Here is a 281,952-nt window from a genome sequence, read left to right on the forward strand (position 1 = left end):
GGTGTGACCGGCAAGTCGAGCACGAAGTTCGACAAACTGTGAGCAATACACTGCAGCCGGAGTACCCTCCTTCGGGAGTGAGCTGAGGTCGAGATAAATACGAACCGGAGCCTGGAGCCAAGGTGGTGTCGGGCTCTCACCCTCTCTGAAGGTGGTAGGGAGGGCAAAATCCAATTGTCGAAGCAGGCGACGGAAGCGGACTCCGGGGGGCAGCAGGGCAGAGACATACGACCCGTACTGACGGTCGAGAGAATCGGCAAAAAAGGACTTGTAAGAGGGGTGTTCGGGCATAGACAACAGCCGGCAGGCATACCGACACAGCAGTATGTCGCGCCGGTAGGTCAATGGTAACTCGGCAGCTTCAGCATAAAGACTCTCGACAGGACTAGTGTAGAAGGCTCCGGTCGCAAGACGTATCCCCCGATGGTGGATGGAGTTGAGCCGGCGTAAGAGGGATGGCCGAGCGGACGAGTAGACGAAGCTCCCATAATCCAGCTTCGATCGGACTATGGACCGATACAAGCGAAGCAGGACAGTGCGATCTGCTCCCCAAGATGAACCGCTAAGAACTCTGAGGACATTAAGGGAACGTGTACAACGGGCCGCCAAATAAGAGACATGTGGAGACCAACACAATTTCCGGTCCAACGTGAGCCCTAGAAACTTAGTTGTGTCCACGAATGGGAGAACAACGGGACCGAGATGTAAGGATGGCGGAAGGAACGCTTTATATCGCCAAAAGTTGATACAAACCGTCTTCTCTTCAGAGAACCGGAAGCCATTTGCCACGCTCCATGAGTAGAGGCTGTCTAGACAACGCTGAAGGCAGTGCTCCAGGAGGCATGTTCTCTGGGCACTGCAGTAGATCGCGAAGTCATCGACAAAGAGAGAGCCTGAGACATTAGGTGGAATGCAATCCATAATTGGATTGATCGCGATGGCAAAAAGGGCTACGCTCAAGACGGAGCCCTGAGGCACTCCGTTCTCCTGGAGGAAGACGTCGGACAATACGGAACCCACACGTACCCTAAACTTTCGATCCGTTAAAAAGGAATCAATAAAAAGGGGCAGACGACCGCGTAGGCCCCACTTGTGCATAGTGCGGAGGATACCTCCTCTCCAACAGGTATCATAAGCCTTCTCCAAGTCGAAGAACACGGCTACCGTTTGGCGCCTTCGCAAAAAGTTGTTCATGATGAATGTCGACAAGGTCACAAGGTGGTCAACAGCGGAGCGGCGGCGACGAAAGCCGCATTGGACATTAGTAAGTAGTCGTCGAGATTCAAGAATCCAAACTAACCGAGCATTAACCATGCGCCCCATCACCTTACAGACACAGCTTGTAAGAGAAATGGGGCGGTAACTAGAAGGAAGGTGTCTTTCCTTCCCGGGTTTGGGTATAGGAACAACAACGGCGTCACGCCAACGCATGGGGACTTGACCTTCGGTCCAGACGCGATTGTAGGTACGAAGAAGGAAGCTTTTGCCCGCCGGAGAAAGGTGTGCCAGCATCTGAACGTGAATGGCATCTGGCCCCGGAGCAGAGGACCGGGACAGTGCAAGCGCACGTTCGAGTTCCCGCATAGTAAAGGGGGCATTGTAAGTTTCCAGATTCAGCGAGTGGAAGGAAGGTCGCCGAGCCTCTTCTGCCTCTTTCCTGGGAAGGAAGGCAGGATGGTAATGGGCGGAGCTTGAAACCTCCGCGAAAAAGCGGCCAAAGGCGTTGGAGACAGCCACAGGATCAACAAGGACCTCATTACCTGAGGTCAGGCCAGGTACTGAGGAGTGGGCCTTAATGCCCGACAGCCGGCGCAGGCTACCCCAAACGACGGAAGAGGGAGTAAAACTGGTAAAGGAGCTCGTGAAGGAGGCCCAACAAGCTTTTTTGCTGTCTTTGATGACTCTACGGCATTGCGCTCGGAGTCGTTTGCATTCAATACAATTCGCCAACGTAGGATGGCGGCGAAAGGTGCGTAAAGCACGTCGTCGTGCACGGATAGCGTCCCTACAAGCCTCGTTCCACCAGGGGACGGAAACGCGACGTGAAGAAGAAGTAGTATGAGGTATGGAACGTTCGGCAGCATTGACGATACCAGCCGTGAGGTATTCGACCTGACTGTCACAACTGGGAAAATCGTGGTCCGGAAAGGTCGCCAGGGAGGAGTAAAGTCCCCAGTCAGCTTTCAGTATGTTCCAGCTCGAAGGACGTGGGGATGGGGTGTGGTGCAGGAGACGAATGACACATGGGAAGTGGTCGCTCGAATAGGTGTCAGAAAGGACATACCACTCGAACCGACGGGCAAGAGTGGTAGAACAGATCGAGAGGTCCAAGTGGGAGTAGGTATGAGTAGAGTCCGAGAGGAAAGTCGGGGCGCCGGTATTGAGGCAGACAAGACTGAGATGGTTGAAGACATCCGCCAAGAGTGAGCCTCTTTGACAGGATGCAGGAGAGCCCCAAAGGGGATGATGGGCATTGAAGTCGCCAAACAATAAGAACGGCGGGGGAAGCTGATCGATCAGGTGCATCATGTCAGCCCGACTAACAGCAGATGACGGTGGAGTGTAGATGGTACAAACTGAAAAAGTAAAAGCAGAAAGAGTAATGCGGATAGCTATTGCTTGGAGTGGGGTGGTCAATGGGATGGGATGGTAATAGACATCGTCCCGAACGAGCAACATGACCCCACCATGAGCTGGGATACCATCCACAGGGGTGAGGTCATACCGCTCCGAGGTATAGTGGGAAAAGGCAATACGGTCAGTCGGGCGCAACTTGGTTTCCTGGAGACCAAGGACGAGCGGACAGTGCAGGCAGAGGAGCAGTTGTAATTCCTCCCGATTAGATCGAATACCTCTTATGTTCCAATGAAACAACGCCATTGCTAGTCAAAAAGTTGGGGGAACGAGACGGGGAAGAGCTGGTCACCTCGATGGCCGCGGAGGGCCAGGTTGCGAGGGAACAACGCTACAACCGACGGGAGGCGGATCCGGTTCCATCGACTCATCGCCAGCTGCGGCCGCTGTCCCTGATTGTGTAGGAGGGGCCGCATCATTTGCCGACAAAAGGCCGGCGGAGCGCCTGGCAGCAGAGCGTCCCGGCGAAACTGAGGAAGGCCGGGAGCAGCGACTCACGGATGAAGCGTCAGACGAAACGCGCCGGGGTGGAGAGGGGGATAGAGACTTCTTCTTGGAGCCCTTCTTGGAAGGCCGAGGAGGCACAGGGATGGTGGGCTGGACCTGAAGAAGGTCCTCACGTGCGGGGTCCGTTTTGGAACGCCGGACCACGGAAGCTGGGGTCCGGAACGTTTCCCCGATGGACGCCTGAGAAGAGGATCGCTTCTCAGGTGGCGTGGGGGGAGGAGGAGGAGGAAGGGTGGCCCCTGGGGCAGAGGGGGTGGGGGCCACGGGGAAGGAGGATTTGGAAGGGAGAGATTTGGGAGGCGGAGGCAGAGCCCCCTGATGGGCAGAGGAGGCGGAGGGGGGACAGGATAGGGGTGAGGATACCGCGGAAGGAGTGGACACAACTGAGGCAAACGAAGTGGTCAGTGACACGGGATGAAGGCGGTCATACTTCTTCCTGGCCTCAGAATAAGAGAGCCGATCCAAAGTTTTGATTTCTTGTATCTTTTTCTCCTTCTGATAGGCGGGGCAGTCTGAGGATCTAGGCGAGTGGACGCCAGGACAATTAATGCACCGAGGTGGTGGGGTGCAAGTATGTTCCTCACGAAGAGGACGTCCACAATCGCCACAAAGGGGCTCAGCCTCACACCGGGACGACATGTGCCCAAAGCGCAAACACCTAAAACAGCGCATAGGAGGCGGGACGTAAGGTCGCACGTCGCACCGGTAGCACATCACCTTTACCTTCTCTGGGAGAACGTCCCCCTCGAAGGCGAGGATAAAGGCCCCGGTGTCGATGCGACGGTCTTTGGGGCCGCGCTGGACTCACCAGACGAAATGCACGCCGCGGCGCTCCAGGTTGGCCCTGAGCTCCTCATCAGATTGTAGCAGGAGGTCACGATGAAAAATAACCCCCTGCGTCCTATTGAGTGCCAGATGTGGGACAATGGATACTGGGATGTCCCCTAGGCGGTCGCACGCCTGGAGTGCCACCGACTGTGTGGCAGAGGTGGTCTTGATAAGAACGGACCCTGATCGCATCTTGCTGAGAGCCTCGATTTCCCCGAAGACGTCCTCAATGTGCTGAACAAAGAACATGGGCTTGGAGGTGGCGAACGTCCCCCCATCGGTTCGAGAACAGACCAAATAGCGGGGGAAGTACTTCACCCCAAGCCGGCGGGCCTGTCCCTCCTCCCATGGAGTGGCCAAGGGGGAAAGGGCAGGAGAACCAGAACTAGAAACGGTACCTTTTCTTTTGGAAGACTCGGCCGCAGAGCGACCTGATACGTGTTGACGTTTCATCTGCGAAACGTCCGCCCCGATACCACCCACTCCGAGCAGGGGCTCTCCCCACGGGCGCCACCCAGCCGCAGCAAGGGCCACCTGGCAGGATGACCATTGCCGGGAGTCCTGATGCCCCAAGGAGACGGGCATCTACTCCTTGGCCAACGTGGGGAGGGTGCAGCTCAGGTATCGGCAGTACGATCCCTGTGTTGTCAGGGGGCTACAACCTAGAGGGTACATGACGACCCCACCACAACAGGCTGGCTACCGTGCTGGATTTCTGGTGCCATGGAAAGTCCATCATGATCGCTGGTGCAGATGGAGATGCACTATGGGCGTAACTTGGACAACCCATCAGGCGTTTAGGCCCAATTCGAGGAATAATGGGTATGGTTACAACGCCGGTGCAATGCTGAGTGCCAAGGTCTTAGTGCACTTAGAACCAGTGGTACACCATGTAAGGTGTCCTTCCCCAAAAGGCTCGTACTTCTGTAGAATTTTGAAAAATGGAGGTCAAACCCCAAGGGGGACCATTACATGGAAGGCCGAAAGGGTTGAAACTCCTTTTAGTCGCCTCTTACGACAGGCAGGAATACCTCGAGCCTATTCTTACCCCGGACCCGCAGGGGGGGGGGGACAATGAGAAGATGATTTGCACAATGAAGCACTGGCTCCACCACCAGCACAAGGATTGGTAACAGAAGGGCATACACACCTTTATCTCATGCTGGAGGAAGGCCATAGAATGGGATGAAAATTATGTGGAACAATGGGGTGTGCAGATATAATATCATTCTTTTGTGTGTGTCATTCTCATTACGTTCAATAAAGAATTCTTGAAGAAAAAAATGTGATGCATTACTTTCTGGGCAACCCTCATAATTATGTGTCATCCTTTTTCAAAGTTGCTCATCAATACTGTATCCTCTTTAATGGAGCAGTCAGTCACTGTCACTGATGGCCTTTTGAGCTGAAATCTGGTGAAATAAATAAATTAGCATTGTAGAACACACCTATCTCTGTGTGCTTTTCATTTATAAATATGAAGTTTCTCTAACAAGAATCTACAGCTACATCTACATCTACAGCTACACTCTGCGAAACACTGTGAAGTGCTTGGCAGAGGGTATGTCTTATTGTAACAGTTATTAGGAATTCCTCCCATTCCATTCACATACAGAGCATGGGAAGAATGACTGTTGGGCTGCAATTAATCTAATCTTGTCCTCATGACCCCTATGCGAGCAGTAAGTTAGGGTTGCAGCATATTCCTAAAATCATCATTTGAAGACAGATTTCTGTGACACACTCCCACACATCAAACAAACCTGTGTCCATTTGTGCTGCCCTTCTCCATGTTTGTTCAATATCCCCTGTTAGGTCTATTTGCTACGGGTCCTCCACATTTGACCAATATTCCATAATAGGTTGCATGAGTGATTTGTGGGCAATCCCCTTTGTAGACTGATTGTATTTTCCCAGTATTCTACTAATAAACAGAAGTCTAACAGCTGTTTTTCCCAAGACTAAGCTTCCGTGATCATTCCATTTCATATCCTACAAAGCATTATACCCAGATACTTGTTGGAGTTGGTCAACTCCAACTGTGACTCATTGATATTAGTCGCAGGATATTGAGTTTTTTCACTTTGTGAAGAGCACAATTTTACATTTCCGAATATTTACAGGAAGTTGCCAATGTTGCACCACTTTGAAACTTTGTCAAGATTTAACTGAATAATTATGCAGCTTCTTTCAGGCAGTACTTCATTATACATGACTGCGTCTGCAAAAAGTCTGAGGTTACTATTAATATTGTCTGCATGGTCATTAATATACAACATGAATAGCAAGGGTCCAAACAGCAAGCAGCAACAGAAGAATCAGTTTTTAATCACCATCAAAACAAGCAAAATTACTGTCTTCATCAGATGGCCTTTTCTCCACTACCATTATTCCCTGTTTAGTCCAAAGAAGGTGTGACACATGTAAAACAGAAAGTAACTAAAAAGCTGCTTTTTATCTTCTGGTGAATAAAATATTATAGTGATGTTATTCTCAACATCTTTCGTCTGCTTAGGGTATAGGATACATTTTACTACCTCTGTTTCTGGTTTGTCTTGTACACTCATTGCAGCAACAGTCTTGTCATTATCATATGCACATCTTACAGGCCATAAAGGCACAAAAAGAAAAGAATTTTTTGAAGCTTCGGACAATATCATCACAGACATACTTACAAAAAGAGCTTCAAACATCAAGGAGATTCAGATTCAAATTAAATTAATTTAAAACAGAGCCTTGAGAGGTGGAGCAGCAGGTATCACACAAGACTAATATTCTGGAGGACCATGGGCCAAATTCTCATGCATTGTTGGTCTTCTTTGGTTTACCTTATAACTTAAGGCGAACTCCAGAATGCTTCTTTAAATATAAGTTTTGTGAGTTTGACACATATTTGACTTATGTATCCTAAGAAATTAATATAAAAATTGAATGGCACTTCAAATAATCAACTGATTAAATTACTTTTAAATAAATATTTAGTACCTCTTATCCATTTTATATTACTTGTTGGCAAACTCAAGATTTGAGTACCAACGTACTGTACTTGGCTCATTTGCAATAGTTGTTAGTTAGCGTTTAACAACCCATCGACAACGAGGTCATTAGAGATTTGTATCAGTGACAAATACTAAGTCAATGGAGATCATCTCATGTTATTCTAATAATATGCACAATTTGTTACGTGATCTTTCCTCAGAACTTTTTAAAAGTTTTACAGTTTTCTCATTGCACCAGTGAACAAAATTCCAAGTACTCTTTATCTGTGCTGTGAAAATTCAGCCAATCCCTCTTTAAACTACTATTTTGCCTCTAAAAGATTAATACCATAACAAATTAAGGAATAGAAATAGTAAAACTATGTTGGCTTTGAGACATTGGTGTTCTTATAGCTGTACATAATTCTTGAAGTATATATGCAGTTTAACAACCCATTTAATATCTGGAGAACATAAGTATGTAGTTCTATCTGCATTAATGTCAATATGTATGCATCTACAGAATTACTATTTCAGTTTGCATGTGTATGAATCTGGAGAGTTAAATTTGCTTTATTGCATGATAACAAATTTGTATTCTGTGTGGAAAATTGTCAAAGTACTGTTCTGTCCAAGGTCCTGGCAATCTTGGTAGTGAGCAACTCTGCACATGATAAGTATACCAGGCACACGTTCTCTTCCTCAAACTTCTTTTTATGTCATTACAGCTACTATAGGTGTCAGCAGAAATTTACAGATTTTCTGGGAAAGGCAGGGGAGGGGGGGAAGGAGGTGGGGGTCAATGGAAGACACTAACACTGTCAATTCTTTTTTAAACCCCTACAAGAGCAGGTGTGAGAGGATTCAACATAAAAAAGGTTGTAGGCTCTATTTCAGCATTGTTCTGCAAATTCTTCATCTGCTTTGAGTTTAGCTCAGCATGAAATTTTACCTGTACCAAAAGAAATAATTTAATTTTCAATGAACTTTTTAACAGCCAAACATGTATTATACATGAATTGCTAGAGCCACAGTACTGTCTTGCTGCAAACTGCCATATAATGCTACAATTGGTTATATGAGAGGTTTAAGGAAATCACTACTGGAAATGTATCAGAACTCTTTTATGAATAAAACTGTTTACCACAGGGGAGAAACAACGAGCAGAGAAGGAGTTGGCAGGTGCTCCCCCCCCCCCCCCCCCCCCCCTGTTCCACATGATTAGAGTTTGTTCAACTTGTACCTCTGAGTAGCTGCTCCTGTAGTTTCTACAAATGTGCCACAAAACTGAAATGAAGATAATGATCTACCCAACATGCAAAATGAAAGGTATTGTGGGAGATTCACTGGGGCTACAAATGACTGGCATGTACAGAACTGAGTCCAAATGTGACCATGAGTATGAGCCACACACTTAGCACTGTCTAAAACAAGTGATAAGTGTTCCTCTGAGACACACAGCCCAACTTCAGCAGCAGAACATCTTAGGAGTGAAGGACACACATGATTTTGAATAAACAATAGTGGTATGTCAGGCTACTGAGTTCTCAGTCTCTGAATCAAAGCATAGAAAATATGACTTAGTTATAAATTAGGCAACTAAGGCAGTGACTTTTTTTTAAGATCCATAAGGGATACTATGACTATGATCACTCATCAAAAATAGTATAACTGATTTCTACAAAGTGTCCATAAGTAGGCTGCAATAGTGTTCACAGTACTCAAAATGTGTAACTTTGTGATGACCTAGTACGGCCAATTACTGCAGCTGTACCATCCATATATATGTAATGACATGGTACTGTAGTACACTGCATTTATTCAGGTCTGAAGATTGTCATAGTTCATTGAAATTATTAGGTTGCTGCACAAGTTTTTAGTGGTTTTCCACAAGTTTAATAAGCACAGCCGATACACGTAACAGTGCCTTTAGTCATCAAGAACATATCCTACTTCACTATTTACAACAGTCTGCCAATGCTGGGTTAATTTTTTATTCTGTGACTGTAGAAATCAAGTGGTTTTGAGGTGAAGAACTTGTTGAGCTATGTTCAGAGGGCATTTTCATCCAAAAAGGAAATTCCTTAAAGGTTGTTTGACAGTGAGTGGAAAAGGTGAAAATCTGAGGCTGCAAGATCTGATTAATAAGGTGGATGTGAAATGACTTTCCAACTCAACTCCTGTATAGTGTTTTTTGCAGTCTAGCAGAAAGCAAGTGGGAATTATTTTGGAGTAGCATCACTTGACGCAGTCTTCCTGGTTGCTGTTCTTGGACTGCACCTACAAGACATCTCAGTTGTTGACAGTAAATGTCAGCAATGATGGGTGCACCTCAGGGAAGCACTTCATAGTACACCAGACCGTCACTGTTCCACCAGATGCAAAACGTTGTCTTTTGTGGATATGTGTAGGTCTTTGTATGGGGAGTAGCTGCTTTGTTTGGGCTCACTCATTCCTTTCTTTTCCTTGTGTTAGCATAAAGACACAATTTCTTGTCACCAATAATGATACAGGATAGGACTGATCAGTGTTGTTCGTGAGCAAACTGGTGACAAGCAAAGAAATGCACATATGGCCATCAGCTGATTTTTGTGATTGTGGCTTAAAGCATGCGGTACCCATATGCCCAATTTTCGAACCTCCCCCACTGAATGCAAATGTCGCACACTTGCGGAATGATCAAGTTCATCGCATTTACCAGTTCTCAAGTACAATGTGTGAATCTTTGTAGATTAATGCCTTCAAACAATCTTCGTCAAATCTCTAAGCTCTTCCTGAACTCTGAATATAACTAACGTCAAAATGATCCTCCTTAAAATGAAAAAACCATTCTCTTGCCATGCTCTGTCCAAAGACAATATCCTCATACATGGTGAAAATGTTTCTGCCTGCCTCTGCTTGGGCTACCCCTCTACCAAATTTAAATAGAAGAATATGTCAGAAATGTTCCAATTTTATCAACTTATCTTCAATTTCTAGTGTCCACAGCTTCATTCACTATCTGCAGATGACAAAATGCAAACTCAAATAGCAACAGCAAACTACAAATAAAAATGCAGCAAATAAATAAACCCATAGCAACCAGAATACAAACATACAAAACTAAAACACTATGAACTTATGCGCCAACATAATAATAATGTGATAGAGAAACACTAGTGGTCTGTGACTTGATTTATAAGAAAATAAAAAATATTTGTGGTTGAGTGTGATGCTAATGAACTGCCTGAGACTTGATGTTTTCTCCCCCATTCCCTATTACTATATCTCACACCATCACAGGGGCCACTTCTGATGCCCCACATTTCAACATTTGTTGGACTGGGACTAAGTATGATCCCTTCTGTTTGTGAGCATTGCACTTATCCAGGCACATCTTACAGACCAACTCAGTGTTCAACTTACCACTTGCCCCTCTTCATGCCTTCCAAGTAGTAGGAACAACTGAATGAAAACAGTTGAATCAGTCAGTGGTGGTTGGTAGGGCTAGGTATTCATTCTTTCAAGTGAAATAAGTCAACACAGTTGTTTGTAGTTTTGCATATTGACTGAATTATTTATTTATTTATCCCAAGTGAATCCAGCCTGTAGTTTTTCAGTTGGATGAGCGATATATATCTGTTCTTTCAACAGAAGCAACCCTTTAGTGTTTTAGTTGAATGAGCTATCCATTCAGTCTTCTGAGTGAAACCAGTCTATTACTTTCATTAGACACACACACACACACACACACACACACACACACACACACACACACTCTCTCCTGCAGGGAAGCTCTAACCTGAGGGTATGTGAAAACATCACACGGAGTGTAGCAAAGTTAAAATAAGCATTATACACATTCATTTAATTACATATTGAATAGCCTTTTCATGGTTTAAAATGATTAATAAATTGCTGTGGATTAAGTTGTTCCAGGTGAAATTAACACATAACTAATTAACCTTATGTATCATCAGGTTGAGCATTAAAGCTCTCTTAGCAATACATGAAGAATAAAGAGGCAATGCTGAATTTTAGTGAGTGTTTCCACTCAGTTTTACTGAAAGGGGAGAAGAGGTGTGATGTTCAGTAATTAAAATCAATTGAATCTGGTCCTTAAACACTTATTCAGTCATTTATTTGCATGTGAAGTAAATAAATTGAGAAGAAAAAGAATAATTAGGTTACTGGCTACATATATATACCACACACACAAGTTCGTATACATTTTACGGCCTCTGAAAAGAAGCAGGTAAATTATTTCATGGGCACATTCACACACTGATACTTCAGTTTCAGAGTTAAGCCTATCTCTAATCACTCTAAATCGTCTGTAACCACACAGTCCATCATTTTCAGGGCATGCATCCAGGATATTACTAATTCTTGTTTCAATATTTTGGCTGACAAACTTTCAGCCACTCTGTAGGTGAGTAGCTTCTAAGGTTTTTAAATCAATTTACACAATGCTATGGAGTAATCACACATGTCAGAGATAATATTAGTTACAAGAGAATCAGTCATAGATACAACTTTACACATTTACGAGTAAGACAAAGGAACTGCAGAGTCAGAAAATCCACAGGGCCTACAAAGTATTTGGTTGATTATTACAGAGGGCAAATGTTGGAATGCCAGGCAGTGAAGACCTAGAACAATATTTCCTCTGAGAGTTCAGACATGAAATGATGGGTTTCCATGGTCTTCAAGCTGGAAACCCTTGTTTTGGTTACGCAGCATTTTTACTAACTGTATTTCCACAGCTTCCTTGATCACTGAATCTCAGTAGGATGAGGCTGTAGCTGGTATCTAAACTTTCTGTTAATCCATGGAATGGTCAGTGGAAATAGAGTGCTCAGCCACTGCAGGTTTATTGGACTACAGAAGGCAGGCGTGTTGCTGCAATGCATCATTCTTCTACAGTGCATTTTGTTTGTCCTATGTACCTTTTACCACTCACAAGGAATTTCATATGCACCCACCTGTTGTAAAAGCAGATCATCCTTCACAGAATCCAGAGGAGCTGCCATCTTGGCTGGTGGAATGAAGATGTCTCCACTTTATGCTCCTTCATTATTATTGCAACTTGTGGCCTGAAGACGGAGTGCTATGCTATATATATACGTCCTTTCTGAAAGTTTTTGTATGGAGTGTAGCCATGCATGGAAATGAAACATGGATGATAAATAGTTTAGATAAGAAGAGAATAGAAGCTTTCGAAATGTGGTGCTACAGAAGAATGCTGAAGATTAGATTGATTAATCACATAACTAATGAGGAGGTACTGAGTAGAATTGGGGAGAAAAGGAATTTGTGGCACAACTTGACTACAAGAAGGGATCGGCTGATAGGACACGTTCTGAGGCATCAATGGATCACCAATTTAGCACTGGAGAGAAGTGTGTAGGCTGAAAATCATAGAGAGCAGATTCAGAAGAATGTAGGTTACAGTAGTTACTCAGAGATGAAGAAGCTTGCACAGGATAGAGTAGCATGGAGAGCTGCATCATATCAGTCTCTGGACTGAAGACCACTACAACAACTTATCCATTCTATTGGAATATTTCTTCCAAGTGTACTAGTTCACTCTGTAGACTGTCACTTTTGGACACTACATGATTCCTGTGTAGTGAAGTTTTAAGTACACTCATAGTTTGTGAAGTATGGTGAGAACTAGACACCTGAAAGTATAAATCAGTATGGATGGAATTACTGCAAATACAGTGTCCAAAAAACCCATCTTCTTAACACTGAACTAATGTATGCAGAAATGGTAGGCATTTATTCATTTCCTGGTATATTGTAATTTTATTATTTCCATGAATGGAGTTTGGATGTCCAAGAAACTTGAACAATTTGTTCTCACAGTGGGACGAAATTATGAATGTGACATGTGTCCATCTGTGCTCTGTTTTGTGAAAAAGGAAAGTAGTTCCACCTATCAATGCTCTGTGTTGCAGCTGACATAACTGTTGATAGATGAAGCAAACTATTTGTAGGTGGAATCATGTGTAGGTCCCAGAATATGAGCACAATACAGCTGGCAATACATCAGAACCAAGAGGTGCCCAGTTTGGTGAGTGCATGCTGGATGGTGCCTCTGACGATATCTCTGTGTACCATATGACAGCTTACTGATGAAGCTGGCTTCATTAGTTTCATACTTGCTCACTTGTTGACATGCAGGTAAGGTGAATGCACACATAAAAACCATGTCTAAAACCTCAGTGGCAGGGCAGTTGGTCAAGCGATGGGCCTTGTCAATATTTTAAGGCTAATCTGTTGCAAGAAGTGTGACATCCACCACCATACGTTCGTCACCAGTTGGCTGCAGCTGGGCCCCACTGCCAGAGGCAAAACTGGGGGCAGCTGCCTGCTGCATCTATAGGTCCCCCAGACAGCTGGCTGCATTGAAGTCTTGTGAGCCTGGAAAACAGAACAACCTAACAATTATACCTACATGTGCATGAGCATGTTGCAGTCTCAGCTGATTTTTATAGTGAGCTGTGACACCATTTTTAATTCTATTTTAAACACTACATTGCCAAGCTGCAGTATGATTGTGCATGGTACCCCAGGATTTCTTTTCATAATTATACATTGTAATGAGTGGATAATTTACTTTAAAAAACTTTATCATGGCTGTAGTCAACACTCAGATTAGATTTTGCATCATGTGAAGTGGTCCTGTACTGGAGAGAAAAATCAATAAAGTTCTGTCCTTATTGTACTAATGAAAGAGCTTCGTAATGTACAACTTGAACATTCATACAAATCTTCCTGTGAGTCCTTTGGCTTCAGGATGAAATGGTGTGCGTCCCAAGGGTGAAGTGACATTCCTTTTCACAAAAAAGTTTGAACAAGTTTGAACCCCTGAGATAAACATAGAGTGTAGTTGTCCGTGACTTTCATTCAATGGAGAAAATCTTCGATAATGTCCAAATTGTTTTCATGGAAGTTATCAATGACATTTGATCACAAATGCAGATTTTGAAAATGCACTGATGATTATGAGCCAACAATTTAGTAAAAATGGGCCAGCAAAATCAACATGTAGACATGACCAGGGTTCTGATACAAATGAGCAAGAAAAATATTCTCAAGGGGGAGCTGACTGCTATTTTTGACATTAGCAGCACTTAGCCAGCATCATTTCTATGTCCTTACCTACAAATTTCCCACAGCAATGCCTCGTGGCAATGCATTTGGTACATACTCTGCCCAGTGGCATTAGCATTTGCAGTACTTTGGATTTAAGCACCTCGGGAAGAAACACTCATGTCTTTCCCGGTTCTGAATGTACTGGAATGACACCTTTGTGAGCTGTGGCAGCATGTCTCCTGTGCCTGTATGATTAATCTCCTGGTGGTCAACAACTTTCTATCAATAGGCCACTTCAACTGAATGTGGTGCAAGCCTTGAAATTAAGTTTTATTTGAGTGGGGAATTTTCCATTGTATATTGACTGATTAAGTCTGTAGAAAAACATACATCTGCTAAAGAATCAAAACTTTTATCCTGCCCTATTGGGACATGTGAAAGTGAATCAGCAATAGCGTGTTGAGCTATGGACCTTGCTATAGCAAGAACAAACACAATTTATAGAACATAGTACTTTATAGAGCAACATACAAGATACAATCAAGTATAGGTTCTGTATAGCACTGAATACATTGACTGAACAACGGTAATACAGGTTACAGAATAAGCTGAGCACTCATTTGCAATCACTTAAATAATACTGTTTCTTTGGTGGCTCACCACAGTGCACCAGGGGGCCAACCAAGGTGGCCTTTATAAGCAGGCCTGTGAACTATATGGATGCATGATTTCTGAAATTGCTTGCATCATGAGTGAAGGTACACCACTCCTTGCTTCTAGGAGTTGGGAAAACCACATACATACAGAAAAACATGAGGCACTGAAAAACACAGAAAAATACGTGATACAGAAAAAATGCATGGTACAGAAAAAAAAACCACTGGTACGATGACAAAACCACTGGTACCATGAAGAAATGCACTGATCTCACAAGGCGCTGAGATTATGAGTCAGAGAAAACACCTATGATGGCGCTGGCATGCATTTCATTGCCTGATGACAGTGGCTGCTATGGCCTGTGATGTGCAGTCATCAGTGAGTAGGGATGGAAGTGGTGAGGGCACAGGTTGGTGCACTGTCCCCTCTCTCATGAGAGGCCACAGGGCAGAACAGGGGAAGACACCTCCATAGCGATGTCCTTCTCAATGTCAGCGGTCGGCGCCGGGGGTGTCAGCGGGGGTGTCGGGGGGATTACAGCTGTTCAGGATCCAGCATGGAGATGACATCAGGTGCAGCGTGGGCTGCACTGAAGACAGCAGTTGAGGAGTGGCAGCAGAGACTGAACCCCAGACAGCAGTCTGACAGGTAGTTACCACCCGCTGCAACATGAAATGGACCATCTGTGACACAGGAACAGGCATAGGTGGCAGCATGGACAGAGGAGGTGGTGGGCACTCGGGAACAGAACCTGCTGTGCATGGTCGCAGCTGGTCGATGTGGTGGGACATCCACCCATCAGCAGCATGGATGACACACAGGTCCCAGCCCCAACAACACATGATGATGGTAACAACCAATTTCAGCCAGAGTTGAAACCACAAGCCCAAACAGGTGCACCTGGCCAGTACTGCTGTGCAGCCGGCAATGCCACTGGATGTAGCATGTGAAGGATGTGGGTGGATGGGTATGTTAGTATGGGTGCACGACAACAAGGTCTTCAGTACCCACGTGAAAACAGTTTGAGATGAGCTTTAAGAAAATACACAAAACAGGAGTATAAAACAGTACAGAAACTAAAACTAACAAAATGTGGAAAACCATGTGTGTACCTACACAAAAGCACAAAATGAAGTATCATGCCAATATTAAAACATCAGCTAAACAGGAAGAATGAGTTAAAACAATGTAACAGATGAACATGGCTGGCTGACTGCAAAAGTAGAAAAAGACTTTAAAACTTTAGTCACACTAGTCTCACCATCACCTAAAATAGGGGGCATGTCTCCACCTATATTTGCTTCTGCTCTTGCATCACAGCATAAAATGCATTCTGTTACAATATGGCATACAGAGATGTGCACACCACAAGAATCACAAAATGGGGGATTCAAGTGCCATAGTAAAAAGCCGTCTGTATAGACCATGCAGGGTACAGTGGCTGATGCACGGTGACCAATTTTCATCCAAAGTGCTGGGTGAGTTCATTCGTTTCTTCAGAACGGGAGGCCGACAGGGTCTGAAACCTTTCGGCTGGTCAGCGATGATAGACTCAAAGCACATAGCCTGCAATTTTTCTCAAACAATTTTACAGAAACTATCGATAAAAACATTCACTTTTGCTTTACTTATAGTTTTATATGTCAGGTTCATGATGGCATGTCCATCATTTTGTTAATGGTTGTAGTTATTATGATATTTACATGGAAGTAAGACACTGCAAAATTCAAAAAAATCTGTAATGAAAACTAAAGGTCATTACAAATTTTGCTTTTGGTACATACAAAATAATATGTTGCAGTGTATGAAATTTAGCTAATATATTGAATTTTTCTTTAGACTTGGCTGGAGGTCTCCATCTGTCACCAATCTTGAGAAAATTGATCTGATGTGGCACACTCATTTGCGATTGCACCACACCAGCGATAAAGCCAGATTGAAATATCCACAACATTCCTCATATTTCATAAACACTTTGTGATACTGAAATGAGATTTTGGCAAAAAAGGAGACTATTTTGTGATGTGGTTATTATGCAAAACTTCATCATCTGCCATGTTATTCCACTAACTACAGACTTTTTCAATGAAAGATTGCAATTTTAAGGGCCATCGATAACTGGTGAAATGAAAAATGCTGTGGATTTTGGAACAACATAAGTGAAGACATTACATGTTTATTTTGTAACAAGAATGTGCTTCTTCATAAGCTACTGACCTTACTTTTCCTCAGTTTCTCATGTAACAAACCACTTTCTCAGAATTATTTTGCAACAGCATCTGCATAACATGTTAGTGAGTTGAGACTGTATAAACTCCTCTATATTTTGGCAAAAGAAGCAAATTTTAACATGTCAACCAGAGAAATGTGGAGGTTTTACTCAAAATTCACCACTCATGGTGCTTCTCTGAAAATTACAAAGAGCTAACAAGCCAGGCAAAATAAATTGCTGCATTTTTGGCAAAATTCTTTTCAGATACTAACCAAAGTGGAGGTGACAGCAGATCTTTTTGAATGGCCACCACGCAAGTGTGGGCACGGAGAGCTACACTTAATATTTACAGGAAATGTGAACATAGGCTTCAGTTTAGAACAGAACTTTCCCTCCAGTTCTCTGCATTTCTCCTACATCCCCTGCCCATAACCTCCATCACTACCACTCTCCCCAAGTGTGCCCTGCCATCTGTAAATCTAGTGGCCACAGCATTCTTCGAGCACTATAAGAGGACTTTGCCCAATCCATTCCGATTATGGTCTGTTACTGCCAGCCATTCCTCATCCCACAACAGCATGAACTAACTATGCAGCGCAGAAATGACAGCCTGCAGGGCAATAGAACACTGTGCCACATCCTGTCCTAGGCAGGCCTCCTTGGCCTGTTCATTTCCCTGTATCCCCACATTCCCTGGCACCCAGCAGAATGACACCTGCTTTCCCTGCCGTTGGGGTAAGTATAAGTTGTCATATATCAGCTGGGCCAACTTCTCAGCTGGGCACAGGTTCTGTAGTGATTGTCGGGCACTAAGAGAATCAGAAAAGACGAGAAACTGTTTGCCCTAAATATGATGCATCTGCTTCAGTCCCTTCGGGATTGCACGGAGCTCCACTGAGAAAATAGTATACTCATCACGAAGATGAATCCTAGTGACATGGTTGGGAAACACTAAAGAGCAGCCAATGGAATTGCCTTTTTTGGAGCCATCAATGTAAACTACTGTGAAACCGTGATGCATATCTAAAATGTTAAAGAACAGAGACTGAAATGTAAAATCTGGTGTGCTATCTTTCTTAAAATTGGTCAAGTCTAAAATAAGTCTGGGTCTCTGGAGGAGCCAAGGTGGAAATCTGCTCCAACCTTGATGTAAAATGTTAAGACTGGCCACACCCATCTCTAAAAGGCAATCCTTTGCACAAATCCCACAGGACATCATCATTCATTGCTGGTTGCAAAACAGCCATTCCATTGGTGGCCGAGCAACAGTATAGTATGCAGGTGTGTATGGTGTGGACAGTGTTTTATACATCTGGTGTGCCATAAGTAGCTGTTGCCTGATGTGAAGTGACGGTTCACCAACCTTTGCACAGAGGCTTGGTATGGGGCTTGTTATGAATGCCCCAGTGGCCAACTGAATCCCTTCATGGAGCACGACATCCAACATCTTTAAATAAGAGGGTCTTGCAAACCATACACTGTGCGCCCATAATCTAGCCGAGAGCACACAAAGGCTCTGTAAAACTCAAGCAGACAAGTCCTGTCTGCTCCATATGTGCTATGGCTAAGATATTTTTAAATACTTAGAGCCGTAAGGGATCATTTTTTTCAAGTCCTTAATATGTGGCAACCTTGTAAGTTTCAGCTAAATATGAGGCCCAGAAACCTCACCATGTCTTTAATATTACAAGCTGTGTGCCTCATCCTCAACTCAGGAAAGTTTGAAATGGAACAAGGATGGTTAAAAAGACATACACAGACTTCTTGGGTGAAAATTTAAAACCACTATTCTGCACCCATTCATCCAAACATTGAAGAGTTAGTTGCAACTGATGCATTGTGATTGCACGGCTTGAAGAAGAGAAAAAAAAAAAAAAAATACAGAGAAGTCATCCACAAACAAAGAACACTGGACGGAACTTCTCACTACTGACATAATGCTATCAATAGCTATGGCACAGAAAGTCATACTTAAAACACTACCCTATGGGAGACCATGACACCATTCTCCTGCTCAAAGCAGTCAGACAGGACATCAACGGCTCAGTGTCAAAAACACCACCAAGATGAGAGAAAGGACCAAAAAAAAATGGGAAGACATCCATGAAAACTCCATTCGTGAAACTACTTGACGGTAAGATGCTTCCAAGTAGTATCATAGGCCTTCTTGATGTCAAAATATATACCTATAAGGTGATTTCATTCAGGAAAGCCTGTTGTATACCCACCTCCAGGAGAGCCAGGTTATCAAAGGTGGAGCAATATGTCCTGAACCCACACTGAAAGTGACTAAGGAGTTGCCTGGATTCTAAAACAGAACTGACTATTTGCTCCAATGTCTTTTCCATGCAGCTAGTGAGGGCAACACTATGATAATTACTTGGGCATGTATGGTCTTTCCCAGGTTTTAAAGGGGGAATTAAATTACCTGGTGCCACAAATCAGGAAAGTGACCTGATGCCCAAATGGCATTAAAAAGTGCAAGGGGGATCTCTTTGTTGTGGCTTGTGAGGTGCCGTAGCATACTGTAACAGATTCTGTTGTGACCCGGGGACGTGTCACAAGCCTCTTGACAATGCAGAATCCAGCTCCCACATTGAAAATGGGCAGTTGTAATTTTCATCACTGGTAGACCAGAGGTCCGAACTGCTCCTCTCAGCAACTGCTCTGTGACACTGGAAACCTGAATCCTGACTATTAGTTGCAGTAACAGTAGCAAAGTAAGCTGCCATAGTCTGGGAAATGTCTCATGGTCTAGTTTGGAGAATGCAATTCCCCATTACTGCATCCCTCCTCTCCTTGAAATTCTCCTGATGGTCTCACACATAACAGAACTCTTTGTGGAATGATTAATGATGATCAGGAACTGTTGCCATGACCTCTTCTGGCTCATGCAAATAGTCCTGCGACATTTTGCCCATACCACCCAAAAGATTGTAAGATTCTCCGCAGTTGGCCAGCACTTGAACCTACATAGAGCCACACACCTAGGCCCGATTTCAGAGTAACATTGGTCACTCCACCAAGACTGCCTCTTCAGTTGTTACACGGACTGTGGATGGATGCTTCAGCAACATGGTGGACCATTTTGGTAATATGATCCACTCCTACCTTGACATTGACATGATGTTAAAACTGTCCTAGCTAACTATAAAGTGCCCAGTTTGTTCTACTGAGCATCTATTGAGGCAGTTTCCTTATGGGTTTCCCTCCATATGGCAATTGAATCCAGATCGGGAAGTGATCATTGCCAGGCAAGTCATCAACCACTTCCTCTTGAGCAGTGTGAGGAAGAGCTGGAGAGCGCAGCGAAAGATCAGTGGCAGAGAACGGCCCAGCTTCCGTATTCATATTTAACAAATAGGCACATGACAATATGAGAAGCCTCTCAATTCCTCTACCCCTGGAGCAGGTAGCTGCAGATCCCCAAAGCACACTGTGTGCATTAAAATCACCACAGAGGATGAAGGGGTGGGGGGTGATGTGTAAGAAGGTTGTTGAGAGCCTCTTCGTTGATTGCGTCAGGGAGGGGCAGGTAAAAGGGAACATATTGTAACATATTGTCAATGGATGATGCACGTGCACTGCTTGTAAATTCATTGTAAGGGAAAGAGGCCAGGAGTGGTAGTCAGTAGTGAGGAAAATACCTACACACCCTCTAGCTCTCTCTCCACTCAGGCTGTCCTTTTTTGTGGAGTACATAGCCACATAGCTCAGGGGTGTATGATTGATGGAAATTAGTCTCCTGAAGATGCAGACACAGTGGTCCACCCTGAGGTAGTAGACAAAGTTCCCCCACATGTGTCCCGAATAGGTGCAAGTTCCACTGAAGTATGGGAGTCATCTGTCAAGGGGGTAATACCTTCATCCTTTCTCTCTACTGGGGTGGGGAAACTGCAGTGTGTGGTGGTTCAATTGTGGGGTGAGATGATTGCCCCACACATATCTCATACTCCATCAACTCTGAGGAAGAGTCAGATGAAGCATCAAGGATAATCATGTTGACATGGTCCAACGGTTTACTACTGGATTTTACCTGTTGTTGGTGCTTGACATGAGTTTTGATCTGTTTTGAGGGCTTTGCTGGAGCTGGAGTAGCAGTGGTAATAGAGTGTTGGGCTTCTGTAAAGACTCAGCCATTAGAGGTGCCTGGAGCTCCCCATGTTGGCCACTGTACCTTTTTCTGCCTTTATAGGGGGACTACAGGCTCTGAATCACTTATTGCCTTGCAAGTGCATTGACACGTCCAGGTGTAAGTCCTGACACTCCCAACCTCCATTTTGGAGCAGGCTTCTGAAGGATTGATGCAAACGATGTAGCAAATGTGGGAGGCTGCATGGACTTGTAGATCTTTTTGGCCTCACCAGGAGGCAAGATGCAAGTTGGCACAACAACTGATAAATGTGCGCCCACATGAAAAATCTGGAAGTGTTGTCACAACTGTGTCTCATAGGAGTTCCATATTCAGACGATTAATCATATACCGGAAAGGGCAATGATTGCACTGACAGGAGAGTAACCTGCCATGAACATGCAAATGCCACATGAGTGAGAGCAGTGGCAAGAGACTGCTGTCATTACATGAAAGGTTGCTATAGCAAGAAAAAACAAGATTTACAGAACATAGTACTTTACAGAGCAACACGCAAGATACAATGAAGCACGGGTTGTTTGTAGCACTGAACACATTGACCAGACAACATTAATACAGGTTACAGAATAGGATGAGCACTTATTTGCAATTGCTTAAATAATACAGTTTCCTTGGCAGCTCCCCGGAGTATGCCAATGGACCGTTTACCCCCAGTAGCTGAATGGTCAGCGCAACAGAATGTCAGTCCTAAGGGCCCGGGCCCGATTCCCGGCTGGGTTAGAGATTTTCTCCGCTCAGGGACTGGGTGTTGTGTTGTCCTAATCATCATCATTTCATCTCCATCGACACGCAACTCGCCGAAGTGGCGTCATATCGAAAGACTTGCACCCGACGAATGGTCTACCCAACGGGAGGCCCTAGTCACACAACATCTACATTTTTGCCGATGGGCCGACCCATGTGGCCTCTTTAAGCAGACCTGTGAACTGTATGGACTCCTGATCTCTGAAATCACATGCATCATGAGTGAAGGTACATCAGACCTGTCAAAAGTTTCAGATCATAATTTGACAAATGTAGCACTGCAGTCATTCAACTGGCCTGGAAGGAACAGTATTATTTGGTCCAAAACTTTTTACAGCAAAAATAATCACAAGAGCTTCCTTCTAAATCTGTCCATAGTTCCTCTGACAATCTGTCAGCATTTTTGATGTTACTGTTGTCGGCAATTCAGAACCATGTGGCTAATGTGACAAAATTGAATTGATTCTGTGTTCTGAGAAACTTCGGCAATTTTCAACATTTTAAGTGGCTCATACATCCTACAACATTTAACATTAAACAAACAAGTGCACTTTGGCAGTGACTCTTCCAATTCCAATTTGTGCCTTTGTGTGACAATTTGTGAACTGGTTTTCTTAGTGGGATAAACCTGTTAGCGACAAACTTCCTGCAGTAATTAATTTGTCCTAAGATGCTACATAATTGCTTGATTTCTTTGGTAGCCAGAAGATTTTTAATTGTGTCATTATATCACAGCACTGGTCTAATGCCATGTTTTCACAGTACATGTCCTAGGTATTGTACTTCATGCTGAAAGAATATGCACTTGTCTTTGTTACATTTTATTGTGGCGTAACAAGACAGCTACGCCACACTGAAGTAGCCGAAAGGCACGCGTAATCTCACTTAGGCTAGAGAAAGGTCTAAAACAGGATACATAATAAATGGTAGCAAGAAAAGTACGTAGCTGTTTTAATACTTAACTTTTAATCCTTCATGTGAATACAGCATTCCTTGATTATACAAGTGAGACTCTATCTTAAAATGGTTAATGGCGCCTTGCTAGGTCGTAGCCATGGACTTAGCTGAAGGCTATTCTAGCTGTCTCTCGGCAAATGAGAGAAAGGCTTCGTCAGTGTAGTCGCTAGCAAAGTCGTCGTACAACTGGGGCGAGTCCTATTCCGTATCTCGAGACCTGCCTTGTGGTGGCGCTCGGTCTGCGATCACACAGTGGTGACACGCGGGTCCGACATGTACTAAATGGACCGCGGCCGATTTAAGCTACCACCTAGCAAGTGTGGTGTCTGGCGGTGACACCACACATTTTAAATTTGCTGCTTGTAAAATTTTGAAGACTGATTCTATATTATGTAACAGTTCGTCCACAATTTACTGAGACAATGGTGTCACCCAGATAGTTCAGAGCATTTGGAGCTTTCCTCCTGGTGTACCAGCAATCCCAAATGGTAACCTTTTGTATCAGTGTATTCCAGAATATTTATAATCATAAATCTCTATATTTCTTCATCCAAAAGGATTTATAAATAAGCCCCCTTGAGATTAAGTTTTACAATGTGTAAACTGCCAGCTAATTCAGACATCCATTTTTCTAGTTCTGGAACTGGATAAGAATCAGTGATGGATGATGCGTTGACTGTCCCTTTGAAATCATTGCAGATACGTAATGTGTCATTCTGTTTCTGCACTATTATGTCTGGTGTGGTCCATGGATTCTATGATACCATTTTATTCTAGATGAACAAGTTCTTTTTTCACTTTCTCCTTTAATGAAAACACAATACTGTATGCTTTGCAAAATTTTGGCACAGCATTCGACTTCAGCTGCTAGTTTATTCTGAAAAAGCCTACCACATTTTTGCAACAGTTCTTGTCACCTTTTGTTCAGAACATCATTATGAATGTGATCCACTCTTTTATGAATTGTGAATCCTAGTGTACCAAACAGATTTAGGCACAGTAGATTCGTTGTTTTCTCTAAATTGACAACTACAAATCTGGTTTGTTTGTTAACTGATTGTATGCAACGTCAATTGACCTTTGAAAATTAATTTGGCTTCAGCAATCCTAATTTCTTGTATGTCTGCAGATAGCAGATTTCTTATAGAAATTGTCAATTTGAAATTTTAAGTGTGTTCTGTTAACTTCAAGTATTACAGACAAATGCTTGTCGTTCACACTACATTTTGTCCACGAAAGTTAATTTGTTCATGTTTGCCATGAACATCACTTGAATTTTTACAATTTTACACTGAAATTACTTTATCATGCTTTGGTGTCTTATTACAGTGCTTGATCTGCTTCATGTGCTTCTGACTTGTGCCTTGACTCTTTACAGTAACTGCACTGTGCTTTTCAAAGAAAACAGTTTTCCCAGTTGTTACACAAGATTTTAATTTGGCATTAGTTAAGTTGTTTAAACAGGTGGTTTTTGCTTGACCACTGACTTCCATGTTCAGCCACACTGATTGTTCGACCAAGGAGGTTGCTGTTGCACTGTAAACAAGTCAACATCTTCACACTGTTTCGTGTCAGATGATACTTGCATCTGTTCATGTGCCCAAATTAATGGCAGACAGTCTAGTGAAGGTGAATTAGTTAAACTAAGCAGGTCTTTCTTTAATTTATTATCTGGCAAATGTGTGATAAGCATATCTCAAATTACAGAATCTGCATAAGACTTTTTACACTTGCATTTTTGCACTGAAATTTACACTCTCTAGTTAAGTCCTGTAACCATGATATCCCTTTCCTTGTAACCTTGATTTGATTTCCTAAAACATTAAAAAATATGCGTGGCTGCAGCAACACATATTTGTGACTCAAAAATTGATTCTAACTTATCCTTAATTTTGGAATAGGAAAGAGCCACTGGATCTATTTCAGGACAAAATTTTTGAATGAATCTACAAACATCTGGCCCTGCATATGCATTTAAAACAGCTTTGTGTTCAGCATCAGCTCACACTTGGTGTGAGACAAAATGTTACTCTACCCTTGATATGTACACTATGTGATCAAAAGTATCCGGACACCTAGCTGAAAATGACTTACAAGTTCATGGTGCCCTCCATTGGTAATGTTGGAATTCAATATCGTGTTGGCCCACCCTTAGCTTTGATGACAGCTTCCACTCTCAGAGGCATACGTTCAGTCAGGTGCTGGAAGGTTTGTCTGGGAATGGCAGCCCATTCTGCACTGAGGAGAGGCATCGATGTCATTCGGTGAGGCCTGGCACGAAGTCAGCGTTCCAAAATATCCCAAAGGTGTTCTATAGCATACAGGCCTCTGTGCAGGCCAGTCCACTGCAGGGATGTTATTGTCATGTCATCACTCCGCCACAGGCCGTGCATTATGAACAGGTGCTTGATTGTGTTGAAGGATGCAATCGCCATCCCCAAATTGCTCTTCAACAGTGGGAAGTGAGAAGGTGCTTAAAACATCAATTAGGCCTGTGCTGTGATAGTGCTATGCAAAACAACAATGGGTGCAAGCCCCCTCCATGAAAACCACCACTTTTGAATTTTACTGTTGGCACTACACACGCTGGCAGTTGACGTTCACCGGACATTAGCCATACTCCCATCCTGCCATTGGATCACCACATTTTGCATCGCAATTCGTCACTGTACACAACGCTTTTCCAAAGTTCAGTCATCCAATGTTTACGCTCCTTACACCAAGCGAGGTGTTGTTTGGCGTTTACCGGCGTGATGTGTAGCTTATGAGCAGCCGCTCAACCATTAAATTCAAGTTTTCTCACCTCCCGCCTAACTGTCATAGTACTTGCAGTGAATCCTGATGCAGTTTGGAATTCCTGTGTGATGGTCTGGATAGATGTCTGCCTATTACATATTACGACCTTCTCCAACTGTCGGTGGTCTCTGTCAGTCAATGGACGAGGTCGGCCTGTATGCTTTTGGGTTGTACGTGTCCCTTCATGTTTCCACTTCACTGTCACATCAGAAACAGTGGATCTAGGGATGTTTAAGAGTGTGGAGATCTCACATACAGATGTATGACACAAGTGACAACGTTCGAAGTCCATGAGTTCCACAGAGCCCCCCATTCTGCTCTCTCACAATGCCTGATGACTACTGAGGTCACTGATATGGAGCACCTGGCAGTAGGTGGCAGCAAAATGCAGCTAATATGAAAAACATATGTTTTTGAGGGTGTCTGGATACTTTTGATCACATAGTGTAGTTGGACCACACTTCTAATTTTCAGTCAACAGCATATAGGGTGGTGGCAGCATTTTAAAGTTTCCTTGGCCATTTCCCTTGTTAGTTTCAAGTTTGACCAGGTTTGTCACCAACATCTCTTGAATAATAGGGCATAGCTGTAGTAAAATTATCACTGGCTCTAGTATGTCAGGTTGAGTTATGTCTGAAAAATGCAACACAGAGTACAAAATTCTTTAAAATATTCCTGAAAAGAAAATGGGGTTAGCATTCTACAAACAATTTACCAAGAAACTGAATATGCTACACAAAAATAATACATTTTCATGATAATTTGTTGAACAGAATTGCATGCACTTGCCAAAGGGGTTGTTGTCTGTGAATATTCTTGAACCCTTTAGATATTCTGCTTTGTCCTCATTGCCACTTTAGAGTGTTGTATTCATCAAAACAAGTCTGATGCCTGACATCCAAGGTAGCAGGAAGCAAACCCCCTATTATAAAACTAGTTGGTGTACAAGCTAGTACACATAATGTAGGCAACACAGTTATAAAAGATGAATAGCATTTATTCAAATACTTTATACAGAATGAATTATTCAAATTTGAGTCATGAATGATATGTAGCTCTGCAGTCAAAGTCCTACATGCTAATCTAACCTAATAAACTGAAAGTAATCTAATGCGTAGGAGTTTAATCTGGACTGCTGTGCCTAACAATTTATGTCTAACTCTGATTTGAATATCACTTAGACATATACGGTTTACTGTCCAATAATCACTCGTTAATAGAGGCTGGCTATAACAGCAGCAACTGATGATCCACATTGTCTGTAATTACAGTCAAGTGTTGCTGGTGATGAACTGCAGCACGAATTGGGCAAACTGATGAACCGCAACTGATGAACAGTGCAAACTGGCAGAATGTGTCTCTGTATCTTCATTTACCTGTGACCAGCAGAATGATGTTCATCTGCACTCCATATTGTGGGAAAGGGAAGTAGTTTTCTGTACAAGTGTCCTCTGTGGCAACTGACATAAGTATAGGTGGATGAAGTGGACTGTTTGTGTGTCTCAAGGCAGCAGCACAAATAGGCTCCACTTTATGAGCAACATCTAAGTGGCAACAGGTTGGGACTATGTGGCATCAGGTGTGGTGCGTGCTTGCTTGGTAACACCCTCTGGTGACATCACTTTGTACAATGTGGCTGTATATGCAACGCTTCATTTTTAGAAATATGCTTTTATTCACCTGTCCTTGAAACAAATACATTATTTGTGTCTAAAAAATTGGCAACCTTAGTCATGATTCATGTATAACTGAAAAAGTATGCAAGTGAAATAATTCAAGCCTAGAGACTGAATGAAAACATTCATATAACTGACATGACCATCAGCAATAACATTCGGAAAAGGACAACAGCTACTCACCGCAACGATTTCACATTGAGCTGTAAACAGGCACAACAAAAAGACTGTCATACATTTAGCTTCTGACTACAGCCTTCTTCAGAAAAGAAAACACACACACAAGCAAGCACACCTCATGCACATGTAACCATCATCTCCAACAGTTTGGTCCGGAAAGAGAGACATATCATTCAGTTGTCTCATCTTAAGTGAAACCAGACAAACCAGGAGAGGAAGTGAAGTACATTTATACAGCTGACAAGGCCGAAGAGCCTAATTTCATTTGACTGAGAAAACAGACTGCATGAGAAAATAACTGACTGGTGAATCAGTTGTTAAAACTGGTTGGTTATCCCATCACCACTTTCAAGCCATATGGAGACAATCCTACAATGGTGTTGGACTAGCATCTTTCTCTTTAACAACGGCCATGGGGGTGTCAGTGACATAACAGCCTGCAAAGCATGGACAACTAGTGACAACTAGGAACTTTCAGTCAGTTCATGACACTTGAACATCTATCACAACTGATGGGCCCCATACATGAAAGGAAAGGGGATCTGGTTATGAATCCAGTCCAGCACACAGTTTTAACTTATCACAAGCAAGTCACATACTCAGCTAAAGAGAAGAAGTATTACCTCAGACACACATTTGATCTGCCCCATGCTCTCCCAGGAATGAGAGAAGTGTTCAAGAATACATTAGTGACAGTTCCCTGCAAGATCCTGACACTTTGTCAGAAAGCTTCAACTGCCACATCATAAAAAAGCTGTGACTCAGCTGATAACCAAAGGAGATTTCATCATCAAAATTGGACAAAAAAGCCGATATTTGCATGCAGATTTGTTTTCATTTACTGAAGGGAAGTTAACAGTGAACCAAATGCATATTCTCTCTGCTTCTGATTAACATTAGGCTAAGTTAGCATTAAACATCCTACTCATATTGGAAAACATGTGAAATTACTTATGTTTCTGACAGACAAAGCCAGAACAAAGTTCTGAGGGGCTCTAGAGTGAATTTCACCTAATTTAGAGACTATTGCAACACAGAATATCAAGAAGAATCTTCTGTTTTCTGTAGGTAGCAATGGTCCACGATTCCATAATGATAGGCTTTCTGTAAAATTATCTTGCAATACCTATGCTAAAACCATTGGAGTATTCACATCACTTTTGTTAATAGCGCTCTGGTTTTTGAGATGCATCGTAGTCTTACCACATAAGGATTCTACAAAAACTTTTGAAGTGGTGTATACAAAACAGTTAGTGACACTTGCATCTGCCACACATTTGCAAAACTTTTGCTTCTGAACTAGATTAAAAATCTGTGGCCACATTAAAGAGTTGTGGGAAATGCCTCTATTTGATCAAAAGTTTTAGGGCAATTACCTTTCAGTAACTTCTTCAGGTTTAGTGGTCTTGTAGTCCTGTCATGCTCAGTTGATAATTATTACTTTGGGACCACGTCATTGCTGCTGATTAAAACACATACATGTTTCATCTTTATTGTTGGCAAGGAATCATCACTGGCAGGTTTTATACAAGCTGATCTACATGTGTTCTTGTTCCTTTGTTACAGATGTTCTTTGCCTGCTTACTGCCATTTGAAATTTCACTTTCATGCTTCACAGCACTAGGAAACAAGTGCTCAGTTCCTAGTGCTGTGAACCATGAAAACAAAATTTCAAAGGGCAGCTTACTGCCATTTGAAATTTCACTTTCATGCATCACAGCACTAACAAACAAGTGCTCAATTCCTAGTGCTGTGAACCATGAAAACAAAATTTCAAATGGCAGTAAGCAGACAAAGAAGAGCTATAACAAAGAAGCAGGACCACAAGTGTATCAGCAACCATGAAATCTGGCAATGAAGATGCCTTGCAAACAACGAAGGTGAAACACGTATGGCACAAAAATTGTGCTTCATTCAGTTGTGACTTTATAGTCTGAATGTAATAACTATCACCTTACCATGATATTATATTTCAGTATCTGTGTGGCTAAACTTAAGCAAATATTGAAAATTATTAGAGCTGACTTTTTTTATAAGTTGATAAAGTGTCATGGAGAAAATAATAAATCTGTGACAGCTTGTTACACTGTGCTGCACCCCACAAACCCCCAAATCCTAGAAGTCTTTTCGAGATTGCAATTTCACACTTTTTTCTCCTTGTGATACAGAAAACAGTGTATCAATATTAGAGAAGGAAAGTTGCCTCTCACCATATAGGGCAGATGCTGAGTCACGATAGACACAGTTGCCACTCACCATATAGCGCAGATGCTGAGTCACGATAGGCACAACAAAAAGATTCACACAATTATAGCTTTCAGCCATTAAGGCCTTTGTCAGCAATAGACACACATTTGTCACAAATGTCTGCTTGTGTCTGTGTATGTGCGGATGGATATGAGTGTGTGTGCGAGTGTCTACCTGTCCTTTTTCCCCCCTAAGGTAAGTCTTTCTGCTCCCGGGATTGGAATGACTCCTTACCCTCTCCCTTAAAACCCACATCCTTTCGTCTTTCCCTCTCCTTCCCTCTTTCCTGATGAGGCAACAGTTTGTTGCGAAAGCTTGTATTTTGTGTGTATGTTTGTGTTTGTTTGTGTGTCTATCGACGTGCCAGCGCTTTCGTTTAGTAAGTCACATCATCTTTGTTTTTAGGTATAAATATTAAGATACCAATAGGTGATAAACAGCAGCTGTTTAACATAACTGACGAGGAAGCAGCCATTTTTTTATAATTCAGTTGACTTATTTTGTCGGTCTGTCACTCAATACTTCCTCATTTAGCCATGAATTATAACAATAATAATGACTATAACAACAAAAACTGACCTGCCCTAAAATTATTTCAGCCTAGACATTAAAATTATATTAAATTAGTTCAATTGCAGATGAGAGTTAACAATCCCATAAATCTGTTCTTCATATTTACAAGTAACAACACACCACAGGAGTTATGCAACCAATAGAAAGCATCATCGATCGTGGTCTATGGTACAGATAAGCATGATGGCCGTCAAAACCACCACATGTGCTTCACTTCTCACTGGAGTGGACCGGACTGGAATGATCACTGAAGAGAGGCGGGAACTGGCTTGAAGTTTGTCAAGAGGCATTTGTCTCCCATCTGGGGCATCCTGAGTTTGTACGATAGCAAGGAAGACTAGAGTGACTTCAATATGTAGTTGCATAGGAAGGAAAGTGGGAGCAGGCTGCTAATAGACATGAGTTTGAACATAACAGTTCTGTATTATTTCATTAGGGTTGAACAATTACATCCAGGGCACAGCTTGCATCATTTTGTGTTGCACTGTGTCTTAGCAAAAGGCGTAGTGAACAGCCCACAGTGTGTGCACCCAGCTGGAAGGTAGGCTGCTCACTCCAGTGAATGCCAACACAACAGGTGCTGATGTGGCAGCTGAAGCACTTGGCACAAGGTCTTCCATTCATGTCTCGGACCATAAAGTATTGGCAGGTTGCTCTGTGGGCAGTCTCGTAGAAGTGACAACGTAGTATTGGCTGCACCTTAAGTACAGCATAGCCCAGCTCTAGCAATTATGACGGCATCAGAAGAACACATCAACCTTGCAGCAGTGCCATCATGCGGTGGGCATCATAACATAGCCCTGGCAGACCGATGATCAGCTTAACTGGGCCGAGAGTTTAAATACAGGTGCCTGGCAGGTGAATAGTCAGAAGGAACTCCTCTATGTCAATTGACCCTCGGGCTAGCACGGAAGCTTATTGAATGGATTGACAGCGTCCTTGGTGGCTGCTGACTCACAGAAGAAAGTTGGAGAGCAGAAGCATCTGCTGGTGCTGTTGCTGGTGTTGCGCTATGTTGGCAGATCATTGACTGTGACTGTTGGCAGTGGCTAACGCTGTGGATATGACATTGGGCTGGTGTTGTGGCCCAAATTGCTACATAACATAATAACTAGGTATTGTGACAATTTGACTATATGACATCTATCTCTATCTTAGAAATATTTTTGACTATATTCTCAGTTCAGTTAATGCTTTCCTACATTACTTTGAGTCAGCAAAGTTCCAGTCTTGTTTATGTGCTTAAATAATTGTTCACTTTCATGGCAATTGCCTATATGTATGTAGGCTTAGGTTTCTGTAGATACTGTCATCTTCAGTAAAATGTTTCTGGATGTGCAACCACATCATCATGTTTATAAAAGCAAAATTTTGGCCACTACTGCAAGTGGCTTACACCAAGGTTATGTATTTACAACAAGCACCTGATAAAGGTCACTTTCAACAGTGGTGAAATGTTGGTTTTACAAACAACATGATAACATTACCACATAGAAAGAAATAATGTGAAACCGAAACAACAACAATAACAAAAATAATGTTGGTATTTGTTGCAGGTTGGCAGCACTGGCAGCAATCCTAGTTGTTTGAACTTCATAACAGCATTTTAGATGACACTGAAGAAATATAAAATCTGTATCAACAACCAATATAAAAAAATGGAGACAAATATTTATTGCTACATAATGTGTATGGGTTGAAAATTGTAATCTGGCATAGTATATAATGTAGTTCAGCAGCACAGGCAAGGGAATTCTCACAGATACACTGAAATTGTCACGATTTAAAAAAAAAACACGGATGGTGTCATTTCGGCTCAAAGGTATTAATGACCTAACACAGACAGTACGAGCTGATGCATTTACAATGGAACAGAAATCACTATTTAAATACAGCAATCAAGGTTTCTTCATGGTTATTAGAGCACAGATCTGAGAAATTATAAATTAACAGTGGAAAAAGCAGTTGCAGGATAGTTGTGGTAGAACTGCTTGAGTTTGTATACTTAGTTTGTTGGTGTGAAACTAAAAATGACGAAATGAACTAATTAACAGCATTTGATAAATAAATTCTTTCATGATTGAAAAAGCTAAATACTTTATGTTTGAGTGCCTAAATTATTCAAAAGTTACATTCTTTCAGATTACTTTGCAAAAGGATCTGACTCATTATATTGAGAGAATAGTCACAGCAAACACAATGGTGGTGTTAGTGCACTGAGTTTCAAGTATGGACACCACATCATATAAACTGTGCACAATCCTATATTGTCGTAGCGTCTTGTTACTTACCATCTATAACAACTGATCTGAGTGTCAAATTTACATTGGACTGGGAAAATATTTAGTTTCATAAATTATGCCAGTGATGTTGAGAAACATCTGAAATCGCTAAAAACATATTTTGATCTCATACACAATGAAGTATCTTGAACAGAATGACCTCCTCAATGCCAGCCAGCGTGGATTTTGAAAACATTAATCATGTGAGACCCAATTCGCATTTTTCTCACGTGACATACTGTAAGCTCTGGATCAAGGCAACCAGGTAGGTGCAGTATTTCTTAATTTCCAAAAACCTTTGATTCTGTACTACACCTACACTTATTGTCAGAAGTACGATTATATGCGGTGTTAAGCGAAATTTGTGAGCTGAGGACACAGCATGTAATCTTGGATAGAGTGTCATCGTCAGATGTAGAAGTAATTTCAGGTGTGCCCCAGGGAAGTGTGTTCGAACTCTTCCTTTTCGTGTTGTATATTAATGACCTTGCAGACAATATTAATAGTGAAATCAGGCTTTTTGCAGATGATGCCGTTATCTGTAATGAAGTACTATCTGAAAGAAGCTGCATAAATATTCAGTCAGATCTTGTTATGATTTCAACGCAGTGCAGAGTCTGGCAACTTGCTTTAAATGTTCAGAAATGTAAAATATTTCAAGGAAAAAACTAAAATCTATCAACAAAGTTTCAAGGACTGGCTTTATATGATTACTCTAGGAATACATTACAACCGCCTACGTATGCACCCTAATAACTGGTACAGTGGGACGTACCCTCTGCCATCCAAGTCACAGTAGTTTGCCGAGTACGGTACAGATGTAGATGAAACGCTATCCAGGAGAACAATATGTTTGCGTTACTCCTAAGTTCACAATTGGCCAAATATAAAAGCTTTCTGGCACTCAATCGCGGTTCATACCTGCAATAACAAATAAGTTACAGCAGCACGAAAATACCACACACCGTACATTGACACACAACCGCAATTTTACATCCGACTCCATTTGTGTGCGAATGAATGAACTTGCCATTGTACATTATATACTACGACACAAATACCTAGCTTTGTAACGTCTGCACGCTTATCACTTGTATCAATTGCATGACATCAGACGATTAAAAAAAAAAAATTGTTTCGTACGCACTACTTTTTCAAAATACCGCGCCCGCTCCACCTCGTACATCAGCAATGATAATACGTAAATTCAGCAGTGATCTTTGGCTTTGTTTTGCTTAAAATGTAACTGTCTCTTGTAAGTAAGATGAAACTCTTGTGTTTAATATTGTTCGATAAAATCAGAAAGATTATAAAACCGAGATAAGCTGTAAAATATGTACAAAGGATGTGAAAGGAGCTGAAGACTTGCGCTCGTATCGTTGGCATTGGTGGGATATCGCTGGCTTGTGTGGATTACTGTTAACCAGAGAGTTTCATCAGTTGCGGTCTAGCGCTGGTTAGGGGAAGTTGTGTGTGACCGAATGTAGTTAAATCTAAACTGTCAAGTATACAACGGACAATTTATTAAAGATGGTGGCAACTATGTGGACAGTCGTATCGTTCTCTTTTTCTCTTCTTATAACACCATTTCTGATGGTTCTATTAGGAATAATATTTCTGGCCTCAATCGGAAAATCTCTTGGAGTTAGAAGACTTTACGTCAATCTGTTGTTGAAGATTTTCGAGGTAAGTCGTCGTCTGTGTTTCTGCTTTTCTTTACTAAACTTGTCTAATCTCTTGTTTCTTTTACTGGTACCATATAATTTAATGGTAGACTTAACCTAAAACTTGCGGTCATTCTGTGCCACAAAGATTTGTAGGCAATATTTTATTCTAATAACATTTATCCTGTCGCAAACATGAAAAAACAAACAGAATTACTTGAAAGACTAGTCCATACGGTATTGAAAGTTCGTTTCAAGTGTACCATGTGGATGTGCAGGTCAATGGACAAAGTTGCTCTCGTGGTCCTTATAAGTCTGTAGTTTAACTGAATTATGAAATTAAGTGGGTTTAGTTATAAGTAAACCAGATGCCATTTCAGTATCTGTATTTGCATATTTCCATGTTATGACGGTAGATGGGTATTCATAGTTTTCAGTTTTACCTTTAGTAACCAGCACGTTGTATTCCTTTTATTAAGTGGCATATTGACGAGTTTCTGTAGTGACAATTAACACCCATCGGTTGTTACCCAACTTTTTGGCGACAAGTCGTGGCCTTAAATTCACCGGAAATACAATGTTTTGCGTTCGTGGAGAAATGAAATTAGGCACTAGACATATGTGACGAAAGTATGTAATTTTTTGGGCATTGTACAGGCCGTATCTTTCCACAGATTGCACTCTGTTATTAGTGGTAAGCGATCTTTGATCTCATTTGCCCTTCTGGAGAATGAGACAAGATTTTCTAAACCTTTACAAGATATAACTGTTCAAAATCGAAAGCACTGACACTGTTGTTGCTAAATGGTTACATTCACAGCACTGCACGCAGTATTAAAAACGGTTTTTAAATTCTAGCCACATCAGTTTCCTTTTCGTAAAAAACAGCTCAAAAGCCTGTGAATGTTTACACATGTCATAAACAGGTAGCATTAGTTACTGACACAGACAGGAAGTCTCCGTCACTCGTGTGCACCAAATACGTATTCGAATGATAAGTACAAAGCTCCACAGGACGAATGCATTGAGCAGATATTGGCGTCCAGAAAATTAACGATTTTGTGAGGGAAGTAAGTCCTGTCTTGAGCACTGACTGCGTTACCGGTGTACTGAGATTAATATGTTTTACGTGTTTGAAACATATAGGATACTGTCGTAAACATTAGACTCTTAACATATTCATTTCGTAAGAAAGCAAAGAATCTGTTGTAGCTAGAGTGTTATTAGTAGTTGTCGCTCCGGTCAGAGATAGTGTTTCTGTAGTCTTCGAAAGTAGTTCTCGTTTAAGAATTGGTGTATTTTATAACTGAACAAAACTCGTAAGGATATAAGAGTTTAACACTGTGCAATCCAACAAGCTTTGCAGACCACGATAACGCTGTCTTGATAGCTGTACTTAACGTTTTGCGCTACCGTTGTTATAGTTGCGGATCTGCAAGGAGCGACTAGAATTGCTGCCTTCGTTGTAGAAAAGTTAAGCTACCTCCTAACTGCTTCGCCAAGAATTGGCCCGATGTTGGACTTTATATATATATATATATATATATATATATATATATATATATATATATTAGCAAAGCCCTCATTAAATATAGTTTACGAGAATGGAGGAAGTAAGTCCAAAAAAAAAGTTTAAATTTTTCCTCTGCCCATCTTACTTTACAAGTCCAAAATTACATCAGGTGAATGCCGAAATGGTTAATTAAAAAAGACAGTCATCTTTGTTCAGTTGGTGGTTGTACCTAGTTTAAGACATCTGTAAATATTATTTGCATTGTTTGATACTAGTTTGCATGAAAACAGTCCATGAGCATGTATTTCATATTACTGTCAGCTGAAACCACAAGGCTAAGTTTCTACATGCCGCTTGATTTACGACGGAAAACATTTTGCGACTGACAGCTAAAATAGAAACTTAGTACAGGGTGTATGCGCCCCGGAAAATCCGGAAAAATCCGAGAATTTTTTCATCCGGGACAAAAACCAGCAAATAGCTCGGAATTTTGTAGGTTTCTGAATGTTTCATTATTTTTGTCTTCAGATAAATTTCTATACAAGAATTTGACTTTAGCCCGCTACTGCAGATTAATACAGCAGCAATTAATCATAAACGAGAGAATAACATCAAAATAAAACTTCAGTCGCAAAGAAAATGCGCTGTTTACAACAACAAAACACGGTGCACATGCAGTCGTCTGCCGACAGCAAAATGTGTCAAAGCCTTTAAGACGAAGACAATGCGATACTTCGTAACAGCAAAATGCTTTAGATGAGCGTGACGTCACGACTGTTTACGTTCCTAAGAGGGTGCGGTAAAATATTGGGAATTGTGGCTTGAGAAGCGTTGTTACTTAGTAAATTTCCTTTTACGCAAGACGAATTTTTTTACGTGTGAGAATGTGCGATGAATTTCTTAAACTATGTAGCGTCTGACTGTTTCGGAATTTAACGCTTTGAGGACCAGTCGCGGAAATATGGAAGCGTCCGATCCCACCCGTCTGCTTTGACCCATGACGTCACAAATATGGCGGAAACAAAATCAAACACACACACTTTCCACAAGAAGCCTAATGACACTAAGGGGACAAGCGCGGGAAATGGGGTGTTTTGGGTGGGGGGCAAACTAAATATAAACAAATTTAGACGCCTTGCGTAGCTACAACGTGTAAGTGAAGACAGCCATGCATGAATACCCACCCACCTCCCCAGGGGTCGTAACCCCTGCAACCCATAGAAGATAAAGATGCTTCAGTAGCTGATTAGTGTTTTTTGTCTTAAAAAAAATCTCACGGGATAGAACGAACAGATCAGAAAGATAAATATAATAAACTAAAACAGAAATTCGAGGAAACAGATAATTAAAATAAGTAATAAGTGTTTTTAAATTTTAAAAAAATCTCACGAGATAGAACGAACAGATCAGAAAAGTAAATAAAATAAGATAAAACAGAACTGGAGACAGCCACACTCAAACCAAACTCCGCGTCGTCATGACGTCACACACAACAAGCTTACGTCACGGGTCAAAGCCGACGCCTGGGATCGGACGCTTCTGTCGACCCCCAGTCACTTAGGAAAATTTCAGGCCCAGAACACTAGCCAATCATGCCATCATGTAAAATTTTACTGGCACATTCGTGTTTGATGTATGTTAAAGGGTAACACGAAAAAAATCAATCTTCGAGGTTAGTTTTCATAATTATTTCAGTTCTTTCATAGATCACAAATTATGCAATAACGATGGCAAAACTGTAATTATCCTTTTAAAAAGTGGTAGGTGAGTTCTTGAGCAATTTGACACCAAATCGGCTTTTTATGGAATAGTTGAAGTGCTCGTCGGAATATATATTCAGCCAGGTAACCCATGAAGTGATTGGTGCACAGCAGTGAAATTTACAATCGTGCCTCTCAGAAGTACTCAGCTTGGGATCCTGCCTAAGCACACGATCGGAAAAAAAACAGCAAAAAATTTTTGACGGCTAATGTTGTGTGTGAAACGTAGCCTTTCGTGGTGAAAAATGTCATCTAGTAGTCGTATTTCGCAAAGCAAGAAGACATTATTGCGCCATATTTTTCCGAATTCAAAGTTCACTGCCAGGCCACTCGGAGCGCTAATTTGACCTGTTTCCGTATGGTAGCATGGGCATCACATTTACTATACTTCGGTGTTCTGTGTACGGAAGCTACCGTGCTATATTTGGTGAATTCGTGCTTATACTGTCATAAACCAGAGTATGCAGCTTACATGTTGCCGCGCATTAAAGGTCGTTGTAAAACGTATTGTTTTTTGCTGGGAGTGCCGGAAAGTTCAACGCTGGTGTATAAATCATTTACCATTCAAAGAATTGATACGTGTTACAGCTCCGAGGGAAAGTATATTGCCACTTACCGCGGAAAAAGTGTACTTCCACACGGGGTAGAGTGTATTTTTAACAGGAAAATTTCGGCATATTTTTTCTTGTCGGTGTATGCACTCTGTGGTATCGTAAGCCAATAATGAAAGAAAAAAAATGTAGCGCTATAGCCGTAAGTAGAGCGTCCATAAGCTGCTTTGTCCCACACAATGGCTCTTGTTTTGTTCAATACACCGCCCAATGCACTCGTCGGAAAACCTCGATGAAAGTGATTTTACAGCTCTTCCCACGCCTCGGACTTTGACCTAATTATCTATATAGCCGTTCTGTAGGGAAAGCTGCTTCTGTTTCCAGATTTAATGTATATTAGGCTGTGGCAACATTGCTAAAATCGGCTGCCGACACGATTATCGCGCCGCGATCACAGATATTGATTGTACAGAGTAGATATACAGTGTTTATTATCGAGGGTGTCATGTTGTAAAGACGGAAGAAAGTAAGTAGAAAGTGGACCGATCTTCTCACCAGTCGAAAAAGATTTGTTGCTGGGAATTGTATTGCGTCAGTATAAAGACAAAAAGCTGATAGTTACGACCAACAAACGCTATGCGTGGAAGTAGGTTACTGTTGCGTTACCGCAGAACAGAGGGACAAATTGCGGCTGGAAATGTTTGAAAATGTGTAATGGCAATACTAAGAAAAGGATGAAGAAAGCATACGCACATAAGACACATTTACTTTCATTTCGTCTCATCTCTATGCAATTACATGCGCTGTGTAAACTGGTGCAAAAACAGTGAACACTTTTCAAGGCTGACTGCATAAAACTTGAAGCGGTAATTTCGTCAGGTTAATTATACAGAAAGTGAACAGTAGCAAACTGCAGTTCTGAAGCGATAACTTTTTCCTATTTCAAACCTCTATGGTGACAGTGCAGATTTTCATCCCAAAGTTTTTTGCGGTGTTCTGATTAAGCTTAGCGCCTGAGATAGCTCGTACGTTTAACGATAATCGCCTGTGAAGATTCCTAAATATCTCTCTACTTTTGTCACCCCGTGGCAGTCCGATGGAGTGTTTTGGGTTTGGCGAGTGCCTGGAGCACATTACCTGCCATCATGTGTAGTATCAACAGTGAGTTTTGTGTTCAGGATGCGGCCCCCTTATTGCGGTAAAGAAGGAAAACGTTGAATGCAGATTGATATGAACACATTTTGCGGAATTGTGTACTGCGTACAGCATAGGATCAGTTCGGAGACGATGGTTCATGTCAGCGTCCTATCATAGGGTAGCGTCAGTTAGGCAGTGTCCGCCTCCGTAGCGTAGCGGTAGCGTTTCCGCATACTACGCAGGGGGCCTGGGTTCGATTCCCGGCAGGGGACGGTGCTGTGTGTCCTCCATCATTTTCATAATCATTGACCCGCAAGTCGCCGAAGTGGCATCCACTAAAAAGGACTTGCAATACGACGGCCGAATTCCCCCTGCATGGGGCCTCCCGGCCAACAATGCCATACGATCATTTCATTTCAGCGAGGCAGTGATTTATGGACCTCGTCTTGTAAACGGACTGGCTTGCCCAGAGTCTCGACCTGATCGCAGTGGAAAGGCTAGCTGTATTATTTATCGGTGACGAGCACTCTTCTAGGACCGACACAAACCTCCGTGTCACACACACACACACACACACACACACACACACACACACACACACACGAGCGCTCAATGTGTTTCCGCCAGTGAGAGACATGTGATGTCATCGTAGTTTTAACATATGCAATGAGTTAGAACAACATACACTTCGTTCCAAACCGCACTGTCAGACACGAGTACCTTCTCTGGTTTCGGCCCTCAATGAAGAATGGGCTTCCGTTCCTTCACTTCAGATAATCTTTCAGACTGTCCCCTGCAGAATTCAAGCCATCATAAAGGTGAACGATGGATACATCCTATATTAATGTCCACTAACAGATGTCCGGATACTTTTGGAGCCCCCCCTGCGGGTGCCGCTTCATGTACTGTCATCAACGCATCAAATCTGTAACATTCTTCTATAGCATTCTCCCCCTCCCTCCCCCCCCCCGTGGGTCCGGGGGTTACAATAGGCCCAAGATGTCCCTGCCTGTCGTAAGAGGCGACTAAAAGGAGTCTCACACTTTTCGGCCCTGTAAGTTCAGATCCCATTTTATGGTTTGACCTGCCACTTTCCAAATTCTACAGAAGTGCGGGCCATATGGGGAAGGACGCCTTACGTGGTGCAGGAGTTATCCATAGCGCCCTTAGATTCGATCTCCTGAACCTCTTGTCATGGCTTTGCATCTTCACTTGCAATTCAACTATTTGGGTGAGGACACTTTCATCTTCTTCCATTGTCTCCTGTCCTCTTTCGTCCCCAGGACAGTATTGGATTTTTCTGCACCCAATATCCAGCACGGTAGCCAGTCCGTCGTGTGTGTGTGTGTGGGGGGGGGGGGAGAGAGTCATGTACCCATTTATTTTATTGTTATTTTACCCATGTACCCTTACAACACAGGGATCGCACTGCTGATGCCTGAGCTGTAAACTCCCCACGTATGCCAAGGAGTAGATGCCCATCTTCCTGGGGCATCAGGACTACCAGCAACGGCCATCATGCCAAGTGGCCTTTGCTGTGGCATCAGGGAGGATGACCCAAAATGAAGCGGACTAAGTCATCCCTTGCTGGTGACCGTATGGCGCCATCAGTCTCTAAGAAGGGCAAGATCGAGTACAATGCTGACAGATATGACCCTAAATCGTTTCCTCCCTCGCTACTCCATGGGAGGAACGTACGGCTACAGAAAGAAGAGCCATATTCACCTCGGTATTTAGTCTGTAGAAGAATGGACGGGGACTCCTTTCTACCTATGAAGCCTCAATTTTTTGTTGAACATCTTGAGGATAAGGGTTGGGAAGTGAGTGCTGCCCAAGATGAGAATCAGTGCAATCGTGATTCAGACAGAATTCCTAGCCCTGTCCCGGGCGTTACTACACTCCTGGAAATTGAAATAAGAACACCGTGAATTCATTGTCCCAGGAAGGGGAAACTTTATTGACACATTCCTGGGGTCAGATACATCACATGATCACACTGACAGAACCACAGGCACATAGACACAGGCAACAGAGCATGCACAATGTCGGCACTAGTACAGTGTATATCCACCTTTCGCAGCAATGCAGGCTGCTAGTCTCCCATGGAGACGATCGTAGAGATGCTGGATGTAGTCCTGTGGAACGGCTTGCCATGCCATTTCCACCTGGTGCCTCAGTTGGACCAGCGTTCGTGCTGGACGTGCAGACCGCGTGAGACGACGCTTCATCCAGTCCCAAACATGCTCAATGGGGGACAGATCCGGAGATCTTGCTGGCCAGGGTAGTTGACTTACACCTTCTAGAGCACGTTGGGTGGCACGGGATACATGCGGACGTGCATTGTCCTGTTGGAACAGCAAGTTCCCTTGCCGGTCTAGGAATGGTAGAACGATGGGTTCGATGACGGTTTGGATCTACCGTGCACTATTCAGTGTCCCCTCGACGATCACCAGTGGTGTACGGCCAGTGTAGGAGATCGCTCCCCACACCATGATGCCGGGTATTGGCCCTGTGTGCCTCGGTCGTATGCAGTCCTGATTGTGGCGCTCACCTGCACGGCGCCAAACACGCATACGACCATCATTGGCACCAAGGCAGAAGCGACTCTCATCGCTGAAGACGACACGTCTCCATTCGTCCCTCCATTCACGCCTGTCGCGACACCACTGGAGGCGGGCTGCACGATGTTGGGGCGTGAGCGGAAGACGGCCTAACGGTGTGCGGGACCGTAGCCCAGCTTCATGGAGACGGTTGCGAATGGTCCTCGCCGATACCCCAGGAGCAACAGTGTCCCTAATTTGCTGGGAAGTGGCGGTGCGGTCCCCTACGGCACTGTGTAGGATCCTACGGTCTTGGCGTGCATCCGTGCGTCGCTGCGGTCCGGTCCCAGGTCGACGGGCACGTGTACCTTCCGCCGACCACTGGCGACAACATCGATGTACTGTGGAGACCTCACGCCCCACGTGTTGAGCAATTCGGCGGTACGTCCACCCGGCCTCCCGCATGCCCACTATACGCCCTCGCTCAAAGTCCGTCAACTGCACATACGGTTCACGTCCACGCTGTCGCGGCATGCTACCATTGTTAAAGACTGCGATGGAGCTCCGTATGCCACGGCAAACTGGCTGACACTGACGGCGGCGGTGCACAAATGCTGCGCAGCTAGCGCCATTCGACGGCCAACACCGCGGTTCCTGGTGTGTCCGCTGTGCCGTGCGTGTGATCATTGCTTGTACAGCCCTCTCGCAGTGTCCGGAGCAAGTATGGTGGGTCTGTCACACCGGTGTCAATGTGTTCTTTTTCCCATTTCCAGGAGTGTAGTTTGTGACCAGCTGGGTGATATTCCTGTTTTCGTCACTCCCCATAAAAACCTCAACATGGTCCAGGGGATTATTTCCCATTGCGACCACCTCTTGCGGTCTGACGACGAGCTCGGCGCCAATCTAGAACAGTGGGGTGTTCATTTCATCCGGCGCGTTTACAGGGGACCCAAAGACAACTGGGTTGCTACTGGTGCCCATCTTGCCCTCTGAGGGTGATTCATTTCCTGAACATGTCAAGGTGATGGTTGACCGCTGTGACATTAAACCATGTGTCCCTCCCCCTATGTGGTGCTTTAAGTGCTGGAAATTACTCCCTGTATGCTTCCTCCCACTTGAATCAGTTGCGGAGAGCAGCACTCCCCCCTGTTCGCCAGACTGCTCAGTACTCCAAAAGAAGCAATCAATCATGGAGTACAATACCCTGGACTGGTTGACTTACCAAGAGGCTAAACGTAAATTTGAACAATCACACCTTGCTCGGTTGACATCCATATATGCTGCAGCTACACTACCATCGCCATCACAAGTACCAGTCGTACCATACTCTATGCCATGAACAGTGGGCCCTCGAGGCCTCCAGAATACATCTGCCCCTTGGTGGTAAGGGAAAAATCTCCTTCTGTTGCTCCCAAAGTACCTACTTCAGGAGCAAGCCCCCTCCTCCCCCACCCAGCCTGATAAGCAACAGTCTCCTCTGGCACCTCTCGTGCAGAAGGTGTTCCTTGGGGCCCTCTCTCCCAGGATCTCCACTAATGCCACAGCAGACACTCTCCAGTGGCTAACGGAGCTAAAAGCTGCAGGACGAAGAGCTTCAGTCTTTCTCCGTGCCTGAAGCTACTTTATAGGAGTCCTCCCAGCAAGCCCCTAAAGAGAAGCGAGATGGCAAGCAAAAAAAGAAGCCTGCTAAGAAAAAGCGCCCTCTGGTGGCCCCAACACCACCACTCCCTACCAATTCTTCACCTGCGGATGAGGTGGAGATCTCAGCATCCCCTGAGGACCTGGATCTCACTAATGCCTCATCCACAATAGGAATTGATACAAATATTCAATCGGTGGCAGCAAGTGACCCTGAGGCATAACCTGTCTCCTTGCATGCTTCATGCCTTCCCAGCCTCACGATAACGTCATCCTCCAGTGAAATTGCTGCGGTTTTTTCCGCCACCTGGCTGAGCTATGACAACTGTTAAGCTTTACACCTGCTTTCTGCATTGCCCCCCAGGAAACGTGCTTCCCAGCAATGCGGATCCCTGCCCTTCGCGGCTATATGGGGTATTACAAGAACCATAGCGACTGTAATAGTGTCAGGTGGAGTTTGTGTCTATGTCCTGAACTCAGTATTAAGTGAACCTGTGCCCCTTCAAACCCCTCTTGAAGCTGTGGCTGTCAGGATAAGGACGACACAGGAAATAGCTTTCTGCAATGTATATCTTCCTCCAGATGGTGCAGCGCCCCTGAATACATTTGCTGCACTGATTCATCAACTCCCTAAACCTTTCCTACTTTTGGGAGATTTTAACGCCCATAACCCCGTGTGGGATGACACTGTGCTTACTGGCTGACGTAGAGATGTCGAAACTTCCTTGTCTCAATTCGACCTCTGCCGCCTAAATACAGGTGTCCCCACACATTTCAGTATGGCTCATATCACTTACTCGGCCACTGATTTATCTCTCTGCAGCCCAGGACTTTTCCCATCTGTCCACTGGGTAGCCCACGATGACTTCTGTGTTAGTGACCACTTTCCCATCTTCGTGTCACTCCCCCAGCACCATTCCCCCTGATGTCTGCCAAGATGGGCTTTAAACAAGGCAGACTGGGAAGCTTTCACCTCTAATGTCACCACTGAATCACCTCTACATGGTACCATTGATGTGGTAGTTGAGCAGGTCACTGGAACGATCGTTTCTGCGGCGGAAAACACGATCCCTTGTTCTTTAGGGTGCCTCTGGCGAAAGTCAGTATCTTGGTGGTCGCCGGAAATCTGAGGCAATTAAGGAGCGTGGGCGAGCTCTATAGCGGTATAAGCGGCACCCTTCCCTAGCGCACTTAATAGCTTTTAAGCGGCTCCGTGCCCGCGTTCGCCAGTATATAAAAAGACGGAAACAGGCGTGTTGGGAGAGGTACGTCTCGACCATTGGGTGCCATACGTCATCTTCCCAAGTCTGGACGAAGATCAGACGTGTTTGTGGGTACCAGACCCTGACAGGTGTTACTGGCATTAACATCAATGGCGTATTATCTACCGGCGCAAACGCAATTGCCGAGCACTTTGCTGAGCATTATGTTCGAGCCTCTGCGTCAGAGAATTATCCTCCAGCATTTCGCACCCTCAAACACCGTATGGAAAGGAAAGCCCTATCGTTCACCGAACGTCACAGTGAGCCCTATAATGCTCCATTTACAGATTGGGAGCTCCTCAGCGTCCTTGCAGATTGCCCCGACACAGCTCCTGGGCCAGATAGGATCCACAGTCATATGATCAAACATCTCTCGTCCGACTTCAAGCGACATCTCCTCATTTCCAACTGATACGGTGCTATGGCGTCTTTCCATCACAATGGCGGAAGAGCGCCATCATTCCAGTGCTCAAACCCGGTAAAAACCCGCTTGATGTGGACAGCTATTGGCCCATCAGCTTCACCAGCGTTCTTTGTAAGCTGTTAGAACGTATGGTAAGTCGGCGGTTGTTGGGTCCTGGAGTCACGTGGCCTACTGGCTCCTTGCCAGTGCGGTTTCCGCCGGATCCCTCTACCATTGATAATCTAGTTTCCCTAGAGTCTGCCATCCGAACAGTCTTTTCCAGACGCCAACACCTGGTTACCGTCATTTTTGATTTACGAAAAGTTTAAGACACCACCTGGCGACATATCCTTGCCACATTACATGAGTGGGGTATCTGGGGCCCGCTCCTGATTTTTATCCAAAATTTCCTATCGCTCCGTACTTTCCGTGTCAAAGTTGGTGCCTCCCATAGTTTCCCCATGTCCAGGAGAATGAGGTCCACAGGGTTCTGTAGTGAGTGTGTCTGTATTTTTAGTGGTCATTAACGGTCTAGCAGCAGCTGTCGGGCCGTCGGTCTCACCTTCTCTATATGCAGACGACTTCTGCATTTCGTACTGCTCCTCCAGTACTGGTGTTACTGAGCGGTGCCTACAGGGAGCCAACCACAAGGCGCAGTCATGGGCTGTATGGCTTCCAGTTTTCAGCCTCGAAGCCGTGTATCATGCACTTCTGTCGGCGTCGTACCGCCCATCCAGAACCAGAACTTTAACGTAATGACGATCCACTCACTGAAGTGGAGACATATCAATTCTTAGGACAGGTTTTCGACGCCCGATTGGCGTGGCTTTCTTATCTTCGTCACTGAAGTGGAAGTGCTGGCAGCACCTCAATGCCCACTGCTGCCTGAGCAACACCAACTGGGGTGCAGATCTCTCTACGCTGCTGCAGCTCTACAGAGCCGTTGTTCAATCCCCCCTTGACTGGGAGTCTGGTTTATGGTTCGGCGGCGCCTACAGCGTAGCGTTTACTCGATCCAGTGCACCACTGTGGCGTTCGACTGGCAACAGGAGCTTTTAGAACGAGTCCAGTGACCAGCGTCCTGGTGGAGGCTGGAGTCCCTACATTGAAGGTTATACGTGCACAACTGCTCGCCAGTTACGTTGCACATATTCATAGTTCTCCAGAGCATCCAAATTACCGTCTCCTTTTCCCATCCATGGTGGTTCATGTCTCGCATCGGAGGCCCAAGTCAGGGCTTAAGATTGCGGTTCGCGTCCAATCTCTTGTCAGAAGTGGAGATCCATTAACGTAAACCTCCATGGTGTACACCTAGGCTGCAGATTCTTCTGGACATTTCGCATGGCCCTAAGGACTCTGTTAACCCCGTGGCTCTCCACAGTCACTTCCTCTCGACTCTCGACATGTACTGGTGCCATGAAGTAGTTTACACCGACGGCTCGATGGCTGATAGTCATGTAGGGTTTGCGCATGTTCATGGAGGACGTATTGAGCATCACTTCTTGCCAGATGGCTGCAGTGTTTTCACTGCAGAGCTGGCGGCCATATCTTGTGTTCTTGAGCACAACTGCTCATGCCTTGGCGAGTCATTTCTCCTACGTATTGGCTCCTTGAACAGCCTCCAAGCTATCGACCAGTACTACTTTATCAGCCTTTGGTAGCGTCCATTCAAGAGACCATCTATGCCCTGGAACGGTCCCCTTCGTTCAGTGGTGTTTGTGTGGACCCCAGGACACGTCGGAATCCCAGGCAATAAACTTGCCGACAGCCTGACCAAAGAGGCGACATGGAAACCGCTTCTGGAGATGGGCATCTCCGAAACTGACCTGCGTTTTGTCTTACGCCACAGGTTTTTCGGCTTTGGGAGACGGAATGGCATAAGAGTACGCACATCAAACTGCATGTCATTAAGGAGACTACGAATGTGTGGAAGTCTTCCATGCGGTCCTCTCGCAGGGAGTCAGTTGTTCTCTTCCGGCTCCGCTTTGGCCACACGTGGCTAACGCATGGTTACCTCCTCCGTCGCGAGGACCCACCTCGATGTCGCTGTGGCTCACAAATGACGGTCGTCCACCTCTTGCTGGACTGCCCACTTCCCGCCGCCCTGCGGCGGACTTTTAACTTTCCCAGCACCCTACCTTCGGTCTTTGGCGACAATGCCTCAACAGCAACTTTAGTTTTACGTTTTATTCGTGAGGATGGGTTTTATCATTTGATCTAAGTTTGAGATCATGTCCTTTGTCCCTGTGTCGTCCACCCTAGCGCTTTTAGGGTGTAGGTTTTAATGTGTTGCAGAGTGGCTGGCTTCTCCTTCTTATTCTCATGGTCAGCCAACCATGTATGTCTTGAATATTTTGCTCTCACCCTTGTGGAATTATTTTAATCGGAACGAGGGACCGATGACCTAGCAGTTTGGTCCCTCCTCCCCCACCCCCCCCCCCCTCTTTTAAACCAACCAACCATCCATCCAACCAAGTTTTGAACAGATTATGTAGTTCATTCCAACAACAGAGAAAATTACATTGGCGTTGACGGCCTAAGTCGGTAATTAGTGTGATAACGCCGAAAGGAAAATCATTTTTCACACAGTTCATTGAACAGTCAGTGATGTCGCCAGCACTGCCGAAATGGCTGCCCTTATAAATGTTTTTACTTTTTTTTATTTTCGAGGCCTCTCTGAGGCAGTCGCAGCTTTGCAAGTAGTGAGGGAGTTATTTCGTGTTTCACGGCTACAAGACGTCTTATTTGGACAAGAAGCGCCTCGCTGTATTTGAAGTACCTTGAGTGATTACGATAACAACTTTGACTTCGTTTACAATTATCTCGTTAATTCTATTTGTAAATTAAGTAACCACTGAAGATTCTTTAAATAAAGCGAAACGGGTCCAAATGACTTTGTACTCGTAAAGACGGAATAACTCCTATATTGTAAAAACTTTTTGTATGATTAAATTTTTACATTACAGTCGCGGGGACGCTTGTACCTTGCACATGCTGTATTTCTGATGGCTACACGCGTTTGGAGCGGTAGGAAAGGAAACTCCTTTGTTAAGGACTGTGGACTTGTCAGGTCCTGGGCGTTGGACTGTGAGCAGAGCGTCATAGTCCGAAGGCCGGGCTGCTGCGGCCCTGCTTTGAGCGGCGGTCAGAAGAGGCGGCTGTGATATTTCCGGAATCCGGACGTAACCGGTGTCGCCGACTGCCCCCCGAGAGTACACGGGTATTGCATTGACCTCGCTCGTCGCGTCGCTGCCTTACCTCTGCCTGTTAGACGATCCTGTTCGTCACCAGGGGGGAGGGGGGGGGGGTTAATATTGCGATAGCTTTACAGTGATTGCACGAGGGTATCTCGAACTGAAGATCTCCACCGTGCCAACCATCATGGATTCCGAAAACTTTGGTTGTGCCAAACCAGCTCCCGATTTTTTCACATGACATCTCGAAACCCGTGGATCAATGAGATCAGTGTATGCAGCATTTCTTGACTTCTGAACAGCTTTTGACTCGTTACCAAGCTAACGCTTATCATCAAAACTACCGTCATATAGGGGATCAAACAAAATTTGCCGCTGGGTCGAGCAGTATTGGGCAGGGGCGACGCAGCATGTTACTGTTTATGGAGAGTCGTCGACGGATATGGGAGCAACTTCAGGCGTGTTCCAGGGAAGTGTTAGGTCCCTTGCTCTTGTTTTTTGATAACCCAGCAGACGCTAAACAATCACTTTTCACATATGCAATTGTCTATAACGAAGTATTACCTCAACAAATGTTCAGAAATGGAAAATTTTGTATTCCATGATTAGGATCTTTCAACTCCTACAGTCACACTGGTATAACTGTTTTTAGGGACATGATGCGTAATGACCATATAGGTTCAGTCGTAGGTAAAGCAGGTGACACACTTTCGTCAGTGTGCTGGAAGCTGGGGAACTGCAGTCAGTCCGCAAAGCAAATTGCTTACAAAACACACGTGCGACCTAGCGTAGAACATTACTCGAGTATATGGAAGCTATACCAAAGAGGATGTTGAACGTGTACAAAAAAGGGCAGCGCGAATGATAGGTTTGTTCCACCTACAGACGAGCGTCTCGGAAATTCTGGAAAACCTGAACCAGCATACGCTTAAAAAAACTTCAGTTATACCGTAAAAGCCTACTTAGAAAGCTCAAGGAACCAGCTTTGCGTAATCTGTGAATATACTGAAACCCTCTCCGCATCGTCCAGATAAGGACCGCAATAACAGGATTAGACTAACTTCTTCGTTCCGTAGGTCCACACATGTGGACCTTATTTATTATTTCTTTTTTCTCCGTAAACAGTTCCGCGAATATGAACGTTCTAGTTCGTAATTTTAAAACCAGGGTGCAGAACCTTGCAAGGAACCATCCGTGCGTTAGTTCACTAATTTCAATTACGTATTCGGTACTGGAATACTAAAATGCCAGTTGATTCTGTACTGTGTAGTACTCCATGATATATGAACTGCTGAGCAATTAGGTTTTCTTAAAGACAGTGCTGAATTTGATTGGGAAGATGGCGAATTCTCGTTCTTGACTGAAGATTGTCTTGCTGTTCTTCATGAGACTGACTGGTAAACAATAAAGACAATAAGATGTCGTGCCAGGAGCTAGGAGAAGAGGACGTCCTTGTATAACAGTTTCCTCTGACAGTGAAGATGTAGATGATGTAGAAAATGTGAATAAAAAGCCAAGAAGAGCTGTGCTGCAACCAGTTTCAGAAATTAGGTTCTACAATGTTGGCAACTGGCCTTACTGAATCATAAAGTCATTTGCATTTGTCATGCTTGTTTGCTGGAAAATGCAGGCCGCGGTGGTCTCGCGGTTGAGGCGCTCAGTCCGGAACCGCGCGACTGCTACGGTCGCAGGTTCGACTCCTGCCTCGGGCATGGATGTGTATGATGTCCTTAGGTTAGTTAGGTTTAAGTAGTTCTAAGTTCTAGGGGACTGATGACCTCAGAAGTGAAGTCCCATAGTGCTCAGAGCCATTTTTTTGCTGGAAAATTTGAAATGAAAAATTCCTGCAATTTTTTATCTTAGTAGTGAAGAGACTAATCACAGTACCCGCACAGAAGGATTTAAGCAATTATTCTTTTCCCACTCTCCATGCACGATTGGTACGGTAAGAAATCACAGTAAGTGGTATAGTTTGCGTAGTAGAGATTTCTGTGTTCTGACAATTTCGTTACGCAGTTTGCTGTGTGCAGCCTTTCCTCCGTTGATATGAGTTATACTCACTAATCTTCAATTCTGCCTACGAAATGTTATTCACATTTTTGCCTTCGTCATACTCACGTTTGAATACACAGTATTGAAGCGAAATGTGAGCGATAAACAGGTCACACAAGAGAATAAAATGTTTTGAAATTTGGTGCACCAGAAGAATGCCGAATATTAGAGGATAGATTGGATAGTTAATGAAGAGGTACTTCGAATCGGACAGAAAATAAATTTATGGTAAAAGTTAAAAAGGAGTAAGTTGATAGTACACATCTTGAGACATAAAGTTTAGCTGTTTTGATAGTGGAGGGAAGTGGCAGGGGGTAAACTTGTACTGTTATGAAGGCCTGACCACAATAACATGTTAAAGTGGATGTTGGTTGCATTATTTAAGCACATATTTGCATAGGATAGACTAGCGTGGACGGATGCATGAAACGAACCTCCGAACCGACGACGACATAGTCTGAGGTACGATGATTCATTGCTTGACATAGGCCTTTCTAGATTGCAGAGATTTTTGTAGCCAGTCATCGAAATATAAAGTTTCGACACGGAAACTTATTTGCTTTGCTAGCAGCGAGTATTCTCTTCGAATTCTGCAGTGGAATCTGTTCAATATTAATATCGAAAACATGCTACATGCAAATTACGAAAACCATATTGTGATGCTATTTGTCTAAAGTCTTCTGTGGCATATTGCAGTCGCAAGCAAAGAGGCTAGTGTGCCGGTACCGGATGACGACATAGTCCACGTCACGCTGCGAGGTCAGGGTAACATATTAGCCGCCTTTGTGTCCCACTCTACATGCGGTCATCGATTTCATTAATATATAGATAACGTACAGTTTTCTTTCGGGTTTAAAAAAAGCACATGCGCGAGCCGCCGCGTGTGTTATCGCATTAGTGCGCATAGGTCTCTGGCGTAGAAGAGCCCCACGTGATTGAAAAAAGATCTTTGTAAAGAAAGGTCACAGTTCAGATATGCAGTACTACAATCTCGCTGACGTCTAATTGTTATAGAATTATGGAACACATTTTTAACTCGCATACTCGTTGGAGACCGAACAGCTCAGTAGGAATCAACAATTATTCCCCAAGCTACGATCGTCTAAAATACGGGTTCCTCTGTCGGTTCACGATATCCAGAAGACTTCGGGAAACTCAAGATTGATGATATATATACACTAGTCGACGATGCGGAACCGTGTCGAAGCGTACCGGTAGTTACGAAACCCATCATCAATCATATATATATAAAATCGGAACAGGAATGCTCCTGGACTGAAGACTCCAGAAAACGAACAACCAGAATTCAGTATGCCGATCTTAAGAGACATCGCTCGAAACAGAGTAGCGTCTGGCAAACATAGAAGAAGTAAAACATCTGTATTACTGACAGTTTAAAGCCCTCAAATGACACACTTCTGTACAAGTTGGTCACATAGTTAGAAAAAGTCTTGGAAGGTCAAGTAGGAAAATTGCAGATGAGAAGCGTTTGGTACAAAGATAATTAACTTGCGATTTGGAAAATGTAATGCACTGCGCTTAAATACACGAAAAAAAGTGTGGACCACACAGTTGTTGTCCTGTCACGGGTATTAAAGCATTTGTGGTATATCTATCCTGGGTGATTTATAGCCCCATTGGGCAAGGGGTCGGGGGCGGGAGGCGGGATGTAAACGCGGGTTCGTTTAGTCACCTGAGAGCATCACAAAAATGCTCCCGACTCCAGCTGGACACTACAGAAAAAGTGTAGAGCATCTCATAGCTTTACTCTGAATTTTCCGGGAACACACGTTTCTATTTGAAACAAATATTTTGCTCCTTCCTGCATAAATGTCTCGAAATGACTAAATTTATAGACACTAGGGATTATGTCAGTTCGTGTTTTTTTTTATTCCCGCGTACCGTGCCCCAATCGAACAGGAAAGAAGAAAATAATCCTTCTGAGTAATAGCAGATTTTTACAAACTTTACGGTTGATTGCGGGTGCAGATGTTACAGTCAAGTATGGTACTTCTGTATCTTCCAGTCAGGAAGCTAATAAAGATGGTAAACAAAACATGATCATCCATGTAATATGGGACCGGCATTAACGTCCGAAACAGGAACAGTGGGAACGATGCATGTACATCCTGAATACTAGTCCTACTGTACACCATACCATGCGAAGATACTGTTCCAGTTATTTTAGTGATGGCGAACAGTGTTAGGTCCACAACAGCATTTTTCCAATGAACTCCACAAAGTCTCATTAATATTGAAAGTCAGCTGTTGTGACCAGGGAGAGTTATTTTCGAGAGCATAGATTCTAAATAGCATTGTGTATTTTCTTCGCGAACGGGGACATTATTTTGTCACCTAAAATATTTTTTGAAGCATTACCACTTATCACCCCAGTGTTACGGTAGTGTCGCTACATGGTCGCCCAGAGTTGGGCCTATCTACGCGTTGTCATTAATCAGGAGTCCAGGTTTTCATCACTATGCATATTTTTTCATTCACCCAAATTAAAAATTATTTGACAGTGTCAACTATAAAATGTAAATTTCAGATTATGCCATTACCATCGGACTGACTTCGTTAGTTTCTGCCGTTTTGCAGATTAAAACAAACCAAAAACCTGAGGTTACTTTCGTGCCAAATGTTTACTTGTTAAATGTAACAATCCTAATTTAAGCACTGCTGTCTTCTAGTTTTTGAGTTACTGTGTTCAATGACCTTTTTCTAAGTCAGTTTGTAGATACCACTAATAGATATGAGACTTGTAACTGATACAGTGATAAAGTGACCTCCGACAGTTTCGGAGGTATTTTTGTCTATCGCATAAACAGTCAAATAGAATTGTCGTGAGAGTTATGTAACGTTTGCTAGTGAGCTGTGCTAAATTTATTTTATAATCGTTGTGACTACACCTTGTAGATTAGATTCAATAATAAAGGTTGCTTCCTCTTACTTTAGACATATTAATTTGGTTTGAAGTGGCTGCTGAATTTAAGCGCTGTCGTGCATCTGAAGCAGTTCCGTATTAGGTGGTTACAACTTGAAGATAATCGAATCCGCTGACGTTACAAAAAATCTCCAGGTTCAGTTTCCCATTCGACTGAACTTGGCGCAAGATTATTTGGGCATGTTTAAATTTCTAAGATGTTAAAGGTGGTGAAACGTTCACTCATTATTACACGCTAAAAATGTAGTTGTCTTACCTGGATGGAAAAAAAAAGCCAGTAATGTCATGATTGGCGTTATTTGGGTTTCTTGTGGTGTGGTGCTCAGGCTACCTCCGCAAATTCATCATCCCCAAGAGAACTGCACTAATGAGCAAATTGAAAGATACTGTTCAGGCGAAACGTTCGTCTTGTAAGGAAGAAACTTATCGCCCATCGTGATAGTGCGACCTTCTCCGCCTCGTCACAACGAATCAGCAGGACACTTCGCGTACGTGCTTACTTTCTTTCCACACTTGGTTTTCACCTTTTTTGTTCATAAACTCGTATTAGTCTTTGAGTGGACGAAGATTGACAGTAAATTGTGTCGAAACTGCGACTGACGCTTATTTCGCACGGTTGGACAAATCATATTTTACTGAAGAATAATCGCTGGACTAACTGCTACAATTTTCTCATAAATCGTGTTCTTCGTTAGAACGAGAACTATTTGTTCCTTCCCCATAAATGAGTTTGATTTGCTCAACTTATGACTTTTCTTCGCGAAATTCTACCTGATACCTCCAATCTTTTTCCCCGTGACATTAAATATTACAACAGATGTGATTTTATAAATGTGCTGGGCATGCGTTGCAGTGCCTCTTTAGTATTTTTATACGAACACTGAATCACGAATATACAAAATTTGAATTAAATTGCTCCAGACGTTCCTGAGTTAAGCTTATGTGACACAGCCTTTTGCCTTCAACCTTATGAATGGTGGCGGATTCTTTCCCCCACGAAAACATTCAGAGGGTTCGTGCTCAACGGCTCACGAAAGTTTCATCGCCATCAGATGGATGGCATCCGAACGTATAAAAGACGAACAAAGAAATATTCCCTTTTATTCACTTTAAGACAAAAAATGACGCACCAAAAAAGAATTATATGAATGGGGCGCAAATCGGTTGGTGTAACAAATGATCACAATTTCAGAAAAAATAGATGAATTATTCGAGAGAAAGATCTTGCAAATTGAGCAAGTCAGTAATGCGTGGGCCCACCTCTGACCCTTATGCAAGCATTTATATGGCTTGGCGTTGATTGATGGTTGTTGGATGTCATCCTGACGGGTATCGGGCCAAATTGTATCCAACTGGCGTGTTAGATCTTCAAAATCCCGAGCTGGTTGAAGGACCCTGCGCGTAATGCTTTAAACGTTCTCAAAAGAGAAGCGATTCGGCGACCTTGCTGGCTAAAGGTAGGGTTTACAAAGCACGAAGACAAGCAGTGGAAACTCTCGCCGGATGCGGGCGGGCGTTATCTTGCTGAAATGTAAGCCCAAGATGCCTTGCCATGGAGGGCGACAAGAAGAGGCGTAGTATACGGCTGTGTTGCAAGGGTGCCGTAGGTGACAACAAAGAGATCATGCTATGAAATGAAATGGCACCACAGGCCATACCTCCTGGTTGTCGAACAGTTTGATGGGCGACAGTCAGGTTGTTATTCCACCGCTGTCCGTGGCATCTTCCAGACACTTCTTCGCTGGCCATCGGGGCTCATTTCGAAGCGGGACGCATCACTGAAGACAATTATGCCACACTCAACGAGACGTTGTCCATTTTCTATTGTGGATATCGCAGAGGGTCGTATATTATAGCTTTTACTAGTCACTCGTGGCTCTACATAAAGTGCTGCAACAGATTTAGTGCTGTTGCTCCTAGCAGCGGTACTTGCCAGTAATCAGAGCGTGATACCAGACCGTAACGTGACGTCACGTTGGCGAGTCGTCCCACTCCCACCTGGTCGCGTGCGCGTCGTAAGACGTCGCCGGCGCCCGGTGGAGGACACTGCTCACTTCCCATACAGCTCGCGCCTCCGCCAACTGCTTGTTGACCTCTACAGCAGAGCTTTTCACTGTCCTTGATCTCATTTCTGAAACACGTGGCCACAGTTCCTGCACGTCGTCTATGAATGACTGCATTGACGTTTGTCTGGGAACAAATGCATATTAGCTTACAAACAAGTGTTAAAGGAAGTATAACCGTAATCCAGTTATTTTCGTTTAAACTACAAATCTGCAAAATACGCTGTACATATTATGTTATTCAATATACTTTTTGGCGTTCTCTTCGCGTATTATGGAACTGGATTTTATTACTCAACTTTTCTCCTGACAGAGATATAAATTTTTCCCTGGGCGCACGAGTTCCTCGAGCTTATCACACATTCTGCAGAACTACAGGGTAGCGCACGATAAATCACCTGATAGAATTTTGATCCTGAAAATGTACTATTGGGGCAATAAATTTCAAATTGTACGCTCAACTTCGTGCAGTTCATGGAAAATACGCCAGATGTCGACGCTAGTTCATCGCTTCCGTTGTGAGCCCGCCATTTCAATTCACCGTTGCACAAAAGACGAAGATTGTGTTACTGTCTGTGGCGACGAACAGCAGTACATTGACACACAGAAGGTTTCGTGCTCATTTCGGCACACAGTGGGCTCTCAGCCCACACACAGTACGCAGATTACATAAAAAATTTGAAGGTATTTGGATCTATTTTGGAGTGTCAGCGGCCACATGCACGTACCGTGGGTTTGCCGCAAAACATTGAAGCAGTTTGAGTGGCTTTGACTCGTAGTCAGAGTAAATCAACAAGAAGAGCCAATGCCGAGTCGGGAATTTCACGCCGGCCGCTGTGACCGAGCGGTTCTAGGGCTTCAGTATGGAACCACGCCACCGCTACGGTCGCAGGTACTAATTCTGTTTCGGGCATGGATGTGTGTGATGTCCTTAGGTTAGTTAGGTTTAAGTAGTTCTAAGTTCTGGGGGACTGATGACCTCAGAACTTAAGTCCCATAGTGCTCACAGCCATTTTTGGGAATTTCACGCCGATCTGTACAAATAATTATTCAATCCGACCTTCGCTTGTATCCATACAAGATGACCGTAGCGCATAAGCTTACTGCGAGGGATAAGGATCGAAGACAGCATTTTGCAAAGTGGGCAATCGAGCAATACCAAGATGCGGTGCTACACAACACATGGTTTTCTGACGAAGCTTATTTTTACGTGAACGGTACTACGAACAAACGGAACATTCGATTCTGGGCACGTGAACTTCCGCAAATAATCCACACGAGACACCTACGGGGAGAAAGTGTGTGTGTGTGTGTGTGTGTGTGTGTGTGTGTGTGTGTGTGTGTGTGTGTGTGTGGGGGGGGGGGGGGTCGCGATGTCAAGCCATGGAATCATCGGTCCGTTCTTCTTCGAGGCTACTGTAACCGGTGAACGCTATTTACACATGCTGCGAAACCAGTTGTTTCCTCAACTTATGGCCTCTTGTCTTCCACTGCAGACACAATGGTACAATGTTTCATGCTGGATGGAGCACGCCCCCCGTACTGCCAACGTTTTACTTGATTTCTGACACGAAAGACTTGACTGTAGGGTATTGTCAAACAGATTTCCAGAACGGTATGCAGGAGGAGATGTGGCCGCCCCACAGCCCCTACATTAACCCATGTGACTTCCTTTGGTGGTTCCTTAAAGAGGTGTACTACCACAAAAAACCCGAAAATGCAATGCAACTTACGACCATCATTGTGGAGTTACGACGCGCCATTCCAAAAGATTTGTCTGAGAGTCGTCAAAAATGCACGTGTGCGACCTGAAGTCGTAAACCAAAACGGCAGTCATATTAAACATGTGATTCATTAGGCTGTATTTCCAAACTGTAGTCTTTACTTCATCAATAAATTACGAATCTTGTCAACAACAAATGTTATTCATGAAACAAATCAGGTGACTTACCTTGCACCACCCTGTATTTATATTACAGAATTGAATTGAGTGCATATAACTTGGAAGAAAAAGTAGTTGTAGTAATAATAACAATAATAATAATAATAAAATTATAAATGAAGAACAAAAAGGCTGTTGCAAAGGAGCACGAGGATGTAAAGAGTAACTGATAATAGATGCAGAGGTGACATATCAAGCTAAAATTAAACAAAGGTCGCTACACTATGCATACATTGGTTACCAAAAAGCTTTTGATAGTGTACCCCATTCATGGTTACTACAAATATTGGAAATATACAAAGTAGATCCTAAATTGATACAGTTCCTAAACATAGTAATGAAAAATTGGAAAACCACACTTAATATCCAAAAAAATTCAAATATCACATCACAGCCAAGGGTGGAATATACCAAGGAGACTCATTAAGTCCTTTCTGGTTCTGCCTTGTTCTGAACTCACTATCCAACATGCTAAATAATACAAATTATGGATACAATATTGCTGGAACATACCCACACAAAATCACACATTTGCTATACATGGATGATCTAAAACTACTGGCATCAACAACTCAACCAATTACTAAAGATAACAGAAGTATTCAGCAATAATATAAATATGGCTTTTGGAACAGATAAATGTAAGAAAAATAGCATAGTCAAGGGAAAACACACTAAACAAGATGATTACATATTGGATAACCACAGCGACTGCATAGAATCGATGGAAAAAACAGATGCCTATAAATATCTAGGATACAGACAAAAATAGGAATAGATAATACAAATATTAAAAAAGAAATAAAAGAAAAATATAGACAAAGACTAAGAAAAATACTGAAAACAGAATTGACAGCAAGAAACAAGACAAAAGCTATAAATACTTACGCTATACCAATATTGAGCTACTCATTTGTAGTGAAATTGAGTAACACAGACCTAGAAGCACTTAATACACTTACACGATCACAATGCCACAAATATAGAATACATCACATACATTCAGCAACAGAAAGATTCACATTAAGCAGGAAGGAAGGAGGAAGGGGATTTATCGACATAAAAAACCTACATTATGGACAGGTAGACAATATAAGAAAATTCTTTATAGAACGAGCAGAAACTAGCAAAATACACAAATCAATCACTCATATAAATACATCGGCTATACCACTGCAATTTCATAACCACTTCTACAACCCTTTAGATCACATAACATCAACAGATACGAAGAAAGTAAATTGAAAAAAGAAAACACTATATGGCAAGCACCCGTATCATCTAACACAGCCACACATCGATCAAGACGCATCCAACACATGGTTAAGAAAAGGCAATATATACAGTGAGACGGAAGGATTCATGATTGCAATACAGGATCAAACAATAAACACCAGATATTACAGCAATCATATTATTAAAGATCCCAATACCACAACAGATAAATGCAGACTTTGCAAACAACAAATAGAAACAGATCACATCACAAGTGGATGTACAATACTAGCAAATACAGAATACCCCAGAAGACATGACAATATAGCAAAAATAATACATCAACAACTTGCCATACAACATAAACTAATAAAACAATACGTTCCCACATACAAGTATGCACCACAAAATGTACTGGAGAATGATGAATACAAATTATACTGGAACAGAACCATAATAACAGATAAAACAACACCACATAACAAACCTGACATCATACTCACCAATAAAAAGAAGAAATTAACACAACTAATCGAAATATCCATACCCAATACAACAAATATACAGAAGAAAACAGGAGAAAAAATTTAAAAATACATCCAACTGGCTGAGGAATTCAAGAACCTGTGGCATCAGGATAAAGTTGACATACCAATTATACTATCAACTTCAGGAGTCATACCACACAATATCCACCAATACATCAACACAATACAGCTACATCCAAACGTATATATACAACTACAGAAATATGTAATTATTGATACAAGTTCAATTACACGAAAGTTCCTAAAGGCAATGTAACATATACCGTACAGTTAAAAGGAAGTCACGCGTGATCAAGGTCCGCGTCACTTTCCATTTTTAACCAGACATAACGTCTGAGAAAGGAAAGAAATGTAGTAATAATAATAATAATAATAATAATAATAATTGAAGAAGAGAAATTTGTTAACATCCAGTATTGATTTAAGTGTCAGGAAGTCATTTCTGAAAGTATTTGTATGGAGTGTAGCCATGTATGGAAGTGAAACATTGACGATAAATAGTTTGGACAAGAAGAGAATAGAAGCTTTCGAAATGTGGTGCTACAGAAGAATGCTGAAGATTAGATGGGTAGATCACATAACTAATCAGGAAGTATTGAGTAGGATTGGGGAGAAGAGAAGTTTGTGGCGCAACCTGACCAGAAGAAGGGATCGGTTGGTAGGACATGTTCTGAGGCATCAAGGGATCACCAATTTAGTATTGGAGGGCAGCGTGGAGGGTAAAAATCGTAGAGGGAGACCAAGAGATGAATACACTAAGCAGATTCAGAGGGATGTAGGTTGCAGTAGGTACTGGAAGATGAAAAAGCTTGCACAGGATATAGTAGCATGGAGAGCTGCATCAAACCAGTCTCAGCACTGAAGACCACAACAACAATACGAAGCCCGTGCAATATGTCATAAACTTCGTCTGTTGGCTGTATCTGTAACATGTGGAACGCCATCGGCTCGCTTATGACGAGAGTTTCTGTTTATGCACCTTCCTAGCTGTCTGTTTTCGAATTGCACTCACAAATACATGGTAGCGAGAGGTCCAAAGGTTGAAACTTGTTTCAAAAGGTGCTTGTTACGTGAATATTATTTCTATTTCATTTTCTGTGATGCTTCTTACTTTTAACTGCACTTTTTAGACCTGTATTCAATTAGGAGGAACATGTAAGTGTTGGATGGTCTCTAGACTTCCATGCATCTAGTCAGGGGCACATTAGTGCGCTAATTGTTTCTTGAAAGCACTGCTTTGTTACCTACCAACCAACTGTCTTGTGATGAGTTCATTGGTCTTCAGGATTAGCAATTGTATATCATTCTCGTATTTGTCACTAGAATGGAATACAAAGTGACGTGTGGAGAATGCAGTAATTAATTCTGTACTAGCTTTCGAGAATTAAGTTGCGACTCGTGATTCTGTACAGGACATAACAAAAGGGTATGGTCAAACTTTCGGAACACATTCACCATAGAAAGAAAAACCAAAATTACATGAGCATACGTCCGGAAACGCTTTAGTTCCTTGTTACTCATTTTCTTCAACTGTTTGAAACTTCTTAATCCTCGGAAAAACAAAGGAACAGAACACACCAGCATCTGAATTAAAATATTTCGTTTATGAAATATTCAGTAGGTCCCTGGGATACATCCAGTTACATTGCATATCTTAGGTTCAGCGGCAATTTGATTCGGTGATGAACGCATAGGAAGAAGTCGACCAATTAAATTGCCTACAGTTGAGGTGTTAGTAGCTCTTGTGTGTCGAGCCCCACTTGAAGATGCAGTGTCTTTGTGCCCCTAATGTGAAGGTTTTCGTGCTCGTCATATGAAGGTTGAGAGATGGCGTACAGAACTCTAGGGATACATTAATGTATGCGGAATTCAGTGCGGCGGCTGGTGACGCACATATCAGTGCTAACGAAGTCATTTTGACCGTTTCAGCTAATTTGTTGTTTCGTATGATATACTTGTACGACTTGGTATTACGTGTTTCCCATTATTTTATTCCAAAGAATTGTTGAAAATAAATTCTGTCATGGAAATAGGTTTCTGGACCCATGTCCATATAAAATGCTTAGTTTTGTCTGAGGAGCGTCCTCAAAGTTTAGCCGTACTTTTTTGTTATAACCTGTATATTCCAATGTATTGCGGTAGAGCAATCCACCATTCGTATGGATAATGCGGATGGAAGACGACTGCCGTAGATAAGAGCACACGTACACCTCAAAAAATTCAGCTGACGTTTGAACCCTAGACCACAGCTCAAGGCTTCGCTGATAGATACCTAGCAGCGAAAATACAATGTCGCAACCAGACGTCTGCCATGTAGGCAGCTCTTTCGCATGATCCCCAACTTACAAACAGGCGTGCTCTGGAAGTTAGAGGGGAAAGTCCAGCAAAACTTTTTTGTACGAGTCATGACGTTGGTGCAGCGGACAGAGGTTACAGTTTCACCGGCAAAGTTCTAGCTAGCGCCCTGTCGCGATAAGTCTCCTCGCCGGTATCATGGCGTCAGTCACATACGCAAACACCACCTTGCCGATAAAAGCGCCTCCTGGAGAGCAAGAGCAAACAGAAGGAAGAAACCGGACGTACTGTGAGCAACTGTAGATGAAAACAACTTTTTCCTCTCGAGAGCCACTGACTGAATACTTACACCAGTTTTCTGAATATAAACATTTTCATACAGTAATTTTTTTTTAGTTTTGGGAGTAAGTAGTTATTGTTTTCCGTAAAAACCCTATTAAAAATGCTTATCCTTCTGAAAAAGGGCGTTTGATACACTGACATTAGTACGTTTTATTAGAAAGATGCACCAGAATAGATGCTTATAATACTTTACTCACAACAGACTGTTTCAGCGTTTATCGCCATTGTCAAGTACCGGCGAATACAATTTTGGTGAGATTGTGTATAGATGTGAATGTCATTTATATTAAAGTGAATATATTTTACTTACGTCTGGAATGAAGTGATGTCCATATTACGTCATTAGTGAACTGTTTCTTTTGACTAGATGGTAAATGACGCGAATATATTGAAAATAATGCGTTAATCATGTTTCGACAGTTCTACTCTTACGACGTGATATGTTTTCGAAGATCATACAACTGAACAGCGATTGTTATTTTATTAACATATAATGTCGTAAGAGTAGAACTGTCAGACTAATGTCAAATCATAATTAACGTATTACGAGGGTCATTCGGAAACAGAAGAACGTTTTGATACGTGACCGCGTTTCCCCACCGCAGACCGATCACTGACCTTGGTATCCGTGAGTTTGGCTGCAGTCACGATCATATACGGTTGCTTACTGCTTAGCTCCACGACTTCAAAACTTATGACAAAATTGGCGATTCCGCCATGAAATGCGCCGCGTTATCCGCTTTTTAAAAGCTCAAAAAGTCACTCATCGAAATTTGTAGGCAGATAACTGAGGTTTACGTTGATGTGGTGAACGAAGCGTCGGTTCTGAATTGGTGTATCGTGTTTCATGGCAGACGGAAAAATGTCCACGAAGAAGATCGCTCGGGCCGTCACTTAGCTGTGACTGATGGACTCAAAGCAAGGATTGAAACAAAAACTCAAAAACGTAGGCGTTTCGTAAATGCAGCGGCCTATAGTCGGGCGCTTCAACGACGTCGCCGCGCCATTAAAAACAAACTGTGCGGAATTCTAACCAATGGGGTCATCCTCCTTCACGATGATGCATGTCTGCATGCTGCGGGAGTGAAACAGGAGTTGCTTGAGCGGTTTCAGTGGGAAATCTTTCAACATTCTCCATACAGTACGTACTTAGCCCCCAACTTATCACTGATTCCCCAAATTCAAAGACTTTTTTTGAATGGGCGACGCTACGGAAGTGACGATGAACTTAAAGTAGCCGTTAATCAGTGATTCAACAACTTCGCAGCCACTGAGTACGCAGAGGGAATAGAAAAGCTGGTAAAACGGTACAAGTGCCTAAATTTGAACGGTGACTTGCGTAGAAAAGTTGCTTGGATATCAAATTGTATGTAAAATACAGTTTCGTTTAATTATATTAAATCAAAATTTCTGTAGAAAAATATGCTCTTTACTTTTCGAATCACTCTTGTATTTTCAGCTTATTTAGTAATTTACCATCTAATTAAAACATTGACAGCTACGGCATTTCTTTAACGACGTAATATGGACGTCACATCATTCTAGACATGAGTAAAATATAGTCCCATTAATATGACATTCACATTTATTCAAGGTCTCACCAAAAGCGTGTTTGAAGGTACCAAATTATTGGTGTGTATGTACTTTCTGGTGCGTAATCTGTAAGCTTGCCGTATTGTAGGTAACGTTTTCGTTTGCCGAACCGAGGCAGTCAGCGCAGTGTTAAGCATACTAGATTCGCGGCGGCAGGACGGCACTCGACTTCCCGTCCGGACATCCTATGTTGAGAACTCCGTGGTTTCACTAAATCGCTTAAGATAAATTTCAGGATGGCTTCTTTGGAAAGGAAACTTCAAATTTCCTTCCCGTCTAGATTACCTCCTGACTGGACACGGAGTGGGAGGAGTTGCTGCTTCTGGCGGGCGCACTTCCCCAATCCCAGTGCATTTTACATGAAAAATGTGTCCAGTGAAATTCACGGTTGTACAAAAATCTGTGAAATCTGCGCCCAGTATTCAAGGAAACTATCGGTTCACTACGTTACAGGCTATCTGCACCCTTAGAGTCCTCGTCTTTCACACTGGACGACAGTAAGATCCCAACTTTCGCAGTGTTCAGATCGTGCGTCTTGCTTATTTTGGGTGCTTATAGGGTCGAGTCATGTGGCCACTATCGAGGTTACGGGGATATCATAAGAAAACTAAAGGAGGCGAGACTGATTTTACTCTGTTCAAAACAGAAATCAGCGAACTGCCGAGGAATACTTAATGTCAAAAATTGTAAGCAGCTTAGTTCAAACGAGCGTCATTGTGGAGCCACGGAAGACGCTGACTTAACAATAGATAAAAAATGTGACTCAGGCTAAGAAGAAAGCACGAGTGGAAGGGACTTCACATGAAAGCGCACTTGGACGAGGAGCTGCGGGCGTCATAGCATGGAATTCCACGTTCCAGTTCAGTGCGGAGAGTGAAATGAAGAATCTGGCATGTCAGATTTTTGTCTCGTGGAGAGAAGCGTGGCCAAGGAGATGAGATGCGAAATAGTTTCAACGTCACGAGCAGAGCTTATCGAGCTGCCATATTGGGTAGCGTTAGCCTTCGTGTTTGGTGGGTTTTATTTATCATAGAGTACGTGGTATAAATGTAAGCTGTTTCCAAGCATTATCAGATTGAGGATCTCTTGAAAACGCGTCTTTTTAGCTACGATTTATTATAATAAAATGACATGAAATTATGTATTAGCAGATAGCGGTTTCATGTATTTGATGTGTTATAACTAGGGTGCTATGAAAGTATACAGGTTCAATGCTAAGGCATAGTGATGATTTATCAAACGCACGTTGTTTTGATACAGTTTGTCATAGTTAATATCAGATATTGTAATGACATTTCTCGATTGTCTTTGGACAATGTATACCATATAAGGAAGTGTGGCAGCCACAATGTAGTAGTAGCGCCGTTGATAGCGTCGTGAGGAGTGAAGAGAAAGGTAGTAGGTTCGCGTCCGCCTACTCGCAAATTTTTTCAGCTTTTGTCTTCTAAAGGATTATGGAGTGCTCTTACTAATTTAATAGAAGTATTATCTGCGGTAGTTAGTGTTATTTATTATAAATGTGTTCCAGCCATTATTGTTGCAAAGTCCAATGTCTGGAATGTTTACCAAGGCCAGAAACAAGGCAACTGTCAGCCTGTTACACTCTGGAAGTTTTGCTGTTATGAAACTTTGTTTAAAATATATATAACTATCACTTCGTTTTATAAACTTTATTTTTGTATCATGGTGGTACATATATTTATCAGTGATACTGAGCAGCTTCGAAACAAATCTCTTCAGTTCAAATGAAATTACTAAACGAATCTGTTTTGAAATCTGTGATGAACTACGTGACTGCAGAGTGACGGCGGACAATTCAGCATCGATAATATGTATATTATACATGCGCAAACTGATATTAGACATTGTACTTTAACTATGTTCAATTTAAAAGCGAGAATGGAATGAAGATTCAATTGCGTGAACTAACAACTTATACATATCACATCCTTGTACAGCATTATTCGCTGCTCAAGCCATCGACGAGTCCAGAATCATCTTCGCTATTTCCTCCGCTTTTCTTCGACAGTCACTAACAGAGCAATTTTCGTCGCGTCCGTTTTCGTAAAGAAATTGTGCGGTTTACCCCCCAGATGCAGCTGGAGAGCGCTGAGGTCGTCCCAAGAGTTCAGTCGTTTCCGAAAGTGCGGCAACCACGACAGACACCTCGTATGACTTGCTTCGCGATGAGAAACGTGGCCTATGTGAGGATGGCTTAAGCAAAAATTTTGGCATTGCAGTTCTTGTTAGAGTACCTTCAGTCGTTTTCATCCTTTGTGACCGGAAAGTAAAACCGTACGTCATAGGAATGGGGGGAAGAGGGATTTTCCATCTGCTTTAGGCCAGCTCACGTCTTACTTCATTGTTGCATGTGAAAGTTTTTTCTCCTCTCATCTGCTTTTTACCTGCCTCAGACGGTGCCGCAAAGATTAAATGGGTAGTCCATACTTTTCTTGTAAATCTTAAACAAAAAAGGGACTAATCACATTAATTTTTAGTAACTTTCAACCCCCTGAAAACTCATTCATTCATTCTAATGACTTCCTAATCGACATAATTTTAAACCCACTGAGTCATTGTTACAAACGGCTCTGAGTGCAGTATGGACAAATTCCTGATAAGAACGGTTGTTAGCTGACTGTCCATACTGGGCTTAGTCATAAAATTTTTGTCTGCAGCATGTTTCCATTACTAATCATATATTGATACAGAGTTAAAACAAAGGAGTATGAACCTGATCTTGTGTCGCGAGCAGAAGACACACTGTACCATCGTCCGTGGGACAGTCCTATTTCATGGTTGGTTTCACCGTGTGATTTATGACCTTGTTATTAAACCGTACAATGTTGAAGCACCCGCACTCATTTAATGTCTTCAGGTGTCAGTAAACGTGATAGATGCATGTTTCTTGACTCGTAACGGAGCTTGTGTAGTAGGAATTTTGATAAGATACACAGCGCCCTTCCGATCGCGTCTTCGTGGCGTTTGAGCATTTCGGTGGTTTCGCGCTGACAGGCTACGCTAAATATAAAAGTCATGTGACATCGATATGCACATGTACAGATGACAGTAGTATCGCGAACGCAAGGTATAAAAGGGCAGTACATTGGCGGAGCTATTTGGTAAGAGCTGATGGTAGGTTCAGAGTATGACGCAGACTCCACGACGCTATGCAGTCAAGTTGTCGACAAGGCTCTGTGGACGCCGGTGTTCGCTCCATAATGATGTGGGATGTGTTTACATGAAATGGACTGAGTCCTCTGGTCCAACTAGACCGATCATTGACTGGAAATGGTTATGTTCGGCTACTTGGAGAGCATTTACAGCCATTCATGTACTTCATTCCCAAGCAACGAAGCAAATTTTATAGATAATGCACCATGTCACCGGGCCACAGTTGCTCACTACGTCTGAAGAACTTTCTGGACAGTAGGGGCGAATGATTTTGCACCGATATCATCCGACATGAATCTCATCGAACATTTTGGGATATAGAGACGTCACTTCGTGCACAACATCCCGCACCGGCAACACGTTCGCAATTATCGACGGGTAAGGAGGCAGTAGGGCGAGCGCAGTTAGACGTACGACGTCTACTGCTAGATCGCAAGGTCGACAGCAGTTCAAAGATGATGACTTCAGACATCTACCGGTCAGATACATGACTGCCGTGTGCCGACGAAGTGCAATGGAAGCAGTTTCCGCCGTCGCGGGCAGTACTAATACATTTTTATTTGTACCGACCAGCTGCCGTGGTAGTTATTGCACACGTAAGTAAAAACATTTCGTGAAAGCCCGTTACACAGACGTTAGTGTACAAATGTGGTTCTTATTTGTTGCAATGCATATAATATCAAATGAAACCTTTTATAACAGAATTAAGATAGCAAACATTGGCAGTAATTGCGATTCACATGAAGATTTGCAACTTGTACTGATCATAACTACGGTGAAAAGCGTTTATCACGAATGTACTGAATAACGCAGAATTTCCTTGTCTTTCTGTAAATTAATTTCATATACATCTCTAAATGTCAAGTTTCACAGTTGTAACTGAAGTAAGCGTAAGATAACAGGCCAGCGCTTCCGACGGCCGGTTATAATAACGAGGCTTTGGGGGTTAAATGTGTAGGGTGGGCGGCAATGTTAAGAACGGGGTGGACCAATGAGAGAAAAGTATCATGTGGCGGGACTTTCAAATTGAAAATATCCAGTTTATCCTAACTTTATATGTACGTTGTTTTTTTACCGAGTGTGGATTGCTAACCTCTTGGTCCGCTTTTGGCCCCGCGCAGGCCGCGGGTTGGTTATCCCTGCTCTACGCTATCAACATGGAAAATACATGTGTATATAGTAAAGGACTGCAGCCGTGCAGACTGAACCTAGGATTTTAGTAGACTTTATGGAGGCTAATTCACATATCTCCCTTTTTTTGCAACAAAAACTTCCTCTTCCGTGTCTGTTCTCGTGTCTATTATTTTTAACTTGAAACCACCCCTTTCCCCGCGTCACGCTTAAGAATTGTCGGCGATAGCCACGTCTCAATGGCGTCGACATTTTTGGAAACATTTTCGTCTGTAGGCTACATAAAGGAAGCGGCTACTCGGGTTATTTCAATGTATGATGCACTCACGCCCATAGGGCTCATCTTCAGGTGCTTAGACAGTCTATATCGATTATTTTCCTCGTATTTAGGTTAATTCTGGTCCTGGTGAGAGTACAATGGTATACTACAAAGCTGGCACTTTGTGAATTAACTTTAAATAACTAATACAAATGGAAAAATGACTTACTGTTTCTAGTGGTAGATACATGATTTTGAAGCACAGTATGAGTAAACACATTCAAATAAATGACGATTGTGACTGAAAGCGGTTGTTCTTTATTTTACGAAAGCAGTAAAGATTCATGCGTCTGTAAAAGATCGGCGCACGAAGCATATAGAAACTACCTCTCCATCATACCTTAACTAAAGATCTTTCGCGATTTGTGGTTGATACGCTGAAAAATTCTTCTAAGTTCGTCAGATTTGTTGAATTACCAGAAAGTAATAGCTGCCCATTTCCACATTGTACAGTTTCCGGTATTTTTAGCATCGACGGAAATACAAAACTGCTAAATTCCGTGTCGTTAGACGACCGTATCAGTCGGACAGCTCCGGTATGCGATCTTATGATGGCTGCAATAACCCGTTTTATATAGGCTGAATTCGCACAAGATCAGCTGTTTTAAATGATGTAAGTTCAGTGCATTACGGATCATTTTAATGTTTCGGATTTAAATTTTTTGTTGAAATGGGTCTTCACTTGTAGTGAAATATTTGCTATTTTTAGTAATGGCATTTCACATTAGCTTACCAGCGATCATACTCGCATAAGTTCCACAGGCTCTCATTTGTATCCCTTCTGATCTTAACGTGTAATGTATCGTCTGTGTTTTGTTATCCGGTAGCACAGAGATTTAGATTTTTAATTACCTGAGCACTCCTTACGCACTCTTTAATTTACTGTGGCTTTGTGCGCAAATGGTACTCAGAACGTGTACGGTTCTCGCTGTAAGGGTCGTGCACGGATGGTCCATGGAGAAAAGGTCAAAGTTCAGATGTTAAAACAACGTGGTCATGTAATCGGCTATTTTGATGGAGCTGCCTAAATCTTTGTACGAAGTCTGAAAGCTTCGATAATGCTTGCTGTACGTGACATGTATTGCAGTTTACGCTTTTTTAGTACGTTATGTGTTTATGGTATTTAGTTGTGAACTTGGGTGCAGTTCTGATTAAAATGCTCCGTTAATGCATATGTTGGTATACATCATATAATTATTGAAAGTTTGTCAAGTATGAAAAAGAATAAATTAGTCACAGCGTGTATCTCTCGTAGTCTTTAGTAAAAGCATCAGCGTGATAACACGTATGCTGCCGAAGTAACAGGTTAGTAGTTCAGGTAAATTGCTCATTTTCAAAACTAAACTAGCACATAATGACTTGACAATTTACAGGAAGAGTTGTTCTGAACACATTTGCCTGAAACTCACGCAACTCACTCTTGAAATATTCGGCGAACCACCTTTTACGGAACTATTAAATTTGTCTTAGATGGTATATTCCACTTTGTTTCTGAAATCGATGTCTAAATGGTAGTTTGTGTTTTTCGTCATTGGTAAGTAATTTGTTAAAATATTGCGCCGAAAAAAGTTTATCTCGCTTAGTTTTGCTTCCATTTTCATCGGTGAAATACCGACTGGGGACATGTTAACCTTTCGGGCTGAACTTAAGGCTGATAAAAATTCCAGACGTTTTTCGGGGTGCTCTGGGCAGTCCGTTCTAGCTGTTCCTTGTCCGAATTCTGAAACTGCTATCTTTATGATCTGGAAAAGGTCTTCCTGTTTCTGTTTGGTTCTGTGTTTATGCGTCTCCTACGTGCCACGTACTACTTTGAATGCGCCTGTGGTGTACAAACGAGCCCGTGGGCTGATGACACCTTTCATCTTGAAATGTGAAAGGACAGAACTCATCGTTTCAGCATTTAATTGCTCAGTCTGATTTTTTTTTTTTTTAAATCCGCGAGTTAAGCCAATTCAGATCCCCAGAATTTGTAACAGCTTTAATCTTCGTTGAAGACTGCATGGCTGAAAGGTACGATCTATATTCCTGAGCGACTATCGTGGAAACATGTCCCAGTTGCTGGTTGGGTATCTAACGCCTTCTAAGGCAACAAAAAATTAATTTGCAATATTTTTGTAATTATTGACTGAATTTAAACAAATTAAAATGTTATAATATACTCATTGAGATGTATAAAGTTACGTTAAAAGTTTAACATAATAACTACTGCAACTTGGAAGTGTCTATACTGAGGCAACGTAATAACTGACGGCGCACAAATACCTAAACTTTATTCTTTCAGTATTTGAGGGTGAGAGCACTTAGCGACTTCCAACAAAATTTACAGAATTTAGAGTCTCAGCGAAAATTTCCTCGCTGGCACCTCCCACAAAAAGATGAACAGAAAAAAGTTTCACTTACTACATTTCACTACTCACGCAGTAAAACTTCAGCATCAGACATGAAGTTTAAATTTTTTACTTGCTTACTGCCGACTATATTCGCTACATATATCTACACATATCTACATATACCACTGAATGAACCTGCAAAATTGTAGCATTGTATGAAACATAAATGAAATGATCGTATGGCATTGTTGGCCGGGAGGCCCCATGTGGGGAAGTAAACATAGTTCAGGAGATATGACGTCATCGATATTTAGATACGTGGAAATCTTGCTTTTGCTCAAAGTTGAGCGCAAATTACCCAGTCCATTCGTCTAGTGTTTCATAATGAGAGCATTTAACGACTTTCATCCAACTTAAACACAATATCGAACCTTTTTCTCGCTTACATGCCTAACATCACATATTTAGCACTAACTCATTTGTAAAGTTATTAGACGTTTGAAGCTGTTTTATACGTGGGAGTTAGATTCCTTAAGAACTGGGAATTTACTGGTACGTTTCCATTCAAGCAAAAACCGCGGCCATGCCAGACCGGGTGCTAGAGGGCTATGGATTAGTTTCACAGTAGACTATTCCACGGCTATTGACTTTTCTCTCGTATACCAGTAGCAGTGTTCGTTATAAAGCTGCATCGTAAATAGTAATGTTCTGTAAAAAGGACTCAGTATTTACTGAGGTAGCTAAATATTTGTTGAAAAATGGCACTGTAATAAAGTAGTATTATGCTACCAATAGTTGGTATTCTGCAGCTTTGTATTATAATTGTGGAGGCAGCAGCTTTGTTTCAAAGTAAGAGCTTTCTGTCTAATTAATTCGATTGAAATGGCCTGACATGGTGCTGAACAGCGTTAGGCAGCCTAGTGGAAGTCTAGCGTAGTATACAAATTTTCTATAATTTTCTCGTCTTTTGTTAAGGTATGCCTTGACTCGTTCTATATCCCTGAATGTTCTCCTTCATGGAATGACAGGAACACGATAGATGAATGAATGAGTTGTAAAAGACTCCATATACTGCGAAGCAATATCGCTGCTTTTTGAACAAGTGGCAAATAACGTCCCGCCCGTAGCGTGGTCTGGGCTTAGAAATATAGAAGACCTACCGCATTCTAAGAGAAAAAGAAGCTAGACGAGATGTTACACAGTGGTCTCAATGAATTTTGTCTCCAGAACCCAGTTTACAGAGTAATTTTTCTCGGAAAGTTCTAAACTTTCTTACCGAACGGCTCCCTACGTGCTCTCCATACGTCAGTCGAGATGGTTCACGTGCTGGTGTCACATGTGTTAATTTGCGTATTTAATGACCAAGCTGTGTTTTTTGTAGCTAATGACCTGTCGACTTAAGTTTTTTAGTCTGCTGTAAATGTGACGCAAGGTGTGCCCAGAGGGCATGTTGCAAGGTCGGTAAGACACGAACAACTTTGCTTGCGTTATTGATAACTGACGTACACAAGGACACACTAGACGATATGATTTCGTAACTTCAGCTCACACTTGAGTTAACCATGTTGATAGTAAAAGGGAGTAATTATTTGAAAGGAGGGGTGACATTTACTCAAAACAGCCAAAGTTAAAATGATAGTATTGCAGTAGCACGAAACAAATAACCCCCTTCCTCGCATCCGATTCCTTAAAGATTCGAACTCTAGTGTATTAAACAGTTTAAAACGTCTGATTACTTCTCAAATGAGTTATTGTTAAATATTTTGTTAAAGCTCGAAAGAAAAGGAAGCCTGGAATTATGTTAAAAGTTTGGAGCTCGCTAAGTGTTCTCATTCTCAAATACTGGATGAATAGTGTCTGGGTGATTTGCGCGGCGATGTGTTGCTGTGTCTCAAGACATATAGCACATTGTTTCTAACTGGAATACTTATTTTACATATTCCTTTAATATGTACCTCTTAGTCAGTAGAGTATGAAACTGTCTTAAATTTTTAAATTCGGTCAGTAACTATATGAAATACTGAAAATCAAATTTTTTTGCCCCTGGAAGCCAATAGAGGCAACTTGCAATTGGAATCGTGCACCATGGAGCAAGTAAGCCATTAACTGATACAGATAATCACAGTACATGACAGAACATTCAACAGTTTTGTGATGAATGTAGTATCACGGTTCGTAACAAATTTGAGCCTGCGAAGAAATACCTGAAAGCGATATGGGTGAGAGGGGGGGGGGGGGGGGGGACTCTTTTCAAGAATTGAAGTTACACACTAAAATTAGGTCTCTGTAAATAGAAGCAGTGGCAGAATATGTTTTGGGATCTTGGTTGTGGGTTTCATTGCCATAACTTACATCAGAAAGTGTAATGAGAAAAAACCAGTGTATTAACTCACTTTTTATTAGCGTGAAATTTATTTGGTAAAAATGTCGCGGTACAAAACTCTGGCCTAAACCATGAATGATACCTACGGACTAAAAAGTATTAAGACATTGTCAGAATAATATTTGGTATGATCAGAACCTAACGTTAAAATCAATTTAGATAATCTTTTACACACACAAAAACTTGTGGAACATCTGATTTGGTCTAAAGGTTGGTAGCAATGTCGATGTGACTTCTCGTGGAAACTACGATTACTCATGCTTCAAAGGATATTATTTTGTGTAATATGTAGTTTCCAATTTCTTCCTGTCTTCCATCACCAAGACTCGGTTGTTGTCCTTCCATCTTAAATCACTCCAGTCAGCTGCCAACATGAGTAACGTAGAAGTAAATATCCTCACTTAATAAAAGCAAGTCTTCTGGTCCAGACTGTATACCAATTAGGTTCCTTTCGGAGTATGCTGATGCATTAGCTCCATACTTTACAATCATATAGAACCGTTCGCTCGGAGAAAGATCCGTACCCAAAGACTCGAAAGTTGCACAGGTCACACCAATATTCAAGAAAGGTAGTAGGAGTAATCCACTAAATTACAGGCCCATATCGTTAACGTCGATATGCTGCAGGATTTTAGAATATATATAGTGTTCGAACATAATGAATTACCTCGCAGAAAACGGTCTATTGACACACAGTCAACATGGGTTTAGAAAACATCGTCCTGTGTAACACAACTAGCCCTTTATTCACATGAAGTGCTGAGTGCTATTGACAAGGGATTTCAGATCGATTCCGTATTTCTCGATTTCCGGAAGGCTCGTAGTGAAATTGCATGCTTAGGGATCTGTGATTTCCTGTCGGAGAGGTCACAGTTCGTTGTAATTGACGGAAAGTCGTCGAGTAAAACAGAAGTGACTTCTGGCGTTCCCCAAGGTAATGTTATAGGCCCTTTGCTATTCCTTACCTATATAAACGATTTTGGAGACAATCCGAGCAGCCGTCTTCGGTTGTTTGCAGATGACGCTGTCGTTTGTCGACTAATAAACTCATCAGAAGAGCAAAACAAACTGCAAAACGATTTAGACGAAATAACAATGGTGCGAAAAGTGGCAGTTGACCTTAAATAACGAAAAGTGTGAGGTCATCCACATGAGTGCTAAAGGGAACGCGTTAAACTACGGTTACACTATAAATCAGTCTAATCTAAAAGCCGTAAATTCAACTAAGTACCAAGGTATTGCAATTACGAACAACTTAAATTGGAAGGCACATAGAAAATGTTGTGGGGAAGGCTAACTAAAGACTGCGTTTTATTGGCAGGACACTTAAAAAATGTAACAGATCTACTCTTGTCCGTCCTCTTTTAGAATACTGTTGCGCGGTGTGGGATCCTTACCAGATAGGACTGACGGAGTACATCGGAAAAGTTCAAAGAAAGGCATCACGTTTTGTATTAGCGCGAAATATGGTAGAGTGTCGCAGAAATGATACAGGATTTGGGATGGACATCATTAAAAGATAGGCGTATTTCGTTGCGACGGAATCTTCTCACGAAATTCCAATCACCAACTTTCTCCTCCGATGCGAAAATATTTTGTAGACACCGACCTACATAGGGCGGAACGATCACCATGATAAAATAAGGGAAATCAGAGCTCTTACGGAAAGATATAGCTGTTCATTCTTTCCGCGCGCTATACGAGATTGGAATAATAAAGAATTGTGAAGGTGGTTCGATAAACCCTCTGCCAGGCAGTTAAATCTGATTTGCAGAGTATCCATGTAGATGTACTCAGATGCTTGAAGCTGTGACTGATAGTCAAACACCATCTGATCTTATTGTCTGTACGCTTTACGATACGTCAGCCAGTCTCAATATAAATTACTCATCTTTGGTTAGTATGTATGCGTTTTGCAAGACACCACACTTGCTAGGTGGTAGCCTTTAAATCGGCCGCGGTCCATTAGTATACGCCGGACCCGAGTGTCGCCACTGTCAGTAATTGCAGACCGAGCGCCACCACACGGCAGGTCGAGAGAGACGTCCTGGCACTCGCCGCAGTTGTACAGCCGACGTTCATAGCAATGGTTCACTGACAAATACGCTCTCATTTGCCGAGACGATAGTTAGCATAGCCTTCAGCTACATTTGCTACGACCTAGCAAGGCGCCGTATTCAATTGATAATTAATATTATGAAGCATGTACCGTAACGAGAGATGTTCTACAATTGTGGATTAAAGTTAAGTATTCTACCAGTTACACATCAATTTTGCTAGTCTTATTTCTCTGACCTGTTCCAGACCTAACGCCAGTCAGCGTGTAATTAAACGCGTGCATTTCGGCCTCCTCTAGAAAAACAGTGTTGGCTCTTCTGCCAACACTACACGTTTTATACCAGATTTCCAAAAATCGCGATATGAGCACCAGGGATACACCTAGTTTATCTGTTAACAGCCTAGCAGACCTAATTGCTGTTTGGTCGTCTTGATTTAGAGTTCCTGAAATTGCCAGGGACAAATGCCAGGATGGTTCCATTAACGAAGACGAAGCCAATTTCCTTGTCGATCGCTTTTTTTTTCTACATTCTTTTATTATCAGATCTTCGTGACGCTGAGTTCAGTGAAATCCGCGTTGGCGGCGGTAGAAGGGTAAACTGAACTGTGCTTGCTACTATCAAGCCGTCGGTAGTGTTGGGTCATTAAACGGAGCCTTACGATAACTACCGAAAAAGTCCCTTTAAAAAAGCTGTCTAATTTGAGAAGCCATAAAATGTCGACTTGGCAGAGTATGTATGATCACCAGACGCAAGAGCAGCGGTCTGGCACGACGCACGAAGTCCGCTTGCCAGAGGTATACGGATGCCGTTGGTGGCAGCCACACAACCCACACCCACATACGCACGCGCACAGCCTCGGCAGTGTCGTGACGACAGCGCAACGGAACGGTGTGACGCGTGGTATGTGGGTCGCGACAACAGCCGCAAGCGTTGAATGTAGCCGTGGCCTACGCTGTATTTTACCTGAGATGTCCTTCAGCTGAAGCGCCCGCACCGCGCATGCGCTACAGACACCTTTGCGCCTCCTCCGTGCAACTATCCAGGGACACGCTCGAACTCAGTAGCGACGGAGGAGCATCTCGAATACGACGATGTTGGAGAACGAACTTATACCCGTGCCCATTGTAAAGGACTCCTCTCGGCGTTTGTGTTATGACTTAGGTCACCGAGAAAACCTAAATTTGGGCGGATCTTAAAATCGCAGTGCCTTACCCAATGCGATACCTCGAATGATGGCGAGTGTAGATTTGTCCAGAGAACTTTACCATAAGATTAACTCCTGTTTCAGTTGAAACGTTTGACATGAACGGATTATGTTATTAAATCTTTTCTGTGTTGTCCGCAGCTCGTGGTCTCCCGGTCACGTTCTCGCTTCTCGAGCACGGGGACCCGGGTTCGATTCCCGGCGGAGTCAGGGATTTTCACGTGCCTCGAGATGACTAGGCGTTTGTGTTGTCCTCATTATTTTATCATCATTCATGAAAGTGGCTTGAGTGGACTGAGCAACGGTTGGGAATTTGTACGGGCGCCGATAACCGCGCAGTTGAGCGCCCCACAAACCAAACCACCATCATTATCACCTTTTCTGTGTTGTTTGAATAGAGAGGAACATTACAAAGAACACTTAAAAATAAATGGAAGATTTCCAGTTTTTGCTAGTTTGGACGTTTGTAATTTGGCTTTGTAAATCGACGTATATTGCACAGAATTAAACACTGCTGTAAGTCATCAATAGTATTTGGTTTATACTATTCAGCCCTGCATGTGTATCTTTAGGTGTAATTTGCTTTACATTATTTGTTAGTCACTTGGATTCATGGAAAAGTGAGTTCAGTTGTGAACGAAATTTTGGAAAACGTGAATAGGAGAAAACGAAAGAGGGGAAAGGGGCAATTAACGATGCTTGAGAATTTAACAAAAAATGAGTATTCCTGAGCTTTATACGAGCAACGAACTGTGTTGAACACTGGACTTCACTGCTACTCTATGCATAGGGTGTGTACCAGGTAACGTTTTTAGGTGTAATCAATTAGTACGTAGTAAGAAGCTATATGGAAATAACGTGCCAATATATTTTCAGTGCAACAAGTATGAAATCTAGTGGCCGAAAGGTTTTACAGAGATGACATATTTGTACTCTGCAATTCACTGTCAAATTGCTTCTTAGTGTGCAATCTTTCAAAATCTTAAGTTTTCGTTGTCTTGCAACGAAAGGCACTTGTCTGGGTTCCAGGCCTAACAACGGTTTAACTTTCCGCAGCCGCTGTGTTATACAGTCGTAAAGAACATTCTCTCTCTCTCTCTCTCTCTCTCTCTCTCTCTCTCTCTCTCTCTCTCTCCAAAGTGTTGCCCAGGCGGTCAGAAATGTGCGTCTGTATTTCTCCTTTTATCCTCGTCACATATCTACTCATTCAGCTCAGCACATTATTTCGAACATAATTGGTTCAAAAATGTTAGACCAGTTCTTTTGTTTGCAGTCACACAAAGTATTCCGGAAAAGGAAAGAAATACGTGAGGCAGTACTTGGCTAAGACTTAGAAGATAGACTGAAGAAAGGAAAGCCAACATTTATGGTATTTGTAGATTTAAAAAAAAGGCATTTGACAGTAGTGACACAAATATAGTCTTTGAAATTCTACAGATAGCAGGAGTGAAGTACGGTGAGCGAAAGAGTATTCGTAACTTGTGCGACAACCAGACTGCACTGATATTCGAATGACTTGAAAGGGGGTGTAGTGGTTGAGAAGAGTGTGAGGCAGGCTTGTTGCCTCTTCCCGTTGATCAATTTGTACATTGAGCGAACAGTGAAGGAAACCAAGGACATTTTTTAAGAGGAAATTACAGTTCATGGACGAGAAATAAAAGCTTTCAGACTTGCCTGTTACATAATAATTCAGGCACATAGCTAAGGACACGAACGAGCAATTCAATGTATTGGAATAATGTGTTGAAAAGATGTTACATGCTGAACATTAACAAAAGTAAAGCAAGGGTAATGGAGTATAGTCGAATTAAAGCGGATGTTGCTGGAAGGAATTTTGTTCGGAAATAAGGTTCTAAACGTAGTATAGACGAGAGACAAGAATAACTGCTGGCCAAAGAGAATGGCAGTAACAAGAAAAACATTTGTGAAAGAGAAATTTAACATCACACACAAATTTAAGTGTTAGGACGTTTTTTCTGCAGATATGTCTGCACTGTAGTCTTCTACGGGAGTGCAATGTGGACAGTAAGCAGTTCAGACAAGAGGATAGAAGCTTTCGAAATGTGGTGGTATAAAAGTACTGAAGATTAGACGGGTAGATAGCGTAACTAATGAGGTACTAAATGGAGTTGGGGGGGGGGGGGGGGGGGGGAAACGAGTATATATGACTACTTGACTAAAAAAAAAAGGATCTGTTAGCAGAAAAAGTCTTGGGGGCACAAAGGAGTCGTTAATTTGGACAAAAGTTGTTTAAGGAGACTAAGGGACGAATTTAGTAAGTGGTTCAAATGGTTGTCGTTTCCAGTTGTTAAGAGAAGAGTACTTCACGCGATAGACTGTCGTGGAGAGCTCATGAGACAAGTCTTCGGACAGAAGACAACATATGAGGTGTGGCTAGAAAAAAACCGGACTAGTACTGGTGAAACAATAAAACGAATGCAATAAGGCTGAAAGTCGCGTGGCCTGTCACGTGACTCGCTCCGCCTACTGCTCGAGTTTCATTTGCCTCCTGCGCTCAGTCTGCCCGTGGCGTCTGTTTTAAGTAGTTGACGTTTTGTCTGTGCGTCGGAAAATGTTGAGTGTACAGAAAGAACAGCGTGTTAACATCAAATTTTGTTTCAAACTAGGAAAATCTGCAAGTGAAACGTTTATAATGTTACAACAAGTGTACGGCGATGATTGTTTATCGCGAACACAAGTGTTTGAGTGGTTTAAACGATTTAAAGATGGCCGCGAAGACACCAGTGATGACACTCGCACTGGCAGACCATTGTCAGCAAAAACTGATGCAAACATTGAAAAAATCGGTAAACTTGTTCGACAAGATCGCCGTTTAACAATCAGAGCAGTGTCTGAGTTAACAGGAGTTGATAAGGAAAGTGTTAGGCAGATTCTTCATGAAAGTTTCAACATGAACAAAGTGTGTTCAAAAATGGTTCCAAAGTGTCTCACAATTGAACAGAAGGAACGCCGAAGAATGATTTGTTCTGACATCCTGGAAAACATTGAAAGTGATCCCACCTTCTTACAAAATGTTATTACTTGCGATGAATCGTGGTTTTTTACTTACGATCCCGAAACTAAACGCCAATCGATGCATTGGAAAACTCCTGGTTCTCCACGACAAAAAAAAACACGAATGTCAAAATCGAAATTCAAGGCAATGATTGTTTTTTTTTGACATCAAAGGGATTGTGCACATTGATTGGGTACCAGAGGGACAAACAGTGAATCAGCATTACTACATTAGCGTCCTGGCTACCCTACGTGAGCGAGTACGGAGAAAACGGAACAATTTGTGGAGAAAAAAGTCATGGATCCTTCACCAAGACAATGCCCCAGCTCACAGTGCGTTGTCAGTGAAGACGTTTTTGGCAAAACACAACATTCCCATCTTAGATCATCCACCCTACTCACCTGATTTGGCCCCCTGTGACTTTTTTCTTTTCCCTAAAGTCAAGTCAGCTTTCAAAGGAACTAGATTTGAGACTGTTGAAGCAGTAAAAGAAAAAGCGACGGAAGTAATGTATGGACTTACCGAAAATGATCTGCAGCATTGCTATGAACAGTGGAAAATTCGTATGGAGCGGTGTAGAGACCGAGGAGGAGAGTACATTGAAGGAGATAACATGAAATTGTAAATAAATGTTTTTTCCAGCATCAGTCCGGTTTTTTTCTAGCCGCACCTCGTATGTGTACCAAATGGTTTATAGGGTGTCACAAACCAGACGGACGAGGACCCTAAACGCTTTTAAAGTACGGTGCTGCAAGATGTAAATCCGAACAAGTGTACAGAAGCGTCACTATATTTGGAAGAATTTATCGCCCAAATAGAAAGTGAGTGGTCGAGCCACATGAGTTGGCACAGGTTCTACAAACAAATTTGTAATGTAGAATTTGGGAAGTTTCGACAGGTAGCATCCTTCAGTTTGCCGCGAATTCTTCGACGAATACAGTTCGGAGAGTACTACTGGAGTAAAAGTTACACCCATTTACTTAACAAGCGTGCGAGCAGTGGGGCCAAATGATTCTGAATCCGCAATTTGTCTCGAAATTTCTGTAGTAATTGACAGAAGAAGGCTTTTTCAACAATACCTGTGTTTCCAGTGATGAAAATCCTTACGCTACATTAGTCTTAAATCACCAGCAACGATTTCGTGTCAGCGTCAGAGCTGGAACTGTCAACGATAAACTAATGTTTTTGCAATTATCTCATTGGATTACTGCTCGCTAACTGGTTTGCGTTCGAAATATGCTGCCTCAGTTGTTGGAGAACACCTCTTGTCCATTAGAGGGTGTGGATTGTAGACTGCAGTGCACCATCCCACTTTGAGATTGTCAGTTAGCGCCTGAAAAGCAAGTACCCTGTTCGCTGGAGTCGAATGGGAGGTCCTGTCCGTTTTCCAGTGCGTATTTCATATCCAGGACTATATAAAGTTGTTGGCATAAGACACTCCGGTTGAAAATGAATTGTAGATATGGTCATAGCTGCGTGTCTCCTTGTACAAAAGTCGATAGTGATATTTAGAGTATACGGCAGAAATTCAAGCGCCATTCATTGTGTACTTTTTACAGTTTCCATGAGCTTAAGTTGCTAGCTGTAAGTAATTGGATAAAGAACAGTTGCATATTGTTTCCGACTGTTAGTTTCTTATTTTGAAGTGCTATGATTAGTAGCCTTTACCATTTATGTAATTTTGATCCTAAAGTTTTGGGATAGCGTGTGGATAAATTACAGACACGAGTCGCGAATAGACTCCACACCCGTGATCGAGGCGGGAGTCATACCCACGATATCGCTTCCGCAGTTTAGTAACGGTATCCCGAGACCATGTAAGCTGGTAGCAGAAATTCTTTCCTTTTGCTGTTGTTTTGCCCCAATTTCCTGAAGGTCTAGCCGTGAGCGTTGCAGGACTTTCACTTCATTGAGAGACTATTGCTGAGCATGACTCATCCAGAGCCTTAAGTGAACTCTTCCGCGGAGCGGCTGTCGGTACACTGATATCAGCTCTTAGGCAAAGATAACGATTGTTCTGCCCCTGGAACTGGAAATGAACTCATGGCTTTAGTCTTGTGGAACCGCTATCTGGACGGTAGAAATCTGGTGTAATCTTAATTTTTGTACCAGAGTAACTCAGATGGTGGCAGATCAGTTAACAAATATCAGTGACACACACAAATCAGTGCCATGAGAAGGCGTAGTTGTAGAAAGCTCGAAAACGCACTCAAATATACGTAAGAATTACCATGTATGACCGTCAAATGTGTTGTCTACGGAAAAGTAACGTCGCACGACGAGTGTACCGAGAGACGCGAAGCCATGGTAAGACTCTGACCTCGCATTAGGGAGAACTACGGCTGAAATCCCTCTCTGGTCACCCAGAGTTAGGTTTTCTCTATTTTGCAAAATGGCTGAGTATAAATGGGGAGATGTTTGCTTTTTAAAGAAAAAACACGGCTAGTTTCATTCCTTATGTCACCAGGTTTGTGCTCTGTATCAAATGACCACGTCGTCGACGGAACATCAATGATTAATCTTTCCCCCTTGTAGCTTATGCGAAAATGTAACACAGATATTCAGGGAAATTAATACATAATTGTTGGAAGAATGGTATCATTTTGATATTGTCTAAAACCGTTAATAAATTTTGTAAACGAGCTTACATCGCATCAGTCATCCGTGCTACATGCTGAGCCCACTAATCTGAATGATTTCACTATTCTTCTCTTTATAAGTGTACAACTCGTGTTTGTATCTTCTCCCACATACTCCTCTGTTACAAACTGGACCTATGATTCTTCGAATAATCTTTCTCTCGTGAGGGACCTGAAAGCGAGGACCCAAAAGGCACTGAATATCTTAGTGTCTTAGCCACAGGTCTTAGGAGAGCCAGGGCGCTTGTGCTCCATTTTTAAAGGACTTTCGTGCGACCGCGCCTTGAGAATGGGTGCATATTGTATGGATCAGAGAGGGCGCCTTATCTGAATATCATTGATGCTATCCACCATGAAGGGATTAGGCTGGCCACAGATGCTTAAAGGACCAGACCCGTACCCAGTCTCTGTGGTGAGGCTGGTGAACCACCACTGATCATCTGACCGCTGCTCCTCACGGTGCTTCAGGCGCCATAAATTCACCTGCGTATGATACTGTTGCCCGTCCGTCTCTAGAATGCCCGTTCTCCCGTCGTCCACGAGCAACAAAACCGTTTGGGATCCGTGTGCAGCGTATGCTGGAGTCACTTTGTGTGGAGAAAGTTCAACCCAATATCGAGGGTTTTAACAGCCTGCTACCTTGGTAATTATAGACTTAATGCAGTAAAGAAGAGGTGATTTATGACATTTTAACTTAGCACTGCAATTCTGTAGCTCTATTTCTGGATGATTATAAACAGGGGCACTCCGTTGGTTGCACCGCTCTTTTCCCTGCTCGTGTAAGCAAGATCCGACTGTCTTAAGATATTACCGTCTTCGACGCGGAATTGTACCGATCTTGTGGGCGCTGGAGATGATACGTGATTATAGTACTAACTCCCTTGTCTGTTCAGATTCCGTGAGTGCCCCTTAACTCCCTACTACGCTTGTTCTCAGCGGATAAAATAGTCCAGAGCATCCACGACTCCGTCCTCCAACTAGAAAAGCTTCGGAAGAAGGCGTCTTTCTGTTGGTTGCTAGGGTACGTGAGTATTAAAGGAGAACGAAAGGGCGGATGTAGCAGCAAAGGAGACGTGTCCCTCTTGCTATCGCCTTCGGTGTTGAGGTTCAGAGTCATGCGTCAATGGGACGAAGAATGACTGTAAGTGACAGACAAAAAGCTGCTCCTAGTAACGTCCACTACGCAGCCGTGGCGTACCTCCTTCCAGCCACGCAGGCGGGATGAGGCCCTCGTTTACTCGTCTTTGCACAGGCCGTAACCCAAAGACCCATGGCTTCTTGCTCCGGCGGGAAAATCCACTGTGTGGTGCTTGTGGCGTACAGTTCGCAGTGTGTTATATTTTACTAGACTCTTTTTATTTTCAAACCAAAGAGTTGCAACTCATTTGCCGCCTATTTTGCTGACAATCTAACGAATGTGATAAGACATTGGAACTTCCGTGAATTGGCCAGTTTGTTCCCTGATATTTTAGTACGACGTTTGTAACGTGTTATCAGTGTGGCTGTCTCATATTTGTTTTTTTAAGTGATAAGGCAGCCGCATAATCCTGTTCATCTATTTTAGCGTCTTACTCTGTTGTAGCGTCTCACTCTAGTTTTAAGTTTTAGAACATCTGAACAATTTTAATGGTATCTTCCGTTATTTGAGCTAGTGCGATGGCGCACGTGATCATTTGTGAGACTGGGTAAAAGTGACTGCGATTTTATCTGATTGCTTCACACATGCAGTTTCTATAACCCATTTTCTGGAAATTATCAATGATTCTATCCTCCCTTCTATTATCGGCCGACCACACCCTCTGCCCTCTTGGATTTCGTTGTAATATCTTTTTGGATACTTCCGCATCACTCGTCCGTGCTACATGGCCAACATATCTCAATCTAAATGATTTAACTATTCTTCTGATAGATGAGTCTTTATAAATACACAAATAATGATTTTGTCTTCTCCTACATATTCCTCTTTTCACTAAGCGGTCCCACGATTCTTCGAGGAATGTTCCTGTTGAATGCCTCCAGCATTTTGACGTCTTTTGCTCTTAGGGTCCAATCGGAGACGTACGTGAGTACTGGTATTCTAAGTGTTTTATGGATGAGTAACTTGGTGGTGCGGGTCAGGACCCTTGATAAGTCTAGTTAGAGCAAAATAGGCTCTGTTGGGTGCTATTAGTTTCCCTCTGTTGTTGAGGCCAGCACGTTCTCCTTGCATGCCTTTCCGGCAGTCATTTATTTTGTTTTCTGTTGGTTGATGTTTAATCCCCAGTTCCTTTTGGTCTGTTCAAGGGTGATGTCTCTTCCATTGTCTTTCGGGTTCTTGCCACTATACCTGTCATGCACTTCTTTTAGCTATTGCGGCCAGTACATCCTGTGCAAGCCTATCGTCTCATAACTGCGGCTACCTACTTGTGCTTGCTGTAGTCAAGTTTTTCGACTCCCTCTACAGGTTTCAATCTCACGCTATAGCTCATTACCAATTTTTTTTTTTTTTTTTTTTTTTTTTTTTTTTTTTTTTTTTTTTGATGCGTCAGAATGTGTCCTTTCAAACTTACAAGCTGTGGCATAACGCTCTTGCCTGCCCACATCCATTCTGTGCTTCATTAATTACTCAATCAACCTGTCGAATTGTCTGCATTCTTCTAACTCCGGACTTCAAAACCAACTGGTTTCTTTTTGTTCGAAGTGTTTATTGTCCACATTTCAGTCGTGTACAAACTTGCCTATCGCACAAATATTTTCAGGAAATACTTCATAACATCTAATTTATATTGGGTGTTAACAAAATTCTTGTTCAGGAATGCTTTTCTTGCTGTTGCTAGTCCACGTTTTATATTCACTTCACCCGTACTGTCATCAGTTATTTTACTGCCCAAAAAGCAAAATCCGTTTACTATTTTAAGAGTTCGTCAGCACACTCCATTACGCTTGTTTCCATTACGCTCTTCATTTGTATTCATCGTATAACTTTTTTTATGCCACTATCCGTTCCGTTCAATTGATCTTCAAAGTGCTTTGCCTTCTCTGAGGAATCACAATGGCATTAGCAAATAGTAAAGTTCTTATTTCTCTTCCTTGAACTAAAATTCCGTTTTCCAAATTCATGCGTGTTTGTACTGCATGCTCGATGTATAGACTGAATAACACTCGCTTCTCAATCACTCCGTTTCATGTCCTTAGACTCTTGTAACCCTGGTCTGGTTTCTGTAAAAGTCATCCTTTCACTCTGCCTTACTTCTGATAATCCCAGAATTCTAGAGATTAGAGAGGTGTAAAATCAAGTACACCATTTGAAGGCAAGATGGCGCGCAAATTGTTTTGAAAGATTCTTTTGCCACTGTTGAAAGCAGGCATACATAATGAGTCACGAACTCGGGCAAATCTATGCGAAACTCCACCGAAGATATTTGTGAGCCGTAGGGGGCTAGGGCCTGTAACATTATTTTCAGTTGTCAGGACAAACGTTTGCACGGAGTAAAATATTGCTGCTAATTAACATTGCCAACGATGTTTACATAACGTTTCATTACTGCGTGTAGTCTCTTCAAGGCGTTGAATTCGTTTGAACACGCACATTCGATTAAACAAACATCTGTCATTAGCAGTCGAAAATAAACATATCCGTCTACTCTCTAGTTCTGAAAGTGGCTCGAGTTTTCTCTCTGGTAGCGGTACAAAAGGGAATGGCGTACTGGCTCCAGGTTATAATGAAATGACGAAACTGTAGGAGAAGGAAATAGGTTATATGAATACGCAGGTTATGCACCCTTTAAGCAGAAATTTTTCTATTCCGATTCGTTAGTTTTTCGTGGATAACATTCGAGCAATAGACTGTGTTACGGGATAGAGATGCCTTGAGTGCGAACAATCTGTTAGTGAGGTGTTTGTGTCTGTATTACTTTTTGCTACAACTGCAACATAAGTTTCGCGTGGTGTTCACAACATACAGAGATGGCAAGCTTGTACTGTCCTTCGTAGCCTCAGTAGAACGCATGACCCCTGTCTGTAACCACTTTCCATTTGACATTGGATAAACACCATTATTACTTACGTTAAGTCGTAAAATCTAGAAAATAGGCATTTGAGCTAAAATAGTGGCACCATCATCTGTCAGTGTCACATTCTCCTTTCAAGGTTCTGTATGTAAAATGCGGCCTAGAAAATAAAAGGTCCGGGCATCAATCCCCGGTTGCTCGGAATTTCCGTGGCAAATAAGACTTTCGCTTCTGGCCATTCTTTCTGGGAATATGTCGGGTAGCCATTAAGATTCCACGTGCAGCTACAGTCCATGTAGTAATTATGTGTGTTAGTTCCTTCTCAAATCGATGGCATTCTGCAGTTAATAGAAAACACGTCTTCTGTAAGGATGCCGTCGTCGACAGAACGTTAAACTCTTCTTTCCTGTGGTAGCCATTCGTCTGGTTTACAGGTTTAACTCCCTCGGCACAGTGAGGTTATTCTTTCTTGAATTACTGAAGTACAATGCTTTACAACTTTAATATTTTAGTTCATAGTGAGGCGCTGTGATGAAAAGTCTTCAAAAAAAGACACTTTGTTGAATTTCATCCAACACGACTGGATGCATATGTGCAGAACATATGTTGTGCTCCTAATGTAAGTCATACTACACTCCCAGAACCACCTTAGTGAAAGGAGACAGTAGGAGAACTATCAAATAGCTTTAGTTTTCTCTCGCAAATTGTTTGAGTGTGGCATTTACCTCGCTCACAATCGGGCAAGAAATGGCAATGAGATATGAGCAATGGAGTGCACAGAAAGCTTTCGTGAAACCCCAGTAACTATAAACTCTTAAACAACCTGTACGACAAAATATAAGATAAGAACGCGTGCTCCAAAATATTGCCTCCTAGTTTCTTACGTGAAAACACTTAAAGCTTTTTAGATAAAACGACCATTGTTAACATTCTAAATCTTATCCTGCCGCTAGAGGGTTCCAAATTGTACTGTGTAACATGGTGGTATGTAACGTAAATATGTCGGCGCGTGTGAAACAGCGTGCTGTAATTGAAGAGTTCGTCCATTCTTGGAGCATCTTCTCCTTAAGCATGATAATGCCAGACTACACACAAAGCGCTGCGACAACTGCAACAATCCGACGCCTTGTGTTTGTCATCGATCATCCTCCATTCAGTCCAGACTTGGCCCCATCAGATTTTCATTAGTTTCCAAAACTTCAAGAACACCTTCGAGGACTTCGCGTTAATAGTAATGAACAAGTGCAAGCAGAGATCACAGGCCAAACATTCCACAGCGATGGTATCAACAAAACTGGCCTCTTGTCAGGAGAAATTGTGAAATGAATATGTGGACACGGAGAATAAAGATGTAGAATGTAAAAACCTTTTGATTTATTTAAAAGTTTTATCGCATCAAAAAATTGGATGGCATTAATTTTCTGCACGCCCTCTTATTAATGAGCTCAGCACCAGTTAAACTCTTAAGCCATTTTACTTACTGTCGTAAGGGAGAAAGACAAGAGACTCTGTATCTGGCGAATAGCGTGGCTGGCTGAGTTGCGGTTTAGTGTGCTGCGCTTCGCAAGAAACGCCTGCGCAAGTTATGCGGGCAAGGCGCCATTTCGCGGAATGCCTCTCGTCACTCTTACCAAACACAGAATGGCAGTCTGAACGCCGCAGAACGTGGCACTAATGTGAAGTTTGATGGGAGTGACGAAGCGCCTTGGTGCCCTGTTCTCAATGCTTGCGCCACCTTACAGATTTGCGAACTGCTCACAAAATTATCAAGTGACTCAAACGTACGTACATCACATGCAGTCAGAGTCGACTGAGTCAGTGTACAATACCCAAGGATGACACGTGTATCCCTTGAGATTTCACGTAATTTATTTCGTGTAAGATAAGATTTTTAGCCAATAATTGTTATGAAGCTCAAAAGAAAATCGTTAGATGTGGCATAAACACTTTCTCGGATTTTGCCGTAATTTGTTTTCAAGCGGAAACATTGTCTAAACGTGGTCTCATCCAAGAATACTCTGCTGCTGCTGGTAGGAGAGAACAGTTCACCATTCCCTGTCGCAAGCTAAAAGGTAAGGCCCTCCTGAACCCGAAGGTTGGTTTGATTGTCGCAGTCCTATTACGATACGTGTGCGTTCCATCGATCTTTGAATTGGCTCACCCACCGTATTATGATGGGAGAAGGTCAAAGAGTTTAACATGGACCCCGAACAGCGATGAAACTTGTCACCAGTACCCCGTAACTTCTTATCCATTCGCATGCAACCACTTAAAAACGATGAGAGTTCTCCCTCCTTTCTCCCCCTCCCCATGCCGCCTCCCTTGTCTGATATTCAAAGCTGATATACGATGTATTCACATAAACTCAACAAAATGTTTGTCGGAGATTTCTGTTTTTGAGTCATCAGTCTTCACACTGGTTTGATGCGACCCGCTGCAAATTTGCCTTGTGCGAACCTTTTCATCTCGGAGTGGCATTTACAACCTACGTACTCATTTATCGATTGTTTTCCAGCCAATGTCGTCCCTACAGTTTTACCCTCTGTAGCACACTCTATTGCGAGAAATTCTTATAGAACAAATGAACAGTTTCGATTTCTCGTACATAACGCTGTAGTGCATAAGCCCTCAAGACTATAAGAATGTCATCGGGATGGCTTGATTGTGATAGTACTTGGTTTATGTATTGCGTCGTAGAAAGGACTGTTTTTCCCTGCAAAAGTAACCAGTTAATACAAATTTCATAAGTGATACGGATCACGCTAGTCTCGTCCATTTTTACAAAGATTCATATACGGAGACGGGTGATTTTTGTTGAGAAGCCTATAATATCTGCTCTAGGTTTTCTGTTTATCAGATCTCTTGCTGTAACAGTTTGCACTCTTGTAATCATGTTTCGCGCCAAGAAACATCAGTTTCAGCGTGTGCTGGAGTCTGCCTTGTACGCTCAAAAGGGCGCCAGATCGGGGAGGTGCCTCCAGTGCCCTATTAATAGAAATGTCTTCGTGCCTGGCGAGTCTGAGACGTGGGACAGTTCCAGCGGTAAGGGATGTAGTTTTCGTTGAAGGCGAAATTTTTCTTCTAATACGAATCTGAACAGGAACGTCTAGGCAGTCCAGTTCACGTAGGAGCGACTCTGTTTTGCAGCACTTGGACCAGAACAGTTTGGAGCAAATTAAGCATTTAATAAAGTGAGAATGACATTAATTTCCTTTAAACAATTTATCACTACAAAACGCTTTGAAGTCACAGACTTCTTAAATATTTATTTCTGTTTAACCTTGCTATTCAGCTGAGGAGGAAAGAATTGTGTGCTTCTATATTCTGAATGCCGGACACTTGAGTGTACTGCCTATGCATCGTTGCGATCTTCTGGAACCTGGCTTTGCAGAGATCAATCCATGGTCCATTAGAAATATGGCGCTATAAAATCGTAAAGTTGTTAAATATTTGTGATGAATTAGGATGACTTTAGAACTTAGAGGGACTAATGAAACATTTCACTATTTGCTAGGAATTAGGATGTCACACACACACACACACACACACACACACACACACACACACACACACACACACACACTACAAAGAGTTCTAACAGCCTCAATGAGTACTGTTCATTTCCAGAATTTTTTCTCGGGTCAATGGAGTGAAACGGGCTGTTACAGATCCGGCCCATTAAAGAGTCGCAGATCTGTTCAGCCGATTATCGGACAATGTGATAGTGGATCAGATGGGGATCCCAATTCGTAATAAAGGAGAGAGGCGTATTCGCCTTACAACCGAGGGCAACCCTATGAAAACCTTGGCCTGAACTGGGGTATTGGAATCTTAGAAATTTATTTCTGGGACATCGTCCTTCGTTGAGGACGTTGTCGCAGCCAAAGATTAAAATGTTGTGTATGTGTAAAGTGTATATACTGTGTATTGTATTGTGTGGATGTGTTACTGAATGGAGTGAAGTTTTAATAAATGTATGCGAGGTTAAACTGCATTTTAAGTTGATTAAATGGACAACTCGACAGCGAGTTTTATGCTTAGATGCAGCCGTCCTTTCCGGGATATAATGTTGATATAATTTTAAATTCCATTTGACGGATGCGAATCTCTCTACCTTAACAGCAGACAAATGTTAGTAAACACACAGCTTTTTGTACCCGGCAAAACGAGTTGTCTACGTGAAAGAGCAATGGTAAAAGTTGCAACTTCTGGATGTGGAGCATGCTCAGAAACTGCCTTAATTTGGATATTCCTTTTCTGGGATGACAATAACACGAACTGCAAAATCATATTTTTGCTGTTACATTTGTATCTTGTCATCTTCCATGGGACTGTCTGGGCCAAAACTAGTCAGTCGACAGAACCATTCCTTGCAGCCAAGATTCGCAGAATTTTTTTTTAAAAAAAAGGGCAAGAGATTTACGACCATATTTAAAAATTACACCTTACTGTGAAATGCCCAGCTACCACCACGAACTGTTTTGCAAAATAAATCAAGGAAGCCTTTGAACTTAACATTTGAAAGTATGTGGTTTATCGCCAACACTTTTCATGTCTGCTGCTAGCCTAATAGAAGAAAGCCACGCAGAATAGTTCATACCGTACAGAGCAGTCATTAAGGAAATTAATGAAATGGTATCGAAGTGAAAAAACCGAGGAAGATAGGGCCATGGTCAAGACAGGGGGCTCGCATTCGTGAGGACGACGGCTCAAACCCCATCCTGCCATCCAAATTTTTGTGTGTTCTGTGATTTCCTTAATCCCAGGATGCTTTCTTTCAGAAGGACATTGCCGTTTTTTCCGCGTTCTTACTCAGACCGGAACTTCTAAAATACCTCGTCGTCGACAGGGCGCCGAAGCCTGACCTCGGTACCTTCAAAGTATATCAAAAGTAGGAAGTAACAAAATCAGATACAAACTATAGATTTCTTAGCAAGTTGCCAAATTATGGTCTGCAGGTGGCTAAAATTTGTCTATATTTCGCACTTCAGATAGATACGTTTACACTTTTATTTCTAAGTTCTGTCACTTTATGGAGCTACATTCATTCATTCAGTTATTCAGTTTTTTCTATTGTTTAATTCTGACGCAAAGCTGTAGTTCGTAGTGCTACATAAAAATTGGGAAGCTTTCCTAGTTTTATAACGCTCATGGTTATACAAAATTATAGAAAGGCCGGCACAACCGAAAGCGTTTACAAAATCAGTGAGTGCCGCCTGTCTGCTGTCTTAAATGCCTCGCATTAAAAAAAGTAGGTTCCGAAAACATTGGCAATGCGAAGCGCCTCCTGCGCTTTTCTCGCGTATCGCGGAAGCCATGGGTCAAGACTAGCAGGTAGCTGCATTTTTGCTTGGCTTCCGGTAAGTATTTGACTCAATATGATACCTAGGCTTATTATCGAAAATACTGTTCATTGGCATGAAGCGAAATTTGTGACTGGATTCGGACCTTATTGGTAGGGAGAGCGCAGCATATTTTAGGCGAGATCCAGAGATGTATAAGTAACTTTTGGCATGCCTCAGGGTAGTGTATTGGGCCCCTTAGTGTTCGTGCTGTAAATTAATGACCTTTATATAGTATTACCAGTAACCTCAGACTTCTCGGTGATGTGCAGTTATTTGCAAGGAAATGCTGTCTAATGGAAGCAACACAAATATTAATATTTAAAGGTGGTCGAGGGATTCATTCAAGTAATGAGAAATATAAAATTGCGCACATCGCAAAACGAGAAAGAATGTAGTATGGTATCGTATGACTACAATATCAGTGAGTCAGAGATGGAGTGAGTCAGCTCATACAGGTACTTGGGTGTAAGATTTTGTAAGGATGTGAAATAGAATGACCAGATTGGCTCATGTCGTAGGTACAGTAGGTGGCAAACTTCGATTCGTGGTAGGATACTAAAAAAAAAAAAAATGCAATCAGTCTGCAAAGGAGTTTATTTAGACTCACGTGACCTACCTTGAAATACTGCTCGATTTTGTGGAACCTATGCAAATACTAATGACAATGGTTTTTGAACGTGTGAGGACAGCACGAATGGTTGAAAGTTCGTTTCACACATGGGGGAGTCACGTAGTTGCTGTCACATGCTTGAAGATGGACACGGACTATCCCGTGAAAGCACATTTATAAAGTTTTAAAAACTGCAGTTAAGCAGGAATGTAGTTCTCTCCTTTTTTGCATGCAGAAGGTACTTCTGTTTTGGAAGAATCAGCCCAATCATCCTTACGGTGCTCTATACGTTAATGGAACGGGAAGGAACCGTAGTAAGTGGTACAAGGGGAGCACACTCTCCCACGCACTTCACAGTGGTCTGCTTGAATACAGATGTATAGATATCTTTTATTGTATTTCCTGTCGATCGTTTCCCGTCTTCTGTACACGACTTGACCTCCTTATCTCCGAAGCACAACGCAGCACTGCGCTCGTATACAGGCTCACAGTTATATTGTCCGTCCTGTGCTTCGGCAATATGTATCGCTATTGATCGAGGCAATCCTTGTTCCCTGCCGGCTGTAGAGAAACGCTGTCGCAGCGCTGTGGCCATGTTGTGCTCGCGCGGCGGTCGGCCGGCCGCGAGAGGCCGTGACTGCGTGATGCGTCAGCCCGGTCCTTGCCGCGTCGCCCTGCCACCTTCACGCCGTCGGATGACCTTCACATTCGCGGCCTCTGATGCGCTACTTAAAGCTGTGCTACTGATGATTGATCAAACTCTCCGCGTACCCGCAACGACGCCGTTGGATGCAGGACGCTCGGAAAAGCACCACATTGGAGCCAATTGGAAAGTTGAAAACAAGTTAGAAGTATATTTAGTAAGCGCTTTGGACCTATTCTTTTCAGCGATTCGTATAGAAGAACCTTCAGCGTAGGGTCTGGAAGTATGTTTAGCATAGGCTCTGTAGAAGTATCGTGTGCCCTGTTCATCCGTGAGATCCATAGCACCGTAGACGGAGGCGCTCTGGCTGATGTAGTTCACCTTGACCTTCGGAACGCTTTAGAGACACTTCCGCACTGTCATTTAGTGAATGAAATATGAACTTAACAGGTATCAGACCAGGCTCGTGACTGGATACAGGTCTTCCTTGCAGACGAAACTCAACAAGTCGTTCGTAACGGAAAAGAATCGATAAATGTACCTTCGAGAGTATCCCAAAGGAATGTTACAAGGCTGCTACTATCAACACGTTATATAAATGATTTAATGGATAGCGTTGGGGACTCGGTGGTGCTGTTCGTGGACAGTAGTGCCGTCTGTGGGAAAGTTGCAACAGCAGGAGATTGTAGCGAAATGCAGGAAGATCTGCTAAGGATAGACGATCGATAAACGAACTGGCAGTTGACTCAGAACGTAAACGTATGTAACGTGTTCCGCATGAGCACTTACATTACACTATTTGTCCCAGTCATTGGCAACAGTAACTTAGAAAATACCTGGGAATAACACAAGTGGAGCGAATTAAACTGGAGTGACGACAAAAACAAAGTGGGAAATGAGATGCCAACTGACATTCATTGAGAGAATGTTAGTGCAAATGTGATTCATCGATAAAAGTAGTGGCTCACAAAACATTCGCTGGCCCGATTCTTGAGCTTTGTTCAGCAGGCTGGGACTCTTTCCAACATGCCAACTCGTACGTAGTTTTGCCTTTGTACTACAATTTTTCAAAAATAGATTCTATTTCGCGGTGTCATGATAGGCGCTTAGATCCAGATTATTGTTTATATCTTCATGGTTTCCGCCATGTTTTATTAATGCATTATTATGTCCTGAATCTATCACTCCCTTTGTACCCCACGCATCACTGTTTCCGAATAACAAACATGCAGAGCAAGGAAGATCATTGCGAACAACAGACCACAAGATCCAAATCTTTTTCCACGCACTTTTATATTAAATTTCGTCGTATACTAGCTTTTACTGCCCCTATAGCCCTTCGACTTAAAAGGGTAGTAATCCTAACTAAGAAACTTCCTGGCCGATTAAAACTGTCTGCCGGACCGAGACTCGAACTCGCGACCTTTGCCTTTCGCGGGCAAGTGCTCTGCCACCAAGTAAAGCTGTGAGGACGGGGCGTGAGTCGTGCTTGGGTAGCTCAGTTGGTAGAGCACTTGCCCGCGAAAGGCAAAGGTCCCGAGTTCGAGTCTCGGTCCGGCACACAGTTTTAATCTGCCAGGAAGTTTCATATCTGCGCACACTCCGCTGCAGAGTGAAAATCTCATTCTGGAAATCCTAACTAAATTGAATACATTAATTTTACGTATGTAAATTGAACTGTTAAATAAATTTAAATTTTATAGTGAATAGTTTGATATTGCTAGGAATGAAATGAAAAAAATGGTAACAGTGGGAATAGAATCAGTCAACGAATTACCATTCCATGCACTAGACTACTCAGACGCGGCGCCATTACAAGTAGTCCTCAAAAATTCCTCGTTCTCTACGCTTGCACAGTACTTTAAACGCACTTTCAAAGAAAAAATCCGGCCTGGTGCTGTGGACAACGAAGCACCATCGGCGCCCGAAGGGATGACGCCACATCAGAGCATGCACAGTCGCAAACACAGCTTTGTCCTCTGAGTTGATCGTAGCGCGGCTGACTATTTCAGCGCTCGACACTACTCTCCATTTATCGCGGAGAGAGCGCTACAAAACATGTTTACGTTCGTTTTATTTTCATACCAGTAAGCATTCGAAAAGAGATGGTCTAATTTTAGTTCGATCTCTGACTCGGTGTGTGTACTGTAGCACATTAGCATGTGGTAACCGGCCGCCACTGCTTACCAAGCATGGTAATACAGATCTAACGAGAAGCGGCGCGTTTCGTAACGCGATCATTACCTCTGCGAGAGAACGTTGCGGAAATGCACTATAAACTCCAGTGGCAGACGCTATAGAAGTGGCGGTGTGCATGGAGGAGAGGATTGCTGTTGAAATTTTGGAGTGTGTATGTTCCAAGAAGTCAGGCAACATATTTTCTACCACATACATCTCGTGGAGCGATCACGACGACAGTCGTTCTCCTGCGCTCCATTCGTGAATGGAACAGGAAAGGGATGAAAAGGTAGTGGTACCTGACGTACCCTCTGCCACACCTGTGTACTACAGATGTAAATGTAACCCGTGTAGGTATTTAGTAAAAGATTTTAGGAATGTTGTTACATGTTAAAGAAAACTGGTTCCTAAATATTGTTATAGTGCATTGTCTTAGACAATATTTAATATTGCTTTCAATTAAATTAAAATGCATGAAAGGAGAAAAGAAAGGTACACTACACTCGCCAACTATTTCACTCCAATCGTCGTTAGTATATGTCGTAACATTTTCTCTGCGGCATCTTGCTTAATATCTACGTGGTAGACAAGTCTAATATCAACATTATCAAAGAATTGAATCTGATAGGCATGGGACGTTGAGGTATTCCTGTTGTCCCTCTGAGAAATGTAAGAAAATGTACGGATATATCAAAAATGGGTCAAATGGCTCTGAGCACTATGAGACTAAATATATGAGGTCATCAGTCCCCTAGAACGTAGAACTACTTAAACTTAAGTAACCAAAGGACATAACACACAACCATGCTCGAGGTAGGATTCGAGCCTGCGACCGTAGGAGACGCGCGGTTCCGGACTGAAGCGCCTAGAACCGCTCAGCCACAGCGGCCGGCTAATAAATTTTATCTAGTAATATTTGCAAAAATGAACAGAGATTTCGTTGTTACGCTGTGTTCGTCAGTGTACTTTGTTTCCGAGGGGAGGAGAATATCTCCATGCGCATTATATGGAAAATGTTTACCACAATTTTCTTCTTCGTCTTCAGGCGAACAACCAATGGATGTGATAAGGATCAGTAATTCTTCCGCGTAGAAGTTTTGTTTTGTAGAAAAAAGATAACTGTTTAGATTCCAATTCTCTTATGTAGATCTTGGGACTTGGAGTTACGGAATATAAACGGCCAAGGATTAGGGTTGTTAGCGTGTGTAATATTTTCATTGCTAATTTGAATAATACTGTACAGTCTATACTTCCCTAGCAGCATTTGCATGAGGTGTGGGTTGCCTCAGAGATAGACGTGGCAAGATACACGTTCTGATTGCCTTTAAGACCCGGCTACCTGCTGCTTGCTATTAGAGTGTGAACAGCTGAGCAAATATTGAACTGTGCGGCGCGTCTGCCGCCGTCTCCACACCTCACTGTTTACGTGGCACACCGACCTTCCGATGTAATAACATACATCTCGGCAAGCTGCATCGGCTTAGGAATTTGCTGCGGCGCCTTGTTTCACGACAGAAGCATAAATTTGTGGAAGAGGTAGGAAGAAATCAACCTAACATTTGGTACGTGTTACTAATGAACACACAACCACTCACTTCAATATTCGGCCATTGTCGAATTTCTTTTGAATAAAACTGAAAATAAATGCACGATATTGGAAGTACATAACGTCATGGTGAATATGTTTCCAGATATGCAAGGTGGTTCAGGAGGGATATCACATAATATATCAGGCAGTTCTACATGTGAAAATAAACCGAGGAAGTTCTACGAACGTGTCCGATTTTCGATCGTTACGGAACTGGAGCAGGTTGAAGATTACACACGTCCATAAAGTATTATGAAGTGTGGATATTAATTACCGAAATGCTGTGTAGGCGCTGTGGTGGACAGAATAATGGTGGGGCAGATGACCGATGTACCCCATAAGAGGTGTTCAAAAAGTCTCCCGACCTCGCATCTCAGTGCATTTGTCAACGCCTTGGAGGATGTGTTTTGTGTCGCACATCGAACATCTTGGCGGACATTAAAGCGGACGACAGCGGCGGTGATTTGAGCGACAAGTTCCTCACTGGTATCCCCTTCGTAGCGTCCACTCCCCGTTTAACCAGCCCATAAACAGAAGTCTGACTAGGTTATGTCAGGTGATCTGGCAGGCCAACTAATGGTTCCGCCATGGCCAATCTGCCGTCGAGGAAATGTCATTCAGGTACTGGCACAGTGAATTAGTGATACATCACGTTGCAGATACATTTGCCGTCGTTATAATGTCGCGTTGTCCAAAAATGCGGGTAGGTCTTCTATCAGGAAATGTGTGTTGCTATGACTGTCATGTGATTTGGCAGGAACGCAAGCCTTATCACCAGCTTATCAATCACACCACACCAGACGTTCACTGAGAACCTAATGTGTAATCTTGTTTCCCTAGTCTCAGGTGGGTCCACCATCGCCCATGCATGAGAATTCTGGGTGTTTGTGATACCGTTGCGTGTAAATACACTCCTGGAAATGGAAAAAAGAACACATTGACACCGGTGTGTCAAACCCACCATACTTGCTCCGGAAACTGCGAGAGGGCTGTACAAGCAATGATCACACACACGGCACAGCGGACACACTAGGAACCGCGGTGTTGGCCGTCGAATGGCGCTAGCTGCGCAGCATTTGTGCACCGCTGCCGTCAGTGTCAGCCAGTTTGCCGTGGCATACGGAGCTCCATCGCAGTCTTTAACACTGGTAGCATGCCGCGACAGCGTGGACGTGAACCGTATGTGCAGTTGACGGACTTTGAGCGAGGGCGTATAGTGGGCATGCGGGAGGCCGGGTGGACGTACCGCCGAATTACTCAACACGTGGGGCGTGAGGTCTCCACAGTACATCGATGTTGTCGCCAGTGGTCGGTGGAAGGTGCACGTGCCCGTCGACCTGGGACCGGACCGCAGCGACGCACGGATGCACGCCAAGACCGTAGGATCCTACGCAGTGCCGTAGGGGACCGCACCGCCACTTCCCAGCAAATTAGGGACACTGTTGCTCCTGGGGTATCGGCGAGGACCATTCGCAACCGTCTCCATGAAGCTGGGCTACGGTCCCGCACACCGTTAGGCCGTCTTCCGCTCACGCCCCAACATCGTGCAGCCCGCCTCCAGTGGTGTCGCGACAGGCGTGAATGGAGGGACGAATGGAGACGTGTCGTCTTCAGCGATGAGAGTCGCTTCTGCCTTGGTGCCAATGATGGTCGTATGCGTGTTTGGCGCCGTGCAGGTGAGCGCCACAATCAGGACTGCATACGGCCGAGGCACACAGGGCCAACACCCGGCATCATGGTGTGGGGAGCGATCTCCTACACTTGCCGTACACCACTGGTGATCGTCGAGGGGACACTGAATAGTGCACGGTACATCCAAACCGTCATCGAACCCATCGTTCTACCATTCCTAGACCGGCAAGGGAACTTGCTGTTCCAACAGGACAATGCACGTCCGCATGTATCCCGTGCCACCCAACGTGCTCTAGAAGGTGTAAGTCAACTACCCTGGCCAGCAAGACCTCCGGATCTGTCCCCCATTGAGCATGTTTGGGACTGGATGAAGCGTCGTCTCACGCGGTCTGCACGTCCAGCACGAACGCTGGTCCAACTGAGGCGCCAGGTGGAAATGGCAATGCAAGCCGTTCCACAGGACTACATCCAGCATCTCTACGATCGTCTCCATGGGAGAATAGCAGCCTGCATTGCTGCGAAAGGTGGATATACACTGTACTAGTGCCGACATTGTGCATGCTCTGTTGCCTGTGTCTATGTGCCAGTGGGTCTGTCAGTGTGATCATGTGATGTATCTGACCCCAGGAATGTGTCAATAAAGATTCCCCTTCCTGGGACAATGAATTCACGGTGTTCTTATTTCAATTTCCAGGAGTGTATAACCTCGTCTATTAAGTGTATTGCATTACGTCCCCGCGTACAGCCGGCCATTCACGAAATAATTGCCTGCTTACTTAGTCATCTGGATGTAGATGCATAGACTGCACATGGAATGGGCACAAGCTCTCGGAATGTAACGTATGCACAGTCGCGTTTCTGGAATAACGAGCTGACAGCTATTGTGCCGTGTACTGGTGGTGGAACTCCGGTGTACTATCGCAATGATGTTTTCCCTTTCCTCAGTTGACTGGACAGCCTCGCGTTCTGATGTTACATGTACTCTGGGTAGTGTTCCGGATTCTTGTAATATCTGAAAAACCCTGGGAAACACCATGGCCACACAGTTTGTCGATCAGGGAAAAGTCTTGGTATTCTATCACAGCTGTACGGGCACTGCCATTACAACACCCATACACAAACACCATGTCTGCGTATTCTGCATGTATGAAGGTATGCTGCGTCATGGGATTCATGAACAAAATGGACTTTCTCAGTTAAACAAAACTCGAGCACGATGCATGTACTGCCTCACGACTGCTCACTGGTCCAAACCAGGATTGCACAGTGAGTACGCTTGCAGCTGTTGCCTCGATGCACGTCACAGTGCTGCCATCTCTTGGGACACCCCCGCACCTCTTGTGGATGGATGAGCTGTCTGTCCTACCATTATTCTGTCCATCACAGCGCGTACACAGCATTTCGGTGAGTAATACACCTGTTTTCATACTCATACGTGAATGTGTATAGTCTTCAGCTCTGTAACAACGGAAAATCGGACACACGTTCAAAGGACCTTTTCGGTTTTTTCACGTGTAGAATCACCTCACCACATTCCTCCTGAATCACTCTGTATAATTTCAGGTTTGCAGTGTTCCTGACGTAAAACTACAGATCAGTTAAAAAGTTACGGACGTTAAAGGCGCTAGCAAGTTCTTGTTCAGAATACAAGCATTTAAAATGTTTATTTCTTCCCGGTAAAGCGGCGCGGCACTCGAAGTGAGGGCGCAAGGACAGAAAATACCTCCGATCATCGCACCCAGTTCTAGCGTTGGTGATATTCGAAAGTTAATATAGAGTACATTCCAGTCACCAATGGACCTGCCACGCAAACTAGGCGGTAAAGAAGTCCAGTTGTACTTAAAGGAACTGGAAAATTCTTGTTCTGGGATTATAAAAGCTATTCTTTTTGAGGAAGGCTGAAAGTCAATCCGTGAGACAGGGAAGAGCGCTGTACAATGAAGCGTATAACGGACAAGTAGCGAGGAAAAGTCGCTCGTTTGTGAAATCAACCGTCGGGAAAAGCTTTACTTGGCTAAAAGCTACATTAGTAAAGGCCATGAGTGGCGGGGATGTTTTGTGTTGTCATGCGTGGTTCTTGTGTGTAGCAGTGAATGCATTCCTGTGCTGTTTTATACACTATACAGATGAGTAATAAAGATAAATTTCGTCGCGAGAAGACCTGAAGAGAAGACTGGAGACAGAATGACTGTTAAGCCAGAATAAAGCAGAAAAATTGCTGGAACCTCTAAGAACCAGTAGCAACAAAAATAAGAAAACAATGCCAAAGTGGTGTTTCGTTGCCCAGAGATATTTATTTGACTCTTTTGATGCATCTTTATTTTAGTCTTATAATTCCCGAATGGCCTATGTGGGATGGACATGAGGTGTTATAAAATAATTGAAATGATTTAATTTTAGCCACAAGTTTATGATCAGTTATAAAATATCTGCCAGCTTGTGGCTGCCAAACATCAAAACACAGTGCATATCTTCGTTTCGTAGGGGTTAGAAACAGCTGAACTGAAAATGTGATGAGCCAGATTGTTTATAGACAAGACTTCCTTGCGGAACTGCACTTCTGTTCTGAACAGCACAACGTCGCAGTGGCTGAAAACCGTATTTGTGTAGACTATTAGGTATGTTTTAATGTATGTTCAGCTTTGACGTACAAAATATGCAAAATTCTCTGTTTATCATCTTACTGAAGACCTGATTCTGGTTTTAGAAGAAAAACAAAAGTGATCATAATAATAAAAAAAACTACGTGATCCAGACTGTGAAAAAGCTAATCATCATCATCAGTTATCTGCTATATTAGCAGGTCCTTTGCGCCTCCATTTTCTGCGATGCATTGCTTCCATCTTAAGGCTGCTGTATGTTGCACCGTCCATCATGTCATCCAGTATCTGGAATCTCTTCTTTCCTCGCTTCCTTTTCCCTTCTACCTAACCTTCTAAAACTGTTTTTATCAGTCCGTCATTATTACATCTAGTAACTGTCTTTTCTCTCCCACTCTTCTCAGCACCTCTTCATTTTTTACTCTATCCATCCAACTTATTCTTTCCATCCGCCGCGCCGGCCGGTGTGGCCGAGCGGTTCTAGGCACTTCGATCTGGAACTGCGTGACCGCAACGGTCGCAGGTTCGAATCCTGCCTCGGGCATGGATGTGTGTGATGTCCTTAGGTTGGTTAGGTTTAAGTAGTTCTAAGTTCTAGGGGACTGATAACCACAGATGTTAAGTCCCATAATGCTCAGAACCATTTGAACCATCCTCCGCCATGTCCAGATCTCAAAAGCCTCCAGCCTTTCTGTCTTTTTTCCTCATAGTCCATGTTTCAGCGCCATATAGAAGAACACTCCATACAAGACATTTTATGAGTCTCTTTCTGAGTTCTCTGTCCAGACCGGTGACGAAATATCCTTCTCTTATAAAACGCCTATTTCGCCATTGTCATCCTTGTTTTAATTTCTGTGGTGCACTTCCAGTCGGTGTCTGTCCTGCTTCCAAGATACTTAAAATTTTGCACCTGTTCTAGTATTTCTCCATTCAGCATAATTTTTATTTCCTTATTTCCTCCTAGTGCCAATACTTTTGTTTTATTTGTGTTAATTTTTATTCAATATTTTTTCCGTTATTTGCAATGGTGTCCACCAAATCCTGTAATTCTTTTTCCCCTGTGGCTGGAAGGACCATGTCATCAGCAAACCTCAAACACCCTACTTTTACCTCTATAAATAAAAATGTTTCGTATGTTCGTCCTAAACCATTCGCCCGTTGCGAAGAAACTTGGTTGAGTTGTTTTTCGTACGCTCGTGAAGCGACACACAGAGAGATACGTCAAAAACATTGCGTTAGAAACTGCCGCATCAGGTGTGTGGTTTTCTTCTATTACTACTGTATTGCTAAAGTTATTCGTAACACATTTCGCAAGCGCGTCAAAGAAAAAAACTTGTAAAACAACGGCTATATTCGAATGCAACGTCGCGTCTAAAATTTCATATCAATCGCTCAAAAACTCTGAGATTTGCATTACGAACATTCATAATTTCTATTCGTTTGTTCTTAGTAGCAAATCTCGGAAATCTCTTGACCAGTTGATTGAAATTTTGACACAGCGTTGCATTCTAATACGGGTGTTTTTTTATGCACCTGTTTTTGTAGCAGTTCCCCCGCTTATTCAAGGATATGTGAAGGGACTTCAATAAAATACTGAAAACAGTACTATTGTAAATTATCAGACAGAATTCTTGAATTCACTTGTTTTGCTGGGCGTGCTGACGCTGTTGATATTTAAAATTGGCGTGCCTCTCATTATTCTCGGAAATATCCGTCCACCAAGGCTTTGCAACGGTACAAGACTTTCAGTGAAAGGATGAGCAATATCATCGAAGCTACAATGTTAACATGAAATTTCCCAATGCTTCCAACAGATGTGCCATTGGGGCTCAAACACGTGCATTTTCCGGTGCGACTCCCATTTGCAGTGACCATCAACAAGGCACAGAGACAATCACAAGTGTCCGGACTAAATTTGGAAAATCTATGCTTCTCGCACGTGGCTTGTCCACGCGTCGGGAAACCGTCTGACGTACTCGTTTACATGCTTGTCGTGCCGTTGCAGTACATGCCGGATAGAGCTAGTTTATTATAGATTTTAAAACTCACTGATCCGAGGACATTGTCACAATTTAAAAAAATAAATATTTTTTGAATTTTGCAGACTTTCCAAGGCCCGTGTAACTTTTCTTAAAAGGTCCCAAGGAATGTATAAAACAGCATCGATCTCTACATTACGTTATTATTCCAATTGTCACACTATAAAGAGAAAATGGCTGACTGCTCTTGAGTTAAAATCAGAACCAAAATCCCTCTTATAATTTGTGAAGTAGGTCTTTTATATCTAATCCTGCCACTCAGTAGTATACGTATTTTCGTTATATGCACTAGTCCTTTTCGGAGATAAAATAAATGACTTTGTGAAGTTAGCTAGGCTCGTACTTCGGTAATGAAGTCAGTTCTCCTTAAAGATGGTTTTCAGTTTTTCACACACAGCAACCTACTTCATATGAGTTTAGACCCTTGTTAAAGGGTTAGTTTCTCATGTAGCGCCTTGATATCCAATTTTTTCATTAATTTTACTTCTTTTTTTCTATTTCGGCTGTTATCTATTCAGTACCTATTTTATGTTCGTAAATGTCTACGGATACATTAATTAACTGTCTTACAGTGATTTTATATTGCCACTTGCTTGTGCACTGCCGCGCCTAAAGGCATGAGCGGACTGACCGACCGCAACCACCTAACGATGGGTGCCATACATCAAAGGCGAGGCGCCTTAGCGGCCATTCATTTGTCCGCTGGGTGGTCGCGCGTCTTGAGATTGCCCTTCACTTAGACAGAAAAACACGGCAGGGGACTGTAATTCATCCTAGTGTAGCCCGTTTGCACCAAATACACTCCTGGAAATTGAAATAAGAACACCGTGAATTCATTGTCCCAGGAAGGGGAAACTTTATTGACACATTCCTGGGGTCAGATACATCACATGATCACACTGACAGAACCACAGGCACGTAGACACAGGCAACAGAGCATGCACAATGTCGGCACTAGTACAGTGTATATCCACCTTTCGCAGCAATGCAGGCTGCTATTCTACTATGGAGACGATCGTAGAGATGCTGGATGTAGTCCTGTGGAACGGCTTGCCATGCCATTTCCACCTGGCGCCTCAGTTGGACCAGCGTTCGTGCTGGACGTGCAGACCGCGTGAGACGACGCTTCATCCAGTCCCAAACATGCTCAATGGGGGACAGATCCGGAGATCTTGCTGGCCAGGGTAGTTGACTTACACCTTCTAGAGCACGTTGGGTGGCACGGGATACATGCGGACGTGCATTGTCCCGTTGGAACAGCAAGTTCCCTTGCCGGTCTAGGAATGGTAGAACGATGGGTTCGATGACGGTTTGGATGTACCGTGCACTATTCAGTGTCCCCTCGACGATCACCAGTGGTGTACGGCAAGTGTAGGAGATCGCTCCCCACACCATGATGCCGGGTGTTGGCCCTGTGTGCCTCGGTCGTATGCAGTCCTGATTGTGGCGCTCACCTGCACGGCGCCAAACACGCATACGACCATCATTGGCACCAAGGCAGAAGCGACTCTCATCGCTGAAGACGACACGTCTCCATTCGTCCCTCCATTCAAGCCTGTCGCGACACCACTGGAGGCGGGCTGCACGATGTTGGAGCGTGAGCGGAAGACGGCCTAACGGTGTGCGGGACCGTAGCCCAGCTTCATGGAGACGGTTGCGAATGGTCCTCGCCGATACCCCAGGAGCAACAGTATCCCTAATTTGCTGGGAAGTGGCGGTGCGGCCCCCTACGGCACTGCGTAGGATCCTACGGTCTTGGCGTGCATCCGTGCGTCGCTGCGGTCCGGTCCCAGGTCGACGGGCACGTGCACCTTCCGCCGACCACTGGCGACAACATCGATGTACTGCGGAGACCTCACGCCCCACGTGTTGAGCAATTCGGCGGTACGTCCACCCGGCCTCCCGCATGCCCACTATACGCCCTCGCTCAAAGTCCGTCAATTGCACATACGGTTCACGTCAACGCTGTCGCGGCATGCTACCAGTGTTAAAGACTGCGATGGAGCTCCGTATGCCACGGCAAACTGGCTGACACTGACGGCGGCGGTGCACAAATGCTGCGCAGCTAGCGCCATTCGACGGCCAACACCGCGGTTCCTGGTGTGTCCGCTGTGCCGTGCGTGTGATCATTGCTTGTACAGCCCTCTCGCAGTGTCCGGAGCAAGTATGGTGGGTCTGACACACCGGTGTCAATGTGTTCTTTTTTCAGTTTCCAGGAGTGTATTTATAAATTGTACACAGAAATCTTCGTCGTGAATCATTGTATTTACGAGGGCAGGCTGTAAGTTAATTTCTCGGAATTTTATGTGACAACTCTTAAATCTCTTTTAAATGAAACACTTTTTTAAGGTTCTGCATCTTTATTCTTAATGTGTACATACGGTATTTATTTCTTAATTTAGTCAAGCTGGCACCAACACATTTGTCTCAACAAAGGAAGAGCGTGTTGATGCCGTCACTGGAGAATGTTGCTTTTTTTTTTTAATTGATGGAGCCACCACCTCCCAGAACATTTTGAGCATAACATTGCCTGCTGACAGCATGTTCTTGAGTTTTTGTGGCGTTGGTGATCCTTCGTGGCGGAACTCCATTGATCCTCTTGTTTTCGGGGTCAAAATGGCAATCTCATATTTTGTTAATTGTCATAATGTTGTTGAGGAATACATCACCGTCACTCTCAAAACGCAATAGAGATTAGATTGTTAACATATGTCCAGTCTCCTCTGTTTCATGTGCAGTGTGAGCATTCGAGGCACCCACCGTGCACACTGTTCCGTATCGCAGGTCTGCAATGATGGTGTATACACGCTCTCGTGATATGCTACAGTTACCTGTGAGCGGTGTTAAGCGACGATTTTTTTTCTGATGTGTTCATCAACCCGATTCCGACGAGCTTTATCGGTTGCTGTACGCGGTCGTCCACTGCGAGCTCTTATCACCACGTCGAGGTTAGCATTACCGTTTGATTCGTTATGAGCACAAACAACACATTGTCGCCCTTTCCTTATGTCGATATAACCATGCTACACAGCTACCATTCTTCTATGGATTTCAATTGGAGGCTCGTTTTCTGCGGTTAGAAACTCGGTTACAGCACGCTTTTTCTCACGCAACGACATGGTTACGTGTAACACCGCCATGTTAACACGCTGCAATTCGGAGCCCTCTAACGGCAGGGATTGCAACTTGCGTCTGCGAAGCTGGCAAGTCGACCGAGTGATATGCATGACATGTCAATACGTAAACCATTGTTGAGAGCACAATAAGAAATTCGGAGGCATTACTTTTCAGCAGGGCCCCATATCAGTGAAAATCTTATTAAAATCCGTACAGTAGTTCCTGAGATTAGCCTTCATATGCAAACAGATAAGGGCGGCGGAAACTTAAATTTATAAAATATATAGAATGAGAATATAAATTTAGGTTCTGGCAATAGTAATTTCGTACGGCTCAGTTTCGTGGCGCAAGTCTTTCAATGAGACCTCACTTGGGTGACATGCGTATGTCTAGTCAGTTATCCAATGAGGAAAAGACGACTACGGGTTAACGTGAAATCCGAAACACGATTATTTTTGGCCAATCTACACGTCATTCAGAGATGACTGGCAGGTTTAAAAACATAAAAATCTATGATCCGGCCGCGATTTGACCGTGAGACGTTTACTGACGAAACCCGCTTTACCGCAAGACTATGTCCGGAAAAATGAGACGTGTAGTCTAACACGGAGTCCGAACCACCATTCGCTTCTGGCGAATGTACGCGTCATTCAATGCTGAATGCTAGGTTAAGACAGTGAAAAATCCGTATCCCACTGGGGTTTGATACCGCGTCCTTCCGGTTTTCAGACACACGCTTTACTACAGACTTAGTAATAAGTACGCCTTCACACGCCTTCGTCCACTGAGAAGTTAAATCATTTGCTTTTTTCCATAGAGATTTGCAATTGTCCTTCAATGGACGTGAGTAGCCAGGCCTAGCAGATGTGTCGTGCAGATTTCTAATTGCACTGAGAAGCCGACAGCTATTTCAATTTTGGCAAGCACTGAGGCGGAGCCACAGTTTCAAGACGTGGTTGTCAGTGTGCAGCTATGTGACGTCCTGAAGAAGTGTGTGTTTACCGCCCGGCGCCACCGGCTGTCAGCTTTATCAGGTTCCATGGGAACCTATCGCATCTGAAACAGTTCGTTGTACGGTGTGTACGTCTGCAGGAAGTTCGTGCGTTGGCTGGCGCACTCAGCGGTTCTGCTCCATTGCTGTATATTTATTGTTGTTAATTCACTAACAAGTACGTCGAAAGTGGAAATCAAACTCGCGCGGAACGGACGAGAACCAACAGAAAATAGGTATTGGTCTCCTATAAAATATAATGGTGGCCAAGGATAATGGAAGAACTATTCTTTGCGAGCACAGGAGATGAATCTCATGGATTGCAAGGTATTGCTGTACACGCAGTACTCAATAGGTGCTGTTTATCACGTCTTATAGAGAAACGGAGTGATTTAGGAATTCTTCTTTATTCTTACTTTCGTATATTCTCTTCGGTAAATGTATAATTATACACTGAAGAGCCAAAGAAACTGGTACACTTGCTTAATGTAATGTAGAGCCCCGCCAGAACGCAAAAGTGCCGCATCACGACGTGGCATGGACTCGATTAATGTCTGAAGTAGTGCTGGAGAGAAATGACACAATGAATCTTGCAAGGCCGCCCATAAATCCGTAAGAGTACAAGGGGGTGGAGATTTCTTCTGAACAGCACGTCGCAAGGAATCCCAGATCTGCTCAATAATGTTCATGTCTGGGGGGGTTTAGTGGCCAGCAGAAGTGTTTAAACTCAGAAGAGTGTTTCTGGAGCCACTCTTTAGCAATTCTGGACGTGCGAGGTGTCGCATTGTCCTGCCAGAGACGTATCTAGACGTATCATTGGTCCCATACCATTCCAACTGCACACGCTCCGTACCAATTCAGAGCGTCCATCAGCTTGAACAGTACCCTGCTGACATGCAGTGTCCATGGATTCATGAGGTTGTCTCCACATCCGTACACGTCAGGCCGCTGGATACAATTTTAAACGAGACTCGTCCGACCAGGGAACATCTTTCCAGTCACCAGTCCAGTGTCGGTGTTGACGGGCCCAGGCGAGGCGTAAAGCTTTGTGTTGTGCAGTCATAAAGGGTACAAGAGTGAGCCTTCGGCTCAGAAAGTCCATATTGATGGTGTTTCGTTGAATGGTTCGCACGCTGACACTTGATGGCCCAGCATTGAAATCTACAGCAATTTGCTGGAGGGTTGCCCTTCTGTCACGTTAAAATTCACTTAAATCTTGATAACCTACCATTGTAGCAGCAACTGTGCCACATATGTGTTGTCTTATATAGGCGTTGCCGACCGCAGTGCCGTATTCTGCCTGTTTGCATCTCTCTGTATTTGAATACGCATGCGTATACCAGTTTCTTTGGCGCTTCAGTATATATACTCAGAACGAAAGAATTAATTACTTGACCAATTAAGACAGCACTGACAGCACTGACAGTACACTTAAAACAGCTGACACTTCATTCGCATTCTGGGAAAGCTCAAAGCGAATCTTTAGTGTATAGATGAATGTGCGAACAGATGGACGTTGTCAGAAAGCACCAAGCGAACGGAAGTTTCGGAATCGTGATAAGTTAGTGAAAGATTACGTGCATAGGTACATGGGTCTAACTTATTAGAGGAAAGTTATTTTAAAATCGGAAATGTGTCGCTTATGTGAAAGAAAAAAAAAACTTGGTGAAATATGAGAAGTAACAAGTGAGAATATTTTCATCCTAAAATTTATTGTAAATTACCTTCAACGATACAACTTGTAGGCAGTGAAATGAGACACAGGTTAAGCTGTGTGTGGAATAAATAGGCTGAAATGAAGAGGAAAGAATCACTAACGTAATATTTATTTCCTCTGTAAGAACTGTTAAATAATCATGTTTAATTTTGCCTTCGTGGAAAACACATTGGGACAATTTTGTTCGGACACGTATTACGATGCGTTTTTTTCTACCTCTGTACCAAAAAAGCAGAAATTTTACCTATATTTACACTTCTGTTTTCACGAGAAACTTGGTCAAAACACATTAACAATAATTCTGACAAACATGGTGCAGAATGCCTTAAATATTTATGCAGAAGACAGTCGTCCTTCAAAATTTTTCGAAAATTGTTTTGTGAGGCAGATATTTCACGAGACTAACAAGAACAAACCAACAGATACTAATTATTCCAAGCGACCTTCATAATGCTTCAAACAAGCAATATATATGTACCATTCGATGGTGAATCGCCAGCCGTTTCCAAACCGATAATGGAAAATAAAAATTGCAGGATAAAACAAGACGACTTACTCTCTGCGTCTTAGCTACTGGTTATAATGTGTCGCTTTAACGCTGTGACAGATGCGAAATAAATATTTAATCTAAATAATTGTTGGTGTACAGCAACCAGCCACAAATTGGGTTTTGGATTTCTTTAGTTAAAAAGTACCCTTACCGGTTTCGAATTTTTCAAAATTCGTCGTCAGAAGGTTTTTCTGTACATCACAACACAGTGAGTTGGCCTAGGATAAGCAGTAATTCACAGTTACAAACATGTAACCAAAATGGTTGCGGTACAGGTTTGTGTTGGAATGCATCTTACGTGAAATGTCCATCTGGCGTATATGTTTTTTCAGTTTCCTTGCAAAGAATGTATTTCATTTCTTCAACAATGCCTTTATTTGACAAAAATGCACAATTTAATCTTATATGGGACATGCGAGAAGTGTGAAACGCGCGGTCCGTTAGTGGTGGCGCAAGCTGTGAAGCGCCACACTCGCCTCCGCTGGGTCAAGCCGAGGAGCGGCTAGCGATGGACTCGTTAAATATTAATCGTGACAGCGCCACGGAGCTGGAGGCGTACGCGACTCTTGCGCCACTGCAGCTGCGCAGGTGAATTCGCTGGACTCCGCCGACACTATTCTGCTCCACTGTGCTCAGTTACCTCCAGTAAACCCACCTTCAGCGATATAGTTCGGGATGACACTCAGCTAGACGTAACAGCTTGTGGCTTAATGACAAAATATAGGTCTTTCAGTCGGACGACACTTCTGGGTCATGCATTGGGCCTAGCCTACCGAAGTTGCCCAACTGACGAAAAGGTTCCTATAGTTAACATGCAATCCGAACCACGTGTCTGTCCTGGAAACTACTCACATTGTGGAGGGGTGGAGGATAGATTAGTTACAGACTGAAAATTTCCGTAGTTCAACCTGGATTCGATCCTGTGACCTCTATTTCCGAGAACTCACTTCACCGCTAGACTATAAGGCTCGACAGGACGCAATTTAACAGTGGAGACGTGTTTGTGGCCTTCAGTCCACTCTGGTTGGTGCAGCTCTCCTTGTCACTCTATCCTGTGCAAGCTTCTTCATATCCGAATAACTGCTACAACATATAGCTTTTTGAACTTGATTACTGTATTTGTCTCTAGGTCTCCCCCCTATGACTATTATCCGCAACACTTGTTTCCAACACTCCAGGGGCTCACCACCGTTGGATGAGTTTGTGCTTGACTACCGTGGGGCTCCAGCCTTTGCAGCACCTCTTCCCTTTCCATGCTGCATGTCTATCCCCCTGCCATTTTTCCCTCTCTTGGGGAAGATGATTGAGTTATTTTTGGGAATGTGTTCTGAAATTTAGATAGCCTGTTATCAGAACAGTACATCATCTGTTTTTTTCCCCTTTCTTTCTTCGTTCTCCATCACCTTCCTCTGCTTTGGCGTCTTGAGGGTTCTGCTATCTGTGTGCTCATAAAGGCCGGCCCATGCATTTGACACATGACAAGTGACTGTGTAATGCATATTTTCCAGCCCCAGATCGACAGGTGGGGTTTGCACGTACCCCTGGTGCAAGCCAGGCCCAGGGAGGGTGATTGCCTGAGCTGTTACCTCCCAAAACTGCAAATTGGTCCCCCTGACAGGAGTTCGGGAGATATGCCCTGAGGTGTGAACAGTCGCCTAAGGCAGGTGAATGCCTCTCTTAGGTGGCCTGCAGTTGGAAGGAGCGCGCCATTGGAGACGCTGGCAACCATGGTTTTTTCACACTGAACCAGTCACCTTAATCTCAGTCTACGTTTACTAAACGTAAATGGAATGAGGCGAAAGATTCAAAGACTCCCAGCTGCACTGGGTGCCTCGTAGTACCACATACTGAAGGTCAGTCCTTTTGCTACAGTTAATCCATTAACTGTTAGGAAAGTGTTGATTCAGTTGCAGGCCCTGTTAAATCCTACTCTCGTTTACGTAATGGGACTCTGCTTCCGATTACCAGTTGTGATTTTCAAACTCAACAACTGCTTATTCTCCTCTGCTGTCCTGTTTTTATTGAGGCCCACTGAACACTGAATTCTTCATATGGTGTTATTTACACTTGTCGGCTTGGTCTGCCTGAGGGAGAAATCCAAACATACAGCTCTGACCAGGGCATCGCATCAGTCCATTGGATAATGAAAAGGTTAATGCAACCTTAGTGCCCACACGCACTCTTTCTCACGTTTGATCGAGTAGTACTTCATCGAATATCAAAGCAAGCTATGAAGTCATAATGGTCCAACCGTATATTTCAAACCCAATGCGTTTCTACCATTGTCAGTGTTAAAACCATACTCACATTCCTGTCAGAACATGGCTAAATGTGTGTTACTTGTGGCAGGGATGCTGATGAGGGCAATAGCCTGCCTCCTCCTCCTCCTCCTCCTCCTCCTCCTCCTCCTCCTCCTCCACTATGTCACATCATCGCGAGAATTTCCCATGTGTCTCAACGACTGGACCATCCAAAATACCCTGGTGAATGAAAAATTATCTTACCTTGTTGCTCGCAAGTTGTTGCTAGTCGAAAGCCCTGCATTTTACTTTCTGGCCCTTAAAGTACCGTACTTGCTACGCCTTGCTACACGAACGACATGGCCATGCAGAATTACGACCTCCAATTCAGCACAGCAGTTGTAAAATAGCCCAATATCATGGTAGCGTCCTCATCGTATCCTAACTCTGTACAACAAACCACCAAATTTTCGCCCCTGGCAGTGAAATCACCTGCTACACAACCAGCAGGGGAAGAAAGGACAGAAGGAATACTCCCGCCAAGACACTCTACGTGCCCCAGCCGACAAACAACCGAGTCTTCATCAAAGACAAATGGTCTTCTCCTTCCCTGACTCAGAGATCCTCTTGAACAGTGTTGCCATGCAATAACCTCACCTGGCCGACCTCAAGTTTGCTGGTGCTCACTGCCTACATTTTTTGCCTTTGATCCACAGGCTGGCCCAGGGAGAACACTGACGCCTCAGTAGATCTCGTGGAACAAGATGCTCCAGCCTCTGTGCCCTGTTGCAGTGACTCTTTGAAGGCTGACACTTCCCAGCCACAAAGGTGACTACCCTTCATTTGCTCTCCGCTTCCCATTCCCCATTATGACTCTTCTCCAATGGAACATTTGCGGCATTAGATCCAACAAGGAGGAATTACAGCTGCTCTTGGAAGCAGTGTCCTTGTTTTCTGCCTCCAAGAAACAACATTGCGTCCTTGCGACTGCTTTGACCTCCTGCATTTACCCCCCCTCCCTCCCCCCACTGCCAAGGTCAGCAATCCATCTTGTGGGTGGAGGGGGGGAGGTCGTGCTGCTAATCTGGGATGACATTCATAGCCAAACCACCTTACTACCTCACTGAACACTCAGCTGCAAGCTATTGCAGCCTGTTATCCTTTCTCGCTACACCTTTCCTCTTCCCAGTGTCTACATACCTTCATTATTCGGTGTCACCAAGGCAGACTTCCACCAGCTTATTGGTCAACTGCCTCACCCCTTTTTGCTGCTCATTGACTTTAATGCACACCATCCCCTTTGGGGCTCTTCCAAAACCAGTCAGAGGTGTTCCTCTTGGCTGATCTCAATGAACTCAACCTTATCTGCCTTAACACTGGAGCACCCACATCGCATTAAAACTCCATGCACACCTATTCCCATTCGGACCTCTTGTTCTACACTGCCCAGCTTGCCTGTTGTCTACAGTGGTACGTTCTGACGCTTACTAAAGTGACGATTTCCCGTTTGCTATCCGTTTGTTGACTCATACCCCACCTACACGTAAACCCAGTCGTCAGCTTTCTATGGTTGACTGTGAAGGCATTACTGTTCCCCAGCGACCTTTTATGAACATCATTTCTCCAGTTGTGACCAGGTAAAATACCTTATAAACATTATCCTTACTGTCACAGAACATTACATATCTCGCACTTCATCTTTATCTCACTGTCCCAGTCCCCTAGTGGACTGAGGCATGCCACGACGCGATTCGCACATGGAGTCGTTCTCTCTGCGTTTTTAACCGTCGTCCTACGGTGACGAACTATATTTGTTATGAACAGTTGTGTGCACAATGTCGTCCCATTCCTCAGGGTAGCAAAAGAGCTAGCTGGATTTCATGTACTAGTTCTTTTAACAGTCTCAGTCCCTCTTCTATCGTGTGGAGCATCTTTCGTCGGCTGTCTGAGACCAACGTCCATTCCCTGATTTCTGGTCTGACCATAGCAGATGGTCATTGTGCACCGTACTGCTGTCTCTAACACCCTTGGGCCGCTATTTTTGCAGATATTTCGAGCTCCACTCACTATCACCCCGCCTCCCTCCTTCAGGAGCGAGTGAAGAAGGCTCAGGCGACACCCTTCTCCTCTCAGAACCGTGAATACTACTACGCCGCCTCTACTATGAGGAGCTAGATCATGCTCTCACTTCATCACGATCTTCCGCCCTAGGACCAGACAATGTTCATATTCAGATGTTGCAGGACCTCTTTCTTGCGGGCAAGCATAGTCTCCTCATACCTACAATCGCATTTGGGCAGGTGGCACGTTTCCCAGACACTGGCGTGAAGCCACTGTCATACTCATACATAAGCTTGGTAAGGATAAACACTGCGCAATGTAGATTTCGAGCGCGCCGTTCTGCAGCTGACCATCTCGTCGCTTTGTCAACCATGTATGGTTTTGTGCAGAAATACCAGTTTGTGACCGTGTTTTGTGATTTGGAGAAAGCTTCACACACCTGCTGGAGGACTGGTATCCTCCGTACTCTATACACATGGGTCTTCCGAGGCTGCCTGCCCCATTTCCTTCAGGATTTTGTAAAAGGCGGAGTTTCCAAGGTACGTGTGTGTTCGGCCTTGTAGGACACCTTTATCCAGGAAAACGGGGTGCCTCAAGGCTCTGTCCTGAGCGTCGTCCTTTTTCCTATAGCTATTAACCCAGTTATGACCTGTCTCCCGCCAGGCATCTGTGCTTCCCTTTTCGTTGACTGTACGATCTATTGCAATTCTCCGCAGACTTGTTCCCGTGAGCGGCTTCTTCAGCGACGTATTGACCATCTTTACTCGCGGAGAATCGACAGTGTCTTTCATTTTTCCATTGACAACCGTTCGCATGAATTTCTAGCAGTATAGTGGGCTTCTTCCAACGTCTTTACATCTTGGTTCTGTTGCTCTTCTGTTCGCTGAAACTACGAAATTCTTGATAGAAAATGTTCTTGGTCCTCCCACGTGCCTTACCCGGCCGCACATTTTATCCAGTCCCTAAGTGTCCTACGTGTTCTAAGCGGTACTTCCTGCGGAACGGATGTGATCACCCGCCTGCGTTTGTACTGATCCCTTGTCCGTTGGAAATTAGACTGTGAAGTTTAGTTTATTCACTTGCACGTCCGTCCATCTTACGCCATTTTAATTCCATCATCGGGAATTACGTTTGGCCATTGGCGCCTTTTACACTGGCCTGCTAGTCTGTGCAGAGGCTGCGTAACTACCACTGACATACCGGCATGATGTTCTTCTGAGTGGATACGAATGCCATTTCTGCCATGCCCGGCCACCCATCCTATGCCACATTTTTCGATGACTCCCTTGACCGCCAGATTGGGGCACGCGCTTTTTCTGTGTTACCCTCCGGAATCTGCTTTCGGTTGCTGCTGCGGCAGCTTAATTGCACGCTACCTGCCGTGTTCCCGACGGTTGTGAATCCTTCACCACATTGGTTTTGTGCAACCGCCCATGTCCATCTTGGACTTCATTCGCTTCCTAAGGAAACTATTCCGTTTCCGATCTGTCACTGTAAGTTTGTCGACATTCGCACGCGTCTTAATGATAGCATTTTCAAGTACTCTAATGGTTCTAAGACTGACTGTGGCGTCGGGTGTGCTTTCGTCATTGGCATCGACCATTTTCGGTATCGGCTTCCAGAACACTGCTCAATTTTTACAGCAGAGATCTTTGCTCTCTACCAGGCCATCCAGTACACCCGGCGACTTAGGCTTTTCAATCATCATATACTTCGGAGCCTCTGTGTGCTGTTCAGTCCACCCCTTAGTGCAACGGGTCTAAGGAAGCTTCCACTGACGCTGCTGCCAAGGCTGCAGTCTTCGTACCTCGGCCCGCTAGTTGTTCCATTCCCATTCCCCCCCCCCCCCCCCCCCCCCAATTGGTCTCTGTGTTGCCGTCTGTCAGCAGGTGGTGTCACTTTGGGGAACAAGCCCCGTGGAATTAAACCTCTCCCTGGGGAACAAGCTCCGTGGAAGTAAACCTCTCCCAGCGTCTTGGACAACCTTTAGGCTCTCACTAGGTTGCGTATTGGGCACTGTCTTTTTAGCCATCGCCATTTGTTAAATTGTGCCCGTTGTCAACAGCATTTAACGGTTCGTCTTTTCTTGATCTAATGCCCCTTTTTTAACCGCTTACGTTCGAGTTTGTTTGCCGTCTGCGTTATCCGCCGTTTCAGCGAATGACATGAGGGCTGTTGACCGCGTTTTACTTTTTATCCGTCGTAACAGTATGGCGAAGGACATTTAATCTTTGGTTCGGGTTCTCCGCTGTCTCTACGGGGTATTTCCCGTACCTTTCTCAAAGAGCAGGTCCTTATTCTTAGCTCTTTCCTTCCGTTGATTGGGCTTAACGTCTAGTCGCCTTTAAATTCTTTTTCGTATTAGTGGTCTAAGGTTATGATATAGGCGCTTATGACCTCAGTTGTTTTTCCACCCGAAAACAAAAAAAACTTACTTCCTGTGCTAAGTTGATGATTCTTGATATCTCAGAATGTGTCCTGTCAGTCGATTCCTTCTTTGAGTCAATTATGCCACAAATTTCTTTTCTCCCCAATTTTCTAGGTACCTCCTCATTAGCTACGCTATCTACCCATCTAATTTTCAGCATTATTTTGTCGCACTGCGTTTCAAAAGCTTTATTCTCTTCTTGTCCAAACTATTTATCGTCCACGTTTCACTTCCATACAATGCTACACTCCATACAAATACTTAAAAAGGGGGGGGGGGGGTTGACCAGGGTGGCGTTAGAGTTTGGAACCGATATTCATGATCTTGTCAAGAAAATAGCAAACAAATTAAAAATCTTTTATTGTTCACCCTTGAGATTATACTATGTATTTTTAAGTAAAAAACATGCACTCGGAGGACATTACACGACATAGACGAAAGGCCTTCGCGGGCTAAGAGGGCGGCTGGTGGGAGCTCTGAACGCCACAGTTTTCCGCCTAGAACACAATTTCAAAAAAAAAGTGTTGAACTGTTTTAACAAACTGGCAGCAGTCTGAAATAAGTAAACTTTTCGACAAAAAAGTCGTTGTAAAAACGTTCACGAAAAACTGAAATTAAAATATATCGCAAAAATCGTACGTACTATAGTGAAAAAACGCCGACTCACAAGTTACGAAAAGGTATAATGTAATTGCATGTGTACTTCATGAGTTATAGTTCCTGGCAAATTGAAAAATGTTTTTCTTCGTCGAATCTAGCTTTTGAAGTTTCGACTTGTTTTCTTTAATATTGAAATTGCGCAAACCTGTAATTGGTAATGCCAGCACCGGCCTTGTTTTGGCCGATGCCGAAACACACTCATTTTGATGAATTTATATCTATTAACTGGCTCCCGCTTACCAGTCTAAGCGTTTCTTGCACGATTGCGATTACTTTTCGAACCTTTCCTAGCCATATAAATACGTTTGCTATTTTCAAGCACTCACATTTTACTTCGTAAAATAAACAAACGAAATAAGTAGACTTGAGGCATGACAGTGCTTTGACTATTTACCATAAAATATCATGTTACGGAAAGAAATCTTCTTGAGAATGGTATTTTACTTGTTTATAACGCCCTCTGTGATACTGTCAGAAACTGACAGGTCCCGTAGTCCGTAGGTAACTATTATGCTATGACATCGGTTGCATTCAACCGCTCGGATGCGCCAGACCCCCATGCACTGAAAATTATCGCATCATCAGTTTGAAAGAATCTTAAGAACAGACACTCTAAGGAATATTGTGAGCCAATAAAAAGAAATTGGGCTCAAAAGCAAATTTCTGTTCCCTTCACCGCCTTGCAGAGATCGTTAGATTCATTTGGGGGAAACCCCAGTTATTCATGTTGGTCTTGCAACGCAGTTCAAGGTGTAGAAACAGGTTTGGTTTCAACCTCCGAAATCTCGCGTTGGAAGTGGCGTAGGTTGTAAACCGTAGTGGTAAAAAATAACTTTCACAAAAACTCTGCCATCTGGAAGGCCGTGACATGGCAACTATCTTGTTGTAAAATAGCATTCACCGAGTATCTGTGCTGAACAATTGTACACATTTGAAGAGAAGCCGTTAAACCTCGACGAACTTGTTGCACTGAACAGGGAGGCGGTTCGTGCAGAGATTTGTCATAAACACGAGCTGCTGTCAGGCCCAGCGTATACAGAAGCGTAGCGGTCTGTCAGACACAGTCGGAATGCAGTGGGATTTACAACCTTGGAACTGTGCAGGCCGCCATCGGCAGCCCATAGCTGAGAATCCAGCTGTACGTTAGAGCATGTCAGCTATCTCCAGAATTGTCTTGTCAAATCTCGGCATTACCGTCTGGTGTTTGTCATCAAGAAGCTATTAGAGAAAGAAGTTGACTAGCATACGTTTAACGTTAGAAACACTGAGATTTTGGGAATTCGTTTTAGCCAATGAACATTCAGTAAAAGACGACGACACAGCGACTAATATTGCAGACCTAATTTTTTGTTGAAGTCTTTGTTAAGGGCAGATATGCTTTTTATTCTTTTTTTAACACAGGTCTAAATTTGCTACGACCTTCTCGTACAACGTTAGGAGCGACGTGCTGCCTTGCGAGACAGGGAGATCCATATCGAATCCACGTGGAGCAGTGACAATCGGGGCTCGTACACCTGTCACCCTGTCTGTTTTCAGGCGATTTCCCAAGCTCGTTTAGGCAAATGCTAGGCTGGTCTCAAACTTCCGCATCAGAGAATAAGATTTTAAAAAATTTAAAATACAGTAAAACAGAATAAAGGCTACACTGTTCAGACAGATGGCGCACACGAGTTTTTTCCCATGGGTTACACTGAGAACTATGGCCCCAGGAAGTGCAGCTGTTTATTTTTAGTGTTTTTTCGTATTACTGTACAGTTTAGGCCGTGGGCTATTTAAAGTCACCCGTTAGGGTTTTTATAAAACAGTATTAAGTCTTCAATATATCACTTTTAGTTAAAATCAGTGATTGAACAGAATAGAAGTTGCGCTAGATATAATGACTAATATAAATTTGTTAGCTGTTTTATCACAAAATATGCATTTGAAAATTCGCCGGTTCAGCAGATAGTGATATTACGGACAACTTAGGACAATGGGACAGTGCATATTTAGTGATGAACATGTTCATTGTGTTCCATATGTAATTGCATTCGTATACGATTAAGCCCAGCGGGTAAATTTAATGATATTTAGACTACAGCAGTGTGGAATCTACCAGTTACAATAAACAATAAAATATGGTAACACATCACATAAACATCCATATCAAGACATTTTATAAAAATGGATGTTTGTATGTTCCACATCTCCTCCTAAACCGCTGGACAGATTTCAACTAAACTTGTTTCACGCATCCTTAGTGTTAGACAACAATCGCTGTGGGGGCAAGAACCACCTATCTATCGTAGTTCATAAACAGTAATATGCGTGAAAAACTGCCGCGTCATGCCCGATGTTTAAATTTTTTACTTCGTCTTCTTTGCCATTAACTCTATTTGCAACATATTTCACAGACAGTATCCACATATGTCGCTGAATGTACCTACTCAAATATATCGTTGTACGACACACAGCTCAAGAGATATGACGTGATCAACTGTAAGATGCTCATGAAGCTTTAATACATTTATTCTTTACTGCTAAGACGCTCGTGCAATAGACTCAACTTCAAATCACTGACACCTGGCAGCTCTTTTGACAGCTTTAAACTGCGAAGCGTAAACGCCTACAGGCCAAGAAAAACACCACATAGCCTTTTACTGAAAGTGTGCTCGCCAATTACATTACTACGAAACCTCGATCAGCCAAACCAGGCTGTGCCAGGAAGATGTTGGGCAATGTGCTTGAAGCTATCGTCTTAACAGGAAATGGAGAGAATGAAATTGTGTATATCCCACATATATTCCTTGCTCAGACAGATCTCCCCTTTCAATTCAAGAGAGTGCAGTTTCCAATGAAACTTACACCTGCCATTACAGTTAAGTCACAGGAGTAGTCTATCAGTCTATTAAACACTACGGAGTGGATTTGACAACTCCATGTTTTTCTCATGGACAACTTTGTCGCTTGCTCAAGGGTAGGCTCACCCAAGAATCTATACATCCTAACTCCTGGACATGTAATTAGAAATATTGATTATAATCAAGTTCTGAGTTAACCAAACATTACAGAGAATTTTTTTTTCTTAATTTGGATACTGTACTTGCACGTTTGTACATTAAGCCTATTTCCTTCTACCACTGTTCCATAATTTCAAAGGTATTTTCATGAATACATGGAAATGAAATTTTTTCGATATTATACTATTTTCGTTTCTAATAGAAAATTGGCAAAATTAATGCCTAGTCATTTAGTATTTAAATAAGAGGTGTCCATCCGTAAATGTAACGATGTAAAGCGACATAAAGCTGCTTTATCACAGCACGTTCTCAGAGTTGTCGAGCTTACTGTCATTTCTTCCAAAGACAGTCATGTTTACTCGAACTGCTATGTTTAAGGTAAACTATGTCAACAAACACTTTGCGACAATTTACTGATGGAACTTTGAGACGTGAGGCTATGTATACGTGCTGCACTTCAGGTATACAATGTGCCAAAATCATAGGCCTGATTTTGTGCGAATTAGTCAACGGGAAAAGGAAAACCGTTAGTTTAACGTTCCTTTCATGAAACCATTAGAGGCGGGGACCAAGTTCGGATTGAGGGTGGGTAGGGAAATCGGCTGTGTACTGTTCCAAGGAACCATAGCAGAATTTTCCTTGATAGATTTAGAGAAACAGCAGTAAACATACAGCTGGAGGAATTAACTCCACTCCTTCCAATGCTAGTTCAGTGTCTTACCTCTGCGTCACTTCGCTCTTTAGGAATCAATGGAGAAAAATGGCATTAGTGGGGCGTGGTTAATGTTGATAGTTTTGCGCAGAAAAGCATTCCAATGGAGTTTCAAGCCGGCCGGAGTGGCCGTGCAGTTCTAGGCGCTACAGTCTGGAGTCGAGCGACCGCTACGGTCGCAGGTTCGAATCCTGCCTCGGGCGTGGATGTGTGTGATGTCCTTAAGTTAGTTAGGTTTAATTAGTTCTAAGTTCTAGGCGACTGATAACCTCGGAAGTTAAGTCGCATAGTGCTCAGAGCCATTTTTTGGAGTTTCAAAGGAATTGCGTGTGCACGGATTCTCTATTAATGGCGCTATTTTGGAATGGAAGGTTTCCATAAACACCAAACCAGAGTTCTATAAAATTATCTGGTAAGGAGCACCGATCACTGAAATGTTCCGTAAGAACAGATTGTGAAACATCATTGTCAGCTATGTCTAGGACGATACATGAACAGCCGACAAGTCAATGTTCACGGCTTTTACCCACAATACTTCCTACATTAACTGCATTGGTGTAAGGGTTGCATTCAGTACAGAGTTGGTTGCGTCATTCTATATGCACAGGTGATTGACGGACGGTGACTCAGAACACCTGAAAGCTGTTAGCTGTTTGGAGTTGGTATTGACAGAGGTTTAATTAAAGAGAATAAACCGTATTTGTTACCGTGGAATTGTATTGATTCTGAGCATCTGATGGAAGTGTTCATGAGCCAGACGGGATAAGTGAGCTGTGGCTTTAACCTGTAGGAACTGCCTGTATACGCGATGATATGAGATTTTCCAGCATTGTGGGAAGTACGCCTCAGTGTACAGGGGCGTACTTAATTGGAGAGGAAACACATTTGGCCCGGTTAACAAGTCACTGACTGTGACCTTTCAAAAGTTTACATTAAATATGTATTGATGGCTTTTCACGACTGTAGCACGGGAATTCTCGGCGCTCCGTACAGGACTATAACGACTACTGAGAATTCCGGTTCGGGTGACACAGGCTTCATCTGATAAAAGTAGTAGTGCAGGATAAAAGTAGTAGTGCAGAAAAGTGAGGACCAAGCGAACGACACATTTTGACCCATTTTCGCAATACCATTTAAGTCCAAAAGCACGAAAAATTGAAACCTGCACGTCTTGTGAACGGTATGCGAGTGGCTGTTATTAATGTTTCACTTTCCAATACCGCGCCTTCTCTTTATTGTAACTACATGCATAAAGAAATCCATTTATAATGTCTTACAGACAATAATTCGATGGGTGTAGTGTTCCACTGTCAATAAGGCGTCTGGCTCCATAACTTTCCAATCAGTCGTTCCCTCTTGCTATTGTGCGCTCACACAGATATATCCATCATCATGATCATCATTATTATCAAGTCCTTCCCGGACCATCGTTACGTATCTCAAATGGATACGCTTGCCCTTATTTACAGTTCCTAGGAGTTGTGCCTTCATTGTGGAAACATCTTGTAGAAGGTAATCTGGTGTTGTGGTCTTCAGTTCGAAGCGTGGTGAATTGCAGCTACCACACCAGTCTCATCTCTGTTGTGCCTACATTCATTTGAACCTACATAGTGCTGTCAAGCTTTAATCTACATCTACAATCTTAAACCCCCTCACATCCTTCTGTTACCAAATTTACGATTCCCTGATTCTTCAGAATGGATTCTATCAACCAATCCATGTTTTAATTAAGTAACGTCATAAAATTCGCTTGAGTACCACTTCAGTACTGACACGATCTCTCCATCTAATGCTCAGCTTTCTTTTGTGGCACCGTATTTCAAAAGCTTCTATTCTCCTCCTGTCTGAACTGCTTATTGCCCGTTTCACTGTCGTACAAGGTTACACTCGACAAATACCTTACTCTTGCTAGTGTGCGTTTTATACCCTCTATATTCCGGCTATTGTCATTCATTTTGCTGCCTGGATGACTAAATTGGTCTAATACTTGGAGTGTCCCATTACCTGATCTAATTCCATCTTCATCACGCGATGTAATTAGACTACGTTCAATTACCCTCGTTTTACATTTGTTGTTCATCTTACAGCCTCTCTTAAAGACAGCCATTCCATTCTGACAGAATGAAAATTTCATTGGGAAAACCTCATTTTATTTCTTGTAGCCGAACCTCAGTTCCGCTTCAAAATTTCTTCTTAGTTTTACTGGTTACTCAGTGTACATATTGTATATCAGTGACAGGCTACAACCGTGTCTCACTCCCTTCTAAACTACTGGCTCCCATTCATTCCCTTCGACTTTTATAAGCGCAGTCTGTTTTTTGTACAAGTCGTAGATGATCTTTAGCTCCTGTATTTATCTCTATACATGTGTATTTTACCACTTGAGTCAACTGGACGTCAATTTGGCGACTTGCGTGTCCCGAATGTACTCCAGTAATCCTACTGGGGAACGGGACCTACAGTTCAACGCGGAATCCGAACTGTGTGTTGTTCCCGGCGAATCTATAAGACGAACTCAAAGACGGAAATATTCCGGAGGTGCGACGGAGATACAATCTCGCGATCTTGAGATTTCCAAGCACTCGCCTTACCAGTAGATCACCAGACACGGCTTCCATACAAGAGTACCTCACACGATAACTAAGAACAGGCACGAAAGGGCGACGTAAAAGATGATGCGCACTAGTTTTGAAAGCAGTCGTGAGTTAACGGCCTGTGAAGCATGTTTATTAATGATTGAAAAATTGTGGGAAAAATTAGATGATCGACTGAAAAGGCCTACACGGCTCCTTCAGATGGCGACTTCTATTCACTATTGTGTGGGAATGGTTAGGGTGGAAGGTATTTCAAACTTAAAGTGATCAGTCCGGTCGCTATGATAAAATTTTCCATGGTTTCCCTAAATCACTTGGGGATTAAAGTTATGATTACTTCTGTTGTGACCATACGAAACTACTTTCGTCCGGCCATAACTGTGGGTTTTTTAAATTGCTCTGGGAGAAGTTTCATCAAAGTAGAACACATGTAATATTAGTTCACTTTATTACATAAATGAATAAAGTTTTACTTAACTTTGACGCACTGCTTTGCCACAGGAGTACTGGATAATTTACAACAGTCATTGACTATGGAAGCATCACTTGATGCACTAAGTAACAGACATTTACAGGAGTAAAAATTCATTTGAAACTTTAACAAATCGTTGGTCGTACACTATGACGTTGACTCCTTCAGAGGTGGTCACGAACTTGACTGAGCTCTTGCATGCTGGAGACTATACTGACCTCAACGTGAGGGCGCTGCTACGCTGAGAGGGAGGGCTTGTACTCTGGAGTGTCTTCCACTGGTTGTTGCGGATTGCTTTGGCGTGCCACCGCTATCTCTGGACGATACAATTATTTCTGTACGACCAAAGCTGATTGCTTTTCTCGTGCTTTCCAAAGTAAGCAAATAGTCTGTTTTCATAATTCAGATTAATCTCTTCATTTGAATAATTTTCTCACAATATAATCGGAATTTTATATTAGAACTGTCCAAATATTTATACTTCCTCTTTCTGGTTTTGTTCCTTACCTAGGGTGTTTTAATAGCCTTGTTGAATTACCTGTAGAGTCGTACGGCTATGGACTGAGGTGCAGGTTCGGAAAGATATTTGACGATAAAAGAATTAATGCTTAAATAAATTTTACACGGCATTGCTAGTATCGAAGCCGCAAGTATGACGGCCCATTATGAAATCTGAAATCCTTACCATCGGCATATTTGTAGTTCACAAATCTAATTACCAGCAGATGGTAGCTTGAAAGGTGTCTTCCTGCAGAAGCAAGGCGGTTGTTCTTCTGAGTTTTCTGAGGATTTTGTACTGATTTTTAGTCTTGTGCTGTAACGCTTTGAGTTAGAGCTCAGTCTGACACCACAAAAAGGCAAGTTGCTCCAGGGGCTATTGTTAGTATACGGAAAATCATTATCGTTAAACTCTGACCAAACTTGTTGAAGCATTTACTCTGCCGAAGCATCACAGTATGGATACTCTCATAAAAAGTGAGTACCAACAGCAACAGTGTGCAGCAACACCGTGAGTGTGAATGCCCTGACATCAAAATGGTTCGTCAGCGCTCTCGAGACATTGAAGTCAGTGGGCGTCTGGTTGATCTATACCAAGAGTGCACGTGAACTGACGTACTGCTCTATCACGTCCCCCAACAAAGCTAGATGCATCTCCTTCCGAATGCCTTGTTCAAAAGCGATGCAGGCACTTTCCCAGACAGTGGTATTTTGTTTGGTTGCTACGTAGGTTTAAGAACTTTACAAATGGTTCAGTATTTGCAGATTGAAGCGTAGGGTACAAGTTTAGAAAAATCCATATGATGTATCGAACCAATGATTTGAATGTTTCATTGATTGCTAAGCTGCTACACTTAAGATAAAACAACTGTCGTAGAAAAAAATACTGATATGTGCCTTCTTTGGCAGAACTGAAAGCATAAGCCACATATTTTAATTAGTAATGCGTCATTTGATACCCTTGATTACCTAACCTCTATATCATTGTCTTTTACCACGTTTTTGTCCGCCCCGCTAGCTGAGTGGTCAGCGTGACACTGTCAATCCTAAGGGCCCGGGTTCGATTCCCGGCTGGGTCGGAGATTTCGGCTCAGGGACTGGGTGTTGTGTTGTCCTTATCACCATCATTTCATCCCCATCGACATGCAAGTCGCCCAAGTGGCGTCAAATCGAAAGACTTGCACCAGGCGAACGGTCTACCCGACGGGAGGCCCTAGCCACACGACATTTCCATTTATACCACGTTTTTAATGTTTTGTTTTGGACTAGACCCTAGAGGAAAGGAGCCGAGGAATGTTATAGTTGACATGTCAGAACTGTATACATCATACCGAATTATGTGGTAGTAGAGAGTTGAAACACACAAATCGTTATGACAAAAACAATTGAGATACGTATTAAATGATAAAACAATAGAGTTCAAAGAGAAATTGAGGCGATTATAAGTCGTAGGTGCAAGAAGAAAGTCAGTAATTCAGTTTTTCATCACGGATTTGTGTAAGAGTCGTGTGCTTGTAAAACCAGAAACTACTCGAGTTATCAATCAGTCCTAGAATGTTGACAGTTTTATTACTACTCGAATTTGTCCAAATCACGCACAAGTAAAACAGTTGATTTATGAGATCATATTTTCATTTTTTGTGGCTTCCTAATAAGTCTTTATTCTTGCTCTTTTCTGTTCTTTCTTCTGTCCATGTCGCTGTTAGGTGTTTTCTTCCGGAAGCCCTTAAAATTTGTACTTTTACCCTGATTTCATGTCTGTTTTCCTAATTCCTGTACATCTTTAACTTCCACATACCGTGAAATTTGTGTTATTGGATGTTTGTCACTGGTGTTAAATATTTTTCTGTCATCCTCTTGTTATCCATTCTAAGTGACCATAAAAAACTGAATGTAACAGGTATGAGAAAGCGGAACATTACATTTTATTACACCTCCTTGTTTCTCAATTTCCAAATTGCATTTTCATATTTGGTACACAATTTATTTCGAATTCTTCTTTCTTTCATCTCCAAATTATCAAATAGTTTGACAGTAATATTGACTGTAAAAACTTTGTACGTCAAAAATTGTCGTTCATGCATTTTTAATCACTAAATTTTTTGCGTTATTCCATTGGAAGTCATTTCTCATGCTTGTTTGTTTTTCTTTTTCTAGCTTTCAGAGCATCCAGGTTTCACTAGCTTAATGTGCAGCAGTCCGAACACGAATTTTAACAACACTCTTACTTATTTTGAGGTTAGTGTCTAGAAACAAATGCTGACGAAAGCATTTGAAGATTTTTCATGTTTTGTGTGCTAATGGTATTTTGAGTTCCTTAACATTAAAATTTTTCAGTAACAATCTTTTTAGTAGTTTTGCAAATGTGGATTTTGATGGAGTAAATTGTTGTTTTGCGTGCAGACCAAATATTTATTTGCTGACCATATGTAAAAGTGATGTTCTACTTTAGGAGGACAGTAGGTGGAAAATGTTTCAATCAGGTGTTATAAAAAGAGGAATTATATGTAAATGTGAAGTGAGTGGAGATTCATAACTGTTGCGCTATCAGTATTTATATATCGAATCTCTTACGTTCAGAATTTCCGAACAGTCAGGTCGTCATTGGAATCTACAGAGGCTTCTAAGACAGCAGCCTAGAAATATCTACATAGGCGAGGGTTACTGAAACGCAGCGCCATCCTAGGTAATGAAAATGGTTCACCTCTCCTCATGCGCAAGTTATGAAGTGGTAGCAGCCACAAGTGCACGATTAAGATTCGGTGTAAGAAGAAATTGTGCTTCTTCCTTCGAACTATATACTGGTTATGAGGGCTAGGAGAAAATTTCTAGACCTCAAGGTGAGGTTATTTTTTATGTTATAAAATGGCCTTATGTTTAGCCTCAGTCCCCTAAAAACTAAGCTTGCGAAGGTTTATAAATTAGTTAACTACTACTGCAAAATCTAATTATTAGATCCAGAATTTTTCCTGCCCAAAATTTCTTGATGTGGACAGTGTGGCTCCTCTAGCCATTCGAAATTCAAATCCCTCATACCTTTGCCGTTGTAAATTTTATTTCCGGGCGATAGATGTTCTGTTTTGCAGCTTAGACGTCTCAAGTGTTTCCACAGGAAGTGGTCTAGTAGATTTGCGTAATAACAAGCAGTTATTGTTCAGACTTTACAAAGTAATCAGTAATAAAAACCCTTTTTGAATCTCAGTTAACCGTGGCACCAAATCTTTGCGGACAAATGAAATTGATTTAGACTTTTTTTTTTCCTGCTTGGTTACAACTTATAACTACTTACCGCTGCATTGTTTCAGAGCGCAAATGATGGACACAAATTATTCACAGTGCTAAGTCGGGAAACAGAACCATTTGTTTAAATGCAATTTAAGTGTTGTCCCATTAGTGTGTGGGCCGAATTCAACAAATGAGCTGCGTACCGGGCAAGAAACAGATATACTTCAAATCGCCAGTCCTCCAGCATCATATTGTGTATTTGGACGCAGTTTTCGTCTGTAGATGGTGTATTACGTGGTCTTTCACAGGGGTCGTTGTACAACGATGTACAGCCACGCTTGAATTCAGCTTCTGTTATCGAAGCCAGGGGCAGCTGAGACTTCAGCTACCGAGCCGTGCCTTGACACTAGTGCCATAGTGCTCAGCGTCACTGCACATTTTCCCCCACCGCCACGCTAATCGCATTGCAAAGGATTTGATTTTATTTCACATTTATCAACAACATATATCGCAAACAAAACAGATTTTCAGCATTATTCAGTTATTTTTGGCGCACTGAAGACGTAATTTTCAACATGTACAAACTGTGGCATGCAGACAGACGCAGACCATTTGACAGATTTTCGCACTCGAATTGCCATGTAATCTTGACGTATTTTGTTTCATAATCGTAAAAGGGCTCTTATACAGGACTGCTTTGAACAAAAACGAGTCTCGAAAAACAGCTCGGAACAGGTATAAGATTAGCGAAAAGTTATTCTTATATTCTTTCAAGGCCACAATGAGTTCTTCAAACCTCGCATTTTCTTTAAGGACGGTGAGGGTAGTAACTGGACTGTTGGTCAGAATTTGTCCCTTCTATAACGCGATCTTCTTTTTAAATGCATCTCCATCTTGCAGTACCTTATTTCTCACCTTGCAGTACCTTATTTCTCACCGAGTGACGTGGCGCAGTGGTTAGCACAGTGGACTCCCATTCGGGTAGAGGACGTTCAAACCCGTGTCCGGCCATCATGATTTAGGTTTTCTGTGATTTCCCTAAAATCGCTGCAGGCAAATGGTGGGATGGTTCCTTTGAAATGGCACAGCCGAATTCCTTTCCCATACCTATGGGACCGATGGACTCACTGTTTGGTCTCCTCCCCCAAATCAATCAACCAACCATCCTTACTTCTCACCTTGCAGTACCTTACTGTGGGCAGTGTGCAGTCAATCTACTTAAAATACGAGTTCTGGAATGCATTCCGAATGTTCTAATTTTATTTCCTGTACAGCTTTTACCTTTATAAATTCAGCAATAGCGTATTTTAAGTCGAAAAATTGTTCAAAGCATGCCCATTGGCTTAACCAACGTACTTTGCAGTGATGTACAAAGTCTTCATACTTTCCGTTAAGTACCTTGAAAAACTGTTGCAACTGGACAGTGGAATATTGCGTGCGACTTTAGAAATTTTACGTTTCATACCACCAATTTCTTCATGTGCTGCATGCCTGCAGATTTAGCACGAAGAGCTTCTCGACTTATAGAACGATGACTTCGCGCCTGTCGATCGTTCTAATTTTTTTGCTTTTGCACTGTCAACAGTCGAAATTCTTTCTGCATGATATTGTAATCTCGTTTCATAGCAAATTTGCAGAACCCCTCGCTTATGCGACTGGATAATAGATAATGAGAATTCATTCCTCTGTTGTTATTCTCATTCATTTTTAAAGGCTTCTGACGGCAGACAGACTGACTCATTTTATGCAAACGCCCACTGGACATCCGAACAAATAGGGAAGAGCAAACAGTGATGAAACCACGATTTTGCCGAACTGAGGGAGTTGTGTCGACTGAAAAATGCCACACCGCAGTACTAAACGGAACGTCGCTCTGCGCCGAGTCCGTCGGGAAGGAACGGTCAACGTCTAGGACAGGCCGAACCGTGGGCCACACGCGGCACTTAACACTCGGCCTGCGTGAAGTTTGACACGCCATGGCCGGCCCTGATCTTAATAATTTTAAATAAAATAGCCTCCTTGCACGTCTTCATCAACGTTCATTGAATTACCATTAGCGATAAGTCAAACAAAAATAAAGATTTTTTTTTTAGAGGACACCCCACTCCAGTTTATCCATTTTAACGAAATTTAGACGGCTACATAAAAAGGTCGTACAAATACTAAGCTCCAAATCAAAGTAACAGTTTTGCTGAAATTAGACTAACAAACCAAAAACATAAATTTATCATGTCATTTCCATCTCGAGTGAGAATGATTGACTAGTGTCAAGGTTGAATACACATTGCTCAGAATAACTGTAAGACTTCAATTAACTGAAGTACACAGGGAGACATATTTTTTTTGCGAAACATAACAGGGCAAAGTGAAGTGCTGGGATGTATCGTTCGACGAATGTTGAAAAGTAGCTTCCGTATTGGTATTTTTGTTGTTGGAATCGTTGACTGGCAGCGGCTGAAATGGAAAATATTAATATCTTTTCCTTTCTCTTGTTATAAAAAGTAAGCCTGTGTTTTCACTGAATCCCTTTCGCTTTATTTCGCAGTATCATTGAAGGTCATTAACAATTAGATATCACATATAGATTAGGTATCTAAAGATTAACAGTAGGGTAACTATATTAGCGCTCATCTCTCTTCAAAACACGGACATCGTATTTGATCAAATACAGCTGTGAAAGCAATAAATTCATTTAAAGCTGCCTGACACGTTAAAATCGTGACGGGACCTGGCACTTTGTTAAAATTCATGATGCAACCTTCAGCTGTTCTTATTTTGTGCAAAACGAAAGACAGCCAAAGATTTCACCATGAATTTTAACAATTAATTGGCGGCTGAATATCCGCACCTGCAAAAAACATGTCTTTCAATTTCTCTGACAAGTTCTCTACCGACTGAACATCCAAGCACGAATCAAGACCCATCTTCACAGCTTTACTTCCGCCGGTAACTCAACACGTACATTCCAACTTCACAGAAGTTCTCCTGCGAAACTTGTGCAAGTGAAAAAGGAAGAGGGGAGACAGGAGCACCCAGAGAGATAGTGGTATGAAGATGGACAGAGATAGGGAGACGGTGGACCGCATTTGGGGAAAGGGGGGGGGGGGTGATGTGAGCAATATATGTGCCATACGTGTATGGGGGGAACCCACAGATACAACGCTAGTGTGTGGTGGTGTGTGGTGGTGTGTGGTGGTGGTGGTGGTGTGTGTGTGTGTGTGTGTGTGTGTGTGTGTGTGTGTGTGTGTGTGTGTGTGTGTTTTATTTTCTATCACATTAATTATAAAATACAGCCTCTTGAAATAATCTTCGTGTTTAAAATATTAGACACGTTAGCACATCCAATCGTGTCTGTCGGCACTGATCTAGGATTCCGTTTTGGCGCGGTTGCAGTTTGATACTCCCCTTCCCTCAAGATTGTCACCCACATTTTTAACAGATGATGATGATGATGATGATGATGATGATGATGATGATGATATATGATTCCTTCCCACCCAGACCCGCCGGTATTTGCATTGAAAACTTAGTTACAAGCCTTAGTAGTGTATCTGTAAATTTTGAGTGTCCGAATTTTTTGACAATGTATAAAACCGTTTCAACATTTAGACGTAAGCATAGACAGCAAGATATTCATGTCTTACGTGCGCTGCTTCGATAGTTCTGGCATTATTGCAAAACTCTAGCACGCGCTCAGTGACGACCACATCTTGTCGCCCGTATTGTTAAGTCCACCAATCGGAGACTGTTTACCCGTATGTACCATTGCTAATTACGTTGATTACTGCGAATTAAACAAATTTCATTCTTACAGCTTCTGCTGATATCCTTAACGTTTCCGCTCATAATATCGACTAGTTGTTTATTTAACTTTTTACCGAGTGAAACGCTGCATTGTTTAGCTCACTGGCCACGCTTTCGGGAAGACAACGGATATTCCTCATCCTACTATCTAGATTTAAATTTTAACCGATCGATGAGGGGAAAATATCAGGGTGATTCATTTGAATAGGACCGGTCGATTACCTTCCCCATCCTTCCCACTATCCGAGCCTCCGATAATGATCTCGGCATCGCCGGGATGTTAAACATTTTTCCTTTTGTTAAAAAATTTTAATGTGGATATTCTTCTATGTACATATATAATCGTAATAACATTCTACAGTAGGTCGACACATTAACGAAAATACAATACGTAGCATTCTTCCGTTTTTTGTTAACCATTATTCGCCATGGAATAGTAGTGTTAATGAAAGGTAGATTGAAAAGTACATGCAGCCTGAACTGGTGCAGCTACCACAAGCGTGTACTTGAATTTTTCTGTGACGTAGAGGTGGAACTGATTTCCTGTTCTTCTCGGTGTTTCGTAAGCGCTAGCAGCAACATGTTGACGACTAGGTGGTAATATTTTTATTTTATTGGCAGTTAATCCAGTGATACTGTATGCTGATTGAGTGAAAACTTAACAGCATCTTAAATGGATTTATTCCATCGAGCCAGCTTTTCTACCTCTATATCCGTCTATATACAGTATTTGATATGAAAAATTCGTGATCACTGTTGGAGAAAATTGAACCACTATCTTCTTTCTCAAATTTATTATACATTCTGCATTTCACTACTTCGTTGGTCGTCTCGTTATAACGTAATACGTTCTTTCTAGAACTAAACTCGTATTAAAGTGTGTCGCTAGTTACAACGCCCTTAAGCTTTTTCAGTTCACGTTATCATTAGGTTATGTGCAGGAAGATAGTGATTAATGTAAGCTGTAATAAAATTTTAGTGGTGAGAGCTATTACACTAATAATTACAAATTCTCGTATCGAAGTCTTAGGACATGCAGGTAATTCTGGGTAAATAATGAACTTTGAACACTAAATCATATATGGTTTTATCGTTATTTATACAAATGGATCCCAGCAGGGGAAAGCTCTCGGTTGTTCTGTGGTTTTCCGTGATAGGGTTCTTAAAATGTCTTCCAGAACAATTTACAAATTATGATGCGGAGTTATATGGCATTCTAGGGTTCACAGACATCACCGTACGAGTTTTCTTGTCTGTTCCGACTCTCTTAGTGCACTGGAAGCGCTTCACTAAATGTATCCGGTAGACCCGCTGATTCAGCTCATCCGTGACTCCTTCAGCGGCTCTAACGCCGTGGCAAGGAGGTGATCTTTCGCTGGGTACCTGGCCACGTTGGGATATAGGGTAACGACTTGGCTGTTAAATCTGCCAAGGAAGCATGTTGGGATGGTGATGTCCATCAGTGTCCCATCCCGTTGCGCGCCATTCGGACTTCCTGTCAACCTCGCCGCTGCAAGGAGGTTTTGCTTACCAGACTGCGCATCGGGCAAAGCCCTTTCACACATGGCTTCCTCCTCCGGCGGGAGGATCCATCTTTCGGTGAAGTTTGTGGCGTGCCGCTTTCAGTTCAGCATATTGCGGCTACATGTGTCCTGTATACTGATAATAGGGCATTCCTTGGTCTCGCTGGAGATCTGCCCACCGTCCTCGCAGATACCGATACCAGTATTAACAGAGCGGTGAAATTTTGTGAACTATCAGGCCTCATCCCTAGACTGGTGGGGAAGGGCGGCAGACTTCAGTACGGTATAAACTGCTCTGCGTGTGGGGCAGCCTTCGTCCCCACCCATGAGATTTCATGTTGACATTTCGTCAGGGCGCTGATGACAGTGATTTCGAGTGCCCCCTCAACCCAATTCATCATCATCATCACATATGGTAACTATTTACCGTTTCGATGCCACAGGAACAAACGTTTAAAGCAATATACCAATCGTACTGGTTCAAAGGGTAATCGGAATTTGTCGGTAATTAATTAAATTTGAATATGTTTGAAGTAGTAAATCCTGATAATTCCTGCTGCTGCTGCTATAGTGAAGCGGTGCGCATACCGTACGTAGGTGCACAAAGGATGTATAGTGGAAATCCTGATAATTATTACCACGATGATTATTCCGCGTCATCTGTAGTACCAGGTAACGAAGTCATCCTTTGACTCAACAGACGCAAGGGAGTGGAAAACGTTGTCTTTGTCTTGTTTGTTCCTATAGTAATTGGTACCCACCCAGCACCTTCTACACGTCCTGAAACATAGCACGGAAAATTTAGGAGTACTGGGTTGTGGGTTCATTTTACATTTATAATTGCAGTTAACGAAGTATATTTAGCGTATCGTGTAAGCAAGCATAACCCAACACTTTTCCATCTGCTGGGCCAGGCTTTATTAGGTTGTACAATGCGGAGCGTGAGTGCGTGACGTGATGCGATGCCAGACCACTTCCACTGTTCCTTTATTCTTTTTTATTTATATGGTTCTGTTGCGTGTCGTTGGTGACTCCGCCCATCGTGAATTGTTCCTTTACTTTCCTTCCAGCGTGCGCACTTCCTGCGTCAAGCAGCTTCTGATCTTGAAAGGTAAAGCTATACGCTACTCTAAGACTGGTTTTAACATCACATTACTTTGCTAGGTGTCAGTCTTGGTAGTATGGTGTTACTTACCGATGTTTAACGTAAATCATAAATTTACACTGCACGATTTATTGAATGAGAGTTCTTACAGTGAATAATTCTTAAACAGCTTTTTGAACTGATGAATATTTTACGAGAACATGGTGAATATTGCCTATTATGTAGGTGGAAAACGCACTTCATGACAGTCTCATTTTATTTCAGTGCAGTTTGCCCAATGTTGTTGCAGTGAGTAGAAAGCATCTCCCAAGTGCTGTTCTGGGAGGTCTGCAAAACACCAATCAACAACTGCCGTACCTCTTTGTTGTTGTGGAAGTTAGGAGTTGAAGTTCATTGTTCAATGCCCTCAGTGTTGATAGCGCCAAAGCACCTGCCCATAAGACTAGAAACTTTCTCACGATAGAATCGAATGGCATAATATCATCGTGGTGCCGGTGTTGTGTTAACTGTATCTGTTGAGTGAACGGCGGAATCTATGTTAAGCTGTTATTTATTTATTTATTTTTTTAATCGGGCCCTCAATCACTTATTTCTCAATTTCACAATTAGAGTAGATTTCAGAATAAAATTCAATCTTCAGTTGAGAAATTTTTCACTTTACAGGTTTCAACAAATTAGTTTGTCATGTGTAGAAAGGTATAAAATTTGAGGTATTATAAATCATTAGGACTTGGCCATACTTGTACGTAAAGTGTAAGAAGTTTGTTACAACGGCTTATTAAATTCTGGCTTAGCATACAGCAATATCTTCTTCTCAGAAGCATAACGCATGATATGTCGGAAACTGTACGTATTCTATGTGTGAATTATAAACACGGATTGAAAACTTATAGTGGGTGAATCACATTTATGTGGATAGTACAACAGTCTGTTATGCTAGCAGCAAGAACATTTATAAAAGCATATAACCAGCATAACTAAGATACATATGTAAAATAAATGAAAAACATGTCACATAGTTACACGTCAGCTATTGCCGACATTAATATCTAAAAGAATAATACACTGATCAGCCAGAACATTATATCAGCCAGAACATTATATCAGCCAGAACATTATATCAGCCAGAACATTATATCAGCCAGAACATTATATCAGCCAGAACATTATATCAGCCAGAACATTATATCAGCCAGAACATTATGACTACCTACCTAATAGCCGGTATGTTCACTTTCTGCACGTATAGCAGCGGCGACGCATCGTGGCATGGAAGCGGTGAGTCCTTGGTAGGTCGCTGGAGGGAATTGGCACCATATCTGCACACATAAGTCAAATAATTCTCATAAATTCCGGGGAGAGAGCGATACGCTCTGACGCTACGTTCAGTCAGATCCCAGATGTGTTCGATCGGGTTCAGATCTGGAGAGTTGGGGGGGGGGGGGGGGGCAGCAGCACATCAACTAGGACTCGCCACTGTGTTCCTCGAACCACTCCAGGCCTTATGACACGACGCATTATCTCACTGAGGCCGGCCGGAGTGGCCGTGCGGTTCTACAAAAGTATGGGAAGCCGTCACGAAGATTTCTGATACACAGTCGTTTATCAATAGCAGCAGGCTGAAACAGGGCCATCTCCAAACAATACCTGGAAACATCCTTCAGATGACGACAGAGCTTTTTGCAAAGAGTACTGCTAACGCCAGGCAGGATCCGGCGTTTCGACAACCCCACGATGTCTGGACATCGTACCACCTTGGTTTGGCTACATTTTGAAGAGACCACAGCACTCCTCGAAGGCCGGACAAGTCGCAGTTTCCGAAATTGTCTTGCCGAGCCTCTGGGCCATAACAATCTACCCTCGGTCAAATTCAGGTAGATCGCGCGGCTTCTCCATTCTACACACGGACAGCACGCTCACTGACACCACATGCACCGTGGGTGCCTGACGAGCAGTCATTCCTCGCCAGGGGACACTATCACCTGGATGTGTTTATGTTGATACTTCTGGCTGATCAGGGTAAATGTCAAACTCATCTAAGAGGTTTTTGTAGTCCTTGTCATCTATATGGAGAGGTGCCATGTTAAGCAGATATGCAGTGTTTTTCTCGATTTGTGATCTGCGCCCGCATCTCGTGGTCGTGCGGTAGCGTTCTCGCTTCCCACGCCCGGGTTCCCGGGTTCGATTCCCGGCGGGGTCAGGGATTTTCTCTGCCTCGTTATGGCTGGGTGTTGTGTGCTGTCCTTAGGTTAGTTAGGTTTAATTAGTTCTAAGTTCTAGGCGACTGATGACCTCAGCAGTTGAGTCGCATAGTGCTCAGAGCCATTTGAACCATTTTTTGTGATCTGCGAAATTTGACTAATATGAATTTTCACTATATTTGTTGGGCTGTTGTTCACGAAAGCGGGCCTTAAATGCTCTCTCCGTCTGCCCTCATAAAATCATAATGAAAACCCTGCAGCTGACAAATTTCTCAAATCTAAGGTATGTAAAACTGTTTGTGTATGTGGGGGGGAGGAAGGAATGTGGGAATAGTAATTTTCCTTTTTTTTTTTAAATCAAGGTCTCTTATCAGATTGTTTTAATTCAGTTGACCCGGATGAAATGTATAGTATTCGCCAGTTACTATTTTAACCGTTGGTAGGCGATCATTAAAAGGAATGCCATAGTATCCCGGGAAATGCTGGCCACAACCCTCGCGGTAAATGACTTGGCCTTCTCTGGTGCGTACGCAGCGGATTCACCCATAGCTTCGATTGTATTTTCTTCTCTGTCGTAATGTGGCGGTCGCACGTCTCGCCCACAAAGACAAATTCACGAGCAAAATGACATTCATTTCAGATCGGTCAAAAATTGGGGAGGAATTACATTATTTCTTCACGGACTGCGTTGAACAGATGTGACGCCTTTCATGCACAAAGCTTTCAGTTTATTGCTTATCCAAGAAGTACCCTGATTTTTCATCTGACACCATTATAGTGTATGTCGTACATCTTCAATCGCCTGTAGTTTACTGCTACACCCTGCACTTGACACACGTTTCCATTTCTGGTTGTAGTTTTCGTACATCCTTACGTCGATCGTCTTGAAGAGCAGTACCGTAACATTTAAATTTGGTTAAAACAGTTCTTAACTGTTGGAATCCCTTAGAATATTCTGCAACTTTAAATTTCTGTTGCTTATTAACCGGCCGAAACAGTTTTCATGGCGAACGTTTCACTTGCTTATCCATTGGAAATAACTAGTAACACCAGCACTTAAACATAAGCACAAAACTGTCCCTATGCCAAGCCGAGAAATGTTCTATTGGTTCTCGTCTACGACAGTTGCCAAACATTTTAAATGACACTGATCAATGTGAGTGTACAAGGATACCATAAATGCTACGTACCGTTATAAATTCAGCACTCGTGTATTTCTAGATGGTGGCATCACGTAAGCGATACAGAGCGGATTGCAGCCAGAGCAAGATGTCAGGTGTGACTAAAGGATTGTATCTGACTAAACAGCCCGCAGCTGTGCAAACTTCGTGGGCCAAAGGACTTTCCACAAGGCATATTTTTCGTCGAACATATTCCGTACGTAATACCCATATTGTACCGGAAGCTGTCTCCATGTGGCTACTTGAATTCTACGTAGGGGAGAAAGTATAACAAACAAGAATCCCTCTGGTTGTCTTGTGAAGATTTCGAGTGATGTAACGTATGGAAGAAATTATGAAGATCTTCGGGTGACAGTCGACACTGTGGTATTTGCCGTTGGTTGTTTTCACGGAGCCACACTCACCCTAGATAAGACGTTCAATTTTCGCAAAGGTTGTTGGCGTTGGGTATCCCGTCTGTTGACTCCACATCACAAACTGAACAGAATGGACCTATCAATGTATCACATCACCAGTTACTTCCCGCGGCTTGGACGTCCTCCTCACGCCCTTCTCGGCGGGAAGAGGTAGTTTTGGCCCGGTTACGAATTGGACACTGCCGGTTCAGCCATCGCCATCTGCTGACGTCTGCGCCGGCGCCGTTCTGCCCATGTGGGCAATTGCTGACGGTCCGCCACATTTTAACGTCCTGTCCGGATTTTAACACACTGCGTCTTGATTTTGGCCTGCCATGTACTCTAGATGCCATTTTAGCGGATGACTCACGAGCAGCTGCTCGCGTTCTTCATTTTATCAACTTTACAACCCTCTATAAGGACATTTGATTATGCTGTTTTTTTTAATCCTATACCTGTCTGTCTTTTATCGTGTTTTCCGTTTCGTTGCTGTTTTAAACTTGTGACTCGCGGTGCATTCCTAACGTAGTCCGGGCGCTAATGACCGTTGAAGTTGTGCGCCCTAAAACCACAAAAAAAAAAAAAAAAAAAAATCACCAGTTACAGTGAAGATGACGATTTCTTGATGCAGATCATAATAGGGGAGGACTCGAGGGATTCTGAACGATTCTCCAAGGAATGGAAGCTGCCGTCCTCCCCAGTAAAAATAAGTTAAAGGCGGTTCCAAGGTTGGAACTCGCAGGGTATATATTGCTGAAATTACAGCCCCTCTGTGAGACTGTTGATGCTGGATCCTACTGTACAATTACTAAGTAACTGCTAGAGTTTTAACGCTGCACACAACGTGTACTCCTGACAGGGGTGTGATACATCCCGACAGTGCCTCTCCCAAGCCACCTCCCAGTGATTATTCTTGTTTTGGGCCCCTTACAAACCATCTAGGCGCACAGCTAGTTCGAGAAAATGAAGCAAGAGCGAGAGGGTCACTCATTGGATGCCACAGATGCAACAAGAATTCCTCGTTGCAAGCTCTCACGACCTGCTTAAACGATGGGTTAAGCGCTTAAATTTACAGGGGAGTGTGTTGAAAAGTACTTACTTGGCTGATAGTATCACCCGTTATCCTACTTATTGACTCTCTCTCGTACTTACTCAACAACATTGCTGATACGATACATTGTCTGCACCATTCGTACGTAGTAAGAATGCCGCTTTAATATTGTAGAAGTAACAACACAACAAATATTGCACCTTGTAGCACTAGTAACGTCAACATAACTCCGTTCGACAATATTTGCAGAGCTGTTAAGGTCGGGCATAGCAAGAGGACGTAAGCTATAGATGCATTATGTTGATAACATGCATTTCACGGAAGACATGAAAAGTTAACGAGAAACACTAAGGAGAAACGAGTATGTCGCAGACGACATTTACTATGTGATTTGACCATAACTTTCCATGGAGATGCATTAGTTATCCGGCACATGGCATAATATTCGTAGTACAGGGCAGTTGCATAAGTTTTTAGTCTAGAATGTCAGGACTCAAAAACGAAGTCGAGAAGTTAATCTTAATTCGTTTTAGAGAGGAGATTCTTATTTCAAGAAAATTCGGAACGAGGAACTACTCTTCAAAACAGATCCTATGACTTCTGATTCCATAGTTGATTTGGAATGCAGGTTTCGAACACGTGTCGTCTGGTTGGGAACTGTGGTGGTAGTTTATTCGGGTCTGAAGGCCTTCGATATTTGATCCATTAAAGCGTTGCTCGTTGTGATTGCCCTTGTTTTGAAAGTTACGTAGTTAAAACACAGCATCAGGAGTGAGTGTCCTTGATTAACATACTGTCTTTTTTTGTAGATATGGCGAAACGACACTTGTATAAACATTCCATTGAAAGATGCAACGAAGAAGACAAGGGTATAATGGTTTTAATAGGTCTAGTACGTCGGAGACACACAAATCTTAAACAGCAAAGAAGTGGCGTAGACATTGACGGGAAACTGAACGATTGGAGATAACTCCAAGTATTGGTTGGGACAAAGAGCAACGCAGGTTTTTTTTTTTTTTTTTTTTTTTTTTTTTTTTTTTTTTTTTTACTTAAAGCGTGGCAGGAAGTCCAGTAATATTCCTCGCTAAGCGCCACTTCAAGACATTATTCTTCAGCGACACAAAATATACATACTACATACATACATATATATATATATTACTTAATGCCAGCCAGGATTGGATACATGTAATAGTGGCTAGTTGACATTTAGGGCCTAATGCTTGGAAAAGTCACCTATGTCTTTACCCAGCAGTGGACGTCAAATAACGTTGTTGTTAATCGTCTTTAATTCCCCCATAAGGAGAGCGCTAAAGAATAATCAATATTCACGTCATCTTTTTTTTCCTGAAAACCTTGCATATATGCACTGTTTCTTCTTCCTCTCTTTCCTCTTCCCTCATGTTTTCTTCTCTTTCGCCGGTGACTGAAGTTTGTTTCGTGATTTTTACTCTATATTTTTTCCTGTCTTGGCTTCTGTGGAGAATTTTTGTTTCTTGATCTTCCAGGATTTCTTTTACGCCGTTGGTTCTCGCTGTATTATACGTAACTATGTTAAAATTCTTCTAGGCTAGATTGTCGTTGGCCCGACTTTTCCTGGTAGTGTTAGTAATCATCTCTGTTTGTCCGTACAATTCTTTTGTCGGTATCTTTATCCAGATACCTTCTCTCTGAACCGACCAGTAGATCTTTCTCAGTATTTTTCTCTCTTTTTCCTTCTCCTTTATTTTCATCCTTCCCCTATTTCCTGTTATTTCGAAGGCGTAGAAGGCCTTTGGTAAGAATGCTGTGCTATCCTTTGTTACTTTGGCATTGATGGAAGTATTTTTGTTGTATTTTGTTGTAATGGTTTCTTGTAAGTCTGTATTATTTTCGTACATATGTGAGTAGATGTCGGTGGATTTTTGTCTTTCGTGCCAAATAGCTATTATATATACGAGTAGTCACATTTTCATGTGCCTCTGCATGTCAACTAGACATGAGACGTTAGACTTATGTAGAGAAGTTTTAATCGCACCTCCATGGATCGTCACAAACTACAATGCGTTACCATTGCAAGAAATAAATTCGTATTTTTTAAGAAGTGACAGTTGCAATGAAATTCAAAGATCGACGGTAGCGGATCTCAAAAGGGAAGTTGTTCAGAGGGAATTAGTTTGCGCGTTGTTCGTGACATATATAAAATGCGATATCTAGAAGCAAATTCCTGTTTCACAAAGCAGGTAGCAGCGATAATGTGTGCAGACAACGTTAAAATTCTTTAGCTTTCTAATTATCAAGCAACAAGACCTGTCGCTGAGTGGCGCAAAACAAGCATGGACGGTCGTAGACTGAAAAGCGCCGAGCTTGAATTCTGTTTGGAGAGCGCAGAAATGTCTTCGAGCAGCGTCATACTGTCGAACGGCATTTAAGAGTTTTGTAATGAAAGACCCCAGAAAAGGGAGACTGCAGAACGGTGGGACGATTCAGTTTGCGTATCCGCAGTTTCTGCAACGAATGAGCTTTAGACTCTGTGTGGACATCGTTAAATGAAAAGTTAAAAGAGAAGACTTTTCCAAGTCACTCTCATCGACACATTCCGTTGGCAGCAGTTATCTGAGAGACGGCAGATGTGTTTGAATGGCAACGTGTGGAACCTGCTTCACGCAAAGGTTCAGAACCCTCTCATAGCCACGCCCCTAGTATTGCACTCACTCCTTATTGTCTCACTTGCCCTGCTGCGTTTTTGACGGTCGTTGACCCACTGGCTCTTTGTTGCCTATTGTCTCATTGTATACAGCAGTTGGTCTCAGTTTTTGATGGTTGTTTCGGTTGCGTGTCGATCTAGCTAGTTTCAGCACAGTACTGCTTCTGTTAATGTAATTCTTTACAATCTCATATAAATAAATAAATGTTCGGACGCCTAGCCTGATTCGAGCCTTTAGATTCGACATCGGTTTAGCAGCTGGCGTGTCAATTTCGGTACTTACTTAATCAAGCAACTTTTCACTCTTTCTCATAAACCTGAGTGTTGCGCGTTCCTCGCCTTATCTTCCCAGGAAATCTTAATTGTTAACCGAAAATCAAACCAGCGTTCTCTGCGATAGCAGTCGTTAACTCTAACCCCCCAGACACCATCTTTTCATACTGGTGTCCAGTCCAGTCACACAGTAGTGTATATAATAGCGGAAAACTATTGTACTGTACCTATATTCCTCTACTGCCGCGTGTCAGTTTCATCAGAATTTTGGTGCTGTGAATGCCAATGTCAAACCATGTAAATTGCTAGCGAGCATTCATTCTTCCCCTAGAGCTGTGTGCAATGTCGTTTAAGCTACATGCATTTGGTAAGGTGCTCAGCCATATTTTAAGTCTGTGGATCTACCAAGAAGTGTGGATTTGGCCATGAGGGCAGTACTGTTGTGTGCATTGCAGTGAGTAGTTGTATCTCTAATAAAAATGAAAATAGAACACTTAAGTCTTCTGGTGGTTATTCTTGTGTGTGGCAAAGGAATACACGAGAGTAAGAAACATTCACATAGGCCCTACTGCTTAAACTGCCCACAAATATTTCGAAAATTCCCTGTTGCGTTTCCAGTTTAAGTTTGATAGTGCTGCTATTAGTTGCAAGAGTGATGTCAGGCGGATTAGCTGAAGTACATACTATTAGTATCATCAGCACCGTATAACATTCGCTTCACACTGTTAGGCTTGTCTGAGAATGCGGTTTGTAGAATGGTTTTGTATAAAAAGGCATTGAACGGTCTGTATTGCCACTAATCAGAGGCCTGTCTAACGGCCTGCAGGAGGAACAATAATTTGATTTCTATATTTCATAATATTATTGGCAGAATTAAAAAAATAAATCGTCACAATCTACTTATTAACAGGTACAATCTGTTACAGGTTTGACACGTATTGTAGTTTTAAACTGTGTGTGTGTGTGTGTGTGTGTGTGTGTGTGTGTGTGTGTGTGTGTGTGTGTTTTCAAAAATGTGTGAAATCTTATGGGACCTAACTGCTAAGGTCATCAGTCCCTAAACTTACACACTACTTAATCTAAATTATCCTAAGGACAAACATACACACACTCATGACCGAGGGAGGACTCCAACCTCCGCCGGGATCAGCCGCACAGTCCGACTGCAGCGCCCTAGGCCGCTCGGCTAATCCCGCGCGGTTGTGTGTGTGGGGGGGGGGGGGGGGGGAGGAGGAAATGCTTCTTTGAGACACCCGCCATGTTAGGCAATTGAACTTCTATGGGTATCAAGATGAGAATGGTGTCTGTTACTTCATCGTAATTGTTACTGTACCATATATTAAAGAGAATAAGCATATCTGATGCTAGAAATAATTGTCACAAGCAGTATGTCTTCAACATTAACGAATGTACGCGTAATGGTATCTAGATAAGCAATTTTGTGTCCAATTATAAAGAGTATTTCTTCCATCTCCATCGCTGTCATTGTCGTAAAATTTCGATATTGTCGTGGATTTTCCACTACAAGCTTTACAGTGAGGATCTTGCATGCTCCAAAATCGTCCCACCTAATTCGTTCTATTCAACACGAACACGGTCGTTTACGTTTTCTTGTTTGCCACTAAATGTATTAAAAGTGCAGCTGCAGCCCGATCCTCTGTCATCGTAACGTATTCCTTCGCCCACAGAACGAAGACAGAAAAGTCTATAGTAGAGTGACACTCTGCTGTGTATAAATGCATCTGACATCTGCACTCGCAAGACTCTCACTTACAGAAAGTACTCACAAGGAACTAAAACACAGTAATTTTCAGCGAAAATTTACCTCTAGTGTACACAAGTCTGCGAGTAATAGGAGAGTACTAACCTGTCGGAGAGCAAAGAACTCACATGTATCCCAGCCCTTATGGAGACATGCAGTCGATTTTGCTGTGCTTCATTTGCAAGTAGAACAGTAAAGGGAATGACCAGGCACAGTCGTTCTCTCCCTCCCTCCCCACCCCCTACTGCCATGCACTGTATGATGGGGGTTTGCAGACTGACGATTAAAGTTCCTCGACGACATTATTTTCTATTGTCTGTTGACGCTCTTCCCGTCTGAACGGCTCCGTATTCGGTCACTCATATAAGCTGCCGCTGTGTGAAATCGACCAAGCTTTCGCTATGAGACGAGTAGGTCTGATGTCAGTACGTGCAACCCTTGCTAGCAATGGAAACCAGCTACTACGATGAACAGGAGCTGTCACCGCGCGTCATGAGGCTTGCGGCGTTGAACGGTGTTATGTCCTGCCTTGCGGCACATGGTCGGTTTGGGCTCGCGGGTTTGTCTGCGGGTGCCGCCAGCTGTGCCTTGTGGCCGCGGGTCGATATTGGCATGTAGACGCCGCCGCCACGCGAGGACCCCTCCCCCTGTACCCCACCTTGCTGCCGCACAGCTGTTCGCCTCGCAACGAAGTATTTCCTGTCGAAATTAAACGCGGTCTCCTGCCTCGTTGGGGGGCGATCGCTGCTTTATGTTCGTGCGACCTAGGGAGGGGGAAATTTGATTTCAGCGTGAGTCATCAGTCACCGTGGTGCCCAACATATACGCCTAACAAAGTCTCTTACTCGAATCGGACGAAGCAGTTTTGTTTCCGGGGTTTGATGCAGCTCTTCATGCAAGCCTGTTACCAATTAAAACATCTCCCCTGTATAGGAATATACACTACGGCCATTAAAATTGCTACACCACGAAGATGACGTGCTACAGACGCGAAATTTAACCGACAGGAAGAAGATGCTGTCATATGCAAATGATTAGCTTTTCAGAGCATTCACACAAGGTTGGCGCCGGTGGCGACACCTCCAACGTGCTGACATGAGGGAAGTTTCCCACCGATTTTTGATACGCAAACAGCAGTTGACCGGCGTTGCCTGGTGAATTGTTTTTGTGATGCCTCGTGTAAGGAGGAGAAATGCGTACCATCACGTTTCCGACTTTAAGGTCGGATTGTAGCCTATCGCGATTGCGGTTTATCGTATCGCGACATTGCTGCTCGCGTTGGTCGAGATCCAATGACTGTTAGCAGACTATGGAACCGGTGGGTTCAGGAGGGTAATACGGAACGCCGTGCTGGATCCCAACGGCCTCGTATCACTAGCAGTCGAGATGACAGGCATCTTATCCGCATGGCTGTAACGGTTCGTGCAGCCACGTCTCGATTCCTGAGTCAACAGATGGGGACGTTTGCAAGGCAACAACCATCAGCATGAACAGTTCGACGACGTTTGCAGCAGCATGGACTATCAGCTCGGAGACCATGGCTGCGGTTACCCTTGACGCTGCATCACAGACAGGAGCGCCTGTGATGGTGTACTTAACGACGAACCTGTGTGCACGAATGGCAAAACGTCATTTTTTCGGATGAGTCCAGGTTCTCTTTACAGCATCATGATGGTCGCATCCGTGTTTGGCGACATCGCGGTGAACGCACATCGGAAGCGTGTATTTGTCATTGCCATACTGGCGTATCACCCGGCGTGTTGGTATGGGGTGCCATTGGTTACACGTCTCGGTCACCTCTTGTTCGCATTGACGGCACTTTGAACAGTGGACGTTACATTTCACATGTGTTACGACCCGTGGCTCTCCCTTCATTCGGTCCCTGCGAAGCCCTACATTTCAGCAGGATAATGCACGACCGCTTGTTGCAGGTCCTGTACGGGCCTTTCTGGATACAGAAAATGTCAGACTGCTGCCCTGGCCAGCACATTCTCCAGATCTCTCACGAATTGAAAACGTCTGGTCAATGGTGGCCGAGCAACTGGCTCGTCACAATACGCCAGTCACTACTCTTGATGAACTGTGGTATCGTATTGAAACTGCATGGGCAGCTGTACCTGACACGCTATCCAAGCTCTGTTTGAGTCAATGCCCAGGCGTATCAAGGCCGTTATTACGGCCAGAGGTGGTTGTTCTGTGTACTGATGTCTCAGGATCTATGCACCCAAATTGCGTGAAAATGTAATCACATGTTAGTTCTAGTATAATATATTTGTCCAATGAATACCCGTTTATCATCTGCATTTCTTCTTGGTGTAGCAATTTTAATGGCCAGTAGTGTACATAATGAATGTACGAGTGCAAGTTGCGGACACATACTGACGGAAGTTTGGGTGTGGCCGTGACTCGTGCTCGGATAGCGTAATGGTAGGGCCACCGTTCGCTGTGAACGGGAAATTCGGGTTCGAGTACCGGTCTGGTACAAATTTTAGTTATTCCATTATACAGTTGATGGTTGTCCGTACTCGTAACTGCGAATACATTTCATGTGTTCATCTGACTTGCCCATTTTTCTGGCGCGCATCCGGGACAACAATATTTTCTGTTTCGATATTTCGGCTGTTAATCGTACAGCCTTCGTCAAGGCGCATCGATAGATGAATTAAAAGCACTTGATACAATGATACACCGGGAAGCAAAGATGAAAACCGAAATTTGGAAAGAACTAATATTGCTGCCCCATCTGCACACCCGAAAGATTATGGCTTAATCTGTCGTCCGGGAAAACTCCAACAAACTCATCTCTGCATAACTATGCGACCTACACCCGTTGGGACAAGCTTGTAGTAGTCTGCGCATGGTCCATACGAGTGCATTGACCGGACATGGTCTCTCCCATGTTTAAAGCTTGTAAGGCACGGTTCTCGCTATAGTGATACGATATGTGATACGATTCGACAAGCGATACGACGCAGAAGCAACATACCTTGGTGGCGTGCGTAGAAACGTAGTTGAAACGACTGGTTCACACTGGGACGTGAGCGATATGACGACGAAACGATTCTCTGTCGTATCGCCCGGCGCAAGACGGAGTGCTGCGTGCTCCACGAACTCTGCAGTGCGATACACGGGTAGGAAATTTAGAGCCATTTACTGTACCTTTTATGTAGGTGAAGCAATACTACAGTCTTCTATGTAGTTATTCAGTAAAACATTTTTCGTGAAAAAATTTAAAAATTTTAGACTTTTCATATTCTCTACTATGTCTTCCTTATTCGATGTTCAGGAAACTATTCAGTAAAGAAAACTGATTTTTTCCCCCATCTTATTGTCTGGCATAACAGCCTGATAATGGAGTGGTTTCCTTTTCGTCAGTGCCCATAGTTATTGTGGTATTTCGAAGTCAAAACACTGCACATATTTTAAATAGATTGCGCCGAAAATGTAGTCGCTGGCTAGTTTACGTTCGGTGAATTGTATGGCCTACACAGCTGTGAACGAAATATAGCTAAAATTTTGAAATTGTTTTCAACGGTGTTAGGAGAGCCTAGCCTCTTCGTTTTCGAGAAAATACTTGAGATGAATTAGAGGCTGTTCACGACGAGGTTGACAACTGGGCACTAAACGCGAGGCTATTGCCGCCTGCTGATGTATGAGAAGTGTGGAGCTGCTTCGTGTTTCTCTTCTTCGTATGCTGTCCATACAAGTGTAAGCTAGAAATGAAAAAAAAATTACTGAAACGAAAGGACATCGGGACTGATAATGCGGACTCGATGTTTTTTTGTTTTTTTTTTTCGGCTACGATCGTTGATTTCAGGAAACTTTGTGACAGGTGTAAAAGAGACCTGACAGCTGAACTCCTGTTACTTCTGAATGAGCATCTGGACGAAACCGATAAGAACACGTCGGGATTTTACTTATCGTGTGCTTCTGCTATTTCTTCAAACATATTGTCTACTTCTACACAGTGTTCATCACCACTGCTGCACCATCGATGGGAACTGATCTCTCTTCAAATCTAGCAACTACAGAATCACACTGGGTGGTCTTAATAAAAACAAGCGTCATTCATACACTTTCATCAACATATTGTAGAGAGTATCATCTCAGCAGGAGAAGCTTAAGTCGAAAATTTGTGTCCAGTTACTACAAAACGTGCAGATTGTGTGGGCTCATTCTGTAGAATTCTTGGAATTTGTGATCTTGTTGGGAGAGGTCACGAGAAAACACTGCTGAACTGTTGTTTGAGCTTTAAATAATAAGCCACAATAAAGTCCTCCTCAGAAGAGTTCACGACTGCATCTGAAAGTGAAACAGATGCGTGATTCGTGCTGTCGTTATGCTTGTCGTAAGGCGAGTCGCACTTCGTGGCGTATCGCATATCATGACAGTGGGAACACCAGTGTCGTACCGATAACCGTCGTATCGCATGTCGTATTGTGTCACTGCGAAGCGCGCCTAATTATCGATAAAGAGTATAACTGTATTTGGAGGGGTGAGATGGATCGTATCCCCTGGCCACACAGTACTACACTCCATACTATGTGGACAAGCAGGGTCTCAGCACAGTGCATACATTACATTAATCCAACAAATGCAGCCTCAAGTACACTTTATAAGGAATACAGGGAGGTTCGGCTTTGCAGACAACGAAACTAAATGGCTCGCATCAATGCTCTGACATACAAAACGGCCGAGCGATGGACTTTCACCTTTCATTCAACTATTTCTCGTCTCTGGCATCAGTATTGCTTTCAGTGCCTTGATTTTACCTCACCTACTGTCACAATTATATCCCTGTCCCCCCCCCCCCTCCCTCCCCCAAATCAGTCAACCAATAAATCAATCGTGCCTAACTCTAGCTTCGATTCGGAAATATTTCTCATCACATGTTGCCATAAACCATACGATTGAGCTATAATATCTCAACAAGTGATAAAGTTCACATACCTGTATTCGCTATTCCATAGTGTTTGGGTTGGGTTCAGATGCTGTGTATTTCGTTTTGATTCAGATTCTGTGTATTTCGTTTTGATTCAGATTCTGTGAACTGCTAGAGTTCTTTCACGATTCCACCGCAAATCTTTCGTTTATTCCGTGGAGAAATGAACCAGTCGCGAGCTGTCGCCTCTTATGACCTCTCAATTGATTGTAAATTAAACATTCCAGGAAGAGTCTGAGCGAAACAGTGGATCTAGCTAGTGATCGTCAAGTACAGAAGCACATGGTTACTTTCTTCTCTAATGAACAGTTTGTGAAGAGCGAACAGTTGGTAGCCTGCCATTTTGTTACATACGAAAATTTCAGTGTTGCCATTTCACTGCCGGTGAAACGCAGCAACGTGTCGGGCTGCGCAGACGCTGATAAACACGTGTGCGCTTTGTTGTTCGCATCGTGCGCGTTACTGCTGCTTGTTTTGACGGCCCACGGCCGATCTGTGGCCTATGGCTATTAACGTGGGACCTGTGAACTGAACCTTGACGCTGCGAATGCGCTTCCGTTGTTAATTGGCTGGCGACGCCCCTGGGAGATAACGCTGCGTTGGCCACCGCATGGAGGCTTTTCATAAAGCCCTGTGACGCAGAGCGCGGCCAGCCTTTCATGAATTATTCGGGATAGTAGTTTCCCCTCTTCCCTACGTCACGTACGGAGCGCTGAAGTTTGTCATTACGAGGGATCTTTTTTCTCCCACCATCACTGTTTTGTGCAGTATGCCATCAATACTGTACCACAAACCACAGCACATACGAAAAAGTATCAAAATTGTAAAGCCAAAAGAGATACCCAACAGTCCCACCTATTGTCAAAACCGAATTGTGGCACCATCGAGATGCCAACGAGAAAGTACGCTCTGGTACTGTCCAGTACTTGCAGAAAGTTTAGGGATAGGTCTGTTTTGCTCAATCCGCATGTGTCCCTAAGTAACGTTATTGTAGTCAGTGCTTTAAATGATATTAGACATCTTAATTACGGGTTTTCAGATAAATTTGCCCGTTGTAGCTGTTGTAATTTTGGGGAAGAAATGTTCTTCGTTCTTAGACAGGGCTAAAAAAAATCCCTTTCCCCTACTACAATATTTTCTTCAACGAAAACGACTTGTGTTGCAGCTACGAAATTTTTATTGCTGTTTTATTACAGCAAAGCAATCATAAAAATAGTAAAAGCTGGGATGGGGAGGGGGGAAATTTCCTACTCGTGTAGTCGCGTCTCAAACAGCTATTTTCCGCGGTTAATTCGGTGGAAAAATTGCTTAATTGCGTTCAACTTCGACCTATTCTAACCGCTGAACCATCACAAAGAAGACAGCGAGGAAATTGAGCAGTCAGTATTAATCTAGCACCTAACTGTTGCCAGTTGGGAGTTATCACGGAACGAGACTGACCAGAAATATTTGTCGGAAAAACAGGATTTGGTAATGGTTTTACAAAATGAAGAATCATTCAGTTTCCGAAAATTTTAGATATATAGCTGCGAAATTTTAACTGAAAACCCATAATAAAGATATCTATTATCATGTAAAATATTGACTGAAATGCCCTTACTGTAGGGACACAAAGGGTTTAAACAAAATTTAGATCTGCCCATAAACTTTCTGCAAGCATTGTAGAAAGTGGAAAGCTGTTACTCACTACTAGAGTAAATAATAACTGAAGTGACAACCAAATTTGGCCGCGCGGTGTAGCCACATGGTCTAGGTCTCCTTGTCATGGTTCGCGCGGCTCCCCCCGTCTGGGGTCGGAATCCTCCTTCGGGCATGGGTGTTTGTGTTGTACTTAACGTAAGTTAAAGTTAGATTAAGTAGTGTATTGGCTTAGGGATTTGGTCCCGTGGAATTCACGCAAATTTGAACGTTTGGTAGCCAAATTTGAGGAAGAAATGCTAACAGATTCTCTCGTGGATATATAATTTTTTTTTCTTCGTAAAATTGACAGATTTTTCTGGTTGATGTAGGGCTAACTTTCACGAGCAGCTGTTGCGCTGATTGCCAGGCGGAGCTGGCTCCACAGCAATAAATGGAACTAAGGTACAAGACAAGTCCCGTAGCTGCGCGCGATCCGATGTTCCTCATCGCTATATAACAGTTTTTTCTTTTTTTGCTTCGCACTCAGTTTTCATGGTTTCTTTCCTGCAAATAGCTGCAAATTCTTCCCTTTGATTTCTGAAAATACACCGAATGCATTTCATATTCGGGCGGGGCACTGTTGTATTTTCATCACAAAAAATATTGTAACAGTGTAAGATACTGTAATAGTTACCCATTTCAGAGATTTAAATAGGTTTATACGAGTGGTTCAAAGTTTCATTGAAGGACGGTAATTAGAAACATACTTTTGTTGTTCTGAGACTTCTGTTGTCACGAACCATCCACACACTTTTACTGCTACCATAACAACTTTTGTCCTTAGCAAGGACAGCGTCATGCTCGGAAAAACAGCGACAAAATGTCATCACAATAATTTACAATTAGACTATTCTTGTGTAACTCTTACTGTACGCTTTATAGCATCCTTACTTTCTCTTTGGAGATAAGCATTCGCTGGAATGAATATGCCGGGTGATCAAAAAGTCAGTATAAATGTGAAAACTTAATAAACCACGGAATAATGTAGATAGAGAGGTAAAAATGGACACACACATGCTTGGAATGACAAGGGATTTTATTAGAACCAAAAAACACCCCATATTGCTAGACGCGTGAAAGATCTCTTGCGCGCCTCGTTTGGTGATGATCGTGTGCTCAGCCGCCACTTTCGTCATGCTTAGCCTCCCAGGTCCCCAGGCCTCAGTCCGTGCAATTATTGGCTTTGGGGTTACCTGAAGTCGCAAGTGTATCGTGATCGACCGACATCTCTAGGGATGCTGAAAGACAACATCCGACGCCAATGCCTCACCATAACTCCGGACATGCTGTTCACAACATTATTCCTCGACTACAGCTATTGTTGAGGATTTCATGTAAAGAACATTATCATCACTTTGTCTTAGTTTGTTATGCTAATTAATGCTATTCTGATCAGATGAAGCGCCATCTGCCGGACATTTTTTGGGTTCTGATAAAACCCCATGTCATTCCAAGCATGTGTGTCAGTTTGTACCTCTCTATCTACATTATTCCGTGATTTATTCAGTTTTCAAATTTATACTGACTTTTTGATCACCCAGTACATACCCAGATTAGTACAAACTCCGAAATTCTATGCTGACGTAGAAACAGTTTGGCCCGCAAGGATTTTCATTTTTTTAATGTACAGCTGACAGCTCGTTACATTGGTTTATTTCATGTTATTTAGGAAAAAACAAAGCATCCACTAGTAGCAACATGATTTGCTAAACCATCTGTTTCTGTTAACCATCGTCATGATCTCAACTGCGAAGAATTCACATTAAATGAAAGGACGCATGATTATGATACTAGAGGGGTAGGGCTTACACTGAGACTTGCCATCCTGATTTAAATTTGCGCGACGTTGTGCCGATGTCCCCGACCATTTCGAATTTGTTTCGTCTCCCCTGACTGGTGTACATAGGACTTTGTCCTTTCCAGTCTAAACGTGACTCCTAAGTAGGTGCGAAATACTTAAGATGTTCGTATGCACCGACACTGGACAGATGCCAGTACTGTCGAGGCTCTTTGAACGGCGTGCCTTCCATAGTTCTGTCTATTGTAGGTTAGGCCACTACGCGCTGTGGCAACATCGAATTATTCTGTTTTTAACATGCGTTAAACAAATTTTTCCCATAGATAGCCGGGGAATTTCACTAACAATGCTTTTCAAAACTCTCAGCTTTTTAAGTGTTTCTTGCTTACTGAGGCTTTAGCCCTGTTGGTGGTATTTAAAAAATGGTTCAAATGGCTCTGAGCACTATGGGTCTTAACATCTATGGTCATCAGTCCCCTAGAACTTAGAACTACTTAAACCTAACTAACATAAGGACATCACACAACACCCAGTCATCACGAGGCAGAGAACGTGGTATTTAAAGTTCTTCGCACTTGCCGAATGTAAGGAACGTGAAATCACACAACAGACAAGTAGTTCAAGCCCCTCTTTTTATTACAACTCTCAAGAAGCTGTTGACGAAATTTATGTAAGTAGGTTGAGAAATGTAGAGTATCGCTAAGAACACAGCTTCCCAATCCAGGATAGCTTGTTTTTATCATTTTTATGCTTTCGCAGCGTTTACAGTGAGCAGTCCGAAGCAGGTATTGCATTCTACACCTTAGGAACGTATTTTACATAATTATTCGTTAGTCCATGGACACTACTTAAAGAATGGAGAAGTTCCGAAAGTAGTAGACAGGAAGATATGTCCAGAGGAGACTGTTTAGACACACATTCGCAAAGTTGTAGTTAAAAAACGCTGATGCTGATGTCCCAAAGGGCTTCAAATAATTGCAGCTGATTTTCAAAATTGTTAGAAATATTAGTTTATATTTGATCAATCCTTGCATAACCAACATAGTATATGGTAATTTGCCGGCCGGAGTGGCCGAGCGGTTCTAGGCGCTTCAGTCTGGAACCGCACGACCGCTACAGTCGCAGGTTCGAATCATGCCTCAGGCATGGATGTGTGTGATGTCCTTAGGTTTGTTAGGTTTAAGTAGTTCTTAGTTCTTTGGGACTGATGACCTCAGATGTTAAGTCCCATAGGACTTAGAGCCATTTTATATGGTAATTTTAAAAACTGGTCCGTTCACAGAGTTCAAAAATTGCCATATAATACGCTGATTTGCCAAGTGTTGCTCACATACGAACTAGCCTTTCAAATAATCGGTTCTGCACTAACCTCGTGACGGAACGTGGTATTAATTTTTCTAACGTTCTATTACCTCTGTGTTCTGAGCGAGGATTTGTTATTTTTGGGTGCTGTCCGTGCATTATGTCCCAGAGTGTTTATGGAGTAAGTCAATTTTTACATATCTGTTGAATTTCTGTTATAAAATAAAAGGGGAAGAAAGGAAAGGTACTCTCTTAAAAGTATCCTCATTAAGCGCCCTGTATTCGTAACACGTCTTGAACTTCGTGTAGAAATACTAAATGTCTTTTTCCAAAGCTGTTTCACAGAGGAAGACTGCACTGTAGTTCCTTCTCTAGATTGTCGCACAGATGACAAAATGGTAGATATCGAAATAGACGACAGAGGGGTAGAGAAACAATTAAAATCGCTCAAAAGAGGAAAAGCCGCTGGACCTGATGGGATACCAGTTCGATTTTACACAGAGTACGCGAAGGAACTTGCCCCCCTTCTCGCAGCGGTGTACCGTAGGTCTCTAGACGAGCGTAGCGTTCCAAAGGATTGGAAAAGGGCACAGGTCATCCCCGTTTTCAAGAAGGGACGTCGAGCAGATGTGCAGAACTATAGACCTATATCTCTAACGTCGATCAGTTGTAGAATTTTGGAACACGTATTGTGTTCGAGTATAATGACTTTTCTGGAGACTAGAAATCTACTCTGTAGGAATCAGCATGGGTTTCGAAAAAGACGGTCGTGTGAAACCCAGCTCGCGCTATTCGTCCACGAGACTCAGAGGGCCGTAGACACGGGTTCACGCCGGCCGGGGTGGCCGAGCGGTTGTAGGCGCTACAGCCTGGAACTGCGCGACCGCTACGTCGCAGATTCGAATCCTGCCTCGGGCATGGATGTGTGTGATGTCCTTAGGTTAGTTAGGTTTAAGTAGTTCTAAGTTCTAGGTGACTGATGACCTTAGAAGTCCCATAGTGCTCAGAGCCATTTGAACCATTTGAACACGGGTTCACAGGTAGATGCCGTGTTTCTTGACTTCCGCAAGGCGTTCGATACAGTTCCCCACAGTCGTTTAATTGGAGCATATGAACTATCAGAGCAATTGTGTGATTGGATTGAAGAGTTCCTAGATAACAGAACGCAGCATGTCATTCTCAATGCAGAGAAGTCTTCCGAAGTAAGAGTGATTTCAGGTGTGCCGCAGGGGAGTGTCATAGGTCCGCTGCTATTCACAATATACATAAATGACCTTGTGGATGACATCGGAAGTTCACTGAAGCTTTTTGCAAATGATGCTGTTGTGTATCGAGAGGTTGTAACAATGGAAAATTGTACTGAAATGCAGGAGGATCTGCAGCGAATTGATGCATGGTGCAGGGAACGGCAATTCAATTTCAATGTAGACAAGTGTAATCTGCTGCAAATACATAGAAAGATAGATCCCTTATCATTTAGCTACAATATAGCAGGTCAGTAATTGGAAGCAGTTAATGCCATAAATTATCTGGGAGTACGCATTAGGAGTGATTTAAAATGAAATGATCATATAGAGTTGATCGTCGGTAAAGCAGATGCCAGACTGAGATTCATTGGAAGAATCCTAAGGAAATGCTATCCGAAAACAAAGGAAGTAGGTTACAGTACGCTTGTTCGCCCACTGCTTGAATATTGCTCAGCAGTGTGGGATCCGTACCAGATAGGGTTGGTAGAAGAGATAGCGAAGATCCAGTAGCTCGGTACGGGCTTTTGTTAAAGTTTCGAGAACATACCTTCACCGAAGAGTCAAGCAGTATATTGCTCCCTCCTACGTATATCTCGCGAAGAGACCATGAGGATAAAATCAGAGAGATTAGAGCCCACACAGAGGCATACCGACAATCCTTCTTTCCACGAACAATACGAGACTGGAATAGAAGGGAGAACCGATAGAGGTACTCAGGGTACCCTCCGCCACACACCGTCAGGTGGCTTGCGGAGTATGGATGTAGATGTAGAAGTGATGCAGAGTGCTCACTAGTCTGTAATGTATCATCGTTACATCTGCGAAGATCCTGAGGTTTTTATGTTTTTGAAAACGTAATGGGACCGTCAGATCACCACTTGCAGTATGTGAATTTGGTCTGGAGATCACCACTGGCCGGTTGAAACGGTTACTCTTACGGTGGTGTTAAATGCTCATATGATAGCATCGTATAAATTACAGAAGTGAAGGAAAATGATCAACAGTCACTTTATATTCAAGGACAGTACGTCTTTTGTCCATAGACTCAGTAAGATAAGTCCCTATTCATTCACGAGATTACGTGGGGAGGCTGGTATAAATTGCATTCCTAGGAAACAGGAAGGGCCGTGTACGTTCCATTTCGGCTACTTTGACTGCGAATTTCGGCTACTTTGACTGCGAATGTCTGAAAATATTAGTCCCTCGCGTAATAATAGCGGAAAAGCTGCGGCGCGGGAAATCTGATAACCGCGGTGGCAGGGCGCTTTGGTCCTGGCCGACCGCCAGCCGATTTGGCTGCCAGGAGGTCAGTGACGCGTCGTCCGTGTGGGGTGATGTCTCGTGACGTGGCACGGCCTCAGCGCTGTAGGCACAGGTGGCCTCACGAGGGTCGCCTGTACCGGCCGCTTTGCTTTGAAGAAAGCTGGAGTGGTTCGTTTGTGATCAATGCCATATAATGAAACGGAATCTAGTTTGGGGGGGGGGGGGGGGATAAATACTTGAAGCTATGCTGACGACGTTGATTCTCACAGAATGAAAGAATTTAGATGAATTAAACGGAATGAATAATGTCTTGAAAAGCGGTTATAAGTGGGCCATCAACACAGTACGTAGAGGATGATGGGATGAAGTCGAATCAAATCAGGCGATTCTTAGGAAATTAGGTTAAAACATCAGACTGAAAGTAGTGACTTTTGTTGCGTTTTCTGCAGAAAAGAATTATTTTAACATGCATTATAAAGTTTTTAAAGTCTTTTCTCACATCATCCGATTTAATTTGACGACATTCCATTACCTTGTTTTGCTTTTGTTAACGTTCATTCCACAACCTTTTTTCGTGACACTACCCATAAGGCACTTACGCATTTTATGGGTACATGCGCTGATCACGAGAAAAGTTCCTATTTTAGAAGGAAACGCGTATTTCTGAAGATATAAGCATATATATATGCACGGAATACCAAAAAAGTACTTTGCCACGACCTGATGCTACCCATGTGCTGCCAGATTTGCAACAGTATGTTTTGCCTGGAACCACAGTAGTTTCCGATTTGTGGCAAGCTTACAACACCATATGTAACTTGGGCTACAATCATCAGACTATTAATCATTCGCTTTATTTGTCGATCCCTTTACAAACGCAACCAAAAATCACGTGGAGTCAGTCTGGTAAAAAGCTAAAGAAGACAATGCGTTTCGGAACACCGTACTATGCTGGATAACTACGTGGCGGAATTTCTCTGGCGTCAACGTTTTGGGGAAAATCCATTCCACAATTTCATTGAGCATGTTCGAAAAATGTATCCTAATGCTGCAAATTAACGTGAGGTAGCTGTTTTTATCTAATCTGTGATTCGAGCTTTAATGTATATCTGTGCAAAATCAACAAAAATTTAATTTTTTGGGAAAATTTTGTTATTAATTCCAAGTTTTATTGCAAAAAAAGTTTTTGAGATTCCGTGCATACATATGCAATAATCATTTTTGATAAAAAAAATTTTGGGACAGTTAATAGATCTTTTTTTGTATCCATATGAAAATAGTACTTTTTTGGTGACGAGCTCATCAGATATGACTGTAACACACAATTTTTGAAATAAAAATTTTTTTGGTATTCTGTGCATATATATGCTTATATCTTCAGAAATAAGCGTTTCCTTCAAAAATAGGTACTTTTCTCATGATCAGCGCATGTACCCCCTAAACTACATAAGTGCCACCCATTCTGTTCAACTGACCTCCCAATCATTTGCTTCTGTGACAGAATTACTATGCCATCGGCAAACATTGCTTCTTTTTCTACATCTATACTACGCAAGCCACTGTACAGCGCATGGTGGAGGGCACTTAGCACCAATACTATAGAGTCTCTTTCCTGTTCCATTCGCATGTAGCCTTATGCGAGAGAAAAACGTTGACGATATACTGTTCAGACAACAAGAAAATAGGTTTTGAAATGTGGTGCTACAGAGGAATGCTGAAGAGCTTTGGTGGACTTAAGATCAAATAAGGCAGAAGGGATGTATAACATTCCATCAGAATTTCTAAAATCATGTGGGAAGTGGCAATAAAATGACTACTCCCGTTGGTGTTTAGAATGTATGAGTTTGGCGACATACCATCTGACTTTCGGAAAGATATCATCACACAGTTCCGAAGACAGCAAGAGCTGACAAGTGCAAGAATTATCGCACAATCAGCTGAACAGCTCGTGCATTCAAGATGCTGTCAAGAATAATATACAGGAGAATGGGAAAGAAAATTGAGGATGCGCTAGATGACGATCAGAATGGAAGCAAGACTAAAGAAAATTCAAGACCCGTTTATAGGATTTGTCGACCTGGAAAAAGCGTTCGACAATGTAAAATGGTGCAAGGTGTTCGGAATGTTGGAAAAAACAGGGGTAAGCTATAGGGAGAGACGGGTAATATACAATATGTACTAGAGCCAAGAGGGAATAATAAGAGTGGACGACCAAGAACGAAGTGTTCGGATTAAAATGTATGCAAGACAGGGATTAGTCTTTCTCCTCTGCTGTTCAATCTGTACATGAACAGTGATGGAAGGTTCAGGCGTGGAATTAAAATTAAAGGTGAAAGCATATCACTGATATGGTTTACTGATGATATTGCTATCCTGAGTGAAAGTGAAGTAGTAGTATGTGATGTGCTGAATGGAATGAACAGTCTAATGAGTACAGACTGAGAGGCAAGAAAGAGAAAGTAATGAGAAGTAGCAGAAATACGAACAGCGAGAATCTTAACATCAGGATTGCTGCTCACGAAGCAGATGAAGTTAAGGAACCTAGGCAGGTTGGCACTGGAGAGGAATTCGTGGCGTACCGCATCAAACCAGTCGCAAGGCTGTTGACTCAAAAGCTCAAAATGAAATTAATGGCTCTGCATATACAAACTTGGATTTTCCCGTGTTGCTCCGTGCCTTCCCCATTTTTGTAAAAGCACGTAAATAACACCTTCCTTGAATAATTTCATTTATAGTTCCAATCGTAGCTCCTATTTGTAAGAAAAATGTAAATCTAACCGCAATGCCTAATAGTCTCCTCAGGTATATTGTCTGATCCTAAAACAGGGTGTATACGACCCGGGAGAAAACCGGGAAAAACCCGGAAATTATTCATTGTTTTAGTTTTCAGTTAATTTTTTAAATTTTGATTGGTAAGAACCGATAGTCTAACAAAGGATATTACTGTATCCCGCTACTGCTGAATAATACTTCAACAATAAAACATAAACGAGAGAGAAAAAACGAAAATTACTGAAATTGCAAAGGAAATGCGCCATATGCAACGCCGACACACAGTGCTCATACGAAAGTCTGCCAACAACATAATGTGTCGAAGGCTTTAGGAAGACTATGCAATGCTTCATTAAAACAAATTGCTTCCGATGAGCGTGAAGTCACAACTGTTTACATTAGATTCGTTTTAGCCGTTGCGAGTGGGCTCATGCACATGCGCAATTGTCGCGCTTTAGTAGTAGATTCTCCCGCTTCTGGCTACAGGAATGTGGCTGTTGGCTTTACAAGCAGTTGCAGCAAGCAGCTAGATGCTACCGGGAAAAAAAGGGGCGCCAAATTCATATTCTTAACGAAAAAACACTTGTTTCACAAAGCGCGTAGCATCCAGCGCACGTTGGTCTCTTGATTATTCATATGATTTTGAAACTCATCCCTGTTGGTTTTTGATCACATTTTAAGTTTATTTCTGAAAGAATCATATGTTGATTTTTTAATGCGTGTATAGTGTACGTGATGTCTGTCAGGAGAATCCTCGTCGCATCTAGAAATAAACTTTACGCAGACAAAAGGGGACGGGGCTATACGAGCTGAGCGGAGTAAAGCCGAACGGATGAATGCCAATCGCTGTCTGATTATGTGGTTGATTGGGTTTGCGAATGATCAGCATTGTTATAATTACTAGCGAAATCCATCGATTCATAGTACCAGAGTGGAAATAAAGAGCTAACAGGAATAACAGGTGAGAAAGATTACATATTTATCTTCTCGGTGTATCCAAGAAAATTAATTTTGACAAAGTTTTTGACGAGATCGCTACGCTAGTAAGGACCAGTTGTACAGTCCCGGAGTAGCAGCCGCTTAAGTTCTATTCTGGAAGTAACGCGAAAAACGTGTTGTACGAACATGTAACAACGCCTAACCGGAGAATAATCGCGGGATAACTAAACTGGTGATTCTGGCAGGGTTAGTGAAGTTAAGCGGCAAGCCCATTTTGACAAGTGCAGGAATAGCTACAGAATTGGTGATGACAAGATTGTTAGAACGAGGAAGGAGAAGAAACGGAGCCATCACAGAAATTATGGAAGAATAAGACGATTCCAAATTTGTATAAAAATTTTGTAATATTACTTGTCGATCGCATGCTTGAGAAACTAGTGCGTGTGAATGAAATGTGAAACTAGTTCCTAACGTAAAGCTTTTTGCTTGTAGTAGGTCTAATAGGCATTTGATATTGGTACTTCGTAATCATATTCTGTCTTATTATAAAAATGACCATAGTAAAAAGGCCTGTGTTTTATCTAGCAGACAGTGACAAAATAGACGTAATCAGATCGAGAAACCACGCCAGTCTTGGGTGTTACTTATATTAACAGCTTTTTCAGTATCAGATAACATTTCGATTTTTCATGTAGCAAAACGTTAATTGCGAGGGGCAGGCTGTCAAACCGGCCGACTGGGAGCAGGAGAGGCACCACAGGACATTTCAATTTCCACTGACCTGGATGTAGTTTGATAGCATCTATTGCAAAATATACACGTTTCAATTCCACAGAGCGAAATACAGTGACGTGCGATAGAAGAATGCTGTAGGAAGAGGCGTGGCACTGCACTTTGGCACACTTAAGACCAAATAATATGTCCTAAATTTCCTGGAATACTTATGTTTTATGTTTCAGACTTTTCAGAAAGCTGTGCGCTACAAGATGAACGTATTTTTCAAAATTCGATTTTTTAATATTGACCCTGTTCGCAAATATCGTAGATCCGGGGCTGAAGCGCAGAGCAGTCTGAGTTACAGTGGGTAGTCTCCATGTGACCCGTGTTTACGTTCAGTGATTTTGCTGCTTCCCCTTCGTTTACTCTCACGTCAAATGAAAACAAAACGGATATCTGTGGCCGGGAGCTATCAAGTGAATTAAAATACATTCACATAATTACGGAAGGCTAAAGTATGTTGTTTCAGATTTTATTTTATTTCCACCTTTCTGACAGTCAAGCATTAACCGCCTTGCAGAACAATGAAGTTATTTTTGTCTGTTAAAGAAATTTAACTTTTATTAACTTTTTCCGCAGAGGCAGTCAGTGTATTTGAAACGAAATGTTTAATTCCACAGTACTGGCTTGTTTCAACTGTTCGCTGCATTTAAAGTGCACGTTTTCATCTTCTAGCGCGTATGGCATTATGCCATAATAAAGAACCAAACATGAGATAATACAGTACTGGTGCCCCAAGGAAATTTACATCCCGAAAACCACACTGAGAAGCTTAACATCAGGTCGAGGTTTACTTCATTGGGAATCTGGACATACGAATGTGCACTTTAAGTATTCACTTTAAATGTCCACTTATTGTATGGTTCACGAAATTACGATGCTCTTGGAGTATCCTCTGATGTCTTGTTTCTTTTATGACATAATGTATGACCTTTCAACGTTTTACACGCTCGTACATACGGGCTTTGTGCGACATCGTAGCTGCGCAAGCGCGGTGTCGCTTGTTATCTGCGCGCTCTGGCAACTGCTGAAACGAACCTATCTCTAACAGGTCGCGGGAAAATAATGCGAATGGTGGTTTGAAAAGCGTTACTTTCATAGTAAATATCCATTTACGTAAGTGGAACTGTGTGCGAGAATGTACCATGAATTTATTAAATCACAGAGCGTTTGACTCTCATTTAAAAATCAACTCTTGATGACGATCCATTCAGAATAATTTCGAACCCCGAAGATCAGACATTTCTGTCATTATTAAAAATTTTACTGGCACATTGGTGTGATATATCTTAAAGTGTAACACGCGCAAAAAATATAAAGATTATACGCGAAACCTTGCAGCTTATTAACCTTAGAGACCAATATTACATGTGAAAGCTTTGCTTTTTTTTTTTTTTTTTTTTTTTTTTTTTTTTTTTTTTGTAACAACACTGTGTATATTAATTTAAACCATTAAATTTCCTGTTTGTGTGTTCATGCAACTTAAGTGATGTTGTTGGCTGACTACATCATATCCGCTGTCATCGGCTGGCGAGATCACGTGACATGAGCTATGACTGGCTTACTAAAGCGCATCGCAATCTCGATTTCAATGTTTGGGAAAGTAACGTGCCGTGTTTGGTGGATTTCGAATGTATACTTTTGTAATACGAAAATACGCAGCGTACATGTTGCTGCAGATCAAAGATATTTCCAAAACCTGTATTTTTCCCTGAGTTTCGTTTTTTGAAGTGCCGGGAAATTCTACGCCCGTGTATAAAACCATAACCATTCAACGGACTGATAATTTTTGCAGTTCCGAGGGAAAATATACTGTCACTTAACACGGAAAAGGTGTTTTCACCCGGGAGAAAGTGTATTTTTAACCGGGAAAAAGCAGGGAATTTTTTTCCTTGTCCGCGTATACACCCTGTAAAATGAACACGATTCGATATTTCGGCGATCCATCTGTACGCCATCTTCAGGAGATCGCCGCTGCTGTGGAGTCCCGCTGAAAGTAGCTTAAAGGGTACAACTCATACTGAACAGGCCTCCGTACCGTACGCGGAGCATGCGCCGTTCTCAACAACTGCCCTCAGAGAGCATACTGGTGGCATCGTCTTTAGAGCAGGACCGGGCACGATATATGAATTATTGTACTCAGACTCTTCACTTAAGCCTTTGTCTGCTGGAGGCGCGCCATCTGCTTGGCGCGCTGGGGTGCCGAGCCTGCGGCGTAATCCAGCTACCTGCGCTGCGAGCCTTGTCCCTCGGAGCCACTGTCGGCACCGGATCGGCCCGCGCTGCGAAACCCGCTTGTGCTGAATGTTTCTCGGCTGATTACGACTCGCGCAGAGCCAGCGTGAATTTTTGACAACTTTGAGCTGTAATATCTCGAGCAATAGTTTTTGTAAAGAAATAAAATTTGGCCATCTTGTACAACTTTATGCGTTCTCTTAAGAATAATAATGAAAAGAATTTTACGAGCCAATTTGAGCCAGAAAATTGTAGGTAAATCGGCTAAGAAAGTAGGCGCCCGAAAAAATTTCGAAGTTTGGCTTTTTGCATCTCCTGAACTAATGCTATAAGGAATGTGAAACTTGGCATGAAGTTGCATTTCCATAGCACTTTTCAGTACTGAATGAATTAAGAGCAAAATTGAAGATTTTGAAAAAAAGATTATGCTAAAAAACTATGCTCTGTAAAACATACCAAGCTCTACAACTGGAATGAAAGTTGGGCACGAAAATCAGGCCCAAAAACAATGTAAACACTTCGGATTCGCATTTCTAGTAGAGTGAACGCATGATGAAAATGTAGAGTGCAATAGATTGACAGAACAACGATAAGGAATAAAAGTTTTTATTCCCCTACTATTTTCCAGTAATCTGCAAATTATTCGCAAAGATGTTGATTTTTATGAAAAGATGAGAGCAGGGTATATTCGATACTTCTTTTACTAATACCGTTTTCTATTAATGCTTCAAAGCCAGTCTTATTCGAACAACAAATTTTAAGCCCCCAACCCTCCCCAGAACAATGAGTTTAATTTACGATATTGGCTAACAACAGAGGCAAAGTAGCAAGAAAAATCGGACTTAGATCAGAGTTTTAAATTCGGCATATTGTTTCTCGTTGATCAAAGGCTTTTAAATCGGTTATGGAAAACAGGTTTTGTTAAAGTAGATTTAATGTGATCTATATTTATGCTACTAAGGATAAAAGAACATAACTGTCAATGTTACGCATTAATAATTTAAATGTATCGTACGCAGATTAATATACGGGTTTTGTTATACTGGCACAATGTACTCGGCGTAATTACATTTGCCACAGTACGGATATTGTGCCATCTCAGTCGCTGAGTCCGTTCATTTGCCAGTAAACTGCTATATATGAAGTAGTCAGGCTTCGTTTGAATAATTTTACACCTGTTGCATCTATTGCGTACCGGAGTTCTAAGGACGCCATTGCATTGCATTGCATTGCATTGCATTGCATTGGTACAGTAGATGGAAAGTGTTAACATGCAGGCACCGATCAGTGTGTGTGTGTGTGTGTGTGTGTGTGTGTGTGTGTGTGTGTGTGTGTGTGTGTGTGTGTGTGTGTGTGTGTCGGCTTTCGCTGGACACTGTCCCAGAGTGCCATCTTGGTTTTTTTTTTTTTTTTTTTTTTTTTTTTTTTTTTTTTTTTTTTTTTTTTTTTTTTTGTAAACCATGATGTCCAAAAAGGGAAGCCTGTCATCACTTTGGACCTCCGTGGTAAATTTAATGGTGGGATGAAGAAAATTGAAGTGGTCCATGAAGCCAGACAAACATCGTACCTTCTGCGTATATCCAGCAGCACGTTAGTTGCAAAGCTTAAGTCCTCTGTGCTCTACCCTCGAAGTTTTCCACAAGTAAACTTGGCGATAAAGGACTCCCCACACTCCGTCATTCTGTTCAAAAAGGTTGCAATAAAATAAAAAATATGCGGATGTCAGCACATGACGACAAAAACTATGAAATGAATGACATTTACAATTCAGCAAACCAGAATTACAGTAGCATTAAAAATTTAAGTTGCAAAGTTCAATGTGATGGAGGACCGTGCTTTTGAGAAGAAAGTTTCTCAAGGCGTGGTGTAATAGCAGAAACAGCACTCGGTGTTCTTTGCTTGCATTTAACTTTGAACGGTAGTTAGAGAGCTGAAATGCCAGTATCACAGAAGTTGTTGCAAAAGGAATTTGGATCTTCATTACATTTTGGCTCAGCGTTGGGAATTCCTTGCTAATATGTACAGAAAACTGCTAACAAAACATTTAAATTTACTCTTCAGTGAAGTATCAAAAGTGGGATCAATAAGCTGTTCTTGCCCTTTTATATTGGGACTTGGTGGTCCAGGAACATTTTTGAATAGATTTTTAATCCAATTACATTTATCAAAATTGTCATTGAAGTACTTTTCGAAGTGAGGTTAGTGAGAGGTCAGCCATTTTCAAGAGAAATCTCCGTTGCTGAAATAGAATATCTCATTTCTCATTTAGAGTACCGTACTTTTGTGTTTCTATAACCGTTTGCAGCACACTATGAAGGGATGAGCTAAGCTCTTTAGTGACCAGAGCATCGAGAGCTACAGCTTTAACTTTCACTTGCAATCCACGCTGAATTCCAAACGTGGAGGGAGCCCCCATATGTGCATATTTCAAAGCACCTATTCCATGATACCCTGTTTTGATTTAATAAAGTATTGATCATGTAGCGTCAACTGATGGGCACGATGCAAATTCGGTGAGTTACGGTTTTGTTCGTGCGTCCGTCATTTTGTACACGTAATACTTAGGAAAATATATAACTTTGAAAACGAATGAATCATTTATAGCAGCACTGTGTATTAAACCTTCTGAAGACTGCAGTGCACTAGTACTTCCTAAATAATGTCGGTAAAATTCTGTTTGTTTACATGGTATCAGTCACTGCTTTATCATTAAGTCACTAATACTTTTATTGTGTACGCAGCTACTGAAATATTTTTTCGTTATATACATGTTGCGGTTTGTTCAGTTAAAGCATCGCCAACGGTAGTTTTTTCTCGTCTGTTTCCTGCCTTTTGTGTGGATGTGAGCTCTTAATTCACGTTTTCACTTCAATTTTTCTCTCTGCAAGTGGAGATGTAAATAAAAAATTGAAAAACGTGGGACCATAACCGGCTAACAGTGACACGAAAGGCTGTCAATCAAGACTCCAGGTGAGGCAATATTTCTCGAACGGCCAGATGACAGTTCATTGACGATGCAGGCGGAAGAAAGCAAGGCGGACGATTGTTCCTGTCTCATTCCACGCAGGCATTCTTGTCGGCTACGCATTGTACAAGGCAGAAATCCTGTGTTCTTACCGACACCTTCATACGATTGAAAATTTTCATTTTAAACGGCATATGCTTATTGTGTGGTCGAGGTGTTAATAAGTCCTCCGAGTAACGCAAGGTGATACCGATACAAGACCAAGCCATATCTGCAGTTTAGGCAACCCACAGCTCACCTGTTGCAATACTCCAATTGGCAGCTTTGCTTATTCAGCGTGACAGGCTGAAGCAGAATATTAGGATGCGTGAAAACAATGTAATCTTTTGACTAAGCAATATTGTGGCACTCAATGGAAATGGCAGCATAGCGTGAAATCGTTGGTAATGCATGTGTTTAAATTACCTGTGCCCCTCACGGACTTGACGATGTGGAGGTCACACTACTTACACCAATATAACGTTGTGACAAGCTGCTCACTTTACGCATTAGTTCTAGCTCAGTGAAGTGTTAAGCACGTCAGCCTATAATGGAACTTCAGTCGTGAAAGGTTTCCTTACATAGCGGCGTATATAGCGACAGATGGTTTCTAAAACGCTTCACTTCGTGTACATGAAGTTTGAGAAGCAATCGAAACTTCAGCGTAATGTTACCACTGTCTTAGTCACAACATATACACGAATTAAGTTGATTGTTGAGCGAGGAGGTTGTGCCGGGTCGCAGTGTGACTGTTGATATATAATCTTACTATTAAAATTTTGCTTGCACCATTCGCAGCGTGGTCGGGGAATATTTAAGATTTTCTTCTGCAGTCATAGTTGTTGATAAATTCCTTCCTCACCTTAGTCTGACCATTTAAGTTATCGAAAATGATGTAACAATATATTTAACAAAATACTGTGTGCCCACATAATTTAGATGGAAATTAGCATTGCGTGGCAGTACTGAGATACGTATCGGTGGGATAATATTACGTCCCGAGCGAGAAATAACTTCCGTGTTTTAGTTGTCATTAGCTTGTTAAACAAATCAATCGTCAGTAGTGAAGGTTATCTGAAATCAGCAATTTCCTGATTATAGTCAAACCTTCTGCACTGGCCGGCCTGAGTGGCCGAGCGGTTCTAGGCGCTACAGTCTGGAACCGCGCGACTGCTGCGGTCGCAGGTTCGAATCCTGCCCCGGGCATGGATGTGTGTGATGTCCTTAGGTTAGTTAGGTTTAAGTAGTTCTAAGTTCTAGGGGACTGATGACCACAGCAGTTAAGTCCCATAGTGCTCAGAGCCATTTGAACCTTCCGCACTGCAGTAAATTCATTTCGATGTCACTGTGCACATTGCTGTTACGAGCTGTAACGCACTGATGAACCTGTAATACCTTTAGTACAGCGTTTTGTTATCGCTGCTCACCTATTATCGAATTTGATTAGGAGAGGCACGGAAGTCTAAATGAAGAATCTCTTCTGCCTGCCGAACGCGACGAGATGCAATTCTTGCTGATAAAATCTGTGCGCTTATCACAGTTTTCATCATATTTTTACAAAGATTCGTACTTTTATCTGTACAAATGCACACTGTTTTAAGGATATATTTCTTTGCCATGTTACTTCACTGGGCGGAATTTTAACAGTAGAATTTACAATATTGCTCAGCAATTCCTCCGTGAACTAGGGCTTGTACATCTCTCGACATGTTCTGTATACTAGCCTTAATATTGCGTTTCCACGTCAGCACCTTAGAAACTTTGATGCCTGACCAGTTACAACCTACTGCTCGTTCAAAATGATACTAGCTATGGCGTACCATGTACGACTGGTTAACTGTTACTGTAAAATGGGCTACGTGTCTGCGCTGCTCAGTCAAACGCCAAATCCAATATTTATTAAGGAAGTAGTTATCATATTTTATAACCTAATGTAAATCTCTCTCAAAATAAAATTTTCCCATATCCACGCCAGCTTTTTATATCTATTCCGCGGATTTGTAAAGTTTGGTAGCATTGCAAAATGAGATCGTGTGGTTCTCTCAAAGTCTTCGTTCTCTTAGACGGTACAGAAATTATGTCAACGTTGAGTAAAATATTTTAACATTGTAGCCAGAGGAACAGAGCGCAGGACATTGCACACAGCGCAATCGGCCAACTTGTTAGACTCTGTCTGAAAGTGGATGTTTTGCTAAGATTGTCTGTAAAAATTCATACGTACTTCTTAGTCTAATAGTGCCGTTTCTACGTAATGAATTAATATTTAACGGTGCTTCGTGTCTAGTTTCTTTTAAGTGCCGTGGATGTTGACTATTATGATCGATTTTTGTAGACTGACTGTCGTTCAAATGGCTCTGAGCACTATGGGACTCAACTGCTTGTGGCCATAAGTCCCCTAGAACTCAGAACTACTTAAACCTAACTAACTTAAGGACATCACACACATCCATGCCCGAGGCAGGATTCGAACCTGCGACCGTAGCGGTCGTGCGGTTCCAGACTGTAGCGCCTTTAACCGCTCGTCCACTCCGACCGGCGACTGTCGTTGGGAGGGGGGGGGGGGGAGAGAGAGAGAGAGAGAGAGAGAGAGAGAGAGAGAGAGAGGGGGGGGTGGGGGGGGGCGTCTGGAAGTGCTGCAAATTGACGTACTTAGCTAAAATGTTCAGTTGGTAGTGGTTGCCTTCAAAATCAGACCCATTTGAGTCCATACAAATATGCTTTTGATACTTCCCACTACCCTGAACATTTCTGCATGTAGTTTCCCGAAGGTTGCGCTGATTAACCGATGGTTTTGTCATCTGACGGAACGCAAAAATGTCTCTAGTAAAGTTTTCATATATGGGTGCCTTTGTGGTGACACTTTTTTAAATTTACTGTTGCCGGTTTCTTATCGCCTAGCAACCCATCATCAGATGATATACATTTTTTAGTTATTGTTTACATCAACGTGGGGATCGCTGTTTAGTTATTTGAATCCGCGGTATTAATCCTGGTTCACAAGATTTTGTGTACATCGTGTAAAGCACGTGAGAACCATTACTTCTGGCAAAGTTTATTTGATGCTGTGTAATTAACATAATTGGAAAACATAAACTAAGTTTTCGAGTGGTTTTTAATCATGGATTGATTCCACGAATTCAAATAACACTACATGACGACCCCCACAATGCTAGGGACTAGTGCAGCAGGGGATACAACCCGTCGGCTTGGACAATGACGTCACAAGTGGCCAATCGAGAAGCGATTCTTCTTAGTGTTGTAGCTCCCTTCAGTGGCTGATAAGTGTTTTTTGGCTTTAAAAAAAAATCTCACGAGATAGAATAAACAGATCCACTTTATTAAGCAATCAGTAAAAAAAAACGAAACTGAAACATAACAGCAAAAGCGAAAATGGTAAACTGCTCTCTGGCGGCTTGTGACGTCCTCGTCCAAAGCCGACGGGTTGTATCCCCTGCTGCACTAGACCCCAATGCTATATACAACAACTAAGAAAATTATATCGCCTGATGAGTCGTTAAGCGACGAAAAACCGGTGATGGAAAAATGTTTTTAGCGTCTCTAGAGCCGATGGGATGCAATCATTTATGAAAACGATTATCACAGCCGCAATGTTCCACGCCCATAACGGATCAAAGTTGCTTTCTTTTTGTGTGTACAGTAAATCGCTCGTTTAGTCTCTCGGAGTTATTGGAATTTGATGAAACTTGCCACAGTAGACCAGCACAGTTACAAGCTGGAAAAACAGTAGTGTAATAATCTTAAAAGTGTGGTCTTCATATTTTTGCAGCGTATTGACTGATCCATTGGATTTCTGGCGAACAATAGATATTTCGGCCGTATACTTTTTGGCCATGTTCCGTGTGAGATGACAGACTGAAACTAACAATCTTGTCCATTTTATCTGCATATCTAGTTACTGCAAATGTCACGATGGTTTGGGGGATCCTTATCAACTTTCCCTTTCAAGAGAAACCAATTCCCCCAAAACCACCGTGAAACAACGACGATGAAACAGGGCAAAATCCGAATCACGTAGGTGAAATTAAATACAGTCTTGCATTTTGTGCACATTAGCAAATGTCGAATTCCCAGTAAATGACACAGGCTGGTTTCACTTAGTGATTGCGGAAGCAGTGAGGAAGCTGCATACAGTAGAACGTGAGCTAGCCATAGTCCGAAACTTTTCTGCCTGCCTTCCTGGTAATGGTAAGTCTGAGGCACAACACGAAGACCATTACAGGCTGATACAGTCGTCGTTCTCTCTACAGTTGCGATTTCCAACGCAACTTCCTTGTCGAGAATTTCGTGAATTAAAAAATTACAGCAGCGTCAACTATTAGAAGAAACGTTTAGTACACCACCTTTGCATTTACAGGACAGACCAGAAGGTTTGTGCACTGGCTAGATCTAGAACATACATACCAGACGTCCTATTTCTCCATCAGTCGATAACGACACACACACACACACACACACACACACACACACACACACAGTGAGAGAGAGAGAGAGAGAGAGAGAGAGAGAAGGGTTGTTGCGAAAGGTTAAATTTACAGCATGTAAAACGTAATTTTCCACTAATCCCGTCATTTGCAAGTGATAAGTAAACGTACATTTCCGCAAAGGGCAGAAAGTTTAGTGACACCGTAACTCTGTGTTCTTACCAGTACCTTAATCGTTGCATTATACACGAAAAGCAGACTTAAATTAGTACCTGTACTAGTTATGGTTAATCACTCACGTCTTCTAAATGTTGGTTTGCATCTGAAGACGGCGGCTTCGTCGTAGCACAGCATCGTGTCTGCGTGTAAGATTTCCACGCTGACGCGCTGCTAGAAAGGTGCGACCTAAATGCAGAGACAAATGGCGACCTTCAAACATCACGCGTTCTCGTGCTCGCTTACTTTAGTTACGTCATAAAAATCTCTTCCTGTCTGTTTCCTTCATTAGTTTGCTAGGGTGATGGAGGAAATAATATTGCGTGCGGCTGATTCATTGTTGAATAGTCTGATTCGGCTGAATGGTGATCATAATTTATAAGCAAGGGAAGGACCTCGGAAGATGTTAGCGTGGTGACCGTGATTTAATCATGAAGTATTACAGAAGTACTAGCTTTTCCCCGCGGCTTCGCCAGAGTACAAGTTCAACACTTAAATTGCACACACATCCACACATCGTCCTCTCTCTCTCTCTCTCTCTCTCTCTCTCTCTCTCTCTCTCTCTCTCTCTCTCTCAAAAAAAATTTTTGCCCATATCTCCGTTCCCATGGGAGCTAGGAGATTCTGATCCCCTTAATGCTGATTTTCGTGTAGCAAGCAGTGCATGTACCAAATTTGGTTTTAATAGATCCCGTGGTTTAGGATATCTAGAAGCTGTGGGGGCACCATTTGCACAAAATAAATCCTAATGTATTCCCCAACCTTCAGTTTGAGATAAGTGATTGGCCTCATTTCTGAGCTAAAGTTCAGTGTTCAAATACTGGCTTGGTTATTGTATATTTGATTGCACGCTAGTTAATAGTGTTAGTACAGTGACTAAATGCTGGTATTGAATCTTTGAAACATTTAAAATGCAGTACTTATCTCTCACTCCATGCGAGTAGAATACTACATGTGGTAACAAACACTGATACAATGTGCTCTCTGCCATGTAAAAGTTGGTGCTTTAAAGATCTTTGATACTTCGGGGAGGGGCAGCATATCACAGCTCCAGTGTTAATGTTCCCCATTTCCCTAATAAGGAAAACGCAGCTCTTTTAGGATTATTGCGAATTAGAGAAGGGAGAGAGTAACAAATTTGATACACAAACTTGGGTGGCAATCCTTACAACGTAGGCGTTTTTCCTTGTGCCGAAATCTGTTGAATTTCAACCGCCAAGTTTCTCCACCGAATGCGACAATATTTTTTGACACTTAACTACACAGAGAAAAATTACTATCATAATAAAATAAATCTGAGCTCGCACGGAAGAATTTAGGTATTCGTTCTTCCTACGTGCAGTCCGAGAAAATAACGGTCGAAAAGTAGTCTGCAAGTAGTTCTGCGAACACTGTCCAGCACTTACTTTGAATTTTAGAGTAATGAGGCAGATGTGGAACAACAGTTTAGTCACAGCCGGCAATTACTTGAGTTGAGGAGAACAAGGTCAATCCTAATACATGAAACACTCGTCGGAATTTCTCGCAGTCTCCATTTTTTACCTTTTGCTGTGCAGTACAGATTTGTAGAAACACTTTTGGTGTCTTGTGAGAGCTCTTCAATTACAGAAAGCCACCGGGGATGCTGTGCTTTGCTTCGTTGCATCATTCCTGCCAATGACTGTGTTTTCAAATGCCGAGAACAGGTCTGGGTTTACGTAATCTGTTTATCTTCTTTAATCAGCTATGTAATTAGGACTCAAGGTACGGAAGCAGCTGATCCGCCCCACAAAAGTTCGTTGTTTCAGATGCTCCTGTTTCTTACTTGGTCTCTCTCGTGAACTCCTCACCATAGCATTAGTTTTCCTTTTATTCTCGCGAAATATCGTGGGTTTGTGCAGAGAAAGTAGCAGCTGTAGGATAGAATCATCTCTGATAGCTGTAAAAGTGTTAGCTAACTCAATAGGAGTAACGCCAAATTGCCTTTTTCTCAAACTTGTTTTATCGTTTTTTTCCGTACGATGGACATGCTAAAATATTAAAAAATATTACACCTTTCTTTTCTCAGATCTTTTCTGCCGCTTTTGTACACCTCTGAAGGTGCTATCCGATTTTTTCGCGATAGCTAATTTTCTTGAGGGGTGCGAAGCGATGTTCTACAGTAACGGCCCTCCACCACATGCCTCCCCGTGGCTAAGTAGGTTTAGGCCCTTTAGGGGTTTCCGTAGTTTACGTACATAGGTTGGATACGGAGGTGGTTTATGTAAGGCTGTGCTCTATTCCTTGCCCCATTCTAACCCAATCTGAAATAGCGCTCCGTAAATAAAGACCAGGTTGTCGTGACATTAAAACGCATTCATCCTTCACTTATGCACACATCTTCGAAAATATCTACCCAGATTTTGCGCAAAGCCGGTATCCTTCCTTCCATATTCTAACAGCAATTTCCTTCGTACAGGTTGGTTTACGCGTCAGGTTAGTGTCACGTTAACCACATTACGAGATTTTTTGCTTGGCCTGTGGAGCGTTTTAAGTGAAAATTTCTTATCACTTGCCAATTTCCTTCATTTTTTAACTTAAGTTCGCAACCGTAACGTCTTATGTCTGCCAACGAACTGCTTTACATTAATCTGGATTGCTGTACCCTTGTAGTCTCATCAGAGACAAAAGGTATTTCACTCTTGTACCACAAGCATCCATATTGCAACGGGAGCTAGGGAATCTCACGGTGCGTTTATAGTAGTCACCATTTTACCACCTTGCTCCTCAGATAAGGCAAGATGTGGTATATAATATAAAAATAATAGAATGTTAATTTACGCAGTTTTGTGGTACGTAGTAATAAGCTAATAGTTCCCGAACGTCTACATTTGAAATCGCTGTGTAGACGTTAAAATTTAGGTGTATTCCTTACTAATCAGTGATCAGGTTTTATGCCTTTCAATAGCTCCCCTGTTACTTAATTCATTGTCTGCAAATCGTAGACAGATATCGCGATCAAACTTCGGAAACGTTAATCATTGACAGACTTTCCATTGCAGGTATTAAGCAAATCGTTGCATACTAACATGGTTTTTGGTTCAAAAAAATTGTTCAAATGGCTCTGAGCACTATGGGACTTAACTTATGTGGTCTTGAGTCCCCTAGAACTTAGAACTACTTAAACCTAACTAACACACATCCATGCCCGAGGCAGGATTCGAACCTGCGACCGCAGCGGTCGGTTTTTGGTTCGTCCAGAAGTTGTTCGATAACCATATCTCCAGCATCCAGTCTAAAGTTTCACACCACCTTTAAAGATGTAAGTGGGATATGAAGGTCTCTGAAGTGAAGTGTTTCTATTCCCAGTCAAGAGGTCACGAACGTCAGTAAGTCAGGTACTTCGTTTTCAGTCTGGAAACTACGACTGATGTCATTTAAACATGCTGCTGAGCGTGCTATTTTAGCACAATAGTTAGCCGTGTCATTAAGTAATTTGGTCTTCATGTGGTGATTAAACGTTTACTCCACCCTGGCGCATACCCGACTTAGCACGAAAGCAAGCGCACATGCAGAGTGGAAAGACGGCGTAAAACTAATTGGAAGAAAGGCAGATGCAAGACAGAGGTGTTTTGATGGAAAGCTAAATAAAGCACTTCAAAGAGAGGCATCTAACAAAACCATGTTTCGATGGATTCTTGACTATTGCTCGACAGTCCGGGACCCTTCTAAGAGTAGATTAATAAAGACGATTAAGCAGACACAAGTAGTAGTTTTGTTGATGGTTCATTTAGTAAGCGTGAGAGCACCGCAGAGAAGCGTACGCAGCTCAGCCGCGGACGCTGCAACAGAGCGTTGTGTCACAGAGGCTTGTCGTTTAAATTCCAAGAGTGTGTCTTCAAGACGAGTAAGAGAACCTTTCTCCCACGTCTATCTTCTGAAATGACCATAGTAGTAAAATCAGACAAAATTGAGCTTATACTGAGGTTTCATGTCTTTCCTGCACAGCGTTAAGGAATGGGACAGGACAGGACTGGAAGGAAGGAAAAAAAAAAGCCTTTGCATCAAACGTCCAGGGCAGGCAACAGATATTTGGGGACCAGGAGTGTTATTCATATACTTAAGTTCGCATGCCGGCCCTTTACTTGACGCTACAGCAGCGCTAGTAATGCGTAAAGTCAAAACTATAGCGCTCATGACGTTCATGTTTATGGGATAACGCATCGGTGTGAATGGCATCCCTTTCTCGTCACCCATTACCGACAAATTATGCCTCAAAACTCGCGTTTTTGAGAGCATATTCATTGTGTTCACCCCATCTTCAGATTTTTTCTTTTATTTACGTGTCGTGAACACTTTTTCTATACTTACGACGTTACACAGTAGCTATCTTAAAACCGTCCGTTTGCAGAAGTCTGCGACGCTATTAGTAAATAAACAACGTTCTCTACACGTAAATAAACCCAAACATCTGAAGCTGGAGTGTCAAGCATCTTGAAATGTCTTCATGGAAAAATAAACGCCAGTAAAAGCAACTGGTTGCAGCTAATTCATTGTAAATGACGTGTTTCTACAGTTGCAATGTACTGATACGTCCAGAGATGAAAAAGAATTATTTAGTAATGTTAGTACGAGAAACAACAGAAAAACAAAATACGCCAATGAGACATACAGGCCCAGACGGCAAACAGTTACAAGTAAATTCGCGTTTTGTGGCCACAGATAGTTCTAAAAGTGTGTGTGAAATTTTTTGTCTTCAGCCCGAAGACTGGTCTGATGCAGCTCCCCGTGCTGCTCTGTCCTGTGAAAGCTTCGTCGTCTCCGAAAAACTTCTACACAGTGCATCCTTCTGAATCTGCTCACCGTAGTCATCTCATTCTCTCTCTTCCATCTGCGATCTCTCTCTCTCTCTCTCTCTCTCTCTCTCTCTCTCTCTCTCTCTCTCTCTCACACACACACACACACACACACACACACACACACACACACACACACAACTACTACTACTACTACTACTACTACTACTACTACTACTAAATCAGTGATCTCTGATGTATCAGAATGTGTCCTATCAACCGATCCCTTCTTTTAGTCAAGGTGTGCCACAAATTTCGTGTCTCTCCACTTCTATTCAGTACGTCCTCACTAATTAAGTGATCTACCAACCTGATCTTCCACATTCTTCTATAGCACCACATTTAGAAAGCTTGTATTCTCTTTTTGTGCGAACTGTTTATCGTCCGTGTTTCACTTTCAGACGTGGCCATTACCAATCTACTTTTTGTATCCTCCCTACTTCAGCCATCACCAGTTATTTTGCCGCCCAAATAGCAAAACTCATCCACTACTTTAAGTGCCTCGGTTCCTCATCTAATTCCCTCAGCATCATCTGATTTAATTAGACTACTGTCCATTATCCTCGTTTTGTTTTTGTTGATGTTCATCTTATATTGTCCTCTCAAAGCACTGCCCATTCCGTTCAAGTGCTCTTCAAACTCCGTTGCTGTCTGAGGTTTGCCGATTACATTGAGAGAATTAAAAAGTTTTTATTTGGACTTCTAATTCCTACTCCAGATTTTTCTTTTGTTTCCTTTACTGTTTGCTAAATGTACAGATCGAATAATAGTGGGTGACAGGCTACAACCGTGTCTCACTCCCTTCTCAACCACCGCTTCCTCTTCATGCCCCTTGGCTCTTATAAATGCCTTTAGTGTTTGAAATTTAGTCTAAATATCCACAAACAATATTAGGAAGCATTTTAAGTATTTGTCCAAAAATACCTTCGATGACTGAGCCCCTAGGCGTGGGCTGTTACTGTTACACTAAGTAAATGCAGCCTCATTTCTTTGTTCATTTTAAAAGTTTAAAAATCGCTTGAATTTCACACATATTGGTACATGTATATCGTCCGTATTACACAAAAACCAAACTGAAAAAATGCGAACGAGAGAATGGCGAATATCTGAAAATGCATAACGGGCGTAATCCAACGCTAGCATCACACTCTCCCCCGAATTTATTCCGCTGGCCGGATTGAAACCAATCGGGGGTCGGATCAGGCCCGTGGGCACCGATTGCCCACACACAGCCTGAGAGACAGATCATGCCATGGGAAACAACTTTTTTTTTTTTACAGGCAAAGTGTTCGGTGACACAACTCAGCTTCACAAGGAGTCGTTCGGTATTCGCCAACCATGGGGCGACAGGATTTCACCGAACTAGCAGGGTTTGCTAACCAGCAGTGCTGGATACTACCTATCCCAGTAAACTGATAGTGTGATCTTGCACAAGAAGACCTTAATGAGTGTCTCTCAGTGGAGAAGGATATTTGAGAAGCGAATCAAGAACTTTAATTTTGCAGGGGCTACCTCGTTTCGTTCAAAGCAAATGACTGCATTATAAGCAACACACAAGCCACAAAGTGCCTACATCTTGATGCGTCTCAGGAGCATAACTAACACAAAACGACACTTATCGTCTTCGGGAAGTGTCAAGTAACATTTTTCTTTACAAAAGTTGTTCTCCATGACATGATCTCAAACTCCTAAAAATTTGATGCAAAGGCTTTGAAACACCATATACAGTATATCAACAGAGGTGCCCTCTACCATAAGGTGGTCTGTGCAATGTAGATGTTATCGTGGATTAATGTTTCAACAACCACCATAAAGCTATTTTTGCAAATCAGCATTTCACGACTATTAATGTCTGAAACTGTATATCAAACAGCTGAATGGATTTTTCTATCTGTTATAAAGAACTCTTCTATTAAAAGGAGGAGGGTTAGGGTCCACGACGTCGTCAGTAGACGTTTGGGACTCATTACATGTGGGGATGGAGCAGCATTTTAAAGAAACTATGTTGGCTGTGTCCATTAACCTGTAAGTCATGTCCTATGTATAAGAAAAATGGTTTGTTGGCTTTGTATAAATGGTATTACAAGGCTCAGATACAACGGTCACATGTGGAGTTTGACATGTGCTGAAGCACAGTTCTCTGCTATATACCACCTGAGAACGCTACCGTCAGTGTCGACTGTTACGTTATTTAAAAAGTTTTACATGACTATGAACCACAACCATGAGAAGTTAACAAATTCAAGTGTTAGGAAGTCTTTTCTGAAGGGATTTGTGTGAAATGTGGCCTTGCACAGTAGTGAAACCAGTAACATGTAGTTCAGACGAGAGAAGAATATGTGACCTATAGCAGATTCATAAATTTAGACAACATTGCCAATGGAGTACAGCGACCTAGTGCTATATTTCGATTAAAACCAATAATAGAGATAGCAGTAATATTAACGTCAAGACGCCGTTATGAATTTATTGGTAGTAGGCGGTGATGTCACTGTATCTGCTTTAAATCCCAACAACCACATGTATACCTTGCTGTAAGCTGTCGTATCTGCAGTTAGATCTGAAACTACAAGTTTTTACATCTGCACGTTCATCTTTAGGTACTCCGTAAAGCACGTTACGATGTCAAATGGGAGGTGCTTTGTGTATCACCGTCATGCAACCAACCTTACTTTCATGAATATTGCGCGAAAAAAAAACCTCTTGGTACGCCTCCACAAAAATTCGTAGTAGTATGTTGGCTGATCCTTCTTGGAACGTATGCTCAAGCAATTTTAACAGTAAACATTCCCTCCGTGGACATCGCATTTCCTATGGTGTGTGCCACCGTCGTTGGGTAAGCATCCCTGTGACGTTTTCGCTTTTGCTAAACGAAACCGTGATTGTAATTTGCTGCTCTTCTTTACATGTTCTCTATTTCCTCAATTAATCCTACATGAAGAGTCCCACACGGACAAGCAATACTAAATAATCGCCCTAACTATAATTAAGAGAACTTGCATACATCAGAGTTCTTTAAAGGAATATGTCTGGCATCAGCGTAACCTACACTCAGTTTTATGTTGTATGTTAATTAACGTCTTTTGCAACTGTAATGAGAGTCCTATTAAGACCAGACGCGTTTCGTTTATAATAAAGCATCTTCAGTGGTGAGCTGTTTCTGATCGTTACAGTGACATACTTAGGTTAAAGGTTATTAAATTTACAATCACATGATGAAACTCCAGATGGATATTTTGGTAGTTCAGGTGAAGGCCTCCAGGAAATACCTGACTGGGCGTACAACATGTTGTCTGTTTTTCGGCCTCTTTTTTCCACAGTTGCAACTATAAAAGTTGTACAGGTTAATTCCTGTCTTTTGCAACCTTTTCCCTAAGTATGTCAACGTAAGGATCAGAAATAATTCTCCACTGAAGATGCTTTAGAATAAAGCGAAACGCGTCTGCTGTTAATAAGGCTTTCATTGCAGTTGCAAAAGACGGTAATTAACCTACAGGGTGGTCCATTGATAGTGACCGGGCCAAATATCTCACGAAATAAGCATCAAACGAAAAAACTACAAAGAACAAAACTCGTCTAGCTTGAAGGGGGAAACCAGATGGCGCTATGGTTGGCCCGCTAGATGGCGCTGCCATAGGTCAAACGGACATCAACTGTGTTTTTTAAAAGGGGACCCCTATTTTTTATTACATATTCGTGTAGTACGTAAAGAAATATGAATGTTTTAGTTGGCGCTGTAATAATCACAAACGTAAAAGTACGTGGTATCACGTAACATTCCGCCAGTGCAGACGGTATTTGCTTCGTGATACATTACCCGTGTTAAAATGGACCGTTTACCAATTGCGGAGAAGGTCGATATCGTGTTGCTGTATGGCTATTGTGATCAAAATGCCCAAGGGGCGTGCGCTATGTATGCTGCTCGGTATACTGGACGACATCATCCTAGTATTCGGAACGTTCGCCGGATAGTTACGTTATTTAAGGAAACAGGAAGTGTTCAGCCACATGTGAAACGTCAACCACGATCTGCAACAAATAATGCCCAAGTAGGTGTTTTAGCTGCTGTCGCGGTTAATCCGCACATCAGTAGCAGACAAATTGCGCAAGAATCGGGAATCTCAAAAATGTCGGTGTTGAGAATTCTACATCAACATCGATTGCACCCGTACCAAATTTCTATGCACCAGGAATTGCATGGCGACGACTTTGAATGTCGTGTAAAGTTCTGCCAATGGGCATAAGAGAAATTACGGGACAATGACAGATTTTTTGCACGCGTTCTATTTAGCGACGAAGCGTCATTCACCAACAGCGGTAACGTAAACCGGCATAATATGCACTATTGGGCAACGGAAAATCCACGATGGCTGCAACAAGTGGAACATCAGCGACCTTGGCGGATAATGTATGGTGCAGCATTATGGGAGGAAGGATAATTGCCCCCCCATTTTATCGATGGCAATCTAAATGGTGCAATGTATGCTGATTTCCTACGTAATGTTCTACCGATGTTACTAAAAGATGTTTCACTGCATGACAGAATGACGATGTACTTCCAACATTAGGGGTGCCCGGCACATAGCTCGCGTGCGGTTGAAGCGGTATTGAATAGCATATTTCATGACAGGTGGATTGGTCGTCGAAGCACGTTGACCGGATCTGACGTCCCCGGATTTCTGTGGGGAAAGTTGAAGGAAATTTCTTGTCGTGATCCACCGACAACGCCTGACAACATGCGTCAGCGCATTGTCAGTGCATGTGCGAACATTACGGAAGGCGAACTACTCGCTGTTGAGAGGAATATCTTTACACGTATTTCCAAATGCATTGAGGTTGACGGACATCATTTTGAGCATTTATTGCATTAATGTGGTACTTACAGGTAATCACGCTGTAACAGCATGCGTTCTCAGAAATGATAAGTTCACAAAGGTACATGTATCACATTGGAACAACCGAAATAAAATGTTCAAACGTACCTACGTTCTGTATTTTAATTTTTAAAAAACCTACCTGTTACCAACTGTTAGCCTAAAATTGTGAGTCATATGTTGGTGACTATAACAGCGCCATCTATCACAAAGCGAAAAAAGTGGTCCAACTAAAACATTCATATTTCTTTACGTACTACACGAATATGTAATAAAAAATGGGTGTTCCTATTTAAAAAAACGTAGTTGATATCCGTTTGACCTATGGCAGCGCCATCTGGTTTCCCCCTTCAAGCTAGAAAAGTTCTTTGTAGTTTTTTCGTTTGACGCTTATTTCATGAGATGTTTGGTCTGGTCACGATCAATGGACCACCCTGTATACAACTTGTACATCTGTAACTGCGGAAAAAGGAGGCCTAAAGACAAAGAAGACAACATAGTTGTATGTGGTCGTTCCGAAAGGGTAGTGCTAAATGTTAACGGTAACGATTATTTCCAGTGCTTGATAACCAATCTCGCAATTAAACGATAAATAGGTCTTAACGCTTATACACGCTCGATACTACGTTTCCTCATATCCGTCTCCTTCTTGGACTGATGCTGTTCACGTCGTTGTTATAATAAACCTGCAGACTGTGTAATGATATTTAATCATTGATACACTAGGTTTTTTTAAAGATTCAGGTAACGTCGATTGGCCTGTTTGGTACACATTGACTGCGCTATATTACTGCTGACATCGTGCAAAGAATCGGCGATGAATAAAACATAGACAGCTAGAACATTAACAATATTGGTGGTTCGAAAACGTAAGTTTGCTGTACTGAAGAGCATGTGTTCTCGTTCCCAGCGGGGTATCGTAATTGATAGTTGTGTTTTGGAAAAGATTGGTGGTCATTAACAGTTACTTTCGGAGTTTGAACGAGAGGTTAAAATCTAGTACTGAGATGAGACTGACATTACAGTTATTTTCTAGAACATTACGATATAATGTAGTTATCTTGTAGAGCGTATGCAGTGTTTTTGTACGAATTTACCAGCAGATAATATTTATCGCAGTACCTTCGTTGGTTTATGATAAGGTTCACAGATGGTGACCGAACATCAGCTGATATGATTATCTATTTCCTCTGATAATTGTACATATTTTTTAATCTTTCCCCGTTTCATCAAATGCTGCGGAGGTATTACATGAGAGGTACTACATATGCTTAATCAAATCAGTTCTCCTGCAGTATCGTCTAGGCACCGTAATGAAACACTAAACCAAGGTACAGAACATTTGATACTGAAAACGTCTTCGCTACACTTCCAATTCCAGATAATTCCTATTAAATTCTTGTTAGTAATTTGCCTTCAGTAGCATATTTTTATGTAATTTAATTGCAGTGCTGTGATAAGTCAGTTCACATCATTGACAATAACGCTAAACGGTATGACTATGTCGTGGCTTCTACCTGTTTATTTTTCCTTAGTACACTGTCGTTTTAATTATACAGGGCTATTAAGAAAGAAGAAACAGATTTCAAACATTTATTACTTGCAAAATACAAGGGATAGAAACACAATTCCAACGTTCCAGGAAACAGAAAAGTTTCATGTGTTACACGACAAATATCAAAATGGTGGATCTTTTCCTGCCACACACGAAGCAGCTGCTCTCTCGTTATTGAATTCACGGCTTCAACACTGCGATGTCGCATACTTTGAAGTGAGGTAGGTATAGAGGGGATAAAAACGCGGTCTTTTGAGTAATTCTCTAAGCACGTCCGACGTTACCTGAAAGACACCATTCCCTCACACCTTGTGACTTTTACGTAAAAGACCGCGTTTTTATTCCCACTATGTCTGACACTCTTGAAAGTCTGCGACATTGCATTGTTAAAGCTGTGAATTCGATAACGAGAGACCAGCTGCTCTGTGTATGGCAGAAAATGAGCCACCGGTTTGATATGTCGTGTAACAAATAGTGCTCACATTAAATGCATAAAAATTTGAACTTTTCTCTTTCCAGGAACATTTGAATTGTTTCGTCTTACGTAGTTTTGAAACATTAAATGTTTGAATTTGTTCCTTCTGTTTGAACTGCTCTGTATTTTGTACAGTTTGAGCTCTGACTTTGCTTTGTGAAGTTATAAAAGTGGAAAACTGCGTGATGGACAAATTGCGATCTGCTGACGTAATAGATATTTGGACAACCTGCGGTTTGGGTTCGGGAGCTACCAATGCCTTTAAGGCTCTCAAGGGGCGGGACTTTACCGACTTGATTTTCTTGATATCTACAGGATATCAAGGTCAGCACCGGGACATAAATTTCCTAAAGTAGAAAGCGGCTAAAAATCTTCTTTGATAATTAAGATTTCTGTCAGTTGTTAACTGCAAAACATTTCCAGCTTATTAATATAGTTGCCCGTAGAGTGTGTTCAGCGTAAAAGTCTAGTAATCGTAAAGTCGATGGATCGAATGCTACTAGTAGTAACTATGTTTTTTTTCCTTACTTTTGTTTAAATTCCTTATCCAGTAACAAAGGAACATTAGTTGACAGTTGAATCTTTGCATTTTTGAATTATTAATATCATGAGAATGCGAGTATTCTCAGTAAATTAAAATTTGACTAAAAAAATACGAAACATCAAATAGAAAATAAAATTCTCATTCGTCTCAAATTTCGATTTACTTCCATGTGACTAGCAATTAAAATTATGATTCAGTATTTAACTAACATTTGCATTTATTAATAAATGTGAAAATTAAATAAAAGTAAGTGAAAGTTGCTACGAGTGATATTCGTACCGACGTCCAAACAATATCTCCGCTAATCATGCACCGACAGCCACGTACGTTGAAGAGCACGAAATATTTTGTAATTAACGGATTTAAGTAAATCTTGACATTTATAATTAAAATTCAGCTGAATGTCGTTCTGTAATTTTTACAAAGAAACTAGCGACTTGCCTCTGCTTCGCACGGGTAGCACCAATAAATATCTACCGCCGGATGACTTGTCTGGAGTAGCCGTAATTTTGTTTACGGGCCAATGCGTAAACTTATGATTAAAATCCAGAGACCTTAAGGTAACTGAATATTAACTGCAAATGCTAGTAAAACGTAAGTTATTTAAGCAGTGCACGGCAGGAAAATTCTCAGGAGGCGTGACGTCATAGACAGTCATCATAGTTTAGTCAGTTTTTATGTAGTGTTTATAAATCATGTACACGAATTTCCTCGTAAATCACTCTAACCATTAGTGAAAGTAATGCCATAATCCCAACAGTGGTTTCTGAGCATGGTCTTGACACACAGATAGAAAAACGTGGCAGAGTACTTTGATATTTAGTAATAGCAAATAAATCGTAAAATCATGCTGTGTTTTGTGTAATGGAATCACGCAGGTCATAAAACTTGCTGAAACTGCGACTTTTGAAAATTCGATATCATTTTACACAGATGGTTGAATGAGTGTGATAAGTTTTGAAATGAGCTGTGGTTGGTGATGCCGGACTCTATAATGATCATGAATAAGAGAAGAAGATGAATATACACAGGGTGTCTCAAAAGAAAGTTTGTATTTGAAGAGCTCTTTGCGCATGTGCAAAACATCTGAGGAGAGTGGGGGGCCACGTTCATCGCTTGCTTGGCCTCAAGGAATTCAGTCGGCATGGAGCGTTTTTCAGGAACGGACCGCGCGTTCTGTGGGCGAGAATTTTACAAAAACGGTGATTCGGCGACTGCAGGAAATTTTGCAGTGATAGTGGATTGCATAATATAAACGGTGCTCCCAAGTGTTCCTTTTATGCGGAACTGGATCAAAACGTTCGAAGAGACGGGTTCAACATTGGACGAACTAAAATCCAGGCGACCAAGGTTATCGAGAACGGTTTAACCCGTGGGGAGTGTAAATCGGTCCTTCGTGACGATCCACCTCTCCATTCGTACGCGTGCAAGTTCTTTAAATGTGCATAGAGCATCACTGCACCGAATTCTGGAAAAACACCTTAAAATGCACCCTTACAAAATCAAATTGGCACAAGAATTAAAGCCTCAAGATGCCAGACATTGGCTGCAGTTCGTTTATAATGTGAATGAGTGCCCTTCATTTATCATTTTCTGACGACTCGTTTTCACCTGAGCGGTCACGTCAAAAAGCAAAATTGTCGCTACTGGAGTGTAACGAATCCTAAATAAAGACGTGAAAAATCCTGCGTTTGCCAAAAGCTACTGCTTGGATTGCAATGTCTGCTCGAGGAGTAACTGGCACGTACTTTGTCGAGGACGAGAGCAGTCGTGCTGTAACATCGAATTCGGGTCACTGTGTGACTATATTAAATGACTTTTTGGTGCCGGAATTGCAAACCTTCCCTGGTTATGACCAAAAAACATGGCTTCAGCGTCTAGCCAATTTACTTGCGTCATTCCTTCCTAATTTTGCTTCCAGTGGCCTAGATTATTCCTGCGGTGTAAGTTATCCAATTCTATGGTCTGGCCGCATCTTAGTCAGTACTATTCAAGTCACCTTATAGTGTGCAGCACTGCACTTTCTTTATATATATACTCCTGGAAATGGAAAAAAGAACACATTGACACCGGTGTGTCAGACCCACCATACTTGCTCCGGACACTGCGAGAGGGCTGTACAAGCAATGATCACACGCACGGCACAGCGGACACACCAGGAACCGCGGTGTTGGCCGTCGAATGGCGCTAGCTGCGCAGCATTTGTGCACCGCCGCCGTCAGAGTCAGCCAGTTTGCCGTGGCATACGGAGCTCCATCGCAGTCTTTAACACTGGTAGCATGCCGCGACAGCGTGGACGTGAACCGTATGTGCAGTTGACGGACTTTGAGCGAGGGCGTATAGTGGGCATGCGGGAGGCCGGGTGGACGTACCGCCGAATTGCTCAACACGTGGGGCGTGAGGTCTCCACAGTACATCGATGTTGTCGCCAGTGGTCGGCGGAAGGTGCACGTGCCCGTCGACCTGGGACCGGACCGCAGCGACGCAGGGATGCACGCCAAGACCGTAGGATCCTACGCAGTGCCGTAGGGGACCGCACCGCCACTTCCCAGCAAATTAGGGACACTGTTGCCCCTGGGGTATCGGCGAGGACCATTCGCAACCGTCTCCATGAAGCTGGGCTATGGTCCCGCACACCGTTAGGCCGTCTTCCGCTCACGCCCCAACATCGTGCAGCCCGCCTCCAGTGGTGTCGCGACAGGCGTGAATGGAGGGACGAATGGAGACGTGTCGTCTTCAGCGATGAGAGTCGCTTCTGCCTTGGTGCCAATGATGGTCGTATGCGTGTTTGGCGCCGTGCAGGTGAGCGCCACAATCAGGACTGCATACGACCGAGGCACACAGGGCCAACACCCGGCATCATGGTGTGGGGAGCGATCTCCTACACTGGCCGTACACCACTGGTGATCGTCGAGGGGACACTGAATAGTGCACGGTAGATCCAAACCGTCATCGAACCCATCGTTCTACCATTCCTAGACCGGCAAGGGAACTTGCTGTTCCAACAGGACAATGCACGTCCGCATGTATCCCGTGCCACCCAACGTGCTCTAGAAGGTGTAAGTCAACTACCCTGGCCAGCAAGATCTCCGGATCTGTCCCCCATTGAGCATGTTTGGGACTGGATGAAGCATCGTCTCACGCGGTCTGCACGTCCAGCACGAACACTGGTCCAACTGAGGCGCCAGGTGGAAATGGCATGGCAAGCCGTTCCACAGGACTACATCCAGCATCTCTACGATCGTCTCCATGGTAGAATAGCAGCCTGCATTGCTGCGAAAGGTGGATATACACTGTACTAGTGCCGACATTGTGCATGCTCTGTTGCCTGTGTCTATGTGCCTGTGGTTCTGTCAGTGTGATCATGTGATGTATCTGACCCCAGGAATGTGTCAATAAAGTTTCCCTTTCCTGGGACAATGAATTCACGGTGTTCTTATTTCAATTTCCAGGAGTATATATATATATGAGAGAGGGGGGGCAGGGTAAAATTATTCTTCACAACACGCTTCTGTTATTTATAGTCAATAGCACACAATTCATTGTTTAGTCGTGATCGGTCTCCTGCAGATGTTGCTGTTATTCCAAGATAGACCTAATCGGTTTAGTTATATACGAAGACGAAGATTTCCCAAGCTTCCCACTAAATAAATGCGTTTATGGGTTATTGCATTTCGATGAAATTACTCATTCAATCGTGAGGCAGCCCCTTAATTGAAAATATGAGAACTGTCGGTGTCTTTACTGTAGTTAAGATTCATAGGTTTCATCCTGCATGTGAAAAGTCTTTATTCTGCAGGTGATGTAGAGGGGATAGGCAAAATAATGTGAACAATGGTAGTAATGGGATGGTTGTGTTTGATGGTCGGCAACGCAGGTGAGGCACGGTTGCAGCTGGCCTGTGCGTGTTCAGTATGGACTGTGCATAAGTGCGATTGTTTACGAGTGCTGCACAATTCTTATTTGCGTTCAGGGGCCGAGGTCAACGTGCAATGAAAGACCTAACACAGTTACAAAGAGGACGGATTGTGGGGGTCCGATTACTAGAGCATCAGTTACAGAGCGCCAACTTATTGATTGTCTCAAGAGCAACTGCTTCAACAATCATGACAACCTACACAAAACATGGGAAGATATCGTAAACGTAATTGTGGACGCAAATCAAAACTAAATGACAGAGATAGGCGTACGCTAACACGAGTTGTGTAAAAACTGCGGCAGTTAAAGTGACTGCAAAACTCAATAGCCATCTTCGAGACCCTCTATCTGTCGACACTGTCCGCTGAGAACACGATAAAACGAATATTCATGGGGCAGCCATTAGTGGCGACAACCATCGCAAAAAGATGTAGACATGGTGTTAGGAACATTAATCCTGGACGGCTGATCAGTGGAAACACGTCATATGGTTCAACGAGTCACGAGTTTCGTTTTTTCCAACATCGGGCTGGATTTGTCTGGAGAACGCCTAAAGAAGTCTGCAATCCTGACTGCTTGATTCCAACGGTTAAGCATAGAGGTGGAAGTGTGATGGTGTGGGTAGCCATATCATGGTATTCTGTTGGTTCCAGCATAACTCTCAAAAGCCGCGTTACAGCTAACGATTATGTGAACATTTTAGGCGATCAGGTGCACCCCACGATTCCAATGTTGCTCCCCAACAATGATGCCATATTTTAGGACTATAATGCACATATTCACACAGCAGGGATTGTACAATCGTGGTTTGAGAAGCATACAACTAAACTGCAGCGTCTTCACTGGCCAGCACAGTCCCCGACCTTGAACGTTATCGAACCCTTTTGGGCGGTATTGGAGCGCAGACTCCGGAGCAGATTTTTGCCTCTCTCGTCACTACAGAAGTTAGAAGAGGTTCTGATCGAAGAGTGGTATAACATTCCACTGGAGACTATACAATCATTATATGTCAGTATTCCAAGAAGAATCGCAGCTGTATTACGGGCAAATGGGAATACAACCCCTCATTAATAAACCATTCCCAAGCAAGTACAAGTGTTCACATTATTTTGCCTATCCCCTGTATGTAATGCGTAGTAAGTTAACGCGTTTACCTATTACGGGCACGCTTTGCGTTGAACACTTATCTTTGTTACGGAAACCACTGAAATTACATGTAGCTTTGTACAAAATTTATTTAGATTATACAACAATCAAATGTAATACTTTTATTATACCTGACCCCAATAACAAGTTTTATCTACACAATGACGATATTGATCTGCATCTACACACATGTCCAGATTCAGAAGTAAAATAAGCAAAACCAAAATCTAGATCTTCAATAACATAATAGAAGAAAAAGATTATAACTATCAAACCAGCGTTACACCAAAAGAAGCCTCGTAAAACGTTGGTGAAAGCTTTGTAATGCTGCTCAGCATTAGGTGTAAAAGAACTTGTCTGCAGACACATACGAGAATGGTACGTGACAAACAACGCGGCTAGCGTTAAACCTATTCGTTACATGTTAATTATTAGTATGTGTATATAAGATTTTATTAAAATTAAAAAAGTGTATCACCATAAATACAAATCAGTTGTTGCGTCAGAAAAAAGTGCAAATAGAATGCCACCAACAAGCGAGGGGCCAGTAAACACCAGATTCTTTAAGGAATTCAACACCCGCGTATGTTTAAGATGCAAACGTCCTCTTACTTCACAAATGAGTTAATGTGTTAAATATTTGACGCTAAGCATGTAAGCGAGAAAAAGTTTGAAATTATGTTTAAAGTTTGTTGGTAGTCCTTAAATGTTCTCTTTACAAATTACTGGATGAATGTAGTCTGAGCAAACTGATCTCCGTTTTAAGAAAAGCTAGATTTTTCACGCATCTCAATGTTTGACATCACCTTTCCTGCACTGTGTCGCACAATGATATTATGACAGCGATGCATTCAGTGATGTACATGGATACTGTCTGCAAAACGTGTTGAGTATATAGTTAGTAGTAAAGATGCAGTAAGCAACGAACTTTTTCCTTTCATCATTTTATGGGGGCGGTATCAGGGAGGAAAATATTCGTAAAGGTTTGAAATGGTTTATAAAGGTTGTTGGAAGTGTGTAAGTGCTCTCAATTGCTGGATGGATATAATCTGTAATTGGCGCGCGGTGGGTTTATGCAGCCTCAATTCGTATACGTAGTTTCTAATTTTAATATTTGCTTTACTGTTTTAAACCCTTAATATATCTTATGCATGTTGAGTGGATTATGACACCAATACAGATTTTTAAATTCCGTCTGTAAGTGTAAGAAATACTGCAAATGATATTTTTTTTTGCTTCTAGAAATTTTTAGACGTGCAACATGTAACGGGAAGTGTACACTGTGAACCGGGGTAGCCATCTAATAATGATGCTAGAGGCAATAAGGTAACATCGCGTGGAGAAACATGTAGAGCAAACAAATAATGAGAAGCAGTCGATCAGCATACTGTAGTTTTGCAGTGTTAATGAAGTACAGAGGAATAAACGTTCATTTTAATAATTATCCAAGTCGACACATTTTTAGTTTTTCTTATTTTTAATTTGAAGATGACTTTAGTTTCATTTTTACAAAGAGCGATTTCAACTAATCTGGTGTCTGTCGTCAGGTGAAATAAAAGAAAAAAATACTAATTTTCAATCACGATTTTCACAGGAAAATGATAGTGTGAGTGTTATTTTCTTGTGTATAGCCTGATACTCTTTGCCCCTTTTCCATGTCTGATATTGCCAAACTGTCTTGGCTGGCGGCGATGTCGATCCGTTCATAAGCTAGCACGTGGTCGAGGCGTGAGCGGGCGCGTGCTCTATGGCCACAGGTCTTCGGTCTGGACTGGCGCTAATCTCTTTCGAGATTGCCCGTCAGCTGGTCGCCAGGGTCAGGGACGCACAGACACCACCTTATCGCACCGCACCGCTGCGCTGCCATGAAAGTCTCTTACAGGTGACCACCTACCTCAGTAAGCCGTACCGGTTAATGTGGATTGCTCCAAAAGAATAGGCATTTTTTCCTATAGCGTGTATCAAACATAAATTTAGAGGATGACATGCGTCTTTCCAGCGTGTATTAAGTTTCATAAATCCCCTTTCTTCGCGAAGCTATTGTTCAGGAGTCTGTCTGAATGGTTGCTACACTCGATGTAATTTTATACTGAGACAATCCAATCGTGACAAGGTGACCTGATCATCTATTCTAGCCGATCATAGATTGAATCTGGTACCTGGTTCCTAAACTAAATTATGAGGGAGTTAATTATGTGGTACCAGAGCGCTCGTGTGTGTGTGTGTGTGTGTGTGTGTGTGTGTGTTTCCTGCAGTATCCCTTCCGTCGGCGTTTATGAAGGTTAGAAGTCCAGTGATTTGCCTCGCGAAATAAACAGAACTACAGAATCAGTAGACATAACTGTCTGTGTGCTGTTACACGTGGCAGATATGTTCCTTGCAACATTCGCCGTGTTTCCTTGCAACATTCGCCGTGTTTCCTTGCAACATTCGCCGTGTTTCCTTGCAACATTCGCCGTGTTTCCTTGCAACATTCGCCGTGTTTCCTTGCAACATTCGCCGTGTTTCCTTGCAACATTCGCCGTGTTTCCTTGCAACATTCGCCGTGTTTCCTTGCAACATTCGCCGTGTTTCCTTGCAACATTCGCCGTGTTTCCTTGCAACATTCGCCGTGTTTCCTTGCAACATTCGCCGTGTTGTTTCCCCACATTGACAACAACAAAAGTTTGTTTCAGTGTCTCTCTTTTACTTGTAGTTAGTTTTCAGTTCATTCTGAATGATTATTACTCTGCCATTGGCTTAGTAATCTGTACTTAAACAGTTCAGACAATTATGTTTTTGCTACCCTGCAGTCTCTCAAAACGCTTAAAATATGCAATAACAACACCCGCAAAACTGAGGAGGATGTAACGAAAAGAGGAAAGACAGAGAAATGGCAGAAAAAATATGGATCGCTCGTCTTAGCGGACCCAGGCCGTTGGTCTCCGATTGGGTATTATTCCGGATGGGGGCTTTCGAAAGAGAACTGGAGTAAGACGAGGTCCGTAGCCTGGCTAACGGAATTACGGCAGTTTGGAAACTGATAGATTTTGCGGAAGACAAATGTCATTTCATCCAAACCACAATAAAAAAAATTTACTTCCCCAACCGGGATGGATTCTTGAGCTCTCGAAGCTGGGCAAAAGCACATTCAGGTAACTTTATTCGGTAACAAGATTTTGTGGGAACGTACAAGACGTCTTGATATCCATAGCGTTTGACATACCGTCTCGCGACGTCATAGCAAGGTCACATGGCGGCTATGACAGTTTTAATGAGAATTTAAAAAGTGAAATAACAAATGAGTTTATTTTAAATACGAATGTGTTTTATAAAAAAATATTTTTTTGTGGTACTAATTATCCTAAAACAAATCGGAAACAATTCAAATTACGTAATCCATATTAAAAGGTTGACAGCTTTAGTACAATACCATGAACTACGGTTGTGGCGCTACCTTCATTGTATGCATGGCAACGTAGAAGCAAAGCAGAGCTACAGTATTACTGCGGTGAGTAATGTTTTAGATTTACCTTGAAATTCAGAATAATTTATCGCAATAAAATACAAAGTAATCGCCATAAGAGTTTAAAAGCGGAAGAGCCAAATGGAAAGAATTTCTATATTTAATATCGTTCATTTAGTGGCTTTAGTGGTCTAACTGGTTTAGCCTTGGAGGTTCCGCGTTCAGTTTCGGAGGGGCCAGGGATTTTCCACGTTCCAGTCTTAAGCCTAGTTTACACGACGACATTGGGTTGCGCCACTCGTTGCGTGGAAAGAGTTGCACGCAAATAATTTCATATAGTATATGACAGTAGACACGGCGGCACCAGTATACATTTCAGTTTCGTCGTTTTGTGGGTTCGTGAGTCGTGTCTGAAATGAAAGTTTGGCAGCTGCATGTCTCTCGAGTTGTGATGGAGTTAGCTTGGTGCATGAAATTGCTGTATATAATAATAATAATAAAAAAAAGAAGTGTTTAGATTCGTGACTGGATGAAGAAAAGACTTCAGCTCGGTTGCTCAGCAACCTTGCTGAAATAATTTATAATGGAAGATCCAAGAAGTTCTTTTAATTATTTTAGAATGTCACCAGAACTGTTCATGTTTCTTCTAAATATAGTTAATTATGCGATTGGGAAAGAATACTGTAATGCATGGAGCATTGTCGCCAGAACTGAAATTACATATCACATTGCGTGTATTACAATCGAGAACATTCGATATGCTAGAGTATGCAGTTTTAGTTGGTGATAAGGTTTTTTTATTAACACCAATTATTAGCATTAACTAATAATATCAACATTAACAGCAATAATTATTCGTAGCAGTCGCATTAAGAAGGGACTACTTTGCAAACTACTGTCTTAAAGATAGATCTGTACGGTGGCAATATTTCAAAACTGAAACATACGTGAATGGGGAGCCCTGCTGCGAAGTTGTAAATAGATGACTATTGATTAAAGAATGCAGCTTCTTGATTTGTGTACCCTTCCCTCCTGTCAACAATATTCCTTACAAAAAGTCGGCCAACTCGAACGATGGGATTTTAGTCTTGTAGACGAGAGCATTTCCACAGCCAGAATTGTACTTGCTTGTATTTTTCTTAATTCAATTGTATATGTGCTCCTAATTCAATAAATTTTGCCCTGTTGCTCAGACATTGTCAAACCACCTATGTTCTGATCGCACATGACGATCTCAGGAGCAGCAATATGTTGCTTGTTTTTGTAATCAGCATCACTGAAATCCCACAAACACCTAAGCAAAGCATAGATATCCAAAAAGTGAACGTTATTCTCCGTTCCCCACTTCATATTTCAGTTTGTCCACATGCTGTGAATACACTAGTGTGCCAAAGTTGGAACACGCCGAGTGTTTAGTTTCACCAACGAGTTGGGCAAGCGCGCATGCGTAGTGGCCGTAGCGCAACTGTCTACGACCTAGTGTCGTCGTGTAAAGTAGCCTTTACTCGACGGCCCGAGGTCCCCTAGGCCTGCTATCAGCTATCAAATGAATACCGAGGACCTTCCCGGATGTAAAAGGCGGCGAAGGTGATGGGCTTGGCCCCCTCCTAGCGCCACGGCGAAGGAAGATCGTACTCTGCCTACATTCGAAACAGTAGCCTGCCTCATACTTCACTTGTACAATTTATTAAATAATAAATGCCACAATAATAAATTCTATGATAAAATTTTATAGAGTTAAATAACGAACTTCAAACATCCTTACCGGTTTCTGTTTTATGGGCATTAGGCCATGGGATGTTTTCATTGCCTAACGGCGTGACTCCTTGCTTAGTTTCTTTGTTTCAGAATCGACGTTGTTACAGCGTCTTTTTTTTTTTTTTTTTTACAGTTTAATACCCATAACAACAGGAACTTCAGGAATTACATACCAGTAATGACCATCTGTATTGTGTAGGGTATGATTCAGTAGGTGGAAGGCAAACTCCGTGGGTCCTTTTTTCTGCCGGCAAGTTAGTTTGGAAGATCGCCGATAGAGCTTCCACCTACTTTAGTTTCTAAAAATGGCGGCGAACCAAACAGAGGAAGCATTTCATGTAATGCAATTTGCCCGGTGTCAACAAAAATGTTTTGATCATTTTCCCAATGCCATATATGTTGAAACTTTGTCATTTTACTATATTGCACTTAAATAGAATGTGTATTTTTGGTTCCTTCCCGCATTCCAGAGAGCACTGTCCTTGGCATCCGTGGAATAAGACTAACGTAATGTAAACGTAATGTAGAAATAACACCTTATAGTCATATTAACGCCGATATTCTTCTTTTAGTAACAATTATTTCATTTTTTTTGAACTGTAATGTTTCTTCGTTTGTACCATCGTCACGTGACAGATCTAATATAGTTGCAAGATTTTGTTTCATTTCACAGCCTAAACAAGGTAGCGGAATTGACATGGGGCTACTTCGGTATTCATGTCGATAGCCTCCTGAAGTGGCGCTTGGAATTGATACCATTTGGTTCAGTTTCTTCTTTAGCAATCTGTGTGGTAAGGAAAACCTTTCAGCTTACATGTAATCTGACATAGTTAGGAATGTAAAATTTTTAAAAAATACTGACCAGTTTCGTTGAAGTCTCATATTGTTGTCAGACAGTGAAGTGAGGTCCTTAGACAGAAGATACTCTTGAAATAGGAGAACATAACGGGATAAGTTACGCATCTCTGTGTGTCGTTTCCGTAATAATATGATGATGAACGACGAAATATTACATACAAAAATTCACGCGCTCTTAAGGGGAGCCGGAGGTGCCTATGCTGCCCATGTTAAAATCACTAAGTTTGAGGAACATTTATGAATAAACTACCGAATAGAAAAATTTGAATTTTTTTTACATATAGAGTGGTTTAGTATTGCAGTTACGACAGAGGGATTTTGGAGTATCTTTTCTAGTTTCCTTCCAATTATTTTTTTATTAATGACGCAATTTTTTTACAAATAATTGCTTTATAATTAAACTGAAATGAAACTACTGAACATATTGCCAAATGGCTGTGTTACAATGTAAGTTTGACCACTAGGAGTGCTGTATAAAAATTTCATCTCTCTAGCTTGAGTGGATTTTAAGAAAATGTTCCTTATATTCGAAAAATTCTAATTTACGGGAAATGGCTATCAAAGTTTCCAATACATTCCTGCACTATAGGATGGATTATCAGGGTCTTCTTCTTCATCCTCCAAAAGCTTCCTCTTCTGTCTTCGTTTCTGGCCTGTTGTTCCATCATACTTCATATGCCTTTCTCTTCTTTCTGCTCCTCTTATCCTTTCTCTGTCAATATTTCTTAGTGCTCGTACAGTGTTCACCCCAGCTGTAAATCCTAATGCCTTCAGAACTTCACACTGTTCCCTTGGTTGTAGGTTGCTATTGCATCATAAATGCCAAAGTGCAGTGTTTTTATGCTTACAAACACTCTTTTAGGAATCACTTTCCAAATCAAATTGTTTACACTCTCATTAGGATTCTGCATCTTTCCGTGTAGACATTTGTGTAACAATTCTGGCTGTGCTAAGTCATGAAAAATTGGTTTTATTGCATTTATCACAGCTGCTGGCAAACGATGTTTGTGATCATAGTCCTTTTTTGCATTATATTTGCACCAGGAATCTTTTGGGCACAGGCTGTGTTGAGGGTATTCATTTGAAGAGGCAGTATGAAGGAACAATGCCCAAACTGCTTTTCGCATGTCACTAACATTACTAGTATTTTGCCTTATAGCATACCCATAGTATCTCTGTAGACGTTCAATCACCTCATCAGTAAGCCTGCCTCTGCTTCCTATTGTCTTTCCATCACTGAGCTTACTTGAACCCAAAGTTTGTTTGAGCCTTCGAAGCCGTGCACCCATACGCTTTTGCACATGCCCAATGCATTCCAACTTTGCAACTATAAATTCATTTCCATATAGTTTCAGTTCCTCTATAGTCTTGAAACCTTTGGAGTCACCATTCCCAAGGTAGTATTTGTACCTAACGTTGTATCTGGGAACTGAACGTTCAAAAATTTGTTTCAGTCCATCCACTTCCATTGCTCCACTTGATCCACTGAAATTGCAACATCTATCACTTTTGCACTATCACCACAAGTAGCAGTTACAACCCCATTCAGGGATTTATGACCCCTCTTTTGCCAGGAACCATCTAATGCCACTACCAAATCCCTAGAACCACTGTTCATTTCTACAGATTCCTCCACTGCTTCCTTCATGGTTTTCAAAGCCACATCTTCAACAGTGGATCCTACCAGTTCACAGTAGTACCCAAATTTGCTTGGAGGCGATGGCAAGTTCATAATACCACAAAACAGTTTACCAGCAGCAGACCCTTTTCCAATGGATCGAAGACCATAAACAAGTCGAACATTCACATGAAACACTCTAGACCGTCCATTTTCACCAAAGAGACTGGCATGTGAATTGTAGAAAGTAACTTGATACTTGCAACATGCACAGATTACCTTCATCTCACAAGCTAAACCAAAATGCTTTGTTATCTCTAGTCCCACTCCTACACTTAACACATTTTGCACAGAACACTTTCTTTCAGCACAGAAGATAATAATCCAATATTCAGTACTTCGTTAATATCATCACTGTCACTAACGTATTCACGAAATCTGTCACTTACACCAGTCAGCTTCTTGCTAGAAGATGTCACAGGGCTATGGCTGGCCATGTGTTGCTTAGCAGAAGAACGCACTGTTTCAGTAATTGTAGTATCGCAACTTGGTATTAGTGTTAATTTTCTTTTCCCTACGTTTTTCCTCTTATATACACGGTTACTAAAACGTGACATCGTAACCAGAACAACGCTTTACACAAGAAGTATAATATTACCAATAACAGGCGCAACACTGAACTAATTCGAAACGGTAAAGAGCATAGAGACGATGTTCTGCGCTCTTAGCGCTTCGTTTGTCACAGAAAACAATGTAGCCAACTCTTGCACACTCGCTGTATGCGTAACAGGCCGAGAAAATCCCAAACAGTTCGCCAGGAAGTCACGAGAGGGTATTAGATGCATTCAGCGGCCGCCCATTTCCTCTGCAGGCGCGGGGGAAAATGGTAATAACTCCACTTCTAGGGCGAGTAGAACAATAATTCAAAGTTTACATTAAAGAGGAATGTTCCAATTAATTTTCGGTAGCAAAAAAATCGTAATTTTTTGGATTTAACCACCTCCGGCTCCCCTTAACACCACAGCACAATTCCTTCCATGCTAACAGTACAAACATATCTCTAACAAAACTGTGCCCTTTGCGTGTTTTCGGTACAAAATTGACGTCGAAGGAAAGCAGTTTTGCAACACTGTAACACGTATACGGCAAATAACTTGATTCAGTACTGTGTAGTCCAGGTATTGCAGCGAGTATGTTTCTTATATTTTGTAATTTAAGACTGCGTGATATGGCGTCTGTTTCCTTAACCGTTGGGCAGCAACTAAATTTGCTATTATACAAAACACGAGCAATTGTTTAATATCAAGACAGAAATGAGTACAGTCATTTTTATTATTTCTTATTTAAAGACTATTTTTGCCTTTATACATTTCTCTATTCTCTTCCACGTGCTCTCTTTTTGTTAAGTTACACCTCTTCCCACAAAGTAAAAATAGAGAAATCCACCCTCTCCTTTTTCGTCTCTGTACTTTTGTCTTATGTAGTTCTGCTGCAACCATGCAAATCGTAGACACATCGTCCAAGTGTGTTGTCTTGCACTTCAACTACATTCGAATCCAGTTCCCAGTATACCCTCCTGCCATTGGTTCTGTCGATTAGTACCAACTACCATGCTTAGCATTTTCATGTGCGTTCCATTTCTTTAGGACATGATGTCCCCAGTAGATCTAGCAGCCCACTTCACAAGTAATTTACCAAAGTCTATTATGTTATTCTACGCCGGCAGTGGATGGATTGGTTGATTGCCACAGTGTTGCTGTTATAGCTTTCGATGCAGCTGTGCTACGAACAATTCTGAGAAACAAGAGCCAGTGAGTCGACAATTGTTTGAAGTTGGAGTGGGATGTTTACAGCATCTGCTCTGAACACTATGTATGTTTTGTGAAGGACATGCTGTCATGGCCACTGTTAGTGAATGTATATATGCTTAACATACCCTCATCATTAATTTTGTAATTATTTCTAATTCTATAACAGGTAATTTTTTAACCGATTATTGCTCTTGACGAATATTTGACATAACAAAGTACTGTCTCCTCCGATTATATTCTCTATCCTAGTGTTACTTGCATGCCTGGCTAGCCGCGCGGTCTAACGCGCTGCGGTCCCCGAAACGAATCCGCCCGGCTGATCAGTGTCGAGGTTCGGTGTGCTGGCCAGCCTGTGGATGGTTTTTAAGGCGGTTTTCCATCTACCGCGGCGAATGCGGGTTCGTTCCCCTTATTCTGCCTCAGTTACACTTTGTCGGCGATTGCTGCGCAAACACCGTTTCCACGTACATGTACACCATCATTACTCTACCACACAAACATTTGGGGCACACTCGTCCGCTATGAGACGAAGGGGGAGGGGGTCCACTGGGGGCCTAACCGCACAATAACCCAGGGTTCGGTGTGGGGCGGCGGTGGGGTGGGTGGAGTGGGTGGACTGCTGTGGCCTGTTGTGGGGCTGTAAACCACTGAGGGCTAAGGCGGGACAAAGCCTCTCCATTGTTTCTAGGTCCCCGGTTTAATAAATAAATACATACATACATACTTACATACATACGTAATGTAACTTCGTAATAGTTTCATTTTGTGCAGCTTTGTTTGTGAAATAGTAAGAGTCGAGGTCGTCCTAACAAATGTGGAAGTGTGGCATATTTTCTCGGACTGACTTGTATACTTCGGGTGTGCAGGGATGTAAATCGTCACGTGAGGAATCGAAGTGCGTGTCACACTATCGAAAGCTTTTTGATGTTGGTTTTATTAGTGAAATTAGGTTAACTATGATGGATTCAGAAGTTATCAACAGCGAGTTTCTGTGTCGTTGACGTCAATACACCGTTTCACAAGAGTCGTCACGGTGACCTCTCATTCCTAGTTCATTTGCTTACTTGACACCGGATTGGACCACTACAGAGTTCAATTTGTAGTGTACAAGAAGAAGATTCCTTGTGATCGGAGAGTTTCTAAATTACATACTGTTACCGTTTTGTGCCGTTTCGTATCGAGCAGACAACGCTGAGTGGGGCGAATAATGACCAAGTTAAAACAACAGCACATAAAATACAGAAGAATGGTACTTCGCAGTGCTCTCCCTGAATAGCAGCGTGAAGTCCATCCTCGTTCTGAAAAGATATTATGTCCTATGTCCGATGACTTGAGGTTATCAGCTTGCGAGTCGTTAGCACGTGTGTAGCATGTGCTCGCCCCGGTGACAGTGCCCCTTATCAGCCTGTCGCGGACTACTTTGTCCTGATGCGTTCCCGCAAATGTTTGTAGGCGGTAATAATAAATCGCAACTTTCCTTTATCTCTCTTTTTCTCACGATATGGAATTTCTGTTACCGAGGGCTAGGAGGCGGGTCACACGTGCGTGAACTCTGAATCTGTTTGAGAAATTTGCTACAGATAAAGGTGTCTTGCAAATCTTACTGTTGCACTGTGCTTACTCCAATTCGCTACCACAGTTTCATGTCTATGTCTGTGGAAGTGTTTCATTTGAAAATTTACGCATAGAGCTGAACAGTCGACCCTTGGGCCTCGTGAAGTTTTAGCTATTTGAACATGTTCTTAAACATGTCGGACAGTAAACTTTGTACCATTCACTTTTGCAGTGGGAGCAGTATACTCCGATTTTTGTGGAGGAAGTCTGGGAAAAAAAATCGGCATTTCTTCTTTCATTTTACTGTTGTCTGATTCCAAACCCGGATCATTAAGTATCTGGCCTTCAGTTTTTGTGTCAATGGTAGCCATGACATACTATCATGCGGACCAGTGTTCCTCTCCATATTTAATATGGGACACTCCTCTGTCCAAACACAGGCCCAGCGAGGTGGCGTAGTGTTAAAGACAATAGAAACACATTCGAGAGGACGGGGGTTTGAAGTTCCCATGCGGCAATCTGGATCGTTTTCCATAGTTTCTAAGAAGGTGAAGGTGAATAGGGATATGGCTCCGTTCAAAATGACGCTGCCTCCTTCCTAACCATTCCTTCCATAATCAGAGCTTCTGTTCAGTCAGTAATGAGCTAGCCATTGGCAAGATTCCTAAACATTATTCATCGTAGTGTGTGGCACGTAATTGATTGGAGGGATTTCTCCAACGATAAAAAATAAAAATAAATCACTAAAATAACAATGTACGTGCCACATACACACCTTGTAGAGATCAGAAAGGAGCAACAGTCCTAATGCTGCGGGTTGCATATTTATAAATCAAGGCGCCGCTGCTTAACGGGCTACCTTCGTTCCCGCTGTAATTCCGCAAGTATGACGAGTTCGAGAAATGCGACGGTGCATTCGCTTCGTTATTGTCGACTCGTTCTCCGTTACCGAAGCATGCAGGAGTGTAAGGCTATTGCCGGCCGTGGTGGCCGAGCGGTTTTAGGCGCTTCAGTCCGGAACCGCTCGACTGCTACCGTCCCAGGTTGGAATCCTGCCTCGGGCATGGATGTGTGTGATGTCCTTAGGTTAGTTAGGTTTAAGTAGTTCTAAGTTCTAGGGGACTGATGGCCTCAGATGTTAAGTCCCATAGTGCTGAGAGCCATTTGAACCATTTGTAAGGCTATTCGTGACTTGCTGTTAGTACATAGGGGGGGAAGAGTTGAGGAAGCTTCGCCCTCCGAGACGGTTTCAGCTGGGCACGACAATCATTTCGAAATGTCTACTGTACTAACAAGTACTGTAGTTATAGGTCGCAAAAGCTGGCACCGACCGGACTCAAAACAATCGTGGCCTGAAGTCGACAGATCTCTACCGGCTAAAGCCGATCCAGGTCTAGGGAGCTCTCGTTCCGAACATCGTGATACTCAACTACTTCAGTAGCTGTTTTCAGTGTGTAGTGTACGCCTGATCTATTGAAGGCGACCTACAGTTCTCCACAAAATACCAATGGTATACGAAGTCGTCGCATAATCGGCTCATTTAAGGTGCACACTAGGTTCCAAACCAGAAGACTGCGATCCTTTCAGCGAACGATGCTGCAAATCGCGAGCCATGCATTCACCCCACAGAGACACTAAAAGTCTTCGCTAATTCAGCCAGTCGTCTAGAGGCGCAGAGTTTGGCTTCTAAACTATGATGATATTTGTGCCTACGTGAGCTGCTCTTCGAATCCGGCTGCACTCAGTGCGTTCAGTAGCCGCCGACAGCGTTTTGTCCACTCCTCGGACGAGATTCCACGGCAAACTTGCAGAATACACACTGATCTTCCTCCCTGACTGCTAGGTACAATATGTCATCAAAAGTATATGGACACCCCGAAAACATACGGTTTTTCAGATAAGGTGCATTGTGCTGCCACCTACTGCCAGGTACTCCACATCAGCGACCACAGTAGTCATTAGACTTCGTGAAAGAGCAGGTCGGGGCGCTCTGCGGCATTCAGACTTAGAACGTGGTCAGGTGATTGGGTGTCACCCGTGTCATACGTCTGTACGCGAGATTTCCACACTCGTAAACATCCCTAGGTCCACTGTTTCCGATGTGATAGTGAAGTGGAAACGTGAAGGGACACGTACAACGCAAAAGCGTACAGGCCGACCTCGTCTGTTGTCTGACAGAGACCGCCGACAGTTCAAGAGGGTCGTAATGTGTAATAGGCAGACATCTATCCAGACCATCACACAGGAATTCCAAACTGCATCAGGATCCACAGCAAGTACTATAACAGTTAGTGGGGAGGTGAGAAAACTTGGATTTGATGGTCGAGCGGCAGCTCAAAGCCACACATCACGCCTATAAATGCCAAACGACGCCTCGCTTGGTGTAAGGAGCGTAAACATTGCACGATTGAACAGTGGAAAAACGTTGTGTGGAGTGACGAATCACGGTACACAATGTGGCGATCCGATGGCAGAGTGTGGGTATGGCGAATGCCCAGTAAACGTCATCTGCCTGCGTGTGTAGTGCCAACAGTAACATTTGGAGGCGGTGGTGTTATGGTGTGGTCGTGTTTTTCATGGAGGGGGCTTGCACCCATTGTTGTTTTACGTAGCACTATCACAGCACAGGCCTACATTTATGTTTTAAGCACCTTCTTGCTCCCCACTGTTAAAGAGCAATTCGGAGATGGCGATTGCATCTTTCATCACGATCGAGCACCTGTTCATAATGCACGGCTTGTAGCGGAGTGGTTATACGACAACATCCCTGTAATGGACTGGCCTGCACAGAGTCCTGACCCGAATCCTATAGAACGCCGACTTCATGCCAGGCCTCACCGACCGACATCGATACCTGTCCTCAGTGCAGCACTCCGTGAAGAATGAGCTACCATTCCCCAAGAAACCTTCCAGCACCTGATTGAACTTATGCCTGCGAGAGTGGAAGCTGTCATCAAGGCTAAGTGTGTGTCAACACCATATTGAATTCCCGCATTACCGATGGAGGCCGCCACGAACTTGTAAGTCATTTTCAGCCAAGTGTCCGGATACTTTTGATCGCATTGTGTGTTTCTTTGGAAGGTACTTCCGCCCTCGTACATTTGAAGGTGTCATTGACAAGCATACCAACTTCCTTGTGCTTGTCCAAACCATATCATCGGAATTCATTCCCCCTTTCACTTTTCTCTTCCAAAGTTTTCTTTAATTCCTTTCATAATTGCTTTGACGTCAGTGTTGAACGACAGTTGTTAGCTACAACACTGGCTCACATCCTCCTTGAAACGAAATTTTCCTTCTACACCTTTCATTTTCATTATTTTGTAGATGCATATTATTTGTATGTCTGTATTTTAACCACAATCTCCTAAGAATTGTGGACATCTTTTCCCGCGCTACTCTATCGACGGCTTTCTCTGGGGTCACAAATACTAGAAAGGCAATCCTGTTTCTTCTTCACTCTGATTTTCATTACCAGTCGGAATGTCAGAATTCCTTCTGATATCTTTCTTTCCTTAAACCTTACTTTCCTTTCAGTTACATAAAATTTTCTTTGTATTGTCCTAGTCATCAAGTTATAAGCTTGGTTACTCTGGTCGTCCCATAGTTTTCACATTACTTCGCTCGTGCCTACTTTAGTAAATTTAATTATTGCTCAAATACTGACTACATCTGTTGCTTATAACCCGTACCATTTCATTCAGTAACTTCTGACAGAAATATTTCCGACTACCTCGAAAGTGTTTACTAATAGCTGTTGAGTGCTACCAGTTGGCTCGCTGATGAGTTTCGCTGTTTGTCTCTCAAGATGAGTAGTAGTTTTGGTAATATAACGTACTTCAGACGTTAAGCAGGCAGAGCTTGGTATCTAGTAGTGTAATCCACAGTTAATTTCCAGTTGACTTTGCAGTAACTCTGCAGATAAAAATGTCTTCGGAGTGCCTTTTGCGGCATTTGTCTTTAACTGGATGTTCAAACGAGATAAGCTATCAGTATTTGTGTACTTGATATATCGTCGTGTTTGTTCGATAGAGACTCAATTGTAATCTGTCATCGTAACTGCTGGACAAAGACTACATTTGGTCACATAGAAAACAAAGTTCATCGATGAATCTATTTTGAACTCCGCCAGTTAACCTACAACGTGACTTCGGACACGAAGCTGATCCCTTATTACAGTAACTGCAGAAATGTCCATGTGAATGTGTCTGAAATGTGTTGAGAGTGGTGACTTCAGGTCATAAAGGGGCGGCGTGACCCCTGTTCTACACCGGACCTCATAGTTTTGCATATGGATCGTGTTATCCCATATGTAATTACTGTTACTTGTTCGATGGGCTTACTTTAACATGTTGTGAACGTTTAGATAATTGTCAGATTGCAAACCATTGTATACAATTAGCAACTTTATGGAAGATCTTTCAGCCGTTGAAAGTAACAAACTTTTGTTTGGTGGCTATGTAAAATATTAGTCATAAACAGTTTATAGAGTATGTGTGGGATTAGTGCGTACCATTCACAGTTACGCTATGTGATCAAAAGTATCCGGACATGCGATTAATTTTCACGCAATTTGGGTGCATAGATCCTGAGAAATCAGTACCCAGAACAACCACCTCTGGACGTAATAACGGACTTGATACAACTGGGCATTGAGTCAAACAGAGCTTCTATGGCGTGTACAGGTACAGCTGCCCATGCAGCTTCAACACGATACCACAGTTCATCAAGAGTAGTGACTGGCGTATTGTGACGAGCCAGTTGCTCGGCCACCATTGACCAGACGTTTTCAATTGGTGAGAGATCTGGAGAATGTGCTGGCCAGGCCAGCAGTCGAACATTTTCTGTATCCAGAAAGGCCCGTACAGGACCTGCAACATGCGGTCGTCCATTATCCTGCTCAAATGTAGGGTTTCGCAGGGATCGAATCAAGGATAGAGCCACGGGTCGTAACACATCTGAAATGAAATGTAACGTCCACTGTTCAAAGTGCCGTCAATGCGAACAAGAGGTGACAGAGACGTGTAACCAATGGCACCTCATACCATCACGCCGGGTGATATGCCAGTATAGCGATGAAGAATACACGCTTCTAATGTGCGTTCACCACGATGTCGCCAAACACGGATGCGACCATCATGGTGCTGTAAACAGAACCTGGATTCATCCGAAAAAATGACGTTTTGCCATTCGTGCACCCAGGTTCGTCGTTGAGTACATCACCGCAGGCGCTCCTGTCTGTGACGCAGCGTCAAGGGTAACCGCAACCATGGACACGGAACCGATAGTCCATGTTGGTGCAAACGTCGTCGAACTGTTCGTGCGGATGGTTGTTGTCTTGTAAACGCCCCCATCTGTTGACTCAGGGAGCAAGACGTGGCTGCATGATCCGTTACAGCCATGCGGATAAGATGCCTGTCATCTTGACTGCTAGTGATACGAGGCCGTTGGGATCCAGCACCCACCGATTCCATATTCTGCTAACAGTCATTGGATCTCGACGAGCGCGAACAGCAATGTCGCGATACGATAAACCTCAATTGCGATAGGCTACAATCCGACCTTTATCAAAGTCGGAAACGTGATGGTACGCATTTTTCCTCCTTACACGAGGCATCACAACAACGTTTCACCAGGCAACGCCGGTCAACTGCTGTTTGTGTATGAGAAATCGGTTGGAAACTTTCCTCATGTCAGCACGTTGTAGGTGTCGCCACCGGCGCCAACCTTATGGGAATGCTCTGAAAAGCTAATCATTTGCATATGACAGCATCTTCTTCCTGTCGGTTAAATTTCGCGTCTGTAGCACGTCATCTTCGTGGTGTAGCAATTTTAATGTAATAGGGAAAGCTCTATCCTGCCAGGGAAAATCCTTTGTTGGAGAGACAGTCTCTCACATATTTGATGAAAGTTTTTTCCCGCAGTTATATTTCAAGTTACAGAGTATTAACAAAAGAAGAGGCGGAATCAGAAGTGTAAGATGGATTCGCTTATATTACGTAAGAGAAAAAAATACCTTGCAACATGGCAGAACCGGCATTACGGAGGAGACGGGAAAGAGAAGTGTTCAGCATTTGGAATACAGCTACAGTTAGTGGGATAATATCAACTAGAGTGAATTATCAATAAAAATACTTAGATCATTGATTGTGTCGTTCAATGGAATTCATTACATACTAGTCCTTTCAATGAAGTGATCGTAGTTGGTTAAAATTGTGCTCACACTCCCATTATCTTTTTGCGTGTAGATTTTCTGGTCGTTTCCGCGAGCAGCCTTTGAGCAGCAAAGGTTATTTACAGGATGCTATGTAACATTTATATTCAATCAGTGTGGTATCCCCGTGGTAAAATTACTTGATGAAACTGGTCAAATGGAAATAGGATAGCATGATGTTTCATTTAGTTCTACAACGACGTCTTGAAACTACTTTAACTAAAGTCTTTTCCAATAGGTATTGCCAGGGATGTTTTTTACGGGATAACGCCAATGTACACACACGTTTCACGTGAACACGTATCAACGATTGCCTTAATCTCTCTTATCGTTGCAGGCAGATAACTTTCTTTCCAGCGTCAGCAGTGAAAGGTATAAGGTGCAAAAATGACTGGCAGAATCTGCTCGCGAACAGAAAATGAATCCGCATGGACGGCGAGCCTTCGGTTCCAGAAACACAGGCACTAACAAAGAAAAGTGATTTGTCGGTTGTATCAAAAGCCGTAACAGCTGCTGTACACTGAGCATCTCCATAGGTACCGCAAGCGGGGAACTAATCAAAAATGGTTCAAATGGCTCTGAGCACTATGGGACTCAACTGCTGTGGTCATAAGTCCCCTAGAACTTAGAACTACTTAAACCTAACTAACCTAAGGACAGAACACAACACCCAGCCATCACGAGGCAGAGAAAATCCCTGACCCCGCCGGGAATCGAACCCGGGAACCCGGGTGTGGGAAGCGAGAACGCTACCGCACGACCACGAGATGCGGGCTGGGGGGGGGGGGGGGGGGGGAACTAATCAGACGGAAACAGACTACTCCAAGAGAAAGAAACAATTTAGCCTCTCCTCGTACTCAAGCGTAAACAGGAGTCGTCCCAGATGCGGAGCGGGTGCGTCTGGACGCCATGAAGATCTCAGTGTACAGCCAGCTGCAGATAGTGGCTCTTGTCGATACTAAGGATGTGTGTCGGTTTGGACCGGAAGAGATTCTTCCTGTTTCTGGCGCGTATTGACGTGGTAAAGACTGCCAGTCTTCCATGCGAGATGAAGGCAGAGCTCGCAACCCGTAGCATCGTCGATTGTTCCGACTGACGCCCGGGTTCCCGGGTTCGATTCCCGGCGGGGTCAGGGATTTTCTCTGCCTCGTGATGGCTGGGTGTTGTGTGCTGTCCTTAGGTTAGCTAGGTTTAAGTAGTTCTAAGTTCTAGGGGACTGATGACCGTAGCAGTTAAGTCCCATAGTGCTCAGAGCCATTTGAACCATTTTGTTCCGACTGAGGAACTCTGGTGCAGAGCCGAGTAAAGGGGCTAAATCAGAGGCTACGACGGTTCTGAGTCCGTGTAGAATGCAGCTTCCGCGGATATCGAAATAGGCTAGTGTGCTTTTGGGGTCTGCTGGATAGATCGTGAGTCCATTACACACAGGGGGTGGCTGCACGGGTAGTTTTTTAGGTTGGAGGGTCTTGGGAAAAGTAGATAAAGGTTTTCTGTCTCAAAGAGTGCAGGGAAAACAAAGGATGACGGTAGATATTGCAACAACCGATATTGTAGTTGTAAATCGTCGTAGCTGTGTTGGGAAAGAACCGGAGCTCCAATCGCTAATAGAAAGCATTGAAGCTAATATCGTTACAGCTGGCTGAAGCCGGAGGTAAGTTCAGCCGAAGCTTTTATTCAGGACCTAAGGAGTTCGGACAGGATAGGTTAAATACTATTGATGTCAGAGTGTTTATTGCTGTTAATAGTAGTTTGTCTTGTAGTGAAATTTATGGGGAGAGTTCCTGTAATTTAGTATGGAAAGAGGTTATACTTGGCAACCTGAATAAATTAATAATTCGCTTCTTTTACCGACCCGTCCCCACCCCCGACACAGATTTACTGAACGGTTCAAAGGACACTTGGGTCGTTTCGAACGCTACCCCACTCATACAATGATAGTTGGTGTTGACTTAAATCTACCCTCAATATCCTGGCGAAAATACATGTTTAAAATCGATGGTATGCGTAAAACGACGTCCGAAATCATACTAAATGTTTTCTACGGAAATTGTTTTGAACAGTTGTTCCATCATTCAACTCGAAGTGTAAATGGTTGCTCATGATTATTGGATGCAAGAAGGGTAAGTAAGGGTTCGCAAATAGGGAGCATCATGACAGATACTGGTTTTAGTGACTGCAAGGTCATTGTAGCGCGTCTGAATAACATAACATCCAAAGCGAGTCTGAATAAATCCAAATCCACCAAAAATAATCGCAAATTATATTTAATATAAAAATTCTCTTGACGTCTCCTGAAGAGACAGTATCCACTTCTTCCAAATTAGCTGTGTAAGCATAAACCAGGTGGGGCTGGAAATAGTATAAACAGCTCTTGAGATTTTGGTACTGATTCGTAATGGTACACAAAGCAGATAGCAACACTGCTGCAGAAACAACGAAAAAGAGCATGCCAAATTTAAAAGATCGCAAAAACTCAGAGATAGGCCATATTTTATTGAACCTCGAAATTTAGCCGGAATTCAGTGCGAGATGCTTTTAATAGTTTCCACAACGAAACCCTGTCTCGAAATCTGGTAGAAAATCCAGAGATCTTCTGATCGTATGTAAATCACACCGGAAGCAGGACACATTAAATACCTTCACTGCACTATAGCAATGGTAACATTACCGACGCCAGTACAACTAAAGCGGAGTTATTAAACACGGTTAACCGTAATTTCTTGACCAAAGACCTCGAAGTAAATTTTCCAAAAATCGAATCAAGAACTGCTGCCAGTATTAGTAACTTATAAGGAGATATCCTCAGGATAACAAAGCAGCGAAACTCTCGTAATAAAGGCAAGCCCTCTCGTCCAAACTGTATACCAGTTAGATTTCTTTCACAGTATGCTAATATAATAGCTCCATAATTAGCAGTTATAAACAGCTGCTTGCTCGATGAAAGATCCATACCTATAGGCGGGAAAATTGTACAGGCCTCACCAATACTAAAGAAAGGAAATAGGAGTAATCCACTAAATTACAGGCCAGTAACGCTGACGTCGATTTTTAGTAATTTTGGAACAATAAATTACAACAGTACGAATTACCTCAAAGGAAAAAAATCTATTGACATATAACACGGATTCAGAAAATATCGTTCTTGTGAAGCATAACTATCTCTTCCTTCACTTGAAGTAATGATTGCTATTGACAGGGTATGTCGAATTGATTCCATAGTTCTAGAATTCTATTTGACACACTTGTAGTAAAGTTTTATGTGTGAGGAATATCGTCCCAGTTGCGCGACTGGATTCGTAATTCACTGTCAGAGCCGGCCGCGGTGGTCTAGCGGTTCTAGGCACGCAGTCCGGAACCGCGCGACTGCTACGGTCGCAGGTTCGAATCCTGCCTCGGGCATGGATGTGTGTGATGTCCTTAGGTTAGTTAGGTTTAAGTAGTTCTAAGTTCTAGGGGACTGATGACCACAGTAGTTAAGTCCCATAGTGCTCAGAGCCATTTTTTAGTGTCAGAAATGTCACAGTTCGTAGTAATTGACAGAAAGAGTTCTAGTAAATTGGAAGAATATATGGCGTTGTCCAAGGGAGTGTTACACGCCCTCTGCTGTACCTAATCTGCGGGGTGGTTATAATTAAACTGTGGCTACTTGAGAAGGCCCGCCACGAAAAACAAGTTATCGTAGGACAATGAAGCACTTGTAAGGACATGCGGAAGAGAGGGAAAGAATAAGCCATGGAAAGAAACACATTTTAATTTCCACGCGGGAGGGTAACCTTGGTTAATTGCGTACCATGTTTACGTTTCGGATTCCAAGCGATGCTCAGTGTGACGACCATCTGCATCCACGACAGCCTGGAACCGCACTAGAGATCGCCGGACCATAATTCGCAGCCGTTTTCCGAATGGTGGTATATCGAATGGTGATATATCGAATGTTTGTATATCGAATGTTTATATAACTGTCGTGATACAGTTCGTCCATTGTTCGAAGGTCACACGTTGCGTCCAGCATTCTCAGCCATGGCCACAGTAACTTCAACAATTTACGGCAGAATTAGCCCTCGGCCTCTCCCAGGAGCAGTCCGCAAATCGCCAGTTAATTCCAACTTCTGAATTATGCTCTTCAAACCCCCTGCGGAAGGAGAACCTCACCGTATTCCTTTGACGCATCAGTACTCGCGAAGAGTAGCACTATTGCTGTTGTTTTCATAATACAGCTTTACGAGTAAAGCTCTGCTTACCTTGTCCGGATCCATGTTGAAGTTTGCAACTGCAATGCACACTGATTTTTGGTTCAACCGTGCGTCGCCGAAACTGTACGGACGCTCACGGATGCTAGTACCCGTACGGGAGACAGAGGGCAAGTCGTGACACTAAACACTGCGATACTAACAACACAAATCTTGCACTCCTATGAAGTTGGGTACACACAAGGTAAATAGTTTTCTCTCTACACTGGCTCAAGCAGCGGAGGTTATAAATAAACCACCCCGGATATGAAGGATTTAGGATACCATCTGACCAGCCCTTTTAGAGTGCTTACAGATGATGCTATGATTTGCGCTCTATTAAAGTCATCAGAAGATAAAAAAACAATTGCAAAATGATGTAGACAAGATATCTGTATGGTGCGAAAAACAATTGGATCTAAATATCTACATCTACATGGATACTCAGCAAATTACATTTAAGTGCGTGGCAGAGGGCTCATCGAACCACCTTCACAATTCTCTATTATTCCAATCTCGTATAGCGCGCGGAAAGAATGAACACCTATATCTTTCCGTACGAGCTCTGATTTCCCTTATTTTATCGTGGTGATCGTTCCGCCCTGTGTAGATCGGTGTCAACAAAATATTTTCGCATTCGGAGGAGAAAGTTGGTGATTTGAATTACGTGAGAAGATTCCGTCGCAACGAAAAACGCCTTTCTTTTAATTATTTCCAGCCCAAATCCTGTATCATTTCTGTGGCACTCTCTCCTATATTTCGCGATAATGCAAAACGTGCTGCCTTTCCTTGAACTTTTCCGATGTATTCCGTCAGTTCTACCTGGTAAGGATCCCACACTGCGCAACAGTATTCTAAAAGGAGATGGACAAGCGTAGTGTAGGCAGTCTCCTTAGTAGGTCTGTTACATATTCCAAGTGTCCTGACAATAAAACGCAGCCTTTGGTTAGCCTTCCCAACAACATTTTCTGTGTGTTCTTTCCAATTTAAGTTGTTCGTAATTATAATACCTAGGTATTTAGTTGAATCTACGGCTTTTAGATTAGACTTTATCGTGTAACCGAAGTTTAACGAGTTCCTTTTAGCGCTCATGTGGATGACCTCACACTTTTCGTTATGTAGGGTCAACTGCCACTTTTCGCACCATTCAGATATTTTTTCTAAATCGTTTTGCAGTTTGTTTTGATCTTCTGATGACTTTATTAATCGATAAACGACAGCGTCATCTGCAAACAACCTAAGACGGCTGTTCAGATTGTCTCCCAAATCGTTTATACAGATAAGGAACAGTAAAGGGCCTATAACACTACCTTGGGGAACGCCAGAAATTACTACTGTTTTACTCGATGACTTTCCGTCGATTACCTCTCTGACAGGAAATCGCAAATCCAAATAACTGAGACGATATTCCATAAGCGCGCAATTTTACTACGAGCCGCTTGTGTGGTACAGTGTCAAAAGCCTTCCGCAAATCCAGGAATGCGGAATCGATCTGAAATCTCTTGTCAATAGCACTCAGCACTTCATGTGAATAAAGAGCTAGTTGTGTTTCACAGGAACGGTGTTTTCTAAACCCATGTTGACTGTGTGTCAATAGACCGTTTCCTTCGAGGTAGTTCATAATGTTGGAACACAATATATGTTCTAAAATCCTGCTGCATATAGACGGTGTAATTAAGTGGATTACTCCTACTACCTTTCCTGAATTTTGGTGTGACCTGTGCAACTTTCCAGTCTTTGGCTACGGATATTTCGTCGAGGGAACGGTTGCATATGATTAAGTATGGAGCTAATGCATCAGCATACTCCGAAAGGAACCTAATTGGTATACAGTCTTGACCAGAAGACTTGCTTTTATTAAGTGATTTGAGTTGCTTCACTACTCCGAGGATATTTACTTCGTCTTCTTTTTTGAAGGTATATCAGAAGGCTGTTTTCAGTGAATCTACTTTGGCAGCACTGTCTTCGATAGTATCTCCATTGCTATCGCGCAGAGAAGGCATTGACTGTTTCTTGCCGCTAACATACTTCACATACGACCAGAATTTCTTCGGATTAAAGCTTCATACCCTTTTAATTTACCGATTAAATGTTTCAGGAGAAAATCAGCTGTTCAGCCCAAATATTAATTCTCGAGATAGTAATGAACTTAGACAGCTACCGTAATTAGATGTATGTGGATCCGATTGTGATTAACAGTTGTTTCTCGGCTACGTTGTCGCGTAGTATTGAAGTTCGACGCTGCAGTATCTTCTATTAGCCGCACCGCTGGGCAGCTGTGTCTTGGGGCACGAACGGCCTTCAACTCGCTACGTGGCCATGACCAACGAGGCCACGTCGTGTCTTCTAGTAACGATACAGTTCGCGCCTGAGACGCGATCACCTCGCCCGGTGCTCATGTCGAGCCCACCAACCCCCCCCCCCCTCCCCCCCACTGGACTCACATTCGGGAGGACGACGGTTCAATCCCGCGTCCGGTCATCCTGATTTAGGTTTTCCGTGATTTCCCTAAATCGTTCCAGGCAAATGCCGGGATGGTTCCTTTCAAAGGGCACGGCCGACTTCCTTCCCCATCCTTCCCTAATCCGATGAGACCGATGACCTCGCTGTCTGGTCTCCTTCCCCAAAACAATCCAATCCCCCCCCTCCCTCGCAATCCCGGATTAAACTGTTTGCTTGTGAAGACTTTCTTGGCAGAGATTCCTTTAACGGATTTTCAACGTTTTTTGAAGGAAAGTCATAGCCACATTGTTGTTACTGCAAATAAACCAGCTGAAACTGTAGTGCAAGAGTCTTATAGAAAAGAGTACATGAGTAATCCACATATATCACATTTACAGCTTACGTTAAAAGATAATAAATTATGTTAATACACTTCTGTATTACTATAAATTTTTGTAACTGAATGATTATCATATATTTCATAAATTCATGACTAACAACAGGTGCGGAAGAGATCAAAACTTGTGTTGGTAGCTCCTAGGTGATGATTTATGACAGTCTTAATAACTCAAAGTATGTTCTGAGAGATCTAATATGTGCAAATTTTTTTCAGTTTAAAAAGCTATTTCGTGTCATGAGCCCTTAGTCAGAAATAAAACTTCCTTTTGCTGTCACTGTCAAAAAAATTGCCCCACTAGCCTTGTCACTGGATATTAAAGACTTTAATCAAGTGACTGTTACTTTTTTAGAAAATAAATTTGTTCTTTTCTTTCACAGTATGGACGTCAACACATAGAAATAGCACAGAAAGACCGCCAGGTGAGCAGAGATAACTCAGATGATGAAGAAGAGGAGGAAGAAAAAGAACAAAAAGATGTTTTAGAGGTTAAAGAAAACTGCAATAATGTGTGCAATAAAACACCAGAAAAGAAAATGAATGGGGTGATAAGCAATAATTTGATCAGCAGAGAAGATCTCATCCTCGCGCCAGATCCTGTACAGAACTACAAAGGCAATAACAAACAGGAAGAGACATCCACTGCTCCTCCTGTGAGTAGAAACAAATTTTACTGTTTCTCAAATCAGATTGCTGTGCAACATTAAAAAATAATTACTGTCTTTACTACAAGAAAATAAATAATTTTTAAAAATAAACTTTTTCTTTGTGCCACAGTTTTTCAGCATTACATAAGTGATGTAAGACCTTGTGAATTGGACTAACAGTGCAACAATTACAATTTCAGGATCTCATTCGAAGGAGATCATTTGAGACGCTGAAGAGGGAATTTCAGCTTTCAGATCTCCTTGACTATGTCAAGGCTGGAGTTGAAGCAATAATAGAAGATGAAGTTACACACAGATTTGAAGCAGAAGAACTTAAGGTGTGTTATTGAACTCTTAATGACTATACTTTTTTGTCAGATATTTTATGTTGGTAGCAATGATGATGTCCAAATGAGAATTGGTGATATTGGGAGGGAGGACGGGGAGGGGGAATTGCAAAGAGTACTAGATAAGTATTATAATGCTGCTGTAAGTATCTTTTGCCACACACCATAATGTGTTCTCTTGAGTGTAGATATAAGTTTAAAGCTGAAGACAACTGCCCAGCATTAGTAGTTTTCTACATACTGATGTTAGGATCTACATAAGCATGTATACTGTACTATGAACCAAAGCATTTCCCTTAAACAGATATTTACCCCTAAGACATATAAATATCTGAACCACATTCAGAGACAAATTTTGTATGCTTATTAAACATACCTGTACTGTATCATTATTTCATTATATAAATTGTTTTGTTTGCTGTGGAATTAATGTATACAGACATTGAACTGTGGTTCAAAACTGCCAGCTCAATGAGGATGGTGCTATAGGACCTAAAATTTCATACTACATAAGTGACTGAAATTTTTATGTTCAAAGTTCATTTCCGTACTCAGATTGATGCAGGGTTATGATAGTCACAGATAGTTTTCAGTGAACTGAATCAAGCTGTTATTCTTATGAAGTGTTTTTGTGCTCTTTCTCAGTTACTTTGTGAGTGCTGTCAAACATCTAATTTTGAAGTGTGTGAAATCAGTTACCGTTGTTGATATTTAGACTTGCTCATGATTAGATAAGTTAATTAGATAGTTGATTTCACTTGTGAAAAGCCTAATTCATTCATAAAATAATATGTGCTCATGTTGAGTGGAGCAGTATATATATTGGTATCGAAGAAAGTGTGGATACAAGCAAGTCATGGTGATGAGCACTGGATTAAAGTTGTAAAAAAAACATTTAAAGGGGGAGAGGTGCTGGAGAATGGAGAAAAGGATGCCTGCTGTTGTGATGGAGTGTCTGACCAAGAGATGAGAATTAGTCAGTCATCAGGGGAACTATGTAATGGAAAAATATCTTTATTTCAGATACAAAAGTGGAATGCAGTATCAGTATGCCAAAAAACTTGTTTAATAGTAATTCAGTCAAAAAGTGGAGGAAAACCAGACAAATGGAACAGGAGAGGATGAAAATAGTAGCATTCCTATCATTGCAGTAATCTGATTTTTAACATGTCATGTCATGTAATTAAATCATATCATTTATGTGCACCTCAACAGAAAGGTTTCTTGTGCTATTGTGGAAGACAATTGCATGAAGAACATGAAGTTGAAATACTTCTTGTCATTAATTACAGTAAGTGCATAGGTATTATACCAGAATAATGAAAAAAAGCACTGTTTGTGCCCTGCACATCTTCGTTTTGATTTGTACTATTATTATTTCATTAGCCTGTACTCTAATTGACATAAGATGTACTTGTTTCAGTCCTGGAATCTTTTGACACGTACAAATCAATACTATGAATTCATCAGCTGGAGACTTACTGTTATTTGGATGGCAGGATTCTTTGTCCGCTACTTCTTTCTGCTGCCTCTACGTGTAATGATTTGTTTCATAGGGGTAAGTCATTTGGAACAGTGAATAAAATAAATTATAAAGAAAATAACTTTCCCTACTTTCACCCATGTAGTAAGAAGGCTAAATTTTCATGTAATTTCAGTTCTGTTGTTTACTGACATTTATGCATAAGAACATTTAAATTAGAAAAGTACAGCATTTTAGTAAGCTGTTTGCTTCACTATTTTGGGAGATAGTTTCTTTTAATGTGTGTGATTTCATAATATTAATATGCAAAGAAAGATGTTCAGTTACACTGAACTGCTTTGTATAATTTTTAATTATTCATTCTAATATTCCATGCAGCATTTGATGTTCAAATTCACAAAACTGATCATTTGGATAAACAAAGTCCTAATAGTAGCTGTGGAAGGGTTACCTATTGCTATAATTTAATAGAATTTTTTTTCTTTTGTGGTGGGGCTGTTATATTCCCCCACAATTCTATTTCTTAAATTGTGTGGTTTCTGTCTGCTGGAGTATACTCAGCCTTTTGCATGTACTCACTGTTGTTATGCAAAAGTTTGACTTAAATTAGTTTGTGCTCAATGAAGTTCTTATGCGGTGTGGACCAGATTAGACCAGCTTTGTTAAATACAGTACACAAACATGAATTCATGAATTACCAGTGATCTATTCCACTCATGACACTACTTAATCTTTTGCAGTATATTTCCATTTTGTAATACCATTAATTTTAAGTATTCTAGAAGTATTTTACTCTGTTTGCAAGCTCAACAAGATTAATTCTGCTTCAGGTTGAATTATTTATTTTTACTAAATTGCCGAGCCCAGACTTGTTATCAGAGACTTCGTTGTGCAGTTTCAGTTGAGATGCTGTTTGATGTAGTCAGTCAAAAGCAAACATGAGCTGTAGTTAAGAGTGTGTAAGATGTTAACAAATGATTTGTTGAAGAATTCTGTCATAAGTAATTATACTTCAGAGCTGTTCCTGTTAGCTGTTTTCTCTTTTGTTTTGTTTTTTCCTTTATATGGTGTGGAAGCTTCCATAAATTTCTAGATGGATCACAATTTGAATAAAATATTACAGTGGAGTTGGACTCTCTAAATCATCACTTAATTATGGTATACTTCAGTGAAATTGCTATATATTGTCATTATCAGCAACTGGGGTAATTTATTGCTATCGGGAACTTAGTCTTGTGCATACAAAATATTGCCAAAAATTATCTTGAACATTTGAAGAAACTGTAGACAAATGACTGGGAGAATATTGGGGAGAGGGGAGATCCTACACAAACAGATTTTTAACCTAAAATCAATAATTCATTGCAGAATATTAACCAGCAATTATTTGATTTCAAGGAAGCATTTGATCCAGTAGACACAGAAATGACAGATAAAATCATTAGAGAATTTGGTGTTAAAACAAAATTACCAAATGTAATTTATGAAACTCTAAAATTTATATCCTAAGTTAAATTTATGGGAGAAGTATCTCAGGTATTTGAAATAATAATTTTTTTTTTTTTTTAAGACATGGTGCAGTTTGTCACATTTACTGTTCAACATTGTTTTAGAAAAAAAGCCTGTGAGGATCTGGAATTTGGAGCTCAAAATCACAAAATTCATCTAATAAGCCTGGAAAGGAAAACAAGTGGTATTTAGGTAAATTGCTTGGCATTTAGATGTGTTACTGCAATACTTTAAGAAAATGTGACAGAAAAGTTACTGAAATAAATCTTCTGCAAAAAATAGCGAATAGATCTGGTTCCAAAATTTAAGCTGAAAAAACAAAATTCATGACAAATATTAAAAATGTGTCAAAATAAATATGTAAAATAGAGCAGTTTAGTAAATTTAAATACCTTAAAGAAACTATACAGCAGAATGGACTAGAAAAATTTACAATGGATGTAAGAGTTGATAAAATGGAAAAAGTGCATGATTTGACAATACAAATTTATAAGAAATGCACGTCTAGAAAAACAAAACTATAACACTGTAACAAAGTGGTAAGACCAACATGCTTATATGCATGTAAATGCTTAATGATGAAAAGTGAGCTGGAGCAATAGAGGCACTAGATACTCAGATTATTAGATAAAAATGGGGGTAATAAAAACTACAGCTGATTGGAAAATGAGAAGTAATGAGATCTATGAAAGTATAGAGAAAATATCAGAAGTAATAGTAAAGCAAAGATTAATCTCCTTTGGAGCCCTCCATGGACTCAATGAGAACAAGCTAATGAAACAAATATTCCTGCATTTCTGGATAAAGAAATCAATAATAGCATGGATTACAGAAATCAGAAAAGAACTAAATAGAAAAACATCAAAGAATCAGAAATAACAGAAAGCAAGTTTTTTGATACTAAAATACTATGGTTTTCTAGGCAGAAGAAATAATAAATTAGTAACAATGTGGACAGAAGAAAGGAATAGGTAACATTGGTAGAAGATGGAGGACTGGAGAAAAAGAAAGAGGAGGAACTGAAATTGAGAGATTCTAGTTGGTCAACATAATAATAATAATAATAATAATAATAATAATAATAATAAAAAACCCCGTGGAGGCCCGGGAAAAGAATAGGCCTCCGGTATGTTCTGCCAGTCGTAAAAGGCGACGAAAAGAACAAACCACTAATAGGGCTAACCCCCCTTTTAGTGTGATTACTTGGTTCAGGACAGAACTAAAGAAGCCTCGGACAAGCGCCGTCATGGTCGGGGACGACGCTTGAACCCTATGCCCGCCCACAATGGTAACGACACTGCTAGCCAACTGGAAAATGATTTAAATCCAAATAGAGGTGTTTTGCAGGATATGCTTCCTGCAACCACCCTAGAAGGAAAACAAAGACAGAGGATGAGATGGTCAGATGAAGTTAATCGACACCTCATGTTCTGTTATTACCAAGCAACAAACCTAGGAACCAACACAACTGGATACAGATCACAAGTATACACAACATTTATTACCAGATACCCGGAATTAAAATTTTTAACAGAACAACGATTAGCTGATCAGATCCGTGTAATAATAAAAAATAACAGGATACCCCAGTCAGAATTAGAAAACATCAAACAACAAGTACAACAAATACTGGAACAAAATAATGTGCAATCAGAAGAAGAAGAAAATGTAGTAATGGACTCAAACATCCCAGAGCAAACAAACAAAGACCAACACGCATCAATTAAACAATCAGAGGAAAACGAAATCTTAAGACAGCCACCAGAACAAGCACAAATAGAACACGAAGAGACACACGTGTTAGATATAGAAGAGAAATTTCAGCTGACATATATAGAATACAAAGACACAAATACAGACATTAGACCATTCTTGCATAGACCCCTAAATAACCCACAAATCGAAACAATAATAAAAACTATCAACACAATCATACACAACGAAATAAATGAAAATACAACTATGGAAGAGTTACAACTACTGGTTTATATAGGAGCACTCACTACACTAAATATACACACTAGGCAGAGATCAGAACAAACCAATACACAGAAGAAACCCACAAAACCAGCATGGCAACACAGGCTACAGATCAGAATAGAAAAACTGAGAAAAGACATCGGACAGCTAACACAATTTATAAGAAATGAAATATTGGACAAGAAACGAAAAAGGTTAGGTAAAATCTCACAACAAGAAGCAATAGAGCAATTAGATGAAAAGAAGCAGAAATTACAAGCATTGGCCAAACGACTTAGAAGATACAAAAAAAGTGAAAATAGAAGGAAACAAAACCAAACATTCAACACAAACCAAAAGAGATTTTACCAAACAATAGATAACACACACATTAAAATAAACAATCCACCAAACATAACAGACATGGAACACTTCTGGAGCAACATATGGTCAAACCCGGTACAACATAACAGGCATGCACAGTGGATACAAGCAGAAACAGACACATACAAGATGATACCACAAATGCCTGAAGTGATAATTTTGCAACATGAAGTCACCCGGGCAATTAATTCTACACACTATTGGAAAGCCCCTGCAAATGATAAAATAGCAAATTACTGGCTAAAGAAGTTCACCTCAACACATTCACATCTAACTAAATTATTTAACAGTTACATTGCAGACCCATACACATTCCCTGATACACTTGCAGATGGAATAACCTATCTGAAACCTAAAGATCAAGCAGACACAGCAAACCCAGCTAAATATCGCCCCATAACATGCCTACCAACAATCTACAAAATATTAACTTCAGTCATTACACAGAAATTAATGACACATACAACACAGAACAAAATTATAAATGAAGAACAAAAAGGCTGCTGCAAAGGAGCACGAGGATGTAAAGAGCAACTGATAATAGATACAGAGGTGACATATCAAGCTAAAACTAAACAAAGGTCGCTACACTACGCATACATTGATTACCAAAAAGCCTTTGATAGTGTACCCCACTCATGGTTACTACAGATATTGGAAATATACAAAGTAGATCCTAAATTGATACAGTTTCTAGACATAGTAATGAAAAACTGGAAAACCACACTTAATATTCAAACAAATTCAGATAACATCACATCACAGCCAATACAGATTAAGTGTGGAATATACCAAGGAGACTCATTAAGTCCTTTCTGGTTCTGTCTTGCTCTGAACCCACTATCCAACATGCTAAATAATACAAATTATGGATATAATATTACTGGAACATACCCACACAAAATCACACATTTGCTATACATGGATGATCTAAAACTACTGGCAGCAACCAATCAACAACTCAACCAATTACTAAAGATAACAGAAGTATTCAGCAATGATATAAATATGGCTTTTGGAACAGACAAATGTAAGAAAAATAGCATAGTCAAGGGAAAACACACTAAACAAGAAGATTACATATTGAATAACCACAGTGACTCCATAGAAGCGATGGAAAAAACAGATGCCTATAAATATCTAGGATACAGACAAAAAATAGGAATAGATAATACAAATATTAAAGAAGAACTAAAAGAAAAATATAGACAAGGCTAACAAAAATACTGAAAACAGAATTGACAGCAAGAAACAAGACAAAAGCTATAAATACTTACGCTATACCAATATTGACCTACTCATTTGGAGTAGTGAAATGGAGTAACACAGACCTAGAAGCACTCAATACACTTTCACGTTCACAATGCCACAAATATAGAATACATCACATACATTCAGCAACAGAAAGATTCACATTAAGCAGAAAGGAAGGAGGAAGGGGATTCATCGACATAAAAAACCTACATTATGGACAGGTAGACAATTTAAGAAAATTCTTTCTAGAACAAGCAGAAACTAGCAAAATACACAAAGCAATCACTCATATAAATACATCGGCTACACCACTGCAATTTCATAACCACCTTTACAACCCTTTAGATCATGTAACATCAGCAGATACGAAGAAAGTAAATTGGAAAAAGAAAACACTGCATGGCAAGCACCCGTATCATCTAACACAGCCACACATCGATCAAGATGCATCCAACACATGGCTAAGAAAAGGCAATATATACAGTGAGACGGAAGGATTCATGATTGCAATACAGGATCAAACAATAAACACCAGATATTACAGCAAGCATATTATTAAAGATCCCAATACCACAACAGATAAATGCAGACTTTGCAAACAACAAATAGAAACAGTAGATCACATCACAAGTGGATGTACAATACTAGCAAATACAGAATACCCCAGAAGACATGACAATGTAGCAAAAATAATACATCAACAGCTTGCCTTACAACATAAACTTTTAAAACAACACGTTCCTACATACAAGTATGCACCACAAAATGTACTGGAGAATGATGAATACAAATTATACTGGAACAGAACCATTACAACAGATAAAACACCACCACATAACAAACCTGACATCATACTCACCAATAAAAAGAAGAAATTAACACTACTAATCGAAATATCCATACCCAATACAACAAATATACAAAAGAAAACAGGAGAAAAAATTGAAAAATACATCCAACTGGCTGAGGAAGTCAAGGACATGTGGCATCAGAATAAAGTTGACATCATACCAATCATACTATCAACTACAGGAGTCATACCACACAATATCCACCATTACATCAATACAATACACCTACATCCAAACTTATATATACAATTACAGAAATCCGTAATTATTGATACATGTTCAATTACCCGAAAGTTCCTAAATGCAATATAACACATACTATACAGTTAAAAGGAAGTAACGCTTGATCAAGGTCCGCGTCACTTTCCGTTTTTAACCAGACTTAACGTCTGAGAAAGTAAACAAATGATAATAATAATAGAAAACCTAGTGTCTTCAGAACATGGAGAACCATTAAATATGTAGGGTCCGGGAAAGGAATGAGCTAAGTCCAGTTTTGTAAATTTTATGGAAAATTAATATTTCTATTTAAATATCTCACAATTCTATAACATTTGCACTTATTTTGCTATGTTAAAAACTGTAAATGATATTCTGTAAATATATAACAACATTATTGCTTATTTATTGAAACGTGATGCTACGTGTTAAGAAACCAAGTAAGAGTAACTTATTCAATGAAAGAAGGGACTGATTCCATGAATCAAAGTAGCATAAACATTGCTTTCTCCTTTGTTACTGGAAATAAGAATCAAACTGTATTTAAAAAATAGTACAAGATTGCATACCCTGAGAACTTCAAGCAATAGGGAGATTGTCATAGTATTCTTGTGCTTCTGAACAAAAAAAAAAAAAAATTCAAATTGCAGATCCTGGCATTTCTTGTAGTCTTACTGGTAAAAGAAAACTGTCAAATCACTGTAATCCATTGGATTCTACAGCTATATGAGCCAATTTGAAAATGTGCTGCTTATAATGGTATTAACTGTAGCATCACATAGCTTCCAGGGCCTGTCCCTGTGTTTGCCTCCTAGTAGTTTGAAGACCAGGTGCTAAATACTGAATCTTACTTTTGATATGCCTTGCATTGTAATAAATGCCTAACAACTACTGCACTCTATCGCCTATTTGTTCTCTAACTCACATTTATCTTTACTACGTCTTATATTGTTGTATTGGAAATACAGGAGTGAGACCACATAATAAGCACCTGAAAATCTACTGATTCCATTAAGTTTAATTCTTTTCAAAATACTTTGCTTTGTATCTCCAGGCATGTCAAAATGTTGTAACTTACAGTAGCAGTTGTTTCACATCTCATGAGACATTAAGTTAATGATTTTTTAAAATGTATATACCAGAGACAAACAGCTATGCTTTTGTCTTTTCTTAATTATTTCATGACCACCTTCCAAACTTTCACTACAGGCAACACCCATATCAGTATTTTCACAAAATCGCAGAAACTCTAGTACATTATACAAAGTGATTCAAAAAGAATACCACAACTTTAGGAATTTAAAACTCTGCAACGACAAAAGGCAGAGATAAGCACTATCTGTCGGCAAATTAAGGGAGCTATAAAGTTTCATTTAGTTGTACATTTGTTCGCCATTTCAGCCAATAAAGTTTTTCGTCCCTTTTTCTTCGAAGGTGCTACTGTAACTGGACTACAGTATCTGGAGATGTTAGAGAATTGGCTGTTCCCTCAGCTCGAACAAGAAGCACAACAGTTCATATTTCAGCAGGATGGAGCGCCACCACATTGGCACTTATCTGTCCGTAACTACCTGAACGTCAACTACCCGAGGCGATGGATCAGCCGCCAGGCAGCCCGTGACAGAGCACTTCATCACTGGCCTCCAAGAAGCCCTGATCTTATCCCCTGCGATTTTGTCTTGTGGCCGAAACACCATATCCTTAACATACCCCCATCTCTCCCAGCCACCATTGATGATTTGAAACGAGAAATAACAGCAGCTATCCAAACTGTTACGCCTGATATGTTACAGAGAGTGTGGAACGAGTTGGAGTATCGGGTTGATATTGCTAGTGTGTCTGGAGGGGGCCATATTGAACATCTCTGAACTTGGTTTTGAGTGAAAAAAAACCTTTTTAAATACTCTTTGTAATGATGTATAACGGAAGGTTATATTATGTCTCTTCCATTAAATACACATTTTTAAAGTTGTGGTATTCTTTTTGAATCACCCTGTATAAAGACCTGTACACAGAAGCTTAATGTCCAACAGCACACAGAATCACAATAATATTAGACATCTGTTTGTCTGGGCTGTAACCTAAATTATTATTTACTTTAAATACCTGGCTTTTTCCGCAATTTCAAATAGACTAAGCTCTTTCTCCCCTTGTACAGCTTCTTTGTAACACTGATTTTCAGTATGAGAGAGATTATTTTTGGTCATTTACTGTAGTAGGAAATATTTCATACCTCCCATATTTTCATATACTAGTGACAACTCAAAAAATAGAGAAATGAACTTGGCTTTCTTCGTGGGACCTTTGTATTTTCTGATCAATTTGCATTTTTCTGGGCATAAGAATGTGAGCTGTGAATGAGATACTTGATGTGAAGTAAGTCGATTGGGATTTCAGTAGGTAGTAGAATCATAAGAAAGTCAGTTCAGTGAGATGATGATCATTTAATTTTTGCTTTAATTTTCACTTCCCCTGTTTGCCTTAATGATTAACCTCCCAATGTTTAAAAAATGAAGTTGATATATTAAATCAAAGCTATAACCATTGAATGAAAATAGATATGCTTATCTTCCATGACCTCTGAATTAAGTGCATAAAAATACTTTGCTAGAGTTTTCTTTAGAATAAAACATTGATATTCATTAGAACAATTCTGAGCAGTTTTAGAGGAATATAAAATGTTAGTATTTTTATGATATTTATTGTTATCAGAAAGGACTCTGATTATTATTAACCTGCAATAACCTTTTTTCTCTAGATATGTTGGATGCTGTCATCAACTGGGGTGCTAAGTTTTGTACCAAAGTGCTGGCTGAAAAACTGGCTTGTTAACCATGCGTACCGTATAGCATTTCGTATCTTAGCATGTTCTTTAACTGTCATCTTAACATCTCATAACATTCAGTACCGACCTAGAGCAGGGGGTGTCTGTGTTGCAAACCACACGTCACCAATAGATGTTGGCCTACTTTCCACAGAGACAACATATGCTTTGGTGAGTTATAAAAAATGTTCTGCAGAGATTTCTGGGCCATTTTTGGGTATCATCAGTTGTTTCTCAGTTGCTTCCTCTCTTCTTTGGCCAGGCTGTTGCCTATTATGAGATGTCGTCTTCTGTCCATGCTCTTCATGTTTGTGTGTGTGTGTGTGTGTGTGTGTGTGTGTGTGTGTGTTAAGGCCTGCAGCAGGTGTTTGTTTGCTTCTGGTAGCAGACCCAAAAATCTCGTAGTAGCTGTAGCAATTCTTCATAATCTCTCCCCCCCCCCCCCCCCCCCCCCCTCCCAAGCAGCCCCCCCTTTCCAATTGGGGCCTGTACTGAGGTTTGGCTATAGTGTAACTCACTTTCTGTGAATTTAGTTTAATGACTCTCCTAAATTGCTGCTGAAGAGATATTTGAAACTCCATTGTATCCCTTTCAGAAGTAGTCAAAGCATTTTTTGTCTTAGTTGTTTGTTTCCTTAACATTAGAACTTTTAATTATAAATTCACTATTCCAAGAAATATTTTTAACAAATGTGTATAATTTACTTTGAGGATTTATAGAAATTTGTGTTACTTCTAAGAAGTGTGTAATTTTCCTTCTGTGACACTGTTGTGTGGTGTGCGAGATGTGTTCTGTGTTGAGTTGTAGCAGGACATTGCTTCCTTTATTTCAGGTTATGTGGTTGACGGCTTGTACAGCTGTTGTGGGCTATGTTCCTGAGGGTCCATTCAAGCGTTGGCTCAACCATCGTGTTTCCATAATGTGCTTTGGTGTTTTGTCCAGTGCTCTGTCATCTGTGATTACCTACCACAATCCAGAAAACCGACCTAAGAGTGGAATATGTGTAGCAAATCACACGTCTCCAATTGATGTCCTCGTCCTAGCCTGTGATAACTGCTATGCCTTGGTATGTCATTGTGGAAGTATTACCTTTACTGGTTTCTTATTGTGACTTTATTTTTAAGTTTAAATTGCCTTTTGCTTTGTTTAGTCATATACTTCATAAATAAAAGTAGTTGAAAATATTTTAAGGAACTTACTTTTAAATAAATGGGCTGAGAAGGCAAAGTCGATGCATCAGCAGTGGCTCCTCAACCCAAAGTTTTATCAGAAGTAAGCACGAGCCATGAAAACCTTCAGTGCCTTACTAATGGAAATCTACATGAGTAAATGTTACTACGAATTAACTTACATTATAAACTGCAGAACAGGAAAAAAATAAATCTGGTTATAAAAGTGTAGTGTGTCAGTATAACAACTGATGCTGTACTTGATGAGGTTCTCTTGCTATAACAAAATAGTTTGTGTGCTGTATGACTGTCACAGACTCATTCTGCTGAAGGATGAGTTCTATGTTATATGCATTATGTGCAAATTACTGCCTTGGTAGTAACTGTAGACTGACAGACAAGAAGTTCTTAATCAGATTAGTGTTGGAATTAATATTGCTGTACTGTCACCAATATCTGTGCAAGGCAAAGCGGGGATGCCTGGAGTGGTGGGGAAAGGGAAGGTATTTGATAGACTACCTTTGTCGGTTGGATAAATAATACATTACGATGTTGTGCACTTTATAGCCCATTTAGAAATGGTTTTGCGCATGCAACACAAGTAAAAAAAAAATTGTAAATAATTCAGGAGTAAAGACAGCTGACCAAATAGTAGAACCATTGAGTTGTCGGCATGCACGTGCACCACTGTTCTGAATACAGTTGATATTTGTGGCCACTTTCCTTGGTTGCTAACAACTACTTCAATTATGTTTTATGATAAAACATAACTGAAGTCCTTGTTCTGAAGCTCAGTAAACTGTATAAACTGAACATGACTGTGTGGTAATTATTTCTCCTAGAAAAAATTAAAACTAATCAATTGCCACAAAAATATTACACATGCCTGCTGCTTGGGCAGTTAATTGTGCCAGCTGAACACAAGATACTGGGTTCTACAGCTCAGCAGGTGGACTGGGGTGAGAGCTTGTCTGTTGAGGTGGCTAGAGGGTGAAAGTGGTGGAAGCAGAGGTTGAGGAGGCAGTAGGTGTGTGGAATTAGGAATGTGACATGAGGATTCCAGAGTTGGAAAGTTTTTGCTGCTCACAAAGTGTGCACTCTGACTCCTTGAAAGATTCATCCGAAAGCTAGCAGAGTTTCAATTTTTGCCTGTAGAACTCAATTTTTCTATTATTCAGTGAGTAGTGTCCTTTACTCTTAAAATTATTTACGTTCTGCCAGAAATTTCTTACCACAAGTAAAAAATTAATGTGCTCTTAACTTCTCATCCTAGTGATAGCTTCATAAAATGCCATGTAATGAACAGTAAGCATCAGTAGTCTCTTAATGAGATCACACCCTCGCATATAGACACTTATTGCATTCCTTAAAAGGATATAACCTGTAGCCAGATTGATATATCTTTTTAGTCAGAGATTTCCACTACATTTTGAGTAAGCCTGTCATTGTCTGTATAACAGAAAAATGTAGCTATTTTATTCAGTCATTTGTTGCTAAAGTTAATTTCTTTGTTGTGAATACTTTGCATAACAGAAGTATGTCGATGTAACTGCTAAAGCATGAGTGGGAAAACTACACATTGCAGGAAGTGTGTGTTTCCGACATTCAATGGAACAATGTAGGGAGTAAATGAAACAGCTCACCATATACTTGAGGCATTGATTGTTTGATAGGCACATATGCAAGATTTAAACATAAACAATATTTCAGAACTTAGTTACGTATCTAATGTTCTTTGTGTGCATGTTGATCACTTGATGCCTCAGCTGTGTGGTGAGTGGTTACCTTTATTCATTGTGTTATTTGAATTCCATCCAGCATTTTCCAGTATCAAATTGCCAGAAAAAGTATATACTAACTTTACAACCATCCAAAGACAGGCACAGAGTGAGCAGTGACAAACCTATTATTCAGGAATAGATTGTGAATCACATTCTTTGAAAGTAGCAGTTTTGTCATACTGGTACACAGGGAAAGTGGAGCTATAAAATCCCATGATGTTTTACCAAGGTGTATTCTGTCATCTGTTAATTTTTTCCTAATTTGTTTCTTTCTTCTGATTTACTCAAAATATAGTAGCATCCTTCCAGTTTTGTCAGTTGTCAGTCTGCTTGTAAATGACAGTGTAAAACTTTGTATAAACAGTGGAAAAGCATATCAGCAGTAATTTTCTAATTAACTGAACCAAGCTATCACAGTTCACAAGAATTTGAGACCTGATGGGGAATAGAATATGGAAATTAAAATTTAATTTTTAGCAGTATTTAGCTTTTCTATGAGTGTGTACCTTCAAAATGCATTTTGAATTTAAAGAATGGTAATCTTAATAATGCCAACAACAAGGAGTGAGAAGATTCCTAAATACCAATACTCCATGTTAATACAATAACAAAAATCCATGGTGTGACTTGGCTTGGTATGGGTAAATAACTTCACACATGGTAGAATTAAACAAAGTGTTTGCAACATTAGTTTTAAGATGAGGGTCTACACTTACAACTTCAAATAAAAACTTTACTTCATAGTTAGAAAGATGATCTGTGCACATTCTTTTAAAATAACTCCGTGTGTGTGTGTGTGTGTGTGTGTGTGTGTGTGTGTGTGTGTGTGTGTGTGTGTGTGTGTGTGTCAGACTTTGTGGTCAAAATTTAGTAAATGATAATGAGTTTACTTTAGTTCTGTGTGAAGTGAAATCCTTACAATACTTGTACTCACTGTATGTCGGCAGTAATCATGTAGATATACAATGTACCAGACAATGGTAATTTTTGGAGTGCAGTGATGTGGATATGAGGAATGTCTACTAACTTTCCTTTACTGTTGTATAATGTACTGTCATTGCAGATTGGTCAGAGGCATGGTGGTTTCTTAGGACTCCTCCAGCGAGCTTTAGCGAGAGCGTCCCCTCACATATGGTTTGAACGTTCTGAAGTAAAGGACAGAGAAGCAGTTGCAAGAAGGTATACCACACCATTAACAGCACCACTGACAAAAATTTATTTACAGATGTTGCCTTAATTACCAATTTTGCTCGTAGCAGAAGTTTGCCGCATATGTATTTTGGAACAGATTTAAAAGTTTCTGGAAAAGTACACTCAACATTTCGCAACCTATTAAATTCATGGAATTAATTAGGTTCAGAGAGGACATTACATGCAGGTATCAAATAGTCAATCAAATTAAAATCTTTGCTGGCCACTGTGGCCGAGTGGTTCTAGGCATTTGTCTGGAACTGCGCTGCTGCTATGGTCGCAGGTTTGAATCCTGCCTCAGGCATGGCTGCGTGTGATGTGCTTAGGTTAGAACTACTTATAGTTCTAAGTTCTAGGGGACTGATGACCTCAGATGTTAAGTCCCATAGTGCTTAGAGGCATTTGAACCATTATTAAAATCTTTAGTATTGCGACACGAAATATTTATTTCTCTTCACACGAATGTCAGTTTGATTACATGCTTGCTTGCTTTTATCTGCATTACTATACTATTGTGTTAAATATATCCAGTTAAGAATGGTTTATAATTTGAAAAACAACTTGTTCCAAATACACACATTCAACACATACCTTATGTAAAGTTCATATAAAAATGAAACTAAAAGCTTTAGCTTATATTGAGTTTGACCAAATTCATGAATAAGTGGAAACATACTGAGGAAAGGATACACCATCAGCATGTGTTCGAGCCAGTGCCTCAATTAGTAAAAGAGGGCAACATCAAGGGACTTGCTGGCGTAAGTTTGAAACTTGTTTCTAAAAACTGAAGCATGTGTGTAATACAGGACATAGAGCAAACATTGTTAAATTCAAGGTGAATAAATTTCTATAAAAATTTCCAATTTATTATTATATATACAGGGTGAGCAATGTAAAACAAAACTCAAAATGTAACTGCTGCAGAATCAGTAAATTATGTTGGAATGAAATTTTAGGTTGGTACACAAATGTTGCATTTATTAATATTATTGTTAGTAAAGATGTTCAAAATGATTATCCTAGGCATTGGCGCACTTTTGTGCTAGACTGAATATATTGAGTCATCTGATGCAAAATGTAAATTGCGTTGATTTCTCATTGAATGTTCATCTTCAGTTCATCAAAATTGTGGGGGTTAGTAGCATACACACTCCCCTTTAAGGAACGAAAGGAAGTGATCTCAAGTAGCCAGCTCTTGAGAACATGGTCACTGGGCACTGCTGGCAACGCATTCATTTGTGAAACTTTAATGAATGTGATTCAGTGAAACATTGCTCCATCTTGTTGGAAGATAATGTTTTCTTTTTCATTATCAATCAGTTGTGCATAAAAGTCCTTAAAAATTGTGGAGTAAACATGTGGATTGACAGTTCAGTCAAAAAATATTTTTCCTACTTTATGGTTATTGGAAAGGCACACTAATACCAATACCTGGGGTTCTGAATCTTAACATGGCTGGATAAATGAAACTATGCCTTGTCTGACATGAAATAAGTCATTAGATCTATTTGTCCACCATCAATGTTTTCAAGAAGCCCGTTGCAATAATCATTTATTTTCCTATCGTCTTCAATTGTTGCACAGCTGTAATGTGGTAAGATTTAAATTTTAATTCATGAAAAATTTTAACAGCAGGTTGTTGGGATAACTTGCTTAATGTTGTTTTTTGGACTGACAATAATTCTTTAAATATTGACAATACCTGTGGAGTCCTTATAAAGGAAATTTGAAACCAAAGCTGTTGTATGACCTCCATTGTGTGTCCTACTATCTTCTGGGATCACAACATTTGGAAATTTTTCTACGATCACTTGATGTGCTTCTTCAAACTATTGAGAAAAAATGTAGTCTTCAGTTCTATAGTTATTCTCTCCTAGACTGTATAGGCATTTTAGACACACACATTTGTAGCCACAACACTCTGCTGCAATGAAATATATACGGTATACTCCTAATTTTGGCTCAGTTGTCTTCCATTGCCGATGTGGGTTAGCACCAGCTGCTGCCCGCCAGCGTGTGTGTGTGTGTGTGTGTGTGTGTGTGTGTGTGTGTGTGTGTGTGTGTGTGTGTGTGTCCACAAATAGTGTTGTGTTCAGTTTTACGTTGCTCTCACTGTATATTGGAACACTAGATATTAACAATATATACAGTTTTTACCAGTATAATTTCAGTGATGATTTGCGCCTGATGCTAAGAAAGTCTTCTCTGTAATTTTTCAGGCTTCGTGAGCATGTGTCTGATCCTAACAACCCTCCAATTCTCATTTTCCCTGAAGGAACTTGCATTAACAATACATCAGTTATGCAGTTCAAGAAAGGAAGCTTTGAAGTTGGAGGTGTCATTTATCCTGTAGCCATAAAGGTAATATTGCTTTCAGTACATCTGTTTCATTGTTTGCTTACTTTGGGGTAGATTAGGGGCATGCACGCTGCCAAAGTAGTGTCAAATTGAGACATGCTATATTAGACTTACATGGCCTGTAGTTTAGTAGCAACCTGAAATAGGAACTGTCAAATGCTGTAACGATAATCAAACTTAATTGTTTTGGCATCAGAAGCTGTTGCTTTGTTGTGTCAGCAAATACAATACAGGGTATTGAAAGAGAGTGAAATATTTTGAGAGATGGTAGTACTAGTACTAACATAAGAAGATCTAACAAAGATGTATCCTGAAAAATCTACTGTGATGTTTGAAGACATGTTTGTAGGAAGAGCTTAGTTTGATATCCAATCTACATGTGCATCTGCACCGAATATGTGGCAGAAAGTAGTTTTCATTGTACCAAATGTCAGGATTTCTCCATGTTTCATTAGGAAATGGAGCATATAAAGAATGTTTGTGTAAATGCCTCTGTGCATGCTGTAGTCCAATCTTGTCTTTGTAATATCTTCAGGAATGATATTTAGGTGGCTGCAGTTGAGTCAGAATTTTAAAGGCTTTTGTGGGATAATTGGTATCTGTCGTCAAACATTGGGTTGTTCACGTTTTTCAGCATGCAACGTCTTTCTCCCTTGGACCAAATGAACCTATTTTTGGTGCCCTTTTTCTGTGTACAAACACAGGTTGTATACGACCCGGAACAACTGGGAAATCTGGCAAAAACTTGGGAATTTCAAATCTGGCAAAAACTTGAGAATTACTTCATCTGGGAAAAACCTTGAATTTTTCATAGTTTTAGTTTTTAGTTAAATTTTTGTAATTCTGACTGATGGGAACTGATATTTTAACAAATAATTTTCACACACACACAGAAGAACCTGCACAACTGCAGCAAAATGTGTCAAAGGCTTTAGGATGTAGATTACGCAGCACAAACCTGCGTTCAGTGGATGTGACGTCACAGTTGTTTGTTACTGAAGGTTTCACACATGAGCGACAGATCACAGAGGTCAGTCACATGGGTGACAATTGCACATATGCATGAGCAAATTGTAGCAATTGGCCGCTGGTCATGTGGAAATCCCAGGCAGTCTGATGGATAGCATTCATTTTGTGCATGCAATATGGCTGCCTGGCTGGTTAGCAGAGACTCGTTTCTCTATTTATTAAGTATGGTTGTGCAGCATCATTTAGCTTTGCCCATGTTTAGTAAGGAATTAACACTAGAATTTAAAGTTACCGAGGGACCCCAAAATACTCTGAAAAGTGAAGTGGAAGAGGGAGTTGCCACTTATATTAAGAAGCAATACAAAATACACTCTCCGTTTTGCAGTGATTAGCATTTTGAAGCTTGTGCTATAGAAGTAGGAATGACTGAGCCCACTGTATCATGACTATGAACTTAACTTCTTATGATTTTGAGTTATTTATGAAATTATTACACGCATTATTAAAGTTTTTAACTTCTAAACGGAATGACATAGATACCTACTGTAATGCTAAGACGACATTTTAATTTAAATGTTCAGCACAAACGTATTATACAGCTATACTCAAATCCCTTGTCATTTCATCTAAACTAGTGTTTCTTCATTCAATTTATAAGGGTTACAATAATCAGTGCAGCTGCTATTGACATCTCAGTAGAAACATTGAGTAAATTGTGTAAATATTTGCAGTTAAATTATAAGACCAATGAGTAGAAAGGAATAGAGGACCAATAAAAATGAAAATAATTGTATTGGCGCACTGGAAAGGTGTGCACAGCCCATTTGGCATCAGTGTGAAAACTGTAATATATTGTGCAAAGTACTGTACAATGCCAAGAAAGGCATTTCAAAACAAATTCAACAAATTCAATAAATTTATTATAAATTTGTTTTGCAGGTGTTCTTGGGAACAGGGAAATAAGCTGTAACTGCTACTAAACATAGCAGTTCATTTTCCATAGCAGAACTTCCCATAACAGTGATATTCATAATACTGATTGAAATTGCTTGTCAAATCGCTCTTGTATGGGCTGCCAAGGCGAGCGACTGGTTACAGGCAGTAATTGCATTTGATGGATCACTGTGATCCTCACACATGTGTGGGGCCCTTAACAGGTTACAGGAAAATATTGTGAAGGGTGTTTTGAGAAGCGTTAATTTTCACTTATGCAAGATGAATTGTGTTATGTGTGACAATGTACAATGAATTTCTTAAATCGTAGAGTGTTTCACTCCCATTCAAATTGTAACACTCTGAGGACCAGCCACATAGAACTGTTTTGGATCTAGAAGACCACATTTGACTGGCATTTGATATATCTTAAAGGGTAACACACTAAAAAAGGCAAATATTATATTTGAAAGCTTAGTTTTTCTTGAAGATCTACTGTACGTATATAAATTTAAACTCTTTAACTTTTCCTATTTGTGTGTTCGCACTACTTAATAGTGATGTTGCTAGTGGCTGACTAAATCATGTGACATGAGCTGCAATTGGCTAATGTAAGTGCATCTCAATCTTGATTTCAAAGCATCGGAAAGTATCATGCTGTTTTGGTGGAATTTACACTTTAGTAATGTGAAAATATGCAGTGTACATGTTGCCATGCATCAAAGATCTTTCCAAAATGCTTTTTTTTTGTGCTGGCTTTTGTTAAAGTGCTGGGAAGTTATACACTCATATGTGAAACCTTTACCATTAAAAGAATTGAAAAGTTATACAGCTATGAGGCAAAGTATATTGTCACTTAACACAAAAAGTGTGTTTTCACCTGGGAAATAGTATTTTTAACCTAGATATCCAGGAAAAATATGGAAATATTTTTTGTGTGTGGATACATCGTGATTCATCTCCCTCTATTACTCATATTTGGTATGAGCCCCACACTTCAGCAATATTAAAGGATGACCTGTGTGTTACTTCCACATGCAATTTACTTTGTAGACTCAATGAAATTTTCTGCGCTATCATACTAATGAACCAAAGTCTGTCACCTGCTTTACCTATGACTTGACCTAATGATTATTACATTAATATCCCTACAAAATGCTACACAGAGCTATTTGGAAGAGTTGAATGTTTCCAGTATTGATTCACTAGTATTGTGCTCACGGGGTACTAAGTTTTTGAGGCTTATAAAGTGCACAGTTTTACGTTTCTAACCGTTTAAGGTATATTGCCAATTTTGCACCACTTTGAAATCTTATCAAGAGCTGGTTGAATATTTGTGTGGATGTTTAAGACATCGCTTCATTATATATAACTGCTGCATCCTCTCCAAAAAGTCTGAGGTTACTGTTAATGTTGTCTGCCATGTTATTAATGTAGAGCATAAATAGCAGTGGTCCCAGAACACTTCTCTGGGACACACCTGCAGTTACTCTTCATCCAAGATAACATGCTGCATCCTCTCTGCCAAGAAATCCTCACTTTGGTTGCAAATTTCATTTGATACCCCATTTGATAGTACTTTTGTTGATATTATTGGTGTTGTACAGAGTCAAATGCTTTTCTGAAGTCAAGAAATACTGCAGTTACCTGATTGCTTTAATCATTGGGTATGTCAGCAGTTCAAACTTTTTGGTTGGTGTATGATTGTAGTACTTCTTGTGGTCCCAGGTCACTGACTCCTCTGTACAGGGTCTGTAGGCTTACCACTGACTCAGAACCCAGTTATGTTTGCAAGTATATTCTGATTAAAATTACTTGATCATTGACACTTCACACTCTTGAGCTTTCTTCCTGCAGAGCACTCAATGCCACACCAGAATTGTTTGGAATTTCCAAATTGGCACAACAAATGGTCAATTTACTTCTAATTCCTTGGCTTGGTTTTTCCTTGATGTGTTTGGATCCCAAATCATGGATCTAGTCCTTTTCACATTTCATCACACACAGACCTCCATCTTTGCCACATCATATTCTTCCATGGTGCAGAAACCTATTCCCAAGGCAGATGCTTCGACACAGACGACTCCTAGTGTGCCTATATCCATCACAAGCACCAGTACTTGCACGTGTACATGTCAAGGAAGAAGAGTAAGGACAAAGCAATCCAGGCAGCTGCACCAGGAAAGACCAACAGTTCCACAGCAAGCATCCAGAAGGTACAAGAAAAGCAGAGTGCCTCTCAACACCCCCTTTCCCCCTCATCCTTGAAGGGATAAGGTACAGGGAAAGGCTCACGACGTTCAGGTCAAAAACTGTCCTGAGTGCCATCAGACGTCATTCTTTCCCATCTGACTGCTGAGGAGGATATCGTGCCTTGGATCCAGGCAGCCCCTCCACTCCTCCTCGTTCTTAAAGTGCTTTACCTCCCCAGTACAAAATAGGCCTAAATTAAAACTGCACCGATGACATGGCTTCCATACTACAGTGGAACGTGATGGGTTCAGGACTCATTTGGAGGAACTGAAATTCCTAGCACAGGCATGCCCCTTGTGCTTTTGTTTACAAGAAATGCATTTTAAAGATACAGGGATATATGTTATACCACAAGGATGACCTATTGAGGGAAAGGGCCGAGGGAGGTGTTGCAGCGTTTGTCACTAACACGCACCACTCCTCTGCCCTCCCCTTGGCTACTGACCTGCAAACAGTTGGAGTTCAAATTTGCATGTGTCGAAGGATCACTGTTTGCTCACTGTATTTACCTTTGCAAGATGCACTAGACTCTGAGGCTCTCATAGATCTTAACACACAACTCCCGTGACCATTCCTCCTCCTGGGAGACGTCAGTGCCCATCATGTCCTGTGGGACTCGACCAATACTTGCCCTTGAGGTCAGGTTTTGGAGGACCTCATGATGCCTTACGAGCTGTGCATCCTCAACATGGGTACTCACACACATTCCTCTACTGCTGCTGGGTCATTCTCAGCCACCAACCTGTGTCTGTTCTCACACCCTCACCGACTCTGTTCAGTGGCATGTCGGTAATGTGACAGGATTTGTGATTTCCTGTCAGAGAGATCACAGTTTCTAGTAACTGACAGAAAGTCATTGAGAAAAACAGAAGTGATTTCTGGCCTTCTCAAATATAGTGTTACAGACCTTCTGCTGTTCTTTACCTACGTAAACAATTTAGGAGGCAATATGAGCAGCTGCCTTAGGTTGTTTGCATATGATCCTGTCATTTATCATCTAGTAAAGTCATCGGTAGATCAAAACATATTGCAAAATGATTTAGAAAAGATATCTGTATGGTGTGAAAATTGGCAGTTGAGACTAAATAATGAAAAGTGTGAGGTCACCCACTAGTGCTAATAGGAATCCATTACTCTTCAGTTACACAATAAGTCAATCAAATCTAAAGGCCATAAATTCAACTAAATACCCAGAAATCTGAAGTGCCTTTAACAAAGGAATCACCTTCAGAGGTGATAAGGTATCCAAGTAAAGAAGGCATTAGCATATTTCATCAAAATATAAGAGGTATTAGAGACAAAATTGGTTAACTGCTTATTGATATATATCGGAGCACCATGTAAATAATTTGACAATTCAGAGGCTACCTTTCTGAGGATACAGACCAGCTGGCTGTTTTTCAATGAGTTCTTTACGGAGTGGAGAAGTGGCCGTGTATGTAACACAAAAAAAAGGCAGTGTTCCTTTTGAGTCCGTAAACAAATCATGGCACTGCACTGAACAGGCATTTGAATGCTGTGCAGAGGCAGTTGAATTTAGTGAAGCATAACTCCTAATTGTTTTTGTTTATAGATCCCTTAACTCTGACTTCAGAGCATTTTTGCTGAAGCTAGAGAGGGTTCTTGGTTCACTTCGTAAGAAGTACCAAAAATTAGTTGTGACTAAAACATTAATTTTGTATGTGCTTGTGCAAGAAAAGAATGTTGGAAGATCTCCTAAATTCATATGATCTGATGCAGAATGTGTTTTTTTCCCAACCAGGGTGCGTTGGAACAGTGGCACAGGCATGGACAATATTTTTAGTCATACTTTGTTACTAAATGGGCATTCTGTATACTTTGTTACTAAATGGGCATTCTGTAGTATAAGGGTGAATGACCTTTCAGACAATGCTGCCCAATTTTAACACTAAAAAGTTTTTGTACTCGAACAAATGTTATATATAATTACAAACTACATAGAAAAGCTAATCCAGTAGCAATAGTGTGTTTTTTAAACCTCGTTAAGGAACAAGTGTGGCAGGATATTTATAGTGCCGATATCATAAATGACAAATACGATGTTTCCCTCAACACATTTCTCATGCTCTTTGAAAGTTGCTTTCCATTGGAACATTGTAAATGGGGTACTAGCAGTAAAAGGCAGCCTGGGTGACTGACTAGTGGGATAAGGATATCAAGTAGAACAAAGTGGAAATTATATCAAAATGTTAGAAGTAGTCGCAATCCATGTACAGTTTCCCATTACAAACAGTATTGTAATGCGCCTAAAAATGTTATTAGCAAGGTGAAGTGTATGTGGTATGCAAATAGAGTAGCCAATTCACAGGATAAAATTAAAACCATATGGTCAGTCATGAAGAAAGTGGTCAGCAGCACAAGGTCGATGATATAAAGTCAATTCGTAGTAAACCTATTTCTGTTACTGATGAGTCCGATATATGTACGATAGTTAACAATCTTTTCTAAACATTGACAGTGAATTAAATAAAAACTTAGTTTCTACAGAGAATCAGGTAACTCTCTTGGAAAATGACTTTCCAAGATTGATATCTGAAATACTCTTCTGTGATACTGACAAGGGGGAGATTGAGTCAATATTTAAATCACTTAAGACTGAGGACTGCCATGAGTATTACTTGGCCATATTAGTAATTTTTCCTTTAAGAACAGTCAGTTTCCTGAATGATTAAAGTACTCAGTAGTAAACCGGCTTTATAAAAAGGGAGAAAGGGGATAAGCTAGACAATTTTAGACCTATTTCTATGCCATCAGTGTTTGCTAAAGTTATTGAAAATGCTGTGTATGTAAGGATAATTGACCATTTTATTTCACATAATTTGCTATAAAATGTACAGTTCTGTTTTAGAAATGGTTTAACAACTGAAAATGCTATATTCTCTTTTCTCTGTGAGGTACTGGATTCAGGGTGGCATACGAAATGTGTTACCAATTGTTTCTTTCACAATTTACGACGCACATTAGATATCCCGCTGGGATCTCTACAGCAGTATCAGCAGAGCTTGGAAAAACAAATGAGTTACAACATGACGTTTAATTCACAATACTACTGTTAGGAGACTAGTAAGCAGCAATGGCTGACAATTGAAGACTGACGACACAGCAACGCTCAGCAATTGTTACTTTTCATGAAACGAAAAGCCTTGTTGTGACTCAGAGGCGTTTACAACAGTTTAACACACAATGGGTCCCTTGCAAGAAGACCATCCACAGGTTGTATGATAAATTTGTACAGGAAGAAACAGTATTGGAAGCGAAGCGACCTCGGCCTAAGCCTGTTTGTTCGCTGAAGAATATTGAAGCGGTACGAGTTGCTGTACAGAGAAGTCCCGGGAAATCGTGTAGAAAGGTAGCAGTGCAACTGGGAATATCCAGATGCTCTGTTCAACGCATTCTTAAAAGTGACCTCTGTATGTACGCATACAAGATGACCTGTGCACAGAAGCTCACTGAAGAACACAAGCAGCAGAGACTACTGTTTGCTCAGTGGGCGTAGTATAGGGAAGAAACTCTCAACAACGTTTGGTTTTCAGACGAGGTGCATTTTCATTTAGACGGTGTGGTTAACAAACAAAATATACGCTTTTGGGCCACTGAAAACCAACAAGTGCTTCATGAACGACAACATTATGCTCCAAGGATTACAGCGTGGGCAGCAATTTCAAGTCACAGCCTTATTGGACCCTTTTTCTTTGAAGAAACTGTGAACAGCAAGCGTTATTTGAACATGCTTCACAATAGCTTCATTCCACAGCCCTTCAACACGCAGTGGTCCATGCAAGGTGGAGCAAGGCCACATACTGCAAACACTGTGTTGGAGTTTTTACACGAGCATTTTGACATGCGGATTATTTCACTCAGGTGTCCAGGTCGCTTCAATGATGGACAAAATTGGCCCCCCAATAGTCCAGACATCAATCCATGTGATTTTTTTCTTTGGGGATACCTAAAGGAAAAAAATTTCCTGAAATGTCCACGTGATTTAATGGAGCTCAGAAGACTTATTCTTCAAGCTTGCAGTGAAATTACAGAAGACATATGCCGTAGGGTAATCACTAACTTCAGTGTTCATTTGAAGGAAGTTAGGAAACGAAGTGGTGGACATATTGAGCATGTGCTAAGTTAGAACAAATCTCCATGGATGGCTCTTCATTGTAGTATATATTCCTTTCAGATTGTATTGACAATAAAGTTTATATTCAAAAACAAAATGGTAACACATTTCGTGCGCCACCCTGTATATTAAACAAAAGGTTTCAAATGTTAGACATAATTTTTGATTTAATTAAGGCATTTGATTGTGTTGATTACAAAATATTGCTCCAGAAGTTGGGCCGCTATGGAAATGGGGAGTAGTTCACAAGTGGCTCACCTCTTACTTTAACGAAGGCAGCAAAGGTTTGTATCCACAGTGTTGAGAATGGGGCATGGTTGAATGGGGAGGGGGGGGGGGCAATCCTGCTTCTTATTTATACAAATGATACACCCTTTAGTATTATAGGTGATTCTAAAGTATTTCTGTTTGCTGATGACACTAGTTTGGTAATAAAGGATGTTGTATGCAACATTTACACTGTTTCAAATACTGCAGTTCTTGACATAAGTTCATTACTTGTATAAAATAAACTAATGCTAAATCACAGTAAGACTCAGTTTTTACAGTTTCTAACACACATAATTCAACAGAACCTGACATTTTAATTTCACAGAATGGGCACATGATTAGTGAAACTGAACAGTTCAAATTTGTAGGTGTTCAGATAGATAATAAACTATCATGGAAAGCTGACATTCAGGATCTTATTCAAAGACTTCATGCTACCAGTTTTACTATTCGAGCAGTATCTGAAGTAATTGATAGTTTGACGCGAAAAGTAGTCTACTTTGTTTATTTTCATTCACATATGATATATGGTATTATATTTTTGGGTAACTCTTCCCATTCTCAAAGGATATATTTGGCTCAGAAATGTGCAGTTCGGACAATAAGCGGTTAAATTTCGCAAACCTCTTGTCGACCCCTATTCACGAGTCTGGGTATTCCGACATTGGCATCTCAATATATATGTCCTTTACTGTAATTTCTTGTTAACAATATTGGCTACCACAAAAATTTAAAAACCTTAGCAGTAACCCATGTGCTTTCAAATGAGTCACCCCTTCTATTCTGTCAAGGAGTTCCTTGAAAAATTAAGCTGATTCCTGTTATATTGTTGAATGTGTTTATATAAACTTATGGCTTGTCTTTTTTTGGGTTAATAAACATATTTATTTAAAGAAAGTTTCACAATAGCAAAAACTGTGTGTGTAACTCATTTACTTTCTGACACAGACTGGCAGTCACATGACGATTTCTGACCACAGAGGAACTGTCCCAGGTGAAGGCCTTTGCAACAAGAATTGTGGCAAATACATTATTTGTAATAAATAACATCGAATATTGCAGATAATACTTCTGTTGAATTATAAGACAGTTCCAGAATCTTTTAGAAAGTAAAAGGAGAGAGGAAAAATGAAAAAACTGAGAGGCAGTGGATGTGAACCTGCTACTTTTCTCTTCACAGCTCAAGATACTATCAGTTGTGCTACGGCTTCAACATGATAGCCATGCCTCCATTATTGCATGCAAAATCTAGAGACTATATCTACAAATGTCATTATTTGATATTTAATTTACAAATTGTACCAGAATGAGGTGCATTTGATAGATCATTAGTGTGCCCTAGTACTGAAACTATACCATTTCATACCACACAATTTGTAATACTGGAAACATAACACACAGGAAGTCTTTAACTGCTGATTGTGGTTTCCTGTCATTTTATTATAACAAATTGTAGCTAAATTTATTAATTTTTAAGAGATCCTAAATTTGCCAATGCTTTGAAACCGCTTGTATTCAGACAATATGCTATATGATGAAGAAAACCCACCAAATATGAAGATTAACACTATGCAATAGAGCAGCTTGTGACGAAAAAACAATGTCGCATCTCATTGGTTACGGACCTCTGTACCAGGCAAAAATCTGACATGCCAAATTCTTGATTTCACACTACACATTGTAGTGGAATATGGAATTCCACACTGTGACGTCACCAGCCTCTCATCCATGTGCATTTTCTTGCCCCTTGAGAGGATGGCTGTAATACTTACAATGTAGGTTGTACTTAATGGTCAAAACATATAGTATTTAATGACACATGCACAAGTTTCAATACAATCAGTAGAAGATAATGAGGATATGACACAATCAGCATGTTTAGAAAGTATGTAATTTGTTAAAATTTAGATTTTCAAACTCCCTTACCTACATAAAGGAAAACTCCAAAGTTGGCTTATATATATGAAATATATGAAATATGTCTGCTTGTGTCTGTATGTGTGGATGGATATGTGCGTGTGTGCGAGTGTATACCTGTCCTTTTTTCCCCCTAAGGTAAGTCTTTCCGCTCCCGGGACTGGAATGACTCCTTACCCTCTCCCTTAAAACCCACTTGCTTTCGTCTTCCCCTCTCCTTCCCTCTTTCCTGATGAGGCAACAGTTTGTTGTGAAAGCTTGAATTTTGTGTGTATGTTTGTGTTTGTTTGTGTGTCTATCGACCTGCCAGCGCTTTCGTTCGGTAAGTCACCTCATCTTTGTTTTTATATATAATACTAGTTAATCTCTATGATAACATGTACGGTTGTCCACAAGTTTACAGAGAAACTGTGCCGCTGCCATCTTTTGACATTGTGTATGGATTTTCATCGGAATTTTCACTGGCTTTCACATGCTCATAATGTAAACACCTGGATCGATTTCAAACAAATTTGGCATGTAGACAGCAAACTTCATGAGTATCAGCACTGAGCTTTTTCAGAATGCGACATAGTACATAGTCTGTCCCTCAAGACAGGCATGTTGTGTGGGGATAGTATCAGCCTGTCTTATTGATCTGCTTTGGATGGCAGCATACACATCAGGTGCAAGAAATTTATTTCCAGGCACACATCCCTCTGTGTAGGCAGCCCTGCATGACAGGCATGTTAGCATAATATTGGCATGCTTTATCAATCTGTTTTGCAGGGGCTACACATGCAGATGGTTGTGGGAGTGGGAGGTGGTGATGTGTGCAATATATGTGGTGAACGTAAATGTGAACAAAGCTGTGGGGAAAGAGTTAGTTAGCAAATAATGCGAGAGTGATGGAAGAAGTGTAGTCCTTGTGTCTGGGTGTGCTGATGGTGGTGCAGATACAATTATTATTCATAAAGTAATGCTCAGACATGCGTATGACTCGTGCTTTCAGCTACTTTTCATTGTCACACTCTGACTGCAGACTGCCTAATGCTCAGACTAATGTTACTTAGTGTTCTGTGATATGGAAAGATAGCAAAACACACTGTTGGAGTGTCAATATAATGGCTGTGCTCAAAACTGCAACCAAATGTTTCTCCCTCCAATGAACAAATGTTCATATCTTGGAAGTGTGTTTTTCAGGACTCGTGTTTACTGGTCTTACTTTTCTTGTTTTGGTGAGTCCTGCCATCTCTCAACGTATTCAATGTGACATCATTTTTACTATTTTGTATATTTACATTTCATCTTACCTCAGAGCTGTATGTCTCTAGTGCTTTTGGAGCAAATAATGACAAATATGAATTAGAATATTGCCAAATTTCTAAATTAAAATGGATATTCTATTGTGGAGTGTTGTGTACTCTCCCTTACAAACTGTAAGCAGTATCTGATAATTGCTAGAGCTTTCCTTCAAAAGTAAATTTGAAGCTAAGTGGATCTCCAATGAGGAGCTGTGAAAGAAAACTTTATTTCATTTTCAGTATGATCCAAAATTTGGTGATGCATTTTGGAACAGCAGTCGTTATTCAATGATGCAATACTTGTACATGATGATGACAAGTTGGGCCATTGTTTGTGATGTATGGTATCTGCCACCTATGTACCAGCAAGAAGGAGAGACAGCTATAGACTTTGCAAACAGGGTGAAAGGCGTTATTGCCAGGCAAGGTGGACTGGTAGATCTGATGTGGTAAGTCATTTATGAATTATATATTTACTGCAACAAAATGTATTAAGAGAGATTGAGGACAGAACACCTGTGATGATGATACTTGCATTGCATTTTCTGTATTGTAAGCAATGGTTAACTGTAGTCCTAACTCCTATTTTACTGTGTTGACTGGTGTGCTGCTCTAGCATACTTGGCAAGTTGTTGATCTTGTGCTGTGTATTCACAGCTGTTATGTGCTTTGTGTTTAAATTTGAATTGCTTGTCACCAGATTTCTTTCAATGCAATATAATTATGAGAAGCTGATTTAAACTTCTCATTAAAAGTACTTGGAGTAACTTTAGTAATAAGGCTATTTAGCAAAGGGGCTGAGACTTCCTAGTTATATTCCTATCAAAATACGGAGATAAATGTTATTTTTTTTCCATACTGCCTAAAACTTACCATGTGTGTTTTCTAGTGGTATGTGGGTGGTAGCAATGAAACTTTATGTAACACTTCAGAATGTTACTGCTTATAAATAAATGGTAGGCAGTAAGAGTAGCTATACATGAGAATTTTAAGACAAGTATTAATTTATAGTAATTTACACACAGATAGAATTCTAAGTGTCAAGCATGAACTTTGTTAATTTGGAAGATGCAATCCTTATATCATGTTTTGATACACTTTATAGTGACGAGAAGCCAAATATGTTGTCATATTTGTCCAGTTATTAAGTAACAATTTCAACTTCTTTTTTTTTTCAAGGGATGGGCAACTGAAGCGCATGAAACCAAAGAAAGAATGGAAAGAGAACCAGCAAAAAGAATTTAGCAAGAGACTGAAACTGGAATGAGGTTCAACTACAGTGAAACATTTCCATCATTTTATTGTTTTGAAAAAGTCGTCCCTGTGATTTGCAGTCTTTTAATTCTGGATTATTTTATATGGTTATTGTTGTCTTTATCTTTGATAACAAGAATGGCTGTGCAAACTAATTTTGGTAGTACAGCTCTGTTTACAGAAATGCTTTTTATGCAAGTATTTCTTATGTTTACATCCAGAATTCAGTGGACTGACTATTTTGTATGGTGATTACACATTTTATGTCAATTTGTGTTTGACAAGACAGGATGAGAGTTATAAAGTATGAGCAATTACATATGTTCCTGACATGATGAGTTGTGTTGTGTCTGCATTATCATTTCTGGGGATATTCATCCAGAAACTGGACATGCATATCATCTGAATGCATGTAGCCATCCTCACCAAAGAATTCACTGTATAAAATTCATTGATCATTTTTTTAGTTTCATTGATAGTTGTGTATTTGTAATTAAACGTGTTTGTGTCAACTGTAGCCATTATAGCATCATAATTTGTGGCACACATTCCATGTATGCATTTTCATTTTGTTCTGTTTACATCACAATTTGTATGACTTGTAAATTGTGTAAATGCTAAGCAGTAAAACTTGTGCTGGTGTGATAGAACCTATTTTGTATAGACCGTACCAACATTTTTAATGTGCTTTTTAATTAATAAACTCACTGTGATAACTGAAAAGCAACAAAATTACTCCTGTGGAATCTTGCAGAAGTGCCATGGTAGAAATAAGGTATCATTGAGCTTCAGATATATCAAAATTGAGTGGAAACAACCAAGTGAGTTAACTCGGATGGCATTCATTTTCATTTATATAGTTTTGATTATTCAGGACCCAGAAATTCATTCTTAAACAATTCCAAGAACTTGCTATCATGTTCAGATAAGACTGCTGGATGGCGTGACTGAGACAAGGAAATATGAGGCTGTGTAGAGTTTTTATGATATTAAAGGAGGGAATAAGTGAAGATGCCTAGTAAAATGGGTGGGAACACACTTTGTAACTTGTATATAGGCACTAGGTAATTTTATAACTTGTTTTGATGCAATAATGTCTTGAATACATTTCACTTAATGTTTTTTTTATATTTATTGTGGCAAGGAAAATAAGAGGGTTAAGCAAGATTATGGCACAAAGTATTCCATTACATATTTTGAATAACTTTATCTAAGAAATGTTGTGTTCAACTGTGACTTTCCTGATAGCTTACTGTGAAGTTTTTTTTAAGGTAATAGCAAAAGCAAACTTCCCTAATGATCTTTCAATATTTTTGTACATTGCACTTCATAAGATGAAGTAAAATGACAGTAAATTATACATGAAGACTGAACAATAGGTGTAAAAGAAATGAGAGTATTGTTATTCTTATCTTAGATTTTCATTGTATATAGAAATGGACTTTCTATTGTAAGTAGTCATACCAGTCACTGCACTAAATCTGTGAAGAAAAACTTTTGTAATTTATTTGTTTGTGTACTTCACATTTTTAGAAAATGTGTGTTAAAATGGTGAGTCAAGCTGTTTTGTTGCATTTTGTATTGTTATGTACTAGCAAAGCTTGTAAATAAACTGGCAATCATTAATGCTGTTTTAGGAATCTGTGTTCCATATAAATTTTTCTTTAGTATAACCGAATTTCTTGTTGAGTAATTCATATAATTAACATTATACCAGAATACGTACGTTTTTGTCTTGAGCAGTATAACTTGAATAAAATCCTTCTGTGGGTTAGGCTGCAGTATTCTATAAAATAAATACCCATTAGGGTTTTAATCATATTGACACTGGAGACATAAGCCTAAGAATTTCTATCATGAGAATTTTATTTTATATGTTGACTGCTGCACTGATGTTTCACTCCAGACTAGGTTATGGCCTGAGGCATTAAAGGCTTTGCTGTGACTGCCAGCAGCCTCATGGCAGTCAATGTGTCTAACATGCTAGGAGAAATTTGTTTGAAACTGTGTCTGGTTTGCCTATTTTCAAACGATTCCAAAAGTGTGTACAGCTGTTAACACTATAAAAACATAATTTTAAATGGTGTTTCTTTAAAAACAGTATATACAAATTATGCAATGATTTGTGTTATCAGTAACACTATTACCCTAAATTGTACACACTTCTCAACCTCTCGTCAATCTGTTGAACAACTATAAAATTTGAAGACTATTTACCATAGCTAAGAGGGTAAATCCTTTTTAAAAAGAAATAGTAGGAGTAGTGAAGTAGTCAGAAAAAGATAAGAAATACATGCAAACAATTTAGTCACCCATAGATCATCTTACAGTATTAAGCACATCCGCTTCAAAATCAGTATGACAAAATTTAACAATGCAAGTATATATTTACTTGCATGTCTAACTTCCCAATCATTTACACATGATGTACAATGCTGTGTTGTAAATAATGTAAATTGCAAACAAGCAATCTGATAATGGCAAAATAGAAGTCAATTATTTATTCATATCCCAATCACTAACTGCAATATCTCTCTCACTTGACACTGACAGTTTGTAAAACCTGCTCTTTGTATATACACTCAACAGAAAAAGTGCTACTCTACTTGAGGATTCCTTAAGTTAGAGGGTGCTCCAGATCTTCTGATGGGTATGGCACAGAGTATGGACCTGGCTGAAAGTCTGAATTGCAGTGACAGTACATGGACACCAACAAATATGTAGTGCAGAAGCTAGAAAACTTTTAAGAATGCACTTATAAGAGTTCAGCATCAACCATTCAGACTTATCTAATGGGAGATAACTATGAATGGAAGAAAAGTTTTCCCTTCAATGTGGTTTAGAAAAATCACGTATATTTGTCTTTTATCACAATGACTGCCACATAAGCCAATGTTGGCTCACAGTTACACAGGTTGTGATGCCATGTGAACTATATTTGGTCCACGTATACATTGTATGTGGGCCTCGTGAGCCATAACTGGCTCACATGCAGTGTTGTATTTGGAGGCCTCGTGAGCCTCATAGGGCTCACAGATAAAACGTTTCAACTATGGGTTTAAAAGTGGTTGCTCCACTGAACACTCTCGTGTTTGTAGAACTCAATATTTTTGTAGCTGGTAGCCATGGTGATTCCTAATTGGGACCATCAGATACATACTTAACAATGACTTGACTATAGTAGCCTCTTGTTAGTTTTGCTGATTTGTCATGTATGCTAGTTGAGGTTACATTTGTGTATTTGATTAGTTTCCTAGTTTATTATTGTGGCCAAAAGAAGACAAATTCTGAAGAACTTGAACAGCTAGTGAATGAGGCTATGCAAGATAGCTTATCAAGTAGTGAAAGTGATATTTTTGATAAAACAGACTACAAGCCTGATAATGAACGTTGTGTTAGAGACCATACAAAGCAACAGAAGTTTATTGAAAGTGATGACAAAGAGAGTGACTTTGAGGAATTGAATATCTGTGATACGACTAATCCAGGTAATACTTTCCTTATCAGGTCTAGCACTTCACAAGATATATTAGGCCCACAAGACCCTTCTTGCTCTACAGAGCATAACTATTTAAAACATCTGTTGTTGTAAAATGATATAATTCCAAAATTATGCCGATGAAACACCAGACAGGAATATTAGCAATGTCACAGATCTAACATGGGCAGATGCTACTGAGGATCCAAAGATTTTTCCCTTTTGTTTTCCCCCTGCTTATCAAATGATGTTTTGGATGTGTTGAACAATTGTTCAGCAGAGGAAGTGTGTTTTCATTTCATTGATAATGTATTTGAGTTTCTTGTGGCTGAAACAAACTGATATGCAAAACAAAAAATTATCAACATCTGTCACAATTCCAGGCAAACGAAATGGAAATAAACAAATATAGCAGAGATGAAATGTTTCCGTAGCATTATTATGTGGATAAAAATGCCAAATTTAGCTTGCTGTTGGAGCAAGTCGATGCTTTACTCTAACATGGTTAGCTCTGTTATGTCATGTAATTGGTTTGAAATACTCCTCAGATTATTTCATGCTTCTAATGATGAAACTAGACTTGAAGAGGATAGACTCCACAAACTCCAACCTCTGTTAGACCTGATAGTACCAAAATTCAAGGACATGATTTGTCCTTAAGAGGAAATTTGTATTGACGAGACTATCATCCCATTTAGAGGACAACTGTCATTTTAGCAAACCCCAACAAAAGGCATAGGTATGGGGTAAAAGTCTTCAAACTTTGCCTACCATCTGGCTATACATGGAACCTCAAAGTCTATACAGGTAAGGAAGCAACTACAGGTGTTTGTGTTCCACAAAAAGTAGTTATGGAATTATTTGACCACTTGCTCCACAATGGGAGGACACTGTATTGTGACAATTGGTACAGTACAGTACTGAAAATCTCATTCTGGACATTCACAATGCTGTGTCGAAGAAGTAGAATATTCTAAGATCTTTATTCATGAACATTATTGTCACACCAGGTAAAAAAATTGTAAATATTATATGTAGCTAATGTAATCAAATAAACTAAGTGTTTGAATCATTCCTTGAAAAATGATCTTTTTATACCTATTTTGATTTTAAATCACATGAGCCACTTGTGGCTCATGTGACCACAGCTTATGATTGTGTTAAAATATTGTTTTTGGGCCATGTGAGCCATATAAGGCTAACACCCATTATCAGTCCAGATCAGTCACAAATTGACATTTTATCAAGTAACTTAATTCTACATTTTCAAAAAAAGACACCTGATGCAAGAAATCAATTTGGCTTCAGAAGTAATATTCGTGATTTCAATGTGGCATAGCAATGCATTGCCCAAATTTCATCATGGTAGTCAATGTGTTATGACTTGGAAATATAAATTGGCATGTTTTGGAATGGAGATGAAAGCCACAAAATTACCTTTCATGTTTGTATGGTCTCACACATGAGGAGCCTGTTCGTATGTCTTTCTAGTGGCATAATAGAAGTGCAGAATGGTAATCTGAAGGAGCAGAATTCAAATCTGTATGCTTCCTCCCACCCTCCCCCCCCCCCCCCACCCCTTTCCCCCCTCCATCGTTTCAACAAATGGTTGACTAGAAAGAAAAAGACTGAAATTTCAGACAATGATTACCCAGATTATGAAACTGAGAGAGAGTGGCAAAGTTGCTGAACTTTCAGCATATTGGCTTCACTGTAATTCAGATATTTTTCTTCAAGTGGCTGAAGTTGCAAAAGATATGGTGCTTTATATCATAGTAAACATCCAACCAAATTAAGCAATTTTTGGAGAGCCAGTCTTAAAAGAACAGAACATGAAACCTTTACCAGTTCAGCATATGAACTGATATAAATTTCCAAAGGCAAAGGTTCCGAGTTCGAGTCTGTCACATGTGGCGAATTACTACACTTTCCATTCCCATGAGTAAAATGCTTATGTAGGATCCAGTGCAATGTCAGTGCTGTGGAATGCAGTTCCAATAATCCTTCTATGGCAATAGTCTCGTGTTTCTTTATAGGGTTTATAAAATTATTCCGGTGTTTCTAATACTGTTCATGTCCTGGGTGTAATTCTGGGACACCATATATTGTGTGCATGTGCCTGTGATTATTTACAAAAAAATTAATAACAAACTATCCCAAAGGCAAAAACAAGGAGAAGATGAGCATGATGATGAGATGAGCTGCAGTCATGTAATGGACCACCATGGTAACAGCAGTATGGAGCACAGAGTGGAAAAAGTCAGGAGAGGCCTTTGAACAATATTGGGACACTAAAACATAACAAATTAACCAAACAAATAAATGAATACACCACTTGCTGTCATTAATCATGCCCTGAGTTCAACATTAACTATTGACCTCCAGTTAACTGTAATATGCTCATGCTGATTGTGGATGGATGACTGTAACCGAGCCGTTGTCAAAGGGGTTTATGACTTATATGAGACCAAGTGAGGTGGCACAGTGGTTAGCACACTGGACTCGCATTCGGGAAGACAATGGTTCAAACCCACATCCAGCCATCCTGATTTAGGTTCTGTGACTTCCTTAAACTGCTTCAGGCAAATGGAGGGATGGTTCAATTCAAATGGCATGGCCAACTTCCTTCCCTAACACAATGGGACCAATGACCTCGTTGTTTGGTCCCCTCCTCCAAATCAACCAATTTGTCAGATACAGCATACTGATTTACCTCTCGTGCCGTCTGATGATGTCAAAGGCATTTAAAACAAATTTTCTTTGACCACTACACCTGTCCTCCCACGTGAGTCTAGTTGCAGCTGCATGAGCTTTGGTAAACACACACAGTATGGAGGTAAATTGATTTGCCACACATCTCATAACTGGCACATTTATGCAAGTTCAGGAATCCTGTATCAACACAACAATGAATAAGTGGCAGTAACATTTATTGTTAGCTATATCAGTTCACCTCAAGGATGACTATGCACATGGAAGATGCCTGTTTGTTGGGAACTGTGGATTAAATATCATCCCATGTTATGGTTGGAAATTCAGAATGCCAAATGGGCTGCTTCTAGAGTTGAGTTCCTCAGCCAGTAAATGCATGGTATTCAGGGCAAACCAATAACCACCTTCCGTATATAACATATATATCTGGTGTAGATATTTCTGATGCACATGATTCTTTTTTCTTTTCTTTAAGTATTTGGCATTGGACACATACCTGTTACAATGATTCATTCTCAAAATTGTCATTCAACAGTTAGACCAAACAGCAATTCACTGTATTTTATCTTCTTCATTATTACTCATGAAGTACATAAAAAGACAGCATGAACTCTACAAAAGCCATTTACCTTGTACCGTACCAAATTCGAACTGGCGACCTCACTCTTATTGCCTTAGTACCATTTGCAACAGGAGTTTGGCAAGACAGACTTTTTCTCTTTATCAAAATGATATACTATAACCACTAACTACTCGCATTCTGCAACTTTTCAATTCAGCTGTCAATTATTTGTTCAAATTCAACAAAGTTCACAAAATTTTATTCAGGGGCACACACAAGCATGCATAGATATACACAAAGTCAAACTCAAGCCACAATTTCTACCGATTTGAGGACTAAGTGTGTGTGAAGTTTATGTGCAAAATTCCCACTTCTATTATACGAGTCGACTTACACAACTGATCTTCTCTGGATAGCCGGCTTCTGGAATCTCTATAAACTTCTTCTCCGAAGAATGATGCTAGTTACAGGAACCGTAAAGACTCTCTCTCTACTTGCGAAATAATTAGGTACTCGAAGAATACTTTTCAACAACTATCGGTATATTTGAGCTTCATAAAGAACAAAATTCACACTTCCCACATAAATATTAGACTTCTTGTAAGTCACTCGTGCCATTTCACATTAGAAACAGATTTATAATCATTTAGCAAAGAGTTGGTTTAACAACCATAACTCTATTACAAACGAATCGTAAAATACATCTTGCCTCCAGCAAGTCCAAGATAAGAGTTTTTTTTTTTTTTTTTTTTTTTTTCAGGCTTCAGAATCTCAATTGTTCTTGTTATTTATAACAATGGTCACTGATAAGATTAGCACAGAATAACCTAGGAGTTTCACAGTTCTTCCATATACTTTCACTAGAACTTCCATGGATCGCCCAACAGGTACTTTCTGGTGCCATTTCTCCACCACATTTACCTTCTACTTGCGACCGATTTCACACCTGCACACACAAACATGGTATGTGCAGTAGCTAGGATTCTGGCATCCCACTCTCCCATCCAAAATATCATGTGTTCGAGACGGTAGAAGGCTGAGTGGTTCTAGAATTTACACAGAAATTCTCGAAACACTACAAATTGTCCACCTCATGGATGGAATTCAAATTCACAACCTCTGAAAAAGCATCATTAACACAACTGTTCCCATTTCAGTACCCAAACTTGTTTTGGAGAAGTTTCTCCATCTTCCTTGTGTTCATTTATTTGCCATTAAATGACATAACAACAATTTATGCATTATAATACATACGTTTCTGTTGATATAGTATTTATACTAATAAAAGTACTGCAGAAATATAACAGGGAAAATAATTAATGTAAAGGAGTAGATAAAAAATCTACTCACCAAGCGGCAGCAGGAAAACATACAAACGCAAAAAGGTTTAACTTTTACAAGCTTTTGGAACCAGTGGCTCCTTCTTCGGGCAGAAGAGTTGAAGGAGAGGCATACAGTTCAGAAAAGTCACCCAGAACCCCAGGTCAGGGGAGACTTTCAGGACGGGAACAGGACGAGAAGGAAAGACTGATTGTGGGGGACTGTGCCAGATGAGATTTGAAAACCTGAGAGCTTAAAGATGGAAGACAGGGTAATATACAAGACAGAGATTACTATTAAAACACATGTAACAGCAGTGGGAGAGGGGACAGCGAAAAATAGAAAGATCAGGAAATGACAGATGTAGAAAACTAAAACGGAGTGAAGAAGGGACTAGTTACTGTGAAGAAATGCCCAGATAGAAGGAATTAATGAAAATTCAGGGCAGGAGGGTGGTGAGAAACAAGGACATGTTGTAGTGCATACCCTGCAACAGAATATTGTGTGTTGCTGGTATAGGCCCTCTGCCTATGCCCATTCATCCTGAGTGATAATTGGATAGTAGCCATGCCAATGTAAAAGGCCGTACAGTGTCTAAATAACAGCTGCTGTATGATGTGTCATTTCACATGTTGCTCTCCATTTGATAGTATACAATTTTGCGAGTTACAGAGCTGGAAAAGGTGGTAGTAGGAGGGTGCATACGACAAGTCTTGAGGCAGGGACAGTCACAGTGGTAGGAGCCATAGGGTAGGGAGATGGCTGCAGAAGGAGCATAGGGTCTGACAAGGATATTGTGGAGAGTGGAAGGATGACAAAAAGATATTCAAGGTGTGATGGGAAAAATTTCAGACAGAATGGATCTCATTTCAGCATATGATTTTAGGAAGTAATGGCCTTGTCAAAGTAGCTGAGTAATACATTCAAGGCCAGGAAAAAAAAAATTAGTATCACTTGTTAGTGTTCACATGGCTGTTTGGTATTTGCGGCACACCTGCAGTTGTCACCTTCCAGTATCTCATCTACAATTAACAAGTATTTATCAGTGTTTTGCTATGTAATTTGCCATATTTTGACCCTAATGTGGAATTATATATAGTGTTACTGTCATTATATTAGGTTGTGTAGTAAACAAACATTCATAATTTTACTCTTTGACTAGAACGTTTTTAAGTTACAGTATGAGTTTTTGAAAACTATGTTGAAGTGTGTGCTGATTGTGAATAGGCTTTGTGAAATGGTGAGGGGGGGGGGGGACTATGTATGTAAATGTGTGTACTTTTTGTACGTCGCACTTTCACGCTTCTACAGGGTGGCTGAGTAGAAGTACCAACCAATCAGTTTCATTGTTTGTGTGATGTTCATCCTATGTGTTCTGGGCAGCAGTTTTGAATTTTAGAGCAACCATTGGTCTTCGGGTACATGTGTGTGTGTGTGTTTTCTGATAGTTCTTTTAGACCTCAGAACAGGGTTCTGCAGCATATTGCTGTACATTCATTCATTCATTACTTCTTTTCCTTTCACTTGGCTTTTTGTGTATGGTAATTTTCTTCTATTATAAGTTTTTGTGGAAGGCTATTGCTGCATTAAAGAATTTTTATACCTGTGTTTGTCTGTGTTTCCTGTCCATGAGATGATCAGCAAATGTGTTATGACTGCAGTTACTCTTAACTGCGCTTCTGTGTTCAGTAACTTTACCTTCATGCTTTCCACAGGCTGGAGCTGCATAAGCTTATGGACAGACTTAAAGTGGCAAGATGTTTTGAGTATGTCATCCTTTAGTCTGTCACTCCTTTTGATGGCAATTTATTTGCCTACTCCCCAGGTGCAAGCATAAGAGTGGCAAGCAGAAATTATATTGTGGGCATTCAGTCACAGTGGCTCTTTGGGAGCATTGAGTTTGAGATGGAGTTGTCGATCTTACTGAAGAAGGCAAGTTTTCACTTAAAGATGCGGGTAAGAGGTATGGTGTGTCTCTTAACAGCATCCCTAAGTGAAAACTGAATGGTGGAGGAATTATGCTGAAAGAGGGGCTACCACCAGCATTCCTGGCTAAGGCAGGAAGACAATGACAATGGATGCATCCACCAGGAGAACAGAGAGCTTGCGGGTAAGAGCCAACATCTTCTCTTCCTAAATGCAAAGCAGTTGTAGTGAGAGACCAGCTTCCCCAGTTCTAGTGACACAATCGAAGGCTGAGTGTAGCTGGAATGAATACTCAAAGATCCACTGTGAAACAGGAACTTGATGAGGAAAATATTTTATACCAGACACCATTTGTGGAGCTTCATCTGAATAAGATGTGAGAAAACATAATTTTCAGTGATAAGAAGATGTTTCCCATGCGCAAAGATGGTCAAAGAGCAGATTAAGGCCATGATATACAAGTCATTGGGAAGAACATGTGGCAGCAACAAGAAAAAGGGACAGCTATCAGCTTCTTGCTGTAGTTGAATTTCTGCAAGAGGAGCAGGAGTGCTTCACACAACTGAGGGAACTTCTGAAAGCAGACAGTACATTTACATATGAAGAATGTCATGCTCCTTCAGCGTGAATGCTACAAAGCGTAGGAGAATTCTCATTACAGGTAGATCATTCTCCTGTACTTAAGTCCATTTTCTTTCAACAGGAGTTGTCCACTATGTACATCTACATTATGAACTTGCTGCCACTGGCTGCTGATATGAATCAGATGGTGAACATGTGGGCTGAGGTAGCATGACCACCACCAGATAACATTTGATGCCTGTTAGAACTGCATTCTTGAAGTCTGGGAGGAAGTTGCCTCTTCTGGCAAATACATCTGACACCTCAAGGGCTCTATACCAGGAAGTATGACTCAAGTTTGGAATACAGGAGGATTCTGGGCAAAATATTAGATCACTTGTTTAGCTCAGTTTTCTGTCAGGGAGAGCCAGTGAAAGACGACTTACCAATGGAAAAATATTGAACCTGAGATAATAAAATATGAGCTAGTTTTAGTTCTGCTTTGTTATCTTTTTAACTTAAATAAGTTTCTTATAAAAATATTTTTTGAATATTGCATTTCTTTTTAATTTTCTCTCTGCCTACGTACTAAAAAATCAATGAATTATGAGGGATCTCCTTTGGGATGTTTTTTTCCCTCTCTTTCTTTTCAAATTGATCTTTCTCTTCCTCTTTATTGCCACCCCCTGTATCCTAGTCATTATGGCTAGCCAGTAATTTTTTAGTTTTAAGCAGAGATGTGGAAATTGGAGTCATAGAAGAAGCTGGTGTTGTTAATCAGAAGTGGCTCATCTTGAAAAACAGTTGAATCTTTTTTGCTTTGAGCAATGGTCTAGAGCAGGGCTCCCAAAATTGTATTCCACGGAATGCTGGTGGTCTGTGGTAAGTGAAAAAGTGCTTTGTGAAAAACTGTTAATAGCATTGTGATTTTTTTCTTTGACATTTTGATAACATTAATTAATTTTGTAAATTTTATTATGTTTTCTGTGTCATTAGTTATGATTTAAAATTGAAGTCATCACTGAAGAAAAAATGTTTTCCTCATTTTTAAAAAATTTTATTAACCTTCAGAATAAAAAAGGAGTTCAGTCAGAGCACCAGGATTCTGTATCCTATCAGACAAAATATTTGGGGAGCCATGGTCTAGATGAGTGGTTTTTGGCCATTTGAATGTGGCTCTTTCACTAAATACCATGTGCAGTTGTGAACTTACAGTGCTACAACTCTTAATCATCACCAATTAAAATAGTTTTTGGTTGTAATGGAGAGTGAATATGCAGATCTTCTGCTGCATAAAAAGGTATGTTAGTTGCCAAAAGGAAATTTTTTGAAACATTTCGATTCCTAAGCATAAATTAAGAAGCATTTCTGCTTGAGAAGGGTGCCTCTACCCAGAATTAATGAACAATTAGTGGACCCAAAAATTTTATTTTATAGTAGGTGTTACGTCTCACCTAATTCAGCTTCATTGTAAACAACAGAGAAAAGCAGTAGTTATTTCATTAAAAAACGAATTATCTCTTTTTGCTCAAGATTTTGAAACAGAAACTGCGCTTTACTTTACAAAGCTGTTGGAACACTGCCAAGAAAATAATTCTGATATTGATATTTAGTGTTAAAAAAACACTTTTAATTGCGAGGGGAAGTAGTTTTTCTCAGCAGATTGCAGGAATCCAGAAACAGCAAAGTGACATTAACTTTTCTTTCCTTTTTTAATCTTACTCCAACAGAATCAAATTTTTCTCCATTCAATAATGACGGTGACAACTTTGAAATGCAATTGCAGGATCTAAAAACCAAAGGATTGCAGATCTCAAAATTTTAATGCCTTTGTGCTGATAAAGAAGCAGTACACAAAAACAAATGTGGAGTTGGATCACAGCACAAGTGGTCTGCTTTCAAAGACCTGGAGGAAGACTGTACATTTATTTTCAACAGGTGGAATAGCATTACCAATTCCTATAGTCAGCTGAAAAAAACTATTGCTATTCTTCCCTCATTTGAATCTACATACTCGTGTGCACAATCATTTTCAGGATAAATCTTATGAAGAGTAAATTGAAAAGTTGATGAGAACCTGGAGTCAGGCATAAGATTAAAAATGGCAACATACAAACTTGACTTGCACAAACTTTCCAAGGAGATTCAAGACCATTGTTCACATTAATGTTTGTCAGTCACTATCATAATTTAATTTTATGATATTTACAATTTAATTTTACCAATAAATTTCATTATTCAACATACCTTTAGTCTAATTAAGACTTAAAACTTTACTTAGAGTTTATTATGTTGGTTTTAGAGAACACTGTAAAGTGAAAGATGATGTAGTGTTGAGTACTGAGAAACATATGTTGAGATGATTTTGACATATAGGAAGGATGAATGAAAAGATGTAGACAAAACAAGTGTGAATAGGAGAGTTGGACAGGGTTGACCTTGGTGAGTGTACCACTGTCAGACTGAGGACCATTCAGTGAAGCCCAGTTTAGTAGTACCCTAAATAAGTTAATGACAATGTACCTTCATTCATAAAACAATGGAAAATACAAATTGGAATAACAATAATATAAAGAAAGACGACACACTGAGTTGAATGCAGATGCAACGAAAAGACCATTACACACTTAACTTCCACCCAAAGCATACTTCAGGGAAGGAAACACATGCACATTCATTCACGCAAGCAAGCACACCTCTCGCACACAACAGCCATCTTTGGGAGCTTGGACTGGAATGCAACTCTCGCATAGAAGAAAATCGACAATCTGGAGGGATTGGGAAAGGGGAAGGGATAGCAGGTTTATGGGGGGCAGGAGAGAAGAGCATGCAGGGACTAGATGGAGGCATGACAAGACTGCCTCCAGGTACAGGGAGTTGGTAAGCAGGCGGTATGGGGAGTGGAATAGGAGAAGAGCAAGGGAGGAGAATGACATGTAAGTGCATTGGCAGAGTGTGGCACACAATGAGGATGGGAAGACATGTATAGGGAGGAGATGATAGTCCAGAGGGGGCAGAAACTGTGGGGCAGTAGGTCAGGATAATTTCAGGGGTAGAGAATGTGTTGCTGTGACATCTCTCATCTGTACATTTCAGAAAAGCTGGTGTGGGGGGGGGGGGGGGGGGGGGACAATCCAGATGGCACAAGTTGTGAAACAGCCATTGAAATCAAGCATATTACATTCAGCTGCATGTTGTACCACAGGTGGTTTACTTTGCTCTTGGCCATTCATCTTGGTAGACTGCTACGTAGTTAGTAGCCATACCAAAATAAAAAGCTGTGCAATGACTGTAGCAGAACTGGTATATGACACAGCTGGTTTCACAGTTAGCCTGGCCTCTGATAGGGTAGGACAAGCCTGTGACAGGAATGGAGTAGGAAGGGGTGGATTGGGCAGATTTCGCACGTGGGTCTTCCACAGGGATATAATCCCTGTGCAAGGGCTTGGGATTGGGAATGGCATAGGTATGGACTAGGGTGGGTGGGCAATGGAACATCACTTTAGGAGGGGTGGGAAGGATCTTCAGTAGGGTGTCCCTCATTTCAAGGCATGATGACAGATAATCAAAGCCCTGAAAAAGGACGTGATTCAGTTGTTTCAGTCTGGAGTGGTACAGGGTGACAAAGGGGACATTCCTTTCTAACTGGTTCTTGGGGATGGTGGGACAATTGGGGATGTGTCAGGAAATGGCACTGGAGATGTGTTTGTGGAACAGGTCTGGGAAGATAGTGCCTGTCTGTGAAGGCCTTGGTGAGACATTCAGCATACTGCACAAGGGGGTTCTTGTCACTGCAGATATGCCTTTCCCAGGTGGCCAGACTGTATGGGAGAGCTTTTTGGTGCAGAATGAATGATAGTTGTTGAAATGAAGGAACTGTTGGTGGTTGGTCGATTCAATGTGGACAGATGTGTGAATGGAGTCATCAGAGAGGAGGAGGTCAATGTCCATGTAAGTGGGATGCTAGGTTGATGAGGACCAGGTGAGGCATATGGGAGAGAAGGCGTTGAGATTGTGAAGGAATAAGGAGAGCATGACTTGGCCATGAGTGCAAATAATGAAGATATCGTTGATAAACCTGAACCAGACAAGGGATTTGGTGTTTTTGGAGGCTATGGAGGTCTCCTCTAGATAGCCCATAAACAGATTGGCATAGAGAGTGCCATGTGGGTGCCTACGGCAGTACCGCAGATTTGTTTGGGAGTGTGTGGGGAAATGGCAATTTCTCTACTCCAGTCCTGTCACGGGCTTGTCCCACACTATCAGAGGCCAGGCTAACCATGAAAGCAGCTATGTCATATACCAGTTCTGCTACAGTCATTGCACAGCTTTTTATATTGGTATGGCTACTAACTACATAGCTGTCTACCAGGATGAATGGCCACTGCCAAACTGTGGCCAAGAGCAAAGTAAACCACCTGTGGTACAGCATGCAGCTGAATGTAATATGCTTGATTTCAATGGCTGTTTCACAAACAAGGATTAGTAGTTGTGGATTAGGATAAAGTTAGTAATGTGTATGAGGAATGAGGTAGTGGGCTTGGAGTCCAAACAACATTGGGAAAATGGCAAGACCATGGGCATGGTGGCTGCCAACAGAATGTTTTCACAATCAGAGGAAAAAACTTATGATTGAAATTTCATGAGAAGATCCTGTCGCAACGAAAATTGCCTTTAATGATTGCCACTCCAATTCACGTATCATGTATGTGGCACTATCTCCCCTATTTTGTGATAATATAAAATGAACTGCCCTTCTTTGTACTTTTTTGATGCCATCCGTCAGTCCCACCTGAGGTGGATCCCACGCCGCACAGCAATACTCCAGAAAATGGTGGACAAGCATGGTGTAAGCAATCTCTTTAGTAGACCTGTTGCACCTTCTAAGTGTTCTGCCAATGAATCACAGTCTTTGGTTTGCTCTACCCACAACATTATCTATGTGATCACTCCAGTTTAGGTTATTTGTTACTGTAATCCCTAAGTATTTAGTTAAATTTACAGCCTTCAGATTTGTGTGACTTATCGCAAAATTGAAATTTAGCGAATTTCTTTTGGTACTCGTGTGAATAACTTTACACTATTCTTTCTTCAGGGCCAGTTGCCACTTTTTGCGCCATACAGATATCTTATCTAAATCATTTTGCAATTTGTTTTGGTCATCTGATGACTTTACAAGGTGGTAAATGACAGCATCATCAGCAAACAATCTCAGACGGCTACTGAGATTGTCTCCTATGTCATTAATATAGACCAGGAACAATAGAGGGCCTAGAACACTTCCTTGGGGAACGCCAGATATTATGTCTGTTTTACTCGATGACTTTCCATCTATTACTATGAACTATGACCTTTCTGACAGGAAATCATGAATCCAGTCGCACAACTGAGGCGATATTCCACAGGCACGCAGTTTGGTTAGAAGACACTTGTGAGGAACGGTGTCAATAGCCTTCTGGAAATCTAAAAATATGGAATCAATTTGACATCCCCTGTCGATAGCACTCATTACTTCATGAGTATAAATAGCTAGCTGTGTTTCACAAGAACGATATTTTCTGAATCTGTGCTGACTATGTGTTAATAAATTGTTTTCTTTGAGGTACTTCATAATGTTCGAATACAGTATATGTTCCAAAATGCTACTGCAAATTGATGTTAGTGATATGGGCCTGTAATTCAGCGGATTACTCCTACTTCCCTTATGGGTAGCGGTGTGACTTGAGCCATTTTCCAGTCTTTAGGTACGGATCTTTCTGTGAGCGAGCAGTTGTATATAATTGCTAAATATGGAGCTATTGTATCAGCATACTCTGAGAGGAACCTGACTGGTATACAGCCTGGACCAGAGGCCTTGGCTTTATTAAGTGATTGAAGCTGCTTTTTTACACCAAGAATATCTACTTTTATGTTTCTCATCTTGGCAGTTGTTCTTGATTGGAGTCCAGAAATATTTACTTCGTCTTCTTTGGTGAAGGATTTTCGGAAAACTGTGTTTAATAACTCTGCTTTAGTGGCACTGTCATCAGTGACCTCACCGTTGTTACCACGCAGTGAAGTTATTGACTGCATCTTACCACTGGTGTGCTTTATATATGGCCAGAATCTCTCTGGGTTTTCTGCCAGATTTCAAGACAGAATTTCGTTGTGGAAATTATTAAATGAATCTCACATTGAATCACGCGCTATATTTTGATCTTCCGCAAAACTTTTCCAGTCTAGGGGATTTTGCGTTCTTTAGATGTTGGTGTATGGGGAAGTGGTGTCAACAATGAAGAGTAGGGATCCAGGAGGTAAAGGTGTGAAGTCGGTGAAGGCAGTGGTTGGTATCTTTGATGTTCAAGACTAGATTTTGGGCAGTTGGTTTTGCTTTATGAGAGCTTATATAGTGAGTTTTAAAAAAATTTGCTCTCAAAATAAATTTCAATAGTTGCACTGTTGATAGTGGTTTAGAGACTTCTTCTTTTTCTATATTTTTCATGACACAGTGTTCTAGTCGGGTGTTAAGTGGAGACTTGTAGTGATGTATGTTTCCAGTTCAGTGATAGGAATTTAGGACTTACCATAATTCAGCCAGGTTCTGCAGAGATGACACAGATGAAATTAACAGGGAGTGCCAAATGACTAAGTAGGAATGGCCAGAGGAGAAATATAAGGATTTAGAAGCATATGTGGCTAAGGGAAAGATAGATGCTGCCTGCAGGAAAATTAAAGAGACTTTGAAGAAAATCACTGAACTATTAGTTTAATAAGTCACGGTTGCAAAATACTAACATGAACTCTTTACAGAAGAATGGAAAAATTGATAGAAAGCAACCACAGGAAAGGTCAGTTCGGATTCCAGAGAAATGTAGGAACATGCAAGGCAATACTGACCCTATGACTTCTATAGAAGGTAAGTTAAGGAAAGGCAAACCTACATTTCTAGTATTTGCAGACTTAGAGAAAGCTTTTGACAATGTTGACTGGAATACTCTCTTTCAAAGTCTGAAGATGGCAAGAGTCAAATACAGGGAGCAAAAGGCTATTTACAATTTGTACAGAAACCAGATGGCAGTTATAAGAGTCGAGAGGCATGAAAGGGAAGCAGTGGTTGGGAAGGGAGTGAGACAGGATTGTAGCCTATCCCTGATGTTATTCAATCTGTATATTTAGCAACCAGTAAAGGAAACAAAAGAAAAATTTGGAGTAGGAATTAAAATCCATGGAGAAGAAATAAAAACTTTGAGGTTTGCCAACGACCTTGTAATTCTATCAATTAGCAAAGGACTTGGAAGAGCAATTGAATGGAATCGACAGTGTCTTGAAAGGAGCATATAAGATACACCATTAAACATCATCAAAAACAAAATGAGGATAATGGAATTAGTCAAATTAAAGCAGGTGATGCCGAGAGAATTACATTAGGAAATGAGGCACTTAAAGTAGTAGATGAGTTTTGTTATTTGGGCAGCAAATCAACTGATGATGGTCGAAGTAGAGAGGATATAAAATGTAGACTTTCAATGGCAAGAAAGGTGTTTCCGAAGAAAAGAAATTTGTTAACATTGATGTAAGTGTCAGGAAGTTGTTTCTGAAAGTATCTGTATGGAGTGTAGCCATGTATGGAAGTGAAGTATGGAGAATAAATAGTTTAGACAAGAAGAGAATAGAAGCTTTTGAAATGTGTTGCTACAGAAGAAGGCTGAAGATTAGATGGGTAGATCATGTAACTAATGAGGTGCAGGAAAGAATTGGGGAGAAAAGAAATTTGTAGCACAATACAACTAGAAGAAGGATCGGTTGGTAGGACACATTCTGGAACCTCAAGGGATCACCAATTTAGTACTGGACAGATGTGTGTGTGTGTGTGTGTGTGTGTGTGTGTGTGTGTGTGTGTGTGTGTGTGTGTGTGTTTTTTGTGTGTATACGAAGCAGATTCAGAAGGATGCAGGTTGCACTAGTTACTCGGAGAGTAAGAGGGTTTCACAGGATAGAGTAGCGTGGAGAGCTGCGTCAAACGAGTCTTTGGACTGAAGACAACAGCAACAGCAACAGCAGCAGCACAGCAACAATAACAACAGCAACAACAGAGATGATAGTAATAAATAGATGGTAACATTTTATCCTCATTTCACAAGTCAAGGTGAGGCAGGTGACCCTTGTCTACACTTTCATTAATATTCCAGTGGTTGAGATGATATGGGTCCACTGAGAAATGTTTCCCACAATGGGAAAGTTGCCTCATGTAGAGACTGCAGACCTTACCACAATGGCACAGAGCCATACCGTGGCAGTCCTGCACCCTTGGCAGAACCCCCACTAATCTACCTTCCTGCAATTTTTTCCATGCAGATTTGCAGAACTTGGAAGGTGCGTTTGGTAAAAATTAAGCATTATGGAAAAATATTACTTAAATGAGATATGCATTAGCATTATTCACGCAGAAATGAGCCAGAGACTGTAAAATGAAAGCCATTAAAGATATTGTAATATTGTAGGCCATTGTCTACAGAAGAAGTATTTGTTCCTATAAGAAATGGGGCCCACCATTGAGGATGGGCACAAACCCATGAAATGATAGAGCAGGCATTTATACGTTTCGACTGTCCACCGCACTCAGTAGTGCTGGAAGTGGTGAAATGGAGGCTTCAAAAGAAGAGCAAATGGTATAACGGATTTCCTTGCAGTAAAAGGAGTGTGAGGAATGGAAATTCACTGACTGGCAGAAGAGTACAAAGTGCACAGCACGTCTGTTGCAAGGAACAAGGTGTGGTATAAGTGGTTCAAGGAATGACAGATATTGTTGGCAGATGGTGCATTATCTGAAACACCATACCACATTTCTGATACCGATGTACAGCAGGTGGATGCCCTCATTGTTCACAAACTGTGAGTTATGGTGGCAGTCATTGTCTTTGAAGTCTGACTGAGTACCAAAATTGACACAGACATTCAGTGCTCTCTGTACACTTGTGCCATTCTTTGATGAATTTCCATTCCCTGCACTCCTTCCAATGTCAGGAATCACACTACCCCCCTTTGCTCTTCTGTTGAAGCCTTCATTTCTCTTTTTTCAGAGCCATTGAGTGCAATGGACAGTCACCATGCGCACAAGCTCGCGTTGTAATCACGTGGGAGTATGCCCCATTCCTTGTAGGGGCAAGTTTGGGACCTCAGTGCTACTAGGGAGATCACACCTTCTTCCGTAGGCAACAGCATCAAGATCCTTTCAGGAGTTTTCATTTTACAGCCCTCAGCTCATTTCTTTTTGAATGACCCTAACAGACAAAACTATAAAGATAACCGTACTGTAGGTGTAACGCCACTGGAGGAGTACCTATGAAGAGGCCAGACCAACCCATGTTTCCTGAAGAGGGGTAACAGCCTTTTCAATAGTTGCAGGGGCAACAGTCTACATGACTGACTGATCGGCCTTGTAACATTAGCCAACGGGGCCTCGCTGTGCGGTTCTGTGAACAGCTGAAAGCGAGGGTAAACTGCAGACATGGCTTTTCTTTCTGATGGCATGCAGCTTTACTGTATAGTTACGAGTAAATGATAATAGCATGCTCTTGGGTGAAATATTGGAGGGAAAAAATATTTCTAGGTGAGTACTCTGAATTTCACACTTAAGTGCCTGGCAGAGGGTTCATTGAAACATCTTCAAGTTATTTTGCTACCATTCCACTCTTGAACTGTGTGTGGGCAAAATGAACACTTAAATCTTTCTGTGCAAGCTCTGATTTATTTTATTTTATTAAGATAATCATTTCTCCCTATGTGGATGGGTGCCAACAAAACATTTTCGCATTTGGAGGAGAAAGTTGCCGATTGAAATTTCATGAAAACACTCTGTTGCAACAAAAAATGCCTATTTTGTGATAACACAAAACAAGCTATCCTTCTCTGAACTTTTTTGTAAAAGTGTAGTGTAGGTAGTCTCTTTAGCAGAGCTGTTGCATCCTCGAGGTGTTGTGCCATCCTCTGGAGGATGTCATGTTTAGGAAACACAAAACTGGCATTCTATGAGTTAGAACACAGAATGTTAGATCCCTTAATCAGGTAGCTAGGTAAGAGAACTTGAAAAGGAAGATGGATAGTTTGAAGTTAGAGATTATGGGAACTAGTGAAGCACAACAGCAGGAAGAACAAGACTCCTGGTCAGGTCATTACAAGGATACCAACACATTTGGGATAGGGTAATGCAGTGCATGATGGAAATTACTCAGGTAGTTAAAGGAGAGATGAAAATTTAATTGTGATGCATGATTGGAACTCAATAGTAGTAAAAGGAAGACAGGCAAAAATTAATGGAAGAGGAAGCCAGCTAGTAGAATTTTCCACAGAGCACAATTTAGTCATCAGCAACACTTGGTTTAAGAATCATGTAAGAAGGTTTATAAGTGGAGAGACCTGGGCCCACAGGAGATTTTAGATCGATTATATAATGCTAATATAGAGATTTAGAAACCAAATTTTAACTAAGACATTTTTACGGCTGGATGTGAACTCTGACAATAATTTATTGGTTTCGAATTGGAGACTATAACTGAAGTCACTGGAAAAGGTAGGAAATTATGGAGATGGGACCTGGATAAAGTGAAATAACCAGAGGTTGTTGAGAGTTTCAGAGGGAGTATTAGACTGAAACAGAGGAAAAGAATCCAATAAAAACGAATTGATAGCTTTACCAAACAATGGAAAATCCAGGATGAAATAATGACATTATTATGAAAAGGATAGTTGCTACTCACTATATGGTGGATATGCTGAGTTGCAGATAGGTACAAGAAAATGTAAGCTTTTGGCCAACAAGGGCTTCATTAGAAATAGACACCACACACACACACACACACACACACACACACACACACACACAAGACTACAGTCTTCGGCTGTTTATGGTCATGTGTGAGTGAGTTGCATTTGTGTGTGTGTGTGTGTGTGTGTGTTGGTGGGTGGGTGGTCTCTTTCCGATGAAGGCTTTGTTGGCTGGAAGCTTACTTTCTGACAGTCTTTTTGTTGTGCCTACCTGCAATTCAACGTCTCTGCTGCATAGAATGGGTAAATTTGAGAGATGAAATAGCAAAGGCAGCACATGACTGCATATGTAAAAAGGCAAGACCTAGCAGAAATCCTTGGATACTGCATGAGATTGTGAATTTAACTGATGAAAGGAGAAAATATAAAAATACAGCAAACGAAGTAAGTGATAGCAAATAGACACCTAAAAATTGAGATTGACAGAAAGTGCATAAATATTAAGGGCAGGATAGAGAACAAATGCAAGGTTGCAAAAGTATACATAATTAGAGCAAAAATGTGTGTCTGCCTATAAGAAAATTAAGAGAGACATTTGGAGTAAAGAAAAGCAACTGTATGAACATCAAGAGCTCAGGTAGCAAGCCAGTGCTATGCAAAGAATGGAGAGCTGAAAGTTGGGAGAAATACAGGGCTATTACAAATGATTGAAGCGATTTCATAAATTCAATGTAGCTCCATTCATTGACATATGGTCATGACACACTACAGATACGTAGAAAAACTCATAAAGTTTTGTTCGACTGAAGCCGGACTTCAGGTTTCTGCCGCCAGAGCGCTCGAGAGCGCAGTGAGACAAAATGGCGACAGGAGCCGAGAAAGCGTATGTCGTGCTTGAAATCCACTCACGTCAGTCAGTCATAACAGTGCAACAACACTTCAGGACGAAGTTCAACAAAGATCCACCAACTGCTAATTCCATTCGGCGATGGTATGCGCAGTTTAAAGCTTCTGGATGCCTCTGTAAGAGGAAATCAACGGGTCGGCCTGCAGTGAGCGAAGAAACGGTTGAACGCGTGCGGGCAAGTTTCACGCGTAGCCCGCGGAAAATTGGCTCATGCCAGAACTGGAGACCGACAGCGCCGACTTCATCTTTCAACAGGATGGTACTCCACCGCACTTCCATCACGATGTTCGGCATTTCTTAAACAGGAGATTGGAAAACCGATGGATCGGTCGTGGTGGAGATCATGATCAGCAATTCATGTCATGGCCTCCACGCTCTCTTGACTTAACCCCATGCGATTTCTTTCTGTGGCGTTATGTGAAAGATTCAGTGTTTAAACCTCCTCTACCAAGAAACGTGCCAGAACTGCGAGCTCGCATCAACGATGCTTTCGAACTCATTGATGGGGACATGCTGCGCCGAGTGTGGGAGGAACTTGATTATCGGTTTGATGTCTGCCGAATCACTAAAGGGGCACATATCGAACATTTGTGAATGCCTAAAAAACTTTTTGAGTTTTTGTATATGTGTGCAAAGCATTGTGAAACTATCTCAAATAATAAAGTTATTGTAGAGCTGTGAAATCGCTTCAATCATTTGTAATAACCCTGTACATAAAGGACCTCTAGAAGGGAAAAGAACTTCATGACAATGTTATAGGAAGGGAAGACACAATAGATGAAGATGAGATGGGAGATATGATACAGTGAGATGAATTTCACAGAGCACTGAAGGATCTAAGTGGAAACAAGGCCCTCAGAGTAATTGAGATTCTTGGGAGAGCCAGCAATGACAGAATTATTCTAACTGGTATGCAAGATATATTACACATGCAAAATACCTCAGACTTCAGGAAGAATGTAATAATTCTAATTCCATAGAAGGCAGGTGCTGACAGGTGTGAATACTACTATCGGACCATCAGTCATGATTCTAAAATATTGGCATGAATTATTTACAAAAGAATAGAAAGAAACTGGCAGAGACGTACCTTAGGGAAGCACAATTTGGGTTCTGGAGGAACAAAAGAAACGTCTGAGACAACAGTGACCCTATGACATATCCAAGAATATAGGCTGAAGAAAGGCAAACTGAAGTTTATAGCATTTGTAGATTTAGCAAAAGTTTTTGACAACCTGGACTGGACCAGGAATACACTCAATAAAATTTTTAAAGGTAGCAGGGATAAAATATAGGACCATAAGGTAATTTACGACATGAACAGGAATGACAATGCAGTTATAAGACTCAAAGGAAATGGAACGGAGGCATTAGTTGAGTAGGGAGTGAGACAGGGTTGTACCCTATCCCCAATGTTATTCAATCTGCAAAAGAAGGAAGCTGTGAAAGAAACCAAATTGAAATTTTGGAAGGTAATCTGAGCTCAAGGAGAAGGCATAAGAACTTTTTAGCTTGCTGATGAAATTGTAATTCTGTCAGAGATGGCCAATCACTTGGAAGCACAGTTGAACAGATCATATTTGAAAAGATATTATGAGATGAGCATCAATAAAAGTAAATAAGGGTTAATGGAATGAAGTCAAAGCAAATCAGGCAGTGCTGTGGGAATTATATTATGGAATGAGACACTGAAAGTAATAGATGAGTTTTGTTATTTGGGCAGCAAAATAACTAATGATGACTGAAGTACAAAAAGACTGAAGTACTGACTGGCAATTGCAAGAATAGCTGTTATGAAAAATTTGAATTTGTTAACATTTAATACAATCCTAAGTTTTATGTGAAGTCTTTTCTGAAGGTACTCATCTGGAATGTAGCCTCATATGAAAGTAAAATGTAGCCAAAAGGCAATTCAGACAAGAAGAGAAAAAAGTTTTTAAATTTCTTGCTATACAACAACATTTGGTAGATGGCATAACAAATAAATCAAAATGCATAAACAAGAAATTTAGGTACAATTAGACTAAAAAAGGGATTGGTTGGTAGGGGACAGCCTGGGGTATCTGCATTCTACATTCTGTATTAGTATTTTGCAGCCATGACTTATTAAACTGATAGTTCGGTAATTTTCACATCTGTCAACACCTGCTTTCTTTGGGGTTTGAATTAATCTATTCTTCTTGAAGTCTGAGCTTATTTCGCCTGTCTCATACATCTTGCTCACCAGATGGTAGAGTTTTGTCAGGGCTGGCTATCAGTTGTACTAATGGAATGTTGTCTACTCCCGGGACCTTGTTTCGACTTAGGTCTTTCAGTGCTCTGTCAAACTCTTCATACAGTACCATACCTCCCATTTCATCTTCATCTACATCGTCTTCCATTCCCATAATATTGTCCTCACATACATTGCCCTTGTCTAGACCCTCTATATACTCCTTCTCCTTTCTGCTTTCCTTTCTTTGCTTAGAACTGGGTTTCCATCTGAGCTCTTGATATTCATACAAGTGGTTCTCTTTTCTCCAAAGGTCTCTTTAATTTTCCTGTAGGCAGTATCTATCTTACAGTTACAGACAGAATAGAAGAGAGACAGCTTGGGTGGTTAGGGCATGTCAAAAGAGTGGAAGAAGATAGATAGCCTAAGTGAGTACTTTCATGGCAACCTCCTGGAAGAAAAAGAGAAGAAGAAGAAGAGAAGAAGAAGAACAAGAATGAGAACCATCTCATCAAGTCCAGGTCAGCTGACACAATTGGAATATCATCATTAATGTCTGTGTAAACACAGAGGCATCCAACTTACCTATCAACCTCAGGCCCTAGCTCGTTAAATTCTATGAAGCTCCCATGGATTCTCCCATTGTTAAGAGTAATCATGCTATTTCAACTATACATCAGAAATTGATTGGAACACATTACTCCTCTACAATTTAGTTACTATAGGCTCATAAATTAAATTTTGCAAACTAGATCAATATTACCATAGCATTCAACTGTGATTATTCAATCAAAATACTCAATCAAAGCTGCCAGGGCACTTATGATTAATTTTCAGTATCTTATGTCACAAGAAAATCTTGCAGTCTGTGACTCTGATAGTTTGACCGAAGAGCATGAAGTGCTTTGTATTTTGACCTTTTGATACCTAATAAGTTCAGCACCCGGTCTACTCTTTTCAGTTAAAACAATGGAGCCAGCAGTTGACACTACAGTAAAACATTATTGATATGTTACAGACTATTCAAGACCACCCATTCATGGCTTTCTGGTAGCTTGTGTTACTCATTCAATAGTTGGGTAACAATCTCCAAAGTGAATTGCTTTTTTATCATGGTGATAAATTATCTGAAATGGTTGTAGATCAGTAACTGTATTACCAGCTTCCTGTATCAGCTATCAGCTATTCTATTCTGACTGGATGTCTTCCTTCTGCTCTGACAGTGAAATGGATATATCTTGTGGAAAAGATGCTTCCATTCTTTCAAATTCACCATTCAAAATATAGTGAAAATAAGTGATAGAAAATCTGTAATGAATGAATAATTGAGTAGTTTAGTTTAGAGTGATTACTTATTTCAAGTGAAACAGCTACAAATGTCTATAATTATGAAACATAGTTAAAAAGTGTGATAGTTTGACATCAAAAATGAGCAGCAAATGGTTAGTCTCCCCTCATTGCAGTATCAGCTGCCCATTTGCACTGTCGCCCATTTGTTCATCATGCAATATTCCACTGCAGCCGCTATTGTTAGTCACAACCATGAACCCAAGTTATTGCAGTAAGTTTTGAAAAGAAATCAGTGGCACATCTGAGAGTACTTTAATTATCTTCGGGCAAATTAACACAGGGGAACTTACGGAAGCAATGCATTTTGTTTTGGTACCAAAAAATTTAATTCGTTTCTCTTCCATATCATCTAAATCTGTTGCTGTACTATTTTGTGATTTCCCAATGGCTTTTCGTGAATTTCAAGTGATGTCAGTTGTGAGATAGCTAGTCTCCATGATTATTTGTCATTCTGGGATTGCTCTATTTGTACAACTGCAAAACTTTTCAATTGAACACAAGCCAGTGAGCAATAATAGGTGGACAATCATGAATATGTTCAAGGGCTATCTGGAGGCTTTTTGACTGGTTTGGAACATGTCAAACACTTTTAGGATTGCCACTTAACAGTTTTGTTTATCAAGCAGTGGTAAGCCTTTTTGCAATATTTCTTTACCAATGAGGCTTAGCTAAAATGGAGACTTACATGCAAATAACAGAATACTATATTGCACCCAGGATCATAATGTATGAGCAGTGACAGCTTGGGTGGGTGGACGAATGGGTGCAGACAGGGTGTAAGGTAGTGCGATAGTCTGTTATTCTTGTTTAACACCTCCACAATGAGGTGATTGTCAGCTGTATAAGAAATTAAATTGTTTGCAGAAAGGTTTGGCATTGACATATTTCTGTGAATAACTAGCACATGATTTGTCTGTGTTATGTATTGAGTAAAGAACTGTAGATGCTCTTCACACAGTGTTAAGCCATTCCATCAGTGGCAGAAAGTAAGTGTGGGTTATAATCTGGCTTAAAGGACTGCAGTTACAAAATGACACTAATCTGGCGTAATCAATTCCACCGCTGACTCCACTCTGAATTGTTCCACTTGTCTTCCCTTATGAAGCTGGGCACAAATGCCACTCAAATTTAAAATGTTAGTCTACATCTACATCTACATGGCTACTCTGAAAATCACGCTTAAGTGCCTGGCAGTGAGTTCATCAAACCACCTTCACAACAGTTCTCTATTATTCCACTCTCCAACAGTGCATGGAAGAAACAAACACCTATATCTTTCCACGTGAGCTCTGATTTCCCTTATTTTATTATGATCATAATTTCTTGTTATACAGGTCAGGATCAACAAAATATTTTAGCATTTGGAGGAGAAAGTTGGTGACTGAAATTTCATGAGAAGATCCAGCCATAATGAGAAATGCCTTTGCTTTAATGATATCCACCCCAAATCCTGTATCATGTCCATGACACTTGTTTCTCAATAATACAAAACAAATTCTTCGAATTTTCGCGATGTACTCCATTAATCCTATCGGGTAAGGATCCCACACCATGTAGCAGTACTCCAAAAAAGGACAGAGACACCATTGTAGGCAGGCTCTTTAGTAGGTCTGATGCACCTTTTAACTGTTCTTTCAGTAAAATGAAGTCTTTGACTTTCTTTCCTCACAACATTTTATATGTGTTCTTTCCAATTTAATTGTTCATAACTGTAATTCCTTGGTATTTAATTGATCTTACAGCCTTTAGATTTGATTGATTTATCACATAACTGAAGTTTAATTGATTTCTTTTAGCACTCATGTGGCTGACCTCATACTTTTCATTATTTGGAGTCACAAATGTCAATTTTTGCACCAGACAGTTATCTTTTCTAAATCATTCTGCAATTTGCTTTGATCTACAGATAACTTTACTAGGCGATAAATGACAGTGTCATCTGAAAGCAACCTAAGACGGCTGCTCACATTATCTCCTAAATCATTTATGTAGATTAGGAACAGCACAAGACCTATTAGTTGACTGGTTGGTTGGTTGGTTTGGGGAGTGAAGGGACTAAACTGCTGGATCATCAGTACCTAACACTATCTTGGGGAATGCCAGAAATCACTTCTGTTTTACTCAATGACTTACCGTCGGCTCATAAGAGCTGTGACCTCTCTGATAAGAAATCACGAATCCAGTCTCATAATTGATATGATATTCCATAAGCATACAATTTTCTTACAAACTGCTTGTGAAGTACAGTGTCAAAAGTCATCTGGAAATCTATAAATACAGAATCAATTTGAAATCCTTTGTCGATAGCATTTCTAGTCTATGGGTACGGCTCTTTCATCGAGTGAGCAGTTGTATATGATTGTCAAGTATGGAGCCATTGAAAGTCTCTTTGTGTTTGCTGCCGGATACTAAAATCAACTCGATTCAATATTTCAGCAATCCAACTGTTCATCATCTTTAGGAGAACACTGCTTCTGCTGCTGAGTCCTGCTAAGAACTGATGCCAAGGCTGCAAAACGACATCCTATATGGCCTCCGTACCATACATGGTGCATGCGCTGCCAGGGTCCTAAGGGTGCCACTGTGTTTGTATGGTGGATGACAACTGTTAGCATGCAGGTACCAATCAATGTGCACTACGTCCCAGAGTCCCATCTGCTTTTCCTAAACCATAATGTCCAAGAGTAGAAGGATCCCATCACTTTCAACCTCCATGATAAATTCAGTGCTGGGATGGAGACAGTTGAAGTGGTGCAAAAATCTGTTGAGAGCACGACGTCCACGTGTCCAGACAAAAAAGGTATCATCTACATACTTCCAGAGGCACATTGGTTGCAAAGTCAAAGTCCTCAGTCGCATATCCCAGAAGGCCTCCATAAATAAACTGGTGACTTTGGGTGATAAAGGACTGTCCATAGACACTCCATCATTCTCTTAAAAAATTGGCCATTAAATAAAAAATACAAGGATGTCAGCACGTGATGATAAAGCTTCACCAACTCTCCATGCAGTTTTTTACTAATCAAACTGAGGGATTCTTCCAGAGGGTGTAAGATTGGTAATTTTTGCCTCACAAATATTAGTATATGCTCAATAGTAAATGCCTGATGGCCTGACATTATCAAACAATTGTAATGTAAAAGAAATGAACCATCGCACAGCAGCGACAGAATCTATTATTTTTTATCTTTTCTGTTCCTGTGCGGTGGTTGTAAATCTCTATATAAACATATCGATTAATGATATAAAAATAGTTCTGTTGTTTCAAGACAAATGAGGCTTTGAGCGCTTCACCTTTTACTATTTCTATTCCAAGAAAGATGGACACAGACTTGCTTCGTTTTGCAATCTGTATTTTGTAATTTGTGGAAAATATTCTGTAAATGTGCTAATTGTCTTCTCAATCAGAGAACATATATGTTTATGTAATTAATTATGAGCAGGCACCATCAAGAGGACATCAATCTCAAATATTGCCAGTTATGTGCAAAGCTTTTGTTAATACGCATCAGCTATTGTAACTGTAATATAAAAAGGTACCTAGCATTGAAATCATATGTTATATATAAAGCGTGCTTATTTAGATAAATTATCCTTAAGTATCTCCATCTCCTCCTTACTTGAATGTTAATCATTTTGTATCAGTTTATCTCCAGAAATTATGATCATGCTGATGGACCGAATGCAGCATTGAGGCAGGAGGAACATTATCATTTTCCTATCACTTCTGAATCAATCCTTTTTAATTGTGTAGTGTTGTTTTTCTTTTAAAGTCAGTAAATCATTTGGTCCCTTAGAGTTGATCTGGGTATGACTGCATCACTGTAATGAAAATGCATGGAAATGATAATATTGCTTCCTACCAATGTCACATAAATTAATCCGCTGCCCTAAGTCCAAAGAATGTCAGGTATTTAAAAAATATTTATCAGTTTACTAACTCTTTGTCTTTAAATATGTCTGCTTGTGTCTGTATATGTGTGGATGGATACATGTGTGTGTGTGCGCGAGTGTATACCCGTCCTTTTTTCCCCCTAAGGTAAGTGTTTCCGCTCCTGGGATTGGAATGACTCCTTACCCTCTCCCTTAAAACCCACATCCTTTCGTCTTTCCCTCTCCTTCCCTCTTTCCTGATGAGGCAACAGTTTGTTGCGAAAGCTTGAATTTTGTGTGTATGTTTGTGTTTGTTTGTGTGTCTATCGACGTGCCAGCGCTTTCGTTTGGTATGTCACATCATCTTGGTTTTTAGATATATTTTTTCCATGTGGAATGTTTCCCTCTATTAATTCATAACACTATATTGTTTATAACACTACCAGGGACACATGTAAACAGAGATACTGCATCAAAACCCACTAGTAAATCTGAAGCACCTAGCATTAAAGATTACAATCACTGAGTAAAATCAACCAAATTGAAGATGTGGTGTTCACACCTGCGAAAAAATGGACTGAAAACAGATGTTTCAACAGGTTATAAGTGGGTGCACCCAAATCACTAACAATAGGATATAGAGGCACCCCTTGCTTATGTAACTTAGGCAGGCCATACAACCTGGGTGGAAAGGCAGCACCAGGATGAAGATTCTTAATAAATCTTTGGACAATGAACTCTTTTTCAAAAGTGAAAGTGTCTTGCTCTTAATCCTTTCTGTGGAGTCACTAGATAGTCTTCTGTAAGACAGGACATTGAGTAGTAAATCCATTTTAAGGACATAATCATCCCATGTCATTACAATCGTGGCATTCTCCTTGTCAGCTTGTAAAGCTACTACTTCATCATCATTTTTAAGGGAATGATTGGCTGCTCTCTCTGCAGAAGAGATGTTATCCCATGGTGGCCGAGTCTGACATAATGTGTGGGACACATCTTGTCATATTTCTTCCACCTGGTGCTCAGGAAGGCTGTGGACTGCTTGTTCAATTGAGCAGATAAATTCTGTGACGGAAGTTTCTTTGGGGAGGGAGCAAAATTTAAACATTCCTCTAACACCACCACTGTGGGCCCATCCAATGCCTTCCTGGAAAAATTAACCGCAGTGTGTGGAAGTTTATCCCCTTCTGATGCTGTAGGATGAGAAAGAAACTGTTCAAATTTCGAGGATTGTCTGGTAATGGTGCTCCTATATGCTTATAAAAGGCTATCTAGTCTAGACAGGATTAAGCGCAAGACCCTTTCATTTTTTAAAAAAAAAAAGAGTTCATTTTCTGCAGATTTAAGTAAAAAACTTCATCCTCGTGCTGCTGTTCTGCCTAGGTTTTATGGTCTGCCTAAGTTACATAAGCAAGGGGTCCCTCTATGACCTATTGTTAGTAATTTGGCTGCACCCACTTATAACCTGGTGAAGTATTTAACACCTGTTCTCAGTCCATATGTTGACAAGTGTGAACACCATATCTCCAATTTGGTGGACTTTATTTGATGACTGAAGTCTTTGAGACTGGGTCCTTCATTTTTACTAGTGAGTTTTGATGTGGTATCTCTGTTTACATGAGTCCCCCTGGAAGAATCCATTAGTTTGATCAGTGAAAAACTGAATGAAGAGTTGGTGAGGCTTTGTCGCAATGTGCTGACATCCACATATTTTTCATTTAATGGACAATTTTTGAACAGAATGATGGAGTAGCTACAGGCAGTCCTTTATAACCCATAGTCACCAATTTATTTATGGAAGACTTCAAGGATATGGCACTGAGGACTTTGCCTTTGCAACCAATGTTTTTCTGGAGGTGTGTAGATGATACTTTTTTACCTGACCACATGAACATGATGCTCTCAAAGATTTTTGGACCAGTTCAGCTTTCTTCATTCCAGCATTAAATTTGTCATGGAAGTTGAAAGTGATGGGATGCTTCCACTCTTGGATGTTATGGTTTACAAAAAAACAGATGGTACTGTGGGACATAGTGTTTACCGAAGGCCAATGCACACTGATCGGTACCAGCATGCCTAGAGTTGTCTTCCACCATACCAATGCAGAGGCATCCCTAGGACCCTAGTATACAAAGCATATGCCATTTCTGATGCAGGCAGTTTAACCCGAAAGCTTGCACCAATGATGGCGGTTTTTAAGGAAAATTAATACCCTGACAGGCAGATTCATCAGGCTATGGAGTTTGGACCGTCTCCGGAGGAGCATGAAGAGGAGCATAGATTGGTACCTTTATTCCTTATGCCAGGGGCACCTCATTTAAGATTGGAAGAATTTTAAGGAGTTTTAAAATTAAGAGTGAGTTTCATCCACCTTCCAAGATTAGGTCACTAATTGGCTCTGTGAAAGATGATTTGGGGCTTAGGACGCCTGTTATATACAAAATTCTGTGTCCGTGTGGGAAGGTTTACGTCAGCCATTTGATTTGCACAGTTCATTAGTTCATTGACAAGTTCATGGAACATCGCCATCATATGAGACTACAACAGCCAGAAAAATTGGCGCTAGCAGAATTTTGCTTAAATGAAGTACACAATATGAAATTTGATGAAACTATGGTAGCTGCCAACACTTCTGGTTTACAGAACAGTGTTTATAAAGAGGCATTGAAATTAGGTTGGTGGATAATTTGATTAATAGAGACAATGGGTTCCCTCTTAGCAAGACATGGAGACCTGCATTAACCGACATCAAAACAGAACGTTCTTTTGTGCGACCAGTCCGAGTGTTCGAAATCGTCTCTGTGTGCGATATATCATTGCCACCTGTGTTCTACTAAGGGCAGCACCACATGCCAAGTCTTAGAGTGCAGCATCTATGATCAGTGGCATATGTGCCATGTACAGAACGGAGGCCTATAAAGGATGTCGATTTGCAGCTTTGGCATCAGTTCTCAGCTGGGCTCACCTGCAGAAGCAGCATTCTCCTAATGATAGTGAACAGTTGGATCGCTGAAATACTGAATTGAGTTGATTTTAGTATCTGGCACCAAACCCAAAGAGACTTTTAAGACTTTTTCCACTGGGAAAGACTATGGAGTCATGTGGAGCCATTGTATCTGCATACTCTGAAAGGAACCTAATTGAATTTGTTTAAATTTGTCATGCTTTTTTTGTTGTTTCTGCAACAGTTTTTGAACTATGGGGGATCAGCTCTGTCATTTGTTAATTTACTTGGTATAAATCTCTCAATTGCTTTCAGTACTACTTTTTGAATTCAAGCCATGTCTGATTTATGCTTCATCATTAATTTAGGAGGAGTGAAGATTATCTCTCAGGAAGGTGTCAAGTGTATTTTTGTCTGCTTTTCTGGATAGACATTTTTTTCATTTATTTTTGGTTCATTTGGGAGTTACGGTCTTCAGTTGTAATACCACAACCCCTGTATTCTATTCCAATCTCATCTCCACCTTCCTGAAGAGGGTGTACATATAATATTAGTAAGTTGCACTAATTTAAACAGTTGTTTAACATTGTTTACATTGGGCCTCACCTGTACGTAGAATGACAGAAACATGTTGGATTAAAAGCTAATGTACTATCATAATTTACACACAATATAAATTTCAGGAACATCATATGAATGATTTTGCTATTGTAATTATGGGGTAATTAACAATTAAAGTTCTGATATTTCAAATTCATAGAGACACAGATATTTTTATGTTTTAAAAAACCAGAAATTGTTTGAATCCCTAATGAAAATATGATTTTTCAGTCAGAATCAAGCATACATTTTAGTTGGCATTAGTTAATAGACCTGTAATTATGACCATATAGAAATGTAAAATTTTGCTTGTACAAAAATTAATTAGTTGTGTCTAGGCCTTTCATTCAATAAAACTTATTGCCCTGTTCACCTGTAAATGATAGTATGATTTTTCTGTAAGTTAGTTAAATAATATATGCAAAACAACAAAATATATTGTTGCGACAATGAAACATGTAATTTATAGTCTTAATGCAAACAGATTGTTTCCTGTCTTTGTATGAAATTATTCACTTTTATTCTATGTCAATTTCTATGTAATTTGAGAAGAAAAACCTGTATAAATGCAAAATTCAATATGTAACAATGACAATAATTGTTTAAAACCAAACAAAAACAGAGGTGATTTGTATGCCATCCAACTTCAGTCTTAGACCGAAAATTGTATCAACAGCATGTACCCAGACTTTGTAAGTTTTACGTATGCCACCAAACATCTAGTGTGCAAAATAAAATCTGTTTTGAACATGAAGCACTGAAACTTATTTAAACTTTACATAAATTTCATGTGATGATGCAGTAACATGAAAACAAACCTATGGCAGAATCACGAAGCAGCACCCCGTATTACACAAGATACATACGAGACCTGTCTAAAAAGTATCTGACCTTTGGCCACAAAAATTATTTCGCATACCTGACGGGGTTGCGACCCTAATCCCCTCCAAAGTAGACCCCTTGTGCTTGCACACACCTAGCCCACCGATCCTTCCACCACCGGAAACACCTCTGGAAGTCTTCTTTTGGAATGGTGTTCAGCTCTGTCGTCGTATTCTGCATCATGTCTTCTCTACTCTTCAAATGGGATCCCTTCGGTGGCATTTTCAATTTTGAAAACAAGCAGAAGTCGCAAGGAGCCACATCTGGAGGGTAGGGAGGTTGGAACAGCTGTAATTTCATGTTTGGCCAAGAAATTTTGGATCAAAAGGGATGAAAACGTGGGGGCATTGTTGTGATGCAGTTGCCAGTTTTTCGCCGTCCACATGTCTGTCTTTTGTGCTGAACTGCATCACGGAGAACATCTTGATAGTACTCCTTTGTCACTGTTTGTCCTTCTGGCGCATATTTGTGATGCACAATTCCATGGACATCAAAGAAGACAGTCAGCTTCACCTTGATTTTGCTTCACACCTGTCGCACTTTCTTCAGCCTTGGAGACTCAGGATGCTTCCATTGCGGTGACTGTCTTTTTGTTTCTGGGTCATATCCTTACACCCATGACTCATCTCCAGTTATCACGGTGTTCAGAAACCCAGGATCAATGTTGGTGGTGTCCAGAAGGTCCTGTGCAAAGTCAAAAAGGAGGTCTTTTTGTTCCAGCAACAACAACTTGGGCACGAATTTTGCAGCCACTTGGTGCATATTTAAATCATTACATAAAACTGCATGTGCAGAATCTTTACTCACGCCAACCTCTTGGGCAATCTCCTGCACAGTCAAACGATGATCTGCCACCACCAAATTTTGCACCCTGTCAACAACAACTGCACTCCGAGCAGTTTGGGGTCTGCTCTCCGCCGATGTGCGACCATTTTTGAATTAGTTGAACCTTTCCTTAATTTGTGTTATACCCATCGCATCTTCTCCAAACACCTGCTGAATTTTACGAACTGATTCACTTTGAGAATCACCAAGCTTTTGACAAAATTTGATGCAGTATCTTTGCTCAACACATTCAGTCATCTTGAGAGAATCGGTGATCCGACGAACACGTTGTGTAGCACCTCACTCAGTGACCGACAGGCAGCGACTGACGTGCTGGAAGGCAGGGACAAAATTCACGCATGTGCATGAAGGTCTCTTCCTTTGCTGCATATGATGGTACTACACTATCATCTCTATTTTGCGCAGGAAAATCACAGGTCAGATACTTCTTATACAGGCCTCGTTTATAATTGGTGAGGAATGTGTGTGGCAAAATGTGGTATACTATACAGTGTTTTTCTTATGTTAATCAACATTACACATCCCAAACTTCGCAAACACATTTTTGCCACAGTCTCACTACAACAACCCTGCATTCACTAATCCCCATACCAATTTTGATGCTCATTATTAGCTCAGGACTATTTGTTGCTAAGTGGTCAAGTGTGTTTTCACAACTGTTTGCTATTTGAGTGGGCTCATGAACTAATTGCTTAGAAAAATTTTCAGAGAATGCATTTAGCTCTATTTCAGATGATGTTTTATGCATACCTCTGGATTTACACATGTATTTTTGCCAACATATCATGGGTAAAGTGAAGTCATCACCAACAATAATTGTATGAGTCAGGTACAAGTTTGAAATTAGACTAAAATTTTCTCTGAAACTTTTCAGCATTGTGTCATCTGAGTTGCAAGGACAGTAAAAACGATGCTATTTTTATTTTATTCTGGTTGCCAAGAATGACCTCCACCCATACTAGCTCACAGGAACTACCTAATTTAAGAACTTGGTTTCATTACAGTCCTTTAGCAAAATGGGCATCACAATATTTAACTAATTACCGCTTAATGAAGCAGTCTGTCTACCAATAAATCCTTGACAATTCTCAAATAAATATTGTGATGGCCTAGAGAAGTCATTAATATGAAACCATCAAACAATAAATTGAGAAAAAAATGCAATGGCTATGAGTCGTTGCATTGCAAATGTGCCCCATGTTCATCTTCGTACCGTAGATTGATCATTATGGGTAGAAGTTACTTTTTCTTCATCTGATTATAATAGACTGAATAACAGTTTGGCTGGCTGTTTTTCAAGGAGTTCTTTACAGAGTGGAGTGGTGGCCATGTAAAGTATCCCTTTTGAGTCCATAGCCAAATCATGGCACTGCACTTAACAAGTATTTGAATGTTGTGCAGGGGTGGTGAAGCTTAACTTCTAATTGCTGTTGTTTATAGATCCCCAAACTCTGACTTCAAGAGCATTTCTGCTCTAACTATTGAGGGTTCTTGGTTCACTTTATAGGAAGTACCAAAAATTAGTTATATGTGGCGACTTCAACATTAATTTTGTATGTGCTTGCGCGAGAAAAGGATGTTGGAAGATCTCATAAATTCATATGATCTGATGCAGAATGTATTTTTTCCAACCAGAGTACACTGGAACAGTAGTACAACCATAGACAATATTTATATTCATACTTCATTACTATATGGACATTCTGTTAGTATAAGGGTGAATGGCCTTTCGGACAATGCTGCCCAATTTTAACACTAAAAAGTTTTTGTACTCAGCAGCAGGGGCAGCTGACTATTGGGATAAAGATATCATGTAGAACAAAGTGGGAATTATATCAAAATGTTAGAAGCAGTCATAATCAAGCTACAGTAGCGCATTACAAACAGTATTGTAAGGTGCTTAAAAATGTTATTAGCAAGGTAAAGTGTATGTGGTATGCAAATAGAATAGGCAATTCACAGGATAAAATTAAAACTGTATGGTCAGTCATGAAGGAAGTGTCTGGTCAGCAGCACAAGGTTGAGGATATAAAGTCAGTTCGTAGTAACAATATTCCTGTTACTGATAAGTCTGATAGATGTACTGTATCTAACAATATATATATATATAATAGAGGGAAACATTCCACGCGGGAAAAATATATTTAAAAACAAAGATGATGTGACATACCATACGAAAGCGCTGGCAGGTCGATAGAAACACAAACAGACACATACATACACACAAAATTCAAGCTTTCGCAACAAACTGTTGCCTCATCAGGAAAGAGGGAAGGAGAGGGAAAGACGAAAGGAAGTGGGTTTTAAGGGAGAGGGTAAGGAGTCATTCCAATCCCGGGAGCGGAAAGACTTACCTTAGGGGGAAAAAAGGACGGGTATACACTCACACACACACACATATCCATCCACACATATACAGACACAAGCAGACATATTTAAAGACAAAGAGTTTATATATAATAGAAAGAAACATTCCACATGGGAAAAATATATTAAAAACAAAGATTCCATGACTTACCAAACGGGAAAGTGCTGGTAGATAGACACAATAAAAAAACACACAAACACACAGACAAAATTTCAAGCTTTCGCAACCAATGGTTGCTTCATCAGGAAAGAGGGAAGGAGAGGGAAAGACGAAAGGATGTGGGTTTTAAGGGAGAGAGTAAGGAGTCATTCCAATCCCGGGAGCGGAAAGACTTACCTTAGGGGGAAAAAAGGACAGGTATACACTCGCACACACACTCATATCCATCCGCACATACACAGACACAAGCAGACATTTGTAAAGGCAAAGAGTTTGGGCAGAGATGTCAGTCGAGGTGGAAGTGCAGAGGCAAAGATGTTGTTGAATGACAGGTGAGGTATGAGTGGCGGCAACTTGAAATTAGCGGAGATTGAGGCCTGGTGGATAACGGGAAGAGAGGATATATTGAAGAGCAAGTTCCCATCTCCGGAGTTCGGATAGGTTGGTGTTAGTGGGAAGTATCCAGATAACCCAGATGGTGTAACACTGTGCCAAGATGTGCTGGCCGTGCACCAAGGCATGTTTAGCCACAGGGTGATCCTCATTACCAACAAACACTGTCTGCCTGTGTCCATTCATGCAAATGGACAGTTTGTTGCTGGTCATTCCCACATAGAATGCGTCACAGTGTAGGCAGGTCAGTTGGTAAATCACGTGGGTGCTCTCACACGTGGCTCTGCCTTTGATCATGTACACCTTCCGGGTTACAGGACTGGAGTAGGTGGTGGTGGGAGGGTGCATGGGACAGGTTTTACACCGGGGGCGGTTACAAGGGTAGGAGCCAGAGGGTAGGGAAGGTGGTTTGGGGATTTCATAGGGATGAACTAAGAGGTTACGAAGGTTAGGTGTACGGCGGAAAGACACTCTTGGTGGAGTGGGGAGGATTTAATGAAGGATGGATCTCATTTCAGGGCAGGATTTGAGGAAGTCGTATCCCTGCTGGAGAGTCACATTCAGAGTCTGATCCAGTCCCGGAAAGTATCCTGTCACAAGTGGGGCACTTTTGTGTTTCTTCTGTGGGAGGTTCTGGATATGAGAGGATGAGGAAGTGGCTCTGGTTATTTGCTTCTGTACCAGGTCGGGAGGGTAGTTGCGGGATGCGAAAGCTGTTGTCAGGTTGTTGGTGTAATGGTTCAGGGATTCCGGACTGGAGCAGATTCGTTTGCCACGAAGACCTAGGCTGTAGGGAAGGGACTGTTTGATGTGGAATGGGTGGCAGCTGTCATAATGGAGGTACTGTTGCTTGTTGGTGGGTTTGATGTGGACGGATGTGTGAAGCTGGCCATTGGACATTGGCCATTGGACATCATATATATATATATATATATATATATATATATATATATATATATATATATAAAAAAAACAAAGATGAGGTGACTTACCGAACGAAAGCGCTGGCAGGTCGATAGACACACAAACAAACACAAACATACACACAAAATTCAAGCTTTCACAAGAAACTGTTGCCTCATCAGGAAAGAGGAAACGAGAGGGAAAGATGAAAGGATGTGGGTTTTATATATATATATATATATATATATATATATATATATAGAGAGAGAGAGAGAGAATATATATATATATATATATATATATATATATATATATATATATATATATATATATATATATATAGAGAGAGAGAGAGAGAGAGAGAGAGAGAGAGAGAGAGAGGGAAACATTCCACGTGGGAAAAATATATCTAAAAACAAAGATGATGTAACTTACCAAACGAAAGTGCTGGCATGTTGGTAGACACACAAACAAACACAAACATACACACAAAATTCAAGCTTTCGCAACCAACGGTTGCTTCATCAGGAAAGAGGGAAGGAGAGCGAAAGACGAAAGGATGTGGGTTTTAAGGGAGAGGGTAAGGAGTCATTCCAATCTCGGGAGCGGAAAGACTTACCTTAGGGGGAAAAAAGGAAAATGTGTGCTTGTGTCTGTGTATGTGCGGATGGATATGTGTGTGTGTGTGTGTGTGTGTGTGTGTGTGTGTGTGTGTGTGTGTGTGTGCGAGTGTATACCTGTCCTTTTTTCTCCCTAAGGTAAGTCTTTCCGCTCCCGGGATTGGAATGTCTCCTTACCCTCTCCCTTAAAACCCACATCCTTTCGTCTTTCCCTCTTTCCTGATGAAGCAACCGTTGTTTGCGAAAGCTTGAATTTTGTGTGTATGTTTGTGTGTCTATCAACATGCCAGTGCCTTCGTTTGGTAAGTCACTTCGTTTGGTAAGTCACATCATTTCTCTCTCTCTCTTTTTTTTTTTTTTTTTTTTTTAGTAGGTTGATGAGGACCAGCCAGACAGCAGGAATATAACCATAGTTCTGAATGAGATCAAAGTGAGGAAAAACATGATAGCAACTCTCCAAATAAAGAAAAAAAAACTTCTGGATATTTATTTAAGAACAATAAGTTTATAAAAGACAAACAGGCATGGAAAATTTTGGAAAAGGAAACAGTCAAAGATCTACTGGAAGTAACAAAGTGCCAAAATTACAGGACAGCACAAAACAGGAAAAAGTGGTTGCAGTGACAAGGCATAGCCTTTAGAATATGATGATGTAGAATACAAATGTCTGAGGGATGAGTTCACAGTGCTGCCAGTTTGATCCCTACCTGATCCCATACATCAAACTGGCATGAGCCTAGTCAACAGCCACATGAAAGTAGCATGCATCGCACAGTAACAAGTTCACTGCCAGCAGCTGTTTGCAAACAATGCAGCCTTGATCCAACAGATACTCAAACACCCATGGTAACCTGATTCCAAAGCTAAGAACTTAGACTCTCAATGAACCAGGTCATCCAGAGTAAGAACTATAGAGATATTGAGAGCTTAAGTCCAAATTCACCAGTTGGACTGCTAACAAAGACTCCTATTTTGGACACCTTGTACAACAGCACCTCTAATGTATTTAAAACAAAAAGAGGTAATTCCCTCTTGTGTGTCATGTGGGC

At 41.4% G+C, this 281,952-nt stretch overlaps 1 protein-coding gene across 2 annotated transcripts; it reads left to right on the forward strand.

Annotated features, from left to right (window-relative positions):
- The first annotated feature begins 33,937 nt into the window (after positions 1–33,937).
- Positions 33,938–243,184, forward strand: LOC126416196 (glycerol-3-phosphate acyltransferase 3). 2 transcript variants are annotated; one of them, XM_050083786.1, is made up of 10 exons: positions 33,938–34,193; positions 125,240–125,320; positions 210,935–211,207; positions 211,402–211,539; positions 212,972–213,106; positions 222,864–223,097; positions 226,045–226,160; positions 228,392–228,533; positions 240,531–240,739; positions 241,470–243,184. In XM_050083786.1, exons 1-10 carry the CDS (start codon positions 34,038–34,040, stop codon positions 241,555–241,557), a joined length of 1,572 nt encoding a protein of 523 aa, XP_049939743.1. In that variant the 5' UTR covers positions 33,938–34,037; the 3' UTR covers positions 241,558–243,184. The 2 variants fall into 2 exon arrangements, with proteins under 2 accessions (XP_049939743.1, XP_049939744.1); XM_050083787.1 differs by lacking the exon at positions 125,240–125,320 and having other exon boundaries at positions 33,939–34,193.
- Positions 243,185–281,952: the final 38,768 nt, after the last annotated feature.

This window comes from Schistocerca serialis, chromosome 8, assembly GCF_023864345.2.
Source record: "Schistocerca serialis cubense isolate TAMUIC-IGC-003099 chromosome 8, iqSchSeri2.2, whole genome shotgun sequence".
Lineage (NCBI taxonomy): Eukaryota > Metazoa > Arthropoda > Insecta > Orthoptera > Acrididae > Schistocerca > Schistocerca serialis.

Bases quoted from the DNA above. Each gene is read 5' to 3' on its own strand.
- LOC126416196 (XM_050083786.1), top strand. From the start codon at position 34,038: ATGGTGGCAACTATGTGGACAGTCGTATCGTTCTCTTTTTCTCTTCTT. The intron at 34,194-125,239 runs GTAAGTCGTCGT...TTCTTTTTCTAG, and splicing joins TGTTGTTGAAGATTTTCGAG to CTTTCAGAGCATCCAGGTTT. The intron at 211,540-212,971 runs GTGTGTTATTGA...TACTTGTTTCAG, and splicing joins TTGAAGCAGAAGAACTTAAG to TCCTGGAATCTTTTGACACG.